Source organism: Chelmon rostratus, chromosome 15, assembly GCF_017976325.1.
Source record: "Chelmon rostratus isolate fCheRos1 chromosome 15, fCheRos1.pri, whole genome shotgun sequence".
Lineage (NCBI taxonomy): Eukaryota > Metazoa > Chordata > Actinopteri > Chaetodontiformes > Chaetodontidae > Chelmon > Chelmon rostratus.
Genome location: NC_055672.1, coordinates 16503362 through 16785986, shown reverse-complemented (window position 1 = coordinate 16785986; position 282625 = coordinate 16503362). Strand labels below are relative to the sequence as shown.

At 43.5% G+C, this 282625-nt stretch overlaps 19 protein-coding genes, 2 long non-coding RNA genes and 5 other non-coding genes across 30 annotated transcripts; 15 read left to right on the top strand and 11 right to left on the bottom strand.

Annotated features, from left to right (window-relative positions):
* The first annotated feature begins 2924 nt into the window (after nucleotides 1-2924).
* dlgap2a (discs, large (Drosophila) homolog-associated protein 2a) lies at nucleotides 2925-53797 on the top strand. Its single transcript, XM_041953788.1, has 12 exons — nucleotides 2925-4004; nucleotides 14455-14669; nucleotides 22736-22804; nucleotides 23896-24055; nucleotides 25034-25250; nucleotides 33148-33207; nucleotides 38421-38806; nucleotides 48415-48503; nucleotides 48661-49100; nucleotides 49240-49331; nucleotides 53310-53462; nucleotides 53591-53797. The coding sequence occupies exons 1-12, from the start codon at nucleotides 2925-2927 to the stop codon at nucleotides 53795-53797; spliced, it is 3168 nt and encodes a 1055-aa protein (XP_041809722.1).
* Nucleotides 53798-61335: 7538 nt separating this feature from the next.
* On the top strand, nucleotides 61336-65445 carry cln8 (CLN8 transmembrane ER and ERGIC protein). Its single transcript, XM_041954066.1, has 3 exons — nucleotides 61336-61401; nucleotides 61813-62445; nucleotides 63168-65445. Exons 2-3 carry the CDS (start codon nucleotides 61906-61908, stop codon nucleotides 63492-63494), a joined length of 867 nt encoding a protein of 288 aa, XP_041810000.1. The 5' UTR covers nucleotides 61336-61401; nucleotides 61813-61905; the 3' UTR covers nucleotides 63495-65445.
* A 2825-nt stretch (nucleotides 65446-68270) lies between these two features.
* Nucleotides 68271-68344, top strand: trnai-aau. The gene has a single exon. It is a non-coding gene; the product is annotated as a tRNA-Ile (tRNA).
* A 1731-nt stretch (nucleotides 68345-70075) lies between these two features.
* On the bottom strand, nucleotides 70076-70145 carry trnaf-gaa. Its single transcript has one exon. It is a non-coding gene; the product is annotated as a tRNA-Phe (tRNA).
* A 1541-nt stretch (nucleotides 70146-71686) lies between these two features.
* Nucleotides 71687-72694, bottom strand: LOC121618884. Its single transcript, XR_006007451.1, has 3 exons — nucleotides 72606-72694; nucleotides 71888-72086; nucleotides 71687-71744 (listed from the first exon to the last, which is right to left on the bottom strand). It is a non-coding gene; the product is annotated as an uncharacterized LOC121618884 (long non-coding RNA).
* A 2922-nt stretch (nucleotides 72695-75616) lies between these two features.
* On the top strand, nucleotides 75617-75690 carry trnai-aau. The gene has a single exon. It is a non-coding gene; the product is annotated as a tRNA-Ile (tRNA).
* A 2299-nt stretch (nucleotides 75691-77989) lies between these two features.
* LOC121618883 lies at nucleotides 77990-78997 on the bottom strand. The gene is made up of 3 exons (XR_006007450.1): nucleotides 78909-78997; nucleotides 78191-78389; nucleotides 77990-78047 (listed from the first exon to the last, which is right to left on the bottom strand). It is a non-coding gene; the product is annotated as an uncharacterized LOC121618883 (long non-coding RNA).
* Nucleotides 78998-80926: 1929 nt separating this feature from the next.
* On the top strand, nucleotides 80927-81000 carry trnai-aau. Its single transcript has one exon. It is a non-coding gene; the product is annotated as a tRNA-Ile (tRNA).
* Nucleotides 81001-85634: 4634 nt separating this feature from the next.
* trnai-aau lies at nucleotides 85635-85708 on the top strand. The gene has a single exon. It is a non-coding gene; the product is annotated as a tRNA-Ile (tRNA).
* An 11013-nt stretch (nucleotides 85709-96721) lies between these two features.
* On the bottom strand, nucleotides 96722-104640 carry LOC121618560 (cytosolic 5'-nucleotidase 1A-like). Its single transcript, XM_041954064.1, has 6 exons — nucleotides 104500-104640; nucleotides 99244-99411; nucleotides 98887-99007; nucleotides 98409-98531; nucleotides 98136-98320; nucleotides 96722-97096 (listed from the first exon to the last, which is right to left on the bottom strand). Exons 1-6 carry the CDS (start codon nucleotides 104638-104640, stop codon nucleotides 96722-96724), a joined length of 1113 nt encoding a protein of 370 aa, XP_041809998.1.
* A 2164-nt stretch (nucleotides 104641-106804) lies between these two features.
* On the bottom strand, nucleotides 106805-113107 carry LOC121618559 (cytosolic 5'-nucleotidase 1A-like). The gene is made up of 6 exons (XM_041954063.1): nucleotides 112967-113107; nucleotides 111746-111913; nucleotides 111348-111477; nucleotides 108280-108402; nucleotides 108007-108191; nucleotides 106805-107176 (listed from the first exon to the last, which is right to left on the bottom strand). The coding sequence occupies exons 1-6, from the start codon at nucleotides 113105-113107 to the stop codon at nucleotides 106805-106807; spliced, it is 1119 nt and encodes a 372-aa protein (XP_041809997.1).
* Nucleotides 113108-123614: 10507 nt separating this feature from the next.
* Nucleotides 123615-127207, bottom strand: LOC121618375 (protein L-Myc-1b-like). Its single transcript, XM_041953851.1, has 3 exons — nucleotides 126985-127207; nucleotides 125739-126368; nucleotides 123615-125002 (listed from the first exon to the last, which is right to left on the bottom strand). Exons 2-3 carry the CDS (start codon nucleotides 126280-126282, stop codon nucleotides 124386-124388), a joined length of 1161 nt encoding a protein of 386 aa, XP_041809785.1. The 5' UTR covers nucleotides 126283-126368; nucleotides 126985-127207; the 3' UTR covers nucleotides 123615-124385.
* An 8941-nt stretch (nucleotides 127208-136148) lies between these two features.
* On the top strand, nucleotides 136149-147630 carry LOC121618301 (sodium-dependent lysophosphatidylcholine symporter 1-B-like). Its single transcript, XM_041953723.1, has 14 exons — nucleotides 136149-136320; nucleotides 137931-138059; nucleotides 138658-138782; nucleotides 141822-141945; nucleotides 142041-142119; nucleotides 142206-142357; nucleotides 142453-142543; nucleotides 142847-142965; nucleotides 143230-143313; nucleotides 144621-144704; nucleotides 144792-144904; nucleotides 145000-145143; nucleotides 145412-145588; nucleotides 145881-147630. Exons 1-14 carry the CDS (start codon nucleotides 136237-136239, stop codon nucleotides 145933-145935), a joined length of 1560 nt encoding a protein of 519 aa, XP_041809657.1. The 5' UTR covers nucleotides 136149-136236; the 3' UTR covers nucleotides 145936-147630.
* Nucleotides 147631-151974: 4344 nt separating this feature from the next.
* LOC121618060 (uncharacterized protein KIAA1522 homolog) lies at nucleotides 151975-178841 on the bottom strand. Of its 2 annotated transcripts, none has more exons than XM_041953319.1 (8): nucleotides 178559-178841; nucleotides 169546-169849; nucleotides 158524-158667; nucleotides 158303-158346; nucleotides 158080-158215; nucleotides 157796-157903; nucleotides 153410-157591; nucleotides 151975-152882 (listed from the first exon to the last, which is right to left on the bottom strand). In XM_041953319.1, the coding sequence occupies exons 2-8, from the start codon at nucleotides 169823-169825 to the stop codon at nucleotides 152779-152781; spliced, it is 4998 nt and encodes a 1665-aa protein (XP_041809253.1). In that variant the 5' UTR covers nucleotides 169826-169849; nucleotides 178559-178841; the 3' UTR covers nucleotides 151975-152778. The 2 variants fall into 2 exon arrangements, with proteins under 2 accessions (XP_041809253.1, XP_041809254.1); XM_041953320.1 differs by lacking the exon at nucleotides 178559-178841 and adding an exon at nucleotides 177428-177561.
* On the top strand, nucleotides 178587-183373 carry LOC121618063 (syncoilin-like). The gene is made up of 6 exons (XM_041953322.1): nucleotides 178587-178900; nucleotides 180105-180183; nucleotides 180446-180940; nucleotides 181820-182230; nucleotides 182323-182449; nucleotides 182538-183373. The coding sequence occupies exons 1-5, from the start codon at nucleotides 178770-178772 to the stop codon at nucleotides 182446-182448; spliced, it is 1242 nt and encodes a 413-aa protein (XP_041809256.1). The 5' UTR covers nucleotides 178587-178769; the 3' UTR covers nucleotide 182449; nucleotides 182538-183373.
* On the bottom strand, nucleotides 182783-187172 carry LOC121618062 (histone-binding protein RBBP4-like). The gene is given in 11 exon segments (XM_041953321.1): nucleotides 182783-183376; nucleotides 183533-183643; nucleotides 183735-183869; nucleotides 184823-184900; nucleotides 184992-185118; nucleotides 185229-185389; nucleotides 185609-185724; nucleotides 185816-185989; nucleotides 186355-186422; nucleotides 186424-186489; nucleotides 186586-187172. Coding segments are annotated over 11 exon segments (1269 nt in total). The 5' UTR covers nucleotides 186756-187172; the 3' UTR covers nucleotides 182783-183313.
* A 154-nt stretch (nucleotides 187173-187326) lies between these two features.
* Nucleotides 187327-190101, top strand: zbtb8os (zinc finger and BTB domain containing 8 opposite strand). Its single transcript, XM_041953859.1, has 7 exons — nucleotides 187327-187529; nucleotides 187769-187793; nucleotides 187892-188013; nucleotides 188119-188201; nucleotides 188774-188826; nucleotides 189311-189347; nucleotides 189562-190101. Exons 1-7 carry the CDS (start codon nucleotides 187448-187450, stop codon nucleotides 189646-189648), a joined length of 489 nt encoding a protein of 162 aa, XP_041809793.1. The 5' UTR covers nucleotides 187327-187447; the 3' UTR covers nucleotides 189649-190101.
* Nucleotides 190102-191825: 1724 nt separating this feature from the next.
* On the top strand, nucleotides 191826-197442 carry khdrbs1a (KH domain containing, RNA binding, signal transduction associated 1a). 2 transcript variants are annotated; one of them, XR_006007437.1, is made up of 11 exons: nucleotides 191826-192198; nucleotides 192773-192900; nucleotides 193442-193558; nucleotides 193669-193815; nucleotides 193966-194093; nucleotides 194315-194582; nucleotides 194680-194756; nucleotides 194851-194912; nucleotides 195065-195242; nucleotides 197039-197101; nucleotides 197186-197442. XR_006007437.1 is itself a non-coding variant. In XM_041953624.1 (9 exons), exons 1-9 carry the CDS (start codon nucleotides 192033-192035, stop codon nucleotides 195175-195177), a joined length of 1206 nt encoding a protein of 401 aa, XP_041809558.1. In that variant the 5' UTR covers nucleotides 191826-192032; the 3' UTR covers nucleotides 195178-196249. The 2 variants fall into 2 exon arrangements, 1 of the variants encoding a protein (XP_041809558.1); XM_041953624.1 differs by lacking the exons at nucleotides 197039-197101; nucleotides 197186-197442 and having other exon boundaries at nucleotides 195065-196249.
* Nucleotides 197443-199148: 1706 nt separating this feature from the next.
* Nucleotides 199149-204094, top strand: tmem39b (transmembrane protein 39B). Its single transcript, XM_041953977.1, has 9 exons — nucleotides 199149-199309; nucleotides 199988-200190; nucleotides 200312-200531; nucleotides 200689-200772; nucleotides 201058-201212; nucleotides 202086-202419; nucleotides 203164-203351; nucleotides 203435-203555; nucleotides 203723-204094. Exons 2-9 carry the CDS (start codon nucleotides 200060-200062, stop codon nucleotides 203954-203956), a joined length of 1467 nt encoding a protein of 488 aa, XP_041809911.1. The 5' UTR covers nucleotides 199149-199309; nucleotides 199988-200059; the 3' UTR covers nucleotides 203957-204094.
* Nucleotides 204095-205879: 1785 nt separating this feature from the next.
* ccdc28b (coiled-coil domain containing 28B) lies at nucleotides 205880-210798 on the top strand. Its single transcript, XM_041954328.1, has 6 exons — nucleotides 205880-206030; nucleotides 207201-207620; nucleotides 207986-208155; nucleotides 208384-208538; nucleotides 209649-209671; nucleotides 209801-210798. The coding sequence occupies exons 2-6, from the start codon at nucleotides 207385-207387 to the stop codon at nucleotides 209853-209855; spliced, it is 639 nt and encodes a 212-aa protein (XP_041810262.1). The 5' UTR covers nucleotides 205880-206030; nucleotides 207201-207384; the 3' UTR covers nucleotides 209856-210798.
* Nucleotides 210799-211689: 891 nt separating this feature from the next.
* On the bottom strand, nucleotides 211690-229433 carry LOC121618296 (TOG array regulator of axonemal microtubules protein 1). Of its 2 annotated transcripts, none has more exons than XM_041953713.1 (23): nucleotides 229270-229433; nucleotides 227502-228677; nucleotides 225855-225921; nucleotides 223984-224112; nucleotides 223496-223759; nucleotides 223110-223387; nucleotides 222643-222869; nucleotides 218766-218866; nucleotides 218519-218680; nucleotides 218344-218409; nucleotides 217722-217891; nucleotides 217474-217630; nucleotides 216905-217141; nucleotides 216351-216474; nucleotides 215896-216001; nucleotides 215445-215680; nucleotides 215139-215297; nucleotides 214283-214409; nucleotides 214073-214188; nucleotides 213727-213910; nucleotides 213343-213562; nucleotides 213163-213249; nucleotides 211690-213057 (listed from the first exon to the last, which is right to left on the bottom strand). In XM_041953713.1, exons 2-23 carry the CDS (start codon nucleotides 228531-228533, stop codon nucleotides 212804-212806), a joined length of 4503 nt encoding a protein of 1500 aa, XP_041809647.1. In that variant the 5' UTR covers nucleotides 228534-228677; nucleotides 229270-229433; the 3' UTR covers nucleotides 211690-212803. The 2 variants fall into 2 exon arrangements, with proteins under 2 accessions (XP_041809647.1, XP_041809648.1); XM_041953714.1 differs by having other exon boundaries at nucleotides 217474-217627.
* An 890-nt stretch (nucleotides 229434-230323) lies between these two features.
* Nucleotides 230324-236057, top strand: LOC121618612 (kelch-like protein 28). Of its 2 annotated transcripts, none has more exons than XM_041954135.1 (6): nucleotides 230324-230433; nucleotides 231334-231594; nucleotides 231692-232329; nucleotides 232465-232908; nucleotides 234008-234216; nucleotides 234301-236057. In XM_041954135.1, exons 2-6 carry the CDS (start codon nucleotides 231334-231336, stop codon nucleotides 234462-234464), a joined length of 1716 nt encoding a protein of 571 aa, XP_041810069.1. In that variant the 5' UTR covers nucleotides 230324-230433; the 3' UTR covers nucleotides 234465-236057. The 2 variants fall into 2 exon arrangements, with proteins under 2 accessions (XP_041810069.1, XP_041810070.1); XM_041954136.1 differs by having other exon boundaries at nucleotides 230342-230440.
* A 784-nt stretch (nucleotides 236058-236841) lies between these two features.
* c15h14orf28 (chromosome 15 C14orf28 homolog) lies at nucleotides 236842-241187 on the bottom strand. The gene is made up of 5 exons (XM_041953867.1): nucleotides 240891-241187; nucleotides 240102-240626; nucleotides 239775-239864; nucleotides 239567-239701; nucleotides 236842-239089 (listed from the first exon to the last, which is right to left on the bottom strand). Exons 1-5 carry the CDS (start codon nucleotides 240974-240976, stop codon nucleotides 238906-238908), a joined length of 1020 nt encoding a protein of 339 aa, XP_041809801.1. The 5' UTR covers nucleotides 240977-241187; the 3' UTR covers nucleotides 236842-238905.
* A 301-nt stretch (nucleotides 241188-241488) lies between these two features.
* mthfd1b (methylenetetrahydrofolate dehydrogenase (NADP+ dependent) 1b) lies at nucleotides 241489-252395 on the top strand. The gene is made up of 27 exons (XM_041953423.1): nucleotides 241489-241617; nucleotides 243822-243906; nucleotides 244165-244224; nucleotides 244331-244384; nucleotides 244566-244702; nucleotides 244838-244938; nucleotides 245065-245201; nucleotides 245671-245782; nucleotides 245895-246022; nucleotides 246247-246344; nucleotides 246490-246663; nucleotides 247072-247208; nucleotides 247319-247365; nucleotides 247459-247566; nucleotides 247667-247741; nucleotides 247837-247939; nucleotides 248088-248164; nucleotides 248311-248451; nucleotides 248542-248610; nucleotides 248902-249013; nucleotides 249221-249360; nucleotides 249645-249686; nucleotides 249856-249956; nucleotides 250159-250336; nucleotides 250680-250787; nucleotides 250951-251103; nucleotides 251627-252395. Exons 1-27 carry the CDS (start codon nucleotides 241580-241582, stop codon nucleotides 251714-251716), a joined length of 2805 nt encoding a protein of 934 aa, XP_041809357.1. The 5' UTR covers nucleotides 241489-241579; the 3' UTR covers nucleotides 251717-252395.
* Nucleotides 252396-254927: 2532 nt separating this feature from the next.
* Nucleotides 254928-256085, bottom strand: LOC121618907 (dr1-associated corepressor homolog). Its single transcript, XM_041954546.1, has 6 exons — nucleotides 256061-256085; nucleotides 255923-255968; nucleotides 255497-255507; nucleotides 255338-255412; nucleotides 255215-255229; nucleotides 254928-255116 (listed from the first exon to the last, which is right to left on the bottom strand). Exons 2-6 carry the CDS (start codon nucleotides 255930-255932, stop codon nucleotides 255003-255005), a joined length of 225 nt encoding a protein of 74 aa, XP_041810480.1. The 5' UTR covers nucleotides 255933-255968; nucleotides 256061-256085; the 3' UTR covers nucleotides 254928-255002.
* Nucleotides 256086-261217: 5132 nt separating this feature from the next.
* LOC121618673 (coiled-coil domain-containing protein 9B) lies at nucleotides 261218-275566 on the top strand. Its single transcript, XM_041954217.1, has 14 exons — nucleotides 261218-261423; nucleotides 264696-264803; nucleotides 264959-265063; nucleotides 265219-265374; nucleotides 266486-266635; nucleotides 268885-268947; nucleotides 270634-270812; nucleotides 272335-272384; nucleotides 272512-272562; nucleotides 272913-273009; nucleotides 274124-274157; nucleotides 274253-274784; nucleotides 274925-275007; nucleotides 275381-275566. The coding sequence occupies exons 1-14, from the start codon at nucleotides 261412-261414 to the stop codon at nucleotides 275405-275407; spliced, it is 1647 nt and encodes a 548-aa protein (XP_041810151.1). The 5' UTR covers nucleotides 261218-261411; the 3' UTR covers nucleotides 275408-275566.
* The last annotated feature ends 7059 nt before the right edge of the window (nucleotides 275567-282625 follow it).

The window sequence follows — 282625 nt, the reverse complement described above, 5'->3', positions numbered from 1 at the left end:
CAAGTTCACCTGATTCACCTGTTGATTTGTACTCTGTAGTAACATTATTGATAGGCGTTTTCAGCTCTGTTGTGTGCTGCCTTACAAAAACAGCTCCTCCTGAAGGAAAAGGTCTTATCCCTTTCTTTTTTCGCTTTGAGTCGCCCGGATTAATTTTACATCAGCCTGCCAACCAGACAACCTCATGTACGACTGGTAAACAAGGAGAATTTGTTTTCATCTCGACAGATGGAGGACGACAGCAACAGAAGAGCAAGGCTGCACCTCAGGGGTTGAGATCTTAGACCTCATTAAAAATGCGTTTGAATGGAATAAATTTCATCCAGTTTGAAAGATGAAAAGGAGCATCCGCCCTTAGTCGCAATTCACTCACAGCGCGGCGAGTCAGTCTCATGATGTTGAAGGGGGTTTTTTTAGTTGTGAATATGAGACTTTCTGAGAGCTATTGACAAAATAATCAAGAGGAAAAGCCACAATATGCTCAGTGACAAACATGCTGTGGGTGCGGCGACAGGACCCAGAGCAGCTGCACAGAGCACACTAGAATCAACCAATAAATATCTTTGAGACGTCCAAAAATCTGTTTTAAATGTATTACTGCAGGAAGGGTCGGGAGATATGATGTAGGGTGTGACACAATATTTCCATGTCTCTGTGTGTGTATACACGCTGTCCCTTTAAAGTCTGGTGGTATTCAGCTCATATGAATAACATAACAATGGCGGTGTTGTATGATTTACTTGATCTTCGGGTATTTCATTTGTGGGATTTCTGTCTTGTATTTTATTCATAAACAATGTCACCATTGATTTTTTTTTCTTTTAGAAATGTTAAATATCACTTCCCAATATCTGTGAAACAGCTTATCCATAACAAACTCCTGGTAGCAGGTTAGTCAGTTGTGAGCAATGATTATTATTATTATGGGTTTTTTCCCTTCATTTTTAGTTTTGACCGATGACCGACATCTTTAACATTGCACATATTGTCATGCTTTCTATCAGCAAAAGGAAATTGAAATGGATAACCCAGGAAGTGTCAGTTAATGGTTAGTGGTCAGGTTGATAAAAATGATCCACTTAATTTCCCATTTATCTAATTAATTTTGTTTTAATGGCGTACGGGAATGGGAAGGCGACTGACTTTATATATCAGTCTGTTTGCAGGTATTTGCCAATACTACTGCACATGTGAACGTTGTTTAAAGCTTTTTATGCCTCCAGAGGGAGTTGCATTATGGGTCATATAGGTGGCATGTTTTCAGAAAAAAGAACAGTGCGTGGAATAAAACCATCGATTTTGATCCTTTATTTAAAAACTCCATCTTGTCTGCGGCGTGCCCCGATACCCTGATGTGATTTATGACACAAAACAGAAGGAGGGAGCTGTTCAGAGTTCAAGACGGCTTCTGGGAAGAGATGGACGGTAACGCTTAGTCAGAAGTGCAACCCGAGCAGTAAGATTCACTTGTGTAGCCACAAGGTTGTGGCATCCCGCTGCTGTTTCACTCACCAATGCTTCTAATTTTGTTCACTGGTGCACCTGAATAAGCCAAGTCAAGGTGTTTTTCCTCCAACACCGCCAGGTTTCTCAGAGCCCACCTGCCCTTTTCAAATATATTATGTAGTAGAGATATCACATTGAAGTTTAGGATAATATTTTAGGCATTTGTTGATTTGTCAATACACTGATGTACTTTAAAAGTGCTACAGTTTGGTCTAAAGCTCCCCTCCTCCTCGGTCTCCTACCACAGCAGCACATAACAACTCTCCTTCATTTTATGGGGTTACAGTGGGAGTGAAAGTGCACTGGTTTATGAGGCGTATCATTGGCAGGCAGGCAAGCTAAGATATGGTTATTCTTTGTTTATTTCACAGACGGCGTGCAGGTAAGTTTGAAATATGACCTCGGTGAGCTTTTCTACTACAGTGTCCAGCTTTTCATGGAGAACCAGTTAATGCAGACAAAACAGAGAGATATACATAACTCGAAATACCTATGATCAAGAAGAGCCCACACTTTTACAGTGCTTTGTTATATATCGTAACTTAGTGCTCATTAGGTAGTTAAAACCTCATAAACTAAAGAAAAGTTTATTATTTAGGGCGTCATTCATAACATCTGGCTGCGTACTGTCCCATGTGTAATTTTAACCCCCATCATCCTGACGAGGTTCAGCTGTTGTAATTAAACTGACCGCAGATGGTGGTGAGGCATAAAGATAAAGGAAGCCTATTGTCTGATTAAGTTAAATACATTGAAGTAGAGTGCTGGCACGTCTGCCCTTGGTGACCAGAATTGGGTTTTAATCTAAGACTACATGGCCAACAGAAAGAGAAGGAGGGAGGGTGCGTTTAGTGATCCTCTCCCAAGGACGCCTATCTGGCCACACGCCTCACAGCGCTCTCCTCAGGGCTTTGACGGATGACACCAGCACCGCGGAGTGATAGGCTATTATTTCACTTTGCATTGGATAAATGGCAGTGCGGGCTCCCACCTGTCGCCTGCTTTTCTCTTTCTTTCGTCCTCTCTTTTTTCCCTGTCTCTCTTAGCAGTTCGCCACCCCAGTCCTGAATAGAAAGGAAAGAGATTTTGTCTGTGCAATCTGTTGATTTCATTGTCACATTTCAGATGTGCTACTTTTTGAGGTTTTTTTTGTGTCCTTTGTAGTTGGAGTGGATGTGGTGAGTGAGAGTATGGTGGATAATGACCAACCTTTTTGAGGCTGACATGTCATTTGGTATAGCCCCGACCCCCCCCCCCCCACCCCCCATCAGCATTACTTGTGAAATGCTTTTTCTGTGAAAATGTCTTTTTACTTTGAGTGTGATCCAGTGCTCTCTCTCTCTTTTTCAGACCAGCAGTATTCATGGTCACCCTCGCAGTACTTCGATGAGGACAGCTACTCCCCCCCACCCAGGAACATGAAGGGTCTCTCTGGCGGCCGCCCTGCCCAGCTCCAGCTCACCTCTCCCACCTCTGCCCACACCTGCGGCCTGGCTGAATGCGACCATTCCCTGGACCATCACCTCCACCATGGCAACTCACGGCCCCACTCCTACCTCCTCAGCCCCACTGAGAGCTGCCCCCTTGAGAGCCACCATCGCTGCTCCCCGCGGAGCTCCATCCACTCTGAGTGTATGGTGATGCCGGTGTCCATGTCGGCCACCGACCACTCCATTTCTAGTAGCACTTTCCCCCGCATGCACTACGGCAGCGCTTCACGGGACAGCGGTGGCAACACTTCTGGCGGCAGGGATTCCCGAGACGACGGCGGTTCATCCTCGCATGGTGGCAGCGGCAAAATGAACCGAATCCCAGCAAACCTCCTCGACCAATTTGAGAAGCAGATGCCGCTGCACCGGGATGGCTTTCACACACTGCAGTACCAACGCACCTCCACCACAACCACAACTACAGAGCAGCGCAACGAAAGCCCAGGGCGAATACGCCACTTAGTCCACTCGGTGCAGAAGCTCTTCACAAAGTCGCACTCTCTAGAAGGTTCCTCCAAGATGAACGGCACCAAAAGCGACTCGCACCGGGACAGCTCACACCACCACCATCACCATCACCAAGGTCACCACAAACACAGCAAACGCAGCAAGAGCAAAGAACGTAAATCCGACGGCAGCGGCAAGCAGCGCTCGGGAGGTTGGTGGAGCTCCGACGACAACCTGGACAGTGACAGCACGTACAGAACGCCCAGCGTCATGTCACGGCATCCTGTGGACCACATCAGCCACTGCTACCCTGATTCAATGCACGGCCACCTGGCTGGAGACCTGTCGCTGAAGACCTCCAAGAGCAACAACGATGTCAAGTGCTCAGCCTGCGAGAGCATAAGCATGGCGCCGGAGGGAAAGTTCATGAAGAGAAGCTCCTGGTCAACGCTAACGGTCAGCCAAGCCAAGGAAGCCTACAGAAAGTCTTCACTCAACCTGGAGAAGCCCATGACGCCCACCGACCTCAAGCCCAACCTCAGGCCCTGTCACTATTTACAGGTGAGTTTGGCTTATTTCGCTATGTGTCAGTGGTCATATCTCTCAAGCAGCAGTTCCCATGGTTACGCAAATCTCCCACTCAAACACTACCGCTGCTAACATCACTGATTGTAAAAACCTGCATGCACATTACTTCTGATGCCCCTTGATTGGAGAAATTCACAAACTGCTACATTTAGTTTATTCAAATGCTTGCATCTGTAGACGACTGGATGATGGCTGTTTGAAGGGTTTTGGTGAAAGGAGAAGATGGTTATTCGGGTGAAGCCTCATGATAGCGACAAGCAATTGAGGGGATGATAAAAACATTCATTTTGTGTCTCAGTCACTACAGTGGTTGAGCGCCCGTTCAACATAATGTAAAATTCATAAGAACTTGAGGCGCTGCAGCACAGAGGAAAGCATCAGTCTCAAAACTTGGGCCTGTATTGTGCAACACAAAGCATTCCTTTTCCACAGGCATCGCCGCTGAATAGACAAGGAAGAAAAGCTGCTCATCTCAGCTGGATTTCTGATTGATCTAAAAGACAGTGTTTTGTTTGTCGCTGCCCTCGATATTACAATATGAACATGTCCTGTGGCTCAGCATGTGGCTGGCAGCAGAAGGGACTAGCACAGCAGGACAAATCAATTAACTCTATAAATGATCTTCGCCCGAGGGAAAGAGTTGGCAATATGAGCATAAAGGACCATAGATCAGTGTTGATTTTTACCCTGTTTTGGCATCGGGTTCAGCCCAGAAAAAGGTTAGCATTTAACTCAGGCCCATGATCGGCTCAGCAGGAGACCCCACAGCATCGGGATCGATTCAGAGTGAGTCAGCACTTTACAGAGAAGAGTCTCATGGGTTTTAAATGCACGCTGAAGGGTATATGAAAGAGAGACATGAAAAGCATGCTTATAAGTCCCAAATTGCAAAAGCGGGGAAAAATAGATTCTGTAAAAACGCTGCTCAATATACAACAATGTGACATCTGATAGCATCATGTAAGTATCGCCTGCAGCCAAAGTAAAGTGAGCACTTCAGCACATTGAGAGAGGAGACTTGGAGTGTGTGTTGTATGGATTAGAGACTGTTGTAAATGGAAAGCCAATACATTACTCAAATCAGACAATGGAGCCAAAGAAACAACTCAATCGAAGCTTACGTCAACAGAAAATGTTTTAGAGGACTAATTTTGACGGGCATATTTTTAAACATAACTGATGATCATTTTGAGCTGGGCAGACAGTGCACTGATCCACTCAAATTTTTTTTACAATCCCACTAAGTGCAGTAATCTCGCAATGAGAGAGTCGCAGTGTTTAGTGCCGCCCACCCTTTCCTTACTTCCATTTTCCTTACTTCCATTTGGTCATTCAGCTGAGGTAGTGTCCGAGTCGCGGCACTATAAACACTTCTAAAAATATCCTCCTCTCCTCTTTCCTGCCGCAGGGCTATATTTAGCCCGCCGTTATCAATCCAATCCATGCAGGGTGACACATCTTCCCTCCCCTGAGGAGAATCAATGCCCTCTCAGAGGGCTGGAAGATGCTTCGAAGGAGGGAGGGAGAGAGAAAGTTGAAGGCACATACCGCCGAGGTCTGCGCCTCTGTGGATGCACTGTGATACTCCAGGAAGCAGAGGGGAGGAAACAACAAAAGAGATGCCTGTTTTTGCACCCCACGGCTACTGTGGTTGCTCATCACCAGGAGCAGTCAGGCAGAGAGATGGAGCCAATAGTCAGGGATGATACTTTGCTCACGCCGAGGGGTCACGTTGAGAAGTTTTCACTTCCTGCTGCTGCTGAATTGGGATTACCCACAGCTGCCTGCACTATAACAAAATAAACTGCATCCTGGGAGAGAGTGTGTGTATGTGTGCTGGCTGTCTGTCCGTGTGTGAGTAAGAGTGTGTGTGTGGGAGTGTTTTTTTTTTCTGTTTATCACACAGCAGATGGTTTGATGATGTGCTAGTCACCTTGTTTGCGTCCTTGGTTGATGACAGAGGGAGTGACAAACTTCTGAAGTGTTGTGAAACGATGAGACAGCGAGCAGCTGAGATATGCAGGACTTGTCTTACTGAAATATCTGTATGTTACGTCTGCATGAGGGCACGCAGCAGGTGTGTGTGAGTCTGTGTGAGTGTGTGTGTGTGAGTCAGCTCATGTGTATGTATGAGAGATCGATTAACCGGACATTGGGGAAGACAGGGATAGATTAATATTGCCTGTTCTCTGAAATGACAAATGTTTGGGAATCAGACCTAGCATTAGCCATCGCTCTCTGTCATTGGCTAAGTCATTTCACAAATTAGCCCCAATTCCCCCCCACACACACACACACACACATACACACACATACACATGCACACAGACACAGTTTCCAGGATGACCGTGGGTTTGACTGTTAGCTTGATATTAATGAAAGAAGGTGATCGGGGCAAAGCATTTGTCTGCTGTTGGTGACAGGCTCACTTGGACGAATATCAAATTCTTTTTTTTCGTGCATATATAGTCAACGTTTTGGGGCACCATCTCTCTCTCTGATGCACACTCTCCAAATTAGATATGTAAATGCACCTGGGCTGCAGTAACAGCTGTAACCTATGCCTCCTCCACCTTCCTTGCACCCTGCCTGTAACTTCACAGCACAATAACTTTGTCTTCCTGTCTCAGCCCTGATTAAAAGTCAGCGGCTCCAGCAGACGCTGCTCTGTTCTCTCCCTGCATACAGTACTGTGGTACAAAGGGAGGATTAGTCTTTGATAGTTTTGCTGATAGGGCATTGCGTAGGGATTTAATAAGCCAATTAATTGCCATGTTGGCTTGCCAAAGGTGGAGCTTGAGACGCAGAAAGCCTGCTGATTAAATTACAAAATGGAAGTGCAAAGCAGCAGAAACAAAACTGGCACTGTGACTGAAAGCTGCAGTAACACCACACACACACACACACACACACACACACACACACACACATACACACATAGGGGTTCCCTAACTTTTTCATTAAGGGGTTCCCAGATAGCTATCAGGCCACGAACCGCTACTTAGTGAGGTTTTATCCCAGGAACTCCGGGATCAGACAGCAGTTTGTAGCTAAATGTTACTCATTTCTGTTGCCTGGGGCGACAGTGTGCCTTTGTGATTACCACCGTGTCAGCAAGCATCTGCTCACATTTGTGTTTTATTACCTCAAACCTTCCGTTTCCTTTGATTCTACAAGGAGGTTGCAGGGCTAAAACTATTTCATTGTTAATTGCTAAGCACATTTTCCCATCTTTTTTGTGTGTGCTACTGCTTTCCCTGACCAAATCAATAATAATGGCTAGCTTCCTCATTTTGCTTGGTTTAATACCAGGAATGGCTGTTTTTGCAGCATTTTCTTCACTGTATGAAAGTGTTTTAGCAGGTCGTGCCATTTGGTGCAGTCCAGGACATCTAGTACCTTGTAGGATCTGGAGAGTGTCCAGGTGTTCCAGAGAGGGAACTCTGAGCATTATTGTATTGGCCTTGACTTGGTATTTCTTCTTTTTGATGTTCTCTTCCGTATATTATTTGTTTATAGTTTACTGTACAGTTAAGTTTGAGCAGCTTTCATCCGTCTCCTGTAGGCAGCCACTTCCAGAAAATAGCCTCTGATATAGCAGCTCTACGGTATCTCCCCAGCACCAAGCTGCAGATACACAAAGCTGCAGCAGCTGGTGAAGAAAGTCAAAAAGTGGCAAGCTTTGAAGCCAGGTATTTCTTCTCAGGAGCCGAAACTAAATGGAGAGTGAGTATTGGGATAACAATGATGGCCAGAAACACTCAATTCATGCCAATGTTCCATGTTTGCCGAAAGTGAAAGTAGGTGAACATGTTCCATCACGTCAGTGGCTGTCTGTCGGCTTGATTTGATGTTTCACTGCCCCCTAGTGGCCAAAAACTGACTAGCAGAGCTCTGAAGAAAAGGATGGGAGAAATCCAGATGGACATCGAAGACCTCTCTACATCGACTACGATAAAATCGGCGTATCCCACATTTCAACTGGAAAATGCGGAATAAGGCCTAATATGGAAAATCAAACCAGAATATGCTGTTTACATGACCCATTGTCATATTCCGAATAATAGTGGAATATTAGCGTGCATGTAAATGTAGTCATTGATGGCATTTAGCTGCGTAATTGGCCGATTATTCGCCCATTATCGGCACACATCTCGGGTGGAGCAGCTGTTGTGGATTTTCACAAACTGGCACAGGGATTAAGACGAGTTCACACAAGAGATTTGCTTAAAAACATACAGTTTATTTTAATTAACTGATAAATAGGCTGTGTGGGTAAGAAACATCAGCAATGAAAGAAATGCGTGGATGTGTGAGGTATGTGACGCGGAGGTGCTGAAGGTACAAAAGCAGATTATGCAGAGTGGATGTATGCATGTGTGGAAACTGTGATGGAAACATGGGATTTATGTTTGTTGCGTGTATTAATGTGAGGAATGTTAACGTCTCTTCATCGCTCCAGATATGATGAGATAAGATTTTTTTTTGTCTTCCTAGTGGAGCCGAAGCTTCAGTGGACCTTAAAGTCACATGTGTTCATGTGTGTCATGATTCACGTGCTCCATCTGTTTCCTCAGCCGATGGATTTTACTTTTATTTTTCCATTTCCACTACAGGTGGAACACAGGTAGATGGAGGTGCACCTTGTGGACGGACGGGGTGTCACAGTATTTCTTGTTTGAAAGCTCTTTTGGTCACGACTCAAACTTCATCATCATGGATAAAAAAGGAAACAAAAGAGTCGGCATTAAATTGAGAACACAACTTTAAATCACAGAGCTCTCTGGAACAACTATGTAGCGAGACGAGACGTAGGAGAAGTAGATGTGTGGATGGATGAAAGTGTAGTGAGCGTAGCAAAACAAGGCAGGCAAAGAGCGTGTACTGCGGTCACAGCATGCGGGAACCACACACGCTCTCTTTTACCTGCCATCAAAATGAGTCCAACAATGTGTTATTCTCCTCTCAGATTTCTCTGGAAATGTTTCCTTTTGTGCACTTTCTGATGCTCCTCCTGTTTTTTATGACAGGGTTTTTTTCACTTTCTCTCCAGCCTCAGCTGGTGTGAATCGACTCTGTTAGTTTGTCATGTCCTGTCATTTTTTGGAGCATTTTGTCAAAACCTTGAACTATACGAATCAAGTCAATCATTGTTCATATTTGTAGTCATTTATATTTACAGCTGGTTTGTGATTAAATCGCACTTTTACTGTGTCCTGTTCAATCCAGTCTAATTCCTTTGGTTTGACTTATGAGTTTGAGTGCTGATGAATTTGAGCAGGTAGTTTGTGCATGTAGGTGGACGAGAGGTGAAGTGATCGGAAGAGGCAGACGACAGTAAGAACGTCAGGTCAAGAAAAAGCCTCTCGAAACACAACAGGTCTCATGGCTGCACTGTATTGTACAGCGAGTGACGAAACTGTGCGTCTGCTGCAGTGGATTCCTCGCAGTATGATTGTTCTGTGCCTTGTAGCTGCACTGGAAAAAGCCCACAGCCACGTCACATCTACATTTGCCCAGTGACCTGCAGCATGAAGAAAATCGCCAAAAACAGACTCCAACCCCGCACAGGGAATCTACATTTTTAGCCACACTAGTGACGGGGGTCTGGTTACGGCAATGCCGGTTTGTTGGTTCGCCCATCACTTTGATCCAAGTCATTTTTCTCAAAGCACTGGATGTTTTGTTCATCTTTACTTTTAGTGTTTGACTTGGATTCAGTCAGTCTCAGAAAAAGCTTTGTTTTGTTCTCAGAGTAAAGGAATCAAAAGGACAAGACGATGGAATTTTGACAGCGGCTCACATCGTTTCACTCACCTTCCAGCTCACGGCTGTTTCCTTTTATATTGAGCGTGTCTGTTTACACTTCTGTGCTAACATCTGATAGCATAAAGTGTCAGTAAATAAACAACGCGAAGACGAGATGAACACAGACATTACTATGTTGCATGTGTGGGCGCACAGTGTATGTGCGAAAGGGAAAGGCGCGAGAAGAAGAGCTGGCGGTGGGCGTGCGGTAGGTGTTTAATCAGGTCTGGTAAGGAATCCGCGTATTCATTCTCCCCTGCGAGGTTGGAAGAGCAGACAGAGGGAGATAAAAGAAAACAGCACCTTCTCAGACTCGCACAGCATACCCATCCAATCTTGTGGCAGGAAATGAGGGGCCGGAGGCTGGTGGGTGGGATTACAAATGATTGAACCGTTAAGAGTTCTCTAAGTCTCTCCCTTCCTTCCTCTCACAGCCATTTATCCATCTTTCTATGCTGTGTCCCTTCTCTCCTGTCTCTGTCTCCCTGTCTATCTTACTCTAACTTATGGCAGTGACTTATGTTTCTTAGTAGGGGGGGGGTGTATAGATAGAGCTGCAGAGTTAATCAATGAAATGCACTGCTGCACTGCAGGAGCGTTGGCTGAGGCCTGCCCAGCCCCTCCACCCAGCTGAACACACATATACACACCACCCTCCCCGAGGCCTCCTGCAGACTCAGAGATCAAAGCAGTGAAAGTAAAGGTTGACACAATATGCCGATGTCTGCACTATCCCGCTCTGAGATGCATGTGAACCGTCTCACCGATGTTATTTATAGGCAAAGCCGAGGTGCCAAAGCGGCTTGGGCTTGCAGCGCGTGTGAGGAGTACCTCCTCGGTCATAAATATGATATATAAATACCTTTCCCCAAGTCATGTCTGTTCTTTATACAGCAGAATCCAGTTGATTAGAGGAAGTCGAAGTTCTGTTATCGTGACTAACTATAAATGTGAATATTGATCACACTTGAGCTGTGAATTTTCACACGAACCTCGGCTCATACTCACAAGGCGCTTCGCGTCATTGCCGTGAAAGGGCGACACATTTATTTAGGGACAGCAGAATCATCAAACTTTCCCCAAGTAATGGTACGTGGCTTGTGGACGCCATGCCGTGTCTTCCCTTTCGGTCAAGGTGAATGTTCACGTCGGCAAGCGTCCACACTCGGGCCTCGCAAGGCGTGCTGGGCCGCCATGTGTGTTTTCCCCAGCAATCAATACCAGCGCACCGCTGGCCGGCCTGTTTCTTTATCTTCACAGGGAGACACCCCGCAATCTATCCAGTTTATCAGCGAATCCAAATTAAACAAATCTCGCCGCAGCTTGCGCCTGTCCTCTGGCGTTCCGTTCAGTAATTAGACGTCTAAAAATATCAAACCCCTCCAAGACTTAATTAACCCATCGACTCCGTTTGGTAGCTGGTGCATGCCTGTCTTTGGAGGGGAGATGAATGGCTTTTATCAGCGTGTGTGTTGAGTGTGCGTTTGTGCCTGTGTGGGCGCGTGTCTGTGTGTGCGTGCTCGTGTCCGTGCATGTTTTGGATAGAGGGCATCGGAGTAAGCTTACGCATCCTTAATTCATGTGGTTTTCCACATGGTTGTGTTTCTGCTCTTGTTTTTGAGCCTCCGTGCATCTTTCTCCTCCAGTTCGCCGTCACCTTTTTGTCGTGATGTAACGCCGCAGCCTTGCAGTGAAATTTGCGACCGAGCATTGCAGACCTAGAGGACACAATGTAATCCTGATTAATCATGCTAAAGCCATGACGTAGATGGTAGACAAGAGTCAAAGGCTTCTTTGACCCAGCATGGCCTGTGATTAACAAAGAGTAGGTTGTAATAAAGACATAATTGATCAATTATCCAGGCCGTTTTGATGTGATGTGACACTTGTTAGAATAGTAATCGTGGGTGGGTGTGCATTGATGCTAGAGGTTAGTCGATTTAGTGTCACAGGGAAGATGTTTTTTTTCATGATGTTAACAAACAGATACTTTCAGTGATGAATCTGATGTCTCATGAAAGTCTCTCAATAGTTTGTTAATACAAACACTTTCTGTTGAGAATCCCAGTTCTGGTGCTTTTATTTTCAGCAGTGCATTTTTGGAAAGGATCATTTCTGTTTTTGTTTCTTTTTGAATAATAATTGCATTTCAATTGTTATTTTCCAGTGGATGACATTTGCATCAGAAAATGATTAGAGTCATGTGTCTGACGCATTAGTGACATTTGGATTCAGCCTATCTGCTCCTGACATTTCCCACAGCCAGTCAGCTGCCAGCCAGTTCATCGTGAACCTGTGAGCAGTCAGTTAGTCACTGATTGGCGTTGGGGGAAAGAAAACGGAATCAGTATTATCAGTATAATCACACATTTATACAGTATGTAATCATTAATAAAGGTTGGGAGGCTGTTTTAAAGTTCTTCTTGAGTGCAGCTCTGGTCCACTGTTACTGTAAAGTCCAAGAAATATGGACCCAAGTCAGATTTAAGTTAATGAAATCCAGAGCCGGGTGGATTGGCACCGCGCCGAGGCTGATCCGCCTGCCAGGATGTTAAAGTGATGGATGGATACGGCACCACAGAAGCCTTCAACTTCCACATAGAATTTAATGATTACTGACAATGTCATATTTTATGAGTGCAGATCATTGACCATGGAAATGCATGTCCAGCTAAAGCCTCTGACCATCGCACACAGTCAGCAGAGTGCAACAAGGTAAATCTGAAAAGGAAAATAGAAAACAAGGGAGGCTGGAAGGGTGGTGGTGTGGTGGTGGTGGGGGGGTCTGCGTCTGCGTGTCGTGCTGTATCATCTGTGTGTTTGTTTGTAGCAGAGGTGAAGACCCTGACTCAGCTGCCGCTGTTGTTGTCACAGTAATTGAACTCTGCTGCAATGTTTAACGAAAGCGAGAAAATGAGAGAGTGTGTGAGTCAGAGAGAGAAATAGAAAGAGTGGTATTGTGCGTAATGAGCTTGTGAACAATCATCATCAGTTCATTACATGTGTGGGTGAAGTTAGCCCAGCACATTTTAATAAGCTGCACAACCATCTCCAACACGGAAACCTATTAGAATCATATAATAACATTTCTACATGTTGTGTAATGCATGTACCGTAATGGAGGCACATTTGTCTTTCACCCAGACCATGATTCAGAAAATAGTTTTGCTCCACATGATCTCTATTCACGAGCATTCTGTAATACCAGTAACATGCCCCGCTTGAGATGGATTCTAATAGCAAAATTGCCTGTCTGAAAGCATGCAAGACTATCGTCAAAGTGCATTAACCCCGACTCAGTACTGCCAGAGCACCTGTATGCAAGACGCTCTGTTTGCCTCCCTGCTCGCTTCACACACTACATTTAAGACCGCCGTGATGCTGCTTGTTGGGTGTGAAATATTCACTCCATATGCAGTGAAGACAGGCAGTGGGTGCCAGTGAGACACCGTTTTCCTCACTTTGAATGGGATAATGGTGACGCCGACGTCTGGATACTCAATTACCTGGTTTAACGAGTGGAAGAAAATTGCTACATGTAAACTGCCTGGCTTGTTTTGATGGCAGGTTTGCACAAGCGATAGCTACGACGGGCTGAGCAAAGATAGCTCCTTTTCTCTATTTTCAAGCCTTCTTTTGCCAGTAATTATGATTAACAGGCCCGCCAAATTTCTAACAGCGTTTCAGTCAAGGTTTTCAGCAGTTTGTAACCTGGCCAAACAAAAGAGAAGCTCATACACTGAGCACCTGTGGAAGCTGTGAGAACGCTTTGAATGTGTGTTGGCTCATTATGGAAATGATGTAACTGAATGGATGGAACCAACTGTGCCCGATGAAGGGGGTTCAATACAAGTGTCAATCAAATTGTGCATTGCTTCATCACTGGAAAATGGTTTTAATGCCTCAACGTTGCTCCATGTAGATTGACTTTACGTGGCCCTTGAGGAGTTAAGAAAAATCTCAGCCCTTTTATCTTATATTCAAGATAAAGTCGGTGCGCTCTTGCAGTGCGGAGGTGGGAATGTAATGTTCTTTCATCATGAACTGTTTTTACCCACAGTGATGTTTTAGGAAGATACAGGAAACATCTTGCAAGAGTCTTTTATGATGGATGAAAAAGCATAACCTGAAAGAGACTTATCATCTGACTCTACAGTTCCTCTCAGCTCCATGGATCTTTCTAGCGTCTTTCCGCTCATTGTTTTGATGACAGGCTGCAGCTGTTTTCTCACCCCTCTCATAGCATAGCACTCTCACCCTTAAAACCCACTGTACCCTACCTGCTCAGCACCAAATCGCCCACTGACAGAGTTAGCGACTGGCTGGTGAACATATTGGAGCATTTAGCAGCTAAACAGTCAGGTGTTTCCCTCATGAGTTGTTGGAGACCAAACCTCAGCTAAATGGAGCGTGAATATTGGATTTACATTCATCAGGCTGCCAGAAACACAGCTCTCAAACAAATGCAGATGCTACTTCCTGTTTGGGAACGGGCAGCTGTTTGCGATCACGTCCGCCATAAATTTATGAAGTGAGAATATGAGAACGTTGTGTGTGCAGCTTCACGCGCTGCCCCCAGGTGACCAAGAAATCTGTTATCCCCCGTGCCACCCAGGTGCCCCAGGATGACTGGGGGGGTTACCCCGGCGATGGGAAGGATGACGAGATCCCCTGTCGTCGGATGCGGAGCAGCAGCTACGTTAAAGCCATGGGGGACGAGGAGAGCGGAGAGTCGGACTCCAGCCCCAAGACATCGCCTCAGAAGTTGGTGCGGCCTGACGCCCTGGTCAAGGCCATCGTCAGACCCAGGGACCTGCTGGACTCCCAGAGGTACGCCACATGACACGCTTGTGTAGATGATCCAACACGAACAATCAAGTGACCAACAATGTTTGCAGTCTGCGTATATGTTTCTTAGTGTACCACACTGAGATTTTGATCTAACCACTGAGGGTCCCAAAGACAAAAGGTTTAAAATGTTGTGGTTATGTAGTGGCTTTAAGTAATGAATATCCCAGTGGGGCAATTCCACTTATTCCAGAGAATTTCTAGAAATGTGACATATTAAAATAATGTAATAAAATGTGATGGAATGGAATGATGCATTGAGACATTTGGATTATTCTCAAAACGTGCCTCATTGTGTGTTCCTGTTTTCAGATTGCACTTTAAGAGTCCACCTTTCCTCAGCTCAGTATCTTATGTTTTGAATATCGTGCTTGTTATTTATTTGCTTTAACATGTTCCCTCCAGCAGTGTTGGCAGTTTTCTTATGCTAGTGCCCCACCGCCACATCAGTGTCAAGCTCTTGATAGCTGAACCCTGCACTCATTAGAATCCATTTACGGGTGTTCATATCAGTGTCTTCAACTGCGAGAGAGTGCTCAGTGCGCTCTTCTGGGATGCGTCCCATTAAATGGTGAGGAAATGGAGGGCTTTTGTTTTGGTAACTCGGCAGCGGAAGAAAACGCTCATAAGAGGATTACATGATGAGACAAGCTGAAGACAATGTCACAGAAAAATAAACACAAGAATCTATGCTATGGAGATATACAAGTGAGTTATTAAGATTACAGCGTTAACAAATCCTTCAGATTAGGATGAAATTAGATTATAGAGTGCTTGCACCAAAAAGGAGCACTATAAGATAAAGACTAGCCTCATGTAACGAGAGAGACCCTTCAGTAACAGCTTTTTCCCCTGAGGTGTTTACTGGGATTGTGTTATTATTAACATGAATGTTAAGATGATGTACCTTTCTTAATCTCCCTGTGCGCAAAGTCAATTATAGTAGAGTGAGATGCAGTGATGATACACTGCAGGTGTTACTCTATGGCTTCTTTAGGTCGGAGATGAATTCCCTTTTCTATCCTGCTGCTTTATTGTGTATTGTATCTCCTGACGACTGTCTGTTTTATCTTTCTGCTCGCCTTCTGTTGCACCTCACATCCCATCTCCATCTTTATTTCGCTCATTTCAATCAATCAATCAAACCTGTTCCTGGGCAGACACCAACCACAAATACAAAAGATGCTGCCATCGCCCCTCATTCGCTGTTAAAAAGCTTGCTTTTCCCGTTATCTCCAGGAGCTGTTTGGATGTTCATTTTTCAATTTTAAATTCATAAGTGAGACTATTCAAATATTACTTATCGTCTTATTTTACTCCCTATTGTGGTCTCAAATTGTATTGTGATAGTACTTCAGACAACAAATCATCACATTGTGTGTTACAGATGAATCTTTTCCAGAGTCATTCCTTTAAAAGGTGCCATTACGAGAAAGCAAATTCACTGCTGTTCCCCCTTCAAAGGGACCTGTTCCTCTTTGTTGGCAGCAGAATGTGAAAACAGTAATTATGGACCAAATTCACAAGTCTGTTTTAATAATGTGACAATTTAAAAAATATCCTAGACGCACTCTTCAAAACACAGCATTTCATCTGCCTTGGCTCTGCTTCGTGAGCCGTGCATATTGAGTGCATTTACCAGTCGATGTCTGAGTTCAGTTTGGTCGTCCTCATCTAAGGCCTTCAGCAGCATCTTAAAGACCTGGTTGTACTGTGTGTTCTCATTTTTAGACATTTTTTAGATCGAGTGTTTCCATTTATTTTTCATTTATTTTTGAGAAAGCTTTAGGAGTAAGTCAAACTGCACTTAAACGAACCTCAGAGGCTCTATTTGAGTTAATCAAAAGGTATGTGCCAAAAAAGGTTAGAGACAACTGTTTCCAATTTCTGGTAACTGTGTGACCAGAGCTACGCAGGGGCAACTATGGTGCAGGGTTGGCTTAGGAAGAACATGCTTTTAACGGTGGTTGTGGGCCTCGCTTCGTTTAGGACCAATTAAATCACCTGCGTTCTGTCCCGTCACTTTAAATCTGTGGGCTTTATGCTCTCTGACACTTTGGTATGGACAGAAAAGAGCCGCAAAATCGCCACTCATGTCATTATGTGGGAGGCGCAATACCTGGTGAAATATCAATAAGCCAATGAGAGCAAGTGACAGTGGTGAAAGCAGGGACGAATCCGACCACAATTATGCTGATATTGAAAGGCAGAAAAAATCATTTCTCTCTTGTCAGTGTCATGATAGAAAGAGAAATATGGCTTTTGCAACTCAGTACATCCTGACATGACAGGATTTCAGGACATGTTTGGACTACTGACATTACTTGGTAATACTAAAGTGGCTTAAAGGATAACTTTGTCCGTGTACTCTGGCTCAAAACAGTAAGGACGTCCACCATAAACAAAGTCATCGTCCACCACCTCAGAGTCGGAAAAATATTCATCCATTTTGTGAAAAATAACAGTCGCAAACTACAGCTAAACTAGCCGACCACCGCAGAGTTAGCCGTGTTGTGGCTGGTTGCTCGCAGCGCGCGGCGCTCGAAAATAACATCATCCGCGTCAGAAGTAGTTGTCTAGAGACACTGGATGTTGATAACATGCCACCACGGGCTCAGAGGGGAATAGCGCCAGCACATCATAACAAAATATTGGAATATGAACGAGTTTCGCCGCAGATTATGCGTTTATAGAGGCTACGCACGGGTGCCCTGATAACTCGCATTATACGGATATACGCGCCGCTCCTCTGGGGCTAATTTCTTCAAAACGACTCCAAATGCCACCAAAGTTGTCTGGGTGTCTAAATGGTCGTATTTAATGCTACAAATAAGGTCCAGGTTGTAAAAAACGAAAGTTATCCTTTAAAGCTGTTAGAAGTATTGTTCCATCAACATCAAATATGGACTTTTCTCTCAATTAGATAAGATCAGTTGAATTCATATTTGGGCTACAGGTAGAGATGAGAGGCAGAAAGAAAGAAAGAAATCAGTGGAACTGAAATTGCAACAACATAAGAGCAGAGGATAAAAATACAGGTACGGTCAGGTATGATAGCTTCTTTAAAGACAACATTCGAATAGCTAACGCTTTGGGAGGCTCTTCCTCCCTCTGTCGGAGCACAATGCAAGTACATCCTCCATGCAGTGTGTGTTGCTCAGGGAGGTTTGCTGGACTGTGTCGAGAAACTCTCCACAGACCTGCTGCAACTTCTGCATAAATCACACTGTGTGTGCGTCTGTTCTGCCTCTGGTCTGCATGAGCCCAAAGGCAAATAATCTGCCATGAACTGCAGACATTATGCAAAGGTGACCTTGTGTCTGACCTCAGTGTAGAGCGTGGCCACGTCGCTGCAGTGTGTGATGTCAGACAGTCACAACAAGAGACGCTGAAACACATACTAACAGATTCCCTCGCTCTCACTGTCATATCCTCTGCTCGCTCTTCACGCCGCCGCTACTCGCTCGTACAGAGCAGCTTTTTCCCCGGAAGCTCGGAAACCGCAGCAGGCACCGCCCACAGAATCCACTAATGCGCATCGCTGCCGTTAAGATGACCCCGATGAAAACACGTACCTGCATACACCTGCGTTTGTGATGTCTCTCGCTGCAGGGTGACAGCAGCAGGAGGAAGGGCAGCTGAGATGTTCACCTTCTGCAGTCATGGGCCATAAGTAGTACCTGTGCATGCTTTTATAATAGGCCAGATATTCATCCCAGAGGATGTGGTGTAATTGAATGTTATTGATTGTGATCAGGCAGGAACATAATGATATCCCTCACAGAAGACGCCATCGTTTGGCTTTTCAAACAGCTCTTTCAGAGCTTGTAAGTAATGTGTGAGGCAGCTACGGTGAGGTGTGCTCCTTTTTCCACATCTTGCAAAGCTTCCCCAGACAATCCATTTTGAGTAGCTGTAAACAGTGAATGATTTATGAGGATGCAACAGCAGGGAGGGCTATCAGTTGCAGTTATTGTACTCCAAGGCCCCTCTGAATAATGGCTCTCTCAGTGGTTAGACGGAGAGTCTGCTGGGCTCTGCTGAAAGAAAGATATTGACCAGCATGGATCAGGCTGTGTGGCCTGCCTCTGCATCGAGTGCAGCAGCAGCATTGTTGATAGTTAGGGTGTCATCAATGGAGAGTCCTGATGCTCCCCTTAACACACGCTCAGAACGCTGTGCTCAGAAATGTCCTGGTTTTACTGATCGCAACAGTGTGAGACTGGTTTGGTGCAGCGCTAGACCAATAACTGCTGAATGCAGATATGTATTGGTGTTTTCGCCTATGAATGACAAGAAATTGCACTACAGAGTCTGATGGGTAAAAGATATGTGTGAAACCGTGTCTCCATTGCATAGTGAGCACCAGTGGCGTGCACAGACTTTTTGAAGGGCAGGGGCGAAAAGGACTTCACTTGAGCATGCGTTTTGGTGTCCAAGAGGGCACTTTAGCACGCGTTTTGGCGTCCAAGAGGGCACTTTAATGCACGTTTTGGCTCCCAGGGGGCACTTTAGCACGCGTTTTGGCGTCCAAGAGGGCACTTTAATGCACATTTTGGCTCCCAGGGGGCACTTTAGCACGCGTTTTGGCGTCCAAGAGGGCACTTTAGCACGCATTTTGGCCCCAAGAGGGCACTTTAATGCACGTTTTGGCTCCCAGGGGGCACTTCAGCACGTTTTGGTGTCCAAGAGGGCGCTTTACCACGCGTTTTGGTGCCCAAGAGGGCACGTGTTTTGGTGCCCAAGAGGGCACTTTAGCACGCGTTTTGGTGTCCAAGAGGGCACGTGTTTTGGTGTCCAAGAGGGCACTTTAGCACGCGTTTTTCAACAATTGGGCCATGAGGGGGGTCGGTCGCCCCCCCCTGCCCCACCTCTGTGCACGCCACTGGTGAGCACTGACCAGTACATTTTTCACCTTCAGATGTCCCACGCAGTACATATGTTGGTCACAACTCTTAAAACACAACTTGACATCCTTTATACAGTCATGTGTTCACCAAGGGCTGAACCTCGCTCCATCCTCGCTTGTGAGAGACTGAGCCAATGAACCTGTTTACCTGTGGAATGATCCAAACAGGTGTTTTTGGAGCGCTCCACAACTTTCCCAGTCTTTTGTTGCTCCTGTCCCAACTTGCTTGAAACATGTTGCTGCATCAAATTCAGAATAAACATATCAATGTTCATGTTTTTGTTTTGTTTTGTTTTTTAAATCAAAAGCAGGCTTCAGTCGGGAAAACACTCTTATTCGAAAGAGAACACGGCACAGCCATGTTTGCAAACCAGGCTGCTCTGTGATCGTTTGCACCAAAGAGTGCCCGAGGGACACGGCGCCAAATGGTGGCGAGACCAGCTTTTGCTTTTAAACAAAGGGGAAATACTCACTGTTAATAACAACTATTGTTTTACACTCCAACATTTTAAATCAACCATTTGGACAAAGATATTCTTGACTTTTCATCAACCTGAAGAGGATTTGATTTGGACACAGTTTACATAAAAGTCCCGTCCAGTGCCATTTTAAACGGCTCTCATCATTTGTTCAGAAGTGAGCCTGTTTTCATTTCTTTGTGTTCTTGGCACCATCGTGCTGCGATCCATATCTGTTGTGTTTTAAGTCCGCACACAAGAGGCACCGTGGACGTCGAGTGCCACCTGACACGAGAGCTCTCGCGCTATGATGGTTCACCGGGCTTGCTGGGATGGAACTAGATTGGATTCAAGTCAGACATGGCGCAGCTTGGATTCCCCCTGCTCTTGTAGCAATTTGATGTCCCAGGGGGGCATTCAGAGGGGCCAAACACAAATTTGACAGCAGCGGCTCCCTGAAGCAAATCATGTTATAGTGAGAACAGGCTGTCAGGTTGTGTCACCCCCCTTCATCTTTCCCTCTTTCGAGCTGTCTGTCGCTCTCGTGGTTGACAGGATCGCCTCTTTTCTCATCTCACCAGTAAAGAATGCATCACGGTCGTGGGCCCGCTGAGCTGGAACAGCCTGTGCACTAGATAGAAAGTTAGATGTCAATGATTTTTTTAATTAATAACCATTTGCAGCCCCCAACCACCCCTCCGTTACAACTTCACCCTCGGGTCCTGCACGTCCTGTGAGCTGCAGAGCCGACAGCTATGATAAATTCAATATGAATCAGCCTTTTGTGCCATAGCGGGAGCTGCCAAAGATGCATAAAGAATGTATCAATGTTGATGGGAACCAAATGACGTGGCAAATTTCACAATCCTGCATTAGCATAATGAATCAATCACTAACGATGTATCTGATAGCAAGCTGCGTTAACACACATGCACACACAGGCGCAGGAGAATATCAGTAATTAACCTCCATCTCTGGCACCTTAACTCCTTTTTAAATGACTGTGGCCTTGTGTCTAAACACCACAAGCCAATAAATGCCATCATTTTTGTGGCAGTTTATAAAATAACTCACATTTGTTTGCCCCCCACCATCCACGGTTAGCTTCTTGAGGCACCATAATTAATCAAAGTAAACACTGGCGATGCATTCGATAATTTCTGATTCGACATAATGTAATTACTCATTCAGATAGCAGTGGGTGTGAGCATTTTCCCTCAGAGCTCAAGGTCAGAACAGAATTCCAATCCATTGATTTGTGGCTGTGAGGGACGTGTCATGCATAGTTCTACTTCTCTGTCGTTTTAGACTCTACTATGAATGTAACACCTAATGTTATGGAAAAGATGGGTCATTTTTGTCTCCCACTACCTAACGTCCTGTCCAAAAACGCATCAACTGCTGCGTACGGCTCTTGATCTTTGGCATGTGGCTTGAACAGAATGAGCTATGTGTGTTTTAAAACACAGCGAGTGTGTGCCGTGGCCACGCTGATGGTGAAGTGTATTAAACACATTAACTTTGCATACATTCCCTTCGTCAGGGTCTTCTCACCAAGATGAGATTCACTCCTCTTGCTATCCTCCACCCCTCTGGGACCCATTTGGAAGATAGAATTGTTCTCCGTAGGGCTTTTGCGGTGCATTCTGTGTGTCAGAAAGGAAATATATCTGCTGATTTCCACTTTCTGGATTAGCAGACACATTTCCCCCATCTCACCCTCTTGCTCTCTTGTTAATACAAGTGTACGTTAACCCTTCTTGCAAAGTCTTCGATCCTGCAGCAATCCTTTTTCACGCTTCAGAATTGTCCTTGTTCCTTCCTGATGTTCTATGCGCCGCTCAATCAAGCTGTTGTCGAGGCCGGACTTTTTGCGACCCCAGAAAACGTACTTTCGCTGGCAGCATGGAAGGCAGGAAGTGTGAGATTCCCCATCTTCCCTTGCCTTTATATGGGCCAACAATGGAAGTGCATTAGCGCCAATCAGAGACATTAGGGGAAATTTGCTCTGGCATGATTTGATTAAGGGCCAACGTACACTCAAAACAGCCTCGCTTCACTCAACTGACTATAACAGACATCTTTACAGGCATGGATGGATGAAGTATGCCTCCGTACTGCCTCAGCCGGTGCACTTATGTCTGATCTTGTCAGCTAAAAAGCTCCACTAAGTTTCATTGCTCAGGGAAGGATGTTAGGTAGGCTTTCTTTTTGTCATTCTCATTTGGTTCAATTAACCAAATCTAATTCGCCACACAGGAGAATAAAGTGTATTTTATGATGTAGTGTAATTGTTTTTTGCGTGCGCCATTTCATCGCCGAGTGCTTTGTTATAATTTGTTTGTTAGTGCTGGTGGACAGTGCGTGCGTGTGTGTGTGCCTGCTGTGCAACAAAACTCATAACACACTCCTCATTAAGACGTTTCATTTATAGTTTATTGCCTTAACCAGCTATATGTTACTGTAGCATTCTCCCACTTTCATCATCAACCTGCGGCCATGCTGGTCACATTGTATCACCCTAATGTTTGCAGCACTTTGGTGAAAACTCCCAAGCAAACATTCAGGTCACCATGAATGCCATACAGAGCCACCTCTATTGGACTTGTGCCCAGTGACGTCACATCCATCCAGCTCCCACTTAAGGGACCCAGTAACTCTGTTTTCTTTTCTACCCACAGCTCTTACCGCCTGGATAAAATCAACAGTGACATGCGTAACTACATCACCAATTTTGCTGCAGACTTAAGGTGAATACAGGCTCAGCGCCTCCCCTCCCCTTACCTCTCCGCTGCTGCCATGTTGCAGTGGTCAGCCGTCGGAGCCAGCTGGCTCGCTGCCCTGCTGACATACCCAGTATGGACGCCTCACAGAGCAAACACTCAAGACCAGTCAATGAGAGGTCACCTGGGGCAATCTGCTCATACTGGCAAAGCAGACGGCACTGTTAAACTTAATATAGATATGATTCGATTCACTGCTATATATTACTTCAGCATGGTAGTAAAAATCTTTCTCATACTGTATTAAAAGTGAACTAGGTATGTTTTGAGAGATTGATCGCATTAAGAGATAGTACTTCTTCCTGTTTCCAGCTTCTTTATGTTTCCCACTTCACTCAGACCTCATCTGTGGATGTTGCTGCTCTGGGATGTTGAGAAGGTTGATATTATTTTGCAAATACACACAGCTTTGCTACAGCATGACAAGATGGATTGGGGGACTTTTAATCACGCTGGCATTTTCCTCGCTGCCAAACGCCAGTGTTTATCTCTATAAAAAGCCCAGAAACTGCTTACTCATCCCTGCCTGTCATCAGAAATAGATCTGGCGGAGGGAACCTCATTTTGGTATTCCTAATGTGACTCACATAGTATTCTTTAGTTTACTTAGAGCACCTTTTTTCCTCCATGTTTTTCTCATAGTCTCTCCAGCAGATTTCAGACCAAACTGGGGTTTCTGAACATCTCTCTCGCGCTGCTGGGGTAGCACATTTAATTGACCTGCCTGACACCGGGTGCTCTCTGAAGTGCTTGCTCACTAACTAGCTCCTGATTTGCATTTCCCTCATTTCCAAGCATTGATTGGATGTTTCAGCAGAACAGAAATCGAACTGCCTTTTTAAGGACACTGGTGAACACATCAAGAGAGGCGCAATGTCATAACCAGCCTCCACTGCCCTTAATAGCACTTAATTGCTTTGTCATCATATTACACCTGTAGCCACTAGTCAAACTGCCTATTTATAAGTTAAGCTACATTTGATTGACTTGCTTAAGAAATCATCACCATGGCTGTAGTCCCACTCCCCGCCTGCTTCTCCTTTTCTCTCTCTGTTCAGTCAGAGCTACCACTTGCAAGCCACCAGGGACATGCACCCAAGCATTGCCCTGGACCCCTCTGCCAACTACAACTCTCCCAAGTTTCGCTCCAGGAACCAGAGCTATATGCGGGCCGTCAGCACCCTCAGCCAGGCTAGCTGTGTTAGCCAAGTGAGCCAGGTGAGTCTGCACGCTTTCAATTAAGAAGGTTTTTAAACCCTTCCTTGTACCGGAGAGAAATGGTTCTTACCCTGGGGGCTGCTAAGGGACCCCGAGGAGGAGTCTCCAGCAACATTTAACAATTTCACCACAAATTTCTTCATTTAAAACCTCAGTTGAAGAACATGACTGTCGTACTCATAGTTTTCACTCTCACTGTGACTGTTTTTTAGAAAGCACTCATCTTTTTTCTGACCTTATTTTACTCATACTTGATTTATATGACATGTTGCATGTTGTTTATCTAGAAACATTAAAAGACTCCAACAGGGGTTGTTGAGATATTCATCTCCCTCTTAAAAGAGAGGAATATTAATTTGTTCAGAGTCTTAAAAGCTCAACTAAACTCTTACTAATTTCAGATCCCAACAGAACAAGATGCCTCTCTTTGATTCTTGACATTTCCAAGTAGGAATGAAGTGAAGCAATTTCTACTCAGTGAACGACCATTTGTAACAAGTCAGGATCAGAGACATAACAAGATACATCATACACATCTGTAACAGGAAACAGAAATATTTCAACATCAACAACAAATCTTTAACAGCAAACTCTCTGACACAGTATGAGCTTGATTTCAGGGAAAGTTACATCACGTTGTTGTATTCAGACAAATCAAAAGCCACACCAGCCTGCAGACTCTCTTTTAGTTTGGAAATATGACTGAACGATTTCCAGGCAACACTCAAAAAATACAAAAATCATTTTGGTGACATTATAAAAACACCTTTTTCATTGACCTCTCCACTGCTCTAAGCCTATTAAAATGTGCACTCATTTGAGTTTAACAGCAAGCCCTGTTCTCATTCTCAGGGAAATTGACAGAAAACTCAATGTCAGGTTTTACAAGTGACCAATTTATGTCTCCAGATGACCAAATAAATATCCTCACTTGCTTAACAATAGAGAAAGCATGCTTATGGCGTTTGTTCCTTACAGGTGAGTGAAACAGAAATAAATGGCCAGTTTGAATCAGTGTGCGAGTCGGTGTTCAGTGAGGTGGAATCCCAGGCCATGGAGGCTTTGGACCTGCCCGGCTGCTTCAGAACCCGGAGTCACAGCTACCTGCGAGCCATCCAGGCCGGCTACTCCCAAGACGATGACTGCATCCCCCCCATGGCCTCCACTGTCACCTCCACCATCAGGTCTACCACAGGTAGGCAATTGGACGTCAAATCAATTTGCACAATGCAATGTGATACATCCTGGATGTTGGTGTTTTTGTTAGTACTTACAAACTGACACCAAAAGCTTACATTTGGCATTAACATGTGTTAATGGATGAATATAGAACAGTTAGTGCAAACTGGTTGTATTGTCAAGCAGCTTCATATCTTTGCATGAATCACACTTGTATGTTTCCATTGTTTTTGATGGACGTATGATTACTGCAGCGAGCACTTGTGAGCTGTGCTAGTTCATCGTACTGTATTTTGGATACAGTGCTTCATCTGCTCATCCATTGGATGCATCAGAGAGTAAAGCTATGAACCCTATTGAAAACCACAAATGGAAATTGTCTGAAGTAAAAATCAGGTCAGAATAAGGACTTGACTGCTTTTTCCACTACATTTTGGAAATCTGACTTTCTTTATGATGCCACGTGGTGACACTTGTGAACGTACTCACAGCTTCATTGCGAACTGGGCAAAGAAACGGTGAAATTGCCATATGCAAAGTATGCATTGTTTCCTTGCAAACCCAGTTTACACTTAAATATCACAGCATATACTATGAAATTTCTTCACTCACAGATGTTCCCTTCAAACAAATTATTTTGTCCCATTGCAAAGCTCATGTCTACACACAATGAGATCACATTACAGAACTGCACACCGTTGTGTCTAGACCTGGAAATTCAATAATGTAAAGCTGACAATGCATATACCAACAACTGAACTGTCACACTGGTTAGTCACATATATCACACATGCAACCTTGTTCCAATAAATCAAAGCCGTACTCAGCTGACACGTGCATTTATATTTGATACTGAAACTTGATTATAAATTGTGAGCTGCTGGTGGTTTGAAGAATTCCCATGATTCCTGGCTTCACAGAGGAAATGATACGTCCTTGTACAGATGAAGAATGTGGGAAGAAAAGAAGAAAAAGTGTCCAGAAGAGACCTCTGAGTGGATTCCACCGCTTTCCACAGTAGACTCATGAACCTATGATATCAGTTGGACTATACATAATAGGGAGTGTTAGAGGTGTGGCCATCTGGAGATGTGCTTATGATAAATTCTTCATACCTGTAAATGTTTGCTTACACTGCTTTCTCAGTAAAATCAAATATCTTTGCATTCTTAGGATACAAAGTATGGTTTTGGTATGTGAAGGATTTCATCACTATTTTGGACATGGGGCAATTGGTGCTTTGAATCAGTCTGTCAAACTGGACCTCATATTTTCAATAGGGTTCATACTATACTTCCTGAAAATGGTTTGGAAGCTTTGCTCATCTTTGCCTCTTTTCATTGCACAAAGTACACATTTCCTTACCTCGACTGAAAGCAGAAAAGCATGCAAGGACTGTTCTTACACCTCATTTATTAGAAATATTGTCCATTCTCTGTGATGTGTTCTGGGAGATAGGAGTTTCAGCTTTGTGCATTGAAAAGATGTGAAGAATGCATGCTACAAATTAAGGTTGAGAAGGCAGTGTAAATCATTAAATGGAATGAGTCAAAATGGGAGTACTTTCCCAGTGTTGCACTGGTTTTCAAGACTGTAATGTATAATGCTATCAAAGATTATTAAAATCCTAGAATACAAAATCCTCAATACACAGCCATGGTACACAGAGTGAATTTGGGCAGTAATCATAAGGATAGCACTTAGTTGTTGCAGATTTCTGCTATTATCTTATTTTGACTCATGGCATTCAGTGCATGATTTGATGTTACTACTTTGTGGCAATAAAAAGCACATTCTCTCCAGCTGCTCACACCTGTGGCCATATTACAGATACACATTTACATTTGTCTTCCAGACAGAAATTATGTGCAGGAAGACTCTTGTTTACCTGACCAGGCCAGTGTACATGAGGATTTGGCAGACACGGCCCCTTTGGCTCATGATGATCTAGGCTGCCCAATCAGAAGAGACAGACTATACCAAGATAACATGGGGGCTACAGCCAAACCTCTGTCTGGACCGCCTGTTTCTCCAAGCCTCTTCAGATCGCCCAGATCTAGCGCCCCCGAACGGCCATCACCTAAAGCCATCCAGGCCAGTATCAAAGAATCAGCCACCTTGGCTGCAGCTATCAGTATGCAGTGGAAGGAAGAGGTCTCGGCCATGCGTCGAGAGCTCGCTGATCTAAGGAGGGACCTCTGTAAAGAGCTGCGTGCTTTCAACAGCAATTTCAACACTTTCACCCAGCATTACAACACATGGTCTCCCCAAGGTGCCAACATGGCTGCTGGAGCTGATGTAGGTTTAGGCGGTGGGGCAGGGACAGGGACAGGATCGAGGTCAGGGGCAGGGGTGGGGGTAGGTGCAGGAGGACATGGAACCTCTGCAGCAGACAAAGCCACTGGGGGAGCTAGAGAGAAGAAACCCCAGGTATCAAAAGTGTCTGTCGGGACCCAAGCCAGAAGCAAGGTACTGGTCCGGCAAAGTACTGCAGATGCAGCTGTCAACTGTCCAGAAGAGAAGGAGGAAATGAAAGGTGCCCGCAGAAATCTGCCAAAACAGCTCTCTATGGACCCAAGCATCCTTGCATGTCCACAGTCAATGTTTGTGGAGAGTGCCATACCGCTTTCTTTGGATCCAATACTTCCAGGTTCTGTTAGAGCAGTCGAACCAGAGCCATTTGACTTGACTGCTGTTCCCTTTAGAGCTAAACCAGAACCAGAACCACAGCTATCAGACCATGCAATTGTGAGTTCATCTGACATGGTCACTAATGAGCCAGTCACCACTCATGGTACAGTGCCTGCTTCCTCAGAGGCTGCTCCTGAGAGCCCTGAGGATTCAGTGACAGTGGAACAATTGCTAATCACTCCACAGCTAATAAATATAGACCCAGCTAATGACTCCCATTCAGATACAGAACTATCTCACCCTGATGACATGAAATCCTCAGACTCAGAACTAATTGAAAGAGATAAGATACAGCTACCATATCCAGTTCCTGTTGTTACTGTGTCTCCACCAGAGGAACATGATTATGAAATCATGTCAGATTCAGGGTCTGCGGATCCTGTCTCTGTGGACGAGCCAGATCAAGAGTTCCAGGACCCTGCAACTGTGTCATTACCATATTCAGGATTTGAAGATCCAGATCCTGCAGACCCAACAGTATTAGAGCCAAAGCCATCAGACTTACCCATGGTGTCCTCATCTGACCCCATTAGTCCAGGCCCGTTCTCAGTCTGTGATGCACCCACAATAGATCTTGATACTGTTGTACCATGTAATTTGGAGACTGACATCAAATGTCCATCTATTGTAGTGTCAGAGTACCTTGATGCAGACTCTCCTGCAAGTCCAACCGACAGTGACATAAATCCAGACCCCATCATCACCCTTCCAGATTATCCTTCTGACCCTCCCCCAGAGCCCATATTATCAGTCTCAAACTTTGCTTTCAGTTCAGAAGAAACTCAACTTATCACTGAACCAGAGTCCCAAGATTCAGAGTGGCCGCCACTTCCTGAACCGCTTGATACCACCCCTATATATCATGCTGATCTGGTCCACTTTGACTTAGTAATGCTGACATCTCTAGATCAAGATGATCTCGACTCAGTGTTTATGGACCCTGAACCAGAGCCATTCGACCTGAGTGTTGACTCTCCATCTAATGCAGAGGATTTAGATCCACCCATTTACCAGTCAGATTGTCCAGGTTCAGTCCTACCCACTGTTGACCCTGCCACACTTTGCGCCTTGGATCCTTCACAGTCTGCAGAATCTGTCTGTTTGGATCCAGCTGTGGAGTATCGCTTTGCTCACTTGCCTCAGGATGTAGCCTCTGAATTACATGAAGTTCCACTACCACAGGTCACTGTCACAATATCCCCTCCGAGTTCAGTATCTCCTGATACATCACTGGAAATGGACTTTGGACCTTCATGTCCAACCCCAGATCCTCTTCCATCTGATACAGATCCATCACCACCAGATCTTGAAGATGTACCCTCAGTTGATTTGCCACACATGGAGCCAGATGATGTGATTGTCGAAGCACTGGAGTGTATGGCTGTATCCCAGGGGTATGAGAAACCTGTGGAACAGGAGACCCCAGGTAGTCCTGAGAAGTCCTCAAGCGAGCAGGCTTTTCTGTGGTACAGGTGGCAGAAGAGGGCCCAGAGGCGAGAATCAATCCACAGGAGTGCCAGTGTGGAACTCTGGAGCGGGAGATACGAGTACAACAGTGCAGAAATCACATACGTGTCACTCACTCTGTGAAGTCATACCTCATTCTCAGCAGACAAAATGTAGCTCAAAGTATATTTATAGTTAATGGTTTGTAGCTGCCAGAGCACTGTAGAGCAACGTGTACATCTAAATGTCATGTGATCATTGGCATTCAAAGCAAGGACTTCCTCAGACACAAGCCGACAGTAATAGTCCAGGAAAAAAGACTGCATTGGTAGCAGCAAAAAACGTATTTCAAGGATTGCACCATACTGCAAGAATGTGATAAACCCCTAGTGGTGACAAGTTAATTGAACAATCATGCTTCAAAAACACTTCATGATTTATAGCATGAACTTTTCTGAAGCTGTTACCACCACTGATGTGAAATATCTTCCAGTACAGTACTGCTTATTTCAGTGTACCTTATTTAATCACTGGATACACTCGTAACGAATGTTTTTGTGCAGTCGGTGTATTACTTCAAAGACATGATGATCCATCTATTTCAAGAGAGTCTTGGAATTCTGTTACAGACTGCAGACTGGCCTAGTGTATACAAGGTCCTGACAATCCTTGCAGTGATCATGGAAACTTTCCTTGACTTATTTTGAGCTCTCTTTTCATTGTCACTCTAGAATGGAGTGAAGTAAATCTTGCCAGTTATCATATAACTATAAGGACATACTGTTTACTATGTGAGCTGTAAGATGGACTGCAGTTATAAAGCAAAAGGAAATGATGCTGTGGAATGATGTTTGCACAATCTTAGATGGAGCTGGAATACTGTACTGTTAATTTGTTGGGAAAATAACACATGACTCACACTCATGCAAAAATATAATCACATACCAGTACAATTATGGTATAGCATCTTTATACAACCCCAATTCCAAAAAAGATGGGACGCTGTATGAAACATAAAACAGGATGTGATAGCCTGCTAATCCTTTTTGACATATATTCCAATTGAAAACATTACAAACACATTATACTCAATATTTTACCTCATCCACTTCATTGAGTGTTGTAAATATATGCTTGTTCTGAAGTTGATGCAGCAACATGTTTCAAATAAGTTGGACCAGGAGCAACAAAAGACTGGGAAAGTTGTGGAACGCTCCAAAAACACCTGTTTGGATCACTTCACAGGTAAACCGGTTGATTGGTAACAGGTGATGGTATCATGATTGGGCGAGGTTCAACACTTTGTGAATACATGGTTGTATGAACACGGGATCAGGAACACTAGGGAAAAAAGCTGTAGGTAAACACAGTTCCTGTGCAGATGATTGCAATCTGTTTTTATTGACATTTTACACCGTGTCCCAGCTTCTTTGGAAATCAGGGTTGTACACACAGCCTCATATTACCCACATGTACACACACTTTGCTATACAGCACATATACACACATCTTGCTGGACAACAATTATAGGGGTAAGTTCATTTCAAATATAGACAATAAATAGTGATTTAATTTGTCTGAAAATCTGACTACTGTAATAACAGGCCTTGTTTAGAAACAACATTGTATTTTTTATTGTGAAATATCATCTTAATGCTCAGGAATCAAAGACTGAGAATGTAATACAACTGGGACAAAAGTGTAATGACATGTTGAATTGTGTTCCTTCCTGAAAAGAGGTGTACATCGTATGGCTCTTCTTTTTTTTGATATGTGTGACACTGAATGATGAAAATTCTGTTGTAATGGTGCATGACAGATGGCCTCAATATTTTGTGCATTTCATATACAGTGCCTCATTGTAAGTATTCGGTTCTATTCATAGTTTCATTTTGATATTCAGTTCAATGAAAGGAGCCTACATACCACAGAAGATGCAGAATTCTGTTACCAGCAATGAACAGCTAAAAGCCAGGCAAATCACAAGATATATCTGTGCTATCTGTCCAATTAACGGGCTCTATATGGAATTGCCCACTGAAGTCTGTGCTCTAATAAAGTGCGCTGGAACAAAGAGAATCTCTCAGCCGAACATCAGTGAGCCACAAGAAAAGGATTTTTTCTGTGTGTTGTTTTGAATTGAATATGTGCAGAACACTTTATGAAAGTTTGCTAAATTGACTGAATCTGAAAGGTTTCAAAGGGAAAGTTAATTAGGGTGTATTGTTGTATTCATTTTGCTCATTTCACCGGCATAAAACTGAGCACCCTTTTCCTCCCTGGACGCCTTCCGTGTTTAACTTTTAATTCACAAAATGACTATCTAAAAGTAGCACATAATTTCACCTGTATTGCAGTAACATCATGTTTATTTATAAGACATAATCATCAAATGTACTGCTTCAGGAGTCAGTCATGCAGTGAAAGCTATTGGCATACAATAACAGACCCTTTTTCTACTGTGAACTTTGAAAGAGGAGGAATGATGCTGAGTGGAAATTTCTGCTTTGTTGAAGGTAGATCCTTCAGAGAAAACTAGACCTGCTAGCTGACCATGTGTTTATGAGAACACAAGATTAACTCAGCCAATCACCTAAATGGCATGCACGAGGAATGAACAGCTCCACTGCAGTTTACATAATTGTTTCTATTGCTTTCTGCATGTCTATTTTCATTTTCACACAGCTTAAGGGGAGGGTAACAGGGTGATAACCTTTGCAAAAACAGTCTTATCACATTCAGGATTGTTGTATTTCACTCGACTGAGCTCTTGCCACATACATTAAATGGGGAAGAGCTGTCTCAGTCATCACTTAAACCCTGGATGAGCAGCTTTATCTGTTGTTAGCAGTGTGTGAACCTTTTTTTCTTGATTTTAGACAAAATCTAAAGCAAAACTAGGTCAGCTAAATGACCAGAAATCAGAAAACAAAGTGAGTTGAGATGGGGGATTTTGAATACAAAACTAAAAACATAGAATAAAACGCACTACTCTATTATAAATACCAAATGCCTTCATTGAGCCGGCATACTGGTGTCTAAGAACATATCAGCCACATTTAACTCAACTTCAAAGATTTCTCTATTTTCAAGTAAAACTCTCCATTCATACCAGGCTGGTAATATCGACATGTTCAACTGTACTTCAGTACACATCACTGCTAAACCAAGGACTTACACTAGACCTTGACGAGAGCAAGTGTTCATTCCATCAAAACAGGCTGGAATCTCTTTTCTACATTTGGTCATCTTTTAAGAGCGCAGCAGATTCGGGTCAGTGGTAAAACCATGTCGGGAGCAGGGTCATGAAGCCAGGTCAGATTATGCGTGTTGACATATTTACACCAACCTCAAACGTGGGTCAGTGCATCTGTCTGAAAATGCTACACATCAACATCAGTGATGTGTAATCCTAGAAAACATTCAGAGAAGAAAACAGACTTGCAGCAAATGGTATCGTAAATCAATAATATTGGTATGAATGCTGATCACTTGGTGTGCATCCAGAATGACTTCAGTCAGTCTCTGATCAAGGCGCTCTGCTGAAAGATGAACTTCCTCATCTGTAGGCTTTTCTAAATTTTTTTAGAAGAGTGTTCTTTGTTGTGATCTTGCCAGACGGATCGATTCTGCTACACATCCTGCTGCGCAGAATGATCCTCATAGCCTGCAGTCTCTCCCTGGATCCACTCTGCATACTTTACTTGTACATGTGCTTTATGTTTGGGCAGATATGCCCACTTTTCTCAACATCCACCCCACTCCCTTGTTTTCAGGGATCCAGTTCTGCCTCCCCTCCACCCGCAGCATTGACCGGACTCCCCAGCAAACCCCAGGTAAACCTGCCACCTGGGGAATCCTCCGTAGCTCCATTTTAATGTGGGGGATGTTATTTTAACGGGAAATGAGTTGTCCTGTGGCGCGTCGCTGTTAAGCACATGTTTCAATAGTGCCTAGTGTCTGCATTACTCACACATTCACATCCAAAGACAGCAAATGTGGACTTCATCAGAGGTCACTATATGAATAATGTACTATGAGTTACCATTTTACTGAATAAAATATGAGTATTCACACCTCTCTCTCTCCCTCTGTATTTATGCATATTTACCAATGTCCAGTGTCCTCCGCTAATGTAGCACTTTAGCAATTAGCTGTTACTTTTGCTCCGCTACACATGCACTGCACCCTAAACCATCCTCCTCCTTTGTTTGATAGAGACTGTAGTAATGGCGGAGATCAATTGTTAAAAGTACTTTCTCTGCTGCCACTTGACCTATTTATGATGGCGTCGCTTTCTGACACCTGCCTTCTGACATCCCTCCATCGCAAAGTCTGCAATCTCACATGAGCACGCACGCACAAGCACACACACACACCACCCTTTGGATGTTGCTATTATTAGCCTCCGTTGTGCATTCTGGTGATCCATCTAGTCAACGAGAGGCCGATTTATTTCCGTGAAGGGTTGAGGTTAAGACCACAGTCACATGCATCTAAATGGTGACATGCAGATGCTGTTCGGCCACCAGGAGAAAACAGCAAGGGAGGATTCAGATTACTGACTGCAGCAGCAAGAGGAACGTGCCATGAAAAGAGTACATTTGCTGCCACAGGGGTGTTTGTTGCATATGGTGCTTTTGTTCATAGTGATTCATCACAATGCTCAGCACATCTTTAAGTTCTTCCAAACCATCCAGGTTCAGTTTAGTAAGTTTCAGTAATCACTCACCCAGGCTGGTTTTTGTTGTCTATTTTTAGCTGATTTTATATTCATCTCTGTATTGTTTCTGTCTGCAACACTCGTGACAGTGTCAATAACGGAGTTGACTATCCATCTTCCGCTCCCTCCTTTCCTCCAGATCATTTACATATCCTTAAAAGCCTGCTGCAAAACAAACGGCTGCATTTCCTTTACAGTGATAAATCCAATCGGGAAGAAAGACTCTTAACGACGTGTCACTCAACTCCTCGCCCACCCCCACCCCCACCCCCATGTTAGCATACAAGCCACTCCTGATAGATAGAGAGGTCCTAACAGAGATGGAGTTGTTGAATCACTGCCTTTGTGTCTCACGTTAATCAGCCTGACTGGCACAGTGGTGGTTGTTTTGACTCTCTCTCTGTGTGTGTGTGTGTGTGTGAAAGAGAGAGAGAGATTAAGAGTATTCACACTGAATACATTTAGTTTCCTCTAAAGATATGTCTGTCGTTGACCTCTTTAAACCGTATTCACTGTGCATACTGGGTCTTCAAACCTGCATGCGAGGAAGCAGCTTGTTCATCTTGATGTAAGGCTATGCACCATTTAAGCACAATATTGTTCAAATATTTTCTATTCCAGTTGGCTGACTGAATTGAATTCAGTTTTGTCATATTTCGAATCTGCCTGATGTGTTTGTGTGAAGAGCTTAATGTGTCTTTCTTTTCTTCATCATCTACCTGACGTGTGGTTTTACTGTCTATAGACGCTTGTTTGGCTGCTTCACGAATAAATGCTTAATTAATGAAGGAAATCTGATAAATACTGATTGATCCGTGAATGCACTCTGCATTTTTCCTCCAGTCCTGTGCGCTTCCCTTGCTGTGACATGCCCACCAGGCTGGAACCACTGATATAAGATCTACAAGATTAGGTGATAATACAGGACGCGCCTTAAGTCAATTGTACTTTAGTGCTGTAATTCCTCGCCAAATTTGCATTTCATGAAATGACTGTACATATTACCACAGCGAACATACAGTCAACCATGGGCTTTAGAGCTTCCTCGTTGTGGTTGACCATATCACCATCTTGCTGACGGTCTGGCACGGTGTCATCAGCCTAATAGCCAACACACCTCTCATGGGTACGCTTCCTGTCTGAATCTTGCAAATCCTGCTTAATTTCATATTTCTATGCTATCATGGTGATTTTTGTTGATGTTACAGTGGTGTACATAACAAAGAACATTGTTCAGCGCTTTGCTGCAACCGGGTCAGTGAGTGAGTGACTGCTGGCTGTGCTCACTACAGATGAAATCTAAATGCTGAGTAATACTGCAACTGCCAAGACGAGAGCAAGAATTATGACTCCCCTTTGCACGACTGGCTGGCTAATAATGGCTCTATTTTGGTCCTCCTGCTGAATCATGCCCCCTGAATGGGTCATCTCTTCCCTCCCTTGATCTCTCCTCGCTCCCTGATTTATCCTTGCTCTCTATCACACACCCCCTGTCTTCCTGTCTGCGCAGCCCCACTCTCCTCTGGTTCCCTCTCCTCCCTCTTTCTCTCTCCCCGTCTTCCTCGTTCCTCACTAACGCATCCCTTCATCCGTGAGAAGTTAATTTTGTGAATGGACAGCAGCATGAGTCATTAAGCCCCCGGAGCAGAACGCTCTTCATAGACCAGACGTCTCTAGCTATTTATAAACACAGCCAAAATATGGGTGAGAAAGAGGCCAAATCTGTTCGAGCAGGTTTGAGGTGAAGCCCTCGGTTTTATTCTAACCATAAATGTGTTGGAAACAGTAAGAAAATCGTAGCCTTGCTGCAGACAACAGTGGGTTTGTTCTGTAGTTTTGTTGCTCAGGCTACAATGTAATTAGGATGAAATGCTATTAATTCTATGCCACAACTTTTGGGGGCCTGCGTAGGGGGTGCAGCTCATTAGAACTCAAAATAGATCAGATTTTGATCTCATAAGGACTTCCTTAATTGCTTCGTGTGATGTAAGCATTTGTAAGACCAAAACAGAAACACAGAGTTCAACACGGTTTGCCTCTTTGTCAAGGAAAACGATAACCCATAACTTAACCTGCAGCGTAACTTGCCGTTCTTCCTCTTCGCCTTCTCTCTCTCTTCTGCTCTTGGCTCCGAGGCACGTGGCACATTCTCAGCTTTGATCAAAACGCACTAAACACAGCTTGTGCTTCAGATGTTTCAGCCTGTAACTACACCGAGTGAGCTTTTCTCTCAAAGCCCTGCTTGAAAATAAAGACATGTCGAAGCCTGGAAAGGCGTTTGTGACCCAATCCCCAGTCCATCTCTCTGTGGATGAAGTCCATATTCTCATTTGCACTTGAAAGAAAGTAATCCCCCGTCTTTCTGTCACGAAATGGACAGAATAAGAAGATGAGAGTTGTCAGGCTTCCTTGAGCTTTACCTCCTCGCCAGGATCCTCCACACATGAGTACTGTTGATTACCTCTCTGGTTTTTCCCTGTCATCCATGCCTGATAAGTTTCTCATGTCACAGAGGCTTTGATGCTCTCTGCCACTCTATTGGCTTATTCATTATTTTTAAAATATATATTCACAACCTTTAAATTTTGCCCGCACTTCCAAGCATTCTGTCCCTTATCTGAGCACTGACAGTGAACAGAAGAGGAGGAGAGAGGTGTCTGCGCTGGGGAAGAGGCAGACGCACCTCTTGAACAGAAAGTACTCACTGAGTCAGGAGGTCAGATCGATCAGATGATCAGCGACAACAGAAAAGTGCAAACACAAAAACCACATCACAAAGTTTGCCAACAAGTTTCGTAGCCAGCGACGTTTTATCAAGTTGTGAAACAAATTATGGTTCAGCCAAATGTCCCATCATAATCACAGCGATACATTATCTCACCGCTTCTTCTAATGAGGTCATTAAGTAATAAAAGTCAGTTAATTAGGTGATAATATTAATTGGTAATACGTTGGAAAATACATGCCTTAATCAGATCATTGTTTCGTAACAAATGGGTAGGAATAGATGATGATGCTGCCATATTCTGATCTTGAGATGTTGTGTTGAGAGGATTGAATCTACATTCATGCACATATGATGCACTGTGCTGCAGTGAAATATATATTTGACACTTTGGACAAAAACATACTGAGAACTGAGAGGCTTTATCATCTAATTGACTCTCTAAGGACAGAGCAGGTTTATCACAAACTGAGCAGTCAAACACTAATTTACCAGCAAAATTATAATCAGGAGTCAGGAGGTTAGAGGGGTAGGTGACACGTGTTTAAAGTCTGGTGATATTCTGCATTTTTATAGATAAAACCTGATAAACCTCCATTGTTGTCCAAAAGCGATTAAAACCATATCAACTAACATGGCAATGAGCACTATAGTTTATTTTGAGTTGATCTTACATATAATGTTCTGCTTTCAGAAACACTATTATCCCAACTGTGTATTAATCTGACAGTAATGTCTAGAAACAGACTGTGCATATGAATGTAGGCAAGGGACAAGATTTTGGGTAGAACTGACCAATCACTGTTGAGTGGGCTTTGGTTACATGCAGGTAAACAGTCCGTGTGGAGAGCAAAACAGGCACAACTCACCGTACAATCAAAGTACAATCTCAGAACCCGTCGGCTATTTAGCTTTTTATTAGCTTGTTTTGATTTGGTTGCAATATGCAGGTATTTGTTTAAAGAGATCAAAATGTCATCTTCGCATCAGAAGTTACTCATCAGATTATGAACAATGCCAGCCGCGTGGAAGAAAGGCTAAACTGTTGTCAGATGATAGCCGATGGGTTCTGGGATTGATCCGCCGCCAGAAATAGTCCCTCGCAAAATCACCATTTGTGTTCCTGTTTGAGTAAAGAATGCTAAAAAGTAAATATGAGCCAGATTGTCAGCAGCCTCTTCCTGTCAGGTGTGCTTGTGTTGAGAGGATGATGATGGGGTGAGCTGTCAGTGCTATTTTAATCTTTATAACACCTTCAACACCTTTATGACTTTCAACGTTCCTGTAGATTGACCTTTCCTTTTCCACAGGTTATGCTCTGGTTTTCAGTAGATGAATAGGTCTTTAATATCTGCTTTTGTTTTTATATTTTTGCAGGCTGAATTTATATTACATTCTAGGCCAAATCAAGAAAACTTCACGAAATTATATTTTGTTGAGCTTTAACGGCTGTGAAATAAGGTTTAATCACAAAAATTCAATTAGATTTTGCAATTGCATGTAGCAAATGTTGAATTCCATAATGATGATTTGTAAATGTTTGTAAAGTAATATGTAAATATTTTTCATGTAAAAAAACAACACCTTTCCACCTTTTTCAGCCATCACCTACACACCCAACTACAAGAAGACCCCTCCTCCGGTCCCGCCCCGCACCACCTCCAAACCCCTCATCTCCATCACGGCCCAGAGCAGCACTGAGTCCACCCAGGATGCGTACCACGAGGGGAGGCACCCTCATGGTGGGATGTGGGCCCCCGATGGCCTCAGCCTGGGGCTGAGTCCCGGCAGTGCCCTCTACAACTCCACCGACAGCCTGGACAGCACCAAGGCTGTGACCATAGCCATGGAGGCAGCTGGCGTCATGGCAGGAAAAAGACACCCGTCCACAGACAGCCACAGTTCAGTGCTCACCTGCGACAAGGCCATCCTGGTGTCCAAGGCTGAGGAGTACTTGAAGACACCTCGATCCTCAATAGGGATACAGGTTAGTCTTGTCTCACGGAGAATCACGTGAATATTACAATTTTTACAACTCGCACACACATGCATTCAAATTAGAAACCGTGCTCTCTTTAAAGCAGCTAAAAATAGCAAGCGTGAGTCATCTCACTGCAATCCAGCCATTAAGATTCAACTCATGCTGGAGCAGGTTTTGGTGAATGGTAGTTCACTCCATGGTTCATTCACCTCCTCTCCACTTACTGTACAATCTTTTTCTTTCCAATCTCATGGTTCTCACTTCATGCTCTCTCTCTTCCTCCTTTTAACTCTTTCTCTCCCTTCTTTTTTCTTTTCCTCTTTGTCTCTCTCCACCTCAGACTTTGTGTGATCGTATCTTGGGTTTGTCTGCCTCATTCTCTGACACTAGCTGAGGTTCTGGTGTTGTTGATCTCCAGTCGCAGTCTAAAGGTTGCTGCAGAACAAAGAGTGAGGACTGTGCAGCACCTCACACCATCACCTCAGAGCCTTTTATAGTATTTTATCAAAGCAGAATATCAAAGTCTCTTTGTGAATTTGAGAAGTCACTGTCAGTATTTTCTCCTGCTCAGTGCATACGGAGAAGTAATGTTGCTTTCCTGTATTTTTCGTGGTTCCTATAATTCGACTCCCTGTTTATCATCTTTTCCCCTTCTTCACATTTACTTTCTTCCAGTAATCTTTTCCCCATATGCTTAGTATTTTATGCCATTTACTCAGTTTTTAGACTGCAAAAACTCAGCTCTCGAAACAAGAAAAAAGCGCATGAAAATGGGGGAAATATTACTTAAAATAAGCTCAATTATCTGCTGTCAGACCAGAAAAATTCTGTTCTCAAAGAAGCCACAGTTATCTAAAAAAGCTGTGCAGCCAGACTACAAACAAACAGATTTTTTCTGGATACACACTTTGACAAAGCAGTGTTGTATTCGTCAGTCAGAGTTAGATCAAACAGATTTATAAATCTGGAAATACTAGTTTCAAGCATTAAGTTACTGAGAACCAATAATTAAATCTCATTAAGAAGTTATATGATCTTATAAAGGTAATTAATTATTATTGCAAATTTCTCCTTGGAGATAAATAAAGTATCTATCTATCTATCTATCTATCTTAAGGACAAAAGAGTTTGAAACAAGTGAAACTGCCTGGTTAGAAGATGCATCTAGAAAACAAGTATGTATCGCCTTGTATCTCTTCTTACTAAGATTTCACGTTTTGCAGTGAGTTCTCTATCCCAAACATGAATCTGTAAATTCACATATTCATTCTGTTGTTTAGTCCAGGGCACAGTTGAACCTAATAACCTTTCAATGAAAAACAGACAACTTCATTAATCTCATTCTGGAGGTAGGTTGAATGTCGTTGAGTGCTGTTCAAGTTCCCTGCAAAAGTAAGTCAAGCACACCTCACAGGGTAATTGCTGTGTTTTTTTCAGGTGATATTAAGAAAGTCCTTTGGCTGGAGATCGGCCTAACGCTTAAATTACACTAAAGCTATTGACTGTCAGATGTTGCCATTGGGGAGTCAGTCAGCAAATAAATGATCCTTTCAAAGTCAATTGCTCCTGCTGCACTCGCTGCGCGGTATCACATCCAAACTTAGAGAGTATCCAGCAGCAAGTTCTGTCCAGACATTACATTTCACTATAACGTGTAAATGGGAGCAATTAAAAATAGCCTGCAACACGCCAGTTAAAATGACATACTCTAATTTAGCCTGCACTCAGTGTGTTAAAGTAACCTGGTGACTGTCGGCTTTCTGCAGGAACGTGACTCAGCAAGCTCCATGTAAATAAAGAATGTGATTTCCTTCATTACAATGAGGTATTAAAAGAAACCTGGTCAATGCAACTTCATTTCTGCTCAAGAAACTTGAACTCCTGGTCAGTGGATACACATAACTACATTCCTAACAGGGTTTTGTGTGGCAGGATTGAAAAGAAAATATCATTATCATTATAGATGTTTACACTTCAACTTGCTTTAGCCTGATTGTACACTTTTCAAGTGTGTGTGTGTGTCTGTTTGTGTTTGTTTGTGTGTGTGTGTGTGCGTGTGTATGTGTGTGCGTGTGTGTGTGTGTGTGTGTGAAATCAAACATTACACCTTATTAATCAGTATTTTATGACTTCGTGATATTTTAATATCACTAAGACTGTAGGTCAGTCAGATTCATACTTTAATTAAGATGCATTTGCACTATGTTTTTCCACCACAAGCTGTAATAATTATCTGTTTGTTTAGCCGTCCCGTGTTCTGTCCGTCCACTTAAACCTAACCATCCCTTAAATATTTAAAATAATCAACACAATAATCAGCAACTACAATAGATAAGTTTAAATTATCCTGTTGTCCCAGCCAAACATTAGACTGCTCGTACAACAGAGCCTGTATGACTATAGTCTGTAACCTGAGCCATCATCAACAATCACTAATGAATGAAAAATACCAGCCTTGTTTCAAATGGAGGGTAGGTGTTAGCGGTTGAATGTAAATACAGATTTCTCAGTACCCAGGTTACATTAATTTTCTCTGTCATGTTGAAATAGTGTTCTATTTCATATAGGCTTCGTCCTCTAAGAGCTGTTCTTTGCACAGTCGAGCAGACTTCATTCTCGCCACTGTGCACTGTACAGTTGACTCTTTCAGGTCCTCATGTACAGTATACAGTATATACGTCATGGCCCGAGTTCTACTCCCAAATTTTCTTCATCGTCAAGCAGTCCACAAGTGAAGAATAAAAATGAAGATGAACAAGTTCCACCACTCTGAAGCTGTCCACTTGTGTCCTGCCTGTCAAACCGTCAACATCCTGCTGGCAGACCATCACCCCTGCTGTGAGGCTTGCCTCAGTGCAGTCTCCAGATGGAGGGTGGCAGTTATGGAGGTTGGGCTGACCGCTGTGGCATCCCAGAAGGAGACCCAGATGGCACGAGTCAGACGGCTCAGCTCCCTCCATCTCAGGCTCTCCTCCCGGTTCTCCTGTCTCCCTGTTGGGAGGTGTGAAGTTTAATTATGAGAATGGGGCTGCGCATCTGCAGCTTTCCCCATCCTCATCGTGGCTAGGAGTTCCACTGCAAAGGCTCTCTCCTTCTCCACATCAGTCTGCCAGCCATATGCCAGCCAAAGGACCTTTGCAGGACTTGTCGGGCATTATCAGGAAGGCGGCAGATCTGAGCGGCATCGCAGTGCCGGCAGAACAACCTCCACCTACTCATGCCACATAGGAGAGGACGTTCCTGAGGACGTGGCTGCATCCAGGATTATGCCGTGGCAGACTATGATGCAGGAAAATATCTGGCTGCAGCTTCTCCTTCTCATCAGGCCGGAGCTGCTAGGATGGTCACATATCCCTCAATGCGCTGTTTGGACTACTCATTCACAGCGCCACAGCTCATCTGATTGAAGCAGGCGAAAGGTAGAGGAGGTGCACCTCCTGTGGAACAGCTGCACCTCAATGTGTATGCCCTCCTTTGGCGGCCGCGGCTCAGCAGGCTCTGCACCACCCCAGTAAGACACAGCAGCCGGTGTGCACCTGGTCCAACTGTCTGCCAAGCCACCTCACAAACAAAGCTGGCATCAGTGGCAAAGACAATTATGGATGTGTCTCAATCCAGCTGAGCAAAGGAAACACAACTTCCCTTTTCAGGGCCAACCACTTTTCCTTAAGAGCTGTTTCCTTTTAGCCAGTCTGTTTATGCTCCTACTGAACATCTTGCAGCTTCTGTCACACTGATGCATGCTTCCCAAACAAAATAAAAACACAGTGCTGCACACACACACACACACACACACACACACACACACACACACACACACACACACACACAGTGCAGTAGGTGCAGCCCAGTCACTTCCTCAGATTTTCATGAATAAAAAAACATCTCTTATAATGCGAATGACTGATCAGAACAAATTATCACCAGCCTACCACTCTTCTGGATGCGTTTGTGTTGACATCTCAGCATGAGGAGAATGAAGGGTATTACTACCATTATTTTCTCACACGAAAGAAAATCGTCAGGATGATCAAGTCATATAGCATCTGGAAACACTTGCAAAAAAACTCTCTGCTCTCCACCCAGTCGTTAATCTACCTGGGTGTAGAACTGAACTCCGCCACCATGAGAGCTAAATTGTCCCCAGCCAGGGTGGATGCACTAAATTCTGCTGTCACACAGAGTGGTGGCGCTGCTGTCAGTGATCCATCTGCTGTTTGCGATGTCCACGTGGCTCATGCCTCCTACACATGAAGAAAATCCAGAGGTGGCTTCCTGGCCCTGACAACAGCTAAGGGGTTGAGTGACCTACAAATGCTGTCAGTCTCACAAACCTGCTTTTTATTAGAGAGGATGGGAGTGCAGGAACGTCCCTCATCAAATCCCTCATTTACACCTAAAATCCTAACTAACTCCTTTCAGTCCAGAAATATTCCCATGAGAGGTTCTTCCCCCTGCCTCAGAGAAATGAGGCAGAAGACGTATCTCACTGAATCTGCACAGTGAATACTTTTGTCTAGTATGTTATCAGGCATGTACACCAAGGTGTGGCTCTGTCAGAACATCTGTCTAAATGGCAAGGTGATGAGCTAAAGGGAATGGGGCCTTGGCCGGGTGTCTGGGCACACTCCATGAGAGCCTTAGCCTCATTCACAGCCTTACTTAGATGGATGACACAGACATCTGTGCACTGGCATTTTGGGCTTTTAGTCCTCCCTGACTCGTTCGGTTTTAAACATGCTACATGGCAAATTATACGTTGTCGGATCAGGGCTTTTACGCACATGCCAAACAGTGCCCCTCTAATCCCATCATCTCAGATTAGTGGGCTGCATGGGGGCACCATTACAGTAATGTAATCAACTTCCCACCCCTCTGCAGCAGCAGCACTATGTGGAGGGAGTGTAATATCACTTGGCCTTTTTTTTTTCCACACAGGGCTGACGTGGTGTTATTCGTGGCACAGCTGGTGCCTCCCTGTCTTATTAGGCTTCACATTTACAGAGTTGTGAACTGTTGAATATTATCTCAAGTTTGTGGGCACTGACCACATCAGCTTCCCTGTTAACCAAACACTGACAGCTCTTGAAGGGCGATGCCTATACGAAATGGAACGCTGGTTACGTATTATATCTCCAGATTCTATGAGTGCAGACAAAGCTGCTGGTGTTATATACCTGAGAGAGGCAACTGTACAGTGTACAGCGGTGGAAAAGAAAATCTTCATGATTGCACATATGGGCAGGGATAAAGCCAATAGCAACAGCTCTTTGAGGGCTATGCCTGTACTCATAGAGTAGATACAAAACACCGGAAAGGTAATGTAACCAACCAGCATTTACATTCAACTGATTAAATTAATCCTGCATTCATTCATTTGCTCATGCTGTCCTCAAAGTGTTCACTCCCTGATTCATGTAAGCACTTGTTCGTATGACTTCCACACACAATACATACAGTTTCTGTTTCCTGTTAGTCAGGAGTCAGAGATGATCAGAGCACCTCACCACAATGACTGCTAATTGTGCTGTTTTATAGACTAACATTTTTTAATCATTTGTGGTATTTACTATTGACTGTTGTCTGCGAGCCAGATTGTCCATCAGAGACATTAAAGCATTATGCTTGCAGAACTGCAACATGAAAATCTCATTATCATGCTTCACCAAACTTCGCTGTGGGTGACACTCAGTTGGGGGCACCATCTTTTCAAATCAACATGCATGCAGCTCACATTAGCTCATTCATTACCAACAGTAGGGGAATACAGATCAAACTGGGTGCGGATGAGAAATGTGGAGTGGAAAGAGCAGGACGCTGTTAGTCTCGTCAGCTGAGAGGAAGTGAGGGTGAATTTACGGAAGGCGTTGCAAGGGAGCAAGTAAATGTATTCATATGTATGCAGTGTGCCTATTTGAGTAAGAGCGACAGAGACTTATATTGGCTTTCAAATTGGCTCCAGTGATGTGTGTAAAGTCCATAAGCACTTTTGATTATTAGTGCAGGTGCAGTAAAGGTCTACATTTACAGAAACATCCATGAGGGACAAAAATGTTGGGACAGCTTGGCCTGCCGACAGCGTTTCGGTAAAAACTTTCCGAGGGACTCCGTTTAGATGCAATCCAACCCCTCAGTGTCAACCCAAAACCACTTTCAATATCTATTTGATTGCCAGAACATAATTTATTATTATTGGATGTTGTCACATTACATGTTCACATTGAGGACACTAATGTCATGACTTAATGAATTTGGGGGGTTTATCAATCTGGTGGAGGAAGCTAGTGTTATGGTGGTTTGGTTGGTAGAATCATGAAATCTATACTATAGATTTAATTTTGACTCAACAAATCAATGAAAATTTTCATTAATACTCAGTAATTCTACACCAGAATTTGCTTTAAAAGAGCATTTCAAGTGTGTGTGGCATTGGGGAACTAAACTCCTGGCTTCCTTGAAATCCTGCCTTATATATCACTCTTTCAGTGTACATACAACTCACCTGGTGCATTTATGGGCTTAAAAAACTACAAGGCTGCATCGTTGCCTGCCAGTTTTTTAATAGCTACCATTTCAGTTGTGTGTCTGCTGCAACACATTACTGTCATGAGATGACAATAATGTCTTGGGTCTTTGCAAATATTGATTTTTCAGTATTGCAGCCAGCTTCAGGTGCATGGACATAATATCATATGGCCAATCAGTCTGCTTCACCTACTACTGGAGCAATAATTAACCTGAATTAGCCTGCCTCTCTATTGATTTGCCTTTTTCTTTTCGACATCCTTGTCTCAGAGGAGGTCAACGTATTTGTAATCTTTGATCTCTGACCCTGTCGACCTGTTGTTGTCTTGACTTCCCATAGTCCTTAAGGACCAATTCATTGCCGCCTTAAATAAACTTTTGCTACCTTAAAGTTGTACTGATTGATTTCTTTACAAAAATAGTTTTAATTGGAGACATAATGAACTTGCATGAAGAGGAAGTCAAAGCTTTTAACCTTAAACACAGTCAGTGGCTGGGAAGTCATCTGATGGTGCTTGTGTGTGCTGGATGAGAGGTTAATACACAGTTGTTGGGTTTTTTTTGCTTTTTTTTTTGCTGATACTCACCGTTTCCTCACCTGTGCTCATGTTGTGACTGTGATTACTGATGCAGTGTGTGTGTGTGTTTATATGTATGTGCGACACCAGCACACACACATACACACACAGCATGTACGTTTACCAAAACATCTTCAGGGAAGGTATGCCTGTTGGACATAAATCTCAGTGCCTCATGGACGTTTTTGTCCTCCTTCCGTCCTCATCCATCACAGGCATGAAACTCATTCTCTTTTCATGAGGTGGACTTTGCTCTGCTTCCAACACAAAATAATGGAGGTCACCTCGGCAAGCTGCTCCACACTCATTTCCTCCCTGCTAACAGCTTCTCCCAAACGGCCTGACAGAATACAAAATGGCTCTCCAAAAATGTCACTCCCCAGCTTTAATACTGACCACTCTACACCAAAGGTAGGGCTGACATTTCCTCACAACAGAGGCACACCTTATTTTGAAGCTGTGCCTTTGACTCACCCTCATAGTCATGATACTACAGTAAGCTGAAGATTTCTGAATGTCACATGCTCTGAAGGGCCCATATGGACATTTCTGGTTAGCTCTTGCAATCATTTTGCTGGAAAAGGGAGGGATGATGTTCCTCGTATTACAGGAATATACAGAGAGTTATCCTTAAGCCCCACTAGCAGCTCTTTGAAGCTGTACTTAGGCTCAGCAGTGCTAACATCAGCAGGTCAACATGCTTACAATGACAATGCTAACATAGCGATGTTGAGCAGGTTCACCATCTTAGCACCAAATTCACTCCAAACACAAGGTGCATCTCAGGCTGATGGGAATGACTGTTGCAGGTATTTAGTCATAAACCAAAGTATTGCACAGCGACCATATGTCTCTCTATATATCCGGCCACTCTGCACCATCAAACTTTTTTATTTGCAGACCATTTCTGGTAGAGTCCCAGTGAAAAAAGGCTCAGCAGGCACTAAAGAAGCAAATACTGAAATGACAAAATAGACAAAGAAAGGCTTAAGACAGCAAAAGAAAGAGAGAGATTTTGACAGTAAGCCAGCAGGAAATTGTGAACCCTAAACAAAGAGAGAAGTGAAAGCAAAGAAATTAAACAAGAAAGAGATGAGCAATTGGAGACACAAGGACTACGTGACAGATAGAAAAGCGTAGCAAAAATGGCGAGCACTGACAGGGTCTCCATAAAGCCAGTAAAACACCGGGGCTCCGGGGAGCGGTGCAGGCAGCGATAAAGAGTCTCTGAGCCTGGGCGGCTGGATCAGGGTCACAGCCACGCAGGGCCAGACAGGATCATCATCAGTCATTCTTCCTTCCCATCCCATAATATCCACTAATGTTGCCCTATCCATCACTTTGTTACTATGGTCACACAGCTGTAAATACATGACAAAGACCAATACACAGTATCCAACATTTTTCTTTGGGATTTTGCCAGATATTTGTAATATTTATAATTATCAAGTGAATAGCTGAACAGAAACTAACTAGGTATTTTGGGGGGTATTTAGGGGCAGTGCAACAAGCTGCAAACCCAACACTGATGTATTATATCCTAAATTGGTTGGTTAACTTGTCCTGTTTTGTTCACATGTATTCACTGTTGGTTTTGTGTGGTCTAAACCAACTTCTGAGTGAAATATCTGTCTCTTTAGCTGCTAAATGTTCGTTCTATGTGCACTGGCTATTTGCTAACTTCGTCTGTCTCATGTTTGTTGGTAGTCAGGTTGCGTACTGTGGGTGTGTCAGAGCCTTTTCATTAAAAACACAGCCCATGTTCAGAAAGGATGGTGATCAGAGTGGAGTAAGTGAACCAAAACAAGAAAGTTGTGGGCGGAACAACCAAAGCAATGGGCTTGAAAGACTTTGAAAAGCCCTGTAAAGATGAGGGCAGCTGCAGAGGAAGATGATAATCCTCTGTGGGTTAGTTTGTGTGCCCCTTCCCATTACACAGTCATTTGACCCATTGTTCATATAAAAAACTGATTCATGCAGCTTTAACCTAATGGAGTCTTGCCTCCTGGGGCGAAGCAGTTTCATAAGTAAGTGCTGTAGAACCACAAAATACTTCATGCCCTCCTTTGTTTTGCTTTGTTTTACTTGAATTTGAAATTCTAACACATGTGGTGCTCAGGTAATACTTACGTCATTTTCAACACAGCACTGTTGCAGTCTATGGAATATTATAAATATAATACAAATAAAATAACACTTTCAGTCAACCATGAACATTTGTAGCTAAAATGAACCTTTTGAAGACATTATGTAGCGTGCAATATAACATACAGCACATCTTCCTTTATTTTTTTCGATTAATTTCCACAAAAACCTAAACTCCTCTGCAGGGAACCTCTTCGGTCTTGTTGCCTTTGCTGCCTCCATAAATCATGCAATGTTTACTTTCTGACAGGCTGTGTACAGTTAAGGTGCTCTGTCCAGTCCCAAACCAATAAACCCAGAAGCACAGAGGAATGGCAGCGCACATAATGAGAAGCACTTTTCGTTTGTATCATTTCTTCGCTTTAGGTGGAAGCGGCCACGGACTCTGAATCTGAAAGCAAAGGCTCGAGGGAGTACCACTCTGTTGGTATCCAGGTGGAGGACAACAAGAAAGGGTGAGATAATGGCGCTGGGATTTTAAGATCATTAGAAAGCCTCAATCTTTGATGTTTTCTCTCACTTTATGAACAATAATCCCATTGTCTCTGCCCTTATTTGCCACTGGTTTGTGTGAATGAATGTGTGTGCAATCATCATGTCTTCCTGCCTCAGACAGGGCAGGTTCAAGCGCTCAAACAGCGTGACTGCAGCTGTGCAGGCAGACATGGAGTTGGAGGGCTTCCCCATCATGGAGGACAAGGGCCTGCAGTTCGGTGGGGGCTTCCAGCGTCACTCGGAGCCCAGCACGCCCACCCAGTACGGGGCGGTGCGAACAGTACGTACCCAGGGGCTCTTCAGCTACCGTGAGGATTACCGTACCCCCGCTGAACCGCCCAGCCCCAGGGAGACCACCAGCGAGACCACCTGGCAGCTGGAACCCCCCTCCACGCGGGAGAGCACGGTCTCGTCAGGCGAGTCGGGCAGGGCGTCCCCCTCCCTGAGGAGGGACGGGAGCTGGTTCATGCAACTGCTCCACACAGAGACCAAGAGGATCGAGGGCTGGTGTAAAGAGATGGAGGCAGAGGCTGAGGAGAATGACCTGTCAGAGGAAAGTGAGTTGAATGTCTGATCTGAGGTTGCCTTGGTGCAGGCAGATTGAAATAGATGGATTTCTGGTTACTTTACTGAATGTATAACACTGTACAGTGTGTGTTGTACTTGATATGCTGTATGTATGTGTGTGTGTTTCAGTCCTTGGCAAAATCCGAAGTGCAGTGGGAAGCGCTCAGCTGCTTATGTCTCAGAAATTCCAGCAATTCTACTGGCTATGTCAGCAAAACCTGGTAAGAGTGTGTGTGTGTGTGTTTGTTTGTTTGTTTGTTCTAAGATTTGTTGTCTGAAATGATTTATCTTCCTAGCTGCATTTTTCATTGTCCTTCATGCTAAAACCAGTTCAGCCAAGTTTATGATGTGGTCAAAATTGTATGTCAACTGTGTCATGTGGAAAAACAGACAATTTATTGTAAATGTTATGATTAATAACAACAAAAGAACAACCATCACAACTACATAATTACCCACATTCACAGACAGTTCAGAAAAGTAAGTCTTCATACGCTCTACATAATTTGTGTATGATTACATATGAGTGGTAGACTCTTGCGACAAAAAGAAAAGGATGGAAAGAAGTTTAAAAAGAAATTAAGGTGGGAGAAATGAACCAGCTGCCATTTTCATTATTCAACCAATGTATTAACCATTATTTTCCATATTGCAATGCATAACTCATATCTCAGTCTCAGCAGAACAGTCAGATTTTGTTATTTTCGAGGCAACCGGGACAAACTTAGGATTCAAGTCACATGTTGGTCAAATCCAGTTGTGCAGCTCATTTGTAAACTCGGATGAGAATTAAAATAATGAGACTTCCTTTCTTGTTTCTATATGCATAAATCAGAAAACATCATATTGGTGTGAAAAACGAGTATTGTGCAGCTGCATAGTGAGCACGTGTCAAGCAAGGGTCCAAAGACACAGGCTGCGCTGTGAAATGAATGAACTTGTCATTAGAAACGGTTATGTGTCCTCGCAACCTTTGTTTTCCAACCTTCAATACACATTTTATGCTTTCGCCGACACTAACAAACTGAATCAAAGCTCCCTGAATTTCATTGATTAAGGAAAGCCACAACGCTGAGAATCAATAGCTATCAGGCACATTTATCTGTCACCTGAACATTTAGAAATGAACAATATATGAGCCTGGGTGGGCGTGTTTTCAGCCATGCAGCTTTGTCCCGAGAAGAGAAGAACGGAAGGCTGAGCCGAACCTGGATTCAGACAGACCTAAATATCCAGACCAGCCGCTCTATTGCTCATCCAGTGCAGGAACACACCCAGGGTCAGGGATTTGTGCCTCGTATTTTTCTTGCACAGTTCACAACTCGTTTTATTGATCTGAGCCAAGTACCCAATATTTCAAATAAAGTTGGTGCGGAGTTATGAGAGATAGTGTTGCTGTTTATGCAACGTGCAGCAGAAACTGCTCATTCAGGGGACGTGGGAGCTGCACGGGGATTAGATACAGTGAACCAGCCTTTTAGACCAAGTCAAGTATAACTGCGTCCCACTTAGGGAGGCCTTAATATGCAAGTTTAATTAACAACTCTTTCATTCCAAAAAGCTGCAGCATTTCTCTGCATGACAAATACAAATGGAACAATATTCACTTCATACTTCACATATTCAATAAATGGCTGCAAATTAGAAGTCCAAAGAGGTGTCTAATTGTCTAATCAGCCTGCTTCTCTCTACCTCGTGGATCAACTTTCATAAAGCTTGACTCAAAAACGTTCTAAAAGAGAGACAAACCGTGTGTGTGGAGCACTTCTCTGGGAGGAGCTTCCGGATTAAAAGCACACACTGTCACAGCCAAGGCTTAAAACCCACTGACTCCTTCTAAATCTGCCAGCTCTGGATATTTGAAGCCTTAAGACTTCTGAGACAGTTTGCAGAACATCGCAAGTTCAGGGGTCAGAATAAAGCTGATGAAACGCTGAGGCACTCCCTTGGTAATTACAGATAACAGAAGGGTGTTGTTCCCAGCTTACCTTACATGATGGATACTGTGATATTATGAATGCTGAGTAATTTAGCTAACTTCTTTGCCTGTACAAAAGAGAATTATACTAATCTCATAATACTATACAAATATCAAAGGAAAACTTAGACTCTGCATTGGAACATTATGCAAATTTAGCGGATTTGAGTCATGCCATATGAGATTTCAAAAAAATAACTAAAAGCATATTTTAATCTCTTTATCACTGACACGGTTTAATATACTGCCGCACAATTTGGCTAAAGTCATCCCATCATTTGTAACTTAAGGAAAGAGCAGAATAAAAGGTCATTATGCCCCCGAGCCAGATGGTATTGATCTCCAGGTGATTGTTGTTGCACCGTGTGATGAAGCTCTCTATCAGTCCTCTGTGCTCCTCTGGAAAAACAGACATACATGCAACCCGACTGGTTGACGGAGGCATACAACCACGAAGCAGTAATTCTAGTTCACATTTCAAGCTTGTTTTGTGTCATGACATTTTGCTTTTATATGATCATGACTGTTTAAAGTGAAAATGAAGCATCTCTTTGACGTTTTTCATGTTAAAACAGGATAGTGTGGCAGGTCATAATGCCGCTCTGTAGAGCAGGAAGAACCACTGGTAACCATTCACTAAAAAAATATGTAATAAGTCACCCATGACTGTAGCATATAAATACCAGGCACAGCCACCTCATCTAAATGTCACAAGGTTTAGAGTGGGAGTGGTGGGAGTGTCTGTGGGGTTTGTGAGTGGTCACGTCCCATCACGGATGTGTTGTTGAAGTAGGTCCATGATTTTTGGATTTTGGGGTCTGACACTGCTGAAGCTGCTGGTTCTGCCGGCCTGAGGCACACTGGAAGAAATCAAAAATAATCTGCACAGAATATAATGCTGCAACCACTCGCCAGCAGCCTTAGCAACCATGCTATTTGTAAGCAATGTGGCCCATAGCTGGACCCATGAACACAATGTCAAAGTTCTGCAAACCCCAAATTGTGTCGAATTTTGAAGTACAGTTCCAAATATGAGAGAAAGACAGCTTAAACCCATGACCTTGATGTTATTAGCACCATGTTGAATAAAAAGGCCCAGAATAAACTGTGCAGTGCAGTGTGTAAGGAGCTCCTCGTATGACCACACCACCGTTAAGACAATGCTCTTTCACACCAGTGTTACAGCATAGATCAGTGCAGCAGTAACAGTAAGTTGGCTCTGCTCAGAGAACCCGTTTCTGAATTTCTGAATAATGAACAAAGATTAATGACATGCACACATTTAGTTCAAGATCATTTCCACAAATTAACATTATTTGTCAAGTTGAAGCCACACACAGAATAAACAGAGAGCAAAGATTGCACACTTTAAATATTTAATGTTGAGATATTAATGGGCGTAATGCTCGTTTTAGAACAAAATGTGAATCACTCAACTTGTTTTCCACGGCTCAAATATTTTGGACTACAAATGTTAAGTGTTCTTAACAATAAGACTACATGACCCATAAACTTTGATTCCTTGAGAGCACATAAAGCTGCTTGGTAACATAGGTGGGTGTCGTTTTACTCCTAACAGTCATAGTCATATATTTTTACTGACTCATCACACGTTCCTTCATGTTAGTTTATTATAGTGACCAAACAGCTCATGTATTTTCTTTTCAAGCATTTCTGTTCAGATTTGCACTTTTAACTAAGCTGTAAGCAGAAAGTGTTTGGTTCATAAATAATGAACCTGGAGCAAGGGGGACTGACCTAACACAAAGAGCTGGACTTGAAATTCTATAATTAACTTCAAGTATTAGCACAGAATCTCATGACTCATTAAAACCTGCAGCCTCTGTAAGCTAGTTGCAGAAACACAGAGAGGCTCCTCAAGCTGGTGTTTCTTTCACGTCAGTAATCAAGCAATGAAAAGGACTGAAGTGGAAAAGGAAGTTTATTATTTCTTAGTGTCATCACATTATTTCTTTGTCATCACAAGTTGTTATCCCTCCTTTCAGCCAAAATCCCCAGAACTGGTATTCATGCCTGTTTTGAGTCTGATAAGGACATCTAGTGGATCTAAGATGAAGTGCAACAAGTAGAATGGGCATGAGTCTGGTTTATGCATTAGTATGTTCTAGTGTAATACTGCTGATTATCTGAACCAACAATCTGTCGCCACAGACGTAAGTGTTATCTTTAGTTTAACTCTTCTTACCCATGTCCCCCGTAGGACCCCAGTGCCATGCCGCGGCCCACCTCTCAGGACCTGGCTGGGTTCTGGGACCTACTGCAGCTCTCCATCGACGATGTCACCATGAAGTTTGACCAGCTGCAGCAGATCAAGAACAACAACTGGAGGCCCATAGACAGCCCAGAAAAGAAGGTGAGGGATCGCCATGGCACTGAACCCAGACAGCCTGAAGATATTGCTGCATTTTCAGTTGCATGTATTTTGTATAAAAACTGAGCTAATTTGTACAAATTTGTAATTATTCTTTCTTCCTCCTAAAGCCACCAGCTCCCGTACCAAAGAAGACAATTCGGCAGAAGAGCATGATCACAAGGGAGAAATCTCTGGACCTCCCAGACAGGCATCGACAGGAGGCGCGTCGGCGGCTCATGGCAGCCAAGCGGGCCGCCTCCTTCCGGCAGAACTCAGCCTCGGAGCGGGCAGACAGCATCGAGATCTATATTCCCGAGGCTCAGACTAGACTTTGAGAAGATGGGGTCCGGGGCCGTCAAGCCTCCCTGCTCCCACGTTCAAACAACTTTAAAACTAGCCTTTTTTCTAGACTGCTACTCTCTCTACTCTTCCTTTATCCATCTGTTGTCTGGTCTCGACAGCCATCCTCAGTGCCCATCACCAACACCATTGGTCTGTAGGATGTGCCAAGCCTCTTCTCCCATTGCCAGAATAAGTGTTAGCAGAAATGTATGTCTGACATGGGTTGGTTGGGTTTCTCCTTGGTTTGCTGGTGATCGTGATACCCAGCCTACAAGCTCTCTCATCCACTGTCCTGGATGGGTACGTCTGTAGTTTTTCAGCATTTGCAAAGTGCCATTTAAAAAGTGCAGCTTTGAAAACCTACCAGCAACCAGGCCTTTGAGCTAAAAAGAGTAAATGAGAGAAATTATATTTATTTCGAGTTGTTCAAAAATGGTCAAAGTTAGTAACCCTTCGGTGTTTTTCAATAATTTAAGGTTACATTATGATTATGCTTTTTGTTTTTTTTTTTTGTTTTTTTTTGGGGGGGGTAAATGTTAATTACAATCTAAATGTCACAAAATTGTTATAAGTTCAAATCTTTGAAAAGTGCCAATGCTTGAAATACCTCAACTATGTGCATGTGGCACTGATCACCCATTCAAGGTTATTCAGGCAGCCCTCATAAGCTCTGGACTGGTCAGTGTTGAAAAATGCAGCTTTCTACTCAATCTGGTTGCAGTCAAACATTTTTCCTGGTCTGGATCGCTGGAAGAATGACATCTGTCAGCTCATTAACGTGCACATTTCGAACCACTTTCCGATACATCTCATGTTCCTGTTGCCAACTTTCAAATATTGACATTTACTTGAAGCTGAAACCATGCAAGTCTTGTGCCAACATTTTCATCATGTCAGTGTTGTAGAAAAAACTATGAAGGTTTGTGTAACTCTTTAGATCAAAATGTGTAGACAAATGCACTTATGCACTTATTACAATTCTCTCTATTTCCAAGGGAAATGTACATACCCAAGTTCACAATAGTACTGTTGTATTTTTGAATTGTGAGCGGGAAGAATATTCATTGTGTATGCTTTTTTGTTTTTTTCCCTCATGTCCACTGCTTGCCTGCCCTCTCTATCGCTGTTGGCCAATCTAGATTTGTTGCACACATGCAGTGGCTCAATCACGCGTAGAAAATCATACCGCTGTGTTTTCATCTAATATACAGCACTTCTCTCAGGCCCTTTCAAGTAGCGCCCTCGGCTGTAGTTAATGAGGAGTGATAGAAAAACTGCCAAAAGAAAAACAAAACATCTACATACTAGTTTTTTTAATCCAAGACCAAAAGTTGTAATCTTCAGATTTCTTGAAGAGGTCTGTGTTGCTGAAAGTCTCCTGGAGCTGTAGCATCGCTGCATTCGCTCCCTCTAGGAAAGACTGCGAAATAATGACACAAAATTGGGGCAAAGTCATTCCAGAGGGATGCAAGCAGCAAGTCCCAAATAACTAAAACTTTGCAAGTCTCCTGCTGGAAGGAAGTACAGGAGGAAGAAGTCTGTCTGTGGCTTTGCAGTTCGTGGTATTTCGTCACAACATCATGTAGTTAGCTCGATATCATCATTTGCTTTTGATTCCCATCACAGTGTTGAGATGTTCCAATTGTACCGAAGTTCAGACTTAGCCTGCTAATAACTTGTTAAATGCTCAATAAATTAAAAATGGGTTGACCACACAGACAATTTCTATAGATTAGTGGATACTAAACACGTAGGCATGCTGACCGCCAGGTGTAACTGTCATCTAGCTAACTGAACCAAGTGACAAAATTAGCATTAGCTTGCTAATGTTGTACTGTGTGTACCCCTTTAGATTTAGGAGTAAATGAGTTCATATGTAGTTGACATATCTCACCATACACTTGATAAAAATGACTTTTAATAATGATGTAAACTGTTAAGATTTTAAATCATATTTCATGAAAATAACAAAAGACACCTCAAATGAAGCTACATAAAGACAGGCTAATGACACGCAGGCTAAATAACTACACATGTAGGTTAGGTTAGGTTAGCATAATCAGATATTTTCAACTCTTTGTAAATCGCATAAATACTGCTAACTCTACATGTCTGTCTGTCTGTGGCTTTGCCAGCCAGTTTGTGATATTCTGTCAAAACATGATGCAGTTAGCTTGATATTATCAGTTGCCTTTGATTCCCATCACATAGCTTAATCAGATATTTTCAACTCTTTCTGAACCACACGAATACTGCAAATTCTGAAACACATATTTCTAAAATGCTGATTAGCTAAGACATTATATTTTAGCTTTTATGGCGCAACTCGATTTAGCAAATGCTTAGTTTGAGGTTAGTCAGTAGATATAAGGATTTAGGAAAGACTTCACGCACAAACTTGGTGATGGATTTGTGAATAGCTGCTGCAGCCCAGTCATTGTACTCTACGTGATGTGAAAGTGAAGTTATTGAGCCTCGGATGAGCGTCTCCAGCGGTCATAGATTTTACTTCCAGGTGGATTTAAGTAAATCACTCATAGCTCATCTTCAGCAAAAGCTAAAATTCTGCTGCTCGTTATTGACACGCTCCGGTCCCACTAACTTGAACATCAGTCTTCATTGTATTACTGATGTTAAATTCAAATCACTCAACTAAAGACTGAAGCGTGTCAGTTAAAACTTTGGATAATCAAGTAAATGGTGCTGTTTTTTCTTCAGTAATTACAGTACTACACAACTTCTGTGTGTGTGTGTGTGTGAGAGAGAGAGAGAGAGAGAGAGAGTGTGTGTGTCTATCTTGTTTTTGTAGCACAGTGCTGACAAATTCAGAAAATAGAAGATGAATCTGGGGTCAGTGTGGCTTGATTTCCTTATTACTACCCACCTGTCACCTGACCTGCACCTCTCTCTGTCTTTCACACACACACACACACAGATACACATTGTCCCTATGTCATCAGCACTCTATTGAAAAATATTTTAGATAGCATAGCATATTTACTTTTTGTGCTACAGATTGTATTTTTGATAAATGCAATCAAAATTGTCGAACCATATGCATCTTTGGTGCAGCTCTTTAGACTTCGTGACTCCAGGTATACAGCGGAGGAACATAGTGTTTATGTCAGCGTTCAAACCAACCTTTCACTGCATCAGAATACGTGAGACATTGTTTAGTTGTCCTACATTCTTACAGTCAGAGCTCAGACAATAAATTGCAGAGAGCTAAGAATTCAATCCAACAAATCACCGAGTAACTGAAGTCGACATTTCAAACATGCAGTGCCATACCTCAGTTACAGATTGGGCTTTCAATTGCCCTCGGCTGAGTGTCAGATTACACTTTTTTCTTCAACTCATCCATCAATAATTCTGCAGTTTGTTTTTTTTTTTTATTGCAGAGGCAGGGGCCTTTAAAAGTATGACAGTGGGTTTCTGGAAAGCGCTTGGGTGTGTGATGCCAGGCAGTTGGCAGAGCAGAGTCATTCCCCTGCTGTTGCCACAGTGGCAGGCAGACGGGGAGAGAGACAGACTCGGCCTGACATATGCTGGCTTAGAGGAGACGAGAGCTCTGCACTGAGCCCCAAACTGCTGGTGTTGTATGCTGTTGTGTAGCTGGAAGGCTGTTCTGTGAGGATCGCTAGGCGCTGCGCTGGGTATTTTTCAGCCTGCCTTTGACTAAGCAAAGCAGCTTATGTAAGATTTTGGGTCCTTGGTGAGATCAAGCAAACAGCCTCCAAGGCCCTTCAAAGCTTGTGTTGATAAATGTATTGCTGAATAGTGGCCCATACTGTAGAACTTAAGCATCAGCACTACACGTATTTCTATCAGTCTGCACTCGGCTAGTTTCGCTGAAGGCTGTCATTGAAAACAACAGAGGAGTTTCTCTCTTATGCAAATCGATCTGGGCTGTGAAAAACATGAAGTGCATCCACCACTTTGGTTCAGTTTAAAGTATATCTCCAGCTCCTCCAAGAGGCATTCACATAATTGCAATGAGACCATTTTTCAAGTCAAACCATGAGCGAACCGTCTCATATAGTGAAGTGGAATGAGTTTCAGAAGTAACGAGGGAGTGGAAAATGTTGAGAAGGATTTGCGCAATAGAGAGACACAGACTTTAGTAAATTTATAGCTACAGTTAGAGGTAAGAACCAGGCTTGCAGAAATCATACATTTAGTTTGCGAACCATATCCTTTTGGGGAAAAAATATCTTGGTACTCCTAAGACTCTCAGAGCCATTTTCTGAATTATGGACGAAGTCTCTCTGCTGTAATGGCTGGGTCAGTTTGTCTCACAGGGAAAATGATTTGCCTTCTATGAAAAGTTGTTTTTAACCTTTTCACTCATTTCTTTTGCCCAAATAGCCATGAAAACACTTGTCGACGCACAGGCCTCCTTCAGTGACCTCGTGGTTCCTTGTTGAAACGTATTTCAGTGGGTGTGTTATGTTGGATTGCTTTGGTTGACGCACACCTGTGTGGTGTGCGTGTCATACTGTGAGCATTGCAGTATTCCTCACTTGTCCAAAAGCAACGGTGACGAATATTCTCTTCAAAAATATTGTAATTTAAACAGCTAGTCAGCCAACAAAACCTTGTGCAAACCCCAAGGGCAGAAAAATGCACCAGTGTCACATTAAATGTCATGAGGGCAGCAATTAACTACAAGTGCCATCTTTTTGACCTATTCAGCATACTGTAAAGTCATTCCTCTGCACAGCCACATGTCAACTCCATGTGAGCAGACCATTCCTGCCTCGCCCACCTTTTCCCATCTCCAGCAACATATTTCTGTCATTTCAGTTCAACATTTGTGGCCTCACTTCTGATACGACTGTCTATCTGCTTTTAACTCTAGAGCCCATGATGTGAAATATTTCAAGGGGACTTTTTCGTAACCATGCCATGGAAAGAGCATCAGACTCACTGAGATAGGCTCATACAACACTTCCTTGAACTTGGAATGTGAAACCACTCTATAATTACTAGATCAAATGAAAAAGGTAGTTGTTTAGCTAAAACTATTTTCATCTCTTGTATATCATATCTATAGTGAGGATGAATATAATGCCAAATATTCATTATTTGTAAAGAAATATATATAGATATATAAATATATAATATATGCTTCACTGAAACATAACTATTTTCTGCATTTGCTCATGTTTTGTTGTCATTTTTACTTTGTTATGTTTTTTTTTTTAAGCTGATATGATGGCATGCGAAATACTGATTCTGAATGTAGGCTTTTTTTGTTAAAAATTATGGCACTGTTCCACTGATATGTATTTATTTAAGTCAATCACATTTCTCAATGTGTGTTATTTCAGTGCGTTACCGTATCATTGCGTTATTTTTGTATCATTTGAATAGTTTGCAACAACATATGCATTTTCCTCCATTCTTTCCTAGCTGAGCTATTGAAAGATTTTGCCTCTTTGAGTAGCTTGATCATTGCTGAGGTCATCCAGTGTAAATAATTCTGCAATTAAATTTTTGGAGAAAAAGTTTGGAAAATGTTGTCTGTGTGGTGCCTCTTTACTCTGAAAAGTCAAACCATAAACTTAGTAATGCACTTTCACCACTGTGCCAATTATAGCAGCACATTAATATTAGTGTTATGAATTGATGGAAAAGAAAAAAAAGAGATTTAATTTCATATTGTCCGACTCCAAACTACATTATACAGCTATTCCATTCTTGTGCTAATAACAGCAGTATTCCTGGTGGTAGTATTCTAGCTCACAGGAGGAAACCTCAATGAATTTATCAAAGTGTTCTTGACATTTCATGCATTTTATATCTGTATGCAGGCTGCTAACCAAAATAGCAATGAGATAAAGATGAACGGTAGCTCTGAATCATCTGCCAAAGAAAATGGTGCATTTACCTTTCACTGTTCTTGGTTGAGTGAGTCCGGACAGTCACCGGTGATTTGGCATTTATATCATGAATATAATATGATTTAATATAAGAAATGAAAAAGTCACTCACCTTAGACTGTGAATTTGCAAAACACTTAAAGTCATAAAAGTAATCAGATCCTCCAAATCAAGCACAATATTGTTTAAAAACTTTTTGTTCAGATGAAGGCGCGCTACAGTGATTTAAATCTGCAACAGTGGTTGTCTAAGAGGAATTATTACAGAAGACACTTGTGAAAATATGGCCAACTACAAGCACAGAGTGGAAAATTTGGTGCAGATCAAGACGTGTTGTGTTAGAAAGTTGGTTCTGAACAGTTGACAATATTTTTTTTATGATGACAGCAGACAGGTTTAGCATGCATGCTTTTGTCATGCTCGTCAGACTAAGGCCCATGACAAAATAACAGCAGGTTTCATGCACTGCAGCTGTGCTGATTTTATTGCTAGAGTTTCTTTATTTAGTATTGCAGACAAACAACCATGACGATGTAAATTTCATTGCAGATTTCCATTCCTCTTCTACAGGATATATGGGTTTTAAATCAGAACTGTACTGTAAGATCAAAACTTCCTAATCCCTGGTCTTAAAGACTCTACGCTCTGGTATTTTCCGTCAGTCTGACTGATTGGTCCTCTTGTCATGTTTAAGATGGGCAGAGCTTTGCTGGGCATTGCATGAGCTCATCAAAACTGTGTAGTACAAAGAATGATAAAGATGCAGTTCGTAGGAGGAGAGGCTGTCTGCACACTGCAATTTGCAACCTCCCAAAAGCTTTTCTTAATGCAGTCTTTTAACCTACAAGGTTTTTGCCAGGCAAATAAAAAGGTGCAATTTATCTGTTCTCGTTGTCATTATGTCCTTTTTTTGAAACCAGCCATTCAGCAGCAATTCATTAACTAGGGTTAGGTCATTTCCATTAAAACCTAAAATAAAATCAACTTAAACCCTTGCCTCACTCACACGTTCTCAAATATACAAGGCGAGATCACCCCCTGTTGGACAAAGAAAAGAATTCATGGGTTGTTCAATTACATGTTATAGTTGGATTTCTCAGCACACCCTTCTTCCTTTATTACCAGAAAAAAAAGATTGAATTTGACTTAAAGATTTGATCAGCTGTATAGCTGTGATTATTATGACACCATTTAGTTCATCAAAGGCAGCTGCTGACTCTCATTTCTTGAACACTTTTTACTACTCATCCAAGAAGTTGCATGGCTTCTGACCTGTGGCGAGGTCACCACCCCACCACTGGGTGATGTGTTCAAGACATTGATATAGTAATAACAGAGATTAAAGAAAACAGCTACATTAACATGTATGAGGCAGGTCTACTAATCAAACTGGACTTTGCATTTGTATTGAATTTGGATATGGTCTTTGTTTTGTGTATGGTGTATATATTTGTAACTACGTTATGTAAGGTTTAATGACAAAGAAACCAAACCACATTTTGAGCATACGTCCAACAGTCTCTGAATCAACCAATAGGATGAGGTCTATAAGCGGGCGTTGACCAATGGGCTGTCCATAAATTTTAGGTGGGCGTAACTTCCTGTTTGGAAGTGTCATATGACCAAATTGAAGTCGTATGATGTGAATTTTCCTGTTGTAGTGAGCGCTGTCAGCATCGGTACACTGTGTTCGCTGGAAACATGTCTGAACGGTATGTATGACAGAGATGTTAGCTCGTCTGTGGGGAGTAATACTCGCTACCTCAGACCTCGCTTGTTTGTCGGCCCTGCCGTTTGTCGCCGTGGTTGTTTTTATGCTAACTTTACAACACAGTGACAGTAAACCCGACTCTGACTCACCATGTTTTTGTTAAGGACCTGGCTTTAAAATTTGACTGAAATGGATAAAACGATGCTTTTCATTTGGTGTTTTTACCGAATTACTACAGGAAACGTTCGCTCATACCTGTTTGAGACTCAATGTCTATTAAAGCTGCACAAGTTGAAAAAAGTCGTTTTTAAAGTAAACAGAACATTTTCAGAGTTGAACGTGCACCTTAATGGAGCCTGGGTACACCTGCCGTTTGTTTACAGCGATACGTCTGTTTTTGATTTGTGTTTAGTGGATGATGGTGGTCCACACACCATGTTCTACCACCCCCTGTTGCAGCTGAGCCTCCCCTCGGCCTGACCTCCAGTACCCCCCCTCAGACACCATGGATCCAGACCAGCAGAGCAGCCCTCTTCCCCAGCCCAGTGCAGAGTATTTCTCATGGGACTACCGCCTCCAGCTTATTGTCCTGGGCTTTGCCTTCTATGCAGCAGTATTCCTCCTGTCCCACCTCCTGTCTGTGTCTCTGTCCCACACCTACACCTCCCTGCTAGCTAAGGAGAAGGTTTTCTGGAACCTGGCAGCGACTCGGGCGGTGTTTGGCATCCAGAGTACTGTAGCCGGCCTGCGGGCCCTGACTGAGGACTCGCTGTTAACCAGAGACAGAATGAGGGGACAAGAGGACTGGTCGTGGTTTACTGTCCTCACTGCCACAGGTTTCTTTGTGTTTGAGAACATAGCACTTCACGCCTCCAGTGTGGTCTTTCGTTCATTTGACCTGCCGCTGGCAACGCACCATTTCTTCGCCCTGTCCAGTTATGCAGGGGCGGTGGTGTGGGACTCCCTGGGCCACTTTCTGCCGATGGTGACGCTGCTGCTGGAGATGAGCACGCCATTCACCTGTATGTCCTGGATGTTGCTGAAGGTACCTTAGAGTGTCTTTGTGTTTACTTAAACTACCTGTTGTCACTTTGCTCTATACATATCTCACACATGGTTTCTTTTAGGGCTGCAACTAATGTTTCTTTTCATCCTGGATTAATCTCTTGATTGTTTTCTCGATTAATTTGATTAGTTGTTTGGTCTTTAAAATGTCAATCAGTGTTTCCCAAAGCCCAAGATGGTGTCCTCAAATGTCTTGTTTGACGAATTTAGTAGTTGACGACTAAACAATGAATCGGTTAATTGTTGCAGCTCTAGTTTCCTTTCTTCATCACATCTGAGCAGCACTTACAATTACCAGATTATTGTTTGGTATGTGCAGACTTTCAAGGGCTCTAGTTGCATCTCATGCTGCTTGTTGATCATCGTTTTTTTTGTTGTTTGTTTTTTTTTTGTTGTTTTTTTTGTTTTTTTTACAGATTTTTGTCACGGTGCAAGTTACTGGAAGTCTTACTAAGTTTCAGTTCCTCATTGGCCCTGTGTACCTTGTGATTGTCAACAGATAAAGTTTGCATACTTAGAAAGAGGAAGTTCTATAAAAAAAGATTGAGCCAGCACCTAGACTTTCTCTGTTCCTCCTGCTCACAGATTTGACTTTGGTACCCAGATATGAATGTTTGTTGCTACTGTAAAATAAAAAGCAAGACATTTGTGTCCCAATCCTTGGCATAATTTTCTCTGTCCATCTTCCTTCCTCCCTGACAGGCTGGCTGGGCGAGCACCCTGTTTTGGAGAGCCAACCAGTGGGTGATGATCCACACGTTCCACTGTCGCATGGTGCTCACCTACTACATGTGGTGGGTAAGCTTGAGCCACTGGGGAGAGCTCAACGCCCATGTGGTCCTGCCCCAGCGTGTGCTGTTCTTCACTGGCCTCGCTCTGCTCACGTTTATCATCAACCCCATCTGGACTCACAAGAAAACCATGCAGCTGCTCAATCCGGTGGACTGGAACTTTGGCAACAAGCCGGCACCCATAAACGGTGCCTCTCAGGGTCAGTCAGGGGTTTCTGTCAAACCCCACACCAGCTGAGGGGTATTTCTTTTTTAAGGGATGTGTGAAGTCACTTTGAGAGTGATGATAGTGAGGTGGGTGTTTTCAAGATTCATTCTATCATAACATTTTTTTACACATACTTTAAGTAAACTTTGCTATTCAAAAAAGCCCTTAAAGGTTAATCATGACCATCTGGTATTATCTTGATAAAGTCTGCACCATTGTCTTCCCTCAGGCTTTATATTCAGGCAGGTTCATGTTGCTTTGGTTTTTGGGAAGGAGTATTAATTTTCCATCTGTGTGTGTGACTTTTAATATGTAGGTGTCATTGTGTAGGGCAGTGGAAACGAGGCCCTGCTTGTTACCTTCACCTTCAGGCCACTGCGTGAAATATCCACTTCACCATTCATATGATGGATTATTTATTCACAATAGAGAAATACATGACACGGCACTTCTTAAACGAGCCATACAGAGGAACAAACATACGTTTTTTATCATCTTGTTTATCAGGAAAAATCAGTTTATTGAGTTATTTTATTGGACGTATTAAGTTAAAAGAAACAATGTAAAAGAACACTGTACATCGACAGTATTTTAAAGATTTACATATTGTAAATTTTGAGGAGGAATTGCACTATATATATTTTCATCTACCCACAGCTGCTTCTGGTCTGTTCTATAGATAGTCCAGTTGATCTTTCAGGAATAAAGAAGTATTTGAACACGTTGTGTGCTTGTTGATACAACATGAGTTGTAAAACCACCCAGTAGTCTTTGTCATACAGGGACCCATTGGTGCTTTGTCAACAGACATAGACAACATTATTCAGCACTGATTGGGTAGTGTGGGCAGGTAAATTGGTTTAAGTTTAAGAATGGGGCTCTATAGGTGAGCCATCAGAGTTATCTGATCACTAAGTGGACAATTAGATCTGTCCATTCATAAGTCACATTGGTGGTTTGGGGCTGTGAATCTCCTCTATAAGTAGAGAGGGAAATGTTTACTGTGGTCGTGAAAGAAAATGCCTTTTTAACAGAATCTTCTTTGTTGGTGGACGAAAGCTCGGGCCTGGTCCTCCACACAAAGGTCCCTTTGTCTAAACATGGAGATGTAATGTGGCAAAACTGAAGCAGTGTTGATAAGAGAATAACCAAGCAACATTTTAATCATGATGATTTTTTGGTATTAAGAGTCAGTTTTAATAAAGTATTATTTCTGCTAATGGCCTCATTCTACTGGAAATATTGGCTTTGTGTGTTTGGTATGTCCATTGTCAAACAGTATGTCTAACATACGTTTTTGTATTCTTGTCATTTGCTGCACACTCTCACATCCTTTCACATACAGTTTGTGGTGGCTGTATCTCATGTCATGTCTAATAAGAATTGTAGAAATTGCATTTTTACCATTAGTATTAATCTATGTTAATTTTTTTTGTTTGTAAAATTGTTAAACACCTTGAATTTGGCCTGAGGGTCAACTCAGAGGTGGTTACTGAACAGTTGAAGACATGTTTTCACCTGCTATTTCTCACAAGAAGCTGATTCACTGAGTTATCTGTATTAGTTTACTGAGTCAAATCCAGAACCCCCTCAAATCTGAAATGTGGAAGAAGAAATGTGCTGGGTTTTACTCATTAGCTTAACCCCAATAAGTCACCTACTTTTGTGTACACTGTGCATCCTCAGTGGCTGAATCAACACAAATAAGTTTAAAGGAAATGTGTTGAGTACATTTCAAAAGTATTGTCAGCGGGTTATTTTTAAACAAGAATAAGTCTTTGTCCTCTGACTACATCTGATGTTGATATATCATCACTAAAAAATGCTAATATTAGACTGTTTTCACTTTGCTTTGCATTTGTTATGACAGCATAGAATTAAAGTTGTGGGGTTGGTGGATGATTCCCTGTAGATTCTACCAACTGTTCAACATCCTGTTTGTGTTGGAAATGCATTAATTTGAGTTACGCAATAAAATGTTTTCACACATATAATATTGTGTGAGCTTTACTCAGACTTTGAGTTTATAAAGGCTGTGCAATAGAGCATCTGCCTGTAGGTGGCAGAGTGGGAATAATTATCTCATCAGTTTGTCTCTGTTTTTTTCCCTTTTGATCAGACATTCATGAGTTTGATTCATCCAGTCCAAATTTCATTGTCCTCAAAGGATTTAACAAAACGGTTTTAAAAATCTATTTCAAATGAATTTCATAGTCAAATCGCATCTTTAAGTTATGATATGAAAACATTGCGTTTGTGTGCAGAGTCAGGAGGAAAGCTGATTTTTTTGCCATAGAGGATCAACATTTTAAACAAAAAAAATGCATATGTTACAATTTAGTGAAATGTTTGGAGTGTGGATGCGGGGCAGAAGTCCTTGAATTTGTTGAAATTGCTGTTCAGTCTTGAATTGAAGGACCATCATCATCTGCAGACAGCTGTTTCGGAGGGAGCCACCTTACATGTCACGTGGGCAGTTTGGAACTCCTGTCCGCGAGGTTAGCCGATCCTGCCGCAGAAGATTGATTGACGCTCCGTACAGCCAATCACAGCTTGCCCACGTCGACTCATCGGACATTCAGGTATTTAGTGGAGGCAAAGGGGTTTAATGGACGCAGTTACCTTGTAATGAGGCCAGTGAAGCTAACAGAAGGACGCTGAGAGACAACTGGATATGTTTCAATGTGTTTTAAGTGTGTTGAAGCCAGAAATGCATTCGTTTTAGCACTTGCGCGGTGTTACGAAGACGGGATAAAGCAATTCTTCTGGAAGAAAACGTCTTAAAAATGGTGAGTCGAGGACATTTTTTTTCTGGCGCAGTTTTAAGCATCCTTAACATACCTGTTTTGCAAGTTAAGTTCATGTTAGCAGTACGCAACGTTAGGCCAAATATTTGATGAAAAGCCCTGCAAAGTGTGTCTCTTGTGTGTTATAGAGACTTAATGTATTTTTGTTGTATAAAGTTGTGAATTGGGAGATGGCTATAACGTGGCGCCTCAGCTAACTTTGCCAAGTTGCCTTCATTGTCAACTATCTGCTACAGGAAACACTGTCACTGCTTTTCTCCACGCATTCACGTTCATTAATGCGTCCTAATCCCGAAATGAACTGTTTCAGGAACTTGAGTGGTCTCAGCTAAACGTTGAACGTATCAACTGAACAGGATCCTAACATATGTATTTCCTCAGGCGTTGCCTCTCATGCAACGTTTTGATAGATGTCTCAGTGTGGAGCACAGCCTCACAGTTTTCTGAGCCCCCCCGCACCTCTGCAAGGATGCAGTCGCAGGTGCAAGATAGCCTTTTGCCTTTATAAGGCTGGTTTAAAAAGATAACTGATAATAACCATTACTTAATTTATACCAAAAGCATTGTTAATATAAAAATCCCGGTAAACTTTAACACTCACCTAAAATTATTAACAAGTGGCAATGAGCTGCAGCAGTCAGCCAACTACAAATTCAAGTAGTCAGGCATAGCATTCCTCAGTGAAAGCAGTGCACAGCTTCAGTCAACTGGAAGATCCATGTGAAACAGGTAGAAAAACCATGGTTTAATTCTACGGTTTCTTCTAATAGTTGTCTTTCCACATTGCAAAAGAGTTAATAGTTTGAAAAGTGGTTTCAGGAAACTATTAAGCTTAGCTAAGCCTCAAAAAATGATTTTAATACTTATGAGTACTTTGATCTTTATTTGTATTGTCTGGTCTCATGGATGTCCAGTTCACTTGGTCAGTGCACGAGTCAGATGAAACATTCAGGGGGTCACACACTCACACACAAATGCATGTGCACAGAAATCTCCACCAGGAATTTGTTGTTGTACCAACGCTGCTTTCTTTCATATTGAATGTTTTCAGACACCTTTGGAACAAAACTACTGGTGTTTTAAGGAAAGGGATGTCAGCAATCAGTGCTAATGCTGTTTGCCATCCCTGTTACGTAGATGCTTAGGGAGACAGTATTTAAGTATCTTATCAATCCTTGTGTCATCGCCATGAAAACATGGAGTACAGCCAACTGCAATATCCTCTCCTGTTGTTGTAAAAGTCTGTGTACACAGATGTAGTTCAGTGGAGAGATGCCAGGACTTGCTAATTGCTAAAGTAATTGTGACGAGATAGTAACTCCACTTTGCCATTGGTGGCTCACAGAAATGTCTGTTTACCATGACTATGCTTGTGGTGTCAGAGAACACAGTGGTTAAGCAGAGGAGCATGCCATTCATTTTTAGAAAGGCCTTTATGGATTCACTGTCCACCCACCACCCCACTGCTCTCCAGCAGGTGGATGTATAAAATTGCTCACAAATTGCTCGTGTTTCCAGATGGTCATTAGGTTTCAGATATTTTACAGCCCCAGTCTTTCAGTTTGTACAACGATTCCCAAGCCAGGAGGTCCTTGTCAGTATTTTGTCTCGTTTACTGAAGATAGAATCTGCCTTCAAGTTGAGGCCAATTTAAAATATAAGCATTATAGTTGTAACATAATGCTGCTTTTATAGTATTGATCTCAGGAGGTGTTTAATTGGATCCTACAATGTTGTGTGATGCATCGTAATGATTATACTACATACTGTAATGTGGACACCATGCTTTAATGAGACATTGTGGTAGTCTAGCATTGACCATGTTTGGTTTAGAAACATGGCCTCAGATCTTGTTGCACCCCACATGTCCAATAGATCACACCTCTGACATCAAATAAAAGTACTGCAGCCCTGCGGGTATATTGAAGCATATTCCCTGTAATCCAGGGGTGGAGGGACTACAACAGAAACAAAAGAAGGTGTGATTATAAACTATGTGGGCCGGTTAGCTCAGTTGGTTAGAGCGTGGTGCTAATAACGCCAAGGTCGCGGGTTCGATCCCCGTACGGGCCACAGTTTTTGGGTTGAGGTTTGTAAAACCAAATGAGTGGTTCCAGTACAGTATGTTGTATTCAACGACACACTCCACCAATAAATGGCAATATGAAGGAATAGATTGGGGAGGCAAACAAAGCTAGAAATATGAAGACATGATGTTGGACTTGCAGAAGTCGTGACAGACATTTTTCACTGGTTTCTGGATTATTTATATTTTAATCAGTTAAATGATAAAATGGTTGGCAGATTAATCAAAACTGAAATGAATCGTTATTTGCAGCCTTAGATTAAAATTCTACACAATTTACAGAGAGCTTCGAGGGGATTTTGAGATGCTATTGTGCTAAAATCCAGGCAAATTTATGTTGACAGTGTTTCTCGTCGCATATGTGTTAGGTAGTTTTATTTACAGGCAGATTACAGTGTTAGATCAGTCGTATCACCTGCTAGCTTCTGTAGGACATCATAGAGTGTGTGGGCAGAGAAACGAGGGAGCAAGGAGGGTGAGTATTCAGCCTCAGTATTAGGCTGAATACTGCAGCAACAGCAGCAGCACACACATATACACACAAATCACACAGCCTCCGGGGATAGACACAGGCCAGAGAAATGCTTTGTCTCCAGCTGGCCAGTCACTTGCTTTGTTGCAAGGGCCATGCTAGAGCGGATTGCAACCTGTTGACTAGGGATGTAACAATACCAAAATCTCACGGTCCAATATTACCTTGATAAAATGTCCATGATTCGATATTTATTGCGATGGGCTTTAATGATGAATCAGTGTGTACAGCACCTTTATTAAGAACAAATGTGTTTTTCCTTTTAAATTGAAGTGCTTCTGATTTCCTTCTTTCATAAAATAAAATAAAATAAAAGTAGCCAGCTATGACCTAAGCATGTCCAAGAAATTGGCATGAATTATGTTTGGCAATGAGTGATTGTACCTTGGACAATTTCAAAACAAAAACATTGCAGCAATCAGTAGCAGTCCTTTTGTAAAATATTTAAAAGAGCTGTTCCATCAGGCATCCACGACCATGATCAGTTTATGAACTGGCAGTTTTACCAGTCCCTGTTTGGTAGTCAGCTCAGCAGTAGTTGTTGAACTGTGGTGTAAAAACGCTGCTACATGCCTCACACGACCAAGAAGACGGCAGGCGCAGCCTACGTTCAAACCCGCTTGTGAAGTGAGATTTTTGAGAAAGTGTGTGCAAAACACTAAATTTGTGGGGACAATCTGGCGTCTCTCACTGCTACATCCATATTTCGTGCATTGTCTGTAACAACAGCGATACCATGACCACACAGACCATTCCCTCCCACTCTGACTACAGAGTGGAACAACTACCCATTAAATCCTGAGGGGATCGTCCTGGTGATTTAGGGCTGTGTACATTGCTGTGAGGGGCTTTAAAGTTATTGGGTTGAGATTCACTTGGTCACTTTCAGTGGGCTGCTCAAGCCTGGAGGCTGAACACAGCATGTTGCAACAATGAAGGTGGTTCTTTTCATGTTAAGTTTGCGTAAAGAACAACCTTATCAGCTAAACGTCAAATGGCGACATGGGTGCTTAAGTTGACTGAGTCCAGCAGAAAGAATGTTGGAAATGTTAGAAAAGCATTACAGCTATTGATATGTGTCAGAAGGCAAAGGTGCAGCTTAGAAGTGAGAGGAAGGCTTTATAGAGGATTTACGGAGATATTCATGTGTGAATAAGTAACTGGCGGTGGGAGGGCGAGGTCAAAATGCCGAAACCCGGGATCGAACCAGGGACCTTTAGATCTTCAGTCTAACGCTCTCCCAACTGAGCTAAAGCTGGGGAACAATAGTCTGTATGGCCGGGGGAAGAAGCGGAAAGAAGGGGAAGAAGGGGGAAGGAGGGGGGAAGAAGGGGGAAGGAGGAAAAGGAAGAAAAAGAGAGAAAAAAGGAGGAAATGAAGTGAAATGACAGTGATTATCGACTCTGTTGCCCGCCGGAAGTTATAGGAGTGAGTTTTTATGGTGATAGTTTGAGAAATACGTCCAAACGTGAATTTTTGCTGGCGTACAGTAGGGGGACTCTGGTTCCAAAGGTCGCCGGTTCAATCCCAACATGGACCATATCTCCACAAACCCAAACTCTTACAAAGTGTTATGAATCGTTCAAAAATCACTTAAAAATGAAACGCAAATAGGAACATGGGTTATTTTGAATAGCAACATTTGAGAACCACACATACACACATGTAACTTTGTGCGTTTTCTTTAGAAATAGATGCAATTTAAGGATACAATCTAATTAACAACTAATGGAATAAAGCACTGCAACAATGCAGCTGCCTTGTCTAGCTGACTGTACAATGTGGAACTACTTTTTGGTTCCTTTCTTGTTATTTCATTGTCTGCTTGAGTTTGCAAAAAGCTAAACTTTACCTGACTCCTGTTTTTACAGATATGTTTAGTAGAAATGATTTATTAGTCCTGCTGTAGAAATATACATTTTATTAGAAAATATACACCTTAATTCTCTCTCATGCACACAATTGTAACCATAACACACACACACACACACACAAAGAAATTAATGAAAGAAAATGTATAAATAAACTGAATACAAAGTATAATAATTAAAGCTAGAAAACACTGCTCTACAATATATATACTGCATATACTAAAACACAATATCGACAGACTTTGCCAGGAACACACAATATTTGTCAGTATATACAGTATGTTATTTCTGTAATGCTGACTTTCCTGAAATACCAGACCTGTTACATGGGATGATAATTAAATTATTACAGCAATGGGCTGATAGAAGAAGCAGGCTATGGGGCATGGCTGTACAGGTGGGAGAGGGACAGGAGCAGCAGGAATAGAGGCAGCAGGCAGGTTGACTCCCTGCAGCAGAATACTACATTTTTGCCTCGTCAGTCGCTTGTTGTGCCACCGTCTGATTCACATCAAACAACTGCAGAGTAGTGTTGTGCATGACCGTACCATTACCCAGGACCAGCTGCCTGATCTTGCTGTAGTCTCTGAGAATCTGAGTCCATCTTGTCAGAGGTTAACTGCCTGTTTTCTAGGGCTCTTAATGTTACAGAGTCTGACAAAGTTGGACTCTACGAGACGACAACAGTCTGGCCACTTGGCAGGGGATCCTGTTGATGCTCAGACACAACATGTCATGCTCTCCACACCTGGTTTAAATTCTTTTTTACAACACCTGAAGTGTCCTGTTGTCAGACACACGCAGTGCCATGCAGTGTATGCCACTCGCTGCTGGTGGCATACGCAGAAGGTTCTGCCACAGGGCTTTGATGGTGGTGGCCTGCTGGTTGCTCAGTGTTTGTCCAGTTTGAGTCCTCAGCCCCAGCAAATACTCTGCCAGGCTGTCCACTCGGTCCATCCCTGGGACACTGCGCTCATCTACACCCTGATAAATATAAGAGTACAGCAAAATCAAAAACACACAATATCACAGACAGACAAATAACACATCTGTCAGAGTGTAACTTCTCACAGCATCAGATTATTGTATTTCTGGATAAGAAAAATAACCTCATCATGATAACTGACCAGAGTAAACAGCAGGCGGCTGAAAAGAGGCCCCGCTTCCTCCCGAGCACCCTGACGCTGTAGATGTTGACACAGTGAAAAGGGTCCCCTGAGTGGCTGAAAGCAGTGAGGGGGGCTTCACTACCAGGGATGCAGCCTAACAGTCCTGGTTCATCTATGGAGGCCCTCCGGAGCCACAGCTGGAGATTCAGGCTGTTGCCTTCAGATGGTAACCACGTGATCAATAACTGTAGGTTAATTTGTTGTGTTTGGTCATTTAAAAGACATTCATTGTGTCACTATTTCCAGGATGATAATAATAATCATCATCATCATCATCATAAGCACAATAATGATATTAAGAAGAACTGCAAGAGAACATGCTCTAACATTATAACGTTACTGTAAGAACATTGAGGCTAATAAAACGTTAAGTTTATGTATTGTTCTTTGAGGAAAACCAGCATAAAGTCTAAATTTAACTTGACTGAAATCGCACGCTAATATGAGGGTTATAATTATGCGTCGCTCTATGTGATTTTATCTGAATCTACACAGACCAGGACAGTAATTAACAGCGACTCTCTCTGCACCGACGTGCACCAAGACAGTAACGTTATGCAACGGCATTAATGCCGATATAGCGCTCGTCATATAGCGTAACAGCGTAAAGAAGCTAGCTAGCTCGTCGTCAAAACCAAATAAGCGTAAAATAAGTTCGCCAGCAGCAGAAGCTCACCTCATTATGTCGGCGGATGAAACCTGAGAGCGGCAGAAGCGGACCGGGACACTTGAAGCGGCTTCAGCCGTAAACACCGCGGCCGGCTCCCGTTGCCGGGTTTATTTTCGTACTGGCCGGAAGCCGGCAGGGATTGGCCTCGGGGAAAGATGGAAATGGCGAGCCGCGATTGGCCGGGGGAAAAGATGGAAATGAGGCGCCGCGATTGGCCGTCGGCCGAAAGATGGAAATGGCGAGCCGCGATTGGCCGGGGGAAAAGATGGAAATGAGGCGCCGCGATTGGCCGCCGGCCGAAAGATGGAAATGAGGGCCCGCGATTGGCCGGGGGAAAAGATGGAAATGGCGAGCCGCGATTGGCCGTCCGGCGAAAGATGGAAATGGCGAGGCGCGATTGGCCCGCGAAAGATGGAAACGGGGAGAGGCGATTGGAGGAGGGGAGCCAGTCTGTCGGTCCCCGGGTAGAGCTATTTCGGCTACGATAGTTAATAATTTTTTTTTTTTTTTTTCGGAGCACAGTCGAGATATGAGCCTTTAGACCAGTGGTTCTTAACCTGGGTTCGATCGAACCCTAGGGGTTCAGTGAGTCGGTCTCGGGGGTTCGACAGAGCCTCTGCTGCGGAGGTCAAGACACACCCGACTCATCGTGTCAATTCGTGATGATACGCCCTGCTTGGCCATCACTGGCTGCAGATAATCACGGTACATTGTTTGGCCAGTCAGTGCTGTGAGGAATTCAGTGCGCTCAGTAGTCAACGTGTGACTGTCGTGGTAATACGTTCTTCTTAATATTTTAATCCATACTAACTATGTCGATCAAAAAAGAAAGTGGTCGGACAAATATGTACAACATGGATTCACATGTATCACGGAACGTGATGGGAGTCAGCATCCTATCTGCATGATTTGCAATGTCAAGTTGAGCAACTCTAGTCTCGCACTGGCAAAACTAAAGTCAAAGTCAAAGTCAGCTTTATTGTCAATTCTGCAGTATGTACAGGACAAACAGAGAATCGAAATTGCGTTACTCTTCAACCTTTTGTGACAGGACATATATTAAAAAAGAGATAAATAAAAACTGAACAATCTAAATAAAAACTGTACAAACTAAGTAAAAACTGTATCTAAACAATGAAACATTGAGAATGTAATAGTGCAAATGTAAACGGTAGTGCAAAAAGAATTAGCTTAACAACTGGTGGTGAATAAAGTGACTGTGTGTTGTTTTCCGGAGGGGAGGAGTTCACATCAGTGAGAGTTTGTAGAGTCCAGGGTGTATACGTGTGTGTGTGTGTGTGTGTGTGTGTGTGTGTGGTGGGGGCATTTCAGAGTCCAGGGTGTGTGTGTGGTAGGGGGGCATTTTAGAGTCCAGGGTGTGTGTGTGTGGTGGTGGTGGGGGGGGGGGGGTTATAGTCCAGGTTGAGTGTTTGTGTGGAGGAGGGGGAGGGCAGGGAGAGAGTTCAGCATCCTGACAGCCTGGTGGACGAAGCTGTCCCGCAGTCTGCTGGTCTTGGCCCGCAGACTCTGCAGTCTCCTCCCTGATGGCAGCAGGCTGAAGAGGCTGTGTGACGGGTGGTAGAGGTCGTGGAGGGAGGGAAGAGAAGCACCGACGATCTTCTCAGCTGCTCTCACGATGCGCTGGAGGTTCTTCCTGCAGGCGCCATACCACACGGTGATGCTGCTGGTCAGGACGCTCTCGATGGTGCCTCTGTAGAAGGTGTGCATGATGGGGGTCGGGGCTCTTGCTTTCCTCAGTTTGCGGAGGAAGTAGAGGCGCTGGTTCGCTTTCTTGGCCAGCGATGTGGTGTTGGTGGTCCAGGAGAAGTCCTCAGTGACGTGCACACCCAGGAATTTGGTGCTGCTTACCCTCTCCACCGTAGCACCATTGATGGTAAGGGGGGCATATTGGGGGCGTCTTCTCCTGAAGTCCACAACAATCTCCTTCGTCTTCTCCACATTCAGAGAGAGATTGTTGTGTTCACCCCACAAGGCCAGGCGGCTCACCTCGCTCCTGTAGTCCGCCTTGTCGTCGTTGCTGATGAAACCCACTACAGTTGTGTCATCGGCGAACTTGACGAGGAGATTGGAGCTGTGGGACGGTGTGCAGTCGTGGGTCAGCAGAGTGAAGAGGAGGGGGCTCAGCACACATCCTTGGGGGGCCCCCGTGTTCAGCGTGGTGGTGCTGGATGTGTTTCTGCCGACCCGAACTGCCTGAGGTCTCCCAGTCAGCAGGTCCAGCAGCCAGTTGCACAGAGAGGTGTTTAATCCCAGCTGGTCCAGTTTTGTGATGAGCTGTTGGTTGGTTGGGCCGATAAGCAAACTGGAAGGGGTCCAGGGAGGGGTGGGAGGACAGTCTTAATGTGTTTCCTCCCACCCTCCCTTCTTGAAGCTGCATGGAGATGGAGAATACAAGAACACAACGCTTGCTGAATTCAAGTGAAGAGAGCCAGATTTGATGAAAAGGCCACTCTGCCCGCTCTTGGATTTGTACCCATTAACAAACCAATCCCCGCAGCATTGTACGTAGTTGCTTACTTGATTGCAAAGCAGGGCAAGCCACACACCATTGGTGAAACAATCATAAAACCAGCTGGTACAAACGGTACCAGACCGTGACCACAACACAGCCATGCTCCTCTGCTGACAAAGCATAGAGTAACATGGAATAACAAGGGTGGTTGTCTATTCAGGGACTGATAGGCTGAAATATGCTGAGTGTCGAACTTATGGTGTATGGAAACATTCTTCAGTGCTTAATTCATTTGGAAATACTGTTTGTATAAACCCGCCATTTGCCATTTTATGACGTTTGTTTTTTCACTGTAGGAATGTGTGTCGGCGTAGCTGATCCCCTTCGTGCTGCTAACGGAAGAGCTTCTGCAGGAGAAGAGCTGCAAGCATGGACGTGGAAGACTTTCCTCCCCCACCTCCTGAAAGTAAAGTCAACAAAACTTTGTCACGTACACACGTTATGCTTTTTTGCTTGAATTTCAAATATAAAAGGGCAATATTTGGGCCGGTTAGCTCAGTTGGTCAGAGCGTGGTGCTAATAACGCCAAGGTCGCGGGTTCGATCCCCGTACGGGCCACAGATTTTGGGTTGAGGTTTGTAAATCAAATGAGTTGAAGGTGGTTCCAGTACACATGTGATGGATGATGTTAGTGCGGCACTTGGCAGTTACATGTGGCATCTAGGCCTGTGGTAGCGTTGTAGCAGTTAACAATAGCTAAAGCAGTGGTAGTATGATAGTATCTTAGCATTGGCATCTAGCAGTTAACATTAACATCATAGGTGAATCTAGCTGTATTGTCTTCTTCTGTTTTTCTTAGCATTTAGCATTAGCATTAGCTAAATGGTAGCATTGGTACTGTATTGTCTTCTTCTGTTCTTCTTAGCAGTTAGCAGTTAGCATTAGCTAAATGGTAGCATCGGTACTGGCCACTACCTGGAGCATCTCCTAAACAGGCCTGGGTCAGTTGAAAGTGGCAGTGCTGTTTGGATTGTTCAGGAGCAGTGTGAACTGGCACTAGGGGGGGTGACTCTGGGACGCCGGAGTTCGTTGCCAAGCCTCCTGGAGGTGTCGTGGGACTGAGTAGGCGAAACACCGTTGAAGGAAGGTTTCCACCTGATGACCGACGACGTGTTAGGAATCACTGCGCTTTTGCATGTATAGATACAGATTAGGGGTGAGAAGACTTGAGAGGAAGGTTTTATAGAGGATTTACGGAGATATTCATGTGTGAATAAGTAACAAGCGGTGGGAGGGAGAGGTCTAAATGCCGAAACCCGGGATCGAACCAGGGACCTTTAGATCTTCAGTCTAACGCTCTCCCAACTGCGCTAAAGCTGGGGAACAATAGTCTGTATGGCCGGGGGAAGAAGCGGAAAGAAGGGGAAGAAGGGGGAAGGAGGGGGGAAGAAGGGGGAAGGAGGAAAAGGAAGAAAAAGAGAGAAAAAAGGAGGAAATGAAGTGAAATGACAGTGATTATCGACTCTGTTGCCCGCCGGAAGTTATAGGAGTGAGTTTTTATGGTGATAGTTTGAGAAATACGTCCAAACGTGAATTTTTGCTGGCGTACAGTAGGGGGACTCTGGTTCCAAAGGTCGCCGGTTCAATCCCAACATGGACCATATCTCCACAAACCCAAACTCTTACAAAGTGTTATGAATCGTTCAAAAATCACTTAAAAATGAAACGCAAATAGGAACATGGGTTATTTTGAATAGCAACATTTGAGAACCACACATACACACATGTAACTTTGTGCGTTTTCTTTAGAAATAGATGCAATTTAAGGATACAATCTAATTAACAACTAATGGAATAAAGCACTGCAACAATGCAGCTGCCTTGTCTAGCTGACTGTACAATGTGGAACTACTTTTTGGTTCCTTTCTTGTTATTTCATTGTCTGCTTGAGTTTGCAAAAGCTAAACTTTACCTGACTCCTGTTTTTACAGATATGTTTAGTAGAAATGATTTATTAGTCCTGCTGTAGAAATATACATTTTATTAGAAAATATACACCTTAATTCTCTCTCATGCACACAATTGTAACCATAACACACACACACACACACACAAAGAAATTAATGAAAGAAAATGTATAAATAAACTGAATACAAAGTATAATAATTAAAGCTAGAAAACACTGCTCTACAATATATATACTGCATATACTAAAACACAATATCGACAGACTTTGCCAGGAACACACAATATTTGTCAGTATATACAGTATGTTATTTCTGTAATGCTGACTTTCCTGAAATACCAGACCTGTTACATGGGATGATAATTAAATTATTACAGCAATGGGCTGATAGAAGAAGCAGGCTATGGGGCATGGCTGTACAGGTGGGAGAGGGACAGGAGCAGCAGGAATAGAGGCAGCAGGCAGGTTGACTCCCTGCAGCAGAATACTACATTTTTGCCTCGTCAGTCGCTTGTTGTGCCACCGTCTGATTCACATCAAACAACTGCAGAGTAGTGTTGTGCATGACCGTACCATTACCCAGGACCAGCTGCCTGATCTTGCTGTAGTCTCTGAGAATCTGAGTCCATCTTGTCAGAGGTTAACTGCCTGTTTTCTAGGGCTCTTAATGTTACAGAGTCTGACAAAGTTGGACTCTACGAGACGACAACAGTCTGGCCACTTGGCAGGGGATCCTGTTGATGCTCAGACACAACATGTCATGCTCTCCACACCTGGTTTAAATTCTTTTTTACAACACCTGAAGTGTCCTGTTGTCAGACACACGCAGTGCCATGCAGTGTATGCCACTCGCTGCTGGTGGCATACGCAGAAGGTTCTGCCACAGGGCTTTGATGGTGGTGGCCTGCTGGTTGCTCAGTGTTTGTCCAGTTTGAGTCCTCAGCCCCAGCAAATACTCTGCCAGGCTGTCCACTCGGTCCATCCCTGGGACACTGCGCTCATCTACACCCTGATAAATATAAGAGTACAGCAAAATCAAAAACACACAATATCACAGACAGACAAATAACACATCTGTCAGAGTGTAACTTCTCACAGCATCAGATTATTGTATTTCTGGATAAGAAAAATAACCTCATCATGATAACTGACCAGAGTAAACAGCAGGCGGCTGAAAAGAGGCCCCGCTTCCTCCCGAGCACCCTGACGCTGTAGATGTTGACACAGTGAAAAGGGTCCCCTGAGTGGCTGAAAGCAGTGAGGGGGGCTTCACTACCAGGGATGCAGCCTAACAGTCCTGGTTCATCTATGGAGGCCCTCCGGAGCCACAGCTGGAGATTCAGGCTGTTGCCTTCAGATGGTAACCACGTGATCAATAACTGTAGGTTAATTTGTTGTGTTTGGTCATTTAAAAGACATTCATTGTGTCACTATTTCCAGGATGATAATAATAATCATCATCATCATCATCATAAGCACAATAATGATATTAAGAAGAACTGCAAGAGAACATGCTCTAACATTATAACGTTACTGTAAGAACATTGAGGCTAATAAAACGTTAAGTTTATGTATTGTTCTTTGAGGAAAACCAGCATAAAGTCTAAATTTAACTTGACTGAAATCGCACGCTAATATGAGGGTTATAATTATGCGTCGCTCTATGTGATTTTATCTGAATCTACACAGACCAGGACAGTAATTAACAGCGACTCTCTCTGCACCGACGTGCACCAAGACAGTAACGTTATGCAACGGCATTAATGCCGATATAGCGCTCGTCATATAGCGTAACAGCGTAAAGAAGCTAGCTAGCTCGTCGTCAAAACCAAATAAGCGTAAAATAAGTTCGCCAGCAGCAGAAGCTCACCTCATTATGTCGGCGGATGAAACCTGAGAGCGGCAGAAGCGGACCGGGACACTTGAAGCGGCTTCAGCCGTAAACACCGCGGCCGGCTCCCGTTGCCGGGTTTATTTTCGTACTGGCCGGAAGCCGGCAGGGATTGGCCTCGGGGAAAGATGGAAATGGCGAGCCGCGATTGGCCGGGGGAAAAGATGGAAATGAGGCGCCGCGATTGGCCGTCGGCCGAAAGATGGAAATGGCGAGCCGCGATTGGCCGGGGGAAAAGATGGAAATGAGGCGCCGCGATTGGCCGCCGGCCGAAAGATGGAAATGAGGGCCCGCGATTGGCCGGGGGAAAAGATGGAAATGGCGAGCCGCGATTGGCCGTCCGGCGAAAGATGGAAATGGCGAGGCGCGATTGGCCCGCGAAAGATGGAAACGGGGAGAGGCGATTGGAGGAGGGGAGCCAGTCTGTCGGTCCCCGGGTAGAGCTATTTCGGCTACAATAGCTAATAATTTTGTGTTTTTTTCTCGGAGCACAGTCAGGATAGGGTTCGATCGAACCTTAGGGGTTCAGTGAGTCGGTCTCGGGGGTTCGACAGAGCCTCTGCTGCGGAGGTCAAGACACACCCGACTCATCGTGTCAATTCGTGATGATACGCCCTGCTTGGCCATCACTGGCTGCAGATAATCACGGTACATTGTTTGGCCAGTCAGTGCTGTGAGGAATTCAGTGCGCTCAGTAGTCAACGTGTGACTGTCGTGGTAGTACGTCGTGTGATTTCTTTCTTAATATTTTCATCCATACTAACTATGTCGAGCAAAAAAAGAAAGTGGTCGGACGAATATGTACAACATGGATTCACATGTATCACGGAACGTGATGGGAGTCAGCGTCCTATCTGCATGATTTGCAATGTCAAGTTGAGCAACTCTAGTCTCGCAATGGCAAAACTAAAGGAACACTTCTTGAAGCTGCATGGAGATGGAGAATACAAGAACACAACGCTTGCTGAATTCAAACTGAAGAGAGCCAGATTTGATGAAAAGGCCACTCTGCCCGCTCTTGGATTTGTACCCATTAACAAACCAATCCCCACAGCATCGTACGAAGTTGCTTACTTGATTGCAAAGCAGGGCAAGCCACACACCATTGGTGAAACAATCATAAAACCAGCTGCGCTAAAGATGGCGAATCTGATACTCGGAAGTGGAAAAGTATCCAGTCATTGCTAAGAAATCCCTGGAGTTTTTTCCTTTTTGAGAGTGCTGGACATAAAAACAAAGAAAAGGCTCAGACTTTGCTGTGAAAATGACATGAGAGTGGCACTTGCCAAGGTAAAGCCATGCCTATCTGAACTGGTCTCTCAAAGGCAACAGCAGAAGTCACACTGATTTGCAAGTATTTAATTTGTTGTGAGTTCATGCACTGTGCTGTTTTGTTTTTGTTGGTATGGCAGCTGCACGGCACAGGAGAGGAAACAACTGGCACTTATCTTTCTTAATATCTTGTTTCTAACATGGGGGTTGCAATGCAAATTTCATTGACATGTCATGCTCAATGACAATAAAGGAATCTTGAATCTTCAGTTTTCACAATTATCTTTGCTTCAGATTCTGATGTTGACACAAACGGTACCATACTGTGACCACAACACAGCCATGCTCCTCTGCTGACAAAGCATAGAGTAACATGGAATAACAAGGGTGGTTGCCAGACAGGGACTGATAGGCTGAAATATGCTGAGTGTCGAACTTATGATGTATGGAAACATTCTTCAGTGCTTAATTCATTTGGAAATACTGTTTGTATAAACCCGCCATTTGCCATTTTATGACGTTAGTTTTTTCACTGTAGGAATGTGTGCCGGCGTAGCTGATCCCCTTCGTGCTGCCAACGGAAGAGCTTCTGCAGGAGAAGAGCTGCAAGCATGGACATGGAAGACTTTCCTCCCCCACCTCCTGAAAGTAAAGTCACAAAACATTGTCACATACACATGTTATGCTTTTTTGCTTGAATTTCAAATATAAAATGGCAATATTTGGGCCGGTTAGCTCAGTTGGTTAGAGCGTGGAGCTAATAACGCCAAGGTCGTGGGTTCGATCCCCGTACGGGCCACAGATTTTGGGTTGAGGTTTGTAAATTAAATGAGTTGAAGGTGGTTCCAGTACACATGTGATGGATGATGTTAGTGCGGCACTTGGCAGTTAACATTAACATCATAGGTGAATCTAACTCTATTGTCTTCTTCTTAGCAGTTAGCATTAGCTAAATGGTAGCATCGGTACTGGCCACTACCTGGAGCATCTCCTAAACAGGCCTGAGTCAGTTGAACGTGGCAGTGCTGTTTGGATTGTTCAGGAGCAGTGTGAACTGGCACTGGGGGGGTGACTCTGGGACGCCGGAGTTCACCGCCAAGCCTCCTGGAGGTGTCGTGGGACTGAATAGGCGAAACACCGTTGAAGGGAGGTTTCCACCTGATGACCGACGACGTGTTAGGAATCACTGTGCTTTGGCATGTATAGAGACAGATTAGGGGTCCAAGGTTCCTCACTGAGAATGAATCCTCTTTTTGAGCAAAAGTATCTTGTGTTAAAATTAACTCCTTTACATTTAGTCTTTTTTTCTGTCACATAAAATACTGTCTCTACACATTCAGCTCTTAGGGCCAAATCATGTAGCCAGCTGATGAAAGTTGAGCCAGTGCATTCCTAATTCCTCCTTTTATTCCCTCTCACTCTTAATTGGGCTTCACTGACTCGGGCCACACTGTATTCATCAGATCAGTAATAATGCCAAACTCAGGCTGTACTACTCACTGGTGGGAGTAACAGCTCTCTTTCCTGCTGGCCTAACTGCTGTGTGGAAACTGGAGAGACATTTGTTGTTCCCTTCCTGTCTGCTGCCAAGCGAGCACTCTGATGTGAACGTGACGCCTTTAAATGCTCACTATATCTTGTAGCTCTGCCCTAGTTTGGTTTTGCTATGAAGTAGAGCAGCTTGTGTGCAGATTGAAGTGAAAATTTCTCAAAGAAGGCATACTGCTGCAGTAGATCCCACCCTTAATTATAATTATATGTGGCTCACACTTAAATTTAAAAGGCCAAGGACTGAAACTGCCACCCACTGTGTGTCTGTTCACAGCCTTTAAAGGAGTCAGTCAGTGTAATAATATGATTAGTGAGTTAAATCCTAACTAAATTTAACTTGTGTTTAGTCAAATCACCAAAGCACACAGTGTGCTATGATGATGACTTATTGATGAATATTCGACTTTGATTACAGCGGTGATGACATTCCTGAGGCTGACCGTCAACCCCCTGCACCTCCAACTCCTCTAGCACCCAGCAGCAAGGATTGGGATGAGGACAAGGTGGTGGCCAGTCACCCTGAGGCCCATTTCCCCAGCCGGGACCGCCAGCTCCTTCCACCATATCTGACACAGCTCCATCATCAGCAGACACAGTAGTTGCCACAAGCAGATCCTCCACAGCAGGTGGAGCAACAGCAGAAGGAAAGGGGGCATCTGCTGCTGAGGGGACTGATGACAAAGAGACAGATTTACCACCACCTCCACCCCCTCCTTGTGATGATGACGCAGAGACAGATCCCGGAGGAACAGGTTCGCAACTCAAAAGTGCCATCCATCCATCCATTGTCTTCCGCTTCGGGCCGGGTCGCGGGGGCAGCAGTCTAAGCAGGGATGCCCAGACTTCCCTCTCCCCAGACACTTCCTCCAGCTCTTTCGGGAGGACCCCGAGGCGTTCCCAGGCCAGCTGAGTGACATAGTCCCTCCAGCGTGTCCTGGGTCTTCCCCGGGGCCTCTTCCCGCTGGGACATGCCCGGAACACCCTCCCAGGAAGGCGTCCAGGAGGCATCCGGTAAAGATGCCCGAGCCACCTTAGCTGGCTCCTCTCAATGGGAGGAGCAGCGGCTCTACTCTGAGCTCCTCCCGAGTGACAGAGCTCCTCACCCTATGTCTAAGGGAGCGCCCCGCCACCATGCGGAGGAAACTCATTTCAGCCGCTTGTATCCGAGATCTTGTTCTTTCGGTCATGACCCAAAGTTCATGACCATAGGTGAGGGTAGGAACGTAGATTGACCGGTAAATAGAGAGCTTTGCCTTTCGGCTCAGCTCCTTCTTCACCATGACGGACCGGTACAACGACCGCATTACTGCAGCTGCCCCACCGATCCACCTGTCAATCTCACGTTCCATCCTTCCCTCACTCGTGAACAAGACCCCAAGATACTTAAACTCCTCCACTTGAGGCAGGATCTCTCCTCCAACCTGGAGGGGGCAAGCCACCCTTTTCCGGTCGAGAACCATGGCCTCGGACTTGGAGGTGCTGATTCTCATCCCAGCCGCTTCGCACTCGGCTGCAAACCGCCCCAACACATGCTGGAGGTCCTGGTTCGAAGAAGCCAACAGGACAACATCATCCGCAAAAAACAGAGATGAAATCCTGTGGTCCCCAAACCAGACTCCCTTCGGCCCTTGGCTGTGCCTAGAAATTCTGTCCATAAAAATAATGAACAGAACCGGTGACAAAGGGCAGCCCTGCCAGAGTCCAACATGCACTGGGAACAGGTCTGACTTACTGCCGGCAATGCGAACATACAGAGACCGGACGGCCCGTAGTAGAGGGCCCCGGACTCCATACTCCCGAAGCACCCCCCCACAGAATGCCACGAGGGACATGGTCGAATACCTTCTCCAAATCCACAAAACACATGTGGACTGGTTGGGCAAACTCCCATGAACCCTCGAGCACCCTGCGTAGGGTATAGAGCTGGTCCAGTGTTCCACGACCAGGACGAAAACCGCATTGATCCTCCTGAATCCGAGGTTCGACTATCGGCCAAATTCTCCTCTCCAGTACCCTGGAATAGACTTTACCAGGGAGGCTGAGGAGTGTGATCCCCCTATAGTTGGAGCACACCCTCCGGTCCCCCTTCTTAAATAGAGGGACCACCACCCCGGTCTGCCAGTCCAGGGGCACTGTCCCCAACTGCCACGCGATGTTGCAGAGGCGTGTCAGCCAAGACAGCCCCACAACATCCAGAGACTTGAGGTACTCAGGGCGGATCTCATCCACCCCCGGTGCCTTGCCACGGAGGAGCTTCCAAACTCCCTCGGTGACCTCAGCCTGAGTAATGGATGAGCCAGCCTCTGGGTCCCCAGCCCCTGCTCCCTCTATGGAAGGCGTGGCAATGGGATTGAGGAGATCCTCAAAGTATTCTTTCCACCACCCGACAATATCCCCAGTCGAAGTCAACAGCTCCCCACCTCCACTGTAAACAGTGTTGGCAGGGTCCTGCTTCCCCCTTCTGAGGCGAGGGACGGTTTGCCAGAATATCCTTGAGGCCGACCGATAATCCTCCTCCATGGCCTCCCCGAACTTTTCCCATACCCGGGTTTTTGCTTCCACAACTGCCCGGGCTGCAGCACGCTTGGCCTGCCGGTACCTGTCAGCTGCCTCAGGAGTCCCACGAACCAACCAGGCTTGATAGGACTCTTTCTTCAGCTTGACGGCATCCCTTACTTCCGGTGTCCACCACCGGGTTCGGGGATTGCCGCCACGACAGGCACCAGAGACCTTACGGCCACAGCTCCGAACAGCTGCGTCAACAATGGAGGTGGAGAACATGGTCCATCCGACTCAATGTTTCCAACCTCCCTCGGGATCTGGTCAAAGCTCTCCCGGAGGTGCGAGTTGAAAACCCCTCTGACAGAGGGTTCCGCCAGACGTTCCCAACAGACCCTTACTACCCGTTTGGGCCTGCCAAGTCTGTCCAGCTTCCTCCTCCGCCAGCGGATCCAACTCACCACCGGGTGGTGATCAGTTGACAGCTCAGCTCCTCTCTTCACCCGAGTGTCCAAGACATACGGCCGGAGGTCAGATGACACGACTACGAAGTCGATCATTGTCACCTCTGGCCTAGGGTGTCCTGGTACCACGTGCACTGATGAACACCCTTATGCTTGAACATGGTGATCGTTATGGACAAACTGTGACTAGCACAGGTTCAGATCGGGGAGGCCGTTCCTCCCAATCACGCCTCTCCAGGTAACACTGTTGCTGCCCACATGAGCGTATAAGTCCCCCAGTAGAACAATGGAGTCCCCAGTCGGAGCACTTTCCAGCGCCCCTCCCACGGACTCCAAGAAGGGTGGGTACTCTACACTGCTGTTCGGCCCGTAGGCCGAAACAACAGTGAGGCACCTGTCCCCAACCCGAAGGCGTAGGGCAGCGACCCTCTCGTTCACCGGGGAAAACTCCAACACATGGCGGCTAAGGTGGGGAGCTAAAAGCAAGCCCACACCAGCCCGCCGCCTCTCACCACGGGCAACTCCAGAGTAGAAGAGAGTCCAGCCTCTCTCAAGGAGTTGGGTTCCAGAACCCAGACTGTGCGTGGAGGTGAGCCAGACTATCTCTAGCCAGTACCGCTCAACCTCCCGCACTAGCTCGGGCTCCTTCCCCCCCAGCGAGGTGACATTCCATGTCCCCATTGCCAGATTCTGAGTCCAGGGATTGCCCACGACTGCCATCCAGATCCCACCGCATCGGCCCCTTCTGATCCCTCCTGCAGATGATGGGCCTACTGGAGGGCGTCCACGTCACTCCTTCGGGCTGTGTTGACATTTTATTGTTGCCTCTGAAGGAGTGAGACTTTCCTCCCCCACCTCTTGAAAGTAAAGTCAACAAAACCTTGTCACTCACACATGAAGCATAAAAGTTAATTATATGGGCCGGTTAGCTCAGTTGGTTAGAGCGTGGTGCTAATAACGCCAAGGTCGCGGGTTCGATCCCCGTACGGGCCACAGATTTTGGGTTGAGGTTTGTAAATCAAATGAGTTGAAGGTGGTTCCGGTACACATGTGATGGATGATGTTAGTGCAGCATGTGGCAGTTAACAATAGCTAAAGTGGTGGTAGTATGATAGTATCTTAGCAGTTAACATTAACATCATAGGTGAATCTAGCTGTATTGTCTTCTTCTGTTTTTCTTAGCATTTAGCATTAGCATTAGCTAAATGGTAGCATTGGTACTGTATTGTCTTCTTCTGTTCTTCTTAGCAGTTAGCATTAGCATTAGCTAAATGGTAGCATCGGTACTGGCCACTACCTGGAGCATCTCCTAAACAGGCCTGGGTCAGTTGAATGTGGCAGTGCTGTTTGGATTGTTTAGGAGCAGTGTGAACTGGCACTGGGGGGGGGTGACTCTGGGACGCCGGAGTTCACTGCCAAGCCTCCTGGAGGTGTCGTGGGACTGAGTAGGCGAAACACCGTTGAAGGGAGGTTTCCACCTGATGACCGACGACGTGTTAGGAATCACTGCGCTTTGGCATGTATAGAGACAGATTAGGGGTCCAAGGTTCCTCCATTTGGTTTGTAAAACCAAATGAGTCGAAGGTGGTCCAGTACACACGTTGTATTCAATGACACACACTACCAATAAATGCCAATAGGAAGAAGGAATAGATTGGGGACACTGTTAGTCAAACAAAGCTAGAAATATGACGCCATTATGTTGTATTTACGGAAATAGTGACAGAATTTTTTTTTGCTGGAATTTATAGATTATTTATATTTTAATTAGTTAAATGATTCCATCTTTCGCCGGACGGCCAATCGTGGACCCCCATTTCCATCTTTCCGCCAACGGCCAATCGCAGCGCCTCATTTATGTTATTTTTCTTATCCAGAAATACAATACATCATCATGATAACTCACCAGAGTAAACAGCAGGCGGCTGAAAAGAGGTCCGCTTCCTTCCGCGCACTTTGATGCTGTAGATGTTGACACAGTGGACAAGTTCCCCTGAGTGGGGGCGCTGCGATTGGCCGTCGGTCGAAAGATGGAAATGGGGGTCCGCGATTAGCCGTCGGCCGAAAGATGGAAATGGGGGTCCGCGATTGGCCGAGGGGAAAGATGGAAATGTTGGTCCTCAATTGGCCGTCCGGCGAAAGATGGAAATGGGGGCCTGCGACTGAAGGAGGGGAGACAGTCTCTCGGTCCCCGGGTAGCGCCCTTTCAGCTACGTTTGCTGGGTATTTTCTGCTTTTTTTGCAGCACAGTCAGGATATGAGACTTTGGACAAATTGTGACAAAGATAGAATATCCTTTTAGTCCTTTATCCTTTGCATTTAGTCTTTTTTTTCTGTCACTTCTTTACTGAGTGAAACATAAAATACCATCTCTACACATTCAGCTCTTAGTGCCAAATCATGTAGCCATAGCTGCAGTGAAGAAGGGACGCTCTTTCATCAAGACCAAGTCATTTTGTAATGGTACATATGCAATCCTTTAAAGACAGTTTGCATTCATGAACAACAATCCCCCTCCACTTAGTTCTTCGCTTTGTATAAACGTTTTTGAGTAAGTGCACGATGCTGGGTTTAATTGCAATCATCACAGTGCTTGTGATGAGGAGTCAGAACTCTTCATTGAGGTGGACTGTTTCAATGTTGAGCCGGTACTGTGTCCATCACCAGAGGGTCTTTCACAGCAACAGGTAATGAACACTCCCTTCCACTCTTTACTGTGTGACTTTACTGTGGAAAAGAACATGTCACATGTCTGAAGACCAATGGTTTATTATTTTTCCTCTACAGTTGGTGAGATGTATATTGGGGTCTATATTGGAGCACGAGAAGAACTATCTTGATGCACTGAAGAGGATATCAGAGGTAGGCAAGGCTGCAGTGGCCAAACCAGTGCCAAACCACTTTGAAGTGTTTGTTATTACAGTTGACATTGTCTGCTTTATAAGCAATATGAGAAGCCCCTGTCCCAGATTGAGCCAAGGCTGCTGAGCGACAGGAAACTGAAGATGACCTTCTATCGTGTGAGATTCTGCAGTGCCACTTCCTGTTCCAGATCGCTCTGGCTTTAGTTTTCAAGCCTTTTTACCCAAACTGCACCAATATATTAAACATATGTAGTCTACATTACCCCTGGATTCCCAGAATCCAACTGTTCTTTAGTCATCAAAAGCCACCCCCTGTTTATAATGATAAAAAACACTTGGCTTCATCAAACATTAAAGGAGATTTGTCATTTGCAACCATTGTGCCAAAATAAAAGAATGTAAGCAATTCAGTGACTTTAAGACTCATAAGGTGACTGATAGCAAAACATGTATCAACTAAGACGCCATGTTTGTTTTGTGAGGTCTACCTTGCACCTGCAGTTGCTTATATACCGTCGGGCAAAGAGATGATTAAAAGACAGAGTCTGAACATAAGGATGCCGTGAGAAAAGTGACCTTGGTTTCCTCTATGGTTCAGCACTTTCACAGTGGGCATGATAGTAATCCAGACAGTCTTATGGCTAGTTATTATCCCAGAGAGAAGCTTGTACCATATGCAGGCCACAGTATACCAAGGACTGAATGGAGAAACTGACTTTAGTCCTTTTTGGTCATTGTACTGATGCTTGAGGTCTGGTGCCTGTGGGTTTGCAGATTTTCTTTTCTTTTTATTATCTCTGTATATGTTGCACAGCCATCTAGTGGGCATACTTTGTATTTGTCACCTGTGAGTTATTTTTCCTCTGCTGAGCATTTGCGTTTGTCTCGTATGTACTAAATGGGAAACTATGTATTTTCCATGCCATAGGGTAGTCATACCATCACTTTTTACATATTGTACAGAGCGATACATAAAATACATAAAATACTCAATTCTGATACATCCTGTACAGTTCAATCTTCTTTTTTGGAATGGGTGTCCAGTTCAAACACCTATGGCTGAATGACCACTTGCCGTTGTGTAGGGAACAGTAGCAATAAACAGAAAACAAGCAGAGGTTCTTGTGTTTGGTGATCAGGTATGCTGAAGCTGCAGGCGAGTGGCGGAGGAGAGAGTGGAGATAGAGGGGGGGACTATTTGCATAGTGATAGATCCATCCATCCATCCATCCATTGTCTTCCGCTTATCCGGGGCCGGGTCGCGGGGGCAGCAGTCTAAGCAGGGATGCCCAGACTTCGCTCTCCCCAGACACGTCCTCCAGCTCTTCCGGGAGGACCCCGAGGCGTTCCCAGGCCAGCCGAGGGACATAGTCCCTCCAGCGTGTCCTGGGTCTTCCCCGGGGCCTCTTCCCGCTGGGACATGCCTCCCAGGAAGGCGTCCAGGAGGCATCCGGTAAAGATGCCCGAGCCACCTTAGCTGGCTCCTCCCAAGTGACAGAGCTCCTCACCCTATCTCTAAGGGAGCGCCCCGCTACCCTGCGGAGGAAACTCATTTCAGCTGCTTGTATCCGAGATCTTGTTCTTTCGGTCATGACCCAAAGTTCATGACCATAGGTGAGGGTAGTGATAGATCCATGCATACTAAATGAAGACAAAGGTGTAGAGTCACACATCTAAGCCATTTAAAGGAACAAAGGGAAAATACTTCTAAATATGCTTGATGAGCAGAGATGAGTTTTTTCGTGGTTTAATCATTGCCAAGAGAGGAACATTAAGTCATCTGTGTTTCTCAACAGTTTATAAAGTCCATGGTGCTGCATGCCTACAGCAACTTCAGCACTGCAATGGCAACTTCAATGGCAGTGGTCAAGTAGACGTGTGCCTCTAAACCTGGCTTCCTGGAATTCCTCAAGGTTTGAGAGAATCACACAAATGCACTTTTACACTAACACTGGAACTACAGTTCAGTTGGTAAACAGTGTCATGGATATTATTGTTGCTTCATAGGGATCTTTTATTTCTGGAAAAACCTGCTCACATCTGTTTACAGTTACAACATTTTTATTCTTGTGCATTTATATGTAGAGTGGGCTTATGGCAAGTTGTTTTCAGCATTCAATAAATGAAATTCTTGCTGCTCAGCTGCCTGTTGACCGTAAAGACAGCTCATCACATTAAATACAAGACAGATATAAATATACTCAAAAGTACATGAGTTTTCCTGGTACATACAACACTGCTAGCATGCCTTTAGTCCTGCTCCTCTGTCACTTGCATCTTTTTAAAGACTACGTCCCCTCTACACTGAATTCACACATCTTCTCACCTACAGCATCACCAGTGACCGTATGACTTTGTATGCCCTGATACTGAAACCTATCCAGAGATTCCCACAGTTCATCTTGCTTCTTCAGTTATAGTGAAGCAGCTTTACAGATCCACTGTGGCTTGCTATTTAGTCAAGAGTGATGGAGAGCCCCCAGTGCCAGGCTTTTCAGCTTCTTTTCTATAATTGTAACTGACTGAGTGACATTTAAAAGCATGGCATCCACAGGCCTCCTGCACTGCTTCCACCCTTTCTTGTTTGAACTGGGAACTTGAACTTGTATTTCTGTACTGCAATTTCTTACTTCCTTAACAATAGTCACATGAAATGACAATGTATAAAACACCTCGATTCACATTCCCTCTCTGTTATCTATCATCTCCAGTGTTTGATCTCAGATTGACCAAATATCAGTTTCTTCCATGAAGACTGAGGGAAAATGCTGCATTAAGAACTGTGATTTGATTGTTTAAATTGTGTTAAGTAGATAGTCAACATTCATCTAAAAAATAAATATGCAGGAAAAGAATATAATTACAGCTTGCTGCTTGTTACTGAAGGATTTCACAAATCAAGATGTTTCAACATCAGATGAAAAATTTTACGTGATCATCTGTGTCATTAACACACTGGTAGCCAAAGAAAACAATGACTGGCCTGTTTAACATGAAGTATTAATGTCAGTCAGACAGTCATCACTGGACTCTCAGATATAATGAGAACTGGAATTTACTATGTTATGTATACATCATGCATGTATTATGTATGTACATGTTATGGTTATGTATACCAGGAAAGCAATGTTAACCTTTGACAGTTTGTGCAGTCAACTGCCCAAAAGTTAATAAGATGCTAGAGTGTGCTATGTTTTCTTTCATGTGAACATATGAAATATGATGCTGAATGTTGCCACTTAGGGGAGAGTGACGTTTAGGTGATACCCTCCAAACAGAGAGGGAACAGAAGAGGATAAAAAATATTCACATCCAAAACATGAAGGAGGAACAGCGAAAAAAAAGTGTGAACAAAGAACAGACAACATTTGAAAACCAAACCTGAAAAAATTCTTTGCACTACGCAGACAGCTATCTTGACGTTGTTGGGGATCCAGATAGCATGCAAAAGTGATTCAGGAACTTTCCTAATCTGATCTTGGATCAACAAAAACTGCAATATATGTACTATTATGACGATATAATAACACTCTGCTGCCTCTCATTTACTGAGATAACAGTGTCGGATTACATAGGGTGTGAAAATATTAAAGTTAGAGCTAATGCTGTCATTTTTGTTTGGAATGTATTCGTTAGTAGGAGGTTTTTTGACGACTTCTTCTTCTTACGGCGGGAAAACGGCCCCCTGCTGGATTGCGAGGGTACTAAGAAGCCATCCAAGTGTCATTGAACTAGCTTGGCTGCCATAGAAATGAGATAATCTATCTCTGTAGCTCGGAGCTCTTAGCAAATTGAAGTTAACCTGGTACCTCATTGTAATACACGTTGATTCATTCCAGCTGCAGGTCGCTGTCCCCCTGGTATGTCCAGGACGGGTCGATACCATGTCACTTGTCACCTCCCAGAACTAGAAACAGACAAGCAAACGAACTCTGAAATTAGCTGGCTAACTAGCATGACTCAAACCCAAGGCTATCATTAGCTTTGTTGCTAAATAAAGTGACTTATCTGCCCGCCCAATCCAAATTTAAACATTCATGCTCTTTTCGCCGACTTAAGGCCTCACTTAACTCAAAAAATATCCTCACCTTTGGGAGGATGTGGTTTCCACACTGGCCTGCCTGCAGGTGTACGATTTCCCTGATTTTGGTCAAAATTTCAAACTTCACGACACCAGACAAAGATGTTCCCGCTCTCAGCAGCGGACTAACAGGAGAGTGAAGGAGCGATGTCAGCTACAGGGGATCCGTTGGCATGGTAATTGCAGTCACATGACGTTAAATTCAGATGTAGGGCAGGAAGTGAAAGTCGCAATGGTCGAGATCCAGGAAAGTTCTTACTGTGCTAATTTAGATGAAATCATGACACAACAGTATAAACAGAAACCGATTTTTCAAATGAACTGAAAGATTTACCTGCTTTGAGGCAGCAGATATAAACAACTATCTGGTCATTCAAAAAATTCATTTCATGTTTATGAAGCCACAAGTAGACTGTCTAGCTAATCCTACGTGTTAGGTCTCTGTGAAAGAAGAGAACTCAATAAATTATTATTTAAACATGATGTGTGCATCTGTTCTTGTACATGCTGCTGTGACACGATCCCTCTATGAGATCAATAATATTCATCTGATGTTATCTTATTTAGTTTCTGTTCACAAAGTCAGAGGACAGATACATATATAATTATTTTTGAAAAAGTTTAGTAAATTGTAATTTAACAAAAATGGAACAGGAAGGAAGGACTGGCAAGGGAAATGTCGGGAGACAGGGACAGCAGGGGTTAGGGCTAGGATGGAGGATGAATGAGGGTTGAGGGAGCTCTTTTTTATTGACACCAGCTCCTGAAGCTCTTCTTCTTCTGCTTGCTTTCCTTCAAGAGCAACTGAAAAGAGAAATACAGCATGTTTTAATTTCACTTCCAAAAGTTCTGAAGTCTTCTGAAATAAACTGTTAGAATCCAAACGATAAGCTAAGGCAGCATAACTGCAGCTGCCTGTTTTCCTGTGAGAGGAGCTGGATATTCTCCTTCATTTCTGCCTCCTCGTTCTTCCAGGTCTTTTCCTTTGCGAGGGACATCTCGTGCAGCTCTCTCTTTTCTTGCTGTCACTGCAGTGATCTCCTTTCCTTGCTCTCAGAGAGTTTAGAGAGCTCCTCCTGGAAGCTCTCTGCTCTCTCTGAGAGCTCTTTCTTCAGTGCTTCCTGCTGCTCTGAGAACTGCTTCTGGTGGCTTCCCTCTTTCTCTGCCAGCTGCCTTCTCAGCTCCTCCACCTTAGCATCACTCGTCAGCTTGCTTTTCTCCAGAGCTGACTGCACGCTGCTCGGCAGGGCCAAGGTGTCAACGTGAGCTCTGGAACGAGCTTCTCTCTTTATATTGGCCCTGCTGATCTGTTTGTCCTTCTGGGTGAGGAGCTCTTTCAGCTGGCTGACCTCTCTCTGCCACCTCTCTTCCACCTTCATATCAGGGGAGTCTTTCCTTTCTTCTGCTGAGGCTCTTGTTGTCTTTGACTCCTGAGCGTGGAGGCTCTGACTCAGAGAGATGATCTGTTCATCTCTCTCTTTAATGGTCACCTGTGGCTTCTCACGCTCTTCTCTCAGCCCTTTGACGCAGATTAAAGCTTTGGTGTATTTTCCCTCCAGAGCAGAGAGACGGTGATGAAGAGAGGCGATCTCTTCCTCTCTCCGTCCACTCTCCTCTCCTGTTTTCCTCCTCAGTGACCGACAGCTTCTTCTCCATGTTGTCTTCATCCAGAAACTGCTGTCTGACTCCCTTTGATTCTGGACCATGATCTTTGTTGTGGTCCTCAGCTGTCCTTTCTTTTCTTGGCCCTCATCCTCCCTCTGTCTCCTGTCCTCCATGGCTCTGCTAAACATCTGTGCAGAATGAAAAAAGAAAGATATGGGAGTAAGCATCACTCTAATTATACTAATTCTGGCACTAACTAGAAACATAACTAATCACTTTTTCAAGTTCAATGACACAATTAGCAATTTCTGAAATTTAAGTGGACCCAACACTCATTACCTTCATCTTGGTAGAGGACAAATGAAGTCTATTATAATGGAATATAATAACATTCATCACAGGGGAGAGATCCCCAAAACACAGTACAAAAATACTGCTGGGGTCAAGAAATTTAACACGATTGAAATACTATATATTATGAATAGAATACTGTATATCATAAATTTTATAATGTAAATCATCAAGAAAATATTGTATCATGATTTAAATACAGTAAATCATGGATTTAATACTGTAAATCATGAAGAAAATACTGTATGTCATGAATGAAATACTGTAAATCATGAATGAAATACTGTAAATCATGAAATAGAATACTATATATCAACTAAATACAGTTTATCATAAATTAAATACGGTATATCATGATTTAAATATTGTTAATCATCAATGAAATACTGAAAATCATGAATTTAACATTGTACATCATGAAGTAAATAGTAAATATCATGTAGTAAACAGTGTCCTAGTGATATATGAGCAGTAGTGTTCAGTGTGTCAGTGCTGTGGTGAGTAAAATGTGTCCAGTGTCTCCTGGTTTGAACATCTTACCCTGTTGCCTCTGCTCTCTCTTCTTGCCATCGGAAAAGGTAGTAAGTAAGCTTTCGTCATAAAAAGTTGCAAGTCTGTGATGAACTCTAGTCTCCTGCATGAAAATCTGACATGCTGCACGCTGATCCGCCACCCTAACCTCCCCACTCTAACTCACTGCCCCGCTACATATCGGTCATGCTACTCTGCATTGGCACTGAATGTTGCCATTTTGGATGTAAATTGTGACTTGCAGAAAGTCCACAAAACACAACACCACAGTTCACCTGCCGAATATGTGTACCTGGTCCCATCAAGCCGGCCCTTTGCCCCACTGCCCTCATCCACAAGGACTCAGTGACCTACATGCACTGAAGGCATGATCACACTGCAGTGATGAAAGTCAAAGCCCCTCAGGTGGTCTGTCTTTCCATCTTTATCATGTTGTGTCAGTTCAATGTCCCACACGGTGATTATTAAGACCTTAATGGAGGAATGATTCTTGATGATGTTAGTGGGTTGTAACCCTGCCTCACTGAAGCTGACAGATATACTGTATGCTGCAGATATAGCTCATAATGTTCCTTCGCCTTACCTGTTTTCTGTGCTGTTATACTGTAGCTCATAGTTTGAGAGAACATGCATGGCTGCTTATGTCTTAAGATCTTAACTGTTCAGAGAATCACTCAATGAGATACACACACACACTTTAGTAACTCAGATTGAGGTCTAAATGATTGGAATAATGTAAACTTTTCAGATTTTGCCATTTAAAGTGTTTTCCCAATCACTATTCAGTGTCAAATTTTCAAAACTCATTGATATCTTTCAATGTTGTCCCATATATTTTATAATTGTATACATATTGTACAGTGTAAAATAACTACTGTAACTGCTCAGTTATTGACAAAAGTTACTGTCTTGTGGTCAGTGCGTTATGACTTATGTCCTGGCGTTGTATGGCATTAGCTTGCTAAAGTAAGGCTAATACACAGGCGACTCATTCAGACTAAAGAGTAAAAGGCGTCTGAGGAAATACAGCTGACATATCTGAGTTGAAACTTTAAAGAAATCTGTTTGACAATGAAGTAAGGTGGGAAGAAGTATCAAATAATCCTCAAATTACAAAATGTTACTCATACAGTAGTAATAACGTCAGACTAAATGTTTATTGTCAGTTAGGTTGGCATCGTCAGATATTTTCCACTCATTCTAAAGGAAAGTAATTGATTGTTTTATAGCCTCTTGGGGGCAGCAGAAACAAGTTGTGAACACAACATGAACATATCATCACATTTTAATCTGATATGGCTGGCAGTGGGTAGAGTATGTCAATACTCAAGTAAAAGTACAATTACACCAATAAAAAAATGACCCAAGTAAAAGTAAAATCACAGTTTGACAAAGTGAAACTTAAACTTACCTGCTTAACAAATTACTCAAAAGTTACTTTCCATTTGAATATTTGTCATTGTGAGCAGGTTACTGTTGATGGTGCAGTCAGCATACGAGCCTGCAGACGGTAACACTTTCTCTAAATACATACAATGAATTCCGAACACACATGGAGACAGCTATGACTCAAGACATTTTCTTGAAGTTGACAGAAACATCATTCATTAGCATAAGCTGCCATGGCTGGCAGTTACCTGTGCTTGTGGCTAAAGAGTGGTTAGGGAGCTTGAGTGGTTCATCAGTGCCTGGGAAGTACTGAAAGATCCAAACACACCGACAAGCACTTTTGAAAAGAGCTCATTACAGTATGACGTGATTCATGAAGCCTCACTGGAAGGAAAACTGTATCAAAATAAATAATAATAAATAAATAAATGTTCCCTTTTCACCATTTATTTCATTTGCAATGTTAAAATACATTCATATACATTGACCAAATAACCATGTGTACAACATACAGGTCATACACCAACAACATGCATATGATGGACAGAAAAATTAACAGTAGTAAGAAAAAGGCACCAGTTAAAAAAAAAAAACACAGTCAGGCAGGGAAGTGAAATGATGCATAAAGTACAACTACAAACCAACCAATCAGAATATGACTAAAACCAACCAAAGCACTACTTCAAACTAACCAATAAGAATAAGTTACAAACCAACCAATCAGAAAATAGATAAAGCCAACCAATCAGAATACAGCTACAAACCAACCAATCAGAAAATAGATAAAGCCAACCAATCAGAATACAGCTACAAACCAACCAATCAGAAAATAGATAAAGCCAACCAATCAGAATACAGCTACAAACCAACCACTCAAAACACAACTACAAACCAGCCAATAAGAATATGACTACAAACCAACGAATCAGACTACAGCTACAAACCAATCAGAATATGACTAAAACCAATCAAAGCACTAGTACAACCTAACCAATAAGAATATAGTTACAAACCAACCAATCAGAATACAGCTACAAACCAACCAATCAGAAAATAGATAAAGCCAACCAATCAGAATACAGCTACAAACCAACCACTCAAAACACAACTACAAACCAGCCAATAAGAATATGACTACAAACCAACGAATCAGACTACAGCTACAAACCAACCAATCAGAATGCACTACTTTGGTGTTGAAGCAGTCTCTTTCTCCTTAGCTCCTTCCTTGGTAACGGTCTGAGCTATTCCATAGGGCACGTGGCACGCTACTGTCCCCATTTTCACTGCACCCTCCACATGAAACATCTGGTCATCAAAGAAAATGTGCGGCCTGATCTTCTCAAGTATGGGGCCCTTAGGTGCTCCTGCCAGAAAGAAATCATCATCGATCTCCAGACCCCATGAGCACAAAGTTTTTAGGGCTCTGGTGCCAGAAACGTCAGTTTTGTTGCGAGCTGTGACCAAGTAGGTCCGGATGGGGCAGTCCATGTGTTGGCCTTTGCTGTAAAACTTCTTCTGAAGCTTCACTAAGGCCTCCAGGAAACATTTCAATGGCCCCTGCAGAAAAAAACAAATGAATACAATAAGCCCATGGTCTGCATTTGGCAATTTCTACATGTAAGGCTCATTACACATTAAAATCAACGTTACTATTACTATAACATAACATAGTAAATTTACACCTTTTTTTTAGCAGTCCCTGAATGCAGCACACACAGAGTGGCTGATATCATGTCAATGCATCATGGTGACAGTCAACAACACAAAAATAGAAGAGGAATAAGAATAGAATGTGAAACCATTTGAGTGAAATTAAAGCTGTGACAAATGCAACTGGAAAGAGGAAACACTGTGCAAGAACTAAAGCTTGCTGTGATCAGAAGATGCTGCTGAGTGTGAAAACCTTTTCAGGCATTTGGTGAAAGGTTTCAGGACATGAAAAGTAAACAAAAGGAGCTGAACATATTTGCTGTTTAATGTGGAACCAGCTGATGAACCCGACAACCAACAACATGAAATCATTGAGCTGCAAAGCAACAGCCGACCACTAACAGCAGCTTTTTTCAAAGTCACTCTTACAAAGACTCACTTCTGCTCAACAACGCATGCCAAAGAGAAGCAATTCCAGCCATCGCAGAGGTCAGTGTGATATGTGTGTTCAATAATCCATTATGGTCCTTCAAGGATGTTATAAAATTTTGAATGGTACTTGACAGAAAAAAGGTTCCGCCTCCCCTGTATTCAAATCTGCATATATGCTTATATGCAGAGTTCACCAGCTGCTTTATCATAATGTGGGTCTTCATCATCTTACTGATCCTCTGATAATCTGGCTTGTTAACAGGCTGTCTGATCGTCTGACTGCTCGTTTCTTTCGCCGTCAGATTTTTGTGTTAGAGATGTCACCATGTTTCCTGATCTCAGAATTCACTTTTGTCATACAGTTTTATTTAAATGATAGAAATGAGGGTCAAAAGTACAAAAAGAAGACCCAAGTTGCAGTAAACCACAACTGTCCTTTTACTGAATGTACTAAATGAACTACATTTCCAGTATCAGTGTGATGCTGATCATTGTCACTGTGTGTATACTGTACATGGTCCAGAGGCTTGTTCTCGTGGGTCTTCTCGTACTCAAGGAACTTGTCCAGTCCGTGGGCCTTAAAAATGCGCTCAGACTCATCAGAGAAGAGGACGCCGTCACCATCGAAGGCAATACGCAGCTGAGTGTCCGACACTTCCGTCATCTTCTCCGGGGTGAACATGGTGGCTGCTGCTATACCTGAATGTGTTGTTGAAAATCAGACGTGCATCAATGCATCTTACACAGCGTGCAGCAGAGACACTGACTTCTCTGTCTTTGCACTGACCTTCCTCCAGAGCTTCTCGAACCTGGACTGGATCAGCAGACAGGTAAAGGTCAGTACCATAGGCCTTCAAGTAGCCTATGGGACTGTTTCCCTCTGTCATATAGACAGACTCGATGGACAACTCTGCAGAGAGGAGGAATCAGAAGTTCGGTTAACAGCTGATGTGCATACAACTGAAGACATGCAAGAGTCAACTGATCATAACGTTGTGAAAGAATCTCACAAAAAGACTCAAGGTCATTTTTGAGTTCCTGATGACGGTTGGTTTCATTTTACAATATATACATCAGTCACAGTTGACTTGCCTGTATACTGTACCAAATTTCACCAGGATCGTCCAACTTTTCCTCAAACAAAACATTATGACACCAACTAAACTGAATGAGGTACAGCCACAAAAAAATGTTACACATTGTGGCTTTGGTATTTTACTAGTATGCCTTACAAGTTTTTACGTTCATGTGTATTAGCAACTCACGGTCCTGATTGAAGAGTCTTAGATCAACATGTTCGTGGCTGCTCGTCATGAGCACAACATCAAAAAGCTCCTCGCTCTCGGGGTAAAGCTCCCTCAGTCGAATGTTCACAACCTCCAGAGCCTGGCAACACGACCAAACACACGACTCAGGTAAAAAAGACATTACTGCACAGATGAAAGTGTGTGTGTGTGTGGGTGTGGGTGTGGGTGTTTGAGTGGGTTGATGTTTATGTTCATTACTCATTCACCGCCTCCAGAGACACGACTTGACATAGCACTGACACCAAGGAATCACCCTGCAGCGGGGTTGATATAGCATGCACGTGTTTGTTTGTCCACCTCTTTCTTTTCTCTGACCTTGACAAAGGAGAAGGCAGGTCCGGGGCTGAAGGGCTGCGTTTCATGCTCCTCCTGATACTTGACACACTCCTCCATGCCTTGCTGCTTGTAGATCTGCTGCTCCTTCTCCATATTGAAGAGGACTCGGGACGACACAGCAATAGTGATGGCATTCTCCGGCTTGGGCTGGGGGATAAGAGTTCAAAAACATTTCATTTGGCTTGTTCTTCACCTTATTTGAATAAGAGGCCCTGACAATATCCATCCTCACATCAGGTTCACTGGTGTAGCTTTTCTACACAGCACATTATTCATATTCTGAGCACAAGCACAGGAATATTGGAAAAAGGATTTGCTGACTCTCACAGTCATAGAAAGGGTAAAATAATAAAAGCTCCACAGCAGTGGGTAAACTCAGTGAGCTGATGTGACAGAATGGAAGAAACATCGTGATATGAAACACTTTCCTCTGACAAGCCCGTAGGGCTCGGGGTTTTCAGGACTCACAGGCAGAACACAAAACTCCAACAATTTATTAATTTATTAACAAAAGATGAATCTCCAAACAGGCAAAAACAAAAGGCGCTTGGGATAATAATCATGAAATAACAAAAGGCTGGCAAAAGGCAAAAATACAAAAGGACTGGATGGCTTAGGTAATAACAAGACAAGAGTCACAGGGATCACAAGATGTACAAAACAATCTTGTACAAGACAAAGGGAGACAAGGACTATATATACACAAGGTAACAATGAACAGGTGGAGACACTCAGACAGGCGGGAAGGACACCAGGAAGTCAAGGGTCTGAAACGAGAGGAGAGTCAGGGTCTCACAATAAAACAGGAAGTGCATAACAAGACATGACGCTGTGAACAGACACATCAGCAGCCATGACAGGACATGACTTCCTCCACAACACTGTGATAGTGCAGACCCACATACCAGACTGGCTGACACCTGTTAACTCTTTGGAGGCTGGGACAACAACTGAAAATATAACACACTGTGTATGTATATAATAGTTCTGTCACAGTGCCTTCAGTCTCTTACCTGCTGCCATTCTATTCATCTGTTCACCTGCCCAGCCAGTACTTTTCCACTTTCACTTCTCTTGCCAGCCACCTGTCCATTCACCCGATCCTCATTTCCAATCAGTCCAGTGTTTAAGCTGCTCTCCCACTGTCACTCAGTGCCAGATTGTTCTTTGCCTTCATGCAAGACTGTCCAGCTTTCTACTTTGGTCTGATCTCTTGTTACCGAACTTGCCTGCCTTGGACTATGCTTGTTTGGTGTGTGCTTCACCAAACACTTAAAGAGACTTTGAATTTTGGTGTTTTGCAGCATGAAGTATACAAAGAGACATTACATCCTAACTGTGCAACTGCGTTGCTGCTTGTCTGTCTCTACCAAGTTTGAGATTAAAATCTATAAAACCATTCTCCATGTGCTGGTGGTAAATCTGGCCAGTCATGGACCCAGCAAGTTCCACCTCATCATGGAGTCGCTTTGAGAGGATTGAGGACATCCTCCAGTGACATGAGTCCCATAGCTGCTGCAGCCAGACAATCAGCAGTAACTCAGGAGCTTGTGCTAGATGTGTTAGCTGCAAGAGTCCAACAGCTAACCATCGCTCAAACCCAGTGGGTGGTTCTGCTGCCACCCCCAGTCCAGTCTCAGCCAACTAGTCCACCTCCTCCTGTTGGCAATCCCCATGTGGGAATGCCTGAACGCTACGCTGGAGGTCTGGAGTCCTGTGATGCTTTCCTGCAATAATGCTGGCTTTGCCGTTGTGAAACAAGAAGATAATGATTTTGTGACAGAAACAGCTGAGTCAGCCTTGTTCAGCACAGCTAGCTGAGCTAAAAGCATTGACAGAGATGCAGGCGAGCTAAAGGGAAAATAGCTAATGTTTACACTGATTCTCCATATGCACATGGTGTGGTCACTTGTTTGGAGCAGTGTGGAAACAGAGAGGCTTCAAGAAAACTGATGGGAGCCCGATACAGCATGGAAACCAGATAAGTGATCTGATTTCAGCAATGACGCTTCCAAAAATCTGGCGATCATGAAATACCAAGCTCATCAAAAAGGGAACAGTGATATTGGTAGAGGTAATAATGCTGCAGATGAAGCTGAAAAGGCAGCATCCAAGTGTCAAGTAGCCATTTTGTCACCAATGGTATCTGATGCAGAAAGAAACAGGCAACAAAGAAGAGCGACAGTGGAAGAGATCACATGAAGGACTGTTGGTTGCTCTCGTCACATTGTTGACAATTTTGATCTCAAAATCACACAATGTTGACCACTACACAAGAGGAGAAGTGATAAAGAAAATAAAGCAGCAAATACTGATTCTGATGTGGGTGACAGGAAACCTGGGACAGGAGAAGTCAAATTGAAAAGATGGTGAGGACGCCAAAGATCCTGAACATGAGTGTCAAAGAAAGTCACTCTGCAAACCTTGGAAGCAAGGCAGAACCCATGAATCAGATGAGTATGATGCAAACACACACATTCCAACCCATACAGGACCACATGTTTTAATTTCTCCTAGTGAAAAAGATGATGCCAAATGATGCAAGAATGACTGGTCATCAAACCTCAGTCATGCAGGCTTGCAGAGACACATTGATGAGGTCATCAACAGTGCGGCAACATCACACAGGACCTGTTTCTTATATAAGGAATGATACATGCAGGAAGTTACTTCATGTTAGCCTTTTTTGCTTAGTTTTATACAAAACTGATTAAATTGATTAGTTTCTGACGAAGGCCTAGCAGGATCAAAACCGTGCCTGTTTTTCAGTCAGAGAACAGGTAACTACACTAACAACCTGTGGAGAAAGTCTTTGAACCCTGGCTACATTATCGAATTAATGATCGCTCTCCTACCCTTGTGTTGCATCACTTCGGATGAATTTCGTTTTCAGAGGGTAACAGGAAACATGTCCGACAGGTTGCTCCTATCAGTTCCAAGAGCTGATATCTCATTTTGGCTTTCACTTCCTGATGTAGTATGAAGCACAATCTGTCATGGCCCGTGCCATGCACGTCGGTTTTTTGTTTCCCAAGTTTCCCATTGTGTCTTGTCTTTGCCTGGTTTTTGTCACATCCTGTCTTATTTTGAAGGTTCATGTTATGTGTCTTTGTGTTACTTTACTTCCTGTGTTTTCCCTCCCGTGTGATTGTCTGATGTGTTTCACCTGTGTGTCATTAGTGTTCCTGCCTTGTGTATTTAAGTCCGCGTCTTCCCCCCAGTCTTTGTCGGGTAGTTGTCTGCGCTACCTTGTTTGTGAGTCCTTGTCCCATGTTACCTTGCCACAGTCATAGCCATAGCCTTTGTCCTGTAAGTGAGTGTTCTATGTTGCGTTTCCTTTGTTCATGTCCACGCCGTGATTTATGTGATTGTCTCCTTGGTTCATCTTTGTCTTTTATTTGCCACAGTTCTAGTAAGTTTGTTTATTGTCTTGTTCCTGTCTTGTTTTATGTAGTGTTCCATCGTCCTTAGTGTTGTCTGTCTTACCTTTCTTGCCCTGTGAGTCTTTATCCTGGTATTGTCTGGTCCAAGTACGTGTTGTCAAGTTATGTCTTTGTCTCTGTCATACCTCAGCCCATGTTAGAGTTCTTGCTATTAACCATGCCACAGTTCATGTATTTCATGCCATTGTCCATGTTAGTGTGTTTGTCTTTAGTCATGCTCCAGCCCTAGTGTGTTCTAGTATCGTCTCGTCTAGCCACCTCACGTTCTTTGTCAGTGTTTGTTCCCTGTGTTGTCTTCGTTCTCTGTGTAACCCTTTTACCCTAGTGTGTGTTTTCCCTAGTAGCAAGAGTTTTGGTTTTCCTTGGTTTTTGTCGTTGAGTTAAATGTGTTAAAATTATATCTGCGCCCTGAGTGTCTGCATCTGGGTTCAACCCATAGTTTCCCTAAGTCCCCACTTCCTGACACAAACAGCACCAAAGTACAGCTGATGTCAATCTAACCTGCCATTACTATTTAGTGAGGGATCACTCAGCTTTGATTACCTGATTTGTTGGTTGATTTCTTCTCAGTTTCCTCACAAATATGAGGACTACAAAGCACTAAGTTACTAAATATTACGGAAATGTCTTGGTTAAATGTAACAAAGTCAATGGTGTTGCAAAGTTTCTATCATCTGTTGTGTAGATTTGGTCGTTTAACTGTCTTAAATGAGCCTCCTGACACCAAATGCTGATTTTGTGAGGGAAATATTCAACTTTGCCAGAAAATAGTGGCTTCAGGGCCCAGAGCATGAACACAGGCAGGTGAAACACCAACGATCCAAGTCATAACAAAGACCATTGAGGTGAAACGCGGTTGGCGTTCAGGGTGTGGCTGGCTGGTCTGTCAGGCTTTACTTGAATTAAATGGTCGCTTTGACTTTATTGTACAAATGACTGGTCCTCAAACCTCAGTCATGCAGGCTTGCAGAGACACATTGATGAGGTCATCAACAGTGCGGCAACATCACACAGGACCTGTTTCTCATATAAGGAATGATACTTGCAGGAAGTTACTTCATGTTAGCCTTTTTGCTTAGTTTTAGACAGAACTGATTAAATTGATTTGTTTCTGACAAAGGCCAAGCAGGATCAAAACTGTGCCTGTTTTTCAGTCTGGTACATGTTTAGTAACTTTAATCCAATGTGAGGATACTCTCCAGTTATTCCTCCATCCATTCTGTTACCTCACACCCCTCCTAAATAAAGATACAGGATGCACACACAACTACCTTCCAGCACATTCAGAACTGAAGCAATGTGAATGCAAATTAAGGGAACCAGAGTGTATGTTAGTGTAAGGATCTTACTCACCTCTCAGGTCGCCTCAAGAGTCACCGAAAGGCAATGGTTACCGTTTAACATGGAGCTCAAGCTTTCGCCCATCTATCTGCATTAGACCCCTTTTGCTATACTCTAACTACAAAAGTAGCTCTCTGAACTTTATGACCAATGCTGCTGTTTTGATCAGGGCTAGAAATTGATAAAGCTCAGAGGTCAGCGTGTCTGTCTTGTGTCATCTGTCACATATTCATCATGTCACATCAGTGTGGCTCGGCAGGCTGTGTCTGGCAAGTGAGAGCAACATCAGTCAGCTCCAAAATGATGACAAGAAGATTCAATTTGACTTCATAATTCACTTGTAATACATGCAATGGACGTCCTCTTTGCAGTCAACAATTCTGATACTTAGCAAAGACGTGGAAACTCAAAGGAATGGATGCTGCATGAGGAAGGCTGGAGGAATACTCACTGTTTTAGGCTTCCTGCTGGGTGTGGCGGGCTTCAAAACTTCCCTAGCATCCTCCCAAGGAGCTCGGTTGCTGCTGCTGCTGCCATTTCTGGTCAAGTCCTGTCCACTGATGGTTGGAGTTTGACTGTTATTTAGACTCATCTTTCCTCTTCTGCTCACCACTCTCTTATCTCCCAGAGGTCCACAATGTGTCCCAGTGTGTCCCCAAATAGGTTTCTTTTCTAGCCTCTCTCTCTCTCTATTGCACACCACTGACTTCAAGCCATTTTGCGTCCTCCCCCTTTTTAACCCTTTCAGTGTCCTATCTCCTCGAGCAGTAGTATCAAAGTATAAAACAGCAAGTGTCCATTGCTCCTATTAATCCATTATTTCTAGAGGCAGCGCACATCTAACCGGCAGCGCTAAGTGCAATGGACACAGCAGGATAACGTGTGTCGCTGTGACCACACACTCTGCTCCAGGCTCTCCAGAGTCCAGACGCAAAGATATTATTGATTTACTGAAGACGGCAGAAGGATTGCGCATCTTTTACTGCCTGAAACCTGAGCAACTGGAGGCGCATGGTCTATTTTCTCTCTGAAGAATTTGTATTGTATTTGGACATGTTAGACATAATTAGAAATGAAACGCTGATGTATGTGTACAAATGAAAACAGAACAAATCATGTGCGCATATCTGATTTAATCCTGATAAACACCTCCCAGTTGAGCCTCTCCCTCACTTGGAGTCTCTCAGTCATTTCTTGCATTTCATGCTCACGGCCACTAGAGCGTAGTAGAGGATAGGTCAGCCTCCCAGCTTTCTGGCGTGGTGCTGAATACCACTCTGCTTCATTCATTCCTCGGGGCTGTCGCAGACAAAGAGGACGTGAAAGAGAAACTGCGAGTGTGAGAGAGGAAGTTGATCTGAAAAGCAGAGTTTTTTGCATCATGAAACACTTCAACTTTGGCACAGTAGCTGTGTGTAATCCTTCCTACAGGGCCTTTCACTGTCTTTCACTTAATCTGTATTATTGTGACATAAAATCTATGTTTTTACAAGAATAAAAAACAATATATTCCAAGTTTATAAAAGAATGACTGACTTTCTGTTTCATTAAAGAAAGATTGGTAAAATGTGACAATATAAAGCTTCACATAGTGTCGAAATACTACATTTCATTTCTATAAAGAGCCTTTGGAGCAGCAAAACAAATGACATCAATAGTATTACTTTAATCCGTTTCATTCGGGGATGTGAAGACTTCATATTCTGCTGTATCTGTTCAATATTAACAATATTTTTTTTATATTCATATATATTTATATGAACTTTAGAGGTACTGGTGAAAATTAAAAAGGGCATTTTATACCCAAACATCATTAAGTAACACTTTCAAATAAGCCAATCTTTATAAACGGTTAATAAGTTGTAGCTAGTGGTTTTATTCATGGTTATTACGAACAAATTTAGGGTTCCAGAAAGCAACTACAAGCCAACCAATCAGAATACAGCTACAAAGCAACCAATCAAAACACAATTACAAACCAACCAATCAGAATACAACTACAAACCAAGCAATCAGAATATGACTAAAACAAACTAAATCACTAGTTCAACCTAACCAATAAGTTTACAAGTACAAGCCAACCAATCAGAAAATTGATAAAGCCAACCAATCAGAATACAGTTACAAACCAACCAATCAGAAAATAGATAAAGCCAGCCAATCAGAATACAGCTACAAACCAACCACTCAAAACACAACTACAAACTAGCCAATAAGAATATGACTACAAACCAACGAATCAGACTACAGCTACAAACCAACTAATCAGAATGCAACTACAAACCAAACAATCAAAACACAACTGCAAACCAACCAATCAGAATATGACAACAAAGTGCTTTGGAAGTGTGCCAACTGGAAAAACTAATGTTGTTATAGAAGGTTGTGAATAATCCCTTTGACTGGTGTTTATCCTCTCTATTCAATAATAATGCAGTTGGGAATTCTTATACTATAAAGCTTTAGCACATGATTTATTATTGATTAATAAAGCCTTTATTACAACTTATTAACTGTTTATCAGTGGTTCCTCATTAGAGAGTTGCACTGCTTTATGAACAGATAATGTAACAACAAACAGATGAAATAACCCACTGAGCTGAAATATCACTAACTGTGAATGGAAGAAATGATTTATTGTATGTGATCATGACATTGCTGTATAATCACAAGACTATATAATATATAGACATATCGCATTATCTGGTGTAGTTTTAAATACAGTTATAACATCTTCAGCTGCTGAAATGTCCAGGCTACTTGGGTTTTGAAGCAGTCTCTTTGTCCTTAGCTCCTTTCTTGCTAACAGTCTGAGCTATTCCATAGGGCACGTGGCACGCTACTGTCCCCATTTCTGCTGCGCCCTCCACATGAAACATCTGGTCATCAAAGAAAATGTGCGGCCTGATCTTCTCAAGCATGGGGCCCTTAGGTGCTCCTGCCAGAAAGAGAGCTTCATCGATCTCCAGACCCCATGAGCGCAAAGTTTTAAGGGCTCTAGTGCCAGAACTGGCTGCACTGCGAGCTGTGACCAAGTAGGTCCGGATGGGGCAGTCCATGCGTTGGCCTTTTTCGTAGAACTTTTTCTGAAGCTTTCCTAAAGCCTCCAGGAAACATTTCAATGGCCCCTGCAAAAAAAAGAGAAAAGAATGAATACACAAAGCCCATGGTCTCCATTTGGTAATTTCTACATTTAGGGCTAATTACACATTTAAATCAATGAGCTATTAGAACAGGGGTGGGAAACTTCCAGCCTCCAGGCCATATGCGGCTCAAGAGACTGTTTGTTCTGGCCCGCAAGGCACAGCATAAATACAATAAGGCAATTACTTTTATTTAGTGATAAATAACATAAAATAGTTAACCAACACATTCTTCTGAGCTGTCCATGAATGTAGTACAATGAAATTATAGCTGGCGAGTGGCGAGTGCAACTGAAAAGATGACAAAGAGAAGCAGTTCTAGCCTTTGCAGAGGTCAGTGTGATATGTGTGTTCAATAATTAATTTTGGTCCTTCAAGGATGTTATAAAATTTTGAATGGTTCTTTACAGAAAAAAAGGTTCCACCTCCCCTGTATTCGAATCTGAGCCAAAAAAACAAATTTCATAACAACATGACTATAGCTTTACATGCAGAGTTCACCAGCTGCTTTATCATAATGTGGGTCTTCATCATCTTACTGATCCTCTGATAATCTGGCTTGTTAACAGGCTGTCTGATCGTCTGACTGCTCGTTTCTTTCAGATCTTTGTGTTAGAGACGTCACCATGTTTCCTGATCTCAGAATTCACTTTTGTCATACAGTTTTATTTAAGTGATAGAAATGAGGGTCAAAAGTACAAAAAGAAGACAGAAGTTGCAGTAAACCACAACTGTCCTTTCTCTGAATGTACTAAATGAACAACATTTCCAGTATCAATGTGATGCTGATCATTGTCACTGTGTGTATACTGTACATGGTCCAGAGGCTTGTTCTCGTGGGTCTTCTCGTGCTCAAAGAACTTGTCCAGTCCGTGGGCCTTAAAAATGCGCTCAGACTCATCAGAGAAGAGGACGGCGTCACCATCGAAGGCAACACGCAGCTGAGTGTCCGACACTTCCGTCATCTTCTCCGGGGTGAACATGGTGGCCGCTGCTATACCTGAATGTGTTGTTGAAAATCAGACGTGCATCAATGCATCTTACACAGCGTGCAGCACAAATACTAACTTCTCTGTGTTTGCACTGACCTTCCTCCAGAGCTTCTCGAACCTTGACTGGATCAGCAGACAGGTAAAGGTTAGTGTGGTAGGCCTTCAAGTAGCCTATGGGACTGTTTCCCCCTGTCATACAGAAGCGCTCAATGAACAACTCTGCAGAGAGGAGGAATCAGAAGTTCGGTTAACAGCTGATGTGCATAAAACTGAAGACATGCAAGAGTCAAGTGATCACAATGTTGTGAAAGAATCTCACAAAAAGACGGTCATTTTTGAGTTCCTGATGACGGTTGGTTTCATTTTACAATATATACATCAGTCACAGTTGTAAATAAATAAATGATGAGGAAACTTAAATACAGGTAGATTAATATTGCTTTGATGAATGACATGACATGGAAACAAAGACAGAAGACTCAGGGGTGATCGGGGTGATGACTCCCATTATTCCATTCATTTTCACTGTGACATCAAATACTGATTCAGAGGCAGAGCAAAGAACAGGCGTGACATCGGTGACAAGAAAGGAAAAAGTCAGAGATCTTGTCTCGGGCGGTACAGATTTTTCCGCTTGACTTGACTACATCAGTGTGGGCTGGGTGTGGGACTGCCAAACCCCTGCGAGGAGCCAGGATCACAGATCTCCAACTCCCACCACTTATCCCTTGGGCTCATATATGTGTATGTACCACATACGTGGACCATGAGAAACTGCTGTCAGTCCCTGCTCATCCTCAGGGATAGAGAGCGACCCCTTAAGCTGAGCAGGAGTCCCTCGACACTCAGGGCTTCACAAAGGAAATAAACAAAATAGCCTCAGTTGAACTGTGAAGCACGACGGGACAAGAGATCCTTACACTACTGGCCAGTTTTCTCCGTCTCGTTCTCTTCCCTTGCTGAGTTAACTGGCGATTCAGTGACGTCTTGAATAGACTTCATGTCAGACGTGCGTGTCTGTGTGACTTGGGGAAGGACACGAGGTCATGAAGTCGCTTGCAGTGTGGGAACAGGGAGGACCAGCTGTGTGGAGCAGCTAGAGGGTCTACAGGACGACAACAGTGTCTGTGTGTGTCAGTACATGGACCTGTGCTAGGTCGTGCTTTTTCAGGAGATCAGAAAACCTGAGCTCTCACTAAGAACAGAGAGGTTATAGTTGTGAGTAACACTAAAATTAGCCTACAATACATTCAGACTGCCATATACATACACAGTCTATACTATGCACTCATTTGCACTGTATCTGCACATAGAATATGCTTGCATCTAGTTCAATTTGCTGACTTTCAAGAAACCCACTGATGGATATTTGGGTCATATTCCTATACTTTGATAAGTTTGATTACACACATATATTCTGCTAATAGTTATTAATATTACATGCATATGCCTACATTAATGATAGTTGGATACTGATATGTTGATCTTATTCATATTTCAACAGAAATTCTACCTCTCCCTGTCAAGTTTTTCCTTTATTATTCATAGAAGTGATTTAGACGAGGAGTGATTCTTTGTGTGCAAAATATATCTGAGGCCAGTGTGACCTAGAACAGGAGGTTTTGAGATAGAGGCCTGGCATGGGAGACATCTCGGGGCCCTCGACTTAAGATAGAACAGGCTGGCGTCAGGGATAAGGGTGTCTCTAGATTTGTCCTTGCAAACAGGTTGCTGCGGTGACGTTGGATTCTCGAAGATGAGCAAGCAGAGGAGAGAGAGCGCCCGACGGCAACGAGGAGGAGCCGTTGACTGTTTCAGCATTTCCTCATGTTCTGTCTATAAAATACTGGGTCAGGGAGAGGTAGTGTGTCAGACTTGGTGAACTGACCCAACTCTGTCGTGGATCAGGGAAAGGTTAAGTCGAGACCCAGAGCTCTGTAACCTTGCACATTCTATTGATGTTAGAATAAAACAGATTTTTTGGACTCAACATCTTCTCCTATTGCTTCATTAAAAGAACCCAGAGGACCAGAGAGATTGACATGTCCTCGACATCACTCAGCAATGACAGTTAACAGACCCTCCAGATTGAAAGAAAAAGTAAATGAACTGTGTCAACAATCGTAGGCCGAGTTTTTAAATTTGGTAAATCTTGTGAAAACACCGAACAATGTGTCCATTTCTCAGTGCTTTCCAACTTCCTAAGCCTCTCGCCTCCAAGCTTGTTTGTTTCTAAAACACATCATGAACCTACTGATTTCTAAATAAATACTTTTTTAGTAGTTTTTTCGAAAATGTCTCTCAAACAGTCCATTTGTTGGGGAGTATTTTCAGTGGTGGATTGATACTCATTTGATGCTCCACTGAATTGATGAACTACAGTGTTCATGTTCACTGTGATAAAGAAAGATGTCACCCAGTGCAAAAGTGTGCCTCACTGTTATTGGGAAACAATGAAGCTCTTTTACACAGAGGATTAAGACGTTCAGGCTTCATGACTCTATTAATTATTTACTAGCATTTGATTAACTTCAGATTCAATGCTTTATTTCTTTTACTAAAGAGAGAGATATTAGTAAATATAAATATCATCAAGTCAGAATTTATTTTCACAATAAAAATCCATTTAAAAAAAAAGAATTTGACATTTTGGGAAATGTGAAGATTAATACTACTCCTGTGTGTGCTGTAAATATGAAGAAAGATCCAGCTGGTTAGTTTAGCACAGAATAAAGACTGGAATAAGGGGAAAGTGCTAGCCCAGTTTTGTCCAAAGGCAACAAAATCTGCCAACCAGCATGTTTAAAGCTTTTCCCTGGATGCTGACGAGTTTTTAATAGTTGCTAATAAACAGATTTCACAGATGTTCTGGTGCCCTTTTCCAGAAGGTTTGAGGTTAAACTGCTCATAGATGAATTACATGTGTAGGGCTAAAAAATGTTCATTTTTGGCACCCCCGAGTGGTACTATCAAGCAAAGCACCTGTGGCCTGTACAAAATTTCACATTTTCTCAAACAAAACATTATGACACCAACTAAACTGAACAAGGTGTGGCCACAAAACAGTGTTACACATTGTGGCTTTAAAGAGCAGTTTAAAAGATAAAGGGTATTTTACTAGTATGCCTTGCAAGTTTTTTCACTCATGTGTATTAGCAACTCACGGTGATGATTGATGGTATTGATGAGTCTTAGGCCGACGTACGCGTGGCTGCTGGTCATGAGCACAACATCAAAAAGCTCCTCGCTCTCGGGGTAAAGCTCCCTCAGTCGAGTGTTCACAGCCTCCAGAGCCTGGCAACACGACCAAACACACGACTCAGTTATAAAAAAGACATTACTGCACAGATGAAAGTGTGTGTGTGTGTGTGTGTGTGTGTGTGTGTGTGTGTGTGTGTGGGTGTGTGTGTGGGTGTTTGAGTGGGTTGATGTTTATGTTCATTACTCATTCACCGCCTCCAGAGACACGACCTGACATAGCACTGACACCAAGGAATCACCCTGCAGCGGGGTTGATATAGCGTGCACGTGTTTGTTTGTCCACCTCTTTCTCTTCTCTGACCTTGACAAAGGAGAAGGCAGGTCCGGGGCTGAAGGGCTGTGTTTCATGCTCCTCCTGATACTTGACATACTCCTCCATGCCTTGCTGCTTGTAGATCTGCTGCTCCTTCTCCATGTTGAAGAGGACTCGTGACGACACGCCGATGGTGATGGCATTCTCCGGCTTGGGCTGGGAGATAAGAGTTTCACGGGTGTAACACGGCACGTTATTCATATTCTGAGCAGAAGCACAGCAATATTGGAAAAAGGATTTGCTGACTCTCGCAGTCATAGAAAGGATGAAATAACTAAAGCTCCACTGACATACAGCAGTGGGTAAACTCAGCGAGCTGATGTGACAGAATGGAAGTGACATCGTGATATGAAACACTTTCCTCCACAACACTGCGATAGTGCAGACCCACATACCAGACTGGCTGACACCTGTTAACTCTTTGGAGTGGGACAACTACTCAAAATATAACACACTGAGTATAATAGTTCTTATTACGACCATATTTTGACTGATCACAAATTTTGAGACTTCTTCTTGTTTTGTCATTTGCTTACGAGTGTGCTGAACTTAAAATAGATATTACTGTAATTTAAGCAAGACTTGAAGACAAAATGAACCTATAAAGACTGTAAGATATTTCACCCTGAATCCTGAAAAATGACTTCCACTATTTAAAGAATATTAAACTGAGAGTTCATGCCTTATTGTTCCCAAAATTTACAACCGAGACGACTCCCTGCTTCTTGCATACAGCTGAAGTTGTAGCTCTTGTGTCTGGTTTTGTATGTTGTATCGTCCTCTCTCAGGCAAAGAAACCCAAGAGAGGTGGGAGCCTTTACAGAGACACCTGATCTGAAACAAGAGCCCTCTGTGCTTCGGCAGTGCTCAGCTGGCACAATAAAGTGTCATTTAGCCTCTGTGTCCTGTCTCCTTGTAACTTTCTTTTCAGTATGGCTTCAAATGCAGCACTTTATAATGAACCTGGAATTAAGCCTGCTGCTGTTTTGATCAGGGCCAGACGCTGATAAAGCTCAGAGGTCAGCGTGTCTGTCTTGTGTCATCTGTCACATATTCATCATGTCACATCAGTGTGCCTCGGCAGGCTGTATTTGGCAAGTGAGAGCAACATCAGTCAGCTCCAAAATGATGACAAAAACAATTCATAATTCACTTGTAATACATGCAATGGACGTCCTCTTTGCAGTCAACGGCTGGAGGGATACTCACTGGTTTAGGCTTCCTGCTGGGGGTGGAGGGCTTCAAAACCTCCCTAGCATCCTCCCAAGGAGCTCGGTTGTTGCTGCTGCTGCCATTTCTGGTCAAGTCCTGTCCACTGATGGTCAGAGTTTGACCGTTGTTTAGACTCATCTTTCCTCTTCGGCTCACCACTCTCTTATCTCCCAGAGGTCCACACTGTGTCCCAGTGTGTCCCCAAATAGCTCTCTTTTCTAGCCTCTCTCTCTTTCTCAGCTCTGTCTTTTTCAGGAGTTAAACAGGCAGAAAAATGCTGAGATGTTGCAGAATGAAAGAGAGATGGAGGCAGATTCAGATAAAGAGCAAATTCAGGCTGTTAGTTCCTCTTATCTGTAGCATCAAACGCATTGTGTTCCTCTTCAGCTGTTCTGTGTTGTCTCTCTCTCTCTCTCTCTCTCTCTCTCTCTCTGTCTGTCTCTCTGTCTCTCTATTGCACACTGCTGACTTCAAGCCATTTTGCATCCTCCCCCTTTTTAACCCTTTCAGTGTCTAATGTCCTCGAGCGGCAGCAGAGCGTGTGATTTAATGTATGTGACAACTGGTTGGTGACTGTTGATCAGTATTAGACCCTGCTGTCATGATGTTTGTAATGCATTCCTGCTTCAGTTCTCCTAACAGAGGTGGACTTTGACATCTTTTAACATAGAAGCAAAGCTGTTTTCTCAGGCAGTGCATTAATAGATCATTTAAAGTGAACATGCTTGATATTATTTTTGTTTTAGATGTCATGACTAGAAGAGAAGTTTAAGGGCATGGTATCCCATGTGCTCTAAACTCCAGACCATACACTGTCATTTCGTATTCATGCTCAGCAGTGTGGGAAATGGAGTCCATCCCGGGTCATTTGTGTCCCCCTGCGCATCAAATGTTAATTTCTTAATGCCTCGTGTAAACCCCTGCAGGATCTTTCCATGGATTGAATTACAGAGCTGCAGTTCCAGTTGCCAAGCAACGGCCAGGGAGTCAGACTGGCTGGGACTCCCACATCTAGGATCCGATTGGCTGTGGGGACACCAGACTGCATATATAGCCCTCCAAATATGGCATCAATCAGAAACAGACTGGTGAAGCCGGGAGCAAAGATGAAAGTGTAGGTTTCGCTTTGAAGAGCGTACAGGCATGATAAATAATATTAGATGTGCTTTTATCGAAACAAGCAGACAATTAACCAGCTGCAGGTGTTTTCTGGGAAGGAGAGCAGACCTCCATGCAGGAGACACAACTGCATCCATTACAGCCATCATCTCTACATACAGGTAGCAAATGCTCAAGACTATGAATGTAGAAACTCATTTGCAAACACCACCTCCTAAAAGTTGTTAAATCCTTTTTTTAATTAATTTTTAGTGTAAATTTAAGGTTTTTGCTGTTTTCTTTACTTTCCAGAGATTAATAGGAAGATTGTATCAAGTATAAAACAGCAAGTGTCCATTGCTCCTATTAATCCACTATTTCTAGAGGCAGTGCACATCTAGCAGCCCTAAGTGCAATTTGTAATTGTGCCCATGGACACAGCAGAATAAAGTGTGTGGCTGTGACCACACACTCTGCTCCAGGCTCTCCAGAGTCCAGACGCAAAGATATTATTGATTTACTGAAGACGGCAGAAGGATTGCGCATCTTTTGCTGCCTGAAACCTGAGCAACTGGAGGCACATGGTCTATTTTCTCTCTGAAGAATTTGTATTGTATTTGGACATGTTAGACATAATTAGAAATGAAACTTTGATGTATGTGTACAAATGAGCACAGAACAAATCATGTGTGCATATCTGATTTAATCCTGATAAACACCTCCCAGTTGAGCCTCTCCCTCACTTGGAGTCTCTCAGTCATTTCTTGCATTTCATGCTCACGGCCACTAGAGCGTAGTAGAGGATAGGTCAGCCTCCCAGCTTTCTGGCGTGGTCCTGAATACCACTCTGCTTCATTCATTCCTCGGGGCTGTCGCAGACAAAGAGGACGTGAAAGAGAAACTGCGAGTGTGAGAGAGGAAGTTGATCTGAAAAGCTGAGTTTTTTGCATCATGAAACACTTCAACTTTGGCATAGTAGCTGTGTGTAATCCTTCCTACAGGGCCTTTCACTGTCTTTCAGTTAATCTGTATCATTGTGACATAAAATATAAAATGTTTTTACAGGAATAAAAAAATATATATTCCAGTTTATAAAAGGAATGACTGACTTTCTGTTTCATTAAAGAAAGATTGGCAAAATGTGACAATATAAAGCTTCACATAATGTGGAAATACTACATTTCACTTCTATAAAGACCCCGTGGAGCAGCAAAACAAATGACATCAGGAGTATTACTTTAATCTGTTTCAGTGGGGGGAGTGAGGGCTTCACATTCTTCACATATCAGTATCTGTAACATCAGAGATACATTTACCCTTCATGTGGCAAAGCCCTTGGCCCACACTTGCCTCTGTCTTTGTGTCTCCTCTCGCTGGTCTGAAGCTCTGAGGGGGTTAACAGGACATAGAGACAGTTGGGCCGCACCCACTGAGCTGATTTGAATAACGCCGGCATTTGGCGCGAGGCTCAGAAGAGCCAGCCTTTCTTCATACCGGCTGTGACACCACTCCCCTCCTCTCCTCTGCATGCACCCTGGAGTGGCAGGAAATGCTGGGGAGAAGAAGGCACAGAAATAGAGAGATGGAGGGAGACGGGGACTGCACTGGCTGGACTCTGAGCTTTTGCACACCTACTATGTACCTGAAGTCGCGGGGTCACCCTGGAATCGTGCCAGATAAAGGATGTACCTTGGAAAAAGGACAGAGAGAAAGAAAAGAGGAAGAAAAAGCAGCACGCCCCGCTCTCTATTTTGGCGCGAGACGGCTAGAGAGATAATGCTCTCTCAGTGGTAGACTGTGGGCGGAGACAAAAGCAGGCATGAGTAGTGTGGGCCAGAACAAAGAGGGTAACAGCCTGGACTACCCCCCCTACCTCTTATAAACCCACCCCCCACCACCACCACCACACAGCCTGAAGGCTTCACACAAGGCAGATGACTATTATAACCTTAATCAGTCCTTCAAAGCAACCACTCAGGCATGTTTGCCACCACCGGATTCTTTGTTCTAACTGGGGTTGCTCTGAGTTTTAGCTTGAACCCTTCCTCATCCTCCATGCATACAACTCACAGCCACGCACATATACTGCTGTCACACACAATTAGAGGCCTTCTTCATTTTCTTGTCAAGATGAGAGCTGACCATCATCCACCGCCAAGGTAAAGGACCCCTATGAAGGTCATTTGCTGAAGTGGCAGCACAGACCATTAACAGCACCCACACCGCACTCAAGCGACTTTATTAGATTTCTTGTCATTGGCTTTCAGAGAGGCAACAGTATCGATTCACCCCACCCTCCCAAATCTGTAAGTAAGTAGGTGGCGGCTGACTTAGCACTAGCATCGTTTCGTCGGGCATAGCTCACCCATCAGAGAGCAAGAAGAGCAGAGCAGCGGTTCCTCTCACTTCCTGCCTCCAGTGGGCTCAACACAAAAACAGGAAGTGTGTGCTGCCTGTGTGTTTCCTAGGCCTTATAACAGAGCCTCTCTCTCTCAGTGTTTAACGCACACACAGGCCTATAGTGGGGAAGGGGAAAGCACGGCACTGATTATTACATAAGCTTCACAGTGGTGGTCACTGACGGAAACAGCAGTCACATTCAGATACAGGCTGAAAAGAAGGAATTGTAACCATGAAGGAGGAACAGAGACGACTATACACCATTTACCATCTGATAAGAGACGATCTGATAACACACACTGGGTCTGTGTGTGTGTGTGTGTGTCTGTGTATCTGCATTTTAGCATTTAAATGTATATTGTTGCAAATGCACTCTCCATATACTGCATCACACTGCAGTAATTAGTCATGAATTGGCTTTTGATGTGTGTGTGTGTGTGTGTGTGTGTGTGTGTGTGTGTGTGTGTGTGTGTGTGTGTGTGTGTGGTGCTGATTACTTAAGGCCTGACCGAGGGGAAGACAAAGAGCACAAGCCCTAAAGTGGAGATCTAGAGGGGGGTTATAGTAGTGGCTGTGTGCAACTATGAGGTCTGCAGGGGGTTAAAGGGGACAAGGGGGGGAGGGGTAAAGCCCCTCTCTGAGTAGCTTGCGGGGGTAGAAGGAGGTGGGGGTTGGTGGTGACGGCACTCAATGGGGCTAAATTCAAAAGATGCAGCAAGTGTCCCAACTTCAACTGAAGCAACCTTACACCACAGGGCCAAACAATGGAACATCTGCTCGCTGACAAAGCCGGCAGTTCACTGAGAGCAGCAGAGGCTCTGATTTAAACTGCAACTCTGCGGATGAAACCCCCAACAGCAGCAACAGGTTTCAACGTATTTCTCAGATCACAGATACTTGGCATCAATTCACTTCCTTTGGCACCTCTTAGTAGATTGAAAGCATAAAAAGAGTTTTTAAACATGCTTTTAAATGCAGGGAAAGCTGATTCTGTTAGAAAGCAGTTTGGAAACAAAGTGTGTCAAATAGTACATTTACTTCACTGAGGTTTGATCTAGTTTTTGATGTATAATAAAATTAATATGGCAAACATGTTAGCAAACCTTTTTTTCTACACATAGATCAGACATGGGGTTACATTATTGTTAATTTTCGGCGCAATATTCATTCTCCCTTTAGCTCTGTTTTGGTCTCCACCAACACCTGAGGTAAACATTTGTTTCTTCAGCTGCTAAATGCTCCACAGTGTTCACCGTCTAGTCACTAAGTTTGTCTGGCTGTGGTTTGATTCTGGGCAACTGAACCAAAACAGTGAGCTGAAAGATGCTAAAACACTCCGGAGAGCTGTGCAAAATTATACAGTTGGGTGATTGATACCAGTGGGTTTGTCACTGAAATGACCCCCTTCATGTGATACGTAGACATCTGATGAGTTCTTAATGTAACATAACGTTTACAGAGGCTTTAAGCATACATTTAGCTTGTCCCTCTTGTTTTCACACACAGGTGATATGATGAAGAAGCATAACTCAACAGACAGACAGAGGCCAGAAAACTCATCCTCACCTGCTAAGAGTACTCAGTCAGTACGGAAATGACAATGGCTGGATGTTATGGAGTCAAAGACATGTCTGCACAGAGCCGGACATCAGAGACCAGACAATCAATCATGTACACAGACATATCAATAACCAGGTTTCACATTGGTCCGATCCCCAGTACGATAAAACCCAGAAAAAGACCCAACCGAGATACTAGTACGCATGTATACATGGAAGCAAACTGCCAGCTTTAGTTAGTGACTCACTCACAAGACATCTCACCCTCTCTCACCCATTCAGTGTGTATGTGTGTCGGGAGGGGTGGCGGTGAGGGGGTTGCCAGGGTGAGGGTAGCACAGCAGTTGTCACTGTAGAGGCCCTTTCCCCCCTCTCTCCTCCCGCTTATCCATTAACCAGCACCATGGTTACATCACCACAGCTAATGCTCCCTCGTACATCTCCAGTGGCCAAAGACCTTATAGAAGCAGATTACTCCTGTTTGTTTCCGTTGACTCCTACACACACACTTAATGTGTCTTAGTTTCTAGTCTCCCGTCCTAATTGCCTTCATCATTAACGTCAGCTCAAGCGCAGCGCTGGCTACGCGTTTGATTGCGTACCCGTGAACTGTTGGACTGTGCATCCTCAGCGTGACCGTGCCATAAGCCCAGGTCAGAGAGTTTAGTGCGAGCCACCGACAGCTCACGCAGTGCGGTGGCTTGAAGACCTTTTGATGGGTTCATTATAATCAGAGCGGTGCTGTGTCTGGGCCCAGATGGCAGCGGTGTTTACACTAACGGGATTAGGATTAGCTCCAGATTAGACAGGCGAGTTGAAAGGCCCGCTCCGGTGACAAAACATGGCTGCCTGGCTCCATGCTAACCCTCCCAAATTTATCTCAGATCTACTAACCCACAACAGACAAGATAGCTGTCAGCTGAGGAGAGTAAAGAAAGTACTCCATGCAAAGGACCACCTACAAGCAAAGCAAGAAAAAACCCTCCCACAGCAAACAGCTTTGTGCTGCACAACAGGTGCTGCACGGGAACTCCTCAGACCTTGTGCGTTTATTTGATTTTAAGGCGGACCAATTTGTTGGACTGGTGGAGGTTTACAGCCAAACGCTGGTTTGACACCAGTCAGCGTGGCCAGATGTATCCTGAGAGAGGGGAACATATGCAGCCTGTTCCAACTGAATCATCACTTATGTAACACTGGCCTTAGGATGGGGAGGGTGAGCAACAGAAAGAGAAACTGAGCTCAGAAGACTGACCTAGATCAGCAAATGGTGGAGATAAGTACCTGAGGGGAGGGCAGGAGCCAGCAGACTGCTTCTGAGGGGGGCTGCCGGGGAAGAATGGGTATTGAGAGAAAGATAGGATAGGAAAGACAGGAAAGAAATGCGGAAACAGGGAGGAAAAGAATGGTATTTCTTGCATGTTCTTGTGTTTTTTCAGTGGCAGGCTCACAGCCTCATTAGGATCAGATGGACAGTAGCCGCAGTGGCTCCGGCTCAGTTCCAGTGACACAACCAGGCTGGAATGCGGGTCAGTAGGCAGAGTGATGGAGGACTGTGACCGGGAAAAGTTTCCTGCAAATTTGTGTGTGCGCGTGAGCATGCGTGTGTGTTTGTGTATGTGTGTCCTCACAAGCAGGCGTGCGTATCTACGTCCCTTCCCGCTTGTGTTTTCCCCATCTTCCTTGACCGTCAGCCACTTAAAAAATAGTATAAAAGGAAGGGTGTTGTGGTGAGTGTTGAGTAAGAAAGGGAGGACAGTGAGTTCACTTCTCTCCAGCTGACTACAATTCCCTCTGAGCATGCAACCATCCAAAATCTCTCAGCTCAACCTGAACCAAGCCTCCTAATGGGAGATTATTCAATTCCACCACAGCTCATTCTCACCCTGGAGATCATAAGGTCCTAAGATAAGCCTATTTCTCTTCCGACTTTATTATATGTCCTACATTCTACCACATGTAGGTCAAAGATAAGCAGCCAGTTCAGCCATGCTCTTAGAATCACAAACCAGTGCAGTGTGTTTATGGTCCGTTTCCTCCTCTGCCCCGCTGTGTAAACAGGCAATGTATACACGCCGTACGAACCAGGCCAGTCAGAACGCAGCGTTAACATGGTGGAAACATTGCTCAATGTGTCTGTGTGCTTTTTTCCCTTTCAAAGTGCAGAGGTAAGAGATTCAGCACAGCGACAGCTGCGGGGATCTTAACAGTTACGAAAGTTTATCCCCCCCCCCCACACACACTTTCCAGGAAAGCAGATTCACTTCATATGTTACTCAATTGAAAGCATGCTAAGGTGAGTTGCCGTTATCGCAGCCGTTTTTCAGACTGCTGATTCCCACTCATTGGACCGCTGTGGTGGTTTATAAAAACAAGAAATGCCAGAGGGACGAGTAAAACTGGTGGCGTGGAGACTTGCCAAAGAAGAGACACGCTCGTCTCCTTTTTCTGCCGGTGTTTACATGTTGAGTCATTGTTCTGAGGTGATGCAGTTATGTGTTAAAGGTAACAAGTGCAATCAACGTATTGAATATGCTCAATCTCAGCCGCAGGAAAAGTAACAGGGCGGAATGTGTTCCTGACCACACAGCTAAATGTGTGAATTCGGGAGGGTTATCAGTGTGTAAGGTGTCTGGAGGTGTCTGGATTGTATAGCCTTCCAGGGAACTTGCGTCTCTTATCTCACCCAGTTACACGACTCTGCTCCTCTCTGTTTCAGCAAAATCATGTAATTAGCCCATTAATCATGCAGGCCAGCATGTCAAATAAAGGATTTCCGAGGCAGCGATACTGCTGTTGCTGTTCTGAAAATCACATCCCCTACTGTCACAGTCACGTGTACGTTCAAAAGAAAAGGAAAGATTAATGATTTTGCTTTTTACATAAGCGTGTGTGAGGAGGGCGCGAGGGAGGCTGCTCTCCACCCAGCCAAATCATCAATTCTCCACAGTCCCACCCTGACCGCACACGTCACACACTTTTGTCTGACCACCAGTAGAGCCGTTGCATGCTTCTACCCTGGGAATATGTAGACCTCAACGACACAGCCATGAACGGATATCCTCTTACATGCGCGTTATGTTTAGTAGAGGGTACAGCAACAGGTTGCAGCTGTTTTTGACTAAAAGGCTAACCGCAGATGTGAGAGAATAAAACACATACGTTCTGAAAGGAGACAGCCCCAGTATGGACTTGTGTGTCAAATCTGCTCCTCAGGAGTTGCTCATGTGTGGGCGTGACGTGAACTTGAGAGCATAAAATCTGGTCTGGCAAGTTAACCGTCAGAGCAGAGCAATGCATCCCACAGGAAAATGAGATGCGCTCCTTATTTTCCTCAATAAAACCCTGTTATTTTTTTTTTCATAACAGAAGAATGTTTACTGAACCTCAAACTGATGATTGTGTTTTTTACCTTTTAATTGAAACTACATTATTTCAGTGCCTGTAAAAATGGCAGCATGGATATATCATTTTCACCACAGACCAGCAATATTCTCGTTTGCATCCTCAGAAACACACTGTGGACCGAACACTTTGCATGCTGGTGGTGTATAGTTGCATTGTCCTGAACTGGACAGGTAGCTACGCTAACAACACTTCTTTGAACCCTGGCTACATTACTGAGTTAATGATCGCTTTCCTACCCTTGTGTTGCATCACCTCGGATGAATTTTGTTGTCAGAAGGTAACAGGAAACGTGTCGGACAGGTTGCTCCTATCAGGTCCAAGAGCTGATATCTCATTTTGGCTTTCACTTCCTGATGTAGTATGAAGCACAAACAGCACCAAAGTACAGCTGATGTCAATCTAACCTGCCCTTACTATTTAGTGAGGGATCACTCAGCTTTGATTACCTGATTTGTTGGTTGATTTCTTCTCAGTTTCCTCACAAATATGAGGACTACAAAGCACTAAGTTACTAAATATTACGGAAATGTCTTGATTAAATGTAACAAAGTCAATGATGTTGCAAAGTTTCTATCATCTGTTGTGTAGATTTGGTCGTTTAACTGTCTTAAATGAGCCTCCTGACACCAAATGCTGATTTTGTGAGGGAAATATTCAACTTTGCCAGAAAATAGTGGCTTCAGGGCCCAGAGCGTGAACACAGGCAGGTGAAACACCAACCGATCCAAGTCATAACAAAGACCATTGAGGTGAAAGGCGGTTGGAGTTCAGGGTGTGGCTGGCTCGTCTGTCAGGCTGTACTTGAAGTAAATGGTCGCTTTGAGTTTATTGTACAAATGACTGGTCCTCAAACCTCATTCATGCAGGCTTGCAGAGACACATTGATGAGGTCATCAACAGTGCGGCAGCATCACACAGGACCTGTTTCTTATATAAGGAATGATACATGCAGGAAGTTACTTCATGTTAGCCTTTTTGCTTAGTTTTAGACAGAACTGATTAAATTTATTTATTTCTGACGAAGGCCTAGCAGAATCAAAACTGTGCCTGTTTTTCAGTCTGGTACATGTTTGGTAATTTTAACCCAATGTGAGGATACTCTCCAGTTTTTGCCCCATTCATTGTTACCCTGCAGCCCCTCCTAAACAGTTGTGCACACAACTACCTTCCAGCACATTCAGAACTGAAGCAATGTGAATGCAAATTAACAGAACCACAGTATATGTTAGTGTGAGGATCTTACTCACCTCTCAGGTCGCCTCAAGAGCCACCAAGAGTTTCAGGTTACTGTTTAACATGGAGCTCATGCATCCGCCCATCTATCTGCATTAGACGCCTTTTGCTATACTCTAACTACAAAAGTAGCTCTCTGGGGGACAGCAGCTGCATGTAAGGAGTCTGATTGGCACGCAACACCCACATGGACCACAAAGCTTTAGGTTTATGAAAGGGGACAAGAGGGAAGTACCATCCAATAATGGAGAAATCATTGGGAGAAATACATGAAGCAGGTCTACTCGCCAACTGCAACCTGTGTGAAAGGCGGCACTGGATGCAAGTAGTCCACGCAGCCCCTGTCTCCAAACCCCAGAGACTGTTCTAAAGATACAGATTGTGTGTGTGTAACCTAGTTCAGAGCACATCAGGTGCCCAGCATGCAGCAGCCACTGCAGAGGGGAGGATCCACAACAGTATCACACACACTCTTCAAGGGCAAGTCTCAAGGACAAGCTCAGTCTAACCTTCTGTGGACCAGCAGCTGGCGCACAAGACGCACTCGTTCACACGACAGATACCGCAAGGCGCCACCGCGTAGGGGGGAATCAAGCGTTCGGTTCATCTTTTACGATCTGCCCTCATTTCCAGCTGAGCTGTGTGTGATAGTAGGTTGTGTTTCTGGAGAGGCACCATCACAGTAGCATGTGGTTTATCTTAGCCATGCTTTCAGTGCAAGGCATGACAAATCTGTCATTTGTTACTTCCGCCTCGGAACATTAAAGCCAAGGATTCAATTCGGCGAAGCTGTGATTGTAATTTTGAGAAGAGCACAGAACAAATTTGATGCCAAGGTCAACACGTTTCGACGTATTTTGAATCCATCTTATGGAGGAACGCGGTAACTTGGCAGTGTGTGTGCAATGTGTGAATAAAAAGACACAGATGTCAGGTTTGTATGCAAATATGGTATAAAAATTTAATGTCGCTGTCGATGTTAGCATGCTTTAAAAATCAACCAAAATCAGAAGCATTGAAATCACAAAGTGACGTGTGAATATAAAGTACAGCAGTGCTACTTTTTTTGCCCATTTTCCTGTTTTCTTAACAAAATAGAGGTTCCTCGATGCCTGGTGGCACGTCATAAAGAGGAGCAACGCTCGCTGACAACTCTGGATTTTGTCTCCTTCGTCAGGAGCGATAAGCTATTATTTAAAGAACAATTTGTACATCAGTCAAACGATCCAAAGGAACCAGGAACTGGCTCGTTCACTCATACAGTTATGTACACAGAAAGGCATTCACACTTCACTCCATTATAAGTGTGCAATGATGAAATGAAGACATCTCAATCAACTTCCACACACATCCCGAAGGATACATATACTCACTATCACACTGGTTCTCTGACAGGTTTCCTCATTTCCCAACACAGCATACCAGGAAATATCTTAAGTCATTGCTACAAAATCAATGCCATTAACCCCGTCCAGAACTAAAACACTGTGAAAACAAAACACAGCACACTGACTGCACCTCCCCGAATCAGGTTCATTGGCCAGCACAGTCAATTCATAGGAGGCCCACAGCTACAATGCATTCCAAACAAAATTCACAGCTATTTACATGAGGCATGTTGTTATAGAAAAACCGCAGCTCTTCAAAAGTGACAGGACACCCGAGAGCAAACGTTCCTGACTGAATGAGGCAGTTCATTTCAAAAGCTCGTCTGCGCTTCAAGAGCGTTTCAGTTCGGATAATTTGCGCAGCAGCTGCTGCTGTCGGGCTCTGAGGTGTTTCTTCTCCTGGAGCTGCCGTTTCTCCTTGGTGTGCAGCTCCACGAGGTACTCTGTCGCATGGGTCAGGATGGCCACCTTCGGGGTCTTGGCCGACTCCAGGCCGGGGATCTGATCCCGCAGGGCGAGGAAGCGGGACCGGAGATCGTTCCTCCTCTTCCTCTCGAGGAAGTTGTGGTTCCGTCTGCGGTCCGTGTCCTCTGCGTCAGAGTTCTGGGGAGTCTCTGAGGGGGAGGCGGGCTGGGAGACCCGAGCCGAACAGCCCCCGCGCTGGCTGGACGATGTGCAGGTGCGCTTGATTTGAGGCTCTTCGTCAGAATCCTCCTCCTCCTCCTCCTCCTCGTCATCATCATCATCATCATCTTCGTCCTCGGGTTCTGGCTCGCTGTCCGGGGAGCGGGCAGCGTAGTTGTGCTGCTGCCGGTGGACAGACATGTGGAAGCGTTTGGGGCAGGGGTCGGCCCGGACCGTGATGGTCACTGGCTTCCTGACGTTCACCAGCCGCACCCGGTTCTGCTTGCTCTCCACGGTGACCACATCGATTTCCTCTTCATCATCTGCGACCACACAGGGAAACAAGTAATCAGTACATACAGAAAAAAGGTTCACCAAGCATAGATCAAAGCCATCCTTTACAAAATACTTCACAGGCTTCATGTTCGTGCCCAAGAAAGAGCAGCGTGGAGATGAATCAAAGCCGTTAAACTCACTGACCCCACAGCTCAGCATGTAAATCACTACTCCTCCATCTGAGGAGGGCAGATCAGGAGCTGAGGTGTTAACTGCGGTGGTCATCCGTGCCAAAGCTTGCAGGAAATTCAGGCTTTTGTCATTGAGCACTGAGCATTCATCAACAATTTAAATGAGATCGGCCGGCAGGGGGGCACTCCCTAATTTGGGAAATGTGAAAGAGTTACTCTCACGGTCTGTCGCCGAGTGTGTGTAGTAGTAATAAATCATCAGGACTAGGTCACCCCGCCCCTCTGCCGCACTCTCACTGTAACGTGGATCCAGTGGCAGATATTGAAAGCGGAGAATATGGAGTAATAGTGATGGGGCGCGGCTTTTAAAAGATTGCACGGGCGCTCAGAACAAGCATGAGGCGCATTGTCGGAGTGAGAGTAAAAATTCAGATGGAAAGGTTACGGACCGTGATGTACTTGATAACCCCTCTGCACCACAGACCACAGTTATGCAACAGCCCAGCTTCCCAAATTACGCATTGTTAGAGGGCAACATAATCCTGAGGCATGGGGCAGGGTGGGGCAATTTAGAGCATGACTGCGTCCTTACCAGATGAATCAGAGCGAGACTCGGAGCCAGACGACGCCGGCTTCCTGCAGCTGCTCGCCGGGATGGTGAGAACAGCCGCGGGGTCGACGCAGTCTGTCGCCGAGCTGGCGAGCGGGCCACCGGGAGAGACGCACTGCGCCTTGCTCGGTCTCACGGAGATCTGGGCCACCGGTGGGACACCGGTCTGCGCCGCAGCTGCCACTCTCCCGCTGACCTTCTCCAGCTGCTTGCTGGCAGAGAAGCTGCTCCACATGCAGTCCTGGATGATGATGGAGCTGAGGTTGCCGAACAGCTCCCCCGTGTCGGGGATGAATTGCCCCTCGCACTCCTCGTCCTGACCCAGGACTTTGGAAAGCCAGCTCAGCTTGTCCCCCGGCGAGAGCTGCAGCGCGCCGCCGCTCAGAGTCCGGGTGGGAGACATGGGAGGGGTGGGCAGCAGCTCGAACTTTTTCCATATGTCCTCGCTTGGTGCGGTCGACTTGTAAAAATCCTCCCCCGTGTCGAAATCGTTGAAAAAATAGTGCTGGTAACAGTCGAACTCCATGTTTCCCGTTAATAAAATCCTCAAGAGTTTATTCCCAGAAACGATCAAATGACACCAAGTGGCCTCTGAAGAAGGTCCTGCACAACCTGAGGGGAAATATCACAGAGATGATCTTTGTAAAGCAGCTCCCATCAGATGTCAGCATCCATCCACTGGCATAATGGGATATCTTATCCCTCTAACAGCCTACTTTCCACATATGGGACCACATTAATAATTGATTGTTTCTGGCGGATGCTCTTTGCGCTGATGGACTCAAACTGTCTAGACACACAAGGTTATTATACTCTAATCTAGTTATACACCCCGGCGTCCACTGTGATGAAGAGCAAGTTTTTAAATGGGATGAGGCGAGGTGAGACAACTACAGACTCGACAGCCAGGCTGTTTCACAGGACTATCCTGCGTAAAAGTATCCTGGCGCATGAGGCTGGTGCGCCCCGTGGTTCACCTGGAGTCTGACCGCAGCCCCCTGCTGCCTGCCCTGCTCCTCTCCAGCTATGGGCACACAAACTAAGCTTAAAAAACATGTGGTTGCATTTCCTGAAACTGAGGCAGCGCTTTGTTCCTCGGAGGCGTCATGTGAACCGGCAACAGAAAAGTGGACCGTCACAGTCCCAGAGTGGGTTAATTCTCCCAGACAGCCCCTCTATTTCCTCATCTGAAACTTTCACGGTCAGACACTGGAATGAAACTACTCACCGGCTCTCAGCACAATCCCGCAGCGAAATTCAGGGCATTGAAAATCCCTCGGCGGCCAAAGAGCAACGAGTCCACGGTGCGCGGAGATCAGGCGGATAAAAGCTGCTGCTGGACACACAGATGCGCCGTTTCGAGACAATGATTGCGCTTTATTTTCAGTAGAAACGCTACAACAACAAAAAAAACCGAGATACAAACAGCAGGCACACGGTCCGCCCAGCAGCTCAAAGCCACACAGTGCGTTTTTCGCGCCAGTGAGATATCCTGTTATAAGGCGATAAAAAAAGTGCAGGGTGGAGCCTCGGAAATATCTGCAGCGGTAGATCCGGGTAAGCCCCTCCATTTGCATCAGAGGCGGGGGGAGGCGCGCGGCCCCGCCCCGTCTACAGCACCAATTATGGTCACAATAACTGGCGTATGTATCTTCAATATCTGTTGCTCCAGGAGAAAGAGCATTTGTTATTTATTATTTGTTACGGTCGTTTCTTTTCAGCTGGGAGATTCTCATGTGCACCCAGATGCCCTCCTTGTGGCCTCTAAAAATATAATCACTCAGTCCTTCTACTCTACTGCATTTAATTTGACAGATTTGGCTGCTAATCGCTTTGTATATTGAGATTTTACGCACAAACAATCTGTAGCTGGTTTAATATCAGTTTAAAAATGACGCATGGAGCCTTGTCAAAGACTAAACTACTCTTAAAGTCATTAAGCTTAGAGTTCTGTGTACATCAGCCACCATTATCCAATAGTGGAGCTGAAACAATTAGTTGATTAATGGAATAATAGATTGAAATGAAACTCATCTGCAACTTCAAGCCATGCGTGAAGTCAAAGAGCCAAATTGTTTAGGAAACTTTGAGCAGCATTTTTTTTTTTACATTTTAAGGATAAAAGCATTAATTGATTTATCGAGAAAATAATAACCAAATCATCACCTGCCCCAATAATATTTAATATCAAAATAGCCACAGGCACCATTTTCCTGCATAATGGATGCTTTTACTTGTAAGTACATGTAGCTGATGATACTTTAGCAGTTTTGCTCAAGTGCATTTTTAAATGCAGGTCTTGTGTGTTGTATTGCTGCTTTTTCGTTTTGGATCCTTTTTCCACCCCACACACACGATTCCACACACAGTCCAGTCTGATGTCTTCATCTAGAGATGCGTCTGTGATCCTCATATTGAGGTAAAGCTGATGCGTCTCAACCTTGGCAGCAAACATTAGTTTTAAGATGATCCTCTTCCCTTAATCCTGTTAAAATCAGCAGACCTCAGAAGGCTTCCAAACCTCCGTTTTCCCCAACAGCCCCAGCTGTTAAAAACAGCTTGTTTCTGTTGACTCAGGCGGGAGTTTATCTTGATCCAACTATTTTTTTAATCTGTCAATTATTCCTGATAACCAGCTGCAGGCACATCGACTGCAGTGGAAGACAAAGCAGCTGTAGAGCACTTCCATTAAGTTGTTGATTTGCCCTTGCAAGTCTTCTCATTTGTGTTACAAAAGATAGGAATTCAATGCAGATACTCCTCCAGTTGCATGTTCTGCACCTTGACACAGACAAAGTACATACAGCAGCTAAAAGGTGTAGTCTATTCCAAGCTACCAAACATCCCCACAATGAAGGGTGGAGTGCATGTCCGTATGACCTCCATTTTAACACAAAAGAGCACGACGAGTACACAAACAGTCGAGATTCAGCTGCTGAAACTTGTGCAGGTGCTGTTGAGGTGATTAATCTTCTTAACAGTGAGAGAAGTTTAATGTCTAAAACAAACGCTGCTGTTATTTGGGCTTAAAATCATGTTTACGGGCCACAACAGCAGCTGTGGCAGAAAAGAGCAAGCCTGTAAGACCCATGGGCACTCAAAGACCTGAAGCATTTCATTATTTTAACACCGACCATGATATCAACATATTGAACAAGGCGATGAGTAAGTAGACACTTGATTTGTCTGTATGTTGTCTGGCATGAATAAGTGCTTTATGCTCATGGGCGAGCAAAAGGTCAAAGTTCACCAACGTCTCATGACCAGACAAGGCCAGGTCAAAATCATATGCCACCCGCGGCCTCAACCTCCTCCTGTCTAACATATTGATCGGTTTGCCCCATGACGTGCATGTCCTCTCCTTAATTAAGCATCTCAGTGGACAAGACAAAAGCCTCCAGTATATCTGGGCCCGTTCAGGCCAAGCTACTGACACTGATTAGTGATGGACATCTGTTGTCAGCGACAGGCCTGAGGTCAAACACATTCCCCTAATCGTGTGGCGTCTTCAAGTGTGGTATATGGTTAAAGTGAGATCAGTCAATATCATTCCAGACACAGACGAGAGAGGCGAGTCACAAATCCGCTGGTTTGAGGCTTGACTTGATAAGACTTAAAAAGACTCAACTGACTCGTGGTTCATTTCGATTTCAGCTTTTTGGCTTAGAATGAACTGATTTCCCCGCCCAAGATTAACAATCTAAAGCTAAAGTGTTCAGGGGGATCGAGCTTCCATTCTCCTGACAGTGCATGTACTTCCACAGCAGCCGATCGTGTTGCACGAGCAGGAAGGAAAGGTGCATGTGGCAGTTTGCACCAGTGGGGCTGCAAATGACCAAATGTGACAAAACAGCCTGGCCACAAGGCCCATTCAGCAGCTGATCTGGAGCTATTAATCGTATCTTCCTGTTCAAATTTCCATTTTTCTGAACACTTTCAGGACCTCTTGTTCATGTTGGCTTAAAAGTTGAGGTCATTCATGATCTTGGAAACAGCAACCTACAAAACAAGGTCCATGCAGTAGCTGTTTAGAAGCTTTTCGCTGTATTCTATAGAAAGAATTAAAACTTTCAATGTCACTTGAAACACAAAATTTAGGCCTTGATTTAGGCCTTACCAGTGTTGACTTAGGACTTGGCTCATAGCAAGGACTTGCATGTTGGTTGCACAACAGTGATTCTTTCCAGGTACACCCACAGTAAAATTGAGTGAACGCTGAAATAATATTAATAGTTTGCTTCCAAATGTATTATTTTCACAGCAGTTGTTTTTAACCTTATGGATTGTAAGGGGACATTTCTCGGACTCTTATCGAGCCTGTGACAGTTGTTTAAGCCTGTTTAAGTTGTTTAAGTTGTAATAATGCCTTAATGTTGCTCTCTTACTTGGGTCTAGAGGTTGTAATCTCAGTGAGACTTTTATGTGGCTGAATAAACGAGGAATGATTATCTGTGCAAAATCTTGTGATATCACTTTTCAGCTGGATAATGTGATGTTCTGAATCTAAAATAAGTCGATCAAAAAGTTTTACAGTCTTAAATCACCATTGTGATTCAGGATTTCTTTTGCCCACAGAGCAATGATCATAGCCTGTAGATCCTATAACTTCACATCCTGTAATTACACCGCGGGCCAACCCTCACTCTGCTATGTTGGGATATTTCATCTCTGCCAAAGAGAAGAAAGAAAAAACTCTGAATTCCATGAGATTCACATGAGGCACTCCTCTTCCTCCTCCTCTCTTCTGTCCCTTCATTAAAACTTGGGGACCTTCTCCTCCGCAGGGACATTGTTGGGGTAACAATGCTTAACACCAACAATAGCCAGCTCCCTGAGTCATCTCCCAGCTTAACTTCAAGTGCCCGCCATTGTCCTTTATTGTTATAGTAGCATATGTGTGAGGATGGTAAAAAAGGGGGTGTGGGGGTCAGGATCCACCTCAGCAGAGTCCTCATGTAGTCTGCAACACCCACTCGGTCGCCTGAAGAATATCGGACACAATGCGGCGCAGGAATCTGGATGGTTTGTCGGTGGAATTGTCCCTATGTGCTACAAGGGGGAATCCTCCTCTTCCCCACGACCTCTGTGACACAGGAACCCCCCCTAACCCTCACCTCTGGCCTCCCTGAGCCATTTCAAACAATCTGTAGCTGGTTTAAAAGTGGGACCAGTGACCCGGGGTCTAGAAAAAAAGCCATGCAGATGAGAAAACAACATAAATAATTCACACTGGTATTATTGCTCCCTGGGGATGTAAAACACCATATTCTGACACCCCCGAAACTATACCTGCTTTCACCTACCGGAGGTCTAAGCTATGTCTGCCAATGCATGCATTATGTCAAGCTTTAAATGTTGATGTTATCACATCTTTTCATTTCCTCCTCAGCAGAGTGCAACATTACAGAAAATATTATTAGATATGACCACAGTCCAAGTTCCTGTATGAAGTGATAAATTCCTACTGTTAATACTCAAAGAGAAACTAGACGTATAAGTTCATAACTAATTAAGGGCATGTTCATCTTGTTAATTGAGGTTGTGCAATTTTTTTTTTGCTAAAAGTGGAGTTTACAGCATATGACTGTACTGCAACTCAAAACAAACTGACAATAAACTGTTAGTGATGTAGTTGTTTTAAGGAATGAGTATTTTATGTGAGGTACTAACATGATCGTAAGGGTTAAAGAGCCACAATCCTGGGCTGGTTACTGAGTACCACTACCTGCTGCAGCATGCACAGGCTGAGTTAGGCTGCCACCTGCTGTTTGCTTCCTGTAAATCACTGATTAAAGCGCTGAGCTCTTCATGTAGAAGAAGTGTTCAGATTCTTCACTTCAGTAACAGTAAAATTGCAACAATGTGAAAATACTCTAAAAGAAGTAAAAGCCAAAATAGGCAACAACACAGTGTTCTCAGCAAAATGTTCTTCAAGTGTCCAAAGTCAAAGTACTCGACATGCAGTAAGTAACAGAATTACAGATTCTTGTATCTCTTATATCTGACAGGACTGTTTAAATTGGCTCCACAAGCAGTTCCCACAAGTTCGGCCTTGTAAATAATGATGATGATAACCGCAATTGTAAATGATATCTTAAATGTTAATGTGTGTGTGGTGCAGTGGAGGGAAACTATTACCTAATACCAGAGAATTGTGCTCCACCCAGACTCAACCTTAATTCACCCTCGTCATGTGTAAACATGTGAAGAACTCTGAAGCAACAAAGTGGCACTGCAGGATAAAATCTGTCTTTTCCCAGCTACAGGACAGCGCTTTGTAATGTTACGCTGATGTCCAGTGGATGGCGCCATGCCAAATGTTTTCCCCTGCAAGGTTTCTAAAAAATCAGTTACACAATGTGATCACTGTTCATGTCTTCTTCAGCCTCTGGTGGTGGAAGGTAACTGTGTACGTTTACTCATTAAAGTACAATTTTCTCTGGTACTTTACCTCAGAACTCTGCTTTTTAGATATTTATGTAGTAGTTTTTAGGTCACTTCATTTATCTGACAGGATCAGTTACTTCTTACGTTGCAGGGTAAGAACTGACATACAAAACATGGCGATGATGATGAGGAGGATGGTGTGGGGATGATGGCGCTACTATAAAACATGAGCTGCACTTCAGAAATGCCCAGAGCCTTGAGCTTGAGCAGGATCGCTTGCCACAGATTTCCTCCGGCTCTCAGAAAGTTGTTCTTTCTGTCTGGATGGAAAGGCTTTGGGCTCCTCTTCAGGCATCCAGCAACACATTTGTCCAAAAAGACGAGATGTGTAAAATCATTTCAGAACACTGAACACAACATTCAGGTGCTAAAATAAAGCAGCACGAAAGCTGTTCCCCACCTCACCAAATAAATATACTATAACTCATCCTGGTATGAGTATGAATAAAACTAACAAACAGTATATAAAGTGGTTAAAATTCAGTCCAACAATCCTATACTATGTGTTCATGTTCGCTTTAATTCACATCAGAACCTTCTACAAGTGAACCTGTGCATATTTATTGACTCTATCTGTTCTGGGCTTTTAGTAAATCCAGGCTCTAAGTGAAAACTGTCTCCACCTGTGCTACCTCAGTGCATTTATTTATTGCATTGTGTACTTGCCAAAACAGTTTGTTTTATCAATGTAATTATAGTGAGATATAAATGTTGTCAAAACTCTTGTCAATAAAGATTTAAAGTGAAAAAAAATCTGTGATTCTCAGTGAGTACTGATTCACAAACTATCCTTCTTTTGCAGCTTGTCTGTTATTAGAATGTAGCAATGAACTGAAAAATATATAAAAACGGCAGCATGCAGATCTGTTTGTGGCTGGGGTGGTTGGGGTCTCTGACGATCCTGTTGGCCTTCTTCCTGTACTGCTGGGTGTAGAGGTCCTCTGTGAACGGCAGCTACATCCTGCTGATGAGCTGAGCAGTTTTCACCCCCTCTGTGATGCCATATTGAGGGGGGTACTGTGATGTACTGCAACAGTATCCTGGAGCCCATGTTCCCTCAGAGATCAAACTAGTTTTTAATGGGACAACAAAATGAAGTGAAGTCAGATGGTTCTTACTTACTCGGAGCCTGCAGGATCTGTACTGTGATTTTGAATTTGGAAACATTTACAAGATAAGCTATTAGGCTGCACTTTCATCAAAACAAAAGCAACCTTCAAGACTTAAATATAAGTACTGATCCTAAACACTCAGAGTTAGCTATTTGCATAAAGCATACGTTTGGCTATTTCCACCCTTGCTGGATACAAATCTGCAGGATTAAGATGTTTGAGGTTATTGTATGTCATAAGACCAGCTAAATTCCCCATAACCCCACCAAGCCAACCATGTGGGCTTTGTTTCACTACAGCTGGGTCGATATACAGTGAGGGGCAAACCAGAGTGTGATATTAATAAATCTACAGTGTCTTCCAGAACAGCCACATCCTGCTGTAGACTGAGACTATTATTTGTTTGTCTTTAGAGAATGATGTTTGTCAGTTTGGTGACTGAGAAGGTCGGTGAGTTTTGGGTATTATTTCTACAGAAAGTTGTGAACATGACTCACACTCTTCTGGATTCCCCCTCAGCTTTGTGTTTAACATTTAGATAAGTCAGGTTCACTCTCTGTTTCATCAGACACATACAGACATGTGTCCTCAGAGATTTCCTCCTACACAGTCAAGTGTTACAAAGTGGAATGGAAAGCAGCGCTATGCAGCGGCATGTGACGGGTCTTTGCAATATGTTTTCTTTGAAGAAGCAGTACGGTGTCTCAGTCAAGGGGTGGCATCGTACGGCAACGTCTGAGTAGCAGCGCTGATAAATGGTCGAGGCAAGAAACAGACATGAGATGAAATGGGAGAGGGAAGGACACATTTTCTTTTCCTTCTTGCTCTTGTTTGATGTGTGTGTGTGTGCAAATAGAAACATGTAGGTGTAAATTTAGATTTAGAAACTAGAGGACCAAAGATCCCCTATTTAGAAAGGACAGCATAAACGAAAGTATGAGAAATGCTGCCTCACCACATTTTGCTGACAAGGGAAGAGTCAGTGTATCAGTTAACTGCTATAAACATAAGTCAGTTACATGGCAGTGGTGTTAAAGCATTGTGCAACCCACAAACTGAATTCCTAGTTAACCTACTTAACTTACACCCACTGCTTTCAGTCTAGTTTTGAAAAGGAAAAACACTGCTTTACTGAAGAATGTCATTATATAAAATGCTGTAATGCGAGCTGTGATCTCTTCACATTAGCAAACAAATTGGCGGCATTTGGTTTCAGGGAAGCCCAAAGTTTACACACATTGACTCCCAGGTTCAACAATAGGCTATAATGCAATGATATTAGCAGAAGAGGCCTTATTATTAATGGAAAAATAAGAAAAGTGTTCTCTTACAGTGAGTTCTGACCCAAGTTGCGCACAAGTTGCACAGTTTCCCTTCTATAGATGTGAGCATTTCCAGCATTTTGCAGCCTGTGTGACAAATATTATTCCATTGGGTCATGCATAAAAAATGATAATTGCATGTTAAATTATTATGCATTGTGATACTGTGCACGTGTGGTGTGAAACGGTCTAGAATGGCTGTGTGCAACCACTTACTCCCACTTTGGCACTTATAGTGACACTGATTGACATTAGCAGAGAGGGCAAAGACAGCAGTGACACCCTCCACAGGCTGGAAGTTATATCGATGATAACCTGCTTGCTGTTGAGTCACCACAGGGAGCTTGTGACCTCAGACAATGTCCTCAGGCAGTGAATGTCGAAAGTGAAAGTAGAAGTTTTTGTTCAGTGGTGGCCATTATTTGGATAAAGGTAAATGGAATGCATATCACATGAAAAGTAAAAGTGGATGGATGGATCAATCTCTCTCCACCATGACGAGTACAATAAAAGCACTTTGGTGGAAACCGAATTGGAGCTGAGGTGGTGGTTGTTGCTTTGGATGAGGGGAGTCAGCATCTTTCACTGTGTTTAGATCATCATCATCATCATCAGGCCGTTGCATGTGATTGGCTGTGGCTGCAGGATGTGATGTAACACTAGACTGTCTGCTGACTGTTGGCTGCTCAGCATAAAATATCACACTACCTTCAACATCCTATTGTTAGAGCCAATGGCAGCGGTGGAGTGTTACGATGTAGTGAGTACTCATCTATGTGAGAACCAATGTGACTTTTAAATCTTGGGAGTGAGAACATTTTTGGAATAGAAACCTCACTTTTGGACAGACTTAGACTCGATTTTAAGCTTAGGCTAGGGTTAGGGTAAAGGAATGAGAGAAAAACACATAGAAATGATCACATACTAAAACACAACGCTAAGGTTTTATCAAGAAAACAAAAAGTTTGACAGTCACTAACATTGCTTTGCTTTGCTGTTTGCTGATGCGTTTAAGTCTTCCAGTAAAAAACAGAAAAGAACAATTGAACATCCACTAACTTTTATTTTGAATTCATCCACTTAACGTCGAGTAAAGAAGGCGCAAATTATCTTTCGATGATGGTCTACTTCATAATAAACGGGGTAAATCAAGACAAATAATTTGTACTAAATCAATTCAGCAATAACTAGATTAAATCATCAGGAGTTACATGTTGCAAGGTGAACCTGGAGTGACTTTTAATGGTGTTTGTGTAAATGTTTACGGATTGCTTTTTTATCACCACCTGAGACTGTTTTCATCCATATTCTGCGCTTTTACGATCAATACAAACACGGTCAAACTGTTAGATCCATAATTTCCTCCAGCACGTGAAGCAGCACAACACGCGATTGGCACGTCATCATAAATTAAATGACGTAGGCGGCGTAGTAGAATGAATGAGACGTGGACAAGAGCACGAGAGAGTGGGCTCGGAGACATTCAGAGCACCGGGAGAGACGCTGTGATGCTGTGAAGAGGCTTTTCTTCGGACTCTGGATAATAGAATAATTAATATAGTCGAATAAAATTATTCCTTCATCGTCTTGGAAAGCACGATGGCACGAGGAGAGGGCGCCGAGCAGTACGCGGCGGGTTTACTGTCAGTCAAGCCCATAAATGCAGAGATCAAGACAGCGAAGGTAAGACCAGGGAGTGGTGTGTTTCACCTACCCGGGCTTATTGGGATGAAGCGGCTTTTATTGTTGCCTCAGTTTAATGAGGGGCGTAAAACTGAAGATAACGTTTGAAAATCAGCGGTCGTTAACGCGACTTCCTCTCGGCTGTGAATTTGAATTTCACCCGGCTGCTCCATCCGCGTTCAGGCAGCTGCCGGCGAGGCTGACACATGCCGGCTTTAAAGAGACCCGCTCTCAGTAAAACTCAACGTTTTGAACACTTTTGGTTGAAAGTGCACGGTGCTGTCAGATGCAGCAGCCTTGTTGCTGGTGACAGGTGTGCTGCAGAAACGTGACGTTTGCGTGCTGCACGAGCGACGGTTCATTTGGTTCCAGAGTGTGAAAATAAGTGTGTGTTCAGTGTCATTTCAAAAAAGCATCTCATTCAAGAGATATCCGCGTGCATTAAACCAGACTAAAAGCCTGACAGGACTCAAACCGGCATCTGTGTGAGTCTAACAGCCTCCAGTTCACTCCAAGTGTTGGTGTCTTACGGGAAAAGGTGTGCCATCATCCTACAGCTTAAATTACCCCCCATCACCATGTCTGCTCTGTGATCACTCTCTCATCAGCAGTATCAGATCACAGGAGTTTCTCCTTTTCCCAACAGGTTCAGTGTAAGCTGGGCTCAGAATCAAAGGGACAGAATTGAAATGGTATGATAATCAGTTGAGTGTTTGAACCAGAAGATTTTGATGTGGATCTGTAATGGGCTCTCAGTACCGCCTGTTCAAACAGAAATCATTTTGCATAACTTCTTGGACTTGCGTCCAGTTTTCTCCTTGAATCCACAATCGTCTCTACGGGCTGCTTCCCGTCATGTAGCTGTAGCTCTATTTTTAGTTCCTCACACTTACGCCGGCGTACTTTGCATGCTGGACGTGGTGGGAGAGAGTATTATTCATTCCTGATGTGTGAGACGGCAGCAATTTGCTCACGATGTGAGCTGATGCTGCTTTGGTGTCTTGTGCCGATGTGAATCAGGGGCTGCAGACCCCCTTGCTGACATCATCACACCGTTACAGGTGATTGGCTGTGGCTACTGAACGGGAAACCACGCTAGACTGTCTGCTGACTGCTGGCTTCTCAGCGTGTAATGTCACACTACCTTCACCATCCTATTGTTAGAGCCAATGGCAGCGCTGGAGTATTATGATGTGGTGTGTGTGTGTGTGAACTACAGTAACCTCTTAGTTTCACGCCACACACTATCTGACTGCAGCGTATTGGCCTGAACTGCATCACCACTGGGGATTTGGTCTCTAATCTCACATTCTGAGCAGTGGGGTGAGGGAAGTTAGCCAATCTCAGGGCCTCGTTCTAACAGGTTGTTGAACACGGCATCAGTTGTGCCAAGAGGTTTTGACACAGGGATAGATGAGGGCGGCTGAAGCTGAAAACAGGGACTAAATAAGATCCAGACTACAGAAGAGAGGTGTAGATAATGATCATGTAGCGCACCACCACCCACACCACATTACCTTCATTGCTCCTCTGGGAATATGAGCGTTTAAGTGTTTACAGTCAGATGCACAAATGAACTGCGTTGCTCATCTCCTCTGTTTGCCTTCCAGCCAAAGAGCCAGAGGCATCGTCTGTCTGTGTGGAGCAAACTGTGCTATGCCATCGGTGGAGCTCCTTACCAGATCACGGGCAGCGCTCTGGGCTTCTTCCTGCAGATCTACCTGCTGGATGTGGCTCAGGTGATTGACAAGAGACTCAGGCAAAGAGGAACACTACATGATAAAACACAATTTTCCTTGCATGTATCTTGGACTTTGACCTTAAGAAGAAAGACATGGCAGATTAAATATCCTTTTGTTTGTCATCCATTTGTTTACTCTGTAGAATACAAGTTAGAGTGTAATTTCCTCCTGTTTGCGCTTGCTAGTTACACATAATGATTAGCCTCGAGGCCAAAGCCTGTGTTCGCATTTCTCAGCCGTGGATCAGTTTAACAGTCTCCAGCAGGAGCCGGTCAAGCGCATTAACCTGGACTCCTGCTGCTTTGTTTTGTTACTCAATTAGCAAATTAGACTTTTTCACTGTACACAGTGGGAACTTAAATAAAGACCTTTCAGCTGGAGAGATGAGATCATTAGAGTGGCTCTGAATGCTACTCTGTGCTTAAACAAGTGACATAGTTGTGTATTTCACTGCTGTTGTACTCTGAGCCTCAAACGTCTCATAACCTCTCTGGCGTCTTTTGAATCACTCTCCAGCAGCGCCATATGAGGTAGCATTTGGCATCCTCTTTGTTTCTGTTTCATGCCTCACTCTTTTTCCACTTCCTCCCTGCAGCTGGATCCCTCCCATGCCTCCATCATCCTGTTTGTGGGCCGGGCCTGGGACGCCGTCACCGACCCGACAGTGGGTTTCCTGGTGAGCCGGAGCAGATGGACCGGCTTTGGCCGCATGATGCCCTGGTAGGTGTCTGAGCCCCACAGCGGGCCCTGAAATTCAGGACAGGTTCTCAAAGCAGAGAGAATATTAAGTGATGACAAGGAAATACTGGAAATGAGTGGGTATGAGAGGCAACTGTATTGACGAAAACTAGCTCATGTAATGTAGTAACCATGGCAACAGGGTCTAAGTGGCTACTGAGGAAGAACGTGCTAAGAGGGCAATAATATAGTCTGTATGAAACACGGTGCGTCAGAAATCCCTCTGACAGAGAGTTAGCCTGCAAGCTTAACCTTTCTAATGCACAAACAGCAGCGGCAGCATTAGTTTGACGTGTGGTGGAATCCACCAGCTGTTTTCACTTTAAATCAAGACACACGTGCTTCACTTTAAATGGACTTGGCATCACGTTTTATCTAAATAAGTACATCCACGTTTACGTGCCGGAAGTCTTCTTCTTGGTGCGATGTTGTCTAAGCTCCACCTGTCGATCACTGGAATAGTGTGAAATCATTGGCATGAGTGTGTAATTCCTACACCCATATGCTTGTGCATGTGCGTTTATGAGCACAAACGCAACGGAAACTCACTCAAAACGTGGCTCCATAGCACTCCTAGTGGTCATGAGCACCACGGCGTACCTTTAATTTCCTATGTGTGCAGCGAGTGGCAATATGGATAAAACATGAAAAATTATACAACCCTGATTCCAAAAAGTTGGGACGTTGTGTAAAACGCAAATAAAAATGGTCCCAACCTGTTTGGAATCAGTGTTGTTGCATATAAAATTCACTACATATACCATGATATAGCCAATTGGTGTAAGAATCCATTTATAGATAAAATAACCAGATGGAAGTGTTTGCCTTTGGTTAATCTGTCGAATTAAATACTTGATAAAAGTAAAGAATTTCCAGGAAGCAATTTGCTCACACGAGCTAATAAGCAAAGATATCTCAGATCTGTAATAGGTATAAAAAGTAAAGCTCAGTACACAGTATATGAGCTGATATGAGTGGACATAGATATGTGTCTAACAACGTGTCAGCCTTGTGATTCACTGAAAACCAGCTGGTGACCTGTTAAGGGGTTCCCCTTCCTCCTGCCAAAGGCCTGCTGGGAATGGCTTCAGTTCCCGGCAACCCTGAACAGATCGGACACGAGCCTTGATATATTTATAAGGCTCAGCGCGAAGCAAGGAAAAGCTTAAAATCTGTACAATTAAAATGCTCTGCTTTAGAAGATACAGCCACGATAGCGTGGCCATGTGATGCTGACAGCTCATGGAGGAAGTCAGATTGTACTGACAGATCACCTTGACTTTCTGCTCGTAGGATGAAATGGAGTGTGTGTGTGAAATGTGTGTGCTGCATGTGAACGTTTGGTCCAGAAACCATCGCTGATATTTTACAGGCGTTTTTCTCACATGATGTCACAGCAATGTCTCGTGCATCGTGGGTATTTCAGTGAGAAATGCCGGCTGTGCAGGCTGCACTCGCGAGGAGAGGGGGAGGGGGTGACTCACTGGCTTCTGCTGTGATTGGTCCAACCCACAACACACCATCAGCTTCAAACCAAATGGGGCGTGTCCATCTTTGTGTGACTCTGTGTGCATTGGTTTCCTTGAATGTTTGGGAGGGGGGTGTGGCTGAGGCAGAGAGAGGTTACCTTGGGTCAAGAGGCATGCCTGCTTGAAATAATAGAGGTCATTGTTTAAAAAGGCAACATTTACATGATCCCCTTGTGGCCTGTGTAGCTACTGAAACTGAACGACCAGCCGCTAGATACGAACCCACAGACGTCTTTTTATGTTCTCACTTGACCTTCCTCTGTCTGCTGAAAATGTTCTACACAAATATATGAAGATAGGCATATGCATATGCATTTAGTGTGCCCTACTGACAACTGTCTGCGGTGTGTTCAATGAGCCATGTCAGTGTGTGAAACAGTCACAACTTGACCTCTGTTTCCAGAAAAAAATTACCTCTCATTAACCTAATTCACTCAGACATTAGGGGGAATCAGGAGGTGCGTTCTTATTTTTCCCACATGTGTCACATGAGAATGGGGGTGGGTGGGTTTAAATCACCATGTGTGAGTGCTGAAGTGTCAGGTTCCATAATGAAACGTCTCTCTGTGTTCAGTGATATGGTCCTCAGGGAGAGTCAGCACTTATCTCTCTTACGTGGCAGCTCAGAAGCAACAGTTAGAGGCAGAAACACTGATTTTAGTGGAAAGTTGCGGTTATTTTGGCAATGGATTTGTCTTCCATTTGCTTTTACAGTTAATTGTTTGCACTATAAAATGTCACAAAATAGTGAAAAACCACATTTACTATCGCATAAGCAGCAAAATAGTTGCAGAGAATTTTATGTTAATCAATTATTTGAGTAACTCCAGCTCTACTTAACCGGTTGGGATGAGCTGATGCCACCAAAAACATGTGGTTTCCTGTTGGCTCCAAAGCATCTTGTAATGTTTCTCTCCGCTGCCCCGCAGCAGTGCCCGATGCCAACTGTTCATGAAAAGAAAAAGTCTTGGCTGGACTGTCTGTTCAAACACAAGTTTCTGAAAGGCCACCAACTGAGGTCAACTGGAGGGCATACAAAGCTGAGGAAGAGGGGTTGAGACCGGGCGGGGGTGAGAGCGAGGTGGGCCAGAGAGGCCTCGCCGCTGGGCCGGCCCACCCTCGCCTCCCCATGCAGCCCAGACTGAGCCCTTTCTCCACACACAAACTCTGACAAGGCGGGATTAGGGGGATTATTCACAAAGCGGCATGAGAGAGTCCGAGAGACTGCAAGGGAGGAAAAATGAAAAGGGCGGTGAAGCTACAGTAACAGTTGGCAGAACTGGCTAACCACACTGTTTAGCAGCGGGAAACAGCAGGCTGGGTGCACGCAAACAGCACAGAATGCTACAGCAGTGACTCAAAGCAGAATAAAAAGAAAACATATTTCTGTTTGATTAAAAAACACACATTTGCTCATTAGAAATGCTGAAAAATCTTTTTAAATCTACCTTCATCGTGCCCTCACCTAACAATCCTCCATTTTTTTCCCCAGGATCCTTTGCTCCACTCCGTTTGCCATGCTGACGTACTTCCTCATGTGGTACGTGCCTCCTTTTGAACAAGGGAAGGTCGCCTGGTACCTGATCTTTTACTGCCTCTTCCAGTCAATGCAGACGGTTCGTACACCACGTTAACACTCCCCAGTGCTTTGTTTCCTCCTATGTGTGTGTGTGTGCGCGCGCACTAACTGTGCATTTGTGTCCCTTTGCAGTGCTTCCATGTGCCATATTCAGCCCTCACCATGTTCATCAGCAGCGACCAGAAAGAGAGGGACTCCGCCACCGCTTATCGTACGTCAGCGCTCCGGTGTGATCAGACGCCTTTAACATGTGCGATGTTGTTGGTGCGCTGATGCTCATTTCTGTGCCGCCCTCAGGTATGATGGTGGAGGTGCTGGGGACAGTCCTGGGCACCGCGATCCAGGGTCAGATAGTAGGCGGCGCCTCAGATTGTCCCGCTGAGCCCGATGTCATTGATGACAGAAACGCGACCAAAATCAACACGTCCAGCGTGACGCTGGATGAGACGGTGAGTGAGCCAGAGGAATGATGATTCTCACAGCTGTTTGATGCGGATTTGACACGAGCATTGGTCCAAGCGTATTCTGTCTTTTCTGTCCTCAGAAACATGCCTACTTGATTGCTTCAGGGGTCATCTGCATCATCTACGTCCTCTGTGCCACAGTCTTGTTTTTGGGTGTGAAGGAGAAAAAAGGTATGAAGTAACAAGAGACTGGTAGGTCAGTGGGATTGAAACTGGGTGCTTTAGGACTTGGACTTGATTCAGCAGTATATAGCCGAGACTTGCCGGCGTCTTGCAAAACCTCTGTCTTCATCTCACCTCTGATCGAAATTTCATTTCAGTCTGCCTCAGTTGTCCTTGGGAAACATTTAGCCTTGTCCAAAAAAATGTCAGAATGTGTTGGCCACACACCAGAACGTAGTTTCTCATCACAATGGCTCAGCAAAGACTTCCAGCTGTCTTATCTTTTCTCTCCTCCTCCGTGTTGGATTATAGAGACCGGGCGAAAAAAATCCCAGCCCCTCACCTTCTGCCAGGGCCTGTGGCTGGTGATGAGTCACGGACCGTACATCAAACTGGTCATCGGCTTCCTCTTCACCTCTCTGGCCTTCATGGTAATACTGTGTTTCATTATCAGAAGAAACATTATGGGAAGTAGCTTCTCATCGAACTGGAATTTTGATCTCATAACTGTCTGTTAAATGAAGCGACAGCCAGGAGTCAGTTATCTTAGCTTAGCATAATGACTAGAAACAAAGGGAAACAAGCTAGCCTGACTCTGTCCAAAGGTAAACCCACTCATAGTATGGATTAAACAAGCACATTTCCCCAAATGTTGAATTGTTCCTTTATCTCTAACTGTGATTTGTCTTTCACAGCTTCTGGAGGGAAACTTTGCCCTTTTTATCACCTACGCTCTCGGCCACAGGAACGACTTCCAGAACATCCTCCTGGTCATCATGGTGAGTGTTTCTAATTTCGCTGAAGGACTTGTCACCTCCCTGCAAAAGCCCCAATCGCGATGAGATCTGGAGGGCGCCGGTACACTCTGCAGCAGTCGGGCTGTCCTCGTGGCACAGAGCAAGGTCCCAGTGTTTATGGGGGTCTCAGCTTGTACTCTGAGGTCTTTCCTCACGCGAGGAGACACATGCTGCTGGGGCTGAAAGGGCAGATTTTCAGGGTGAGAGGAGGTGTTGTTTGGGCTCCTGGGAACCTGTCTCCCAGTCGCACACTCACATGGCGTTAGCAGGAGATGGAGGGGAGAGACAGGCACACAGTGGAGCTTTTGTTGCCCCGGCGATCCCTCACTGCCACCATGGGAACTGCCACCACTGGTTGCGCCCTCCTTTTCGTCCTCCTCTCACAGCTTTCTGCTCTGTTGCTTTTCCCTCCGATTAGGAGTGGAAACATTTTTGGGCACCCTGTATCATAATTGGAGAGGGAGTAGATGAGGGGGAGAAAGGGAATGTTTCCTGCAGATGATATTCAAGTTATTTCTCAGGCTGCTAAGATAGCAGGCTTGTTCCTGTGTGGTCATTTAACACTGGTTGACCACGTTTGGCCTGGAGGTGAAAGGTTGTCTGTCCCCTGCAAGGACAAGTCAAGACCATACAAAGCATATTGTGGCCCTGTCCCTTGACCCCCTCCTCCAATGGTCACTTTATTCTTACCAGTTCCCACATTTTCCAGATTGATAATGAAGCCCAGTTAGAATTCTGATTGATTTTAGTGGAGAATTTGGAGTTATTATTTAGGCTGCAGCCAGGATTTTAATTACAGTGAGGTTTTATATTGCTGCAAGTCCGAATTGTTTTGCCTGATTTTGTCAGGAAAATAACTAAGCAACATGCAGAATATACTATTTCATGACTTGTTTCTTAAGAAGGGAATGTAGGTCTTAAATTTTATGTAAATGTTAAAATGCATGCATGGCACCAAAGATAGCAGGGTTAACCATATACAGCACAGGGTGTGATGTGAAAGTTGATGTTCCCTGATCATTATCTGGGCAGATTTTTCCCACACGTGATTGCCACCAGAGTTAAAAGTTACACACAGTAACACACAAAATACAGAAGACACTACATCAGTGGTAACTACAGCTCTGATTGCGCCTCGTCATTGACGACACCAGTGACTTTTCCTTGAGTCCGGCTTCGTCTCCAACCAGATGAATGAATCAGATGTTTTTATTGTGAACCTTGATTGACGTGAATGATTGTTTTTAATGAAACTCCAGCATCTGATAGCTCTGTCACATTTATTCCAGCTGTCTGGGGCTCTGACCATCCCGTGGTGGCAGTGGTTTCTCACCCGGTTTGGCAAGAAGATGGCAGTTTACTTTGGCATAACTGTAAGTAGAAAGTGCCTGCGTTCTGCATCGATTCACAGAGGAGGCGTTGTTATGGAATCGCTCACATCCTTCTGTCTCTGTCTATAGTGGGCGGTGCCCTTCATGATCCTAATCGTCTGCGTCGAGAGCAACCTGGTCATTTCTTACATGGTGTCAGTGGCAGCAGGTGTGAGCGTGGCGGCAGCTTTCCTCCTGCCTTGGTGAGTTCATCCACAGAACACATCCCTGCATCCATACGCAGATGTCTGGTATTGCATCTCAAGGGTCCTTCTAAATGTTGCGTTTGTGCTTTCAGGTCAATGCTTCCTGATGTGGTGGATGACTTCAAGGTGAGAAACCCGGACATCCACGGACACGAAGCCCTCTTTTACTCCTTCTATGTGTTCTTCATCAAGTTCGCCTCTGGCGTATCACTGGGTATCTCTACACTCAGTCTCAAGTAAGTTAATGGAGCCATTCTTTCTTACTCGTACCTGCAGCTATGTCATGAGTTACTCCCATGTGCATTTGTGTTTTCATCCTCGCTGTCATCCTTCAAAGCACTTGCTTTGTGCCTGCGTGGCCGTGATCTCCAACACGTATATGAGATTATCTCGTTACAGCTCATCAGTCCGGTGGTCATGTGGTCGACAATCACATAATCCTTCATCTAACAACTGTACTCACATCAGCTCAACTTTTCTCCCTCTCCCTGCATTTTTCCGCAGATTTGCCGGCTATGTGACCGGGGCCTGCTTACAACCCGAGACGGTCAGTTTAACCCTGAAGGTGCTGGTCTCTCCTGTGCCTGTGGTCCTCATAGCTGTGGGACTGTTGATATTGAGGACCTACCCTATTGACGAGGAGAGGAGGCAGGGAAACCGAAAACTACTGCAGAATATGCTGTAAGTGAACACTGAACAAACAACGACACAGAAGTTTATGCTTTATGTGGGATAACTAAGCAAGGCTAGAGACCTGTTGCTGTGCAGCAGCAGGACTCATGCATGACCACAGTAAACAAACCAGTGAGATGCTAAACTCAGTTTTGCTCAGCGTAGCTGAGCTACATTCAAATGAGGCCTTAAAAAAAAAAAAAAACTGTTTTGCTCCAGTGTTGACATTCATTATTCACCCTGCCTGGACAAGCCAAGTCCTTTGTGTGTGACTCCTGGCTGTTCTCCCGTCCTCTAACAGGGACTCTGAAGCGGATTCTGAGTCTGAGACCTCAGCGTTCGGGAGCAGCGTGTAGAGCCGGAGGACGAGCCAGCCGCCATCGCCGCTTTACATGTTTGCTCAAGGTGTGGAGGGACATGACCACCAATTATCGGTGATAAGGGGGGTGCGGCCACAGACCACTCCTGCTGCCTCATCATCATCAGCATTGACCAGCTCCCTTCTAATGGATCTGCAGGTTTACGTCGCCCTCTGGTGGCCAGATAGTGTCATCTAATGTGAATTCTTTTCTCTTGTCCTTTGTCTCCAGCCGTGTCCCAATTTAACTACATCTGCTAAAACTAAAAAGCACATCCAAATCAATTTACAAACACTGTATCATTTGTCAGGTAGTGTAGAAGAGAAATCAAACTGTTTTTCCAAAGATACTTACTTCATAGTTTACAGAGATGCTCCCGTAGCCGTCTGCAGTGCCATTTACCTTGGCCAGTTGTTGGCAGTGCCTCCATTTCTTCTGTGCATTGCATTGTGGGACAATGACATTCATCGACTCTAGTTTCACACCCAGTGGGAGCGCACTACGTACTGTAAAGGTGGTTAGAGTGGGCTGGAATTGGGACACAGCTTGTGATTTGTGGTATTGTTTCTGAAGTGTTCATTCGCTGGATTACAAGCTCAGACCTTGACTTGTGCAGACTGGAGCGTGTTGTTACCTTTGATGTTTACTGTGTCTTAGGTCAGTTCTGTGTGACGTTCCATTCAGACGCCGCTCTGAGGGAAATCTGCAGTATCAGCCTTTATTTATAAAGGGCATACCAGCACTAGTCCACTGATTGGAGTTGTATGGCGCTGTGCTACAGTGTCTCTTTCCATTAGGTGGTGTTGTGTCCGATCATTTCATAAAGGCAAAAACTTTGAAGTGTACTTGAATCTTCTGAAGGGGGAAAAGGCACCTCTTGGTATGATGTACTGTACGTGGGCTGAATCACTGCCTTACACATTCGTCTCGGATGATTAGCTGCGATGAGATTTTTGGTTGAACGTAACTCGGATCGTTCGATGCTGAGGAGGGTTTCCCATCACACCTTTCTGTGCTTTAACGTTTCAGCCAATGTCCACGAGGTTTAATAGACATTTCTGAATGTGCTTTCACAGTGAAAGTCATTTCATCGAGCATGTTCTCACTTCCCAAGGGAAGGAAAAAAAATGCTTTATTTAATTATTTATTCAAACAAACAATCTAAGGGATTAGAATTTTTTCGTATGGAAGCACATGTGTATAATAATTTATTAACAGTGAATGGTTATTGATGGATATGTGACAGAGTGATTTTCAAGTCCTGTTGGAAACATTGGAGAACATCAAAATGATGGATTGCTTTTCTTTACTATAATGTGACAAACAAGCTGCTTTTACAGTATTGCGACTCAATAATCAGCAGCGCAAACAAGTTTTTCTGTCATAAGACATGCAGGAGACAAATGTCCTGACTTCAGACGGCTTGATTTAACCACAAATTATCTTATTGGTTAAGTTATTAAGAATTCAAAAAATGATCTTTAAAACTTAATATATTCTTGCATAGTTTTCACTTTTAGGGCTTTTGAAATTGCACTGGATGAACTTAATGACGCACATTACATCTGTCTTTGGTGTTTATATGCTGCTGTGTGTATAATATGTAAATAGTTTTTTCTAAGTTGGACCTTGACGAACAATATACAAGTCAGTGAAGAGACAAAATCACGTGTTGTACATTTGTAATTTTTAAGTCTGTGAATAAAGTTTGTCAAAACAGAGAAAACCCTGTGATGTGACTGAGATATCCAAACCTCTGCACCACCTTTGAAGCAGCACAGAAGATTTAACCACTTGTTTCAGCTGATGAGGTCTATTTGCCAGATGCATGTCACCAAAAACAGTTTGTCCATTGATGACAGCTGAAGGTTTCAGTTTAATAGCAATCAAAACTTTGACGCCATTTTTTATACATCTATGTCAAGAACAGGTAACATACTGTTTACAGATAAACTATCAGTTACATTTAATCACGTTTGGCAACACAGCATGTACTCCACTTTTTGGGCAAATTAATCTTAACATATAAGATGCTCACTATTTGGAAAAAATGATGCCTGTCCTAAAATATAATCCTCTAAACGGTTCTATCAATTAAATTAACTGATAAAATATTCTATATTCTTTTAGTTGGCCTTGTTTTCTTCATTTTATTAACTGCATTCTAATATTGTGTAATTTTTAGGCCTGAATCCTTCCACTTATTTCTCTTTTCGTTTCCAGAAACTCATTTGTTACAGTGATTCTATCAGGATATTTTGACTTCAATCAAGAACATTATGAACCTAAGAAGTTTCCAGCCAAGGAAAACTGTCACTGGCTCCTTTTAAACACCGAAACCAACAAAACGTAGCCAAACTTTTGTCTGTTTGCCGACAGGCCGTCAAATTATCCTCTATACTAATTACCCGCAGCCGTGACTGAGCGCTGGTTTTACGCGCAGATCGAAAGGAAAAGGCCGGAAGACAGCAAGCTGTTGCAATGAAAACAAGGTGGCATCTCTATATTTTGTGGAGTGTTTTATCACTTGGCCTCCTCAGCTGTGCAGTGGACGCTGGTGAATCTCCAGTTACTGGAAGAAAAAAGCTTTTCAAACTGGGCACGCCAAAATCCAAACCAACCAAACCGCCAACAACAGGCGAGAGGGAATCCTCCCAGAGGTCACCTGCCAGCACGGCTCCATTGTCTCAGCCCAGATCCAAAGGGCCCCACAGTCCTCCTCCTCGACCCATGCGCCCAGGGGAGCCTCTGGGAAAGACCCGGTCGGACTTTGCTTACCTCCCAGACGTCTCTGTGACCTGCTCCACGTCTGACTTCGTCGTGCGGGTCAAACCAGCTTTCTACGGTCTGGGCGCAAATGCAGAAGAGTTGAAATTAGGCAAAACCTGCAAAAGCAACGGGGTTCTGAGACCTTACGGCGACCTGCTCTTCACGTACCCTCTGACAGCGTGTGATGTCGTGCGCCTGGTAAGACTTCCGTGCGTGTCGTTTGTTTGCAGACCCCCCCTGCATGCTCCTGAAATCACAGTTTCTGAACCCTCTTGACAGTCGCCCAGCGGTTATCTGGTCTACAAATTCAGGCTCCACTACGAGCCTTCGCCAAAGCGCTTCCCGAGCAGAGCGCACCGGATCCACGTCGACATTGAATGCCGTTATCAAAGGTTAGACTTGTCTCTCAGATATATTCAGCATCGCGCGCGCCCGCGTGTGTGTGTGTGTGTGTGTGTGTGTGTCCGATATTTACAACCTCCAAACCCTGTCCAGGAACCACCATGTGCACCAGCTGACCGTGCAGCCCACCTGGCAAACCGCTGTTATGCGTAAAAGGCTGAAAGGGAGTGCAAATGCCTTCCAGATCCAGCTGATGGACGGTACGCTTAACTGTAGTGATGAAGAGCTGCTTCACTTATGTTTCTGCATGTTAGAAATATCTCTGAAGTGGTTCATTTGATGTGACATATTTTCATTAACTCTTAGATTCATGGAGCAGACCAGCTAAGTCTCAGGTGTACCAGCTTGGAAAGCCAGTTCGTTTCCAGGTCTCTGCTCCTCATGCCCCAACTGGTGGGAAACTGTACATCAGTAGCTGCTATGCTACACCATCCACTGCCTCTAAATCATCCCTGAAATACACCATCATCGACAATGCTGGGTGAGTAGTATGGACAGAAGTGCATTTCAAACCTTTTGGTTTTACCCTTGGTGTTTTGATATGGACTTAACTGAGATTAGCTGTCGTCACCCATAGCTGCATGCTGGACAGCAAGAGGGACCCAGGGGCCTCTCAGTTCATCTCTCGGACAGACAACACCCTGAGATTCTCCCTAAAGGCTTTCCAGTTCACTTCTGACCCCGACACGGAGGTGAGCACAGACACGTCTAATTCTCTGGATTCACGCAGTTTTAACTGTGGCTAAACCCTGTTTCCGTTTTCAGGTCAGTATTCACTGCAACTTATTTGTCACACCTGAGAACCCAGGTCCTGCACACAAATCCTGCACCTACAGGGGGAACAGGTGAGCCTCGACACTTCGAATTCCAGTCCAGGACTATGGCTGACTTTTCCTGTCTGCTGCTTCCAAGTGGACTGAGCGTGTTTGTGCGTTCCACGATAGGTGGGAGGCTCTTACTGGCGACGACTCCATATGCGAGTGCTGTGATTCACGCTGTGTGACCTCTAAGCCTCGGAGGGCCATGATGACAGGTATGTGACGGTCTGTCTTTAGCCTCAATTTGATTTGAAGGAAGTCTTTATGCATGTGTTCCCACACATCTTGATTTGACATGCTGCGGTTGCTTTATCTTGCACTACAAGTGTCAAACTTGTAAAGAAACTTAAGCCACACGAATGACAGTGATTGTGCATTTTCTTATGATCATTGAAAGTGGCTGTATCTCTACTTTTTTTTTCAAGGCTCTGCCCGCAGTGGGTCGCTGCTGGTCTCTGATCAGCCTTACACAGCAGAAGATGGCTTTCTACCAATCAGTCCCTCCTCAGTCAGCATGAGCAGACAGGGCGAGGTCACAATCAGTCATTACACTGGTGGGCTACAAAGTCATGAGAACCTGTGGGGAAGTGTAGTAATGTATGATGATGATGAAGAGGAAGAGCAAGGCTACACAGATAAAGAGGAGGAGCAGCTTGAAGAAGATGAAGAAGAAAGTGGGGTTATCCTCAGTGTGATTACAGAAGCTGATTTAGAGGAGCTAGGTATCAGGCAGAGGGTCTTCACAGAGGAGAACGAGGCTGAAGGGAATGATTCACATCAGTTTGAAGGGGAGGGGTCAGGGTATATTGTACAGGAGGATTTTTCAGAGAGTGACGAGGAGGAGGGATTTGGAGGGCGAGAAGATGAGCTGTCCGATGTACAGCAGGTGATCCGTTTGAATCAGAGGGAAGGCGAAGTGTTGCAGCAAATGTTCCCGTCTGCTGTCAGCCTACAGAGAGAGTTACAGCCAGGGGTCTCTGAGGAAGAGGTGGAAAACAGGAAGCATCCAGGAAGAGGTGAAGAGGATGACAGGGCGATAGCCTCTGAGGTGGAGTGGAAGAATGATGATGAAGATTTAGAGGATGATAGGGAGATGACCTGGTATTTCACATGGAGGTAGTATTAGTTTAATCAATCAGTAATCTGCTTAAAGTCTGTTGTAGCTCTCCAAAACAGAAGGATATTCTGACTCATTTCAATAAAAACATCAAAATGCACTTTGATGGACCCTCTTTTCTCATAAATAAATGTTTAATCATTGTAACTAGTAGCTGTCATAGATCAATTAAGTTAATCCAGGTCAACAAGTAGTATACCTTGGTGTATTAGGAATATAATTGAAGTGTAGAAAAGTGGTTACAAGTACACTTTCACTTTTTGTGCTTACTTTTAAGTATGTTTGACATACTTTTTTTAAAAAAGTGTTCTTCTAAATAAATGTCATTAAGTTATATTTAAATGTTAATTTAAAAATTAACATACAAATTCTGCAAAACTTAGTGGTAAAAGTATTTAATAAAAGTGCACTTTAGTGTAACTATTAAATATACTAAAGTATACTTTTAAAAAGTACTAAATTACAAATACTTTATATTGTAAGTGTACTTATGAAAAGTATACTTATTTTCAAGTCCTTTGTAATACACTATTAGCATGCTTAATTCAAGTGTACTCTAACATCATTTCAAGTATGTTTCCAACACACTGGTGATATAATACAAATGTACTCCAAGGGTGTTTTGAATGCTCATGAATCCTGATTTCCACTGGTGTACTTATGTACACTAAGTTTGTAAAAGTTGAGCCAATTTAGCAACTATTTACACTTCAAGTATACTCGAGTGGTACTCAAGGACTACATGAGTACACTTAACTAAATCTAAAACAACATACTTGTGTTTGTATCATACTGAGCCATATACAGCCTTAAGGCTCCAGAGGGTTGAAATAAGATGGTATGCAAATGTAAGGGAAAATACAGCACCAAGTATCAAATTAACAGGAAATCCAGAGGAAAAACTAAACAGTGACAATTTGATCTGTCCATAAATCTTTATTCTTTCCATTATGAATAATCATTTATTACATTAGTCTCTGAAACCAGTCAAATATATTAGAGTTCAACACAGAAATATCCCACTGTCTGAACCATAACTGTGAGGAAAGACGTCTCCATTATCAGTAACTAAAAGCAGCAGAAAATGTGCTCCACAATAATGATTGTAGTATTGCTTTATGTGTCTGCTCACGTCTCTGTGACATTAATGGTCATGCACATGCATAGCTTTCAATCATACAAAATGACACAAGGGATTTTGAGAACAAACATTTGGATATGATTAAGAGCTATATAAACAAATTTGATTTAAATGATATTAGGGTTTAACACAATATTGCAAAGAAGACATTCTGTCTGCAGAGACCCTCCTCTGAACAAGAACACAGGAAAAATAACTTAAGATAATCAATATTTTTAACAAATATGACTGGTGTGGAAACTCTTTTGGAAAAAAATACAGAACAGAACTCTGTGTTGCTATATTTACAGATGAGCACCCAAAAGTCCCATTGTTACGAGTACTGACAAAGGTCTGATTCAGCAGGACATAAGTGGTACAATCATTGCTCGACACTAGAGGGCGCTATATTCCCATCTCATGCAGCTGTAAAGCTCAGAGGACCCTCTGGCAAAAGAAAACGTACTGTATTTATTCTTAGTAAAATGCAAAGTGAGAACTTGCATGAATTAAGACCCACACCATTAATATCAAAGAAGCATCTCATCTATCCAAATCCACTTTCTTGTCTTTCACACACACACAAAGACTGACTTGCAGCAAATTCAGTGGAATTAATAAATCCTTCCCAGGTCTCCTTCAGTCTTTACAATCATGTTGGATGGCGTCCCTCCTCCTTCAACAGTACCTGCTGTCCCATTTGTTTTCTCTGCAGCATCTGAGGTTGGAGAGTTTTGGCAGAATTAGTTTAATGGAGCACAAAAGAGTTTTACAAGAAAATCTTAAAAAATCACCTTTCATCTCTTTCATTTGCCCAATACTCTGCAAATGAATAAATTAAGATGGTAAATAAGATATGTGTTTTTTAATTAGATGAATTGATTCTAATAGTTATATATTTAGTGGTAACTGCCAGTGATAATGGCTCTTCGTTGAGTTTTTTTTTAGATATCGTCACTGTCAGATATCCCAGATATCTCTGAGTGGGAGTTATAACTTGGAAACTGACGTGAAAAGTAATTCTGACTTGCTCACACTTATGGTCAAAATGACATGACATAAACGCATCTTAAATAGCATCGCGTTAGCACTGTCCCTGTGACCAGGTTAGCATCACAGAGCCACTAGTGTTGCTGTATAGACTCAGAGTCTCACATTCTTGATTAAAAAAGAAGAGAACTGAATCATGACGTCATGTTTATTCTATTCTGATGTGTTTCATTTCTAGTGGATAATCTCTCTTACCCTTGATACTCTCTTGCAGTGCTTCCTGTCCTGCAGTTTGCTCCTTCCCTTCACTAGTCTCAATCTCTTTGCCCTTCGTTTTGGGTTTCTTTGCAACAGGTGGTGGCACCTTCACTTCCTTCTTCACCAATTCTGCTTCACTCACTACCTTTGTTTCAGAGGAAACCTCCATGTTCTTCTGTGTGATTGCCTTGGTCTCCGGCGCTGGCTTGGTCTCAATCACCACCTTCTTGTTGCTCTTGGAGAAGATAAAGCTTGCTGTGCTGGAGGGGGACTTATGGAGGTCTACTGGTGATGTTGGTGAGTGCAAGCTGAGGCGAGATGCAGGGCTGCCTTTTGATCTGGCTGCTGTCCTCAGGCGGATGGCCTCCTGTAGGTTCATGGAAGGAGAGGCGGTCATGGCAGGAGGAGACTTTTTGGTAGGGGAGAGGACTGTAGTTGAAGATGCAGGTGGAACCACAAGAGATTGCGACTTGGGCAGAGCTGATTGCAAAGTAGCTATGGCAGGTGGAGAAGTGGATGTAGGAGAGATCATGATCAGAGACCTTCTGATGGGCTTCTGAGGAGCCTCACCACTGGCAGATGAGGTTGAGACCTGACTGCTGGGCTGCTGACTCCTCATTGTGACTTCAGCCTCTGGTTCCTCCTGAGCTTTAGGAGGCTCAGGGCTGCTATTGATGGACCGCAGCTTGACCATCTGCAGGAGGGAGGGGGTGACAATGGGAGTGGGTTCCTCCTGTACAACAGGGTCAGAGGTCAGCTCCTGGGTTTGGTTTTCTGTGTTTGCAGGACTAGGCTGGTGCTTAACGCTGGCAAGACCCTGCACAGGTAAAGATGGAGGTAAAGGAATGTTCACAGGTGGAGAAGGAGCAGGTTCTTGAGCCTTTTCTGTTGATGCAGAGTTTTCAAGAGCTGGTGGGATAGAGGCTTCAGATGGTGATGAATTGGAGGCCTCCAGGGCTACTGGACCATCAGTGTCTAGGGGTACAACCTGAGGTTGATGGAGAACCTGTATGGGAGGCGGTGGTGGAATACTCTGAGGGGGAGTGAGAATACTGTTAGATGAACCCAGGTTAGTTTCAGAATCAAGTGGAACGTTCTCTTCAGGAAGATCAAGCTCTTGCTCTGGCAACTGGGGTTGGGACAGTAGAGGTGGTGGAGGTGGAATACTTTGTGGTGGGGTGAGCTTGCTAACAGATGTTGCCTCCTCAGAAGACTGATGGGCATTCTCTTGCATAGATGGAGGAGAAACCTCTTCAGTGGACAGAGTGGAGACCTCTTGAGGAGCCAAAGGCGAGACTCCGATAACCAGTGAAGGCAAGACCTCTTTACCTGGTGAAGAGGATACCACGGTAACCAGTGTGGAGGAGACGTCTTTAACAAGAGGAGGGGGTGCTTCTTGGACCAGAGGAGGAGAGAACTCTTTAAGTGGTGGTGAAGAAATCTCTTTAGGCGGTGGTGGAGAATCCTCTTTGGGTGGTGGTGGCAGAGGAGAAACCTCTTTAGGCGGGGGTGGAGAATCCTCCTTAGGTGGTGGTGGCAGAGGAGAAACCTCTTTAGGTGGTGGTGGAGAAACCTCTTTAGGCGGTGGTGGAGAATCCTCCTTAGGTGGTGGTGGCAGAGGAGAAACCTCTTTAGGTGGTTGTGGCAGAGAAGAAACCTCTTTAGGTGGTGGTGGAGAAATCTCTTTAGGTGGTGATGGGGGCAGTGGTGAAACCTCTTTGGGTGGTGATGGCAAAGGAGAAACCTCTTTAGGTGGTGGTGGTGGTGGAGGAGGAGAAACCTCTTTAGGCAGTGGCAGAGAGGCTTCTTTAAGTGGTGGCAGAGGAGAAAACTCTTTAGGCAGCGGAGGAGACACCTTTTTAACCGTAGGATGGTAGACTGCTTCAACTGGTGGTGGAGGAGCCGTATATGGTGGGGGAGGTGGGATATTCAGTGGTGGAGGTGCGAACCCCTTGGACGTACTGGGCTGCTGTGGTTCAGCCTCTGGGGTCACCCTAACACATTCTGTTTTCACCACCGATAAAACAGACGTAGTTTCACAAGGGTCACCACCACGCACCTGAACAGGTATAACTAACGCCTCCTCACCAAACATTGGGGGAGGCGGAAGGGGAAAATCAATTTCATCAGGCCCACCGATGCCCATTGGTGGAGGTGGTGGAGGCCAGAATGACTCAGGGGATACAACTTGTATTGGTGGAACAGAAACAACCTCTGTGGTCTGTTTAGAGGGGGTTTGGGGAGATGGAGGATGGTGTACTAATGAAACGGCAGGTAGCGTATCCATGTTAGTCTTTTTGCTTTCTTCCTGTCTCACTGCTGCCAGCCTATCTTCACGTCTCATGACAGCCTTCGCTAACATCCCATTTAACATGTCACTTACTCTTACATTCTCATTATTATCTGTCACTTTTCTATTTCCTTTCAAATCAACATTCTGCTCGACTAATCTATCATTGCTCTCTCTGTGAATCTCTGCATTCAAAATCTCACTTTCTTGAACTTTCTTTGTCTCTAGCGTATGTAGGGATCCATTCACGGACTCCACTGTTGGAGCTGGATACTTGTGTTTTCTTTCTACCACCAAGCTCTTCACAGAACCCTCTGTAGAAGCAGAAGGAGACTTTCTCTGTTGTCTCCTGTCCTTTGGATTCTTCTTTATGATGGCTTGAATGTTATCAGGTGCCGGGGGTCCCAGCAGCAACTCAAAGGTACGCTTGCTGTGAGCCCATACCTCTGGAGGAGGAGGTGGAGGTGCATGGACTTTAGGTGGTGGAGGGATATTGAAGAGTTCTCTCAATGCCCTTACTGAAGGGCTGACACTGTCAGGTTCCTCTATAGGTTTTGTGTTTTCAGGAGTCTCTGGCTGTGTGGGAGGGGGTCGAGTTGAAGCAGCAGGAGTGGATCCAGGAAAAAACTTTTGAAGCTTACCTAAGATGCCTCTCTTGTGCCTTGGAGATGAGCTGTGGGTTGGTTTAGAAAGCTGTACAGATGTGCCATCATGGCTAGAGTAGCCGCTGGACGGAGAGACTGTCTTGCTTAGCTTATTCTCAGGCATAGCCTCCTGCTTCTCTTGTGAAGCGTGTTTGGAAACCGTTTCCTCTGCCTTCGCAGCTTCCTCTGCCTTTAGTGCCTGCAGCTGGGATCTGATAGGACTGAAAGACACCGAACCTGCAGAGTCGTCCAGAGAACTGGTGTCAGCATTGTATCCAGGGCTGTCTATGATTCTGGAGGGCATAGGAGAAGATCCAGATTTGTTTTTGCCATTTTCCTCACCTGCGGCTGATTCCCCTGAAATGACCCTAACCTCCGCCAGATCACGTGACCGTCGCTTCATCTTATTGTGAAGGGAATAGGAGCGGTTTGGTGGAGGGGGAGCCCTCTTTGGCTTCATGACAGAGAGACTTCGCACAAATGGCCCCTCTTTCTTAACCTCATCTCTCTTAATAACAAGCTTGCCATTCAAGGTGCATTTTGAAGCCTTGCTGATGGAGGAGTGAACACTGATCTTGTCCTCTTTTGCAGAACCATCTCTATCCTGTGACTTCTTCTGTCTGGGGGTACTACTGCTGGAGATGGTTGAGGAGTCAGATACCAAGGTCTCTGAGGATTCAGAGTTGCTCCAACAAGAGCTGTCAGACAGATGGGGAGCGTAGTTGCGGGAGGCGGAGGTGATGGTGGAGGCTCTAGAGGAAGCACGAGAGGGGGCTGGGCTGGACAACAGCAGGCTGCTCTTGCTGACAGTGCGGACACTGTTGCGACTCCGTCCACGGCTGATTTCCACCACATCGATGGAGGGTGGCAACACAGCATTGGGGATGATTTTGGACATGTAGGCGGCCTGGGGTGACATGGACATGACAGGGCTGGGTGGCTCCTGCTGGAGGCTGTTGGCAGTGGTCATCCAGGGAACGGCCAGGGACTGAGGCCTCTGCTCACCAGACAAGTCAGGGCCCAGGCAATGCAGCAGGGCCAGGTCATCCCCATGACCAGCATGGGTAGCACCAAGCTGCTCAAGTTGGTCTTTGTTGAGGGGCTGGATGGTGTTGGCACTGGCTCCTTTTTGTGACTCTGCTGCCTGCTGTGGCCCATCAGTGGTTGGGCTGTCATCAGTTTCACCATTATAAAGCTGTTCCTCATCTAACCTCTGAGTCACTGTCCAACCCACCCTGTCAAGACCTGATAGAGGACAGGAGGACCAATTAGCACAGGTTAATAATTAAAGAAATGGACTGCAAAGACACCATCTATCCATTTCCTATAAAGAGGACTGCAACATTTCACACCATGATATTTCTAAATGTAGTCCATTCAATTTAAAGAGTAATTCATGAATGACGGATGTTTTTTGTATGTGATGCATTTAAATGATGAGCTGCATACCCAGTTCTCTCTGAACATGCTTTGGGATACCGTCAGCAGTCTTCTTGTGTCTTCTCCTCTTGGCCTTTTCTGACTTTTTCCCAGAGCTCAAGGGCCTGAATGTTGATTCTGGTCGTACAGAGGCATGAGAGAAAAGAGGAAAAACATCATCCAATAATCCATTTAAACCGATTCCAATCTGTAGATCTCACCATTACATGTTTAATCTGTCATTTCATCTGTGTGCCTCAAATGTTGTGAAATGACCATGATTAGTTATAAATAGTACTTATGCTGGTGCTTACCTTGTCTGGTGAGTCCAGAGCGGGATGATCTTGTGGACACAGATGATTGTACAGAGATGACAGAAGTTGTGTCAGCGATGGTACTGTCTGTAACAAATCCTCCACCTTCCCCATCTGTGTGGACTGTCATCGTCGACTGACAAAAGGAGAAAAACAATCTTTAAAAAAAATAAATCAAAAAAACTTGTACAAGAACTCTGCATTTGCAGTAAGTGTCACTTACGACGGTGCTTTCATTATCCTGGTACTCCACTCCATTGTTGGTTTCTGTGAGGAGAGTAACATTAGTTAACTCTGCAGATTTATAATGGCATTTAAAATGCTTCGCAGTGTTTATATCCTCTGTTGCACACCCTCTTGAGTAATATGCAGGCAGGTATCAACATCTCGACATGGGACACCTCTAATTTTCTGCATAGACTGTATCACTAGAGCATTTTGTACCTTCCTGCTGCATCATTTTCAATCCCTCCAGGGCTTCAGTGTGAAGGTTCTCCAGGTACTTGGGCCTGCTGGCCTCAATGAACACGTTCTCCTGGAACAACGGGGGCGACAGGGTCTTGTCATCGTCATCTCGCTTTGGGACAGCTGGAAGTAGAGAGAGGGGAGAGGGGATCAGTCTGAGATGAGCTCAAAGCTCTGTGTTACTGTAACAGTAGATAAGGGGGCCATATGGACAGGACGAGAGCATTCAGGTGTCTGCCGGGGACATTTAGGCACAGGGGCAGTAAATATGTTTGACATTTAAAACAAGAGAGTGTGCGTGTGAATTAAAAAGGCTGAACTCCAGTTCCACTCAGGCAGGATTAAACTCCATTGACCTCCAATGACTTAACACAGGATTATCATATCAAAAATCTACCCTCAGCAACATATGCTCTGTATTTTCTCCAAGACTTCTTCATTTAATTAGATAGTGGGAAGGACACTTATTAACTTGCTGTCACATCTTGAGTATACACAGTACACCAGGCTTAAGCTTTCATCAGTAATTATAAAATACCTGCAATACCATCTCATGAACCATTGGCACCACCTAAAAAATGACAACATGCTTCGAGATACACACCATTAAGTCGTATGTGAACTCCAACAACCATAATAATGTATTCTATTGATTTGTTTTCATACAAAATCAGTTGGGTTACTGATTTTAATGTTATTTAGAAAGTGCATTGGAGTGAACTGTTAAGTAGATTATTGTTATTTTTGCTTTTTAAAAAGACTTAATGTAATTAAAATTAAATTAAATTAAATTAAATTAAGAAAACTTTATCAAAGATAACATAATAACATTATTGTAGGTTTACATTTGCTGAGCAACTGACATGAGTCAACCCTGTGATGCTTCCAGGAGACACAGGGATCACTGGGCTAACAACCGGCTAAGACACTTTTATGTAATGGGGACAGCTGCTCCACATTTAGCCACCTACTGTTCTCCACTGTCTGCACTGTCACTATAAGACCATGCTGGAATTAGCCTTGACAGTCATGCGCTCAGTGATCGCAACTAATTATTACCACTGTCTCTTCTATAACAGCATTAAGGCTGCTCTGAGGGGCAGAAAATCCCAATAAGCAATTACCTGTAAATATGCTCACTTCTAATTCCTGACTTTAATTTCCTGCAATTTAGAGCAAATATGAGTTTGCTGAAGTGAGACTATGAATCACAGCACATCATATCAGGAGAGCACACATTGCAAACTGACAGTGGTTTTTATGGTCTACAGCGACAGTGAATGACCACACTTAAATTGCTTTACTGCCTGTCTGAGGCGAGCCAGTTGATCCAGCCTGGACTGCTCATAGCTTAATAGCAGTTTCAACAAGTAGCAATTGGTTTGAGTCATAAACCAATCAGGCTGTTTGTCTCAATTCAAACAGTGCTTTCACTCACCTTTCCGCTTGAAGACTGTGGGAAAGCAGTAGAAATTAGCACTAGAGCCGTTAGTCAGAAGCACAACCATGGCGTGTCACAAATCTTGTACAGCAATCAAGAAGTACACCAAAACTACAGTCAAGTTGTGTTAAAAAAAGAGGAGGAAAAATTAGATCTGAAGGTGCCGTCCGCAGCCCGCCCGCTCAAAAGAGGAAGACAATCTGGCTTGTTTTTGATGAAGTTGTTGTTGACAGTTCAGGTCCGTGCAGAGTGGAGAATGTCTCTACAGCCAATAGACAATCAGATCTCAGACACTAATCCTCAGCAGCCTAATTCCTGCCATCCCTCTCTGATGTATGTCCCCCCACTCGCTGCTTTACAAGATACCCAGCATCCCACTCTTGCTCCCCCATCTGCACCCTCGCTCCTGATTGGTCAGTCAGGGCGCAGATCAAACTGAGATCATACATGTAAACACTGACGAGAAGAGAAAGCTGTTGTCAGGGATTTGAGGTACGAGGGCATGGTGGTGGCTCCCTCTCACTATGCCACAACTTCAGCACTGTTAATAAACACCACACTGCTTTAGATTACATCCCATTTCCACTACAGAAACACAACAAATATATTAATTCCTCAGACTTCAATAAGAGACAAAGAACTTTACTGTTTTGCCACAAGGGGGAGTAAGTGATTTAGAATGATCTACTCCTAAAACAAGATTAAAAACATGTTTTAAAAAAAAAGAGGCCTGCAGCTCCGCAGCACATGGCCACACATGTGCAAAATGTTCCTCATTGTTTCCAGGAGAATTACATTACATTTGTTACTACGCAGCCAGAATACAGAGGATGACATAACATGCTAAACTCCTCATTAAATCAAGAGCTGCTATCTAGAGACAAATTTTCTGATCAGGAGCAGCCTCAAATACTTTTTTTTTTCTTGTTTTTGAGTCACATTTAGGTTGTTTAGACTATTTCTTCATCCGTTGTTCTTTTTCTCTTCTATTTAGGACACCTCAAACTCATTTGCGGGCTGAGGGCTTTATTCACTTCCTGGTGTGCTGAGCAGACATGACATGGAATGTATGCCATCTGAACAAATGGAAAACATTCCCATGGTGGTGATCCTACCGAGTGACTCAAGACAAAGGCAGTGTACAAAGAAAAGAAATGAATCGCATGTGTTACCAGTACATAGTAACAAGCACAAATAGATTGTTATTTCAACAGAGTCCACTGTTTAAGTGGAAGCTTCAACCTACAGATGTAAACTGAAAGTTGATACGCGTGTGTGGGGTAAAGACAGTGCTCGACTGGTGAGGCCTGGAGTGATGGGTGGGGCACGACTGCACATTAACGACGGGCTCACGTTATCACTGGTTCTGTGATCTCATTGTAATTGTGTCCATATTAATCACCGATATATTAAAGACACCATCTGTCACTGGTGGACTGCGCTCAGCGTTAACGGGCCGGCAGTGATTATGTATGAACCCCCGACCTGATGTTTACATCCCGGATTTGGATAAACGTACTAACTCTAATGGATGCGATACAGCGTGACCAGTGATTTCAAGATGCAGACTTCAGCCTCTAGTGAGGAAAAACAACGTGTTTAAAAACATCAGCTCAGGGAGGGAATTATGATTCCACTTTATTACATTTAAACAACAGTGGATTTAAAGTGGAACATTTTTAATGAGTAAACATCTGTTGGAAGGTTCGTTTTGGTATAATATGGATTCTCTGGCAGTAAACAGAGACAGAGGGTTAAGGAGATATGTTGCGTCACTAAGTACTGTAAACAAATTACAACCAGTGACACAGACGGTGGTGAAGAGTGTTTATGACATGCAACCATGGCAACGCTTTGTAACTTTGAGCTAGGACTACCCATTTCAGATTAGGAGCATTGTTCTGTGTAAGAGGAACCAAGAAACAGGGTTCCATACTTTGTAGGAAACCTGAGGAAACGACTCAAGAGGTGTCAGAAATGTAATTTTTCTAAACCAAATTTTCGTTTTTCCCTTCAGAGTGATCAGGTCATGTTTTCTAGCCAGGCTGTCACATTTAGCATTTATCTACGGCCAGCAGTAGTCTCATTTACCAAGGCACACCTGACACCAGGATTTTACAGCTAATGAGGTCATGAGCCCAAGTCTCCCAAAAGTTAGAACTGTTTTCCTTTTTCTCATATTTCATTTATTCAGTGAACTCACCTAAATGCTGCTTTTAAGCCCCCTCCACACTGCACACTTCTGTGTTGACCCAAAATGGGCCAACTTCACTCTTTAAATACTGGTATTATCTTATAAAATACTTTATTTTAATTGTAGAATTCAAACCTCCCTCCAAATTACCAGAAAAAAAATATTCAGAACGTTACCTCACAGTCCACAAAATGCCTCTTTCTAAACCAAAAAGAACGGCTGATCTAGAGAACAGATATTACAGTTCCAAATGGGGCGGCAACTGATTTTGTTTGTGAAGTTGCTTTTAATATCATCTAATAAATGTGCACAGCAGAAAGCTAGGGGCGAGGGAGGGGAAAGGGAAAGACGAGTTGCCCTGCATCACATGCATACAGTTAATATCTAATGGAAAGTGCAGCAGTTTGAGACCCCTGCGTTGCATAGAGCACAGCACACACAAAATGACAAAGACAACCTGATGTAATTTTCTTGAACTACTTCATGGGAATCAACCAGATGCAAATACCCCACACACACCTTATGTCCCTGCCCCAACTTGCCCCTCTCTCTTGTTTTGCGCCGCCAGGCAGACAGCCATGCAGAGACATTCTCTCCAGCTCTGAGGGTGCTGTCTGCCAGGTGCTTAAGCCTCTCTAATCAGCACAAACCCAACTGAACACACTGTGATGACAGTGGGAAAGAGCTGGAGGCTCACTGTTTCTTCAAAAGCAAGTATATACAGTCGCGATGCACTGGACACACGTGTTAATGCGCCCTGGTCAAAGCTTGTGCGCTCCATTGACCATTTGCACGCTCGTGGTTTCCAATGAATTAAATATAAACATGTCTCCGTCAAAGCTGAACGAGGGGAAGGAAGGAAGGAGCGTGGTGTGACGAGGACAACAATCCAGGTAACAGATACACCTGCATCGTCTGGCACGCAGGGTTACACTATAACGCAGGGGTGGGGAACCTCCGCCCTCCGGCCTCAAACGAGACTCTGCTTAAGACTGACCCCAACACAGAAAACCAGCTGTGAGTAGCATCTTCATCACTACCATCTGACATCAGTTAGTGTGATACATGCGTTCAATAATTTAGCACAGCCAATGGAGAATGTTATAAATAGTGAAATGGCCCATGATGGGAGAAAGGTTCCCCAACAATGCTCTAATTTACAGTCAGACAACACAACCTGTGCGCCTGAAAACCAGCATGTATCAGATACCTGCAGAACGATACCCACATGCACAACAAATGCACACTATTACCATTATCTTGCAGGTGGCCACTTTTTGCACCATAGATAACAAAGTTACACCAGTTTATATCCTGAACCTCTCCACAGCCTTCATCTGTCACTTCACAGTTAGGAGCAAACTCCTCCTCTTGATTTTCATAAGCAACGAATCAAACTCCATTAAAACGTATGCAGGAGAATGTAAAATACCCAGGCCTGCTACTGCCTGTTTAATGTAAGCACAGCTTTGCTACAGGCTCCTGTTATATGTGATTAGAGACAATAAAACAGTGTTATAGGCAAGAAAAGAGCTCCAGCTTCTTATTAGCACAACGGGGGTGAGTATGTAAATAATGGACTGGTTGTAGCTGTTGTACAATTCCTGGCAAGTTTGGAAGGTGTTTGTTAAGTCAGAATGAAAGAGAGACATATTGTCTTATTTGTTACAAGCTACCTAGCATTAACTAGAAACCAAATTGCTATAACGTTGTTAGCCACGCTTGCAATGTAGCTCTAGGGATCTGTCTGCTGGTTGGTCCACCACTGTGGCCCGTCTCAACAGCTATTGGATGAATTGCAACAACATTTTGTTACAGACGTCCCAATGACTTCAGCCTCGGCTAACTAGCAAATGTTAGCACGTTAACATGCGACATTGCCTGTTGAATTCAAGCATGCTAGCATTGTTATTGTGAGCATGTACACATGCTAGCATTAGCATTTGTCTCAATGCACCGCTGTGCCTGAATCCAGCCTCTCAGAGCTGCTAGCACGGCTGCAGACTCTTGTTTACCACTCAGTTCTACATCCTCAGAATAAATAAAGCGATTGAACGCCTCCCTAACACTGAAACGCCAGGTTGTGCTGAGGCAAACTGAGCTGGTCCCTCTATTACACACAAACAGGGCGGAGGTTTATCATCAGTCCTTGTCCTATGCGCTGAAAGAACAGTGTGTTCCTGGAGAGGAAAACTACATGAATAACAAACATTGCGCACACCTTTACTAAACTAGTGAGCTAAAACCAACATAGTTATCTTCACAACTAGTACAGTGAATTTCTCCTCGTGAGCCCCAATGCTCGAAAAACTGCCTCACTTGACTACTAAGTCATGACTCACAAACCTTTCCAAGCATATATTCATCAGTCTGTCTGTAGACTTGCCACAGTGTGCTGGCAAACATTTTCCTTTCGTGACAATGGCCTGTGCAGTTGGTGCAAAGCCACAGTAACATATCTGCATATCCTGACAACGAAACAATGTATGATTTCATAAATAATAACCGTTGCTTTTGGCCATCCCGCTCAGTTTGGTGACACCGAACATTAGAGGACTGCAAAGAATAAAAGGAAGTTGATTAAATGAAACTGGAGCACATTATTCAGTTGGGACTAGAGGGCAAACTGGTGCTTAGAAAATGTCTCTTACTATTCGAGTGACCTAAATATGATCTGCTCCGCCACTTGGGTGTGGTGACGCTTCATCTGTTGAAATAAAAACCCAGCAAACACCCATTAAACCCTGTGATTATAACTACGCATTTGTGCAGCTGTTTACTATACAGGTAGTCAAGTCTTCATCTACAGAAATTCCCATGACGTCAGCATCAGCTTGATTCTCACAGGACACAGGATCAGGGTGTTTGCATGTGTAATGTCAGCCTTGTCTTGCCTCGATTTTCAGATATTTTCTTTTAAAAGTGACAAAAAGTGCCTGAAAGTATCACAGAAATGAAGCTCATTCTCCCTCCAGTGTGGTGTTTCAGTTTAGAAAGGCACATGACAGAATAAACAAGTGCTTTTCACGTAAAGGTTAATTAACGAGACCAATGAGAATACTGATCTCTCAGAGGGATACGCCTCCATGAGGCGACGGTGTAGTAAAAAGACAGGCTGGCTGATTGTTTCCTGCCATGAGAAGAAGAAAGTGAAACTCTATCAGAAATCAGTTTGTTTTTTTTTTCTCAAACCTGTTCAGCTGTTGTTGTGTCATCATCACAACAACATCCTGTGTCACACAAAACTGCAGTGTCACAAACAATACTAAAAGGTGCCACTTCTGCTATCTGCCATCGCAAAGCTGAGAACTTGATTTCAGCTACAATGCAATCTGCCATTAATCCTCATATACAATCTAGAAGATTTCACACAAAAGCTAACCCGCTGATGAACCCGTAAAAGCTGCAAATCTTTTGTACAACTGTATCTTGACTGATGTGGCAAGGGTTCATCGGTGTCCAAATGTCCACATGACACCTTTAACTGACTTTACGCCACACAAAAACACAGTTAAGCAACAGATAAATGCTCTTAAGCTTAACAATCCTTCTTAAATTAAGAAAGAAAATATTCAACAAAGGAAGTAAATAAAGCAGCTCATAGGATCTGCTGCGTGGCGTGTACGCTGAACACACTCACACACACAAAGGGCTCCCTTTTTCTAGCTTCCTTGAAGAAATATCTTTAAAAAGCTCGGGAATGTGAGGAATCTCTAAGGGAGTGTTTCGAGCAAGCAGGTGATCTTCGGAGCATACCTTGGTAGGACTGTATGACCTAATCAGTCTTCCACTTGCCCTAGTTCCACTAAACCAAACCAGGGGAATGGCTCTTCAACCCCATAATGACGCTAAGACAGTATGTGAGCAGCCAGAGCTGCATGAGAGAGGCCTGTCGTCTAGTTCTACACAGGATCGAGTGAACTGACAGCATGGCAGGGACATAAATCACCTTCACACAGTGAAAGGAATAAGACAAATGAATGTGAAATAACACGTAACGACAGTGAACCTCTGCCTTTTGGCTCAGGATGAAACATAATCCTGGTAATCAAAGAAGACAATGCAGAGCTAATGGGTTTACCACACCAAAGGGTCCAGGAGGCCAGAATTTAAAACCTGCTACTGTGCAGTTCCCTCTCTGGTCAAACTCCATGGGCTTTGTTTACAAAAATGCATTCCTGCAAGAGCAAAGGGTACGGCAACCGCAGGGTTACAGGGTTTGGACGCTCACTCGAACTGGGAATCTAGATCAACCTGCATTGTCACCCTGAAAAGCAAACACACGAGGAGATTAGACCGTCGGATGTGTTAATAGCCGGTTACTTAGTCAGGGGCCGATCACATGAATGCAAGCACATACTAGCAGAGCTAAACTGTACTTTTTTCTGTGCCTTACTTTGAGAAATATAAACAGTTCTCAGATTTTAAAATCTTTGCCTAACTAGACTAACTTAAAAGAACTTGAAGGAATACAGAATCTGCTGCTTTGTACTGAATAAGTGTGGTAAAAAAAACAAAAATAATGAGAAAAATACATATTTTCAATGGTTGTAATATTCTCTATGGGCTGCAGCAAACAATGACTTTAGTTATCAATTAAAATGCTGATATTTACTCAATTCATTGAGTAATGGTGAGATAAAATCAGTCAGGAAATTGTTAAAAAACCTCACAAAAATCTCCTGAAGCCTACGGTGATAATATCAGATTGCATGTTTTGTCAGACCAACACTCCAAAAGCCAAACATGCTCAGTTAACTATCATCCTCACGCATTTGCTTTTAAAATGATGACGATTAATCAATGCAGCGTGGTGTAGAAGAAAAGAACTGAGGCTATCTACCGAGGCGTGTGTGCTGGTCTCAAACGTACACACGTGTGATCCTCTGTGGGGACCAGCATCTCAGTGTGAGTGGAGGGGTCAGGAAAAACAGAATCCCTTGTTCCCCCCTCACTGTAACGGTCCTGGCATGGCTTTTAATTAACTGGCACTGTGCCTGCCATACCAGGCATTTAGTGAGCAGGAGGCCCCTCTGGCATCAATACAGGTCATCATCAGGGGCTCGGCTGGAGGTATTCAACTTTCTGGCAAGCGTGTTACACCGCACCGAGTCGTGCTCCTGCAGTAAGTCTCCTCTGGATGTGTTTTGAGAATTGTCGGGCTCCTCCCCTAATCAGGAAGCATCTGGCGAGGAGTCTGCGCTCGTTGTTGCCAGCACCAACAATCAGCATGTCATACACAACAAGCTGATTGCTGAGAGGCTCAATAGAAGCATATGTTAACATTAATCACTCCTAACAGTCAACACTTTCAGCTTTGAAGTGGCATATTTCTTTAACCTTAACGCCAATTATCTTAAGGCAGTACCACTTTACATAATGTTTACTGCGGCTGCCGTCACAATAATCATTAAAGGTTGGGTGCAGCTTTTTTTAATAATCCAGAAACTCTTTCTCTTGAGCGCATGTGTGTTAAAGTGGAGGAGGAGATCTCACGGCCTCAGCCCGACGTGGAAGGCAGCCTCTGCGCTGACCTTGGCGAAGGAGAAACACCTTATCTGTCTTCAGTTTGCTTTCTCTTACAAAACTAGCACAAAACAGTGCAAAGATTGTGTAATGCAGACAACTTACGCATGCTCTAGCCGACGCTGACGCGCTTGTCTATGCAGTCATCATCTACCCAAGCCACAGATGAGACTGAAGACGTGTTTATACATCTTCATCTTGTGTTGTGAGTATGGTTTCGCTGTGTGAGACTGATTGAGCTGGAATGGCATGGAAATCCCCTCCCGCTCATCTGGCTACGAGCTCTGGGCTCCCACTCGGAGAAGACGCCGCACAAGAACCAGGCGGGTTCTCTCCTCTGTAGAGCAATTAGCCAAGACTACACAAGCAGGGCCTGACACACTTCCAACAGCCGGAACCAAACAATGTTTGTACTGCACTGCTTTCGCATAAGCCCACTCAACAGAACGAGGTTTAGCTAGCTTGTCTGGTGTTTTTTGCATTTCAGGTCTGACTGCATCAAGGTGTGATTAACAAGGGTGTAAAACCAAAGTTAGTGCTTACCGTTCACAAACCGAAAAAAAGAGAAAACAGGACCAGTAGAGTTCAGCATGCTGACATATGAGCACACATGTGCAAGCTCCAACAAGACCCCACAGCTCAGGGAAAAGTCAGAGCATCGCTGCAATTTTCTTCGCAGTGTGTGAATAAAAGGTTTTTGTGTTCACTAGGTTTTTGACTGTGTGTGTCTGTGTGTGGCCGCACAAAGGTTAAAATAAAACACACCATCCCCTTTGCGCACGTCTTCTGTGGACTGCAGCCACGGTGCAGCACTTCACCCTCCACACAACCTGAAGACCAGGTACGTTAAGTGATGGTATCACAGAACGGGACAGACAGAGATTTTTATTTTTCCTAGCAAACAAAGCGAGCATGAGGTCAGAAGGTGAGCCTGAAGTCAGTCTGTGCAAACATCCCTCCAGAGAACAAACACACATGCCTGGGAGCCAAGGAGCAGCTCAAACAACTGGTTCCCAGGAACTTATTCCTCCTCATCATAGACATGGTGTTACTCAAATGTTCTCAACAGAAATGTCGTATGAAGCTCGCTGTTAAGGAACAATACGTCCCAGGAGCATGCTGGAGGGTTTTAGCCCATTAGCAACAAAGGGCTTCACTCAGCAATAACGTACCTCATATTATTTACCAACTTATCTGTGGTGATGCATTCAAGCATGCTCTGACATTATTGTAATTCTCATTTCGATGATCCAATAGATGACTTGTTCGATTTATTAATCCACTGTCAAGATAATAAGAAATGGGCCAAGCGGAAAGCCTAGAGCCTAAGGTGATCAAATTCCTTGTGATATCCGACCAGCAGCCCAAAACTGAACGATATTTCATTTACAATGATACAAAACATAAAAAGCAATAAATTTACACATGTGAGAAGCTGAAACAAGGCAACGTTCTGCTGAAAAAATTATTGTAACAATCAATGGAGAGAAAAAACATTATGAAGTTCATTAAGCTGTATTATGGGGGCAAAGAGATGCCATGAGAGGACAATATAAATTTGGTCAGCCCAGTGTGAAACAGTGGTGAGAGTTTTCAAAACCCTGCCTGTAACTGCACTTAAATTCGCTCCTTTGACTGGTGTTGGCCATTCACATACAGTAACTTCTTGGACATGTTCAGTCTTACTTTGCAGGTAATCATCTTCTAATGGATATAGTGCAACATGTAGTGTTCTGTCGACCACGGCACAGAACACTGCTAAGATAACACAGCCTTACAAAATACTGGAAGGGAAAAAATGGCTGTCGAGCATCCTGCCGGCTCTCACCATGACCGTTACCTTGTGGGTGAGCCTGTCTTCCTCTCTGTCCTCCTTTGTGTCCACCCTGATGCCCAGTAGGGTGCCCGTCCAGAGCCAAGTCAAGCGCAGGACCGAGACCCAGGCCCTGCCCCTTAGCACCAAGATCCTTCCTCTTCTTGCCCTTCAGCCAGCCCAAAGCCCGGCCCAGGGAGTGACTGCGCTTCTTCCGGCCCCTTTTGCTATGCTTCTCCTGGGCAAAAATATCAACCACATCCTGGGGAATCAGGTCCCCAAACCCCAGCGAGTCACGGTTTGACATACCACCTCACACTGGAGCTACACCCTGAAAACAGAAACAGAAAGAGAGGAGGTAACATTTTAATTGTAGTCATCACCATCCAAACTCTGCATGTGCTGGCACTCAAGAGGAAGATATAATCAAAGACCCATTCTGGACTTGACTGATTTCCTGGTTCCCAATGCCAGAACAGTATTAAAATGAACTACAGAGACTTGAAGCTTGCTTTCGATAATCCATCACAGTGAATTTTGAAAAAAAAGGAGACAAGATGTCGACTTTATTTTTATTACTTTTCAAAGCTGCCCTGTCACGCTGAAAACCAACCTTGCTGTTTCTGTTCAAGAGTCACAACATCCGCTATTTGAGAGTTGGCCGCTGTCTTTCTAACCCACCAAGCTGCCAAATTCAGCGTTCTTACAACAATTACCATATCTGATTACTATCTGCCTTCCAGGTGTGATTTCCCATCAGCATAGCTTATTATTCTCACACTTTCCCGCAGTTGATGTGGTGGGCAACAGTGCTTCCTTGAACGCACCACAAAAACGCCAAGGTTCAGGATGATTTATGTCAAACAGGCTTCATGTCTTGGTGACGTGATTTTTTTATTTCATTATTTATATGATCTTATGCATTTATATCTTTGAAATGTGTTAAGTTTAGTTAAGTTTTTAAATCCAGGTATTCTTTGGAAAATGCTTGTCAATAACATAAGGCGTACAAAACCATGAATCTGATGAATCCAGTTGCGAATGAACGCAGCATCAGACTCTGTTCAATAGACCCCCCAGTTGGTGTGTGTGTGCGTGTGTATCTGTTTGTGTTTGTGTGTCTACGTGGGCACTGCTCACTCGGCCCACACGCTCAGCCTACACAGACACCCCCCCACCCCCCCCACCCACCCAGCCTCCAGACCAAACTTTACCGCTCTGCAAAGAAAGAACTGGCACCGCTCCCTTCATTCCATAACATGGAGTCATAATTCACGAAGCCGCGCCCGTAGGCTCATGCACTTTTACACACAGGCACGACAGCACACTAGGATGAGCTGGAGAACAGAAAAATAAACAGTCGCTAACGTGCATTAAGGCGTTTTTAATGAACAGCGGCCATTCATATATCAGTGTAGTTTCTGTTTCCTGTTCCTTGTTATGTTTCGCTCTCTTCCTTCATCTTATTGTTTCCCCCTGTTCTCAGTAGAATGAGCTCATTGCCTTTTCCTCAGCCTCCTTCCTTCACCTTGCTAAACTCCTCTACTTTAAGGCAGGTCTCCCGGCCTTGCTCCTGGGGATCTGTAGCTTACACTGGGCTTCTTCCAGCTGCGCACTTTATTAGATACTTATCTCCAGATCACGGGCTAAAAGTAGGATCAGGCTCTTAAGATGACAGGAGTCAGAGCTTGTAAATAAGCACACAAAAGGCAGAAGGAAGCTGGCAGCGGAGTCAGAGTGAGAGAATTATGAATCCCTGGGTGAATTGCCGTCAAAGTTCAAGGAAAGTTTTTGGCGGCCATGCTACCTCACAGTCATGCGTGACAAATACCGCAGACAGATTTTAGCACAAGCGAGGCCTGAGGGATATAACCAAACACCTTCCAGCAACGCAGTCTCTAGGAAAGCCTTCCTGCCCGTACGAGATATGAGACTAAACCACAGAAAGCTACGTCGTGTTCTCTGACGATTACAACGCGGCTTTTCCAAACTGCTCCTTATCAACAAACCTCGGTGTGATGCAGAGGGGGAGTTGTGACGAGAAGAATGCGGTTTGGATGTATCGTATGGAACATTTTCAAACAGATGTGCCCCTTTTAACGCCAAATGCCTTACATTCTATACATAGGTCATGAACCAAACTTTTATTAGTTAAGTCTTGACATTGTCAGAATCACTGGAGCAAAGAAAACCTGGAGAACATAAAGTGGGAACTGTTGAAGTCAAAGGTGGTGGTCTTCACTGTGCACTTCAAGTAGAAACATGTCTACAACCATGCTAGCAGCTCTGAGGGGCTGTACTTAGGCACGGTGATGCTAAATGCTAATGTCAGCATGCTAGCCTGCTCAAAGTGCTAAAATGCTAAGGCAGGCATAAGGCTTACCTCGCTCATGGTCTGAATTTAGTGTACTAGCGTCGTAGCAATTGCTAATTAGCGCTACACAAAAAGTACGGCTGAAGATGATAGGAACGTTATTAGTTTTGCAGGTATTTGACAAACTAAAATTTTGATTTGATGATGCCCCCAAAGAAAAAGAGAGGGGCTGAACCACACGCAAAAAAGAGAAAAGAAAATCACATTGCGATTATGATCATTTCATCTTCTCATCGCATTCAATTAAAAAGAAAAACAAAAAAAAAAACTGCAGCTCCTGTGATTTGCGGATTGCGCTTGGCCATAATGCAAGTTTGGTAGTATTTCGATTAACTGTTCAGCTCTACCAAACAGATCGGGATTCAGCCTCTGGGCTCTGGACAAAATGTCATGTTAATAGATTAAATAGTTGTTGAGATATTTCTGTCTTAACAATGGCATGAGTATGGCTGAAAAATCGAGTTTAATGGCTGTGCCCTCTACAGAAAGAGAGGTTTGCATTCACTCTCACGACATCAGTATGCGGGACAGGAGTACCTGAAGTACTTGAATGCTTCACTAAACTTTATACATACATGGGCATTTTTGAAGTAATTTGTTATCTTAATGTAGCCAGGCTGAACTTGTTATTCACTGCAGCACATCTGAAGTGGCACAGTGTGTACAGAGTAGACTTGAGGAGTGAGTTGTAGTGAAAGGCCAATAAGAAGAAAGAGCATCCATCTTCTCCAAAGAAAAGTCCCAGTCTCCCTGCACTAAGCCCTGTGTTTCTCCTGCTCCAAATTACAGTCATTTGGGCATGACTAAGATCCGTGCATCTGTACTGGCTACAATAATCAGCAGCGTCTCTCTGGAGAAGAGGGGGCTGGTTCATTCATTTATAGCCCACGGGGATACAGGGATGCAACAACTTCTCGTATTATTTCCATCACAGAGGGGCCAGAGTAATGCTAAGAACTCTGGGATGTGGCGGGAGACCACCCAGCAGACCGCTGTCTGTGCAGTCCAGTCTCAAGGAGTTGACTCATGCCACCATTGCTGTGGTTACACATAACAACCTGCAATTTTCAGTTTTGCACACAAATGTAACGAGGTGACGCACGCAGTGGAGTCTCCTTTAAAACTGTCACCGCTCTAAAAATATCTGATGACGTCTACTTTCATACAATTTGTCTTCAGGTTTACTAAAGAAAATGTCACATCGCTTGGATTTACTTAGGAAAAAATAATAATCCTCTCTTTTGCAAATGAGCTTTAGACTCACAATCTCTCTTCAAAGTTTAAGCACCACTGCCGACATCTTAATTACAGGGCAGCTTCATTGTCCCAGCAATCACTTAACTCCTTAACACCACACCTCTTAATTCATAAAAGCTGATACCCAAACTAAAGGCACAAAAGGAGAGTTTAGAATCAGACTAAAGCCTCCAGCATCACAGCCAATGCACACCACATCAGGGTGAATCATATTATCATAAAGATCATGATCCAGGCATATGCCCAGCTGATTTACACACAAAAACGTATGTCTCTCTCCATCTCGCATCTCACACACACGCACACACACACTGAACCCGCTGTGGTTTTCCAGCCCAGCCCAGGCGGTCCTGCCGGAGCAGGCATGTGTTCCAACATGCTGTTTACTTATCCTTTACAAAAGACACCAGGCTTTCACATTGGACAGGAGGCGCCGCTCAAACACAGCAAACCTCAACGCAGTGTGTCAATACCTGCAGCACAGACTGATTATCTGACATTGACAGCGGTGTGTACACACCAGCGCGAAGTCAACCGGGGCTGATAATAGTTTACACACTGTCATCATGAGATAGACTGTGAGAGTCAGCATATCTGGAAATTACATTTATTGTGTACTTTTGACAGATATATTTCCTGGGGCTTGCAAATATATATTCCACAGCAAATGTGCGTCTCCTCGCCACTTATATGCAGCCGGATCAACAAGGTTAAAGCAAAGCAAAGGACTGATACCTGCCTTGCCTAAAGCAAATCCAAACCATTCATACCAAAGATTTCCATCTTAAACTGGGCTCTACTGTACCTTTCTCTGATAAACTACTGTGTAAGAGTAGCAAGCAAAGCCAGTTTTTATCACATATGAAACTTTAAATCCAAGTGACTTATGCACGTACACACCCCGAACAGATCGAGCATGTGAAGTAAGGAGTGCAAAAAATTCTCAGTATTTGTTTTTAAACTGAATGCCTTTAAGGTGGGATTTACTCCACAAGACGATTCAGAGAGCTTTACTGAGTTTGAAATTATCTCCTATGATTATTAACAATTTCTGATACCTATTGCATTAGTTTATGCAACAAACTGCCTCCATCTGATACAGGTTCACCTCCAACTGCAGGGTACAGCAGCCCTCGGTCCATGACGCAGCCTATGATAAACTCACAATACTGATTTTATGCCCAAATGTAATCACACCCTTATCGACCCTGGCAAATAAGAACAATGTGAATTTTGCAGGCAGCGGTGGGGGGGACGGGGGAGGGGTCTCCAGAAACTGTAACTTTGACTGCGGTGAGTCACACGGGGAAGCTGACGGAGCAGACTCCAATGCCTCATGGGGATAAGGCAAAGCCAAGAGGGAGTGGCGGTGATACAGGCAGCCACCTTTGTTTGAATTGGGACTGGCTCAGTTTAACCAGGAGGCCGTTCACATGTATGGCTGAGCTGCTGGGTTTCACATGGCACGACTTAGCTGTCAGTAAGGTCAGGCTGAAAGTGGCTAGTCTCCACAAGTCGGAAATAATAGATTAATGAGGTTAATATTCTCCTTTTTCAGTGGGAAAAGGGATGTTTTGGATCTGTTTCAGTCTTCCTGCCAAGGTCACCGGAACCGGCTTAACTCTAACAGCCAGTTTTGGAAATAACAGTTCTTAAACCACACTTAAAGTGGCTCCGTAGCTAAATGGCAAGTGTTTAGCAGTGTGAAAAAACTGCAGTTAATGTGTGGCACCTGAAGGCATCAGTCAGGGCGTTGGCTGTCTTCTCTGGGCATTATCAAACAAAGCGGAGAACTGCTACTCAAGAGCAACTTCACCTGGGCTACATCTCTGCACATGTGCAAACACTGAGCACACAAGAACAAGGCACTGTGACGGATGATGAGGCCACCAGGACACAAACTGGAAAGACTCCATTCAGGAGGTCTGAAAGCAGGGACGGACGGTGAAATTAGGAGAGCTTTGGGGGAGCAATCAGGCATCAGTGAAAGATTTTCTTAAAGGAAGTAGACTCCTCTTTCATAGAGGACGTATTTTCGCATTGACAGCGAGAGGATTACAGGAGCTTTTTCTACAGTCTGGTTCCATCCCAACATATCAGCATAACCACACAGTGGCGAAGGACTTGGACTGAAAAATAATTCCTCACTGACATTATGTGGTCCCTTTTGTTTGCTGCAGAGAGGATACAGTTTCAGAAAAAGACCATGTAGGTAATGGCAGTGATAAAAATAAACAACAATAACACTGTAAGACAATAATGACACAAATAAACCAAAATGCTATGTAACTGAACTCACTGAGGTTATAGACGCGTGTATGTGTGTGTGTGCGAGTGTGTGTGTGTGTGTGTGCAGGCGCGGTGGTACCGTGCAGAGATCTGTGGACAGGGTAATGCAAGTTGGCGTGCAGCGAGGCCGCTGAAGCCATGCAGCAGCTTGTCTGGTAAGAGCAGCGGCTGCATTCCTGAGAGATTGATAATTACCCCCCCGAAACTCCCGCCCCCCGCCTCATCCCCTCCTCTTGCTCTCCCATTCTCCCTTCACCCCCCCCCCCCCCCCTTCCCCTTCCCACCCTCCCTGCCACACATCCCTCAGACAGTACAGTGGCCTCGGAGACAGAGCCATGAAAGAAAGGGGATAATGGCAGGCGCATGAGACTCATTTTCAGAAAACGCTGTAACATGTGCTTGTGTGCTGTGGCCGGAATCATTGTTCACTGTCTGCTCTTTTTTAGAAGGGAGCCACAAATGTTTTATCACTATGGAAACAGCACCTACATTTCTTCTACAGAATGTATGGAAAAATATGCATCAAAGTATGAAAACCCATATTTACACATGCAGATGACAGCTGTTTGAATATGCTGGCATATTTTAACCATCGTTAGTGAGAACTAATCAGTGGCTAAAACGTTTCTGTTTAGGGCTGCAACTATTGATCATTTTCATTAATCTGCTGATACTTTTCTTCATAAATCACTAAGCCAATAACATGTCAGAGAGCAGTGAAAACTACCCATTATAATTCCCCATGGTCCGAGGGGGCGTCTTCAAATTCCATGTTTCATGCAACCGTAGATCCAAAACCAGGAGATATTCTATTTACTATCATATGAGCCAAGTCCAAAAACTCAAAATTATGAAACTGACAGCTGGTAATGTTTTGCATTTTTGTTTGAAAATGGCACAAAGGATGAATTATCGTAAGATCTGCTGATTACTGATCATCAATCGTGTCAGCTCTGATCATTTGAGCTGCTGTACTCGTCAGCACTACGTAAGAAGTGCACATGCCTGGAATTCGATATTAGCGTAGAGACAAATTTCTGGTAAGTATCTTTAGTTACATTTTCAAATGAATTCCAGTAAAATGTGGTCAGTTCCTACAACGCGACAGTTTGAATCCCTATAATCTTAGTTTCCACTGTTTACGTCTTAGTTCCTTTGCAAAAACAGGATTTAAAAATCCTGGAGCTCTGACTTCTCTCTGGCACTTTAACACAGTCTCCTGCGACAGTGGCAGAGCTCTGCAGTGTAAAGTGCGTTGTTTGCTTTGCTCCCAAGGGTTGCCAGGGGTCCACGTCTGGACTGCAGCCTCTGTGGAGCTTAAGACCCCTGAACTGACAGGTCAGTCAGGGGTGAAAAAGAAAGTGTTGTGCGGCAGCAGTGACCAGCTCGCGGCGAAGGCAAACACAGCTGGACACTCGGGGGTTTAAAAATACATCCTGGCATCTCAGTGTCTCCGCTCTGGCCCAGTCAAAACAAAAACTCTGCAGCCGCTTTGAAATCCTTTCACTCTGAAGTTCACGCAGTCTGACAGCTGCCTGAGTGGACGGCAGTCAGAGAAAAATGTAGCGTGGGAATAAAAAGAAGCCCTCTGTGAAAGAGTCGAGGATATAAGCGCAGCAGAAGAATCACAAATGCGCAGGCTTGTTTGCACACACACAAACTCCAACACGCCTTAATGCCCCTAACAGCCATTGATTAGATCTTTCACAAGTGTTGATGAGGACTCAATGACGAGTCACTTGCCAGCTAATCTTTCTGATTAACAGCACAGTGTCCTACTCATCAGGAAGGAGCTTCCTCCTACTGCAGCCCTGCATGACACTTCTCCCATTGCTCACGCAGCCTTCAAACACACAGTCATGAGTCTCTGTCCGTTGCAACACCAGTTGTTCTTCCTGTTGCTCTCTCCTGACCAGCAGCTTCAACCTTTCCTCCACTGAGCTGGCTCTTTCTCGCTGCCGGGTGGACACAGCAAACAGCTGAACCTACCTGGCTGCAACATGTCCCGAACACAGGATGCACTGTCAGTCTTCCTTTCCAGTGATCTCCTTATCGCGTCCCATCCCTCATCTCTCACTGCCTCCCGTCTCTGCCTTGATCTTCCTCTGAAATCTCAGGTATCGACCAGACCCTGCTGTACCTCTCGTGCTTACATAACACACCTGTAATCTCCATGGGTACAAGCCCCGGCACGGCAGGCTGGCGAAGAAGGAGCACCAGTATGCGACACACCCTTTCTAAACAAATGGCTCTGTCTCAGCCTCACCTACCAGAGGGTACAAGAGGTAAATCTGCAGCCATGGAGCTGGGAAAAAAAACCCAACAACAACAACAACAACAACGGCCTTCAACCCTCCATCCCTGGAAGTGCTGCAGAGTTTCCAGAAAAGTTGGGATTCAGAGTGGGCCTCCAGCCCAAAGTCCAAGAGAGGCAACAGGCAAACGGAGAGGGGGTGGTGGGTGGAGGTCCTGAGGTGGTCCTGTTATCTCTGTCGGGTTAATCAACAAGCAGCGGAGCTATATAAGAGCATTACAGCCCCCATGACTGGTATTGACAGGCATGAATCAAACCAAGTGTTGCAGCAGCGAGCTGTCAAGCAGTCACCTGCTGCTGGGACAGTGACGGGAAATAACACAATAGTGCTCATTGTCACGAGCTCCATAGCTGAGAGAAGCTCTACAGGTCTTGAATTACCTGTGCAGAGGATCCCTCAAGGCCAAGCTAAGCAAATCTCCCACACCTAGTTTTCCATGCATGCCTTTACTCAGACTGGATCTCTTGCCATCCACTTGCACCTCTCTCTGCATGAGTACACCTTACAGCACTGGCTTCGACTGTTCTCTCTATTTCGAAGCCTCATCTTTTATTTTATTTTTTTTTAATTACAGCAACTGTAGTAAACTTATGAGGCAACATGCTGTAACACATGTAAAACAGCCCTGTCTGTACGCTCTTAAAAGTTGATCCAGTCGATCCTGGCCGATTTACCATGAATGCTGCACTAGATTCCTCGCTGTTCATCGTGCCAACACGTCGTTTAGGAGGCTTTATATGGAGGAGCTGAAAAAATTACATAATGGACAATAACTTTTACAACGACAAAAAAAACAAGCAAATACCTTGTTGAACTTTTCTGATCCAGATGGGTTGATTCACCCTCTCTCCATTTGGAAGCGTCCCCCTGCTGCGTCCTTCCTCCCCAACTCCAAACTTTCCAAACTTTCACCGTCCGAAGGAAAACTTCAGGTGAAGCATTTCCGTGAAAAGCACTTCAGGAAGCGACGGCGGCCCGGATTTGTTTGCTCCCGCGGCCACAGATCCGTTTGTCGGATGTCCGCTGGATTGACTTCTGCGATGTGGGTGCTGCTGGTCTGCGGACGCCCCTGCGGACCACGTAGGGGAAATGAAGGGAGGCTGCGTCGACCTGCGGCTCCCACCTGGAGGAGGCTGGGCGCGCTCAGGTGAGGGCGAGAGGCTGCGCTCAGTGTTGTGAGGACATCTAGTGGCGAGACGGCGGAACAACGAGTGAGGAAGACGAGGTCTTCTCTTTGCCCACGCTAAGATTGCATTTCCAGCTTTTTTATGCAAAGAAAATGTCTCCTTAAGAAATTTGTCCCTCTGACCATCATTTCCATCCTCTTTCTTCTGGATATACACATGTGGATATTAGGCTGATTACATACACAACAAATGAGTGGTAATGAATGATAATTCATTGACCTGAAAATTAATAGAAAGTTTAGAAATGTCTCAGTATTATGCATTTGAATGCCATTTTGAATGCTAAAATAAAATTTCTTAAACTTAAAAAGTGTGGGTGGGTGGGTGTGGGTGTCCAAAATATAAATTCTTTATGAGTCAATAAAACCAGGCCTGTTTGCAGCTCTGTGTAAATGTACTTCTCACATACTCCGATAGGTTTTCAAATAGGTTTTAAACTAATAAAAGAAACACTTAAGACTTCAATTTGTCTGAAAAATCCCAACATTTGCAAGCACATTATTTTCTTTAGACATTATGGACACTTGCATACAGCAGTACACTATGATATTCTGTTAAATGATTGACAGTACAGTGCAGTCATATTATCATAAAGGCATTCTGGATGAACACACAGTGCCTGTTTTTACTTTCCTCTTTGGATACTCTTTTTACTGTATTCTAGTGTGTAAAGATGCCTCTATGCATATCCCAGTGTGTGGTGGTACTATGCTATGCCATGTGTGTGTAATTTTATAGCCAGCATGCAAAACACTACAGATGAATACTGTGCATGAACCATGCAAACTGTACGTGCAGCTGAGCTCAACATTGAAGGAAGCTATTAAAAGAAAAGCCTGTCCAGGCCTGCTAATGTTGCTGCCACTGCCTGCACGTTAGCCTGAGGCTAAATGTATTCAGGTAGGAAGTTGAGGAAAACAGCTTTCAGTCATGATGTCACTACCTTTTTAGATGCACATAAAAGCAGGCTGCATGACTGTTTAAATATATCTCTGTCTGGCAGGCTGGTGTCAGCGGATGCACCCAGAGCATGTGGGCCAGTCTGCCATCAGCACTGACACAGTTTGTGATCCCATGTGGGGATATGAGAGAGTCTTAGATAGAGTTTCCCCCGTGCCTCCAGTGATATTAATAAACACAAAGTGTGCCTCTGTTTTCCTACAGACAGACACACTGCAGAGCTGTCCTTAAAGTTAAAAGCACACTGTGTTCGCAGCTCTCCGGACTGTTACCTCCAAACAAAGTAAGTAGAAAGATTAGTTCATGTGAACTGTTACTGATGAGTATAAGATACAGTTTTTGAGTTGAAGTTTTTCAGGTCCTCTTGTGTGTGATCTTTGGATGTTTATAAGGTTTAATGATGATGATTGCATTTACATTAAATTCCTCTTCTTATGCAAAACAGCCTTAAAGGAGCGTCAGATCAGAAGGATTTTAGAACCACAAGCTCATCAATTATCGCTTTGGGTCATTTGATTAATGGCAGCTTTTTCTTCTCCTCTCAGCAGGCCATGGAAAATCAAACATCAACAGAGAATGGTGAAGACATGGCATGTACTGAGGACTCACACATGGAGCAAAGATTTGTTGAGGACATCACAGACAGTAGTCATGCTGATTCTGAGACAGAGACAATCATCTCTCTTGAAGAGGACACAACACATTGCGTAATACGAATGGACCGGGTGGCCACGGACCGCTTGGGGCAGCTTTTCGACCGCTGCATCCAGCAAGTGTCCCATCTGGAGATGCAGAGGAACGAGCTGATCCAAGAGCTCCGCCGCCTGCAGGAGCCCATGCTGCGCGTGGTGGAGCACCTGAGAGGGAAGCTGGTGGACACACAGAGGCTGCTCACTCTGGCTCAGCTGGATTATGTGGCTGTTCATGAGGAAGTGCAACAGGTGAAGAGGAAACTGTTTGCCACAGCCAGAGACTGCATCCAGAGCCAGGTGATGCTGGCTGCACAGGAGTTTGAGGTGGCTCAGTCTGCTGTCACGCAGGTGGGAAACGCTGGACTCACAAGACCAGGAGGACTGAGTTCCTGCCCTGATTATAGCAGATAACTGTGTTTTGTTCCGCAGTTTTGAGAGGTGTTCCATATTCATATCTGTTGTAAACTAATCCTTTTAACATAATTTGTCCCAAGGGGATAATGACTTTGCAGCAAATACTAAAACCGAATTCCAAAAAAAAAAAGTCAATATATAAATATTGAATGAAAGTAATGTATGTAGATTTCTATGCTGGATTTTAGGCATGCAGCAGATTTCATCATTATGAAATCTACAAAGCAAACTTATCATGAATGATCGAATTGAAGGAGGGTCTGAAATACAAAATCTGGTAGCAACAACAGATTTTATGTTGGAAACCAGATATAAGTGATGTTAAAGCAACATTGTCTCTATTGCACCTCATTTGGCTGAAATTTAGCTAGGTTTTGTGATCATTTACATAAATAAAAAGTCAGCAGAATGCACGAAATTAAGTGTCTAATATCTAAATTTTCTGCTGTGGTATTTCCATTAAAGTGATGAATTTATAGAGCAGTTACAGTGAGGAACTGAAGATATGTTAGTTTACTTATTTTGTAAGTTCAGAAAATGCTTCAAAATGACTGAACAGATATATTAATGTGTATGCCCTGAATGGCATGTTGGTAAATTGTGACATCAAACAGGCTTTAATTGTAAAAAGGGTCAGCGCAATAAGCTGCTCTTTTTGGTCTGTGAAAGTGTTAAACCTGTTGTTTTTTCTGTTGTCTGCTGCACTGTTCTGTTTGGAGTATTTGCCTTTTTACCTAATTGTTTATTCAATTACCTACAGCTGCAATCGATTTAGAAATTAAATCTTTTGATCAATTTTCCATACATTCGTAGGAAGAGCTCCAGGCCCACATCCAAAGCCTGAGCCAGGAGTTGTCCCAGCTCCAGGAGGCCTACCAGAACCAGCTAAACTCCCTGAGGGACCAGGCCAGTAAGCCCTGCAGGCCCAGGGCCATGAGTGACATCAGCCAGTGTCGCCAGGCTTCTGTCAGACTGCAGCGGCGGCTCAGCGGCAGCGTGAGGGCACTGGAGGGCTGCTACGAGCCTCGGCTCATGGCTCTGCTGAGGAGAAGGCAGATTGGAGAGGACGCCTTACGAAAGAGCAGGGAGCAGGCGACGGACCTGAGGGCCAGCCTGGGGCCCCTGAGAGAGGACATACAGAGACTGGAGGTGCAGAGAGCCTGTCTGGAGCAGAGGATCACTCTGATGGAGAGGGAGCGGGAGGAGAGCGTCACACAACACAAGGTAAAGTGACTGAAGTCTGGTAGGACATGGAGATATAGAGGATGCTTGGTTAAACCAGATCAACTACAGTTATGTTTGTCCACTCTGTACAGGAGACAGTGGAGACATTAGAGGAGACTCTGAGAGAACTACAAGTGGAGCTTGAAGTTGAAAAAAAATCAAAAAAGGATTTGGAGGATCAGAAGAATGGCCTTTTAAAAAAGAGCTGGCATCTCTGAGGTAGGTTTATTCTGATCCTGTTACTGTTTAACTTACTGGAACAGTGAATCAGCATTTGTAAAATGCTAACAATTACACTGTTTTATAGAGGCTGTGATGAACCCAGTGAAAGCACTGCAGAGGAGGATCCCTAATGTTCTGTCTCCAATGGATATTCTTAAGATGATTATCTACACCAGACCAAACCACAGCATTGCATTAACATTAATGGAATTAGTTGATTCAAACGGCATTCAGTGTCTTCAACCGACTCTTATCAATTCATATTTTACAGGAAATGACTACAACTTATTTGACATGCTGTACCAAGACACAAAGCAAACAGACTTAATGTAAATATTTTATTAGGAATATACTTAAATACAAAATGTCAGGTGCAGCTCAGAGAAACAAAACCAACGCACAAACAAAAAAACGCAGAGGACAGTAAAAACATACAGGTGACAAAACATGTATTCTGGAAAATAGAATGAAAAAATACTACTTAAATAAAGCAAATATAAGAAAAACCTACAGTATGTACAATTTGATTAAAAAATGGATCTCTGTAGAATTGTGAAACCTCCAATCTCCAAAAAGCAGACCTGGATGTTGACGGACACATCTGTGACTGTTTCATCACAAGCCTGTTGAGCAAGTTGAGTTCTGTGTGTCTGAAAACCTAAGAAGATCTAAAAATCTGAGCAATATCAGACTTGATTCAAATACTTCATGACGCGATGACAACGCAGCATTTTGTTCTTCCCTTTTCTACAAAATCACCGCTGCCAAAAATGTGTTTTGAAAAGACGTCGCTGCTTTTGCACCCAGGACTGGAATCCATCTTTCACAAGCAGGTCAGACGAGGAGACTTGGAGACTGGACTCATGCCTGGACCTCTGAATCTGCAGCACCATCTGGGTCCTCGTCGTTATAGATATTTTCAGCCTGTAGGAGAAACAATTCAGAAGTATATTCACTGTAACTGGTATGCAGTGTTAATAAACGCACTTCAAAGTTCTCTCCGTGCTGTGTTGGACATTTACTACTCTTCATGTTTGCACATAATTTCATGAGCCTCTGACCCTCCAGCAAAGCTCTTACCATCTGCCAGACTTGCATGATGTTGTCCTCTGATACAGAACAGATGACCCACGGCTCATTGGGGTTCCAAGAGAAGTCTGAGATCTTCGCTGTGTGTCCTCCGTGGATGAACTACAGAGAAACAGAGCAGGAATAAATTACTATGGTACATTCAATTAAAACACTCACAGGGCTTAACAGTAGTTATTTTATCACAGCTGACCAGCAGCTCAGGAGGTCCATCCTCGGCATCCTCTGGCGACTGTTCCTCTCCGATCTTGCTGAGGTCCCAGACGTTGAGCCTCCTGTCGGTGCCGCTGGAGGCCAGGATGGTTTCGTTGTGAGGAGACCACTGAACCTGTTGGGTAGAGATGGGCCATGTTACATTTCTACAAGAAAGTGCTTTATAAATATAAAACAAAAAACCACAGCAGCGTGACTAAAATACTCTAACTTCTGTTCTTCTGTTTATTACTACAATCAGCTAGACAACAACTGGAACATGCTGGATGTCGTACAGCCAGAAGCTGTAGGTACATGTGGGACAGGTATGTGTGCTTGAAAGGCCACATTGCATAACATGATGAATGAGCCACAACATTCCTGAACCATCTGAACCCTACAAGCCGCCGGGGGGGTTGAAAGGCACGTTTTCTTAAAAAGAGCCGAAATTATACCATTTACCGTAGACAAAAACTGTGAAAACAGAAACCATTGTCATACTTTCACATTTCTGATGGTCCTGGAAAAAAAATCATACGCTACAAATGCTTCTGTCAGGAAAAATTATCCAAATCTAAGCTTAAAATTGTGATTTTACATCATGATCACTTTATTCTACATGTCTAATTTAAAAATGGTGCCAAAAATAAACTGTTTGCACCAACCAGATCCTGTAAGAAAAACATAAAATTCTGCACTTTCCAGCACAACTGGGAAGCCTTGAATAACTACACTGAGAGCCACAGTCACACGACAACAATTCAGCGAAAGGCCAGATGAACTGCAGCAGGAGGAGTCAGCAGCCAGGAGAAGACAAGAGAGATTGTTTGTATAGGCTGTAAATATGTGAACACTTCAAACTGAATGTGGAGCCCACAGTGAGTAAAAATGAGCAAAAAAAAAAAAAAAAAAAACTCAGAAACTTCTCAGGGTTCAGAGGGTTATGACTGAATTTTTAACTGGTCTTCTGTTTATTTTTATGATTTCATTGGCCTCCTGTAGTCGCAGCAAGACTCCAGATCAGTCAAATAATAACTCTGCAACAACTTACTTCAGATAAATGTAACTGACCCGAGGGTCACTTCTTACCTGGAAGATCTCGTCCTTGTGAGACTCAAACGAGTGCAGCTTCAGCTTCAGGTTCCTCAGGTCCCAAAGAGCCACCGTCTGAAAATAAAAGTGGCTGGCTTCAACTGATTCAGCTCGTCCAAAGCGAGGACAGATCCTGCATTACTGGACAGAGAAAGAGGAGACCCACCTTATCCGCAGAGCCAGTGGCCAGGATGAACTCGCTGTAGGGATTGAAGGAGAGGCAGTTGACCTCAGCTGTGTGGGCGTCCACCGCATGGCTGGGCTTGGAGGTGTTGTTGGAGCGTGTGTCCCAGCTGAGCCAAAGCAGACAAAAGCACCACTGTTAAAAAGAAAAACTGGACAACAGCTTTGCTCCTTGCAAGTCGTCGCAGCTGTTTGTGAATTTTGCTATCGAGCAGCTCACATCATGAGTTTCTGATCATCGGCCACGGATCCGAAGAGTGACTCGTGGAGCAGGTGCCAGGAAACATCCTCCACCACAGCAGTGTGGCCTGTGAAGATGGTCTTGGCGTCCACAATCTTTCCCTCCTTGGGCACTGTGCTGATGTCCCACAGGCAGATAGTCTGTAAAAGAGAGCAGAGATGGGTAAGAAAATGCATCAACGACAGCATTCATAAATAAATATGAAAATAAATGCTAATTTCCAAACAAAGTTGCACAAAACTTTGCAATAACAACAGATCATTGACTATTTAACAAATGTGTTACTTTGTAATGATTATTTTAATATCTAACAGGAAGAGACACAACAGAATAATACAGGTGTGTTACAAGTTGCTTACATGGTCATCAGAAGCACTGAGGAGGCAGCCGCTGAGGTTTGGGTTCCAGGAGAGGCCATAGCCCTCCTTCTGGTGGCCTCTCAGACGTAGATCTGGGGTGCATTCTCCAGAAGGGTCTACAATATGAATAAAATCAATGTTACAAACACAGAAACAACACACTTTTGAGAGCTCTTTAAAAAAGTGTAGTTTGGCTTTAATCCCAACCAGGTTTGGAGGGGTGCTTTGTGTAGTCAAAGACCAGCACGTCGCTCGTGGGGGTCTTGGTGGCAATGATGCAAGGATTCTGAGGCATGTAGCGCGCTCTGTTAACTTCTCCCTCATGGTTGATCTTGATCTCAATCTCTATCTTCCCGCTTACAGATCCAAAGCCTCCAAACTCTGAAATAAATGAACACTTAGATGAAATAGTTCCCGCACTTGACCTGTGTCAAATAAAATTCTGTTCTACTAAACATGTGACACAGTATATTGTCTGCAAGTGTAGTTTATATCAGTTCACTGACTAGAAAATAGTCTACAACAGAGACACATACCAATAATTTCCACAGGAGGTAAATGTACTCATTCACTGACAACTGTGAGCCACAACATTCAAACATAATAACTTACATCAATGACAAGAGTGTTGAAATACACTGAAACACCCATAAGTGTATTTCTATTATGTAATAAGGAGCTAGGAGCAACATACATTCTCCTGTTTTTAACATTACAAAGCTTCCCATGCACACATTATCCCTCACCTCCTTTCTCACTGTCGTAGTGTGAGGCATCAAACTGGGCATCATCATTTGGGAGCTGAACACTAGCAATTCTGCTCATCAGAAGTGTGTGTCCCCAGGACCAGCCTGTGCACACTGTAGTCTTTCCCTTCTGGCCTGTCAAAATATTTACATTCATTCGTTTATTTAAAAAAAAAGAAAAAATCTGATCCCTCTCTGTGGTTTGTCGATGAGCAGCAGATCCCCTCTCACCTTGTGACATCAGGCAGCCACTGGGCAGTGAGACTGGGCCACTCCAGGGCGTGAGTCATGACCAGGTCATAGAGGAAAGGGGTGTTTTTCTTCCAGATCTTGTACTCCTCATTGATCACCCTTTCCTCCACAGCGTCATCAAATGCAGATGCAAAAATCATATTCGCCATCAACACACAGCTGCGTTATAATGACAGTCAAAACGAAATCACACAGCCTCGAATTTACCAACGCTTGCACACGTTGTCACAACGTGTAACGTAACATAGATCGTAGCATAAAAGATCCCAGTCATTTCGCCATTAAAAACACTGTATAGGCAGCCTGTCAGTATCTAACGTTAGCCAACAGCTAGGAGGCTGGTGTGTAACAATGTGAGATGCTGACTGGCGCGCCAACAATCTACATCTACAGATTGTAGTTTCTATCAGGCTGGACATCATACTCACACACTGAATCAGCTAATTCAGAAAAATGAGCACTCGTACCGTCTTTATCAGCCATTGTGTCGTAATCAAACTGCTGATACCTGCAAATAGTTTTAATTCTTTGGGAAAAGCACTCTTGAGGCAGCACGCAGTTTTGCGATGGCGCCAACTCCAGGACAGGACTGGCCAATCAGCACGCACCAAAACCGACAGGAAGTCGTTATGGTAGGATTACTACATCCGGAAGCGAATGGATACTCTTCTTCTGATTGGCTTACCCGAACAGTCTAACCTCCGCTAACCCCTATGGACTTGTCGTGTAGCTGTCTGGAAACCCTCCTCCGATCCATGTTGTTAGCGGTGGTCACCCACACCAACACAGGAAGAATCAGATTTGATCGTCTTTTACAACGTTGAACAGACTTCCAGCTACAATGGACGATCGTTTGTTAGACCTAACAGAGGCACAGGAAGCTACCAAGGCAAAATACCCGCCAATCAACAAGAAATATGAATGTAAGTCTGAAGTTAGCATAAGTAATGTAGCTAGCTTAGCTTGTTTACATCTTTACTTTTGTGAAAACAGCGTCACAGCTATCGTAATGTTCACGTTCTGGTTAAATTAAACTGTTAATTACATAAAGTGACATATGCCATGCTTAGTTGTTGAAAAGAGAATTATATGTCCAGCTGTTGTAAGTTGTTCTCCCAGCTTTCCCTGGCTCATCATGTCACCTTGCGTTTTACTGTTGCAGACCTGGATCATACAGCAGATGTACAGTGAGTATATTTAGTTATATTGGTAAAGTACTTGTCAAATCTAATGGTTATCTGTTGTGCAGTAGTCATCACTTTCCTATTTTCTGCTCTCTCCCAAGAATTCACTCCTGGGGAGAGTCCCTGGAGGAAGCCTTCGAGCAGTGTGCCATGGGCATGTTCGGCTACATGACGGACACAGAGACAGTGGAACCACTTGATACTGTTGACATGGAATCAAAGGGTGAGAGCACAAATCAGTCTGTTCTATACCTGTATGAGTCCTGCTGTTTCCAGATCACTGAAACCAAACTCTGTGCATACTGTTTTTTTTAACCTCTCTCTTCAGGTGATGACATGGAGTCTCTCCTTTTCCACTTCCTAGATGACTGGTTATACAAGTTTAATGCAGACCCCTTCTTTGTTCCCAGGGTGAGTATGTTGGTCAGTAGTCCATTACAGAGTGCAGGACATTTTTTGCAAGTAGTGTATTTAAAAAAAAAAATCTAGGTTTGTTGTGGTGGTGGCTTTATTTGGGCCCTGGTCTTTTCTTTGTGGAGCTATCTGTTACCCACTTGTGTCCCACACTACATAGACATGCAGGTCAAACTATGTGTCACAGGTGCTTGTTGAATGAGTTAATTTACACAGCTGTGCATTATTTACCTATCATGTATATAACATATACTGTACTGTATTTTGATTGATGGGGAGACTGAGTAGACATATTGTTAATTACTTGAGCTATATATCAGGTGGACAAATTATCGGCCAATAACGGAAAATGTATATTGTTATCTATTATTCTGATAATTATAGCTGATCAATAGAGTCGATGATATCACTCTAAATAACTTTCATTGACTTAATATCATCTATGTTTGCTCACTGCATCTTAGCCTCTCTTGCATTCGGGAGAAAAAAATCCACATCGTGCATCCCTAGTATTTCTTTTCCTATGTTATTCTTCTCACTCAATTTATATGTCACATTTCATCCACTAGGAGATTAAAGTTTTGAACATAGACAGAATGCGCTTCAGGATCCGCTCCATTGGGTAAGTTTGGTACCTCTTCACAATAACCTGAATGTTACAGCAGAACAGGGGTGGTTATATGTTGAAAAGTTATCCTAAAATGCTACCATCCAGATGACGTACTTTGCATGGACATCCCTGCTTATTCCAGCAAAACAATGGCAAGTCACATCTTGTACGTGTTGTAGCAGCATGGCTTCATAGTAAAAGACTGTGGGTACTAAACTGGCTGCCTGCACTCCAGACCTGTCTCCCAGTGAAAATGTGTGGAGCATTATGAAGTGCAAAATACAACAACAGAGACCCTGGACTGTTGAGCAGCTGAAGTCGTATATCAAGCAAGAATGGGACAGAATTTCACTTTCAAAACTTCAACTATTAGTGTCCACATTTTCTAAACACTTACTGTCCCAACTTTTTTGGAGCTATCTAATCTTATTTTTTGTTCTAGTTAAGTAGATAAGATGCTGTCTCATATGGTCATTTTTCTTTTGTTTTATTAAAGTTGGGGTGAAGAATTCTCTCTGGCAAAGCATCCACAGGTAAGCCAGCAAAGCTTGTTTAAAGAATATGAGGAATTATGACTGGAATAGAATAGTGTAAAATTCTGCATAATACAATTATAACAAAACAGAACAAAAGCCCTTACCTTGTGTTTTTTGCCATTCTCTTATAGAAGAATTATGTAAAATAAATGATAGATACATAACTGTAGTGTGTTTATTGTACATGTTATGTCCTGTGTTGTTAATCCAGGGCACTGAGGTGAAAGCCATCACATACTCTGCAATGCAGATCCATGATAAAGAAAAACCCGAGATATTTACCATCATTGATATCTGACGATAGCTCCAGAGGCAGACACACTCCTGGTTCAATGGAACTGGAATCTCTACATGGCCAATTTAAGTGGCCTTTTATCCAAGACACTGATTATTCGCTTGCACAATAGAGCTTTCTATTTGCATGCTGAACTGTTTACTTTCAGGAGCATTTCTTGTGATAACGTGTTTACACAGTACAATGGCAGAGATCGCAGAGCTTACTGATTAGTAATGCCACAGTGACATAAATTAATTATTTCTAAAAAATAATAAAACCTTTTTATTAAATTTTTTTACACAATTCACAGCCCAGATTTACTTGGAATGCCTTTGAATATTCTTATTTAACACAAATTTGACATTGTATTGATTCCTTATCAATTGTTGTAAATAAATCAACAGATGTTTATTTTTCTTCTGTGGGATGGAATAAATAATTGCTGGTGGATAAAGATAAAATCTCACTTTTGAATAATTTGTGGATGTTTGGTCATTCTGGAGGACAAAGCAGGAAATTCCAGGAGCTCCAGGTTTAGAATTACACAGCAAACGTCATAAAAAAACAACCATAACTTACTTTTAGTTCAGCTCAGCTACAAATTAGAAACCATCCTACACTGACTCTTTGAATTTTTGAAACCTGCTCGCACATACTGCACACAAGCCTTCAAACAGTCATTTGTTGAGTTCTAAATTTTTGAGAGCACTAAAGCTAAAGATACTTTGTGGACTGCATGGTCTGTGCCTGTTCAAAGGATGAGGTTGAGAATATGAATTTTAGAAGGAATAATGCTTCCACTTTTGGCCAAAATGCAACAAACTGATTTCAGCAATAAATTACAGGTTTGCCATCATAGAAAAATGATACATTGTAAGTGAAAAAGTTTGGTTAGTCTTAGTGCAGATTTGATTGTTTGTGTGTTTTCTTTGGTGCTTCACGCTGAGCTTTATATGCAGTTTTAGTGCAGTGATCGTATACTCCACTTTCTGACCAGCGTATCCCAGCTGGACCAGGGATTTGTTGGTGATCCAATACATGAATGTACAACTAATATCCAGTATTAAACCACACCTACAAGCCCAGCTGGAATGTAAATGGAGGAGCCAGAGGAGAACAATAAGACCTGACAAGCATGATCAGGGTAAACCCTGTGCAGTGTAAGACGAGCAGATTTTGCAGAATACTTTTGTGCATTACATAATAGAGGATGCTCATGTCTGGGCTTGTGACTTTTGTTTTATACTGACTGAACAATCCTAGACTGTTTCTCAAAGCGGCTCTGAATTAATACCTCCCACAATAAATGGCACTTACAACTGAATGTAAGATAATGTCTTGAGTACGCGGGTTCTTGTTGTTCAGGTTATGGCTGCATAACAAAAGACACTGCTGTGACAGCTGGATTATAGCTTGACATATTTGAGATAATGGATAAACCTGAGGACAGATGTGTTGATTGTGATCTGGGCATACAGTGACAAAGCACTGATGATATTTGATTTGACACAAACTGCAAAAAGTATATTTCATGAAAATGTAATTTGGCTTGAAGTGGCAGTTGTGGTGTTAGTTTATGCAAGGTTCTCAAGTTATATGATCCTAGCATTGAGCAGATAAGAGTTCAGTTCTTTGGGTGATGAAAGACAGGCACAAGGGACATTAGAAGCCACTGCAGTAGTTCTATTTTAGTTGAAGAAGTTGCCAAATTGTCTTTAGGGAAAAATGTGAATGCCTTGTAACACAGTAAGCAAACAGAACATTTGTCACTGTTCCTGAGGGTAGATTACACAGAAACAAAATGCAATTCCACTACAATGTCTCTCACAGTCAGATAAGCAATAAAACACAGCGACTACAATGAACATTAATAAAATACAGGCTATCAGGGAACATTTCTTAAACCATAAACGACCATAAACTTGGCCCCTGTCTTGATAAGTGCAGCAGGAGGTCATACCCACACCTGTCTGGCCATCTGACTGCCCTGGTTTGAGTCGTATGTATTAATCCCTAATAATATAAATTTATACAAACGATCAGAGTCTACTCTTACCACGATAGCTTTGTATGCTGACAAGTGGCTCCCACTGGAAGGAGCAAAGATGCGACTAGCTCCTCGGGATTTTGTCTCTACCTTGGCGCTGTCTGGCGGTGACGTCATTGTCCCCTCCTGTGTTTCTTCCTCCCATCGCACTCAAATGCAGCTGCGCCATTTCTCCTTTGTCCATTGAAGGGGGAAAGACGACTTGCAACGAAAAGACAGCCAGGGGGCTTTGCAACTTGGTCGTTTACGCCACAGTCGGATGGTGCTGTTATCTTCTTAGCTGCAGGTTCCACTAAGCTAAAGGAAGCTAACGATCCTAGCAAGACTTCGCTGGTTAATCTAGCCGCGCTAGTGCCTTATGAGCCAAGCGAATGCTAATAAGAGCACATCTGAGTCCACCATAGAGTCTAGCCCAGAAGAGAAGAAAATCAAAATGGAAGATACTAAATACCTCCCGGAGCTTCTGGCGGAAAAGGACAGCTTGGATTCATCGTTCACGCACGCCATGAAACTTATATCCGCAGGTAATGTGACTGCTTGCTAATGCCGACTAGCTAACGGTAGCACAGCGCGCGAGGCCTAGAATGTACAGAGGCCTGAACAATGGTGCAAATAACACGTGGTTGTTAGAGATGTGGGTCAAACCCCCTCTGAAGAAAATATATCAGGTCTGTTTATTTCACCAGAAGTTTCGATAGGATGTAGCAGCATTTTTATGTGTGCAAATATCAGTCTCGTTGAATCAGACGTTAATGTCAGAGTCCATTGAAGAACTAATTCTTCCAAGGCACATTTTTCTATTTCATTTAATACATCGTTGCAATAAAAACTGTTCCTTAAGATTTTGCACAAAAGACTCTTAAGGAATACAGAGAGTAACGTTACGGGCAATGACCCAATAGATAATCAGATAAAAGCAGCACAATACAGAGATGCTTTGTTTTGACTGGCTGCTATGAGGTCAGATACAGGAGATGTGTCCCATGATGGCTTGCATTGGAAATGCAGTGCAATCAGTGTGTCTGGATTGTTCATAGATGGGTCATTACATCTGTGAATGCCAGAAGCTAAATTTAACGTTTTTCTTCTCGCCTGCAGAGATTGAGAGGATCCAGAAAGGTGAAATCAAGAAAGAGCCAGAGAAGGAGACGTATCTGGACCTCTTTGCTACTAAGAACCTGAAACTCAAAGAGCGAGTACTCATTCCTACCAAGCAGTATCCGAGGGTAAGAGTTTTCTTCTGTTTCTCATTCAGGGCTTGGCTACTGTCTGCCCCAAGGTCCTTGGTCACCTAGGCCATTCAGTCAACTGTGTGGGCCCAGTGAGACTTTTTTATGCCCTTCTTTTTTTCACGATGGGGTTAGAAATATAAAACTAAAGCATTTCTCTCCCTCAGTGCTTGGCTTTATAATGTAAACACCATTTGCTCAAGCGTGTGGTACATGTCTGACTAATCCTGTGTATCTGATTGGAGCACCCCATCCTCCTGCCAGCTTTGCTGTCCCAGAATTAGTCAAGTCATGCGCTCTGTGTCCTAAGCCTGTTTCTGCATGAACAATTTTCCAGTAGTCAAAAATGCAGTTTGTGGGGAGAGGGGGCCATGGCAGCTACTCTGGTGTCAGGGAAGGAGTTTTTGTGCTGCACGTGACAACTGTAACCCAATTTCATTTCAGAGCAGACTGCACTTGAGCCCACAACTTCTACCTGCAGCCTGCTTCTCTTTAATAATAACTAAACGTAATATGATGATGCAATTTTTTTTTGCAGGTCAACTTTGTTGGTAAGCTTTTGGGACCTCAGGGCAGCACGATCAAGAGACTTCAGGAAGAGACCGGTGCCAAGATTTCAGTTCTGGGTAAAGGTTCCATGAGGGACAAGAATAAGGTATGTGTAGAATAATTGTCCTTGCTGTACTGTTTAAAGTTGTTGCACCATATTATTCCTCTGGCTGATGTTTTGTGTGATAATTTGTGCCTTGCATTTAATATCATCAGGAGGAAGAGCTGAGGAAGGGTGGTGAGGCCAAATATGCTCACCTGGCCATGGAGCTGCATGTGTTCATTGAGGTGATGGCACCCATACCAGAAGCCTATCTGCGCATGGCTCATGCCATGGAGGAGGTCAAGAAGTTCCTTATCCCCGTATGTGTTCAAGAGAACCTCTTGCATCCTGATTAAAGACACATTTATTTGTACTTCAGACTGAACAATTGCATTCCAGGTATACATGTAATGTCTTCTCTGGCCCTCCCAGGGGACTGCCATGCATAACCGTTTTTGTCTCATCTGTAGGAGCCTGGTGAACATGACCCATACATGGATCCTCACTTCCTGAATGGATCCCAGGATGGGTCAGGCAGGGGGCGAGGTGGTCACCTAGGAAGGGGTAGAGGCGGACCACCTGGTGCTGGAGGACCAAGGTTGGAGCGTGATTCACACTAACTTCTACCATAGTGGATTATAGCATAATCTGGCAACACATGCATTGACCTGTTAAGCATGTGCAAGCGTACACACACTCACTGGAACCATGCAGCAAAACGCACAACACGCCCAACAGACGCTCTTTTGTTGATGCAGCACTCTTTTGTCAGTTTTTTTATGGGTGGTAACATTTTGCAACTTGGATAACTTTCTACAGGGGGCGAGGAATGCCACGGGGGGGCCCTCGAGGTGCGATGCGTGGTGGAGCTCCACGAGGAGGACTAGGACGGGGCAGCGCACCTAGAGGTGCACCATCTGGAAGGGGTGGTCTGCCTTCTGGTCAAAACAGAGGAGGCTCAGCTGCCCGCTCTAGACCCCCTACAGCAGGCGCTCCAAGGATGCTCCCCTCTGCAGCCATGTCCCACCAGCAACACCAGGGTCCTTCTTCTGCATCACAGCCCAAAGCTGATGCCTATGAGGACTATGTAAGTTATTTAAGTTATGGTTAAGTTATGCTCTGCTGTTGGGAAAAGTTGTGACTCCCTTGACACTGTCTTGACAATTAATTTGTTTTTCTGCTAGCCTCCATATGAAGAATCGTATGCAGAACCTGCCTATGAGGGATACGATAGTTACTACAGTCAGCAATCTGCACCTGCGTAAGTCAAAATTCATTTGGGTCACTATCTGCCCATTTACCCAGACTCTTTAAATTGGAGGAGTACCGTATTAACACTATTTTCCTGCCCTTAGGGATACTGAATATTATGACTACGGACACGGAGAGGCCCAAGAAACATCATATGAGCCTTATGGTAAGATTGTGAAATTGCCATCAATTTTTGTCTCACCATGTAGCGCACGCTCATTGAGGACCTCTGTGGGGCGCTGATTAGACCTCCTATCTACCTCATTCATTATGTAAACTGATGTTTCGTACCTGTGTTTCTCTTCTCTGTCTTCGTAGCTCAAGACGACTGGGGGGACAACTCATGGTCCAACTCCGGGGCTGGAGGCAAAGCCCCAATGTCCAGGCAGGCAAAGGGATCGTACAGAGAGCATCCATATGGCAGATACTGAACGGCTACTGGTAGAGAGTTGCTATGGCAACTGTCTCAGATTGTAACTCTCTGAACTTTTCACAAGTAATTTCCCTCTCGTCTGCTCCTTTTTTTATGGTTTATTTTATTTTTTGTTTTTAAACTCGGTAGAGACGTTTTTTTGGATGTAACATAGAGTGCCAGAGGAGAAACGTGAACATAAGGTTTTTCATTGTTTACCTGTTTCCATTTAATGTTTGTTTCAGTTGCGTAGTTGGCAGGTCCTAGTCCTGGTCCTAGTGACATAAACTTAACAAAGGAACAAGAGTTTAGTGATATTTGATGGTTATAGTTTCAGTTAACTGTTCCTGAACAAAATGTGGTTGTGGCGACAAACTCCTCTCACCTAGGCTGCATTTTTAAAAGTCCTTCACGACTGGACAAAAATTATTCATAATGCCTCAATGTAACTTCACTATAACTAGAATAGACTTAGTTGCAAACTCAAATACGGCCCTGAGTCGTTTTGATTAAAAACAAAAGTCTCATCACATATTTGTTTATACTACAATACAAATCTAGTCTTGTGAAGTTATAGAATCTCCTAAAATACGATTGTCAAAGAGAAATGCTTCTATTTTTGCCACCATTTACAATTGATATATTAAGATCTGTCGAACTATTACTTCCGAAATCGATTATGATCGACCAATTCTTGTAACGCTTGAAGGATTAATGATCCTTACTGTGTGTAAGAAAGGCTGCAGCCAACTCCAATATTTTGTACATAATCTTAGGACAACTGTGTATGCTTTAAGCCGTGTCGTCTCCAAAATGCATAATGCTTGTGTACTTTTGGCTAAATAGGATACTAAATATATCCCAAAATGTTTTTCTGCAGTGCGTGTTTCAATAAAGTTTCTAGTTTCTTTTTAATCAATCTAAACATGGTATTTTGCCTTTGTTGTACCAAAGGAAAGCCTTCAGTTTGTGAAAGTGGTCCTCAGTGGTTTCTCAACAACGGTGAATAAGCTGTATGTATACACGTCAGCCTGACAAAAGGAAAAAAAAAAAAAACAAAAGCAGTGTTTTCACAATGAGCTTATCCTCTTCGTCTGTCTTAAAAACTACTCTAAATGACACTTGTAATGTCACCTTCAAAAGCAAATAAAGCTCATCATTCCTGGAGGTAATGTGCTGCCAAATACGTGTTTGACTTGAGAGTGATATAGTGCTTGAAAATGTATTGTCATTAACCTTTAGTTAGTTATCTATTCAAGCTCTCAAGAGAGCAATGTATCTTCGGCCACTTGAAATAACTGAATTTCAACAGTATTTCAAATCAAGCTTGCAGGGATCTTACTTGACTTTGATGCAAAGTCATGCTGGCTGGTTTTTATAAAAGAAAAAAATCGCAGAGGAGAGGATTCTAAAAGCCTAAAGATCGCCACAAGAAGGTAAAACTAACCCCAACACTCATTTGTTAGATTTTTTTGTTTTGTTTTCTGTGCAAAATATCAAGTAATGCAAGTCATCCAAAACATATCAAAAACATTGAAGTACAAAATTATGCTATCTGTAGTTATTGCGAGCAAAATAAGCCGTACAAAACAATCAGAAATGGTTGTGATGCAACTCTTGCTCAAATAAAACCAGCAATGGTCCATTCATTTCACTCAATACTTACAATTTCCATCTTGATAAGTTCTGTAGAATGTAGATCAATGAAAATTACTAGTTGCACTCAAAGCGTTAAAAACATCCCATTGGTGGACAAAAACCCTTCAGCTTGAGTTGCATGATACTTTTGTAGTTTAAAGTAGTGTTGCATGTGTGTTGTCCACTGTGTGCATGTAGGTGCACTGCTGCGTCCAACATCTCATTTCTGTTTCTCTTCTTAGGTGGTCAGAGAACTGTGATAGGTGCAGTTGACACACTGAACTCCAGCTCACCAGGCATTTAAGGTCAGTTGGAAAGAAGTTGCAGAAGAGCGTTGGCCTTGAATTTTGCTGTTAAGCTTATTGAATTCTTGTCTCTGTCTTCAACAGGTTGGTTGAAAGTCTCTGGAAAGAGCAGAGGTCTTGCAGTGTCGCTGAGACTGATTGCTTCTTTTATCCCCCGAGGGATTTGTCTGGGTTTAAATTAAGTGTAGAGGGCGCTTCATCTGTCACTAATGAGAAAATGCTCTGCTCTTCTTACATGCAATGAAACAAAGTACATGTTTTTTGTTTATTAAATGTGTCCAGATTAACTATATTTTTACATTAAAGATATTTTAACTGCCCTTTTTATGAAAACATGAAAATAAAGGGTTTTTTGAATGTAATTGTATGTTTTTTTTTAAGATAAGTCAGTTTATATGTGATGGGATCCCCAAAGGTACATTGTTTGCATGAGCTGGATGGTTTCTGAGGTTTCAGTTAGTAAAAGATTTATTCTGCAGTCTGTTCAGCCTACATTATATATACAGACAGGTGACAAAGGAAGAATGAATAAAGTGTCGCAGTAAGGTCCGCAATGTGCTGCCAGAGCAACTTCAGTGCACCTTAGCAGTGATTCTGCAAGTGTCTGGAACTCTATTCTGAGGGATGACCCACCATTCTTGTTAACGATATTCACTCAAGTGGTGTTTTGATGGTAGAGAGTACTGTTAAACATGTTGGTGCAAAATCTCCGATCAGTGTTAGTTTGCATAGATATCTGGTGACTGCGAAGGCACATTGTTTTAACAACCCACCAAATCGTTGAGTGACCCCTCGTGCCATATGGATGCGAGCATCCTGGAGGAGACCACTCATACGGGTAGAAATGTTTCATCGTGGGATAAATGTGATTGCTGAAAACTTGGTGTTGATTTGCAGAGATCCTTTACTCTTAAGGGGACAAGTGAACTTGAACCATGTCAGCAAAACCCTTTCAAAGTCACTCCGATCTCCTGCCATCTTGGTACAAAATCAACTGGGCCTGCAGTGTTTTTATACACACCACAGAGCATGATTGCATGTTAACTGTAACATGCAGTGCTGCTGTGTGGAAGCATCTGCATTTGTTATGTTGCTCTCGTAGACTGTGGATATAGCCCCCAGATCTGAAAGGTGAAGCCAGTGTGGAGGTCATCAGCATTCTTTCTAATGGCCTGCAGAGGGTGACTCCACTGGTTGCAAAAAGAGGTGTGGTTGTAGAGAAATCTTTGAGAAAATGACCCTACTTCTTGATCTATTGCCTCAGTAAACAGTAACTGAACAGTAAAACAGATGATAAAGGAGGGTATACCTTAGAGAGGGGCTAACTTGTGATCGATATCACAGCAACCTGTTAATCAGGTTGATTTTTAATTTGTCATCTGTAAGCCTACATAGAGCCTATTTCTGATGTACTATATGTGAGCTTCTTAAGACTTACTTCTCTGTCACTTTTTACAGATGGCAATAAGTACAAGAGTGAGATTTACCAAAGACAAACTACTGTAAACATGTACTCAACTCTGCCATTTGAAGACCTTCCATGAACAGATCCACACAGATGATTTGTGAAATAAAGAAATTAGGTGTTTAGTATAACAGACAGGCTAAGTTTTAGACTAACTAGGTCACCTCCTTATCAGGAGATTACACAAACACAGCAATACCCTGAGCCTGTGGTGGAAATATTAGAGTTACATACCTCTCCCCAGGATATGCATTTAGTAGTTTGTGTCATATTCCGTGTGAGCTTAAGTAAAGAAAAAGAAAGAAAGAAATCAGTCTGTGATAAACTTTTCAAAAATAATGCATGAGACACTTTCACCATCAGTCCACAGGTTGCAGCAAAACAACTTTATGATGAACAACAAGCAGAATTGTATACACAATATATGCACAGACTTTTATGACCCTGCAGTTGTATTGCAAATGATCATAAACATTTTGTCTATCACCAGAACAAATTTCTTCTCCTTCCTTGTTGGGGTTGTCTGAATATCGGCGGAATGTCCCTTTAACTGATTCTCCTCCCACAGGTCGCTAACATATCCGCGCCCCTATCCATCAGAGGCTAGTTTCACATCAACAATGACTGTCTCCGCGGGTTTCAAAGGAAAACAAACCAGTATTTCAAGACACATTCTGAAAATTTATTGCGTTTAGCTCATTACTTGTGCAGCGGAGCAGCATTTAACACAGACCCTGCCGCTGGTAAGCTTACATTTTCTTGGCCAGCCTGTTCGGAAGGTTGGTGGGAAGCTAGCTAGCTAGTCAGAGGTGCTGTTAGCCTAGGCCTCAATCTTTGTATTTAATCGGCGTGGTGCTGGCGGACAGCTCGGTGTCCGTCGCTCATTGTGTCGGTCCACGCTGTGTTCGCCTCCTGCCTCGTGTCTCAGGTTGAAACGTCTCTCGTGAGCTGTTTGACCCGGGAAGAGAGCAAACGATGCGGCTATCGAGCTAGCTTGTACTACCAGCTTCCGCAAAACTTGCCCCATAAAAACGGGTGCCAAGCAGCTAGTAACAAACATGCTTAACGCTAGCTGTTTTTGATGGACGTCTATGAGCGAAAATTTTTGCACTTCGTTTGATCTGCTCGCGATTGCACGTGTTTTGATTGGCAATCAAATCTTAAAATTGCACAGGTGACATTAATGTTGTTTGTTTTGACTGTGCACCACGCCTTTTCATTCAATCAGATGAGTCTAATCCAGTCACTGACTAACATCATTTCATTACCAACTGCAGATTGACAAATTCTACCCTATGTGATAAATATCACAGACTGATTTTAATCATTTACACCTATTGCTCAATAAATAGTGTTACCTATCTGTTAGATACTTCAGATCTCAAATCACAGTGTGTGACCTACTCTCTTATTGGGAACAGGTACAGGAGCAAGGAGGGAAATCCTTAAAGTAGACTCATAGCTGGCAGAGGTGAGCCGTGGGTGTGTCTGCGATGGCTGGTGGAAGGAGAGGAGCGAACCGCACCACGTACTGCAGACCTCCACTAAGCAGCGAACCAGGCTCGGTCAGCAATGGCAGCCACTCGACCAGCTCCCCGGTCACAGGGGTGCGATCTCGCACAAGGCAAGTCGCACTCTGATGCACCACTGCCAAAGACATGCTGTGAGAGTAAAGAAGTGAAGTGTGTCATACTCCAGCTATCCTACGTTATAACAGAGTAATATGTGTTTTGTTCTGTCGGCAGGAATGGCTCAGGAACATGCATGTCCAGCCCCCCGCTGGCTGCGCAGACGGTGGTTCCTCTGAAGCACTGCAAGATCCCGGACTTGTCTGTTGATCGTAACGTGCTGTTCGAGCTCCATCTTTTCTTCTGCCACCTCATTGCCCTCTTTGTCCATTATGTCAACATCTACAAGACTGTGTGGTGGTACCCGCCGACACACCCTCCGTCACACACATCACTGGTGAGCACTCAGTGGTACAGCTACTGGCTGATCACGTTTATTATGGTTGTCAGTTATTGTTGGGATGCCCTAGATCTACATTGTTTTGAAATTTGCGTATCTTGCTGCAGTGGGTGTGGCGAGAGCAATAAACCTGAATCACTCTTATTATTTACAGAACTTTCACCTTATTGATTATAACATGCTGGTGTTCACAATCATCATACTGGCGAGGAGGTTAATTGCCGCAATTGTTAAAGAGGTAAGAACTCTATTTTTTGCCTTCCGCCTTTTCAGAATGAAGCTTTTGTCCCTGACCTGTGTTTCTATACGTTCAAGTATACAACAGGACAAGTCATGTTAGTCTGTTTGACCCGAGGGTTGGACCCTTTGCAGGACTGAAACCACTACAGATGCTGGAAATACCTGTTTTGTCTCTCTTGTACATCTTTGATGTGTTTCTATGTCGAATAAAAGTATGATGGCATAATTGTATTGATTTAAAGTAAAGTCGACTGCTCTGTCTCCCTGCTCTTCTCTCCCCCAGGCATCTCAGAGTGGGAAGCTATCCTTCCCTCATTCGATCTTTCTCGTGATGGCTCGGTTCGCTGTGCTAACGCTGACAGGCTGGAGCCTGTGCCGCTCCCTCATTTACCTCTTCAGAACCTATTCTGTCCTCAGCCTCCTCTTCCTCTGCTACCCGTGAGTATCCACTGGAAGAAGAAAGAGGCTTGTATTCATAGCAGATACACACACACACACACTGCTGTTCAGTGGATGTGGCACTACCGCCTGAAAGTGAGCTAGTTTTTCACCTAATGGCTGAAGGGCAGTCTCTTTCTTCTGCCTCTTTTAGTAACAGTGGTGTTATTATCTCTGCTTGAAATGCCCTATTTAGACTCATTTCCATGATCTACACTAAATGTGTTTGATGGTTCCATGTTGTCCACACACATTATTGAAGTTCCAGTGTATATTCCTTGTATTTCATAGTTTGTGTTAAGCAGCTTCAGCTGCTGTGGTTCCTTCTGGTGTGTTTGCTTTCATATTTTATGCGTCCATCATGAGCTAGATCTGGTACAGCCGGATATCAGATGTGTTGCATACACTGTACGGTTGGCAAAACCAAGATAGTATTTGAATGACAAAAGTCACTATTCAATTCTTGTTTGCTTGGTCTTTTTGGTGTTTTTTGTCTGTTGAGCATTATAGTGAATTGAAACCCTGCTTTGTTGCATTAGGCTTATTAAATATTAATAACTGAATGCAGGTTGAAATGGAGCCTGAATGATGTTCCTCGCATTTCCTGGTAGGCCTGTTTGTATATATTGTTTGCATTCTGAATCAACAATACTTGCTCACAACGATACTTTGCTCACAGTTTTGCAAAGCCTTGCAAGTCAGTGCTGTGCACACTGTCAGTGTCGACCCTCATATTTAATTGGTTTTTTCACATCAGTGCAGACTCTTGTGCCACACATATACAGTGACATAATATTTGCTCAACTATCCTGGCTGTGTTGATGCAGGGCTTCAGGTGTTGGAGATGTTAATTGTAGCCATTGTTTCCCGCAGATTCGGGATGTATATTCCATTCTTCCGGCTGAGCTGCGACTTCCGTCGAGCAGGTCCGCTATCCCCCATCGCCAGCATCGGCTCAAAGGAGGTGGGCAGCGTGGGCCGGGGCAGGGACTACTTGACTGTGCTGAAGGAGACGTGGAAGCAGCACACCAGTCAGCTGTACGGCGTCCAGGCCATGCCCACTCACGCCTGCTGCCTCTCCCCGGATCTCATCCGCAAGGAGGTAGAGTACCTGAAGATGGACTTCAACTGGAGGATGAAGGAGGTGCTGGTCAGCTCGATGCTCAGTGCTTACTACGTGGCCTTTGTACCAGTCTGGTTTGTCAAGGTGAGAAACTGTTGGACATCCTTAACGGTACAGACACACAGAATCCAGCGAGGACGCATCTGAACGAACCGGACTACTGAAAACCCTGGCTGCAGGGTGACGTACTGTGAGTCAGGCGGTGCTTGGTTTTGGCTCGTCACTGCCTAGTTTGACAGTTTGATCTGATTATCGCGAGCCTGGTGCGTCGCGCTGGACAGACTCATCTGCACAAAGTTGAGGGGAGTCGTGATCGTGCAAATTCTGATATGGTGACTGGTCCTTCAATGTCCTCGATGGCGTATCCATTAGGGATGTGTGCGATTAGCCAGCTAGTTGATTAAATGGTGTCACCTTTGCTATTCGGAACCACAAATAGTAGTCGGTTAAACTTACTATAATTTTATTAATGTACACATTTAAAATACAGGATAATGTGTTCATTATGCATCACAATGATTCCCCTTTACTGGAAAAATCTATCAAAGTCCAACATATTTGTGCTCAATTTTGACTGAAGTTTAAACTTCCGTCTAATTGTCCGGGAAATTTGTTATAAAGCTCAACCCTATTATCTATCATAACACCGGTGGCCGGATCTTTTGCTTTCCATAAAAAATGACTCTGATCCGTCGACTTGACATCCGTCAACGGATCCAATGTGTCTGTACCCAGAGTCTTAATTCTAACTTTTCCAACTTCTTTTTATATGCTTTACTAATACTTCTCGGAGTCTCAATATTTTTCCACCTGTACATTTTCCTCCAGAGTACACAATATGTGGACAAGCGCTGGTCTTGTGAGCTGTTCATCCTGGTGTCTGTCAGCACGTCAGTCATCCTCATGAGGCACTTGTTGCCACCGCGATACTGCGACCTGCTTCACAAAGCTGCGGCTCACCTGGGCTGCTGGCAGAAAGTAGACCCCTCACTCTGCTCCAACGTCCTCCAGCACATGTATGTACTGCTCATAGTGCACTGCTGGGCTTTGGGTCCATTTGAGTCAGGTCCTGGTCTCACTCTGCTGTCTCTTTGCGCAGATGGACAGAGGAGTACATGTGGCCACAGGGGGTCCTGGTCAAACATAATAAGAACGTCTACAAAGCCATGGGGCACTACAATGTTGCAGTTCCATCAGATGTGTCCCATTATCGCTTCTATGTGAGTATTCCTAAATGAACAGGTCCTGCAGAGCAACAGCAGACACCAGAGCTTTCAGAGAGCCTGCACTGACGTAGCCTGTTTTGTGAAATAACTGTGTTATTTAAACAAGGCAGCTCTTTGAACGTGCTTTAACTGATGACATCCTGTGTCTCTCACCCCCCTAGTTCTTCTTCAACAAGCCTTTACGGATATTGAACATACTCATCATCCTGGAAGGTGCCATGATATTCTACCAGCTCTACTCGTTGATATGTTCAGAAAAGTGGCATCAGACGATATCGCTGGCTCTGATCCTGTTCAGCAACTACTACGCCTTCTTCAAGCTCCTCAGAGACAGAATAGTCCTCGGAAAGGCGTACTCGTACTCAAACAGCTCATCGGACCAGAAAGTCAGTTAGACTTAAGTTATTATTGGTCGCATTCACTTTGGAACAACACAAACATGCTTAAGAGCTCTGTATTTTTTCTACAAACTGCATTTTGTGTCACGTTTTTGTTCTGATCTGCCATAATAAAAAGAAATATTTTTGTATTACTTTAAAGGTTTGCCTTGGTTTTATTTGGTTCTTGAATGTGTTTTACATTCTGACCACAAGAGGCTCTTCTGTTTTGTCAGTGGTGAAATTTGCAATGCAAATTTTTTTTAGCAATGAAAGGCAATAAGGATTTGAATCAGATTAACCCTGAATTTTATAGCATTGAAGTATTTTACTTTGAAAACAATTTCGAGCAAAATTCAGTGGTTTGAATTTTGCTCGAGTTAAAAAAAAAATATGTTGCTCAAATTAAGTTGGTCCTCTTCAGATTTGAAAATTCAAGTAAAAAAGGTGCTCAAATTTGACTAGTGACACCCAGACACCAAAGTTCAAGCTTGATCATCCAAGTGACCAAATCAGTCAGACCCATCACGTTGCAGCCTGTCAGTCCTGTGATCTTATGATCATATGATCATGTTAAAAGTAATTCAAACCACATAAACGCAGATGGATGAATTTCTAAGTAAATGTTTCAAATGCTATGAATTCAGTTGAAATTTCAACCCTGGGTATTCAATTGTAATAAAATGTAACAATTTGAAATTCAGTTGTTTATGAAATTCAAATGATCATGGCCTTTCTCTGCATCCATCATACTTCATTCTTTATAAAGCTGGGAGGCTTTCCTAAGAGAGATTTTAACAAAAGAACTGATGCAACCGAGGCCAAGAGAGAATGAATAAAAAATTATAGATCCTACAAGTCTATATACAAGCCAACAGAATATATGTTATACTAGGCCCTCCCTTTTTGGTAAACTCCATACTTGTAAGTTACAGCACAGTCTCCAAGTCCAAGCTGAGTTAACCCTGCTGTCCCCATCAGTTACTTTCTCTATAGAAAGCTCCCTGCGGAGCCGCGAAAAAGAGGAATCCCTCCTCTGTTGCTCTAATTTCTTTTCTTCTAAGAGGTGAGCGAGCTGAGCGTAAGGACAGAAGATCCTGTATGCTGTACAGAGCTGTACTCAACGCCCTTTGAGGCAAATTTGTGCTTGAAGAGAAAACAACTGTTTTCACAGCATGTGTATGCCTGTAAACGGGTCTTTAGAAGACAAAAGATCTTGTGCAGCAGTTTCAGTATAAAGAAGGGAGAGTGCAAAAATCAATAAGTAATCATCAATATAGCTTAAATCCAAACGTCAGCCACTAATCAAGGTTTCCTATTTGGCGTCAACAAAACTAACAATTATTTTCATTGATTATTTTCTCTTTTAATCGATTAGTTGTTTGGTCAGTAAAATGTCAGAAAAATGTCAATCAGTATTTCCCAAAGCCCAAGATGTCACCCTCAAATATCTTGTTTTGCTTGCAACACAAAAATATTTAATTTGCTGTCATAAAGGGGTAAAAAAAAAGGGAAAAAACAGACCTTTTTTATTCGAAAAAAAACCCACTCAAGATTTATCGTTGGCAATTAATCTAATAGTTGATGACTAATCGAATAATCCTTGCAGCAGCAGCAGTGAGTGCTAGTGAAGACAGTGAGACTTGTAAGGACGGATGGAGAACATTGGCGTCACCGTGTGGCCTGGTTGTAGTATCTTCAGCTCCAGAGTAACTAAACCTTTCATGATAGAGCAGGTGATATAAGAAGGATATTTGCAGGGAGCCTACAAGAGCTGATGAGGGTTCAGGCAGCAGTGAGCAGCGTGTTGTGTGCAGCTGTGCCTGCGGGGCTGCACCTCTCCTGCACACAGCGAGGTGGACTGGCCCTTTAAGGAGGATAAAGACGACAGCTTCGCACGAGCCGAGCGCATCGATGTCGCGCGCGCTACGTTTCGCCACTAATTTACGTTGCTGCCGCAGATAATTTAGCGTCGCTCCGGTTTCCAAACAAAGGCGAGTTCACATGAAGTCCGCTTCACCGCTTCACCCGGCAGAAAGAGAGATGTGACGCTGCGCCCAGCCGGTTTGCTCTCCGGTTCGCTGTTGATTCGGTAAGTCTTATTTGTGTCATTCGTGGACGATAAATCTGTTTACACGTCGTCTCTCACACGGAATTTAGCCGTACAGTGCTACAAACTGCTGTCTGCTCACTGTTCTGAAGTCAGCTTTTCGACCGTATTCATACAATACAAAGAAAGAGGGATTTCAGCGAATAAAGTTGCCGTTGTGTATTACTGTAGTGGCCATCTTTGGACTGTAGTTTGAACGGAGGCTGGCGCAGTGTGCCGGAGATAACAGTATAATAGTGAATTCATCCATTGTAATAGGAGAAAGCGTTATTTGGGCCCAGTGCTGAGAGCATAATGACATTAATGCACTCACTCGCTCCGTTAATGGAATATTAAACGACCACTCTAATAGTTCGGAGGTTCTGAGCCTAATGTAAAATACCACATATGTGAACAGAAACACATGCAATCCAATACAAGTCCTGTAATACTACCTTTAATTTGTTTGAGAATATTCAAACTTACTGCAGGACTAATTCTATCTATTGGATCGCCTTACATGCTTTGATTTTTTCGGGCCACTCAAGTTTAAATAGATAAGACCTTTAAACTCCACTCTCCTGCCACGAGGAAAGTCTTTACAATAATGCAGGACATTGATTTTCTCTTACAGCCATTTGTTTGAAAGCTGTGCACATTAAGTCCATTTGTATTACACACAGTATGCTCCTCAAAGGACTTTAGTTCTGCGTCTCGGTTTAATCAATTACCTGTCAATGCGTTCCAGTCATTCAGGTAGTAAAAGATAAAAACAGGGGATTTGCGTTGCATATAATCGGTTTGTTTGGTTGGAAATGTCCTAAAACCAGCCATGCGCCCTCTGTCAGTTCACACACTCACTCAAGGTCTTTCCACTTTGATGCTGCTCTAAAAATATCTTTCTGTGGTGCTGTTTCGCTCACTTTTTGCACTCCAGGGAAGCATTAAGAAGAAAAAAAAGCCCAGAAATTGCTTTCTAATGAACAGTAAATGCAATCCATTTTAAAGCACTAGATAGTCAGATGAGTGGTAAACTCTTCCTCACTGTTACTTAATATTACGATGTAGTAGCACCCCACCAACACTGACTGCTGACTCAGATTATCCTGTGACAGATAAATTGGGGATGCTGTAAAACTAAGCATCGCTGAATTTTTTTTTTTTTTTTTGCAGAGGAGAATCCTGGGCTGCAGCACTCATTTTGGCACAGTCAGGATCTTCCACAGTGCCTTTAGCTCAGGGAGGGGGAAGGCTGCAGTTTCCAACTTCCTACTCTTGCTGTTTCAAGACATCCTGTACATCAGCCGGGCTTCGCCCCCTCGTCTTACCCCGGAGAGCTTCGCTTTAATAAACAGTAATGGAAGACAAACGCAAGAAGCGGAGCCCAAAGGTGTCTCTCCCCCAGCCCCCTCCTCCCCCCATCAACCCCCGCAAACTCTCCGTTCTGCCTGCCAGCAAAAGTGCCACCTTCTCCCTCGGCCTGCCGCAGCCTCCCTCCCCCAAGAACAGAGGCAAGTGTAAGAGGTCCATAGGAGCACCAGGACAGCCCAAAGAGGTGTTCACAGCTGTCGTCGCTCCACCAAAGACCACCAGGTTTGTGTCCCAACGGAGCGGGAAGATCTTCCAGAAACAGTAGTTAGAAACAACTACTGCAAATGCTCTTCACATTTTTTCTCCTTGGTTTTCAACCTGGTTACATTAGATAATGAGAGGGAACATACCGTCTGCCATACCTCAACCACAGCTATGTCTGAGTTTAGTAGAAAAAGTGTATATAATATTGAAAACCACTAACTACTAGATTTTTGGAGTGCATCAGAACACACAGACACACTACACTCACCATTTGCACCGATTGAAATGATTTAAATGAAGGAAAGCTGGACTGTAAGTGTTGTCAATGAGTTTCAGCAACAGATCATGTATAGCCGTGACGTTGTCTGTCTGTTTTTCCTCAGGCCCCACAAGGAGAAGCCAAGGGCCCCACAGCCGGCAGGGCCCAGTAAAGTAGTCCAGTCCTCCCCCCTGCAACACTCCTTTCTCACGGATGTCTCAGATGTGAGAGAGATGGAGGGAGGCCTCCTCAACCTCCTCAACGACTTCCACTCAGGCAAACTACAGGCTTTTGGTAAGATAACCTTGATTAGAGTGGCCACCAAGGGAATATTCTGTTACAGGCTGAAAAGAAAGGCAGTTGAAAAGTGGCGTCGTTACATGAATCAGACTGAAATCAAATAGCTGTGGTGCTATTTTTACACATCTGGTGCCATGGAAATGCTTTTGACTTTGCTGTGATCCTTCAACTAAAACAGATTAGTGAACTCCACTTGTCTGGTTGAACTCGTGTGATTTGCAGGTAAGGTGTGCTCATTTGAGCAGCTGGAGCATGTGCGCGAGATGCAGGAGAAGCTGGCCCGACTGCACTTCAGCCTCGACAGCCATGTGGAGGAGCTTTCAGAGGACCAGAGGAAGTGCGCCTCTGACCACAACCTGGAGCACCTGCTCTGTAACGTAAGCACAAGCCACAACGGCACAAGGTCATCCTCCTGTTTTTTTTTTTTGTTTTTTTTTTTTTCAAAAGAAAAGGCCACATAATTGCAGTGTTCAGAATTTTGGGATATTCAGCACCTTTAGATTTCACTTCTTGCATGGCAAAACTGCCCCCGAGATTACAAAAGTTTCAGTATTGTCTTCGCAATGGTGAAGAAGTCACTGAAACAGCATCATGTGACACAAAAACTGTCCACTGCAAGTCTACTCCAGGTTAGTTGGGTTAGCAAACTTTCGCACCTGAGGCTACAGAGTGAAGCATGAACACTCAGCACTGAGCAATTTCACCAGTGAGAATAACAAAAAAAACAAGCTGTTGTAACATAATGCTTCCATTTCTGTTCTTTTTAAGTGCTTCAGGGGTCAGGAGAGTTGAGGCATTCATCACATGTATGCAGTGTTAATGAGTGGAGCTCATGATTTACAGTATATCGTTGCATAAAACCTTGTTTTTTTTTTTCTTTCACTCTTAGCTGTCAACCTTCAAATAAAGCAGATGTGCCATAAAATGAAAATTCAATATAGCAAAGAATGTCTGAGAATAATCGTACAGAATAAGCAGAGTTCAGTTGTATGCTTTGCAGTTTCTAGTATGTTAAATATTATCCCGCACAAACAGTGATGTGTTGCCCAAGAATGCCTTGAAAGAGTTTCTATTGTTAGCATGTTGTGTGGCTCCCAGTTACGCATGCCGGAGGCTGGTATGCTGGCTGTGGGCAGGTTGCAGTGCGATGTGTGAGGGAAGTGAGAACAAGCCTTCAGCTCATGACAGATACTGCTGCCAGGAATATTTTCTCGCTGTAGCCGCGGTGGCTAATTGTGCCTCAGAGCAGATGGGCTGTGAACTGACTTTCCTGTGTGTGAATAAGAAGGGAAGTTGACCATTTGCTTTTGTAAGCAATGTTGTCGGATGATGGGAGTTCAATTCAAATATTGACCTGACACACACAGGCTGTTATGTAATATGATCACATTTAGCGATTAATGGCCTTGCACTACCACATCCTTTACTGTTTGGCTGTATCTATTTTGCAATACACTTCTCATCCATTTGTTCATTTGTTCCTGCAGCTGGAGGAGCTCAGCACCTCCATGTATCCTTTTCCTAACTGAATACTTATTTCTGGGAATAACCGAGCACTCCGGGCGCAGACACTGGATTTAACTAATCTGTTTTCAGTTCAAAGTCCTTCTGTGTGAATCCTTAACGCGTCCTCGTTCAGACAAAAACTTCACTTGGCTGAGTATCAGGACCTGCCCAAGACATCTGGTCCCTGATGAAGTGAGGTGCAGAGTATGGCGACCACACACTCATCTTCTCCCATCATCTAACCAGCCCAGGTTGCCATGGCATTGATCCAGCTGCCTTAGTAGTAGAATGGAAAGATCCAGAGGGGGGGGGGGGCTGTTTTTCCATTCGGTCTACGAAGCTGAGGGAACAATACAGTGACTCGAAAGCAGCAGAGCATGAAATGAATACTCAACCAAAATCATAAAACCTCCATTCATGGCACAAGAAATGGTCAGAGGGTTTACTGTGTTAGAGGAAACATGTTGATTTCAAGTTTTCACCATGTTCTTGGCATCAACTAACTTGGCTCCAATTATTAGTTTCATCTTTGGTAACATAACTGCGTCCATGTGTAGTCTTTGGTTCTGTAAATATTTTTTTTCTATCACAAAAAGCACATTTCATGACAAGGTGATTAGAATTTGTATCATTTCATAATATGCCTTGTCTTTTGCATAATTTCAAAAAGTGTTTGTCTCTGTCCGCAAAGGTAAAAATTTGAGCCATACTTGAGTAGCAAACATATTTGGTCCTTGTCGACGCCACTGTGGTTAGCTCAGAACTTTAAAGGGAGATTTCACTTTTGCTATTCTTCTGAACACGCTCCCTAATTTGTATATGTTTGCTTTTAAAGTTTAATACTGGAAAACAGACTGGATTTAATAAAAGCAGGGCAAACCTTTGTTATAACTGTATAACTGTGCATTTTAAAGGGACTTTGTGAGGAGACCTAACTGTGTGTTTGACTAACTTATAAAATGGTTTATATCTTTGCCAATGTGCAGTCCAGCTACTGTATCATATATATATATATATATATATATATATATATATATGAGAGAGAGAAAGAGAGATGTCCTTTCTTACCTTCTTTTTTGTTTTTGTGAATGAGGGCCCAGTAGCAGCATCCCTCCCAGCACAAGCTTGCCCCCCCGCTGCAGAAATGCTATAAAATCGCCTACTGTAACATGTAGGTCACAGGGACTCACTTGTCTCCCATGACACTGTGTTGGACAGCACATTCACAGAGTAATGAATCTCTGTACAGTACAATTTCAAAATGGCAGCTACTTTCATAGATTTGCATTGTATTAAATTGAAAACTTGGCAGAGATGCACCTTGGCCATAATATGTAATCCCTGACAAGACAATTAAAGTGATATTCGTGATTAATCTGAAACACCAAAGCATGTCGAAGCACTGGTGTATTCAAGAGGTAACACCAGTCTGTTATACTGCTTGCTAAGCCTACCTCTATCTAAGCCTGGATCACCTCTGCAGTGACAAAACATTTCTCTGTCTGGTTAATCTGTCAAAGATCCTTCTAAGTAGGGCTGCAACAAAGGGTTATTTTCACTATTGATTAAATATGTCCATCTAAGTTCAGGTGATATCTTCAGATGTTTCTTGTTGTCTGACCAACAGTCCTAAACCCAAAGATATTCATTTTATAATGGCAGTAAACAGAGAAATGAAACACTGTTTCCAGTATCTCACACTGGAGATGCTGGAAAAAGATTCTTTTTCTTTTTTCTTAAAACTTTAAAACAACTAATAGATTATTAAAATTGTTGCCGATTCATTTTCTGTCTCTTGTCTAATTGATTAATCAACTATCTGTTGCAGCTCTACTTCACAGCCAGCTATTTTCTGTTATTTTGCTTATTAAGAGGGGCAATTTACAATTAGACTGGTTGCTTTACATATGAATTAGTCAGAGCAACAGAAACTTGTGGAGAATCTTGTGCATTCAGTAACTATATCCATTAAAAGGTAAACAATGTAAATTTAAAGGCATATAATGTGTGTTTCTTGGATAACATTTAATTCGCTTTTAATTTTGACAAGCAGTAAAATGTAACTGTCAAGTTCAGCTGTTAACAGTTGTCGTCCATTCCCTTCTACCACACGTCCAATTCCATTAAAATTTGAATGAGGCACCTGGAAGTTAGTTTTACAGAAATAAAACACTTTATTTATATATGAATCTGTCTTTGCTCTTGTTCACAAACAAGTTCAATATAATTTAACAATAGATGAGTTAAAAGGCTACTTGAAGACTGGCACTATACTGAGACAGAATCAGATCTGGGCCTTCACTGTTTCTCAGGCAACCGCTGGAGTACAGATAAATTTCTTTTCTCACTGTCCTCATCCAGAAGAATTGGTGCAAACCCAACATTGATCTAGGCATCAGTGTACATATATATCTCATTTACAAAAATATACACAATTTTGATCCTGTCAGTAAATTTTGGTCATGCAAAAAACAAAAAAACAGTACCTACTCAGCACATCATTAACCATTACACAATAGATAAATTATGAACTGTACCATCATACAGCATACATATACAGATTAAGCTAATACTGTGCAAATACACATTTGAGCTGTACAAAAGTATCTTAAACTATTCGTGTTAATCTCAATTCACAAATCTTCAAAACAACTACATGAAATATTTTGAAAATATCACATCACGTTTGATGACACAGCAAACATATACACCTTTCAGGCCCCTGTCTTCTTCCTCGTTTTTTTGTGCATTTCCATTTTACATTCTGCAATAGTGTCTTGATTTGTCTACAGTACATGTTTGTATTATGAAAAAAAACCCAATGACAATAATGAGATTGTAAAATGTAAAACTAGTGAAGTCTATCATGATAATGCGCTACCTTGTCAAAGTGCAAAGAGAGCAGGTTGGGTGTGTTAAAGACCTGATGTCAGTGTTTTACAATTGTCCATGCTTGTGTACCAGAGGAAATCTCACTGAGATAAGAATAAGAGCTCATAATCTTTAAGGACTTTCTCTTTATTGATAAAAAAGTGCAGGCACTATAAGAAATGTAGAACATCTCTGTCTTCAAGTAAGGTCCGTGTTACTGTTCTTCTCTTCCAACATGTGGTTGTGTTTGGATTCTGTTTTACCTTTAGGACAAGGCCCTCAAGACCTCATTTAAACCTTTATGGACATTGGCAGGCTGGGAGGCAGCACAGTCAATCAGGCTGGGCCCCATCTGGGTGTATAGGGCTTGGCACAGGTTGGCGGTAGCACCCCTCACGCTGCCGCCCCGGCCATGAATGGTGCCGCTGTGGGTGGAGGTGCCCAGGAGGTGCCACAGCAAGGGCAGCACTTTCTGCTCCACCATCTGGGGCTTGCGAGGGTAGAGTTCAGTCACAAGATCTGGCAAGAAAGTGAGAAGAAACAAGAGGTGGTCAGACACACAAACCAATTTGAGAGCTAAGGCTGAAACCCTACTACACTGCTCAGTTATTACAACAAACATACCTGCAACCTTTTCGACGAGATCAACCTTTGCTTTGCCATTTAAAAACTGAGCCTTGGTGCAGAATGGCTGAAGAAGAAGTATATTATCTGTCGTGGAAGCACAGAAAATCACAAAGTTAATTATCCAATCAGGACTAATTTCAACTCAAGCAGAAATATTTGAATCCTTGAAATGAGTACCAAGATTTAAGATAAGTGCATTAATCGCTCCAATAGCAGCAGAGTAGATGGCGTTGTTCTTGGAATTGAGGTGATTGTCCACGATTGCTGGGACCAGGATGTTGACCACTTGGGACAGATTGTCCTTTAACAAGTGGATGATTTTCTGTAGAGACTCGAGGGCATACAGATTGACCTTGCTGTTGGACTCCTGCAGTCTGGCCCTGAAGGCATCAAACAACTGACAGAAGAGAAACCAAAGGGAGAGGAACAAAAGGTGAAAGAGACAATTTGGTGATGTTTTCATGATCAAACAGAGCTACATGATGGTAGTTGAGAACCATGAAAAAGCACATCAAGAAATATTGAAGGATTAAAAAAAACAAAAAAAAACGTAGTACTAACCGGGAATATACTATTGATGACCATGTTGGGGTTGTGTTGACAGTCAGCAGCTAGCTGGTCGATTCCCTTGATCCTCTCTCTGAAGTCCTTTGAACCCAGCAGATCTGAGATCCGCTTGATATATTCGGTCTTGTCTGCAATACTCTGCTTCTGAGATCTACAGCTGTAATGGCTATTTGACTCCCTGTAGATGATGCAACACACATCAAATTTGTTTATAAACCTGTATGTAAAGTATAAATAATGCACTTTCCATATGTATTATGCAGTTTGTGTAAGCTACACCTCTGCTTAAAAGGCTGAGTTCCGTGTTAACACCGCTGCACTGGTTGATATTCACACCCACCTGTTGGTCTGGTTGAGCGGCTCCCTGGTGAGAGATGAGGCCCTGACTGTACCACTGCCTGGGAGGGAGCGTCTACCCCTGGCTGACTGGGTGTCTTGGGGCATCTCACCAAGGCCCTAAAAGGACCCAGACACTTTCCAGGTAAGATGACAGTGTGACCTTTAGCAAAAACACCGATGTTATAAATGCATACAGGAAAAAACACTGTACCTTTGTCTTGAGAGTGAAAACAGTGTCTCTGACAGTCGGCAGGTCTTTGGTGGGAATGTATTTCTCCAGGATCCTGTCGAAGTCAGGGTGGGATGACAGGGACAGCAGCATTCGACGCCCAAAGTACCTGTGGGTTGAACCAAAATAATAGTGAGAACTCAGATGCTGAATCACAGTCTGTCTCCTCAGCAGTGATGCTCTGTTTGGCCTTGCAAATGTCATGTCCATAAATCAGCATAAATGCAGGTGTATATTATATGTGACATACGATAGAGTTGTATTGTACTGCATTATATTGAAAAATGTTTCTTTTTTTTCCCCTAATCCTGTTTACATACAAAAGGCAACAAAATATTACAAACACTTAAATCCAATAGACAACCACAACAAACTGAGGCATTAAAAATGACAGGAGTTGAGTAAAATCCTCTCGGATAGTGTCAACAACTATACAATTATACGTTTAGCCTATGTTTATGGTCACTCGGCAGATTTCATGGGATGTGCCAACCAATTAAAAAGCATAACAAAAAATTTTAATTAAATTAAAACACCAAATCTTTTGGAAAGTCTCATATTTTGTATTTTCCTAATATCAGTTATGTTTTATTTGCTTTTTAGTGGTCTAAAATCTTCCAAAAACCATGATGAAGATGATCAGTGAATCGACTGGTCAACCCAATCACTCTTTGTTTCTTTCCTACTAACATTTCGTAAAACAGAAATTATTAATTAATCTCACAAATGTTCACTTGTGCAAATGCACAAATTAAAAACAGAGGACTAAAGGCTCGAACTTGTAAAAAGTCTAACTGAAAACGCAGACAGCAACAACAAAAAAAGTGTCTCTACACACCTGGCTTCCTGTGAAGAGTCTTGTGCGAACTTGGTGACGGCAGGTAAGATTCTGTCGGTGAGATCTTTACCTCCAGACAGAAGACGGACAGCACCGACCTTCTCTACCAGATTAGCCAGGTGCTGGGCGGTGCATTTTCTCACCACTGCATTAAGGTGACTATCAGAAGAGGGGAAACCAGACATTAAGGTTTTAAAACTGGCTTGGCGTTAACAATACTGCCAAAGAGCCCACAAATTTTCCAAATCTTAAGTGTGCTAAAACAGCACGTCACTGTGTGTATGTAGACATAGTGCACAAACTGACCTGAGTCCCCCAGAGAGTAAAGCACTGATGCTACGAGTGGGTGTGCAGTGCTGCACCATGCAGTCCAGTGCTGCATCCACATCCTGTCTAATGAAGGCGTTACTCTCCCCGGCCTTCTGCAGCAAAGCTTTAACTGACCCCTCCAGCTCCTGGTCCATTGCCCTCTGCAGGTGGGTGTACAGATCACCCAGCGTACACACTGCAACCCTAGACACGCCTGACCGCAGGTTCTTCACCTGAATAATATGGATATTAATAATACCTCACCAGAAACAGGATCATTCCAGCATCAAACAACAGGAAACAGAGGTAGACATGACAGACATCTATATGACACAAATCAGGTTTAAATTTATGAACCAGGAGTGAAGCACTTCAAGTTCAGATGGAGTAAACCAACAAAATGAATACAAGTTGAAATGTGGGAGTGTTACACAACAAGTTATACTACCTCTTGAATGAGAGACAGGCAGACATCATGAAGCCTGCCCTGGAGTGTGTCTGAGTGGTAGTGAGCCAGACTGCGCAGGAGCGTCAGCCCCTCGATCTTCTTCTCCCTGAAGTAAAAAAAAAAAAATGACACAGTTGGTAGCCAATTTTTTGTAGACTTTCTTGACCACATGTAATGATACAGTTCCTGTTCTGTGTAATATCTGCTGATAGTGTCTGTGTTACAAAGGTATATAACTGCATAGCAGAGGATATTGATGCCCCACAAATGTCACATTATTTGGGATGACTGTAATTGAACATTTTCCTCTTAATGAAATTCTTAGCTAACCAACACCTGCAAATGCATTTTTCATTCTATTATGTAAACCTCCGTAAGACCCCTGGTTTGAGTTATCAAAAGGATCAAAACTATTCTTCTCAGTTGAGATACTGTATCATGTAAGCGTTTCTCACCAGTCTTCAGAGCTCAGCAGGTTAAAGCTCTGTGTCAGTGCCAGGTCAGGCTTGGAAAACGAACACAGCTCCTGATTCTCTGCGAGGTTCTTCCTGTGGCCCGTAGTACCAGGGGACAGCTCATCTAAATGGCCCGTGAGACACCACACAGCACACAGACACACAGATTCGGTCTCATGTTACATCTCTATCAGTCTGAAAACAAGCAGTGTGTGTGGGTGGCGGTGCATTAACAGCAGGTTGTCAAAACAAAGCATTGTGGCACATTATCCAAAGCAAACATCTTATTCACCCATGCTCTGGTGGCTCAGGCAGTCTAATTAATGTTCCAACATTTCCTATAAACAAATACCTGTTAAAGCACTGGTTCATCTATTTATAATGCAGTGGAATTCTGCTAAATTACAAGCCAGTGTCAGACCAACTGAAAGATGATACACAGCAACATAACAAAGATACACTGTGACATTTTTTAGTTGGTTAAAAACAGAAAATGAGCTTCACATTTGGTGCAGCAGGTAGATGAAGTCTTTCAGGTTTTTAAAACCACTAACCTGAGCTGTGGGACAAAGATGGTCGGGTTCTGCTGAGGCTAGGGGCCCTCCTAAGACGGGATAGGTTTTTGGGGTTGGGGGGCACTGTGGGGGGGCTCGGCTGGTGGGGCGGAGTAAAGCACGTGGTGGGGCTTTGGGGTCCTGGTGGGCTGACAGGACTGGTGGGGCTGATAGGAGACTCATCAGAGAGAAGGTCTGCTTTGGTGGAGGTCAGTGTGCTGCCGTTCAGATGCAGATCTACATCAAAGAAAATCAACATTTCAGGTCGCTGGCTGCAAAAATTATGAGTCGCATACATGGATGATTTCATTTCTCTAGTGTGAGGGTTAAATAAATTACATTACAGCAAGATCCAATCATAAAGTGCCAGGAGCATCAACATATGGACTGACAATATGTCATAATTAAAACATATATTAGCCAAAGGATGGCAAAGTAGATGAGAAGCTAAGGAAGTCATTGAAAAAGCTCATTTATAACCAATAGTAAAGAATCAGAGAGTGTAAAACTAGCTAGAACTAGAAGCACAGTTAAAACAGCTGGTTAAGGTTCACAAATCTCTCTCTTGCCTTTGATGATTAATACTCTATTCTCCTCTGTGGGTGAGTCAGACAGCATCTGCCTGACTCTGTGGCGAATCTTGTCTCGAGTGTGGTCCCCCTCTTGCTGATCCAGACACTGGAACCGCATCTTATCCCTGCTAAACCTTGTGTTCTTCACCCTCTGCCGCACATGGATTGGTAGAAAACACACCAGGTGAGACTTTGATAACTGGAAACCTTGTATGATGTGTGACACTGGACAAAGTGTGACTAACCTTAACCTCATCTGGGCACGGGCTGTCATCACTATCTATGTGACTGCCCGACAGAGCGCGACTGTAGGTGCCTGCCGAGGGATCAGTGGGGGGTTTGGCCACAGAATCATCCGGCTCAAGTGTCAAGGCAACTCCTGGATGGCTGGAGGACACTACTGTGCCAAACATGCCTGAGATGCATGAGGGGGGTGTTAGATAACTGATGGAGAGAACTGAAATGTTAAACTTAAATCAGAGGTGAACATCAAGCCCTTCGAGCCTTTGCACACCGTCTATGTACATCCACTAAAAGTGCTTGTTTTTGCCACTGATGGGCTCAGATGGTTATTTTAAGTTTTTCTAGTATTTAGCGACAGCGCAGCAGCCAGCAGTCATGAAACAGAGTGTAATGTAATCCCTCCGGACGTTTGTGCCCCGTCAATGTAGGTCCACTAAAGTATTTCTTTCTGGTTTGGTTGAATAAACTCTTATTTCATCAAACTGAGTAAAAAACGAATTAATGGACAACAGAAACGTTTTGTGACAACTGTCCATCATTTTTTTAAGACTAAATATATATATTAAAATATATTAAATATATTTGAATTTAGAATATTCGTTGACAGCTCGAGGAGAGGCTGACCTCTTCCAATGACTCCTTCAGGCACATCTGTGGCTGGTGAGTTCCTGCTGCTGTGGCTCTGAGATCCTAAGAATCAAAGGAGAGGATTGGATTTTAATATTTACCTACACAAAATACTATTCCAAGGTAAATCCAAGAAAAAGCTCTGCTCTGCTCGACATCACCGCTGACTGACCTTTGGCAGGCTTCAGAGCTCTGACTGATTCCCGGATGGCTGGTTTGACCAACGGAGGGGAAGGTCTTGTCTCTTCCTCCGTTTTGATTGTTCCATTGGAGTAAGTGACTCTCTGCCCAACCACACCCACCTCAGACGACAGCTCGTTTCTCTGAGACAATCCTTGAAAAAACAGAAAACAAAGACATAAATAACATAAACTATACAATGAAACAAATTGGGCACAACCACTTTATCCCTCTTATACCTTGAAGGCTGCTGAAATCCATGGATGCAGAAGACCTCAGTTTTGCAGAGGGCACTCTTGCAATGCGAGGTTTCATTCCTGAAGAGGCTGAGTTTCCGGGGCTGTTGACAGATGTGACAAGTGAGAATGATGCTGTAGAACTGCTTAGCACCGTTCAACACATTGATAAACAACACCAGGTGGGTACCAGGTTACCACTGCTTTGACAAGTCGCCCGGTCTGTGACAGCATTTACTCAATGAACTGAAAAACAACAACAGATACCTGGGCTGGCTAATGTCCCCACACACTGCAATTACTCATTATAAATTTAACATGGCCAAGTCTGAATAATAAACTCAGAAAATAATTAATTATTTGAAAACATGACATGTCGTATTCTCATATCTGTTTACATAGGACATGTAGAAATACAACTCTCACTTGATTAAACTAGGGATGCACGATAATTATTTCCTGTTATCGGGCCGATAAAAGGAAATTATGATGTCATTCCGATAAGTCCGATATCATGACAACCAGCCCCGATAACATGTGTGTTTTTGTCAGCACGGCAGTGCTTGCTCCCGCTATGAGACACAGATGGCCTGCAGCGAATGCTGCGTTCAAGAGACGTTAGCATAATCAGAAAAACTCTGTCTCACTGGGAAAAATCAAGAATAACCCCTAATGCCAGAAAACAACTCGTTAACTCGGTCATAATTTTGCTAGTTGCTGACTTGAATTAACATTCGCAGTATTTTTTCACATGTTACACACAAAAAATAGAAACATAAACTTAAATAGGCCGAAAGAGCGACTGGCAAACGAGGTAACGGGGGAATGTACGTTACACCTTGAATGCAGCATGCGGCACAGCGTGCTTATGAAAACAGAGTTCAGTCTACTCTTGCCTGTCACCGCTTTCACTGCGCAGTGGCTCTGAAAGTAAACACGTAACTTGGCGGCGGTCGGCTAGTTTAGCTGTAGTTTGCGACTGTTATTTTTCACAAAATGGATGAATATTTTTCCGACTCTGAGGTAGTGGACGATGACTTTGTTTACGATGGACGTCCTTACCGTTTTGAGTACACGGACGAGGAGCTCGTTGAAAGGAGGATGCGGAGGCAGAGAGAGGAACAGCTGGCCAAACAACAACAAACGCGTATCTCCTGGCCGCAAGTCATCACATAGTGACATCAAACTGTGACATCACACACTGACATCACAGTGTGACATCACAGTGACATCAGAGATAACACAGTGACATCACACAGTGACATCACGTCACGTTGTGACATCACGCTGTGACATGACACGCTGTGACATCACACGGTGACATCACACAGTGACATCAAACTGTGACATCACACACTGTGACATCAGAGATAACAGTGACATCACACGCTGACATCACGTCACGCTGTGACATCACACACTGACATCACACACTGACATCACACTGTGACAGCTGGCCAAAACAACAACAAACGGCTGCGTGTCCACGAGTAAAGTGCTCAGAGTGGGACTTGCGGCCAGGAGATACGCGTTTGTTGTTGTTTGGCCAACTGTTCCTCTCTCTGCCTCCGCATCCTCCTTTCAACGAGCTCCTCGTCCGTGTACTCAAAACGGTAAGGACGTCCATCGTAAACAAAGTCATCGTCCACCACCTCAGAGTCGGAAAAATATTCGTCCATTTTGTGAAAAATAACAGTCGCAAACTACAGCTAAACTAGCCGACCGCCGTCGAGTTACGTGTTTACTTTCAGAGCCGCTGCGCAGTGAAAGCGGTGACAGGCAAGAGTAGACTCATTTTAAATCAATATAATATGTTTTAATCACTATTTTATGTCACACTATTGAATGCTTTAGTAATAAGCCGTGTTCTAAGCGGGATAATGTATAGTGAGCAGTTTCCTACGGAGAAGCGTCGCGTCGGGCTTCTATGTCATCCTGAAGGAAGATACATGATCCCTTACTTAGACTTATCTATGTAAACAAACTGAAGAAGGGCAGTCCATAGTAAGTCAAGCACCATCACGTCCATGATTAAATCTTCAATAACCTTAGCCCGTGGGACATCTTTGGCAAATTTCTTGGACTTTTCGAAAGCCTCGCCGTCGCGTAAGTCCCGGTGGCTTCTTTGCGGCTGCCTTGCTAACGTTAGCGTCTTTAGCAGGCCGGCCGTCCTCATACGCTTTCCAGACTCCGTCAAAGCGGTGGTTATGTTTCAGGTGACTGATCAGGTATTAAAGCTCGTGCAATTTCTCGCTCCTAGTGGAACTCGCTTGGATAATTTGTTACGAATAACCAGCGAACAATCTTCTTCGGAAACTTTGAAGAAGTCTGAACTCTGTTTTCATAAGCATGCTGTGCCGCATGCTGCATTCAAGGTGTAACGTACATTCCCCCGTTCCCTCGTTTGCCAGTCGTTCAGACTTATCGAAATGACGTCATAGTTTCTTGTTATATTAGAAATGACCATCACAGTGACATCACACAGTGACATCACACAGTGACATCACAGTGACATCAGAGATAACACAGTGACATCACACACTGACATCACGTCACGTTGTGACGTCACGCTGTGACATCACACGCTGTGACATCACACAGTGACATCAAACTGTGACATCACACACTGTGACATCACAGTGTAACACCACAGTGACATCAGAGATAACAGTGACATCACACACTGACATCACACACTGACATCACGTTACGCTGTGACATCACACACTGACATCACACACTGACATCACACTGTGACAGCTGGCCAAAACAACAACAAACGGCTGCGGGTCCACGAGTAAACGGCAACTGGTGGTGTTCTTGTGGACAATGTTCATCGATGACAACAGAGGAGGAATGCCTATCCCGCTTAGAACACGGCTTATTACTAAAGCATTCAATAGTGTGACATAAAATAGTGATTAAAACATATTATATTGATTTAAAATGAGTCTACTCTTGCCTGTCACCGCTCTCACTGCGCAGCGGCTCTGAAAGTAAACACGTACGTTGCGTAGCAACCGCCTGTCACTGTGCGCAGGCCGGCAGGCAGGAAAACTTATTTCTTTACAGATATTCAGCGAAATCATGTCAAACAGGGACAAGTGAGTATTTAAGAGTGCCGTCTTCTAACTTCTGTCATTACAATATGCACTGTGCATTATTTTTGTTGTCATTGAGGAATGCACTTTTTCAGTTTGTTTAAATGTTTTAGAAATGTTTGAGTCTAACTTGTGCCAGTGCATTTATTTTCTATGTATATTTATTTTTTGTAAACTTCTGGAATACACTTTTTCAGTTTGTAATCCTGATGCATGTATTTGCATCATTTCAAGGGGCCTTTATTTTTTATATCAGTAAGTAATGCACCTTATTTAAATTGATGTGAGATATCAAATAGGTTTGTTTGATAGCTTTAAGAACATGTTTGAGAGGCTTACCAATAGTTTTTCATTGGAAAAATAAATATCTCATCATTTAAAGAGTCAAAACTGTTTTTGGTTTTGTTCGTGGTATTGATGCCATGATGTTAGGTATATGTGTGTGTTATCGGTTATCGGTATCGGCCTTTAGGAGCTGAAAGTTATCGGTTATCGGTGTCGGTTTTAAAAAACAGTTATCGTGCATCCCTAGATTAAACATTTTCAAGAGTTTTTCCTGAATACTGCTTATGAAATTTTGCATCAAGATGCATCAACATCCAATCAGATCATCAAGTCTACTGAGGGAACCTCATGCTTGTGTAAGTATACAGCTTTTATCACAATGTGAAGTTTTTGTACTTACAGTATCAATCTACTCAAAGACAGATGCCATGTGCAGTGGTGGAGGGACTTGAAAAGCAATATATGGAAAATGTAGCATAATGTGGATCCTTCACCTGGTTTTGATGCCATTGAAGCTGGAGTTGGCGACTGAGCTCAGACTGGAAAGACCACTCTCGCTGGCTGAGCTGGTAAGCATTGGAGAGGTGTGTGATGGTGAATCAAGACCGAGGTCTAGCCTAACAGCTGAGTCAGGGCTGTCTGGATCTGGATCTGAACTAAGGCTCACTTTGGCCCTCTTCTTGGCAGCACTGTTGCGCAATGAGCGCAGGGAGTTCAGCATCTGTGAGCAACATCCAAATTAGCACATATGAGCATGGAAAGGAATGTTATCAATTAAGCCAAACCTCAACCGCTGAAGTAGCAGACCGTACCCTCATGCCTTTGGTCATACAGTATCTATTGTACCCTAAATACTGGAGTGCTTCTTTAAGGATTCTCAGATGCTGAGGGTGCAAGTTGGAACTTGCAGTGTCCTATATTTTCCAGCTCAGTCTTTCCCATGAAAAAGCAGTTTGCTAACCTCTTGCATGTCCAGAGGATCATCCTCTTGAGAATCTTGCACTGCAGTGATGCCATCTGGGTCCAGAAGAAGGTCCCTTTCTAGCTGCTGAGGGCTGCCAGGAGCTTTGGATCCTTGACCATTATGGGACTGGATCTGCTCTGCTGTAGGAACAACTGGCGAGATAGATAGGGTTGCCCTGGTGCTGCTCAGAGCCCGGCGGAATGATGAAGTGGAAGAAGAACTCACGAGGGAGGCACGAAGGGGCCGGGGAGAACATCTGCTAGAGAGATGGTCCCCTGAAGAGGGTAAAAAAGGGGGGGTTATAAACAGGCAATAAAATGAAAGCACAACATTTCCACACTCAGCTGACATCTGACGTGTCAGTTTCTTTTTGACGAGATTACCCTTTGCTGCGCCTGCTGCGTCTCTCCAGGGGCTGGTGTCTCGCCGGTGAGGGCTGTTCTCTCTTTTGTTGGGCCAGGTGTTGGACATGGAGAGGGATGAGTCTGCATGACGGTGGGACAGCGTTGGAGTAAGTATGCCTCCTGGGAGTGTAGCCAGTGGGTAGGACGGCAGTAGAAAGGAGCCGGATGCAGTGGGGTTCGAGGGGAGGGAAAAGGTGCGCTCAACACTGGGGTTCCTTGAGAGCGCGCGTCCCTTGGGTGCCACTGTGAGACAGAGCATTTACGCGTCACGAACCACGAAAAACTGAGATGGAAATATGGTTCATGACTGGCTTGATGTTGAAGACTGTCCATTAAAAAGACTCAATTTCTTAGTTATTTCCTCAAGATTTTGTTGCTCATTTGTTTGTAAAAACTTTAAAGAAGAATTTGTAAAAAAAAAAAAAAAAAAAAAAAAAGCAGATCATTTAGAGGCAATGAGTCCTTACCAACATCTAATTCAGAGAAGTTGGTGGTTTTAAAGATGTCAGGGTCTAAATTGAGGCTTCCACTTCTTCTGAGGCGTGCAGGGGACACCCTCCTTCTGGGAGAATGAGGCTTCTGAGGCTCTGCAGAACCTAGATGGGAAGAGTGTTTTTCCATTCATGCTATAAATTAAAGTAATCAAGTCCAGAAATAATTGAGAATAACTGGGCACACACAAAAGAAATGGCCCGTGTGTTTAATGGACTGTCCATCCCCCTCACATACGAAGCTGAAGTGACAAGCAAGTGAAAAGTTTTTTGAACACAGGATGGAAGACAATGGATGGTAGACAGTAAGACGGTAATGAGCTCTATCCAGCAGTACATATCACATGACTGAGGTATTGCATTCATGTGGCTATTGTCACAGTCCTAGTTTGGAATAATTCCACAACATTAGTTTGAACTAAGTTTCATTGTTTTTTCTTGTTGTTTTATGAGGGACAGCTGGAGTGTAACAGTAATCGGTCTAACGAGTAGAGAAGAAGAGTAGAGAATTAAGTATTGCTTAAAATGCTTCTGGTATTCACTGTCTACTTTTTTCTCTCTTTCTTCTTTCTTCAGGCTCTTCTGAAACTTTATTTAATGCATACATTAAATGTCTGCTCCTGACAATTGCTACTCCTGAACAAACATTCAAGTCTGACAAAGTTAGCAAATGCTCTTGACCTTTTGCATGAGATATTGAGCTGTTCCTTCTTGAACAGTCCTTACGTTCAGATTTAATAAAAAAGCAGATCTTGACTGAAGATTGAGGGTGTTGCAGATATTAGACTGATGGTAAGATTGTTTACCTTACTGGGCTGGTAAATACTGCTGGCAAACTTTGCAGCTATAAATTCAACAAGTTTCAAGTCCAGTCTTGCCTGTGAGAGCAGACTGTTCAGGGACACAGAGGGTATGTAGAGGGGTCACACACAGTTGCAGACAAAAAAACTGCACATTTACACAGTAATGTTGTACAAGAGTGGAAAATTTTAGCAAAGCACACAATGGATCTTTATAGGGTATGGAAAAAGAGAGTATGCAGATATTCAAAGCACACTTCCTGCACTTCTAACCTTCATTTAGGGGTTACCACCATGTCCAAATTACAGTAACAAGTTTATCTAATCTCTGCACAAAGAGTTAAAATCAAACAGCCAGTGGGTCAAGGAGATTAAATCAAATACAAAATCCTCTGAGGTGAGAAACAACATAACATTTTGGCAAGAATAATTGAGTAGGCAGCAATGCCTTTCCTCTCAGAGAAATGACTGTCCATTTCCCATCACCAGGCTTCTTTTTACTGCTTGTGTCCAAACTAAGGGGTTGTCAGCTGCTGGTAGGTTATTTTCAACTTGACAGCACTGACAATCTGCTCTTAAAATACAACCCCTTGTTGATATTCACAAAGAGCATAAATCTTGTGTAGTAGGGCATAGTTTGTACAAAATGTTCTTACCCCTGTAAGCTTCAGAGGCATTGAGGGGTGAATACCATTCTCACAAATAGCCTGCCTCATTGTGACATGCTCTGAAATATCAGCAGACTATAGTTTAGAAAACTAAACAGTTGGTGAGTAGTAGGTGTAATGTTAATGTGTAATGTGTAATGCTCTTCTGGTGTGTTGGGAGACTGGTATGACACTCATCTGCCTTGCAACCGTGCTCATCTCAGGGCTTCTGGTGACATGTGGCACGGTGACTCCTCTGACTCAGCATGCTAATCCAATTTAAAGCCGCTCTAATTTGAGTTCAGCTAAAGTTGACCATGACAACCAGTTACTGTACTTGTCACCTCGTATGGAATAAATGTGCGTGTGATGTTGAGAGAAGGAAAGTATTGGCACTTACTAAAACTGGGTATGTAGGTCTCTGGACTCAGCTTCCTGGACAAGGGAAGGAAATCCTCACTGGCCACCTATTAGCAGGCAGAAAATGATTTTCTTTAATAACAACAACAGAGGATGAAGTTCAAATAACTAACTAAAAGCCATCATTAAACAAACAGGGGTCTAAGTGTAATTCCATCCACTGGCCAGAACAAAGGGATGCCGCAGATACTTAGCCAGCTCAGACAAGAGATACTACTACTGTAAACAGACTTAACTGAATGTACATGACATCTACTGTCCTTATGAAAATTTGACTACCAAACTACAACCTCTGGAATCTTCGTCTACCATAAATAAATCATGTCGAGAGAGGATTATGACAGATTTCTACATCAATGCATGCATCTCAGCCTTTCAGAGATAGATAGATAGCGAGAGAGACAGAGAGAAATAAAGTGTGTCTGAGGTTATTCTCACTGCCTACAATCTGATCAACACTCATCAAGGAGCACTTGGTGTGATTGCAATCAACACCAGAGCTGTAAATAAGCCATGTTTTACAAGCATAACCCTGTGATATTACCAATTATGTCTCACACTCCCTTCAGTACGTGTGCTGTGTGATAATGGGGTTGCTGGGAAACAGACACTGCAGTAAACAGAAGGTTTTTCAAATGGAGGCTCTAAGCTGGATAATTGATTCTGGAGCAAAATATGGTCAAGTTATACCTCATGAAAAAAATGGATATTATTAGAATAGAGCTGATAGTAGCTTATGTTTAATAAATAATTTTACTTTGTTAGCTAATAAATGTGATATAGTGTAGTGTATGTAAATAGTATTCAACATTACATCCTTTAACCCAACACAGTGACAGGTTGACCCTGATTGTTGCAAGACAATGAATGCTCATCTTTGCTGCAACATTGTCACTGTGCAGAAAAATGAGTCACCTACTGTATTTCTTCCAGGAATAGTGCCAGTGATAATGAAGTGCTCAGAGATTTTACCTATCTGTTCTTCTCTCTGTATACAATGAATTGAGAGCCACATATTCAAATATACAATACAGCCTATTGGTACCATTGATACTGACAGTATCAATCAATGGTACTGACAGTAGCCTAATTATTTTACAGATTGTTGATAGCTTTATCATTCCTCTGTAATCTAAGCAGTACTAAAGGGAGGTAGAAAAAGCAAGCATACAAAAATAACCTCCTTTCATGCTCTCTGCAATGACTGCACTTGCTGAATGATTGGGAACAAATCAGCGTAACTGCCTGGCCACTGAGATTCTCTGTCATTTCAAAGTCAATATGAAAAACACTGTGGTACTCCTAAAGCCTCTGTACAGCCAACAAATGACTGATTAAGTCCTAATTGATTGGAGTATTTTTAGGAAAAAATTGCACATTGCTTGTTGAGCTAATAGCTGCTTCATCACTGTCAATCAATGACAATAAGGACAAACTGTCCATCTCTTATCAGGGTAAACTAGCCCACAGTACATCTAACAGCCCCTCTAAACTGCATGTCTTATTTCAACAGAGAATCATAGAGTTACTAAAAACATGTGCTAAATCTGGTAATGATCCCGGATGGCTTAATTATCACAAGAGAAAAGTGAGAATACGGCACGTTGACAGTGATGATGGACCACACCTGTTCGGAGTACTTTCCATTAGGGATACTGTATTGCTGGTCATTCTCAGTGGACGAGAAGCTCAACATCTCCCACGGTAGTTTGTTCTTCCCTTTACCCGCACTGACAATCCTCCTTTGAAGGGGTAGGTCATCAGTGAGGGAGCCTAAGCTGCCATAGCCATGCAATCGGTCGCAGTCTGGTTCAGTTCTGTGGCTCCTGGCGCTGTTTACCCGCCCTCCGTTCATCACCCAGTCTAGATCAGCTCCAGAACCATACTGCAGAGAGCATCGGTGTCCTGGTTTGGGCACCACCAAGCCATACTCCACAATCCCCTCTGGGGAGAGTTTCGGAAGAATGTGCCTTGCCCGTCTTGCCTGTACAGCTGCCATAAGACCTTCTGCATCCTCATTGAGTTCAACCATGTCCACCGCTTTCATCAGAGGCTGCTTTTTCCCTGTATCAAGGCAATAGTCGAAAACAGCAAACAGCTCAAGAGTGGCATGGCGAACCTTCCTTTTGCCGTCTGCCAGGTATGGTGCAACTTCAAAACAAAGCTTAGGGATGTTAAAATCCTTCCTTGGATGAGCGAGCATAGCTGCCATAATGATGTTAAGGACATCTTCCCGAACCCTTGAATTCTTGTGTTTCAAGTTGCCAGTGACAAGGTCCAATATTTGTTGCGGTGCAACAGCTTTCATCAGCTGTCGAAACACATTCATGTATTCATTTCTGGTGATGGTGCGTGTGTCCCCGAGGGCCTTCAGAGCCACTAAGACTATCTGTTTGAAATATTTGTCTACACCTGTATCCAGCTTCTGAATGAGTAAGTTTAAGGCTTGTAAGGTGCCATACAATACTTTAAAATTACTGTCATCCAGAAGTCGGGGGAGAAAATTGATGAGCTCCTCAATACTGCCAGATGGGACTGATTTCATGTCCATTTCCGAGAGGACACGTTTGAGCTCCTCCACCCCATCTGTGCGATTTTGGTAATTCTTCAGGTCCAGAAGCTGCTCGTGTAACTCCTGGGAGATCAATCCAGGTATCATTATTGATGGTCTTGTGGTTGTGGTCAAAGTTGAGAATCCAAACGAGCGAACACAATCCAGTGAGGACAATGAAATTCCTCCTCTTTACTTCGTGCTTTCATCCTGAGTGGTTGGTGATGGAAAACCACTCTCCCGTTTGTCAAGCTGTGAATGCACACCATAGTGAATTAAACGGGTTAGCCACAGGACAAGCCCATTTGTTTACAGTGAAATGAACGCACGATGAACGGTAATAATAATAATGTATATAAACATGTTACAACACAGCCACAGCACTGTACATATTCTAACTGAAAGAGTGTCTCATTGGTCCTCAACATAATTCACCATGAACTACGTTACATTAGAGCGAGTGGACACAACCACTTGTGGCTGTCAGACACGGTAGTTATCGGCAGAATGGCTGAGATAACATTCACTATTGAACGTTTCGTTATTCCCTGTTATTGTAACATTAGTCGCTATGAAGTGTGTCGATTGGAGCCTGAGCCGGTTAAACAATAACAAGTAATGGCTTCAATGGGCTTAGAATCAATCCCTGACTAATGTTACATTACCGTTAATCAGCCTACATAAGTTAGCTAACGTAGCGTTAACTCTAGGTAGAACCGTAGCTAACTGCAACACCGTTCAAACGGTGCTAAGCTAACTCGCTAACGTTCCTCTGCTAATTGTGTTGGTGGTAAGTGCTGGCTGACTGCGCTAGCAAAGTTAGAAAAGCAGCAAGAAAATAGACCTCGCATCTCTCCAGGTCCTCTTCGGTGACGCTCGAGGAGACTGTTCAATGTTAACGTCGCCAAAATATCCATGTCATGTTGCGGCAGCTACTGTTGTCTGACTGACATTTTCCACGGTTGTTTTTGCTTGAATCTGGAGTGTTGAATGTTTGGAAGCTACAGAGTTATTCTCATAGACAGAAGCCCACACACATACACACACACACACACACCGACGCTGCAAAATGGCGAATACATGTCGCAAACTGAGCGCTTCCATGGTGACGCGAGTGCCAGGCTCCTCCAGGCGGTATCATCACCAGAGCCGCAGTAGAGACCGGGACGAAAAGTGAGTCGAAAAATTCACAAGTAGTCGAACTTATAGAACGTGTTAGTGCTTTTGTTGTTTGAGCTTTATTGGGATTATGTAATAAAGAACAGTCTAGATTTACTGTGCAAAAACGCAATTTATCCATTTTAACCATGTGCACAATTCCATTAGTAATATTATTATTTTTTACTCCTTCTGTAAAAAAGAAAGAAATATAATATAAAATAAATATATATACATATATATATATGTGTGTGTATACATATGTTTGTTTATATATCTGTGTGTGTGTGTGTGTGTGTGTATACAGGATATCATATACTGTCCTGCATATACTGTATATGCAGCATAGTTTTGATGTACTTACTGTACTTACTAATTTAAGTGTATGCAACTTTATACAAACAACAGTAAAATGCAGTTTGGTAGTTATGGCATCAGTAATAATTTAATGCAATATATAACAGTGACAACATCCAATATGTATTACATTCTGTGTGCTTTGTGTTTATCAAAAAAGTCTGCAGAGTAATGCTGTTGATGTTATTATTTCTTCTCAAAAAATACATATATATACTGGTAAATATTACTATCATTGTTAATACACTGTCTTGGCTGCTCACATTAGCGTAGCTTTTCCCTGTAAATAGCTGCAAATTACGTTTTATTTTGAAAGCAGCGGAAGTGGGTGTGCTTCCCTCATAGCTCGCCAGTATAAGAGCTCATCTGTAGCTTGGTGGCTAGGCTGGCGGTAGGTTGTTTTCCTGATAGCTGCCCGGGGTTCCCACTCGTCGCCGCTGAACTCCGCCACTGCAAAATCGGTCATTACAGCGGGACACCAGACGGACTATAGGTCAGAGGTTTGTTTCCATTGATTTGACGATATACAAATGTTATTTGACAGCTAGCTATAACGTCAGTTTTTGTATCTGTCAGCCATGTTACTGTATATCAATCAATGATGCAGCTAGCCACAGTAACCGTGTTTATTTTTAGCAGCTAACCTTCGCTGGCTGCAGTGCAAGGAAACAGACAAACGATCTGTGTATTTGCAGGAGTCGAACATTGTTGACGATATGATGGTGCCGATGCTTATATAAACATGCTAGCTGTGGAAATGTATTTCTGCAAAATCCAAGCTGTTAATGGGTCTTACAGTGTGTTAGCTAGCGCACTAGCTGTCTGCTGATTTAAAGCTACGAGGTAGCTACCGAGTTTTGATCTGGTCATGTCCTCAGTTCAGAAATCAAGCCAGGGCCCCAGTCAACAAACTAACGGTGAACGTTATTGTGACTGAATTGCATAAAGCATAATTGCATGCACAGCAGCATGAATGCAGACGGTCTGAGGTGAAACTAAAATGTGTACGCTTTCTAGCCAGCACGGTTGCTCAACTTTAAGCAGCGTTAGCACTGGATTAAGAAGATCATGCTTCTTTAGCTTGCATCGCAGTAGACTGCTAACAGCGGATCGGAAACCCTACTTTATCCCTTCAAAACATAATTGAACGCATCATACTGCCCAGACATGTTTCCCAGACGCGGGCTGTAATTACGTCATGTTGCACAGGCCTGCGTTTAGTTGTCTTTCAAGGCTTGTAGTCTCAGGGTAAAGATGACAATTTGTTAATTTCCAGGATTTGCAGTATTTCCATTGGTTGCTGGACATGTGTCAGTCAATCAGAAAATTTCACAGAATCAGCAGCCTCCACAAAATGTCAACAGTGCACTGATATGTGGATTCCTGCCCTCAGATGGACCAGCAGGACCAGTCCTATATGTTTGCCAGTCTGAAACGGCCTCACTCAGAGCAGCTGCTGCAAGGCCTCCAGCTCTTGCGGCAGGATCACGAACTATGTGACATTGTCCTGCGTGTGGGTGATGCCAAGATCCATGCCCACAAAGTAGTGCTGGCCAGCATCAGCCCTTACTTCAAGGCCATGTTCACGGGTAACCTATCGGAAAAGGAGACCTCCGAGGTGGAGTTCCAGTGCATCGATGAGACTGCCTTGCAGGTATGCTCTGAGCCACCAGACACCTGATAAACTGCACTGACTCACTGCTTGTAGCATAGTTATTGTTTATATGGTGCTTTTTCTCTTTGTCTTCCAGGCCATCGTTGAGTATGCCTACACTGGCACGGTGTTTATCTCCCAGGAAACTGTGGAATCTCTGCTACCAGCTGCCAACTTGCTCCAGGTTAAGCTAGTACTTAAGGAGTGCTGCTCCTTCTTAGAGAGCCAGCTGGATGCTGGGAACTGTATAGGCATCTCTCGCTTTGCAGAGACATATGGCTGTCATGACCTGTGCCTGGCTGCAACTAAGTTCATCTGTGAGAACTTTGAGGAGGTTTGCCAGACAGAGGAGTTTTTTGAACTGACGAGGGCCGAGTTGGATGAAATTGTGTCCAATGACTGCCTTAAGGTGGTCACAGAGGAGACTGTGTTTTACGCCCTGGAATCGTGGATCAAATATGATGTAACTGAGAGACAGCAGCATCTGGCTCAGCTGCTGCACTGTGTTCGCCTTCCACTCCTCAGCGTCAAATTTCTCACCCGCCTATATGAAGCCAACCACCTTATACGAGATGACCACGCATGCAAGCACCTGCTCAATGAGGCCCTCAAATATCATTTTATGCCTGAGCACCGGCTCTCCTATCAGACTGTGTTGTCAGCACGGCCCAGGTGTGCCCCGAAGGTGCTGCTTGCGGTAGGAGGCAAGGCTGGACTGTTTGCAACATTAGAAAGGTAATGATAATCACTTTAAGCACTATTGAAAAGGCAACTTTCCCGACCTCTGTATTCTCTATGCCTTCTCTATCTTTGGTGTTTAAAAACAAACAGACTAATCCGGATAATAACTGTTTTTCTCTTTCTTTCCAGCATGGAGATGTATTTCCCTCAGACAGATTCATGGATAGGACTGGCCCCTCTCAGTGTACCCCGATACGAATTTGGAGTGGCAGTGCTAGATCACAAGGTGTACGTGGTGGGAGGCATCGCCACACACATGAGACAGGGCATTAGCTATAGGAGACACGAGAGCACAGTGGAGAGCTGGGACCCCGAAAGCAACACCTGGTCCTCGGTGGAGCGTATGGCCGAGTGCCGCAGCACACTCGGGGTGGTCGTCCTGGCCGGCGAGTTATACGCACTCGGAGGCTACGACGGCCAGTATTACCTCCAGTCAGTGGAGAAATACGTCCCCAAGTTGAAGGAGTGGCAGCCTGTTGCACCCATGACCAAGTCCCGTAGCTGCTTTGCCACTGCTGTGCTGGATGGCATGGTGTACGCTATCGGAGGCTACGGCCCAGCCCATATGAACAGGTACGACCACTGACACTGGACATGATCTGTTTTACCTGTGGAAATAAACTGCATATTGTTGGTGTTTAAAAATTAGGAATGAGGAACTTGGATTAACTTTAAACAGTCAATCCCTGTACAATTTGGACAGCAGCAAGTTTGGTGGGTAGTTTAAGATTAATAACTGTATCTTATTCAGAATATTACCCAATATTTAACAAGGCACTGAATCATTCTGTAGCTGCTCAGCTGAAAAAAAAAAAATAGCCTTTGATCTCAGTGAAAAGCTTCTGGCTCTTTTAAACCTAACCTGGCTTTCTCTTGCAAGGTCTTGTTAGTTTATTTAATAGACCTGGCAATCAAGTGAAGGATGTCAAGTGTTGCTGAGAAAATGGCCAGGGCCATGTTAATGAGTGAAGGGGAGTCATAACAGAAGTGGCTGCTGAAGTTTCATTGAGAGGCTGCCTGGCTGTGTGCTGCTGGTTAGACCTCTGTTGTTGCTGTGGATCTCTAGAGAGCAGTGCCTCTGTTGCTTGTTTCCTTGACTCCTGTAGCCCATCAGGAGAATGTGTTTAGACAGAGAATCTTTGGGGACTGTTTTCTTCTTTCCCCGGTGGCTTATATGTCCTTGCATACTGCAAAACAATTCTAGACTTCTAGTTTCCCAGTTGCTGTAATTCACCACCATTGGCACGAGTTGCACCGGGTGTGTGTGTGTGATCGGACCACCTGAATTGTTAGTAGCTTTAAATAACTCTTTAATATGACTAAATATCGGTCAATTAAGTCCTTATTTCTAAATTAAATTAGCATGTGAAGTAGATTCCTCATCCCTGAAATGCATCTGAAGGAGAAAATCAGGGCATTTGCATGTTGTAGACATCTAATTAAATGGAGATAATTAACAATACTTCAGACAATTTTCCAAAGCATACCACATGAGAATAGATTTTCCGGATGGCTATTGTTTCAGTTATGCTGGTGTAGTATGAAAATCCACTTATGGAGTTTCTTAAAATCATTCCAGAATTCATGTGGGGTGTCTGTTGAGGAACTGCAGACAGCTGGGAGACCACATCAGTCTACATTGTTGCATTCTATTGTGTTTTCTTGCACACAGCGTGGAGAGGTACGACCCCAGCAAGGATGCCTGGGAAATGGTAGCCCCCATGGCAGATAAGAGGATCAACTTTGGAGTCGGCGTCATGCTCGGCTTCATATTTGTGGTGGGCGGACACAACGGCGTATCGCACCTGTCCAGCATTGAGAGGTATGATCCACATCAGAACCAGTGGACAGCCTGCCGACCAATGAATGAACCACGCACTGGTGAGTTTACATCATGTTGTAGCTCAGGCCCCACTTCGTAGAATTCAGAAATGCATGAAATGTGACTGTGGCCTCATCTTGCAGGTGTGGGCTCTGCCATCGTGGATAACTACCTCTATGTGGTGGGAGGTCACTCGGGGTCGTCCTACCTGAACACTGTCCAGCGCTATGACCCTATCTCAGACAGCTGGTTGGACTCGAGCGGCATGATGTACTGCCGCTGCAACTTTGGTCTGACTGCCCTTTGACCCATGGCCCAGCCAGTTAGGACCCAATAAGAGAACTTAGACACAAAGACGTTTCTTTTTTGTTGTCTCCTCCTCCTTCCTCACATTCATCCTCCAGGTGCAGAGGAGCACTGCACGCCGACGTGAACACCAGAGGAGAGGGAGCCTGCTGGGTGGATGGATGTGCCGGGCTAGCTGGCTGGCTAGAGGGGGGACCACAGGCATGGCTGCGGAGATGAGAAAGAGCTGCAAAGCTGTGTGGAAAAGCGAGGAAGATGATTGGACGGCTGTTGTCACGGGCACGAGGAGACGACTGCTCTACTGCTGCTGGACCACAATGAGGACTCTGAGCCATTTCCCAGAGGATTGTGGGAGAAAACTTGTCACTTTTGTTTCAGACTTCTCTGTTAGCAGACATTTTATTTGTTTGTTTTCTTTGTTGCCATTAATTGTGTTTAACACTTAAATCTTTTTTTAATTTCCCTGCTGCAACTGGAACCATGCGTTCAAATTTTGTAGAGCACCGCAGTTTGCTGGCGTATTTGTATGAATATGTGGTTGTTGGCCATGTAGTGTGTATGTCCGTGTGTATGCTTGAGGGGTACGTGCATGTCAGATAGGATTGTTTGTTTTGTTACGTGTCCGCGTGCAGAACTGATGCTCGGGCTCAGCGACGTAGGAGTTCTGCATCAAAATCAGTGCTTCACAAAAAAGAGAAAAGTTGGAATCTTTATATTTTCTCAAAAAGGGCTGCCTTTTTCTCTCCTGTAAATAATCTAAATGAAATATATAGATATGAATATATCCTCTAGTGCATTGCCTGTAAATGTTTTCTGCACTGGGTCACTAGTGTGTGCGGATGTGTGTGTAGTTTGATTTCAAGGGTCAGCGTAGAGGTGAATGACGAATTCACCTGAGAGTGTTTGCCACTAGTCTCTGCTTCATCCTCAGAGCCATTTGAAAGCCCCCGTGTTCTAGCTTCTGTCACATCTTCCTAAGGTCAGGTCACGAACTTCTTGCTACTCTTCACAATAGTTGAATTTGACCTTGGCCCTCTGTTCACCCTTTGGTCTGTACACAATACCAACTGGTGCTATATTTAGGATTCAGGATTCAGCTGTTTGTCTGTGTTGCCTCACACAATTAGGTCAACCTCTGTTCAGCCTCAGCTACATCCCTGCGTTAGATGTTCCTTATTTGATTTATGTGCATTAAAATGCGTCAAATTTAATGGGCCCCCAACCATGCAATAACATAAAGTCCTACTGAAAGTGAAGCCTGTGGTTGGACAACCACAAACTTCTGTCTGAATATTAGCACTATCTTTGTTCTTTTTATTTTTATTTAATTAAAACTACATCCTAGTTAGCATTCCCCTACCCTCACAGTGCCCCTGTTGCAGGATATGAGCATGCTTTGTTATCGTCTCAATGCCTGTTCCCAGTACAGTGTCACTCTTTTAGCTATAAACAAGACCTTTTCTGCCTGTGATTGGGTCTGACACCTGCACTCACCAACTCGCCGCCAAACATGTGACCATCATGTGGCCAAGGTCTTGCTTGCAAGCTCAGGTTTGAGGTAATCCGTTCACAGCTTCATGTCAAGTGCCAAAACATGACCTTTTTTTTTTTTTTTTTTTTTTTTTTTTTTTGTTGTTGTTGGGCATCTTTCCCACCTCCAGTGCTAGAAACGACTTCCCTCGTGTGCCACAATTGAAACATTTTCTTCTCGTCCTTATTGCTAATATATTAGCATTACATTCTTCCATGCTGTCATATGGAGATGGGCGATATAGCACCAAGGGCTGTGCCAGTCAACTCTGGCCATGTTGCCGTTGTCACCAGTCCCGCGTCCTGGGAGGGGAACCAGAGTGGGTGTGTCTGACTCCCAGCTAGCTGAGGGTGTCACTCTAGGCTAGGCTAACAGACGGTCAAGCATTGCACAGCAATAGAGGGGGCACTAGACTAGAAAAGGCTAGGTGTGGTGTGTCTTGTTGAGTCACTGTCAATGTTCAAGTCTAGTTTGAGTTGCTTTGTGCACTGACGTTTGCACATAAGTGGAAACTTTAACCAAGCTCTGCATTGCACTTACCAAACAATTTGATACATATTGTAATTTGTACATATGTTTTAATTTAGGATAATGGCATTTAGATAATGCAATAAGACTCCTGTTCTCTCTGTGGATTAATATGTTTTGTGTTTGTCTCTTTAAAAAGCCAAGGCATCTCATATTGCTGTAACAGAACCCCACATGGCATGTCTGCTCATTTACACTGTTGGCTACAAATGTGGACGTCGAATGAAACATCTGAACGGTACAATTGAGTTTTATGTTAATTTAGGCAGAGTAGGATGGATTGCTCACAATTTGTTAATTAACGGCCAAATTTGATGCATACACCTTTAAAAAAAAAAGAAAAAAAATTAGCTGTTTTCACCACAAAGTCTTGTAATCACTAGACAGGACATCTTCCACTTTACCCTTGTGCTCTAAACTTGATGTGTTTATAAAATGATTGCGGAAACTTACTACAGACGAGAACTTTAATGACCTTTGCCTTGCAAATTGGTCAGGGTGTCACTGGTGAAACCTTTAGTTTGTTGCAGAGTGTTTGCATCCCCATATGAAGTACTTTCCTTTCAGTTTCTGGTTTATTTTGAAATGGAAAACACAAACAACCCAAGCAAATATCTGCAAATGTCATTTTATTTTAGAAAGATGTGAATGACTTTTTTTGTATTTATGATTATAATTTGTATTGTTATGTTTGCTAATTCTGTTGTCTGTCTGTCATACTAGATTTTGTTAATCACTCAACGGCCGCAGCACGAATCACGCAGGCGTAATTATGTGCTGCTGCCATGATTCATCCAGCATCCATGTTATCTACAATGTCATGATTTCTGAGGTGTACACTAACTGCTACTTTAATGAGTTTTGGAGAGACGCTGATGAAAATCTGCAAACGTGAATCTGCAAAAAAGAAGGGATGTTAAAATTGAGTTTGTACGCATTTTTCTTATGGCCTAACCAATGTCATGTTTTTGCCACCACTCTCACCAAAGTGCTTGTTCAAAGAAAGCAGATGGATGACTAACACCTGGTCTGCAATGGACTGCCACTCTAATGTTTGTGACTGAAAGAAAAATCCTTTGAAACTGATGTCAATGTTAGCCAAATGACCACTCTGCTTCTTTTACATTTCCCATTGTGTGTCTGGAGTAAGGTGACGATCTTGAATTTTATATCCTGTGGATTAATACTGGAAGTACAAGATAACCTTAGGTGTAGAAACGGTAGCTTTTCACATTTTATCATGTTTTGATTGAAGACATTTTACATACATTTTAGTCAGTTTGTGTGGTGCAGTTGTACCCAGTTTAAAATAAATGCCTGCCTTAAAAGGTACCGTCTGCTGTTATGTGGCTCTTGTTTTGTCCGTCCATGCAATGCAGAAGTGCGACAAAATGAATGAATGCAAGTTTACTCCAAAATACTTGTATTTGCATTCTAAAGACAGTCTTAAGCATAGACAAACAACTGAAAACTAATCACAATCAAGGATTTATACTTGACAGGATTCCCATTCATTAACCTTCCCTTGGCAGAGGCACGGTGTGATACCAGTAATTCTCTGAGGCAGAAACTATTTAAAATGAGTGTTGGCAGCTGCGGTGTGTGCTGTTAAATGTCTGTAGTATGGGCAGCAGTACGGTAATAATATTGTAGTATGAACATGCTGCCAGCTTAGTGCCCTGGAAGCCATACAGGTAATATTTATGTGTCAGAAAAGATATGTCACACTGTCCTCAACCTCTAAACTTCGTATCTTAACACTTGCTCATCGTGTCAAATACTTGCCTCCAATTTAAACCTCTTAATGAAGAACAAGACATTAACCTGACATGGACCTTGGCCTGGTTTGGGTGTTTTTTGTCCTCAGACCACACTGTAAATAGAAAAAGCACCAGTTTCATTGTAGGAAAGGGGCTGATATGCATAAATGTGAAATTAAACTGCCAAAATAGTACACACTGATGGGAATGTGATATACAGTCAGCGTCATCTGCAATACAAGGCTGCTTAACAGCAGATGCACCCATACTGTGTAATCCTTGTAACAACCATGACTGTATATGCATACGATGTGCATTACTCCCTGATATTGTCATTAATGCATATCAACCCAGAACTATTATAGTCCATTATATTCTTGGATTCCAAGCATGCCTAAAAAGAAGTAATTTCCATTAAGCACAGTGAGCTTTCTGCAAGCATTCAGGTGAAACAGAGGAAGCATTAGCTGACAGAAATTAATAGTAAAAATAAAAAAACAATGATACATGATTTCAGTAATGTTGTCAATGGGGTCATGACAAAATACTCAAGGAAGGGTGGACGAACGTTTGGACTCTTGTACTTCCTGCTCATCCATGTGTCAACTTGCGATGAGACGCGTTCACTTGTCGGAGGTGCGGATGTAGACCAGAGAGGACAGCAGCAGGAGCTCTGGTGGCTTGTGTAACAGGATCAGATTGTCACTCCTCAGGCCGTCATAGTGCATCCAGCAGCCGTCTATCTGGAAGGCTGCAGAGTAGTGGTGCTCCTCCTTGTTGAAGAGTGTGGCGCCCTCCAGTGAGTACCTGTGGAGAGAAGAGTTATTTAATGCCATTTTCTGAACAGGAAACCCAAAACGGGAGCATATTTGGGACAAAGGGAGGCAGAAATAACTGAAATCAAAAACTGAGAAACAAATTAAACACATAAATGTATGGAAATTAAAAAATAAAATGGAATACCGCAGTTCAATTTGATCTGTTATTGCTGAGATTACCAACACAGTCTCAGTTAATTTTGATGTCAAAACATTAAAATCCAAACAAAATAAGGAATATATTCTCAGATATTATTAAAAAATGTTTAATGACATGCTTCATGCAAGAACCCTGTATTATGGTTTTAACCTGCCTTTTATGCCTTACTACTGTCGTTCATCATCTTTATATCTGCTTAATTGTTGGAGACATGGTCATGTGCCATATTGTGGGTCAGCGCAGTTGCTTCCGGCTGTGAGGCCACAATGTCTTGTGTCTGTGAAAGACACTGTGCAAGCTCCATACCTGTGCTGGCAGAGAGCCAGGTGGTAAGGAACATAGGACAGATCCTCTGACTTCCACTGCTGCATGTTGAGAATGACAAAGGGTGGGGGTCCGTGGCAGAAAACCCTCTGAGAGAACTCCCTTAGGCCATCACACCTGTAAAAAGATAATTAGTCAAGGGAGTGGAGTAAGACTGAACCCAATCAGGAAATGAAGAACGTCCTCTCACCCCAGCTGTGAGCAGAGTACGAGCCTGGGGCTGAAGAACTCGTCCACGGCCGACTGAATGGGGTCTCTGTGGGGCAGCTCATGAGGAGGGCTGGAGGGGAAATGTCAGAGTGAAACTTGGAGAAATGGGAAGCACTTAAAGTGTCCAAAAACACTCTGTTAATGAGGGATTTGTGAAAGGAAAATACCTCCAACGAGACAAAGAAGATTTGTGGATTAACATGCTTACACGTGATGTTCTAAGTCCTGTCACACAGTCTCTGCTAATGTTAATGAGGTGGATCGGGTTTTCAGAGTCAGGATGTTGCACTGGCTTTGTACAGTATACCTGATGCTGATTGTGGTCTTGATGAACTCCTGGAAGCGGGTCGGGCAGCTCCAGTTGGTGCACAGGCTCTCCTGCATGGTGGACATGAGGTCCTCCAGGTTCTCTGTGAAGTTCTCGTGCTCGTTCCCAAACAGATCGATCTCCAGCGCTGCCCGGTGGATCTCAGAGCGGTACTGTCTCCGAGACATCCTGTCCCAGATCCACAGCATCTTTACCGTGGTGTAGTCACAGGAGTCCATCAGGTAGAGGAAATGCTCCACAAACTGCTTGCCCAGGAAGACCGCCAGCTCCCTGGGAAAGCCCTGGTTGTCCCGCAGAATCACGTACAGGATCATGAGAAAGCCATCAATGGTGCAGGTGTTCTTTAGATTGATCTTGACGTACAGGGGGGTGCACGATACGGCCTTCCGTCCAGCTTTGATGGTGAAGACGCCACCCCAAGGGAGCACGGGCCTCCAAAAGGAGCGGTCCTCTTCATCGCTGTTGTTGATGGAGGCACGAATTTCTTCAAATAGAGTCTTAGACCTAAGGAGACGTATGGGTTAGCACAGGACTGGGGGTCGGTTTGAATGTGGGTGAGGTGTAGTTTGCTGCACGGATGGAGTGAGAGACGGCGGCTTCACCACCAGCGTCTACAGCGGAGGCTTTGCATACAAGTATATATGAGTTAGCTTAGAAGAACAAAATAAGACACGCAATGCCGAGTTACGCCCAGTTCCCTGTCTCCAGAGAATAGACAGAGCCTAAGCGCCTGCTAGCTTAACAAATTAGCAGCTGCTATCAACTTACCTTTCGAAGTGGAGGCTGCTGTCAGTGTTTGAAATTAGCGTTTGCAGGTCTTCGGTGTCGCTCAAACTACAGAATCCACTCTCCATAGTTCTCTGTATTTCTTCATCTTACATCGGACTTAAAGCCAGATAATTAAGCACTGTTTTTTCTAGCACTTTCTGGTGAACGTCTGAATAATGACACTTTAGGAAGTATCAGAACAATCTCGATCAAGCATGAAGTTGGGCCCATATAAACATTTCTGTGCGTTTTTTTTACGGCTATTCTTGCTAAACGGTGTGTAAATATAGTGCTGCCCTCTGCTGGTTCTCGGTGTAATCAAATTTTCCGAAGTCCCGCCCATCCCTCCACCCTCTCGTGGGTGGTGGCATGGCAGAACTGGGGATGCTATTGGTTTTGAGGTTCCCCTAAGGACATGATTGGCTATCAGCGCTGACAGTTAAATCACTATCCCCGCCCTTGTTGGTCGTCATGCCCACTCCCGATGCTCCGTTCTACGTTATTCCTGAAAGTTTATACGCTGATTTTCAGCGCAAGTAGTGTGTTTGTAAATGGGCTCTACGCCACCATCTTTGACTCCGACGCTTTCTCACTAAACTTAAGTTTTAGGGACTCACCGCTGTCCGCTTCTTCTGAGGCAGTGAGTGTACAGGCGACACCTGAGGACAGAGACCACCGGGACCAAAAAGATGTCAGCTCAAATCATCAGTGGGAAAGAGGTTTCAGCGTAAGTTTCATATTTTATCAAGCGCCTTTATCAGTGTACAGATAGCGAATTATGTGTAACCAGCATGAGGAAGCATGCTTGTGTACTGAGCTAACAAGGCAGCTAACTAGCCACCTGAGTTACAGTTACTTCATAACGTCACTTGAGTCACAAACAACTTTTGTGCACGATCCCCGCCGTTATGCACATTTTGCATGCAGCTGTTATTATTACTATTTTTTCAAGAAACTGGTCTTGTCTGTGTTGGCAGCAGAAAGTAGTTTAGTTTGAACTGGTTGAACTTGACGCTGCCCACGTGAATGAAGTGTTCCAGCAGTATATTGTGCATAACAAGATGAGAAATCACAGCGGACCCTGTGTCAGGTTGCATGAAATCTCTCTCCTGACAGTTATATAGATCAGTCTGACTGTGTTCACACTAAATGTGCTGACGTGTGACTGTTTCTTACTTGGTGGCAAACCATAATTTTTTTTTGAAAACTCTGGAATGAATGATCGCAAATCGTGCAGCATTATGTAACAATCAGCGGTGGTGTGATATGATCTTTGCCCTGTTGGTCGAGGGTCCTCGGGTGGTGAGGCTGGCAAACATCACTCTTAAAACATACTATTACAAAACTGTACATTTGTCACTTTTTTTTATTTGTGTACACACGGGCACACACACACACACAAAGACCCCATTTTGTGTTTAATAGTTCAAAGTTTGACTGAATACAAAAAGTGGTTATTACCAAAAGGTTGGACAAATATATTTGGCAAAGAGTCAACAAAGTGCACAATACTTTGTTGCATGTGCTTGTCACAAGACGTAACAGCCTGCACCCTGTTAACTGCCCCTCACCATACTCATTAGTTCAATTAGTGTATGCAGCTCAAACAGCCTCTCCACAGATCTGCCATACTTCCAGTAAGAGCCTTTACATTCGTTATCTCTGAAGACTGACAAAGGCTAGCACACCATTGACTGGTCAGGACGAGTGACCTTTATGGACAGAGGTTTATTGATGAGATTGTCTCTGCCGGTCAGGAAATCTACTTTTCTACAATCCTTAATCAAAACAGCACTGTGTAGTGGATGAGTGTCGTTTGTTTATAGGAATACAGCCCTAGTTGATCAGTGACCAGGAATAAAGATATCCCAACATGCTGTTTTATCATCTGTCATTGTGATGAGGATCGTTACGACTGTTCCCGCGAGTGAATAAATGAAAAAAACAGCGTAGTGCAGGTCATATGTCGAATAATGTGTAAGAAAGTTTTGATATTAGGTCTGTGTTTTATGCACTATATCGATTTAAAAATTAAAAATATGTATTGTCTTTAGAAAGGCGAAGAAATCACTGCCTTTGGGATGCTGATATTTTGATTGGGGCTCGAAAGTTTTAAGGCTATCAGACCAGAGCCTTTAGTTTAATCTGTTACAATACAAAACACTAATCTTGCAAAGCCGCCACTTGCAAAACTGTCTGAGGTTAACTGAAATGTAGAACAAACTGGTATCACCTCATTGTGTCCTAAATCCGTAATCGATCGGAATCACATGGTGTATTCCATCATCGCTGCCAATGAAGTTCATGTGATGCACAAAGACGCCGTGCTTTAAAGAGGACTGTCAGCCTACCCTTAGAGCTTTCTGAGTAACAGTTTTTCTTTTTGTACACAGATGAGATGAGATCAATCAAGCTGAGATTGGTTGTGTGATTGTATGAACAGAATACCAAAAAAAAAAAAATGCAGTCAGCACTAGCTTTGTTTATAGAGACACAACAGATCTTCAAATAGATTTTACCCGCTGTGAGTTAAAGTCCAGTAACTTTATGTCTCTCAGTCTGTCTTGTCTTTGAATGGTTGATTGACTTTGCCTATCTAGGGGTTATGGGAACAGACAAGCTGTAACTGCTATAAAATGTGTCAAAGATAAGAATCTCATCGTCCCAAACGGACTCTCTGATGACCTGGGTTGGCATGTGCAGTCAAGATAGATGGCTGTGAATTGGAAAATCATACCGATTTTACAAGGAGATAGTCACATGACACGTATTTGGGCACAACATCTGTAACCATTCCAAGGGAAGGGAATGGGCTGGGCCCGTAGCTTCTGTATGATATGGTCCTATCCGTTTCCTTTAGAAGTGTACACCTGTCACTGCATAGAGATTAAACATGGAGTGGGTTTTCATCCTGTTGTCTTGTCTTCTCAGGCAGGTGAGGGAGCGCCTGAAGAAGGATGTGGAGCAGATGAAGCTCCAGGACCCCAACTTCAGACCCGGTCTAGTGGTTTTACAGGTAATTGTACGACGGGAACTTTTTCTGGTAGTATTTGTAACATTTATGGACATGTTTGCTAATTTTCTTAGTCGTGGCCATCCCTTGCAGATGGTCAGCAGGTAAGGATTTTGGTCATGTGCATGTGTGCCTCTGCATTCATACAGAGAGTATAAATGCGTTCTACTTGTAGATGGACACATTTATGCAAGTGCCCTGTGATCAAAACATATGCATCAGTATGATAGAAGGCCTGTTCCTTCATATGTGTCTTTGCAGGTTGGAGACCGTGATGATTCAAACCTGTACATCAGCATGAAGCTAAAGGCAGCAGCAGAGGTAAAAAGATCATTTTTTGACATACAGTATGTACACAACACTTCGACTGTACACTGTTTAAAATCAGTCCTAACATCTAGCCTGATCTATTGCTTCATGTGCACAGATTGGAATAAATGCCACACACATGAGACTTCCCAAGACTGCAACAGAGGAGGAGGTGAGAATGGATTTGAAGTATTTGATTGTATACAGATGAATTTCAATGCAGTAAGACAGGGCTAAAGTTTGGGATTTGTGGTGCTGCTGGTGCCAAAACGGCAACAAGGATTGTAAGGTCCACACAGTAAGTGATAAACTGAAAGTAGCTGAGAGTGTAAAGGCTGTCTGTGTGTCTGTAGGTTCTTCACAGCATCAAAGAGGTGAACGAGAACTCTTCTGTCCATGGCCTCATCGTGCAGCTGCCTTTGGACTCGATCCACAAGATGGACACAGAGAAGATCACCAACGCTGTGGCTCCAGAGAAGGATGTTGACGGGTAGGCACAGACATTAACTAAAGATCAGAGACCTTACCCCTCTTTAGCTGAGGTGTTTCAAAATCCCACTTGGATCATTTGAATTTTTAGACATCTTTAATTTGCAATGTTGACTTTGTTCTGGTCCATTTACAGACTGACCAGCATCAATGCAGGGAAGCTGTCTCGCGGGGACCTGGGCGACTGCTTTATCCCCTGCACGCCAAACGGCTGCATGGAGTTAATCAGACAGACCGGTAAATGCACCAATTTACACCCTAAAACATCTGTTGCTAAGTAAGAAAGCATCCGTGCTGTGGAAATAAATGACAGGGAATTGAATGAGGTCAGAATATACCGATGGATTGACCGCTTCTCTCCAGGTGTGTCCGTGGCAGGGAAGAGAGCGGTAGTGATTGGCCGCAGTAAGATTGTGGGTGCACCGATGCATGACCTGCTGCTGTGGAACCACGCCACCGTCACCACCTGCCACTCGAAAACTGCTGATCTCCCTGGAGAGGTACAACAGTAACGCCTAGCCACTGATGTTTTCTTGTAGTTCTTGTGTATGGGATGATTTTAAACGTACTCAGTGACACAAACGGCTTTCTGCATGTCTCTGCAGGGGTGATACAGTGCTTAGCAGAAAAGGCAGCTACCCAAATTCAAGTCTGACGTGTTGGTTTAATCTGTGCTCATTTTTGTCCAAAGACACATGGACATTGACAGTTTTTAAAAGGGACTTGCAAATGAAAGTTTTTCACAGCATCTTCACCTTAACTGTTTAACCTTCCATGAAACTCTATAAACAAGATCTTTAAAAGATCTCTGCTGCCACCTTGTGGCATAAGAAATAACATGTTTTTCCAGATGTTGAAATTTCTATTAACTCTCATAAAATGAACGTCTACCAAGCCTACCATCATTGTTGCACATGTTGTTTCTTATTCATGAGACGCTCACTAATGTCCACCTCTGTTTTTGTCCAGGTGGGCAAAGCAGACATCCTGGTTGTCGGCATCGGCAAAGCAGAAATGGTGAAAGGAGAGTGGATCAAGAAGGGAGCAGTGGTCATCGACTGTGGCATCAACCACATTCCAGGTTGGACTCTGCATTCCTGACTCTGCTTCTCAGTCCACTTCAGAAGTGAATCAGTACAGCTCGAGGTAATTTTTAGGGTATTTACCTCAGAGTATCTCTCTGTCTCTTCCAGATGACACGAAACCAAGTGGGAAGCGGGTGGTGGGTGATGTCCAGTATGCCTCAGCCAAGGAACAGGCCGGCTTCATCACCCCTGTGCCCGGTGGAGTGGGACCCATGACTGTGGCCATGCTGATGGCGGTAAGGTCCATCTGAAGAGTGAATCCTGCTTGTTCTGTATGTCATATCAGACCAGCAGTGGTTTTGTTACAGTTTGCCACAAAGCTGCAGCAATTGCATTTTTATTGCAGCTAAATGACCTGCCATTCTCTTCCTTTCATTGCTAGCATACTTATTACGTGAGAGCCCAGTATATGAGGTTGTTAAACAACAAAATGACTGTGTGTGTGTGTCTGCACATGTAGAACACAGTGTTGAGTGCAAAGCGTTTCCTGGAGAGCCATCAGCCAGGAAAGTGGAACATTTCTTATACCAAACTCAACCTCCAGAAGCCCGTGCCAAGGTTTGTCTGCTTACCTTCCGTTTGCATTCATCATGTGTTCTGTTAACTTTCAACAGTTTCATTCACTGCCTCAGCCGTTGCCGTTTTCCTCCTTTGCACAGATGATGAAAGTAATTCTGTGTGTTACCTTTATACCTCCCAACAGTGACATTGTGATTTCTCGCTCCTGTGTGCCCAAGCCCATCGACCATCTAGCAAGAGAGGTGGGCCTGCTCTCCGATGAGGTGGAGCTCTATGGCAAGACTAAGGCCAAGGTCCAGCTGAATATCATCAAACGCCTGCAGGCCCAGCCAGACGGCAAATATGTGGTGGTCACTGGGTATGCTGGCAGCACTTATATCTGCTGTACTGTACTGTACTGTTTGCCCTGTAGGACTATAGGATTTCTGTCTGGGGGGAAAACATATCAAGTCTTTTATAATTTAAATCTCAGTTTGCACATTTTTTCTGATCGGCCAGTAGCAGGTGGAGTTATGCTGTTAGATGTTGCAGTATATGCTGCCATCAGAACCTCTACCTTTGTTTTTTACATATCATCCAGCACAGTTCCTGCTCCATCAGGCCATGCAGCAGAAATTAAAATAGCAAAAGATCCTTTTTTTAATGTGCACCCCTCACCACATATTCCACTGACGTTGCTCATATTGATTTGTCTACTAAGCAACATTTAATGTAATTTAGTACGTGTTAATTTCTGGCCCTGCTGATGAAGATTTTCTGTCTGCAGCATTACCCCCACCCCTCTGGGTGAAGGAAAGAGCACCACCACCATCGGCCTGGTCCAGGCCCTGGGAGCCCACATGAATGTCAATGTGTTCGCTTGTGTCCGACAGCCCTCTCAGGGACCCACCTTTGGCATTAAAGGTGAACTTTGGAATAATACTCATTCTTTGCACTTTGCACATGTTGTTGAAATGTACATTTTTAAGTCCTATGCTGGTGTGTGAAGCTGTAGTTTTGTCTTCTGTCTGCAGGTGGTGCCGCAGGAGGAGGTTACTCTCAAGTCATTCCTATGGAAGAGGTACTACACTGCTGTTTCGAGTTAGAAGCTATGCTGCCTGTATAAAACTACAAAGGCAAGAGCGGATTGAATTAATGAGTCTGTTCATTTCAGTTCAACCTCCATCTCACCGGTGACATTCACGCCATCACCGCAGCCAACAACTTGGTTGCTGCTGCCATCGATGCTCGCATGTTCCACGAGTCTACACAATCTGACAAGGTGGGAATTTTGTTTTTATCAGTGCTACATAAAAACTACATGTTTTGTAAGTTCATTACTTGATTATGACTATTACCTTTCTCTCTGTGTGCGTACTCAGGCTCTGTATAACCGCTTGGTCCCACTCAGCGGGGGACAGAGGAAGTTCTCCCCCATTCAGATCAACAGACTGAGAGTAAGAGACCGTGTCAGAGACTCGTAGGTTTTAACGTAACTCGCAGTCTGGGGAATGGCGAACATCTGATGTTTGAATTTTCTGTATTTGTTTAGAAACTGGGCATAGAGAAGACTGACCCCTCCACTCTGACTGAAGAAGAGATCACCCGCTTTGCCCGCCTGGACATAGACCCGAGTTCTGTCACCTGGCAGAGAGGTATGAACACCTGAGACGCCTCTTAATCCTCGCGCCTCTTACATTGTCTGCCTCATTAAATCTGCTGTATGTACTGTACATATATAAGTAAGCAGACTTTGTGTTCATCTAATAAACTGCTCATGTGGTCCTTTGTGTGTTATTTCAGTGTTGGACACCAATGATCGATTCCTGAGGAAGATCACGATCGGCCAGTCGCCTACTGAAAAGGGATACACCAGAGAGGTAAAGAGACAGATCCAGTAAAAGTCACCATGTGCATTATTAGGAAATGCCTTTGGCTCCGCCCAGTGGTTCAGAATAATATCAATAATATCAGAAATGGTCCCCAAGGATGAAAATGATCTAAAATCATTCTCTCCATCCTCCAGGCCCAGTTTGACATCACCGTGGCCAGTGAAATCATGGCGGTGCTCGCCCTCACCAGCAGCCTGGAGGACATGCGTCAGCGTCTGGCCAAGATGGTTGTGGCCACCAGCCGCAGCGGTCAACCCATCACCACCGAGGACCTGGTCAGTGGTCTGGGGTCTCCTTCGTGACAGAACAGTCGATATAAGCATTGCTGAAATGCCGCTCCTATAATCTGCTGTCTCTCCCTGCAGGGTGTGAGTGGTGCTCTGACTGTGCTTATGAAAGATGCCATCAAGCCAAATCTGATGCAGACCCTGGAGGTGGGTGAAACACACATGCTAACCTGTATAGTTCCACTGAAACATGCTTCCTAAACCATAAAAGTGTGACTTTAATCAGTGTGATCTTTAACGAGGTTACGAACGTGTGTTTACAGTTTCAGACTCAAAGAAAAATCTCACAAGCCTTGACAGTTCAGTCCTTTGACTTCTGGCGGTTGTTGTCGGTTTCTCGCTTTATTTCCTAATGATCCAAACCTACCCCTGTGCCAGAGGGATGATTTGCCTTGAGCTACAGGTTTTGTGTCACATGTGAGTCTTCTGAATCTGCAGGGAAACCCCGTGTTTGTCCACGCTGGCCCGTTTGCTAACATCGCCCATGGTAACTCCTCCATCCTGGCTGATAAAATAGCTTTGAAGCTGGTTGGACCTGAGGGCTTTGTCGGTAAGCAGAGCTGAGAAACATCATCAATGTTCACATTTTCAGGCCTGATCTGGTACTGCAGTGTTTCAGTATGCAGTTTTTTCTTGTATTGATAGTACAAATTATATAGTAGATATAAAATACTACTACTACTATATTGCTCAGGATTACAGCTGTGATTCTGTGACTATTCTCTTTGTCTCAACCCCTGTTGATTGTGCCCAACAGTGACGGAGGCGGGCTTTGGCGCTGACATCGGCATGGAGAAGTTCTTCAACATCAAGTGCCGCTACTCAGGCCTGAGACCCCACGTGGTGGTGCTGGTGGCCACTGTCCGAGCGCTGAAGATGCACGGAGGAGGACCAACAGTGAGCTTGTTTGAGTGTTCCTCAGCATCCTAAGAGCAAGATGATTGCTTTAGTGACCCCCCATCACACTGCTGGGACTGGAATCACATATCCTGCTGTGTGGATGTCACAGAGCAACAGCTCATTCACATTCTCACTTCGTCAGTCACACGGTTGTCATCAGCGTGATAATCTTTCAGAAAACAGCTGAAGGAAATGCATTCAAATCTGTCAAGTTTCTGCTGTATAAATTCATGGTGGGATCATTTCAGTTCACGACATCACTTTACTTGTTTTTCGTTCAGGTCACTGCTGGGATGCCTCTGCCTAAGGAATACATTGACGAGGTAATGCATAACGCTGGTTGTTCAACATTGTGTATGTATTAGTTTGTACAGAGTGCTTCAGACAAATCACTAGCAGTTAACACCTTTTATAAGCATCAACATTATTTGGACTGAGAATTGCTGGTCTTAAATACCTTCTCATAGCTTATTTATGTGTACCTGCGTGTAGAACCTTGAGCTGCTGGAGAAGGGCTGCAGCAACATGAAGAAGCAGATAGAGAATGCACAGCACTTCGGCGTGCCGGTGGTGGTGGCTGTCAATGCTTTCAAGTAAGTAATGGATGACGACACAGTAGGAAAAGGACTCAGATGGTCTGTACAACCACAAACATACAGAGATTTTTATTTTACTTAAAGCTTCTTGTTTTGTTTCATTCTTAAGAGCCTGTCTGTTTCCGTCTTTTCCTATTGGCTGGAAGCTCCTGTGTGTCTTTATCTCTAACACCTTTTGTCGCTGTGGCCCATCCTGCAGGACGGACACGGAGGCTGAACTGGACTTGGTATGCAGGGTGGCCAAAGCTGCTGGAGCCTTCGACGCCGTGCGCTGCTCCCATTGGGCTGAGGGTGGAGCCGGTGCGGTGGCCCTGGGTCAGGCTGTCCAGAGGGCCTCTGAGGCCCCCAGCAACTTCAAGTTCCTCTATGATTTGGAGGTATTGGCCATCACATATTCTGTTTTTCTTGTTGCATTTCACTAGGTTGGTGGAGGTTCAGTAAGTGAAAGAAAACTTTTTTAACATTTGCTTCATCTGTAAAGGGAAATAAAGATCTGCCACACTGAAGATAAAAATAACGTCCCACCCGCTAATCCTCTTGCACATGCATCAAGTGTCTCAGTCAAAATAAAGAAAATAAAAAATAGCCTCATATATTTGGGTCCTAAACTCAAGCAAGCTCTGAAAATGTGCTAATTTTGTCTGGTTGGCATTAGTGGGCCAAAATATCAACTGAAGGACTGCACTGACGGTAATGTGTATATTTCTACTTTCTGTCTAGCTCCCCATTACTGATAAGATTCGAATAATCGCCCAGAAGATCTACGGAGCGGACGATATTGAGCTCCTCCCAGAGGCTCAACACAAGGTGGAGCTCTACACCAAACAGGTGAGGGTGTGTCCTTGTCAATCAGCTTCTTTCGTCTGTCTTGTTGGGCCTGTTTGTTGGCTTCTGCAGTTGGTCTTAACGATCATAATTGGATGGAGAATACCTGAATCGACCTTTTGTAAAAGATCTAATACGTTTTCTTTGCTCTCCCTTCTTTCCTCAGGGTTTCGGCAATCTTCCAATCTGCATGGCGAAGACTCACCTGTCGCTTTCTCACGAGGCAGACAAGAAGGGTGTGCCCACTGGGTTCGTCCTGCCAATCAGAGACATCCGAGCCAGCGCGGGCTCTGGCTTTCTGTTCCCGCTGGTTGGCACGGTAAGCGCTCATTTATGTCGAGCAGGCGACGCCTTTCCTTTCCGCAGTTTTGGAGGAGATTCACGCCGGTGACTCCTCGCTGCTTTGCACCCACAAACTACATTACAGTGTCCACACCTTAATTTTCTTCATTCCTCTGTTGAGTACTATCCAGCCAATCAATAAAAAAACAAAGCCTGTCACGCAACACTCATCTCTCTTTTCATTCAAATAAGAACTCACAACATATAAACGTATAATCCAGAAATAATTTCATACAGAAAAACTTCAAAGAAATATATGTCAGTATTACCCAGGCCTCAAGAAGACGTCTTCAGAGCTCTAATTTTTGATGGCTCTGTACAAGAGTTGGTATATTCCACCAATGATGAAAGAGCCTCCGTGTCATCACTTGAAATTCCTCATGCGTCTGTACCGGAGTTGTTTGTGCCTGTTTGCTCAGCTTTGTCCAAAGGCTTCATTACATGCGTGTACAAAATATCACTTCATGAATCCACCTGCTTTCTCTTGCTGTTCCTCCCAGATGCCTACGATCCCCGGTCTGCCCACCAGGCCTTGTTTCTATGACATCGACCTGGACCCTGAGACTGAACAGGTCAACGGCCTCTTTTGAAGCTTGGCTCTACACTGTATGACGGTATGACGCCCCCCCCACTGTATAGACATGGCCCAGCACCCCTCACTGAGCCTTAATAAAATGTGACAGACTACTAACTGGAAGCCTTGAGCTTGTCCACTGGTGCTGTTTCTTTTTCTTGTTTTTCCACTCAGACACTGACATCCGTGAATAACTGATTATCTTTACCCAGAAGGCTGCCGATTGGTTAATCAAGACGCTTAGTCACAGAACAGTTGATCCCCCTGAGATTGCCAGTCTGTGATGGACTTCATGCATTCATTACATTTGTTTCAGTTACATTGCTCACTGCACATAAACAAGCCCTGCTTGTGTTTTCCAATGACAATAATAAGCCTGTAAGTAGTATTAACTAGAGGTGTATAGTTTGTGAACGCAACACGAGCATCTCTTCCAGGCCACAGAATTCTGTGTGTCTTTAAATTTATTAAAAGACTCAACATAAAAATAATGATACCTTACAAAATGTTTTGTAATGTTTTTTAAATTATGTTTGAGCAATGTTGGGATTATTGCCTGTCCTCTATTGTGATTGAATATTTCTAAAACATTGCTGGAGCTTTGGCCACTGCTGTGAAACTGAGCTGTCATGACGGTGGACGATGGTAAATCCATCTTTCTGTCAGAAAAGGTGAAATAAAGTGTCCTTGATGGAAAACCGCACATCAACTCCAATCAACTAATTTTTAGTATTTGTTAATTCTATTCCACATTTGTTCCTCATTTTTGAATTATTATTGTACATCAGCCTTTCAGCACATCATCCAGAGGATGCCACCCCCACATCACTGCACAAGGATATGACTTACATGACTCATCTGTGAGTGATTAGTATAAATAATAGTTAATATTATAGATATTGTGCATCTCCAGACATTGAGCGTTGAGTGCTGATGCTCATGGTTCAACAGAAATGAAGGTGAGGCGATCACATGCTGGGAACTTTTTCTTTCACACAACCCAAATGTAAAACGAAGCCTGTGAAAACAGATCCAGCTCAATATCGCCAATTGTTTGATTGTTATTGTGGCTGTTCACTGGTGAGAGGGGTTGTTGATTTCTTCAATCCTGCAACACATCACATGATGTTAGAGCTGTGTTGAACGTCTGAGGTGCAGAGACACATGCAGTGTCAAAATGTACAACGTAAATATTTGGACGTCTTTCCTCAAGTGTGTGGTATTGGAAATGCCCTCAGGCTCCACTTATTTACAAAACATATGTCCTATCATAAATATTTACCAACAGATGAATCAGACAGCAGTGTTCAGAAAGGTCTAATCAGCTTTCTGACCAAATGAGGGCGACTCAGTGATGCACAGACTGTCAGCTGTGAAACAATAACAGATGGTGTCTCAATGTGACAAACTGCAAAATGGACATAATTTGTGTATTTTGATATTTGGGTGGAATTAATATGAAACAAATGCATTTCTACAAGCAGTTGAGGACCATGGATGATCTTAAATTAACTACAGTGTGTCAGTGACAGCAGCTCAAAGTGGGCGTAGTTCAGTTAAGAAAATGCTCAGGAATAAGCTGACCTGCTTTAAATCTGTTTTATTGGGAAAAATCGAGGATGAAAGCTGGAAACAGGAGCTTTGAGGTCAGTATCTCCTACAGAGCTTCAGAGTCACTCGACCTCCTTGATTCCTGAGGCTACAATGAAGGTGGACTGTATGCTGGTACGGTCTTTAACAGACACGCCACTGTTTGTAGCATCTAAGCCACAGGCGTGCGGATGGAAGTGAAAACAACAATCGACTCAATCAACTCATTGTTGAGTCACTACGACTGACACTGAGCAGTCAAACAAGTTATTGTGTTTGTGGTTGAACAGTTGTACATTTCGTCTTGAGAGGAGAGGCCTTGCTGTAGCTGAAATCAAAGCAGCATTTTCTCTTGGGAGGGTTGATGTTTAGAAAATTTCTTAGTCAACTGCTTATTACAAAATATTTATATACAATCTACATTTTGAAATATGCAACAGAGCACAGAACTGACAAAAGGATGGTCTTAAAGGAGCAGTCTGACATAATAACACTCATGTTTCTATGGCAATATGAAGCTACTGCAGCACTTAACTTAGCATAAATACTGGAAGCAGGGAGAAGCAACTCGCGTGGCTCTGTCCAAAGGTAACAAATTCTGCACCTCTAAAGCTAACTAACATGCTATATCTCATTTATTTAATAGAAAAGTACCAAACAGTTGCTCTACACTTTGATTTTTTTTTGTACCTAGATCAAATACGTGAGATGAACCATGTTAATTAGCAATCTTTAGATGTAGCGTAGATTTTGTTACCTATGGAGAGAGCCTGTTTCCCTCTGTTTACAGTCTTCATGCTAAGCTAAGCTAACCGTCTACTGGCGGCAGCATCATATTCAGCATACACACATGAGAGTGGTATCTGTTTCATCATTAAACTACAACAAAGTGAATTTTGACACACAATAAAGCAGAAACCAACCTTATTATGTGAAAGGATATTGTGCTCGAGTGGGGCCTATTCCAAAACTAATTTTCAATTAAATCTGCACAAAGCAGCTGGCACACACTAAGCCCAGGACTTCAGGGCCAGCAGTTTATGATCAGTACTTGACTGCAAATATACAAACTACATTTTAAGGCCGCCTGCTCAGTAGCTGTAAGGATACCTGTTCTGCTCTGGATCTCCTCATAAATGTTTCCAAAATCTGATGAGCACATTTTCTGAGCACACTTCCCTTGAAAGGTATTGTAAAACCTGTAGGGCACTATTAGCCTAGAATTAGAAATACTTAAAAGGTATCAGGCAGTTTATGATGAGTGTTTGGGTTTTATTGAACCTCATGCTGTCAGTATATCTATAGTACCACTGTTGCTCTGTTGTATCCACATACCAGTGAGTTTCTGTTAGTTTTCATCATATTATTGGTGGAGGGGCTGATGGATCCTGACCTCTAGTGCATTTTATTTCACTAGCTTAATTGTTCACCATATGCAGAGGTTCTCCAGATATTTGTTTGCTACAAAACGTTGCTGTCATGGCTGAAATAATTAGAACCAGCATCATTATATTCCTCTGCGAAACACTGCCCTCGGCTATCAGCTAATGTTTACCGCCTTCAAGTTATAGAGGCTTCAGACTTATTATAATTACAGTTACATGAATAAAACATAGAACAGTCTCATCTTTGTCTGGATTAGTTTATTAGAGATGTATTTTATTCTTTAAAGTCATTATCATAGAATGGCCATTCAAGGATTTCTTCATCATTTATCTGCCACCCTGACCTCCACGGCCTCCACGACCTCTAGGACTCCCACGACCACCACGGTTTCCACTCATTTCGCCTCCACGTCCCTTTCCTCCTTTCTTTTCTTTTTTCTCCTGCAAACAACCATAAAAGCGATGGTTGGCACATTTCCTTCAAACACAGAGATAAATGGCTGCATAGTGTGAATTCTGAAAGGTTGCAAAACTCCTACCTTTTTATGTCCTTCCTGTAAGAGATAAGAGGAAATTAACACACTAGTACTACGAAGTCATTGAATCAGCTGGTGAGCTAAAACAGTATAAAGCACACTTTAGGAAGATGAAATACGTCTTACCCCATCTGACTCTGATCCTGAGCACTCCTCTCCCTCTACCTCCTCTTCCTCCTCCTCTGGCATGTTTTCCATGTCCTTCGGAGAAATAGCCTCATAAGTACACGTTTTCATGCTGTTGGTCACTAGCCTAAAGCACTATAAGGACAAAAAATGACTCACCTCTACGCCGGCTGTGATGGAAATAAAAAAAAAAAACAAGTCAAAAATGTGCAAATTAACATGAAACGTGGAAATTTAATCAAATGCCTCCGAAAGCACAACAACTGTAAAACGCACATGTTAAATATAAATCAGTGTGTCACTGCTCCTGCTGGTTAACAAATCTGGTCGAGTGTTAAACCATACATTACCAATGCACTAAAGCGCAGTGCTCTCAGCCTAAACTAATAATTATAGACACTCTTTGATTCAGTACAGTCAGTTGTTTGCTGAGCTATGATGCTTTTTAAAATGTTAAAATGTCATCATTGAAGGAAAGAAGAAAAACATCAGTATAACAGGTGACTCCAAACGCCTGAATGTTCCACACAGAAAACTACTCCAAAGCATTCTATAAGAATAAAGCAATTAATGAAAGAGACGTACGTTCACTCATTTTGTCTTGTTGACAAGTTCAGTAGAAAGACTTTTCCTGGGGAAAAAATGAAAGGAAGGATCTTTAAATCGGAATCATTACAATCATTACTAGCTGTCATCAGAAATAATTAAACACACGATACAGACCTGGTGCAGAAATCGAAGTGACTCGTGTCAACCGAGTGCGCTCAGTCTGTATTTGTAAGGTGCCCTATGCGATGAAGAATGTGGGTGTGTTCGCCTCATGAGGTGTGATACTTGCAGGTAAGTTTTGGGTGTGGACAGGAAAACAACCGACAATGTTTTCCTCTCTGAGAGTGATTGACAGCTCCACCTCTGAACTTTAAATTAAGGACCTTCACAGCCACCTGAGAGCAGGGCTGTGAGCAGAGGGGCATCTGGGGTGAAGCTGGCTCAGCTCAATGGTGTGTGTTGTAAAGGAAACATGACCTGATGCCTGGGTTGCATTTTAGATGAAATTATTGCACTGAACAAAACCTTCAGTCAGTGTATCTGATGTAATGTTCAACATACCTGAAAATCATCATACATTTCCTCGGTAAGATAAGGAATCCTTCAGGTGACTAAAATCATCTAGCTAAGGTTACAAGAAGATCAGAGCTTTGCTTTAATTTGACAAAAGTGAATTTTTTAAAACAAAAGTCTCATCATGGAACTGATTTCTAGCATGAGACAAGAGGCCATTCCAGGTTTCCAGCACTGAAGCCAAACTCCCCCACTTTTCCTTCACTTCTACAGTGAAGTGCACTGTACACTGGCAGCCTGGCACTGAGGTTACCCAGGGCACTTTACCTGCTACTGCCAATCACCGTAGGTGCGTACGCACTTAGATTCCTCAGAAGCAGGTTTAATTTGTCTTGCACACCACGGGCTGTTTAACAAGTTCATAATATGGGCATGTTGGTCTGCTTTAAGGAACTCTCTTTGACTGAAAAAATGAGTGCTCAAGTGCCAGCTTCCAGCAAATGAATCCTGTTGTGAAGTTACTATAATAATACATCATATGTGGCTCATATGTTTTACATGAAAAATCATAGAAATGTAGAAAAATCTAGTAAAAACATAATATTTGCCTCGAAAATGTAAGTGAAAGTAAGTAAAGCAGCATGAAATGAAAAAACTCTAATAAAGTTCTTGAGTAAATGTATTGTTCTGTGGTCGTATGTAGGCTCTAATGTAAATCTGTTTCCGTAAGTTGTAAACAATACAAATAGTGCAAATATTGAATGGATATACATGAAGTGGGTCGTTACAGTAAGTGCATGTAAATGTACGTGTTTATATACAAACCTGATTCCGAAAAGAGGGGATGCTGTGTAAAACATGAATAAAACAGAATATGATAACCTGTTAGGGCTAAAGAAGTTGTGTCCAGGGTGTGATGGATCTGAACAACAAAATGCATGAATGGAAAAGCAGTACGCCTAAGATTAAGGTAACCTTGCAACTGGTGTAAACATGTTTTTGTCTGTAAGCACCAGATCAAACTGCTTCTGTGTTTACACTTCCCTCACGGTCTGGTATTTACCCCAATTATACAAATCACAATTCTAGGACACACCTTTCATTGTTGAGGAATTCATACAAAACCTCATATGAAACCTCACATGAGGCGGTGCCCTGCTAAACAGGTGTCAGGTGACGAGTGAGGAGATGCTTTGCAGCAGATGCTGCAAAAGCTCACTTTTTGATCTAACTCTTTCTCGCATCAGAGCTGACGACCACAGAGACATTTCGGATTTGGACATGAACTGGTTGACGCTTTGTATAAATAACATCATCTATGGCAGCACTGTCAATTTATATTAATCTGGGTAATATACACTGAACTGTTCTGCTGAAACAACAACAGAAGCTGAAACAACAGTGTTGCATTTGTTTTAAAGCTGCAGTATTTCTCATAATGTAGATTAGAACAAACTTTGGGACTTTAGCTACTCATCTGTCAGTTAATCAGGTTATGAAATAAACAGTTGAAAGTGAAAACCAGACATGAGTAAATAAAGCCTGAATGAGTCTGTTAGAGCTTTTCCCTCCACTGCCACCAAAACAAGCAGTCCTCAAGATCATCATTTACTGATTTGTGACTTGTTCACCAAAAAATACTCACATCTATTTGAATTATGATCAGTTTTACTGGTCCAGATTTTAATGTTACCATTAAAAACTTGTGCTTTGTGCTGCCAGAGGACGTGATTAATCTCAGTTTACAGTGCACAGGGGCCTCTGGTGGTGAGGACAGCTCACCACCAGATGAGATGACTGACATGTCGAACAAAGTGAAGAAAAATGGAAGAACTGCAGATTATTTTCTGCTTAGAATGCTCACAGTGCAAATGCTATGTAATTATATTATACACATGTTATTTTGTATCTATGTATTATTTTTCATTGCAATATTGTTTCATTCATTCACATTAACAACTTGAATTATCATGATACAACGATAATTTAGATAAAATAATTTAATACTGCAAAAAAGGTTCTCTGGAATTCCACTTAAGACTTTACAGCTATCTAGGACAGATGGAAGCATTAAACACTCAAATCTAAAATAAGATTTTTGGGCTGCACAAATGAAGCATTTGACAGTGTGGATTCAGAATGGCACATACACATGTTGGCTTAATGTGCCCAGAGCCCTGCAAATCCTACCTTTTCTAGATGCCTCTATGAAAGAATCAGCAGATTGGACTAAAACTGGAAATGAATCTGGAATTGAATATATTCATCTTTTGGACAGAAGATAAGCTCATCATTAAGAAGCATTGGATTTATAGTGGCTTTTACACATAAAAATTTAGATACTTGAAAATGGTCAGATCACAGACTGGCCTACCTACTCCAGTTATTCAATGGTGAAGATATCTGAACAGTTGAAACATGACTAATCACTCCATATACTTACAACTAAGAACTTTCCAGACAGGAATGGGAAGTGGAGATAAGAAAACAATTACCAATAATTAATTAAAATAATATCTGGAAAGGGCACAAACACATCCCAGCTCATGTTGGAGGATCTGTGGAACACACATGGCCAAAGACACCCATATACTCTGGTCATGTCCTAAGTGAAGTGTATTCTGGAGAGAGAGGGGCCTATTTGATGTCTTCATAGACCTTTTCCCACAGGAACTTCCATAATATTCTCAGTCTGCTGCTGTCTATATTTATGTAGGCTGCAGCAGTGAGTTAGTCTGTGCATTTGTTCACACAACCTCAGCTGCTATTACGCAAACAAGGTCATATTTTAGAAAAACAGGCGGGGATGCCTCCCTCAGGACGCAGGACTCTCCTTCAGGTATTGTAAACTCGAGTTGTGGGCGGGTTTGGCGCCATCCTGTGGACATGACCGGTAATTTCAGTTTGTCTGTGCTTCTGCTGTTAGCTTGATGACGGTAATTCCAGCTAATGCAGAGGTCAGTATCTATCTATCTATCTATCTATCTATCTATCTATCTATCTATCTATCTATCTATCTATCTATCTATCTATCTATCTATCACAGCCATTTAAGAACTTACAGGGACCAGCAGGTATAACTTATATATTTTTGGAAATGAGACAATGAAACTGGTATTATTGTAAAAACAAAGCAGATTAATCAACTGTATAATGATAATAATAATAATAATAACATAAGAGAGTCAGCTGCATTTGTGAAAAGTATAAAATTGCTTTTAGCCTGCTAACATTAGCTATGACAGTTAGCGCTATACTGTTCAGCCTTGCCCCATCTTTCGTTCAAAATGTGGGTTTGCTGACTGACTTATTAATGACCAAATACCTACGTGACTAAACATATTATAACACATTAGCCTCACCTCTTTTTGTATTTAGTTAGTGTTAATTAGCAAATTAGCAATAGCACGCTAACAGGCTAAAATAAGATGGAGAACATGATAAACATTATGCCTGACAAACTTGCAAAGGCATGTTAGCATCTTCACTGTGAGCATGTTAGCATAGCAACATTAGCATTTAGCTCAAAGCACCAGGGTGCCTAAATATAATCACATGGTGCCGTTAGCATGACTGGAGACTATTAGTCCTGGTAATAGATTAATAGGTTAAATGTAATTGAATTAGAATAATTAAAATGTTACTAATAATCACCTTTGGCTGCATTTGTAGCTCAAACTAAATCACAAGGTTGACCCTCAACTACTTTCCAGGTATTAACATGTTCAGGGGCTACTTAACAGAAACATTTTGTGTTCTGTAAAGAGCTTTTGCTCGTTAGCAGGATTGACTCGTAGAATGTAAGATATGTGGGCTTGTGCGGCAAAAAAATGTAGCTCAGACTGTGACTGTCAAAGATGTGTTTGTTTCCATAAGAATCTGGAAATTGCAGAGCAGTGACTCTCAAGTGACTGCCTTCACCTCTGCTGCTCTCCTTCTGTGGCATTTGTCTGCCAGGCTGCTTGTGTGCTGCATGTCATTAGCTCTCAGACTTGGCCTTGCCAAAGGCAGCATGCCCTGCATGAAGAATTGTGGGAAATTCGGCAGGCAACCCCCCCACCCCCCCTTTCTGTCTTTAGGAAGCTTCTTTGGTAGTTTAAACATGTAGTCTGGAGCTCGTAGGAGACGCAGCTGTTGAAGCCAAAGTGGGAACAAACGCACGCATCTCATTTATGGCGTCTGGATTTATATGGTGCCACAGTTAGATGTGAAGGAGGGACTCGTATCAGTAGACGAGTGATTCAAGAAGCTTTTCAACAATAATTTTTTCCCTCTTCCTTTTCTCCTATTTGGACACAAAGATATAACATAAGAGATTTGAAAGCACCCACACAGAAAACAGACAAAACATATAACAATTTTACAAACATTCATCGTCAAAAACCGAGACAAGCATCTCTTTTCTATATATTTTTAAATCAAAAACCTTAATCTAGCGCAAATTATTAGCACAAATACAGTCCCATATGCATTATATACCTATGAGTATATTATAAAACAATTATCATATTGTCACTCATGCATTGCATATGAAAAAGCAAAAATAGTTTTATAGAATAGATTTGCTTTGGCTGCCAAGCATATGATTATACACATACACAGAAAAAAAAAACATAGCGTCAATTAAGCAATAGTGCTGATTTACTTTCATATTCAGAGTGTGTGTATGTGGGGAGGGTGACAGGATTTAACTAGCATGCTTTGACCAGAGGATAAGTGAGGAGGGGAAAGAGCAAGTGCTTTAGAGAGGACGAGAGTGAGTGAGAGAGCATATGTGCAGGAGGGTGGGAGGGTCGGAGAGAGAGAGTGACAGAGAGAGAGAAAGCGGGAGAGGACAAGCGGATGGGTGCTGTGAAATCCGTTAACAGGGGAGCTCTGTGCATTTGTTAGACATCTTGGCTGCTTGCCCAACTCAGCTCATTGTAATCGAGGCATGATCGTCGACTCCAGGCAGCCTTCTCCGCCGCCTCGGCTGCCTCGCGCCTGGACCCAGCCCAGCTCTCACCGCTGACATGGAAAGACCCGTGAGTGCCTTCTCTCCCTCCTTCCCCGCTCTCTTCTCATCCCACACTCTTCGGCTCGCTCTCGCCCTCCGCTATCAGGTTCCCCTCTTCCTCTGCTGCTCTGTCGCAGATTTAGCTGTGGCTGCGTGCAGCGTTTCGGTTGTGTCTCTGGCTCCTGTGGCTCCAGTAGGTGGCAGGAACGCTGGGTAGGGAGGAAGCCTTGGCAGCTCTCTCTCTGCAGGGCCCCCTCCTCCCCTCCGCCTGGCTGTCCAGGCATGGGTGCCGTTCGCTGGCAGACCCACAACGTCTCTGTGTGTTTTGTGGTTGTGCGTGTATGTGTGCACATTAGCGTTGCTGCTACACAATCACAGAACTGGCCAGGACAAGCCCAGAGGGGTACTGTCCCCCCCACTTTGGTTTGTGGAGGCCAGCGTTCACTTCAGTCTCCGCCATTGGCCTTGCTGTGATTCGGAGTCGGCAGCGTGTCTCTTCATTGCGCCTATTCTTGGTGGTATGTCCTCACGGTCTGTTGTGTTTGGATACCCTGACAACTAGAAGCTGTGAGGTAGCCACTTTTCAGCCTGCTGCCTCTCTGAGTGAGTTACAACTTTTCTCATGCTCACTGTGTCTTTGCAGGTTCGACAGAGCTGCCTTCAGGATGTGCAGATTTTGTTATTTTAATAAAACTCTGCACTGACACCTTACATTTAAATAACGTCCAATGTCTCTGATAATAAGATTTGAATGCGGTTGTCGAACTCACACTGTTCGACAACATCTCAATGGCAGCCAGTCTTTGCAGGCGTAACAGCGGCGGCGATGGAAAAAAGACGAAGAATTTCTTGCAGCCCCAATGTGATGGTCTTTGTGCACTCGCTAGCCATGAGTCATCATTCTGTGCAAGCAATATCACATATAAGCAGCCTTGACTCTCTCGTCGTCACTGGGGCAACAGTGGAGGATGACTGACTCACTTTGGCACGTCTCCTTCCAGTCTCGGTCAAGAACGGGTTTGACCCGTCCAAATCATTTATACAGAGTGTGGAGAACGGGAGACTTCTAGATGAAGTATGTTTTTTCTCGCTTTCAACTAGCAGCAGTGGCAACTTTTCTATATGACGGCGTTGTTGTCACCTCTCCTCGGCTGTGAATAACAAGAGATGATGCCAGCGTTGATTCAAAGTGGGAAACACTTCAGCCGATATTCGACAATGATTGTTGTTCATTGAGTGTTATCGGAATGGCGCTGTTTTTGTGCTGGATATAATATTTGTGACAGTATGAGGAGAAGCACATCCCCCAGGTGCTGGCTGACAAAAAGCAAACTTCAGACTCGGGGATGAAAGTTTCAGACTTTGGGCACATTTGTCTGTCGCATTGCTTTCTGTCATGAATCCCAGCGATTTGTTACTGGTAAAACTTCAAGCTTGGACCACAAGCTGAGCGCGAGGGAGCAGCTCACTTGAAAGTAGAAATGTGTTTATCTCTTTGGTCTCACTGCTGGGGGCATGTGTCTTTGAAACACTATGTTACATTTTATGTGAGGCAGGAGCTGCCTTGTGACCAGTCCTCATGCTGACACCTCATATTAACAGTTTAAAGGCACAGTTCAACATTTTGGGAAACACACTTATTAGTTAGGTGATCAGGTCAATACCACTCTCGTGGCTATATGTTAAATATGAAGCTACAGCCAGCAGCCGGTTAGCTTAGCACAGAAACTGGAAACAGCCAGCCTTGCCCTGTGCAAAGGAAACAAAATCCATCAAATAGCACATTTTATGATCAAAATGATCTGTTTTGTTTAATCCGTAGAACAAAATAACTGTAATAATGACAAGTTGTGGCTTTCACGTGTGGTTACGTGCTGGAATATTTCTGCTGCCTGGCTCATGACATGATATGACCTGAAGAAGCTGGCATACCATCTCCTGAACCTTGTGCTGCAGAGAGGAGTTGATCATTCACCAGTCTTCTGGGACATGTCCCTTTTAGCTTGCACTACAGCCAGGTAAAGGAACCACGCTCTCTTCCACTCACATATCCCACCACACCAAAGAAAGACCACACAGACCGGATTGAAGGGGGAACATTAAGTTACTGCAGGCTAAAGGAAATGAGATCTCTGTGCTGGACATGGTTGATGCCTCATCATTATTATTCCGTAATATTATCCTAATTTTTTGAGTATTTGTGCACATTCCTTCCAACTCAGCAGCTCTCTTGCACATGTCTGCAGATTACACCAGGTTAAGGAGAGATTTTCTCGAAAGGAATCGTTAACACACGCCTAGCTGCTGTTCCATGAGAGCACGTGGAGATTTTTGGCGCCTCTCGTCTATGAGGAGGCATGCTGACCGCACTTGGATGTTTCGGATGCTCTACATATGCATTCTCCCTGTGTAACTGAGCTTCGTAATGAATGCTCCATCTGTGGCAGGTGTGAGGGCATGTTAGTGTTGTGTGTTATTGCGGCACAGGCAGTGGTGCAGGCACACAATGACATTTTGAGAAAAAAAAAAATGTCCCTGGGGGACAAAAAAATTACCAGAATGTCAATGTCCAGATATTCTGTATCTCTAGTGTCCACAGCTCTGGTGTCAGACACGTCCACACAAGCTGTATTTGCCCATACATTGTCACAGTCCAGAGATTAACGATGAGTGTCATTCAAAAACTGAACTGCATATACACACGCACACACGTAAATCATCATTACTACTTGCAGGCAAGTGGATTTACACAGTGATAGTTTCAGTTTGGCTGTCCATGCGAGATTAGTCATCATCTGTGTGTCTAATCAGAAGCAACTGTATTAAAAGTTTAATATTGTTTTTATCAGCTGTTTTATAATGCCCTCTATTTACAGATAAATAAACTAACATTAACTGTGGAAATAAGTAGCTGAACATCAGATTTGTTTTGGTACAGACTTAAATGTGTCCATCGCAACATGTTTAGATTCCTAACTGTTCAATTACTCTTTAATCAGATTTTTTCCATTTTTATCCCATTATTTCATATTTATCATTTGAGAACCTTGGCTTCATTTAATGAATGAAAAAAGTTGTCAAATATTTTTTAAAGCAAGGTAAAAACGTGCTGTTCTGGTATCTGTATCCTAGACTCAGGTGTCACACTAGTATCAAAACATCTGATACGATGCTCAGAAGCTCAAAATGAAAGGCTGCAACAAATTGAGGCACTGAAAAAAAAACTGTGCACGGTAGACCTAATTTTGAAATGAAAGGGTACGTTTTATTGCATCGATGATCTGATGTGTCTCTTTCCAGACCCCAAGTGACATGATGCCCAAGAGGGATCATGAGAGAGACGTGGAGCTGGACAAGAAGATCGAGGCTCTCCGCAGGAAGAATGAAGCGCTCATGAAGAGGTACAAGGTAAGGACGAGTGCTCGCAGGCAGAGAAGTCCAAAATCTCACTGGTCATCATCAGGTGTAGAAATGCAAGTCTGGGACATGTTTCTTTTCTGTGAAAGTCTGCAGCTCTTTCAGGCTTCCTGATTAGTTTGTTGTCTTCGTTGAGTTGCATTTAGGAGGTGGAGGAGGACAGGAAACGGGCAGAAGAGGAAGGAATGGCGCTGCAGAGCCGCAAGGGCAAAGCTGATGATCTTACCATAACAATCACCAAGTCCACCAGTGTGAGTTTTTCAGCATGAGGTGACGGACGTAAGGAGTTAACAATACAAATGCCTCACAGCCATTGTTACTGACAGCACATAGTCACAATTTGTCTCTGAGGAAAAGATGCTACAAACTGAATATTTTATGAGATGTTCTCGTCTTTGGTGAGCAGGATAACCGCGTGGTGGTGACGAAGCCATTTAGCGGTGGTTCACCAGCTGGAAAAGGTCAACCTGAGGCCGGGCCCGACTCGGGGGAAGAAGGCCCACCGCAGGCTGCTGGCAGAGGTCACAGGAAGCAGCTAATGGTCACTATGGCTGGCAAAAAGGTAAATACACTGAGAAATATCCACGCAGAGTGAGTGAGGGAAAAATATAGGAGACCCCAGAGCCCCTGTCGGTTAACTGTAAATGAAACAATAACAGACAGCATGGGTCAGACAGCATTAGGAGACTGAATTGAAAATATTCTGAATATTATATAATATGAACTAATAACAAGACCAATATATTCATCGGATGCTTTGACAGCAGTATGAGAAAATGTTAGACTAGACAAACATTTTGCCAGACTCAGAGCTTTTACTGTTGAGATTGCTGTATGTGTATCTGCTACTCAGCATGTGCTTTACTTCCAGAAAGCTTGTTTTCCAGCACCACAACTTTCTAATGAATCTGTTTATTTGTGGTGGAGTCAATAAAATAGGCTAAATATACCTGTTTTCCTGCTCATCCAAGCTGCGAGAGTCGTGGACAAGATTGAGAGTATACAGTCACACTAGCACAGCAGTACTTTGAGCTAAATGCTATCATTAGCATGCTAACATGCTCACAATAATGCTAAAATATGGCTAACATTTGCTAATTATCACTAGACATAAAGTACAGGCCGATGGGAATGTCAGCAGGTATTTTGGTATTGGACTAATTGAAATTTTGAAATATCAACTTGCTGGTGGCACTGGAGAAGTCTGAGGATCACCAAAGTCATCAAGGATACATTTTCTGGATTGATGTCTGTATCCCATTTCATGGCAGTGGATCCAAAGGCTGTTGAGACATTTGATTGTGATGCACTGAAGTGGGCCGACTGACGTAGCTGTCCAAAGAGACATGCTGCTAGCATGGCCAGAAATGTGCAGCTGTGTGAGGCACAATATGTAATCTTGTTCAGTCAGAAAGCTGCAGGACAAAATCTTAGATTTGTCAAAATCCTCTGTCCATGATTGGTCTGTATAGAGGCCAGCAGGGGTCAGGGGTAAATGTTTTGATTTGTGCACATGCATTACTGCTAAAATTTTGTATTGTTGATTAGTAGTTTGTACCCTCAAATTCATTATTTCTTGTGTACGACTTGGACACGATAAGGGCCGGCACTCTTAAATGACAACGCACGTTGCCACAGTTATGATGCTCCAATTTGAGTAACTGTCTCTCCAGGGTAAGAGGGTGGTGAGTGAGAGGCCAGAGAAGAGGCCGGGCCCTGCTGACATCAAGAGCCCTACAGATGACGGACAGGCGAAGCGCGTGGAGTCAGCGGGGAGGGGGAAGCAGCCACCTCACGTGACCAAGAGAGACGCAGCAGCTCAGGTCTGAATCAGACACTCCGAACACTCCAGTGATCATACGCTTTAGCATGCGCCCTCCAGTGTGCTTCCACTCTCACACCCCCCTTTGTTCATTCTCTCATGCGGCACCGACGTGTTTTACATAGATGTCAGACATGTCGGCTGGACACACCCATCCAGTGATGGAGCACAATGGTTTGTGGACAGGAGGTGGACTGACTGGTGTGGGATTAACAGAGGGGAGCTGCTAATAGAGCTGTTGGAGGAGCAGCAGCGCCGTACAAGCACATCTTAACAAAGAATGTTCAAAAGGCCTGGATTGCTCTTTCTATTTTTTTACTCAGGTCTCATGGTTACTTATTTTATCTTCTCCCTCTGAGGAGCATTTAGGCAAAGAAAAATCCCTCTCGGACCATGAAAGATAGATGGTGATCCCAACAAAAGGCTATGTTATCAGTGGTATGAGATCAGATACTATGTTTAACATCAGTGGCTTTACTATACACTGCAGGTCTCAGATCCCGTGTTTAACGCAGATAGGCAGAGGCACATGTGCACATGCAGTATCTCCGGCTGGCCTGTGAAATGCCACACTGTCACTGACCTTAGGCCCCCTGGGTATGCAGAAACTCTGAAACAGCTGCTCTGCCTCAATCTGAAGCCTGAAACACACACACACACACACACACACATGCACACACAAGCTGCTTAATCAATAATTTGATGCACAGCACAGACAGCTGATCCTCAGCACTGTAAACGCAGACACTGTTTGTAGGAGTGGTCTCTGGACACAAAACCAGTGGAACCTCTTTCCTCGTATATGCATATCTGCCTCTGATTCGCTGAGGGCTGCTCACTGAGTTAATGTGCACTAAATCTAGGGGCTGAACACGCTGTCCTCTTGCCTTTATTTCTGGCCCGCTTGGTCATTCCCCCTTTATTTATCATGTCGACTGAATCAGCACTTGAACAGTAGCCAGCGCTCCAGTGCACCAGTCATCTGTGAATCCCGGAGACCTGGTTTTCATATGGTCGCTGTTTGCATAACCGGTATCATTTAACATGGTTTATGAGAACAGCAGGGAAAACACTGCAAAAAGGTGTCGATGGGTGCAGAAAATGTCATGGATCTATCTGGCAAGTGTTAGGAAAATATTTGTGCTGAAATGAGCCACAGTAACATGCACGTTGCTTTGGTTTTGCCCTGCCTCTAAAAGATTTTTCTCGTGAGTGTGAGTGTGTGTTGGAAACTCTGGAAATAAATAATGGCTCTGTGAGAGGGGTGTGGTTCTTTGGCAGTGTCTTCAGCAGATTGTAATGCCTGGAACTATTCCATGACTGTCAGTTCACACTCACGAGAGAGAGGTTGACAGGAGAAAGGAAGTGTAGAGTGAGGGACAGAGAAAGAAACGATAGAGAGAAGGGGAGATACTCCTGGCAGCCCACCATCTGTTTCCGGCCTCCATTTCTCCTCTCTGCAACCTTAAGTGGTCTGCTCTTCTCTGGCACGATTGTTTCCCCATTCCCACCACCCTGAAAGGGCCGATTTGATCTAATTAACATTCAACTGCCTTCTCACTCTGAAAAGGCTCATTATGCTGCCAAAGAGACGGGCCTGGCGAGGTGCCGACAAAGGGTCACAGAGGGAGAGGAGGAAGGAGTGAGAGCAGAAAGAAGTGAAGGAACTAGGTAGTCAGGGGTCTTTTGTGTTTGTGTATAAGCCAGACAGCATTCTGGAGTGGGTGGGAGAGGAGTGTGCACGAGTGTGTATGTGGGTGTCACTGTCTGTCCACTCCGTCCAGCATTTATTGTCTTTTCCCCCCTCAGCTGTTCATGCAAGTGTTGCTTTTAATGGCAACATGACTCATCCACTGTGCTCACTGGAGCACATCTTTGCAGTGAGGAAATACACTAGAGCCGAAATTCACACAATTCTCTCGCTGCAGTAAGATGACTTTCATTTTCCGAGCCACTGAAGTTCAACCACCTGCAAACTGCACTCTGCTCGGATGACCTCATTGCAGAGCGGATGTTTAAAATTGAACCCCAAGTGCCAGTTTACGCTGTTGCGCCATTAATCCACCTGGGGGCAGTGTAGGCCTCTTAATCTTAATGTCTGTGCACTCGCTTGATTTGCTTTTACTGCCAATGGCAGCAGTAATGTGACTCTTTACAACCATGTTTAATTGGCCGGCAACAAGTTGCTGTGTCATCCTTATTGTTGTTATGCTCATCTCCCCGTTATTTCTGGTCTCTCCTCTCTGACAGGATGAGGTTAAACAAGGGCAAAAGCGCACAGAGGAGCATCACAGGCTTTCAGAGCAATGCCAGGTACCACAACCACACACCTACATAAACGAACATAACATATTGTCTTTTATGGGTTAAGTCAAAATGATCTCCCGATTCGCTGGAATGAAAATACCTGTGATGTACAAGTTTCCCGTATGACAGTGAGCACACAAAAGACACAGAGAAATGCAAATATGACCCAAATCCTCATCACAAACGCTCACATGCAGACAGGCACAACACGTTGCCACGAACACCCCCAACCCCCCTTTTTCATAGCGCTCCATCTACCTCCCGCTGGCTCACGAGTTAACGTTGCTGGAGTAGCTCAGGGCTGTCTCACAGATCACAGATCGTGCATAAACAGGCTAACTGGGGAGGCTAAGAGGACGGGCTTCAAAGGCCCGCTGAATACGCCACATGACAATTGACGCTGTTCATACCGCTCTGTAGTCCTGCTCTCTGTCAGTGTTGGCTAGACTCGTCAGCCCCATCTACCTTGGCCCCTGACAACCGCCCTATGAGGCCTCATGGAGGTGAGAAATTGAAAAGTGCTAATTAGCCGGGCGGCTGGGGTGACAGAAGAACATGGCCTGTTGGAACATGCAAGAAGCGGCCTCCCTTGTGGCCCCGATGTCCTCCAGGGGGACCAGACGAGAGGGAGTGAGAGGAGATGGAAAACAGAGGGATGAGCACAGATGCCATGGTCTCCAATAACTGCACACAGGAAGGCAACATGTTTACTTGGCTGTGATTGGTCCACACCTGCGTAGAAAACATCACCCATCATGGTTTCTTACCGGCTGTTTTTGTCTCTGTCTGACAGAATGTGCAGAGCAGCCTGCAAATTTGTTTCCCTTTTACTCAGAGATCACACAGTTTTTATTTTTCTCTAGACAGCGACATCATCTTCCTGCTGCTACATAAAAAAAACGAGCACTGATGAGCACTTTCTCTCTGAGATTGTCTGTTATGTGATTTCCCCTGGAGCAGAGCAGTGTTTGTAGTCCTGGTTTGCTCCAGCACTTTGTAACAAGAGCACACAGTCTCTGTCCCCTTTGATGTGTTAAAGAGCTTGCATCAGAGCTGAGTTTAGTATTACAGTAGCAGGCAATGCTTCCTGCTCACATCACAGTAATCAATGATGAGGTTAAGAGGGGAATGGAGGAAGCAGACCTAATTGCATTTATTATTATTCTGCACTTTCCCTGGAATATTGTCTCAGACGACTTAATTGTGTCACCTTGTAGTCGTCTTTACATAGAAAGCAGAAGCAATTTGAAATCAAACACGAGCTGACTGGAATGAATCAACAACCAGAGGCCATCATTAATATTTACAGTCAGGCAATGATTGGCATTTACAGTAATGTAGAATATGCCAGACATGTCCTTGTTTGTCCTTTTGTTTGAACTCTACCGATCTGTATATTGCCCTATTGCTGTTTAATTATTTGTTTAGAGATGAGACGTTGTTCTTGTTTATGACCACCCATGCTTAATGTGAGGCTGTTGTTGAGCTGGTTCCCGTCACTGCTCTGATTATTGTGTGGAGTGATGCTTCAGATGCGTTATAATATGACACTCTGAGTCGTGTGGCTGTTTAATTCAGTCATGTTTCCAAGCCCGTGTTTCATAAATGATGAGTGGACACCATGATAAAAATCTACATTAAGAGCTTCTCTTTATGCATTAAAATACACTGAACTGTTTTGTGTCTGTCAAGGAGCCTGAGAGCCAGCAGGCCAGCACAGACCTCAACATCCCCACATCGAAAGAGGAGCAGGAGGAGTATCTGCGGTGGAAGAAGGAGCGCGAGCAGATTGATCGGGAGAGAGTGGCACGCCACAAAAACGCCAAGGGCCAGTGGAGACGGGCGTGGGACATGGACAAAACTGAGAACATGTAAGGCTTCTAGCACTCAGTCTTCCTCAGACATGTGCTAAAGTCTTGCAGCTGCTTCTTCATTATTTTCCTTTAACCTTAAATCCTGTGATTTAGTAATAATGGCATAGTGCTAATAATCCCCCCTCAAGTTTTTTTTCTCAGTAATAGTTCAACATTTTGGGAAATGTGCTTATTAACTTTTCTTACTGAGACTTAATGAGAAGATTGATGCTGCTCCTGTTTATGTGCAACCAGCTGGGTAGTTTAGTTTAGCATTAAAATTGAAAGACTGGAAACTGCTAGCACAACTATGTCCAAAAGTAAAAAATGTGCCTACCAACTCCTCTAAAGCTCATTGATTTCCATGTTTTATGTTGTTATATAAAAAAAGATGATTTGCCAAGAGTTACATGCTTGAACTGCTGTCACTTGGCCACAAATGTACTTTTTTTTACTCTGTTTGTTACAAGCACAATAGCTAAGAGATAAGTTAAGTAGTGAGGATTAGAGGTGCTGGTGCTTCAGACAGAGGCAAGCTTGCTAATACAATTCTTCTGGTCTAGATGAATTAGAATGGTATCAATTTTCTCATCTGTCTCAAAAAAAGTAAATAAACATACTTCCCAAAAAGATGCTGTAATTATAGTGCACACAGTGGCTATTTTAATATGGCCTGCTAAATTACCAGCTCCATTAGCTAATCCCAGTTAACAATCCTAACTGCTTCTCTCCTCTTCTTTTACTGCTGAAGTTAGTGAAAAGCTTCATTCACTTTTCGTGCAGATGTTGATAAGGGACAAACTAACCTTGAAGAACAGCGTGTTTTCTTCTGGTTAGATTACACAGTGGAAGAATCCATTAGCAGTGCTATCTGGATTACTTGTCCAGCCACATGATCACAAGGCTAAACAGCATCAAGTCACAGGATGTTGCTAAATGATTGCATAACCAAATAATTACGTTTCAGGCGAATTGTATCTTTGCATAAACAGTATGTAATGGCATGCTACTTTAACTTTGTGTATTCTTACATTTTGAAGGCTCAGTTCGACCACAGCTTCCCCATTCGTTTTAAGTGTTTGTTCGATTTCAAACAAACCACGCCATAGTACAAAGAGTGCTGCAGACTGAATTAATGTGCTGTTTAAGGGAGCATCAAAATGTAAAGAGACAAGGGAGGAGCGGCTATTTTTAGCTCGGGATAAGGGATGGAATGCCTTGCCTTATTTGGTGAGGCTTAAACAAGGCCCTGGAGAATAGAATAGAAGAGGAAATGTGTTTCTGATTCCACAATTTAGACGGCCTTTCTGGATGTAAAATGCAAGGATGAGACTCATGGAGCAAAACCTCTCACCAATTATGCAAAATCTCAAATTCTAGGCACATAATAAATGAACAATGATGTTACTCAAATGTCAGACGAGCCTGTTGATGGGGGTGGAGATGGGCTGTTATGTCACCTGAACACAAAGTTATTTTTAGACATGACCAAGGCTTGCATTGATTTGTGTTTCTGTCTAAACTGAAGCTCTGCTTTTAGGTTTTCAGACAAATCCCTCCCTGACAGAGACTGGGGGCCTTCCAGCCGAGGTGAGATGTTTGCAGAGCCGGGAACATGAGGAATAAGACCTTTCACATCAAAATGTGATGATAACATAATGTGTTTCAGTGTATCGTCGTAGCTTTTCCTCCATTATTTAATCTTTTTTTTCCCCAGGTGGACGAAATGCTAGAAGAGGACAATCCAGGGCAGGTACTGATTCAAGAGGTATCCCACACTTAAATACTATTTATTTATGAGCTTACTGCCTTAAAATCATCACATAGCATCAGAAAAGCGGAGAAAACCTTTGTGAATTTTTGTTTTATTCTGAAGCATCACTATAATTTGATGTTTTTCATGTTGAAACAGGATATTTGTGTTGGACATAATTCATGGAGGTTTTATTAAACTGGGTAAACATATCAGCCAAGAAGAGAAAGATAGATAATGTCCGGGTTGGCTCGAAAATCACACTTGTTTCCTGAAATAAAAAGTACATATGTCCTGTTGGTTGTCTCATGGATTGTTATATAATATTCCATTTAGTTGAGACTTTCATTGTTCTCCTGTCTTAGGTCATGAGAAGCGAGGCAGAGACAAGGGAGCTAAAAACGTGCTGGTGATGAGCAGTAAAGCAAAAGGCATAGATCGTCTGACTGGGAGAGCCAGGAGGTCAGTAACAGCTAAACATCTTCTACATTAGTGCCACGCACTGATGTAGTGACGCTGATGTTAGAGTTGATTCAACCATCTGAATGTCTCTCACCACAGCCTCAATTAAGCATTGTGAGAAAGCAAACTGTGACTAGTGAAATACATCAAGTGAAAGTTGGAGTGTGTGTTGTTTTTCCACACTGTGCCCTAATGTACAAATTCCCTTGGACATCGTGAACTTGATTTAGACGTTGCGGCAGCTGACTAAATAACCCAAAAGGCCTCATTCAGGTCTCCCCACGTTCATTTTTTTCTCCCCCAGCTGTTTTGAAAGCTGCTACTGTGCTGGCTGGTGTGCAGGCTTTCAGGCTGTGGTGTTACACAAGCATTGCTCATAATCTCTAAAAGCCACAAGGCCACAGACCTGGAAGTGAGGCAGTGCTGCCTTCCAGTGTGAAAGTGTAATGTACCAGATGATCCTCTCTCTCTCTGTGTGCCAGGGATGAAAATAGGTGAGGGACAAAGGACAGTGCAAAACAGCATTCAGGTGTGTCTTGTGTGTTGTTATGAGCAATAGACTCTACTGCAGTGAGAGTCAGCCCATTATACTACAACAGCTGAAACCAAATCCAACTCAAAAGTAACAAAATCCACCTACCAGCACCTGTAAAGATCTCTAGTTAACACATTATATCTCACCTATTTAATCCCCGTGGAAGTGTAAAAATGACAAAATATGTCTTTTACACGTGGTTATGCGTGGAACGATTTCTTGGCCACGCACAGTGACTTGTTAATTTATTTTTTTCCTTTTGTTTTTGTATAGATTTAACAAATGAGGTGTATCATGTTAAATAGTGAACTTTAGAGGTGCTGGTATGTGGATTTTGTTACCTCAGGCCAGGCTTGCCTAAATTATTCCTTCAAGATTGCAAATAAGAATGGTGGAGACATAAAGCTGTAGGTAGCTTAGCTCTAGTTAGCTTTGGTCAAACTATTTCTTTAACTTGACTACAGACTTTGCTGTTACATATTGTGATGCTGGCTATTGATAAAAGAATAAAAGATACACAGCCCTCCATTTCTGCTTTGTTTCAGAGTAGCCTTTGATAAAACCCCCTCTATTTTTCAGGTGGCAGGCCAATGAAGAAGGAGAGAACCAGCAGGTGAGACATCAAACTTGTGTGAGCGTAAATACGAGTTGGTAATAAATGGTACTACAGAAGAAAAAACACCTTGTTGTTCTCGTCTCATCCTCTAGACGTCTGACACGACATTAGAGGAGTTCTTGGAGGAACTTGACGCCCTCACAGATGCTGAGGTAGAAGATCAGAAAGATCAGGACTCAAAAACGAAGCTGTCCCCCAGCCCAGATTCACTGAGTACATCTGAGGCCTCGTCCCCTCGGGGCTCAGAGAAAAAAGTTCGCTTCTCAGAGGAACTCGTCCAGGGGGCTCACACAAGGCAGGCCACAGGCTCTCAGGACTCTGCCAGCTCAGAATCAAGAAGTCTGAGCTCCTTAAAAGCTTCCTCACCTAAAAAAAAACAAGGGCCGCAGCAGCCTCTTGAAAGTGCCACGCAGGATGATGGTGGTCCTCAGGATCAGGGAGGTGGTCCGTCTGCACATCCTGTTGCCCAGCAGCAGGCATCTGAAACTGAATGTACTAGAAAAGACAGCAACCCCCCCACAGCTCCCAGCTCCCCCTCCCCTGAAAAAGCCTGTGCCTCTCTACAGGAGAGCTCTGTCCAGCCTGTAGAGCTTGCCAAGTGCAGCATCAGCAACACAAACACAGGTATGCAATAGCTTCAACGGCTCAGTCATGATTTTGAGACACTAAATCATTATTCCAAGCAAGTTTCTCATTATTCATCACATTGGCAGAAATGGGCTTCCATAGTGTATAACTATGCTAATGTTGGTTTTCTTTTAAAGAGGAACTAATAGACTCCGGACTGTCTGTCCTGAGCCTGGAGTCAGGAGAAACACACCCAACACACTCCACCAGCAGTGACAAGGTCAGTGTGAGAGACAGGAAGAGGGATGGGAGAATCAATAGATGTGTAAATGGACCGATGGAGGAAGTGCAAATGGATGATGACTTAAATGGATGAAGAGAGAGACAGGCAGTATATCTGCACTGCAGCTGTGTGTTGTCCATTTTTGGTTTAAGTGTATTTGCCATCTCTGAGACCTGTTGGACTGCAGGAGAGATGCCTCTTCATCTCATCCACCACTGAAATACCTTGATAATATGTAACCACCTGCTGAAATCATTCATATAGTAAAGAGAAGCAGTGGGCCTGAGGTAAATAAACTGCCCTTGTAAATTATGGAAAAGAACTCAGTTGTAACTAATACTTTTGTGCATTTGTTTGTTTGTTTTTTCAGGCAAGAGAGCACGGGAAGATCGTCTGACATTTTCGGGATGTAAATACTGAAACCAAATCACAGAAACGCAGAGCCAAGCCTCTTCCTCTTTCATTTTGCTTCGGGTTGCTCATTTGAGGCACCCTGTTTATGGCTTACACACAAAACCATGGTTTATTTTTGCTGTGGCGTGTCCCACCTGTGGAAGTTTTCAAATATCTCAAATTTGACGTAGGAATGGTGAACATTTTCCCTGCTCAAATATTTGTACATCCAAGCACTTTATGAGTATAAAAGCATGTGTACTGACACGTTATTCAGTATGTTAGTATGCGGCTTGTGTGCAATATCATTCAATGTTTACATTTGTATGAAAATGTCAAGGTACGTCAGTGTTGGGTAACTTTTAAAAGTAACTTGTTACATTACAAGATGACTGTCATTAAGAAATGTTACTCATTAGAGTACTTTTGCGCTGCCAAGGAATCATTGTGCATGTTGGTTATATCGTCCACAGGGCGCGTAGCCTACTGCACGTCTATCTTTGAATGTATTAACTCATTGCATAGCCTTGCCCATAATCTGTAACTCTGTGGGCTGATAACAGGAATGATAGATGCAATATCCCCTTTACAGCTCTTTATTAAAGACTATTACAAGTCTACGCAGATTACAAGTAAACATAAAATCAATAAGTTCATTCATGTTATTCTTTTTGCAATTCAACTACAGTGAAACAAGGTGAATTATCTGGAGTACATGAAAGTAAATAGAAACCGAGGCTGTAGAGCTCTTCTCAGCTGACAGATGTGCATCACTCAGACACAGTTTGCATTTCACTGTGATATTATTGTCACCCACAGACTCCAAACAGTGCGAATACTTCCCCGACGTAAAGGCTGTCCTCTCCGTCATCTCGGTAGCTGAGCTACACATGCGCACTGACACAGCAGTGGGATTGGATACCTGCGAAATTCTTGCAAAACGAATGCGTTACATCACTATTTTCAACAAAAAAGTAATCTGAGTACTCTAACACGTTACTTTGGAATGCGTTACCCCCAACACTGAGGTACACATCAGGAGGCTAGCTAATCATTTGCACTTAGGTAGCCCTTGAAAATAAACTTCAGCCACAGTCAAATTATCTAGTGCCTGATTCTGCCTTCGAGGTATTTTAATAGGAAATGAAGTCTGTGTTATATGATGCTAGAGTAGTGACAGACCTACAGTAGAGTCTGTGTTTCTACACTCAAAACTGTGTGAGTAGATATTATTTATTAACTGCTTCCGGCATCAGTCAATGGCCTTTCGTGAATCAGAAATCAATACATTATTAAAGGGCACATTTGAGACTAAGACCTTGCTACATTTCTAAAATATTACTACTGATTGATAAATGTTTTTGTTATGAAGAACATGTAAAGGGGCACTCCGTAGATTTTGCATGTGTCTTCTGTGGCTTCATCAAGTCTGACATAATGACTGTAGTGATGTCATCAAAGTTATGTGAATTCATAGATCACAAAATTCCGACTAAAAGCCCACATTAGAAACTGGGTGGGTGTAGTATCCAGTGTTTTTGGAGCTTTACCCATACAGGGGAACAAAGCTCATGATTTTTCAGCCTCTGCTACATAGATTTAGACTATTCTTTTTTTAAGTCTGTCTCTCCAAAGTCCCCTGACTTTATGAAAGCACCGATCTAAATCACTGGAATGCCCCTTTAATGTGAAGTTGACGGTCCCTTAATAGCAATAGACCACGTTATTGGCTGTCTTGAGAATTGATCAATGACACTATAGAACTAGAATCTCAAACTTGCCCTTTAATTGTTATTGTGTTGGCACAGGTTTACAGCTGAATCCCAATTATCTGGTCTTCCTTATTAATATTGTTATATGTTTCTAAGCGTGTTTCTAAATATGGAGTTGTAGTGTCTGTAATTTTTCAAATGTAAACAATAGACAGCAAAAACCTGCTCATGAACAAATTAATCAAACACTAATTTGGGAACTAAAACATTGCTTTCCTGAATAGTTTGCTCATGCTGTTTTTTACCAGTTTTAAAGAGTCCAGCCTTTTCCTCTGTTGAGGCTTTTGGCCTGACTGACTGACAGACAAAAATAAGTCACCCAGATCCGTGAGGGTTCAGCCTTTAGCCCACAGTCAAACACTGGGATTCAGCTGTAATGGTTGGCTTTCATGGTTTTTGTCACTTTCTCTCTTTTATAATCATGAAAGACGACTAATATTTTTGGAAAGCTTTGACATTAAGAGTTTAGCCAGTTGTTGTGCCTTGCATATTGGCTTCTTCAAATACTGAAGGTGTACCTTTATGTCATGCTTTGTATCATAACATACAGTAGTGTTAAATGTACTGTACTAAGTGCAGCATCAGTATTGGTTTTATTTATTCCTCTCCCCATTTGGACAACTAGAATTATTTTATTTCTAAAACAGTTTCCAAACGATGTCTACATGCGTTATGGTAGCAGTTTTTTCTCCGTGACATGTGTGGATTTGTTTTTATTTATTGCCAGTCTACTTTATTTTTGGTATCAAGTGGCAACTACAGTATAATAAGGAGCCTTACAAGAACTGTGTCCTCAAAGACGTTTTTGGCTTTCGTCAATGCTACAGTATAGTAAACGGTTATGTAACCTTAAGTAGAGAACACAGTGGACATGCTCTGAGCTGCAGGGCCCTGTCAGCTTCAACTGTGGTTACATAAAATACAAATCATCAGGAATCTAGTAGAAGCACACTGGGAAAACCAGGAGGCGAGTCACAAAGTGTGAGGCCGGTCCAGCCTTCAAGAGAGAAAATGTGCTGTTTTTGAATCGGGGCCTTATTCTGTATTATATATGGAATTTGAATGGATGGTAAAGGAAATATCTGTTTGAAAAGCAGGTCGTACAGATTACCTCTGAAATGTTTAAAATTCCCTGTGGGATTCAATTTAGTACAATTAAATTTAGGTAAACGATAGAGCAGTTGTACTTGTAGCATTTGTCCTTGTTTAGCACTTGGTCGTTTAGTTATTAGACATCTGCATTGTCACCTCGCTTAAATGTCAAATTTAAGAGGTGATCGTGATTGTCTCGCTCTACCTGGGTGTCCACTGCCGCCCTCCATGCGTTCACGTGCACTAGTAAGGAAGGAGTAATTGTGAGTGCCTGTGGATGAGCGTGTGTGATCCCAGCTTTTTACCGTTCAAAGTGTTCATGCCAATTTAAATCTGTGTGCAACATAGCTTCATTTACTGTAGAACAATTTGGAAGGAGGCAAACAGAACACCAATAAAGTTTTTTCTGTATTTCAAACTCTCAAATCATGACTGGCAATTGTTCTGTTGCACCCTTGGCTTCTCTCTCCCCCACATGTCACTGACTGATGCACCTGGTGATAACACCACAAATATGTATGAGTCCTGTCTCTGGAGAGCTGTTCTGTCAAAAAGAAAGAAGGCCACTGTAGTGAGTCTCAGAGAGAGAAAAAAGGGCAGATGTGACAGAAATGTAGAGCACCTCGGTCCACTGAGTCTGCCTTCATGTTGGATTTGATTAATTTCAGATGAGCTCTCTGCAGGGATGTTGCATTGGAAACGGCTCCCTCTCAGCCCTACAGGTGGGACCTCCCACAGGTGCTACTATTTTAATTATCTCCTCCCAGGGCTATCTCCACAGCTGCCTCCTGCCGCCGAGGCTGTTGTACAGTGAGTACAGCAGCCTCACTGCCCTTGAAATTTTATTTTCTTTAGTTTTCTGCAACACAAGCCTGAAGCTTTTTGATTCCAGCAAATGCTATTATAAAACACAGCCCAAAGCACTCCTGGTTCACTTAGGTGCTAAGCTAGCTAATAGTTTGAAGGGCCTGACGCAATAGTACACTACAGTGGGGGTGTTGATATTATGGAAATAAGTCCTGTAGGCTGTGATAGAGGATTGAAGTGCAGTGTAGGATTATGTCAGCTGCACTCTGCAGCGGAGAGAAGCTTCAGAAGCTTGCCTTCCTGAGCAAAAAATTAAAAGAAACATCATATTTTAAGCAAAGTGCTGCTGAGACCTGTCGATGCAGGTCACGCAGGATCCCGCCTGTGTGTGCAACAATAGGCTTTTTGTTCGGGTGCTGGGTTTGAAATTTGTGGCTTGGATAGAAGAAGCTTTCTCTCAAATCCATGCGGCAAAATACTGTCACTGAACCAGCCTGCTGAATGCAGATTTGGGAGTTAGTATAGAGCAATGATTTGAGATTCTGGGAAAAACACTCCCAAAATAAATGCAATAAGAGTTAGATGATAAGATTAGAATACATGTCTGGTAAATTGATAGCTTTAGCTTTAGCACAGACACTATAAACGTGGGGAAAAAGCTTGCCTAGCTTTGTCCAAAGGTAACACAATACACCCAGCAGCACCTCTAAATCCTACTTATCATTACGTTTGTGCCACACTGCATTCATTTAGCAAACACTTTTGCAGAGACTGACTTACAATAAGTGCCTTCAAAGCATCTAGGAGCAACAGATATGCATCATCCAAAATTGGGAGTGTATCCCTCTTAAAATAGAACTAAAAACATGTGCTTCAAGTTTTTCCTTCATGAATCTATCTTTTTAAAGAAACAGGACTAACAACACGATGTGTCTCGTCACCAAGAAGTCACTGCATCCCGCCACGAAATAGTCCAGCAAATAACCCACCAGTGTTAATTAGTGAGCTTGGTGGTAGGCTGACCTTCAGACAGAGCCTGCTAACTGTTTCCGTTTCCAGTCTTTGAGTTAAGATAAGTTAACGAGCTGCTGGCTGTGACCTTGCATTTACCAGACAGACATGGCAGCGATGTCAACGTTGTCATCTAACTCTAGCTAAAGTCATGTTCTTCCTGCCATCTATTAGCCAGGCTTTAAACACAGTGAGTTAGCAGTCGGGGGCTCTCGAGGTGTTTCATTACAGTTGATGGATGTAGGCTAAGTGGAAGCAAGGTCTGGCCTGGCCCTGAGACCCTGACACAACCTCACACGGGCAGGTTGACAGTCCCCATTGAGCGTATGCGTCATCCCACCAGCTCTGTCATGGTTCAGGATGTAACAACCACGCCTCGGCAGCTGCCCCGATCAAGAAGAGTGTGTGCTCCCCCTCCCCCCACAGCCAGGAGACAGGAGGCTGCCTGACAAGGTGTCCGTGTACCATCAGACATATTGATCTGAGGTTGGTCCTCTCTGTTAGCATAATTTAATGACCCTGTTTGAAAGCCTGTCTGCATTAACAAAGCTATGGTTTTTGTGATGTGGATTTTTGGGTAATTAGTTAGACATTATTTGACAGGGCAATCTTTTGTAAATGAAAAAATGGCAACTTTAAGAAAAAAAAAAGTTTAAGTCTGTTGCAGCATAAAAATCCACATTATTATGATTATTATTATTATATTTCTGTATTATAATAATGTGTCTTTCTAATGTCACACCTCACAGATATAGCTGTAGAATCATGTATCCCATGTTAGACCTATTTGACCTTTTGACCTTGACAGATATATATGTAAATAATAAAAATACCATATGGTTTGACATGTCCATATGAATATATGTACATCTTTATCACCTACATCACAGAAATACACAGTTATCGTCTACGCAGCTGCACAGTGTTTCGGCACTCAACCACCAATGATGGGAAATTAATGTCATATATTTCAGAAAGTTTTGAGACATAATTTCTGTACCTCCTGACAACACAGTGCCTGCTTATATGCACAGATGTGCTTTTGCTTTATTATGCATAACTTTCGCCCTGTTATTAATTGAAAAGCTATTGTTCGCTGCCCTCACATTGTTCTCCTGTATTGCAAGACATCATATTAATATTTCATAACTTTGTGATGGCGCCTCGCTATTAAAAGGCCTTTAATTCCTCCGGCTTTGTTGGAAAGGTCTCTTGGTTGTAATCTGTCACTGGCAAACATGTCAAAGCTGATGAAGAATTAGATTCCGAAAAGCAGGACTTTGAAGTCCCCCTCCACTCAAAAATGTGTTTTGTTTATTGTCCCTTGATTTGCATGTCTGAGCCTCACTGTGCAGAATGATGTGTGTGCACAATTTGAAGGGGGGAAATTTCTCCGACTACCTTTAATCTCAATTTAAGACACGCACACGCAAGTATGATTTCGTGGCATCACAACCGGTTTGGAGGCCAGTCGTGGTCCGACATGGACCCACATACACTGAGAGACGACCGGTGAAGCTTTTGAAACATCTGAAACAAAAGATATTTGCATATTTATAGATTCTGGCTCTTTCAATGAGGGGGAAGAAGTGGATGTGAATTGCAGAATTTTTAGGTAATTTAACTTTTTAGTGGGAAAATCAGACTATTTTTCTTACGTGTCTGGATCTTTAAGCATTTTTATGCTTATGCTCCTCTGCCATGTGACTCCCATTATTAGCAGTATAAATCCTGGCAAATCTTCTTTACAGTGTTTCTCACTGTAGATCTGTCTGGTGGATAATACAATTGTTCAGCTTTTTCTTGACAAATCTGGCATAAAAGTGAGCAGTACAGCTGCAATTGCCACCATTTAAAAACTACTGTATTATTAAAAAGGGCAGGGTAAACAGCTATGACCAGTGGCTTTTTTATGTCTATATGATTTAATAAAAGTAATGTATCTCTTTGTCCTGTCCAAATGCATCCTATATTGAACTCTAATGCAGCATATGACTGATTTCATATGAGGTAATGTAATCAACCGCCTTGGTGACTGGTTTCAAGAGTCAGAAGGTCAGCTGCTATGTCCTGACTCAGACGTAGCTTTCGGCAGTAACTGTCACTACTGATGAACTCCTTCATCAATAGGTCAGTCATTACTCCTCTCACATATCACAAGGAGCCATAAGAGGCCCTGGAAACACATCTGTCACGGCCGTCCAATATAAAGAGGCCATGGCAGCATTGACAGGTCTGTCATTGTGTTATGCGCACTCTGTATTACAATTTTCCTGCACGCATGACTTGCTTTGTGACGGTGGGGGATGTTTGCGCCTTGTGCTGTCTTCCCTGATGAATGGACTTCCTGTTTAGCCCACCAGACACATACCTTGGCTTTGGTTCTGAAAATATGTCGTATTAACGCAGCAGCGCATGTCATCACTGTTTACATCACAGTGCACCGTTGCAGGGACACTGGCCGCTCAGCAGAAATCAAGTGGTTTTATTTTCAGTGCGATCGTGAATGATGCTTGTCACTGCCGGCATGGAAACCAAAC

Coding starts and splice junctions, on each gene's coding strand:
- LOC121618375 (XM_041953851.1), bottom strand. CDS start 126,282: ATGGAGTTCGACTGTTACCAGCACTATTTTTTCAACGATTTCGACACG. Junction 125,003..125,738: donor GTCTCGCTCTGATTCATCTG/GTAAGGACGCAG, acceptor GTGTGGTCGCAG/ATGATGAAGAGGAAATCGAT.
- mthfd1b (XM_041953423.1), top strand. CDS start 241,580: ATGTCAGCTCAAATCATCAGTGGGAAAGAGGTTTCAGC. Junction 243,907..244,164: donor CCGGTCTAGTGGTTTTACAG/GTAATTGTACGA, acceptor GTGTCTTTGCAG/GTTGGAGACCGTGATGATTC. Junction 246,023..246,246: donor CTGTGGCCATGCTGATGGCG/GTAAGGTCCATC, acceptor CTGCACATGTAG/AACACAGTGTTGAGTGCAAA.
- LOC121618301 (XM_041953723.1), top strand. CDS start 136,237: ATGGCACGAGGAGAGGGCGCCGAGCAGTACGCGGCGGGTTTACTGTCA. Junction 144,705..144,791: donor CAGTTTACTTTGGCATAACT/GTAAGTAGAAAG, acceptor CTCTGTCTATAG/TGGGCGGTGCCCTTCATGAT. Junction 145,144..145,411: donor ATCTCTACACTCAGTCTCAA/GTAAGTTAATGG, acceptor ATTTTTCCGCAG/ATTTGCCGGCTATGTGACCG.
- LOC121618560 (XM_041954064.1), bottom strand. CDS start 104,640: ATGAGTCTAAATAACAGTCAAACTCCAACCATCAGTGGACAGGACTTG. Junction 98,532..98,886: donor AAGACTCTTCAATCAGGACC/GTGAGTTGCTAA, acceptor TCCTCTCTGCAG/AGTTGTCCATCGAGTCTGTC. Junction 98,321..98,408: donor TCGAGAAGCTCTGGAGGAAG/GTCAGTGCAAAG, acceptor CAACACATTCAG/GTATAGCAGCAGCCACCATG.
- tmem39b (XM_041953977.1), top strand. CDS start 200,060: ATGGCTGGTGGAAGGAGAGGAGCGAACCGCACCACGTACTGCAGACCT. Junction 201,213..202,085: donor CTCCTCTTCCTCTGCTACCC/GTGAGTATCCAC, acceptor TGTTTCCCGCAG/ATTCGGGATGTATATTCCAT. Junction 203,556..203,722: donor TGTCCCATTATCGCTTCTAT/GTGAGTATTCCT, acceptor TCACCCCCCTAG/TTCTTCTTCAACAAGCCTTT.
- ccdc28b (XM_041954328.1), top strand. CDS start 207,385: ATGGAAGACAAACGCAAGAAGCGGAGCCCAAAGGTGTCTCTCCCCCAG. Junction 207,621..207,985: donor GCTCCACCAAAGACCACCAG/GTTTGTGTCCCA, acceptor GTTTTTCCTCAG/GCCCCACAAGGAGAAGCCAA. Junction 209,672..209,800: donor GAGGAGCTCAGCACCTCCAT/GTATCCTTTTCC, acceptor GTCCTCGTTCAG/ACAAAAACTTCACTTGGCTG.
- LOC121618060 (XM_041953319.1), bottom strand. CDS start 169,825: ATGTCAAACCGTGACTCGCTGGGGTTTGGGGACCTGATTCCCCAGGAT. Junction 158,668..169,545: donor AAGACAGGCTCACCCACAAG/GTAACGGTCATG, acceptor CTCTACTTCCAG/CTGTCCCAAAGCGAGATGAC. Junction 152,883..153,409: donor ACTGCAAGAGAGTATCAAGG/GTAAGAGAGATT, acceptor CTCCAACCTCAG/ATGCTGCAGAGAAAACAAAT.
- LOC121618296 (XM_041953713.1), bottom strand. CDS start 228,533: ATGATACCTGGATTGATCTCCCAGGAGTTACACGAGCAGCTTCTGGAC. Junction 218,867..222,642: donor TTCAATGGCATCAAAACCAG/GTGAAGGATCCA, acceptor ATCTGTCAACAG/CCCCGGAAACTCAGCCTCTT. Junction 218,681..218,765: donor GGATTTCAGCAGCCTTCAAG/GTATAAGAGGGA, acceptor TGTTTTTTCAAG/GATTGTCTCAGAGAAACGAG.
- LOC121618559 (XM_041954063.1), bottom strand. CDS start 113,107: ATGAGTCTAAACAACGGTCAAACTCTGACCATCAGTGGACAGGACTTG. Junction 111,914..112,966: donor CCAGCAGGAAGCCTAAACCA/GTGAGTATCCCT, acceptor CTTATCTCCCAG/CCCAAGCCGGAGAATGCCAT. Junction 107,177..108,006: donor AGAACAAGCCTCTGGACCAT/GTACAGTATACA, acceptor TTTTTTTTGCAG/GGGCCATTGAAATGTTTCCT.
- c15h14orf28 (XM_041953867.1), bottom strand. CDS start 240,976: ATGGAGAGTGGATTCTGTAGTTTGAGCGACACCGAAGACCTGCAAACG. Junction 239,865..240,101: donor AAGACCACAATCAGCATCAG/GTATACTGTACA, acceptor TTTCCCCTCCAG/CCCTCCTCATGAGCTGCCCC. Junction 239,702..239,774: donor GTACTCTGCTCACAGCTGGG/GTGAGAGGACGT, acceptor ATCTTTTTACAG/GTGTGATGGCCTAAGGGAGT.
- LOC121618063 (XM_041953322.1), top strand. CDS start 178,770: ATGTCCGCTGGATTGACTTCTGCGATGTGGGTGCTGCTGGTCTGCGGA. Junction 180,184..180,445: donor GACTGTTACCTCCAAACAAA/GTAAGTAGAAAG, acceptor TTCTCCTCTCAG/CAGGCCATGGAAAATCAAAC. Junction 180,941..181,819: donor CTCAGTCTGCTGTCACGCAG/GTGGGAAACGCT, acceptor ATACATTCGTAG/GAAGAGCTCCAGGCCCACAT.
- dlgap2a (XM_041953788.1), top strand. CDS start 2,925: ATGAAGGGTCTCTCTGGCGGCCGCCCTGCCCAGCTCCAGCTCACCTCT. Junction 24,056..25,033: donor GTGTTAGCCAAGTGAGCCAG/GTGAGTCTGCAC, acceptor TGTTCCTTACAG/GTGAGTGAAACAGAAATAAA. Junction 33,208..38,420: donor GACTCCCCAGCAAACCCCAG/GTAAACCTGCCA, acceptor CACCTTTTTCAG/CCATCACCTACACACCCAAC.
- khdrbs1a (XM_041953624.1), top strand. CDS start 192,033: ATGAGCCAAGCGAATGCTAATAAGAGCACATCTGAGTCCACCATAGAG. Junction 192,901..193,441: donor CTACCAAGCAGTATCCGAGG/GTAAGAGTTTTC, acceptor TTTTTTTTGCAG/GTCAACTTTGTTGGTAAGCT. Junction 193,816..193,965: donor TCAAGAAGTTCCTTATCCCC/GTATGTGTTCAA, acceptor TCTCATCTGTAG/GAGCCTGGTGAACATGACCC.
- zbtb8os (XM_041953859.1), top strand. CDS start 187,448: ATGGACGATCGTTTGTTAGACCTAACAGAGGCACAGGAAGCTACCAAG. Junction 187,530..187,768: donor AATCAACAAGAAATATGAAT/GTAAGTCTGAAG, acceptor TTACTGTTGCAG/ACCTGGATCATACAGCAGAT. Junction 189,348..189,561: donor CTCTGGCAAAGCATCCACAG/GTAAGCCAGCAA, acceptor TTGTTAATCCAG/GGCACTGAGGTGAAAGCCAT.
- LOC121618673 (XM_041954217.1), top strand. Junction 272,385..272,511: donor CTGGGGGCCTTCCAGCCGAG/GTGAGATGTTTG, acceptor TTTTTTCCCCAG/GTGGACGAAATGCTAGAAGA. Junction 274,785..274,924: donor CATCAGCAACACAAACACAG/GTATGCAATAGC, acceptor TTTCTTTTAAAG/AGGAACTAATAGACTCCGGA.
- cln8 (XM_041954066.1), top strand. CDS start 61,906: ATGGATCCAGACCAGCAGAGCAGCCCTCTTCCCCAGCCCAGTGCAGAG. Junction 62,446..63,167: donor TGTCCTGGATGTTGCTGAAG/GTACCTTAGAGT, acceptor CCTCCCTGACAG/GCTGGCTGGGCGAGCACCCT.
- LOC121618612 (XM_041954135.1), top strand. CDS start 231,334: ATGGACCAGCAGGACCAGTCCTATATGTTTGCCAGTCTGAAACGGCCT. Junction 232,330..232,464: donor CTGTTTGCAACATTAGAAAG/GTAATGATAATC, acceptor CTTTCTTTCCAG/CATGGAGATGTATTTCCCTC. Junction 234,217..234,300: donor AATGAATGAACCACGCACTG/GTGAGTTTACAT, acceptor CTCATCTTGCAG/GTGTGGGCTCTGCCATCGTG.